The 222,385-nt window shown below is 40.3% G+C and overlaps 5 protein-coding genes and 1 long non-coding RNA gene across 9 annotated transcripts; 3 read left to right on the forward strand and 3 right to left on the reverse strand.

The window, feature by feature from the left end:
* The first annotated feature begins 4,775 nt into the window (after positions 1-4,775).
* LOC306828455 lies at positions 4,776-6,384 on the forward strand. Its single transcript, XR_013779746.1, has 3 exons — positions 4,776-5,723; positions 5,844-5,910; positions 5,958-6,384. It is a non-coding gene; the product is annotated as an uncharacterized lncRNA (long non-coding RNA).
* Positions 6,385-10,855: 4,471 nt separating this feature from the next.
* Positions 10,856-40,922, reverse strand: btbd8 (BTB domain containing 8). Of its 3 annotated transcripts, none has more exons than XM_079350094.1 (19): positions 40,711-40,922; positions 39,431-39,545; positions 37,206-37,385; positions 34,536-34,660; positions 34,066-34,177; positions 30,199-30,288; positions 29,395-29,475; positions 28,388-28,484; positions 27,740-27,828; positions 26,340-26,442; positions 24,530-24,712; positions 24,238-24,402; positions 21,301-21,430; positions 20,364-20,425; positions 19,089-19,632; positions 18,422-18,509; positions 16,210-16,337; positions 14,234-16,117; positions 10,856-11,735 (listed from the first exon to the last, which is right to left on the reverse strand). In XM_079350094.1, the coding sequence occupies exons 2-19, from the start codon at positions 39,532-39,534 to the stop codon at positions 11,236-11,238; spliced, it is 4,665 nt and encodes a 1,554-aa protein (XP_079206220.1). In that variant the 5' UTR covers positions 39,535-39,545; positions 40,711-40,922; the 3' UTR covers positions 10,856-11,235. The 3 variants fall into 3 exon arrangements, with proteins under 3 accessions (XP_079206220.1, XP_079206219.1, XP_079206221.1); XM_079350093.1 differs by having other exon boundaries at positions 40,443-40,922; XM_079350095.1 differs by lacking the exon at positions 40,711-40,922 and adding an exon at positions 40,292-40,434.
* Positions 40,923-42,650: 1,728 nt separating this feature from the next.
* On the reverse strand, positions 42,651-54,917 carry ephx4 (epoxide hydrolase 4). Its single transcript, XM_079350033.1, has 7 exons — positions 54,444-54,917; positions 52,875-52,960; positions 51,293-51,450; positions 47,739-47,867; positions 47,255-47,358; positions 45,422-45,570; positions 42,651-43,586 (listed from the first exon to the last, which is right to left on the reverse strand). The coding sequence occupies exons 1-7, from the start codon at positions 54,684-54,686 to the stop codon at positions 43,346-43,348; spliced, it is 1,110 nt and encodes a 369-aa protein (XP_079206159.1). The 5' UTR covers positions 54,687-54,917; the 3' UTR covers positions 42,651-43,345.
* Positions 54,918-58,885: 3,968 nt separating this feature from the next.
* On the reverse strand, positions 58,886-72,721 carry brdt (bromodomain, testis-specific). The gene is made up of 20 exons (XM_079349909.1): positions 72,511-72,721; positions 72,291-72,431; positions 69,642-69,898; positions 69,313-69,450; positions 68,952-69,090; positions 68,259-68,380; positions 67,249-67,608; positions 67,047-67,175; positions 65,265-65,459; positions 64,984-65,165; positions 64,618-64,895; positions 64,342-64,455; positions 64,139-64,255; positions 63,068-63,301; positions 62,548-62,618; positions 61,071-61,131; positions 60,863-60,987; positions 60,383-60,576; positions 59,548-59,767; positions 58,886-59,463 (listed from the first exon to the last, which is right to left on the reverse strand). The coding sequence occupies exons 3-20, from the start codon at positions 69,831-69,833 to the stop codon at positions 59,398-59,400; spliced, it is 2,937 nt and encodes a 978-aa protein (XP_079206035.1). The 5' UTR covers positions 69,834-69,898; positions 72,291-72,431; positions 72,511-72,721; the 3' UTR covers positions 58,886-59,397.
* Positions 72,722-81,599: 8,878 nt separating this feature from the next.
* On the forward strand, positions 81,600-157,876 carry tgfbr3 (transforming growth factor, beta receptor III). The gene is made up of 17 exons (XM_079349688.1): positions 81,600-81,844; positions 86,137-86,304; positions 105,230-105,417; positions 120,360-120,497; positions 129,089-129,272; positions 131,133-131,295; positions 131,642-131,789; positions 134,500-134,689; positions 134,959-135,251; positions 136,626-136,781; positions 138,298-138,447; positions 138,864-139,049; positions 141,073-141,366; positions 141,959-142,085; positions 146,212-146,268; positions 147,431-147,538; positions 152,385-157,876. Exons 2-17 carry the CDS (start codon positions 86,244-86,246, stop codon positions 152,507-152,509), a joined length of 2,568 nt encoding a protein of 855 aa, XP_079205814.1. The 5' UTR covers positions 81,600-81,844; positions 86,137-86,243; the 3' UTR covers positions 152,510-157,876.
* Positions 157,877-184,175: 26,299 nt separating this feature from the next.
* Positions 184,176-214,332, forward strand: znf644b (zinc finger protein 644b). Of its 2 annotated transcripts, XM_079351373.1 has the most exons (7): positions 184,176-184,501; positions 189,469-189,522; positions 203,846-206,488; positions 207,422-207,937; positions 210,758-210,871; positions 211,036-211,132; positions 212,822-214,332. In XM_079351373.1, the coding sequence occupies exons 3-7, from the start codon at positions 203,860-203,862 to the stop codon at positions 213,012-213,014; spliced, it is 3,549 nt and encodes a 1,182-aa protein (XP_079207499.1). In that variant the 5' UTR covers positions 184,176-184,501; positions 189,469-189,522; positions 203,846-203,859; the 3' UTR covers positions 213,015-214,332. The 2 variants fall into 2 exon arrangements, with proteins under 2 accessions (XP_079207499.1, XP_079207500.1); XM_079351374.1 differs by lacking the exon at positions 189,469-189,522.
* Positions 214,333-222,385: the final 8,053 nt, after the last annotated feature.

A 222,385-nucleotide genomic window follows, 5' to 3' on the forward strand; every position in this document is an offset into this window, starting at 1 on the left:
GTTGCCGCTCCTAGGTTGCGTATTCGGCTAGTTGAGCACGTGACCCGCTGAGACCCGCCCACCTCATTGCAACCCGGTGATGGCATTCATTAATGTTTTTATCTATCGTAGTCATTAGTAGGATTTGTTAATTGGGTGAAGCTGGCGGATATAATGTGAATGAGCCAAGTGTGATTCTTGCAGAAACATGTCCGTTGTGTCCCTGGGCAAGACACTTAACCAACCACTTGCCCAGTATGAATGCGTGTGAATGGTGGCATAAATGACTGAGATCGTCTTCCTGACAACAGTGTGTCAATGTGTAGCTGCGACTTGAAGTATAGTCATAACAGCTGATTGTTAGAAGAGCACATAGTCAAAACACTGACAAAAACAAAACAAGAACTATAAACCATTTGTTTTCAAGCATTTTACGAGGTACGTTTATTTTATTGAGCATAGAGGAATCATTGTCATTATCCAAGTAAAAGTGAAATCACGAGAGGATTTCTAATTTGATTAATAATGAGCCTATGTGAAAGAGATGCTACAGGATTCTAATCTGTATTTGACATTATTTCATGTTAAATGTAAGTAAATGAACACAATCCAAGAGAAGCTGAAGAAAAAGTGAAGAATACAGCCTCCAATAAGTTGTGTTGGACGGGACTGTCATAGTAGTATGAGTTTAAGTGTAGCTAAGACTTAATCAACTTGCAATTGGCTTTCTTACATCCGCTCTGTTTATCATGTGGTTGGATTTTGAAAATACGAACACAGCAGTGTCATCAGTTGATGTGAATGTGTAAGTCTTTCCGTTTCCAGGATGATATTGTTGGAGAAAAGTCATGAGGCCTGTTGGAAGCAGATAGAAAGAGGGGAGTTTCTGGGCTGTTTAGAATAGAATGCCTTATTGTCATTATACAAATTGTACAACGAGATAACTTGGCTTCATCTTAAAGTGCACACAGCTAAAAACAAAAAACAACAACAGCAACAAGAAGGGTATGGGTCAAAAAAAAGAAAGGAAAAAAAAGTGACCCTAGTTAACGGAAGGTGGGATATGTGTGGTAGGACTCATTTACAGTTTGCAGCATACTAAATTTAAATGTATAAACAGACATCAGATTTCTTACTGCACAGTACGAGATAGCAGGTCTATAGCAGGGTGTAAAATATAGTGCATTGTAGACGTGAACATATAAAATGTAGAAATATAAATATCACGGTATGAAATGTAATTTTTTTCAGTATATAAAATGTAGAAATCTAAATATCACAGTATGAAATGTATTTTTTTGTAGTAAATAAAATATAGAAATATAAATGTCACAGTATGAGATGTGATTTTAGCAGTATATAAAATGTAGAAATATAAATATCACAGTATGAAATGTGATTTTAGCAGTATATAAAATGTAGAAATATAAATATCACAGTATGAAATGTAATTTTGCAGTATATAAATATTGGCACAGTATGATATGTGATTTAGCAGTATATACAGTGGATATAAAAAGTCTACACACCCCTGTTAAAATGCCAGGTTTTTGTGATGTAAAAATATGAGACCAAGATAAATAATTTCAGAACTTTTTCCACCTTTAATGTGACCTATAATGTGTACAACACAATTGAAAAACAAACTGAAATCTTTTACGGCGAGGTTACAAAAATAAAAAACTAAAATAATGTGGTTGCATAAGTGTGCACACCCTCTTATAACTGGATGTGGCCGTGCACAGAATAAACCAATCGCATCCAAACTCATGTTAAATAGGAGTCAGTACACACCTGCCATCATTTAAAGTGCCTCTGATTAACCCCAAATAAAGTTCAGCTGTTCTAGTAGGCTGTTCCTGACATTTTCTCAATCGCACCTTACTGCAAAAGCCATGGTCCGCAGAGAGCTTCCAAAGCAGCAGAGGGATCTCATTGTTAAAAGGTACCAGTCAGGAGAAGGGTACAAAAGAATTTCCAAGGCATTAGATGTACCATGGAACACAGTGAAGACAGTCATCATCAAGTGGAGAAAATATGGCACAACAGTGACATTACCAAGAACTGGACGTCCCTCCAAAATTGATGAAAAGACAAGAAGAAAACTGGTCAGGGAGGCTGCCAAGAGGCCTACAGCAACATTAAAGGAGTTGCAGGAATTTCTGGCAAGTACTGGCTGTTTGGTACATGTGACAACAATCTCCCGAATTCTTCATACATCTGGGCTATGGGGTAGGGTGGCAAGACGGAAGCCTTTTCTTACAAAGAAAAACATCCGAGCCCGGCTAAACTTTGCAAAAACACATTTGAAGTCTCCCAAAAGCATGTGGAAAAATGTGTTGTGGTCTGATGAAACCAAAGTTCAACTTTTTGGCCATAATTCCAGGAGGTATGTTTGGCGCAAAAATAACACTGCACAAGAACAAAAGAACACCATACCCCCAGTGAAGCATGGTGGTGGCAGCATCATGCTTTGGGGCTGTTTTTCTTCAGCTGGACCTGGGGCCTTAGTCAAGGTGGAGGGAATTATGAATAGTTCCAAATACCAGTCAATATTGGCACAAAACCTTCAGGCTTCTGCGAGAAAGATGAAGAGGAACTTCATCTTTCAGCATGACAACGACCCAAAGCATACGTCCAAATCAACAAAAGAATGGCTTCACCAGAAGAAGATAAAATTTTTGGAATGGCCAAGCCAGAGCCCAGACCTTAATCCAATTGAAAATCTGTGGGGTGATCTAAAGAGGGCTGTGCACAGGAGATTCCCTCGCAATCTGAAAGATTTGGAGCATTTTTGCAAAGAAGAGTGGGCAAATATTGCCAAGTCAAGATGTGCCATGCTGATAGACTCCTACCCAAAAAGATTGAGTGCTGTAATAAAATCAAAAGGTGCTTCAACAAAGTATTAGTTAAGGGTGTGCACACTTATGCAACCACATTATTTTTGTTTTTTATTTTTATATCCTCCCCGTAAAATATTTCAGTTTGTTTTTCAATTGTGTTGTACATATTATAGGTCACATTTAAAGGTGGAAAAAGTTCTGAAATGATTTATCTTGGTCTCATATTTTTACATCACAAAAACCTGGCATTTTAACAGGGGTGTGTAGACTTTTTATATCCACTGTATAATATAAATATTTACTCAGTATGAAAGTGATTTAAGCAGGATATAAAATGTAAAAAATATAGATATTGCACAGTATGGATGTGGTTTTAGCAGGATATGATATAAAAATAAATATTAGCATGGTATGGAATGTAATTTTTAGCAGGATATAAAAAGAAATATTGCACCGAATGAGATGTAAACCGTAGCAGAGATGTAATAAATATAGCACAGTATGAAGTAAACTATAAAAAAAGTACAATAAGTATTGCACAGTGTGGGGTAAATTCTTAAATAAATAAACATTCCAGTCTGAAATGTAGAGTATTGCACATGCCAGCAGTGTGTGAGAGTGTATGGTAGAGGTAGGATGGTCAACGCATGTCCAGGTTCAGTGGGGATATGGCTCTGGGGAAGAAGGTGTCCTTCAGTCTCTTTGTCCGAGCTCGGACTCACCCGTAGCATCTGCCAGAGGGCAGCATGTCGAACAGATGAAAGCTGGGGTGAGAACTGTCCTTAACAATGTTCTTCGCTCTGTTCAGGCATCGAGAGAGGAGGAGGGAGGGGAGAGTGCAGCCAATGATCCTCTGCGCTGTGTTGATTACTCTCTGAAGTCCCTTCCTGCCTGCTTCAGTGCAGCTGGCGTACCACACTGTGATGCAGTACAGCAGCAGGCTCTCTACGGAGGAGCGGTAGAAGTTCAGCAGCAGCTTCACATCCAGGTTGTTCTTCCTGAGCACTCTCAGGAAGTGCAGGTTTTGTTGGGCCTTCTTGGTGATCTCCACGATGTTCGGGGTCCAGGAGAGGTCAGCCGAGATGAGGGTGCCCAGGAACTTGAAGGTCTGGACCCTCTCTCCACAGACACCGTCTGCGCGGTGCTTCCTGAAGTGGAGGATGATTTCCTTCGTCGTTTGTGTGGCTGGAAGCTGTTGTGATGAGTGAGTTGATCCTCTGTACAGAGTTGTAGTGTGAAATGCTTGACCTGTGTGCAAGTGTTGCTGTAGTTGAACTTTATTCAGGTCACAGTGAGGCTCAAGCTGTTAAGAGAAAGCAAGTGGAAGATAAGATAAAGCTGAATGATCTTCAACGGTGTGGTTAGAGCTGCTCAAGAGTCAGGGTAAATAAAGAGAAATGAAGATGGATGTTAATATTAGGATGAAAAGTTCTCTCTCCTCAAGGTGCAGTTATCACACGTACACTCCTGGTGCGTAAAAAAGTAAAGGAGACCATCAGGTGAGATGGAAGGGCCATAGCATGAAAGATGTATGAAACCTTCAGCATTTTTTTTTTTATATAATTAACCTCATAAATCACAATGGGATACATAATGTTTAGACATAACCCTGATTACTACACTTTCTTCTGCTATCTCCTATCTGGTCTAGCCACCCAATCAAGGCCCTGGATTTCCACACGCCAGTTAAGGCCAAGATCATCAATAGCTGTGTCACATTCCAGAGGTTGCAGCCTTCGTGGGCTGCATTTTAAGACCGATTACATCACACCGGCGCGACAAGTGCTGTCGCAATTCAGCGGCTCCTTCGAATGCAGCCGAGAAATGCAGCCTTCCTTTCCCCGATTTTGGAGGATTCAGCGGTTGGATCCTTTGCAGCCTTCCCTTCCCAAGATGCATTGCGCGCAAGGGACGTACAACATTAATGTAAACAATGGCATCTCCAAGCCTGACCTGCACAGCTGATCTGAATTTCACTATTAAATGCAAGTATTTGATTTTATTTCATTTAAATAGTTAACGATATCCATGTTTAAAGAGGAAGGCGACTGAAAAGCCTAATGTTTGTTGATTCCTGCTCACTGATGATGCGGGAGCTGTAACGTTAATGCTGTAAAGTTAGCAATAAGTTAGGCTAAAGTTACAACTCGACCTGATGTTTGTTGAGTTAACGTTAGTTTATTTCTTACTTTACTTTGTTTTTAGTGGAGTTAACAGACTTTGCTACGCACACAAATGATCAAGTTAAAAGCATTTCGACGGGTTGTGAACTTAGACGGTTTGATATGACTCCAGCAGCCAATCAGAGTAAAGCATAATTTAACGTCACATTTCTTAAACATGTTTTGATTTTAGGGAGCAAACTGCTTAGATCGTCCAGCTGCAGGGGAAACATGATCATCTGTTCACAGGAGTGAAGAACACAGCCAGCTTAGCTTGGAGGTAACATTAAGGAAAACAACTGGCCATATTATCACCATTTAACCATCTTGTACTTAAGGCTATAATTAGTTCTCATCCCATGTAAAGCCCACAATAATATGGATAATATAATGGATGCAAACTGACTTCTGTTTTTTAAATCCAAAATAAGGCATCCAAATAAATTATTTTTGAGGCATGTGTGTTATTTTTCACCCTGGTGTAAACCTGCTTTCCCTTTTCTAGTGTTTTCTCTGTAATAGGAACTATTCTGGAGTCAACGGGCTGGAAGTCTGTCCAGGGCCAAAAAAAAGGGACAACCTTAAAAAGAAATACATGTCATCTGTGCATTCACTTGAATGTATATAAGTTATATTCACACGAATGAATAAACTGACTTTTGCTAACATTTCTGTTGCTGTTGTTGTCAACTGTCATGATTAATTTCATCTGCAAGTGTCCAGGATCAGGAGATTGCGAGTTTGGCCCTGGTTTGTCCTCATGGAGGAGGTGTTGGAAAAGAGGCAGTCCACCTCAACCCCTGTCCTCATCGCCTCCATCCTTGAGGACAGACCAGGGCCCAGCGAGGCGGGGGACCAGGAGGAGGAGAGGTCAGGGAGAGAAAGAGAGGAGAGCCAGGCAGGAGAAAAGAGAGGGACTTCGATAGGCTGCTGATGGACCCCCATCAAAGAGGACTTGAGGTTTCAGTAAGAGGCAGCAGAGACGAGGGCGCAGGAGAGCAAGGAGCTGATGGAGAAGAAGTTCTCCCTGCTGCAATGTTTACTAGAAAAACTATATAAATAAAAAATTCAAATAGAAATGATTTATTTTGTTACATATTTGTTATGTTTGCTATGTTTAATATTATTTTAATCTATGTTTTAATTTTATCTGGACTATGAATGCATGAAAATGATTGAACAAGAAAAGAATTGAATTGATAACTTGTAATTCATTGATTAACTCATTTGGAGAAAAGCAGCATGATTCACTACAGGTGCAAACTAAATCACAAGAAAATAATCTGAGCTTCCTCGCTGTCAAACACTGCTTTAATCCTCCAAGAAAATATTTAGATTGCACATTATTTACTGTACTGCCAGCTACCTAACTTAGAGAGCAGACAATAAGCAGACTTGTTTCAATATTTAAAGTTATAAATAAAATGTGACAAAGCTGCAGTCCCAGTGATGAATAAGTATCAAGGACTCGCTGCTTGTACTTTGCCTCAGGAAAACAAGGTAAGAATATCAGATATACAAGAGCAGGTTGGAAGCATCTGAGTTTTCACTTCTTCCAGTCCTCATAGCTTCCATACTGTATACATAATAGCCTGGCACAATAGGGAAATGGACTTTCTGATGGAATTAAGAAAAATGATAACCTAATGGTAACAGTATGAAGAGAATTATTACAACCTTGCTTCACAGTATACTGTCTATTGTGGAGATTATCAACATGAACTAGTATAGCTATAATAAAAACAACCAGCAGAAATGAAGTTAAACTAAACTTTGATTTATTTAACACAAAAAGGTAAAGTCTATTTCTATTATTTAAAATGTATCGCTAATATTCTATATTTATTATATTGGGGTATTTGCATTTAATTTTATTGAAAGAAAGAAGAAAAAAACCCAGGCTGTCCCTGTGCTGGACCATAGCTGGACAGCCGGACTCTCAGCCTTATTCTCACGCTGCTGGGACTTCTCCACCATGAAACAAACGAACGTATTGATCTGTCAGAAACGGACGCTGTCAGGGTTGCTAGGAGACAGAACAGTTAGTGACGTAAGTAGGAAGACAAGACTGTCTCATTTCGGAGACCGCGCGGTTCAGCCTTCGCGGTCCACGGAGGACGTGCCTTCGTGGACCGCGAAGGCCACGCCCTCCCGAGGCTGCAGCCTCTGGAATGGGACACAGGTAGTGTGATCATCTGGGTGCTGTCGTCTGCTGCCGGGGTTTACAATAAGGAATCTTCCAGCCCTGAGTTTTTACAATTCAAACAATGACATTGCGGAACATCATTTATATGAAAACACAAACCTTCACTGCTCGTCCATTGAGGCCTCCAGCAGGTCAGTGTTCACCTGGTGCAGCTGACCGCTGAGCCACAGGAAACCTCATCATCCTAATATTAACATAACATCGATCTTAACTTCTCTTTCATTTACCCTGACTCTTGAGCAGCTGTAAACACAACACTGAGGATCATTCAGCTTGAGCTTATTTTACAGTTGTATTCTTGAAATATAGTAAAATACAGGTTTTAATCATGTAGCATCTCTTTCACATTGGGTCCTTATTTATCTGGTGGGGATTTTTGTTTGTTTTTTGCTGTTAAATATTTAGCCAAATAATAAATTCACATAATAATAAAAAATAAATAATGTTTGACTTCTAACTGGATAATGTCCATGATTGATCTCTGCTCAATAAAATGACAAGATCCTTCAGGTTGAAAAAGAAATCAGTGTTTGGACTATGTGGTGTGATCTACCAATCAAGTGTCATGTATGACTTGACCTTCAAAGCCCTAGTCATTCACTCACTCAATTTGTGTGAAGGACTGTCAGTCCTTTTTTGATGCGCATTCAACCCTAGTGTTTGGCATGCAGGGGGTTAAGTGTCTTGCCTAGGGACACAACGGGGCTCGAACTCCCAACCTTGTGGTCGAAAGTCGAACGCGCTACCAACTTTGCCATATCCGCCCCCTGCAACAGACTGGCATCGGGCAGCATATTTAAAGTGTCCACCATTTAAAGTGTGAAGCGGATTATTGGTGGAGTTTATATCCAAGTAGCCTCATAACATTTTCAGATCACAAAAAAAACACGGTTAAAATGTGAACAAACGCAAATATAAGCTCAGCTTTCAACGAAAAATAACTGTTTTTACGTTTCTATGGAAACAGCGCTACATAAAGCTAGCTGGCTAGCAGTTCCATTCTCGCTAGCGTTAGCCTACAGCTAACAGTAAAACACAAGTAGCTCACTAAAAAGTGAAAACACTTAAGTTTAAAATTGAATGCAGGTCGTCTAGACAGTGTACCTTCTTTATCTCCCATGTGTGGCAACACAGTATCTGAATGTAGTTTATAGTTTCCACAACACGGAATACAAGATATTGAGACTGGCAGGAGACCTCCAGCAATCAAATCACAGCGCAGAAAAACGTCAGAGTCCAAGGGTCATCATTAGTGGCCGTGATGATGATTGGAGGACATTGGAGGACAGCTCAGTCCAAGACACATTAAAAGCACAGAGTTCAGCTTGAATATCTCAGGCTGGTTTTAATTTCTGTCATAATGTCTTTGACACAAAGAACAATAGTTGTGCAGAAATCCTAACAGCTCAAACAGCCTAATCCTCTTTACAGCCTGTAGTCGTGTTTTTCAGCGCTCTTGCAAATATTAGGCTAATAAACAACTTATTAAGCTAACGTTTAGCTATCTTGTCAAATCCACTGATTAGATCGATGAAGCATAACGGTCGTGACGTCATTACCAATCGACCGCGGTGTTATTGGCTAGCGCATAACGTTAGCTTTTTACTTCTCTCGGCTGCATTAACTCTTCAAACTTCATATAAATGATGTTCATCTGTAAAGATTATCCCGCTGAACAAAACAGCGACGCGTCAGAAACATGCGTTTGACACAGAGCTTATTTTCTGCAATGATCCAAAGTCCAACTCAAAAATCCCATAGGAGAATTTCCGAAGGAACCACCGGCGCCATTTTTTCGGGTTGGCCTACAAAAGCTAGCTGGCCTAGTAGGCTAGTTGGCCTACAAAAACTCACGTTTCTGACCGTCAATGCGTGACAATTCATTCAAAAGCTGAATGGAAGGAAATACAGGCCTTGTTTAAAAACTACCTCCATCTAACTGAACAACCAATTTTTTATACATTTATACACAAACAGAATTGCAAATAAAGCAAGACTGACAAGAGAAGATGCAAACACTTAATAACTAAATACATACAAATATAGCTTCTGTAATTTTAGAAATCATTTTAGATATAAACATCGGCAGCATGTTACAGCTGGGTGGAGTAGAGAAGGAACAGCAATTGTTTCTAATAGCTTTAATGAAATAAAACAATTCACAGAGATATTGATTAAAGTACAATCCATCAGCTGAGGTTTTTTCAGTATCCACCCACACCACATGTTCTCCTGCCGACTCCCTAAAGTAAACACACAAAAGAAAAAACGTTAAAATTCAAATAATGAAATGTAAATAATAGTTAATGCACACATACACCTGTAATTAATTATTTAGCCTTACACTTACTGTATTGTATTTTTCTACAGGACCAGCTGAAACATGGAGACAACAGATTAAAGATGTAAATCTGACGTCAGCTGAGTCAACTTTGTAATGTTCAAAGGTTCACCCATGGCAGCCTCTAAACCAAGTTAGACAGCTAATAAATACAACAACCTCCACAGAGACAGTCAGACATCGATCAATGAGGTTGTATAAAAACGTTGTTGGTTTCGTATTAGTCTATAAATTAATTTTGATAGTTGTCTCAGCCTTGATTACTTGCACAAATAGGCTGGACACAACCATGTTTCACAATGAAGTTGTTTCGAAAATAAAAGCGGCAATTTCAACATGTACAAACATCATGTGTCACACCTACGTATAATACGGTTTGTAATAAACCAAACCATTTGTAAATTAGTCTATATTTCATGGAGTTAAGAGTACATTTGTTAAAGCTTATTACTCACCTCCCATCTGCTCCCATAGAGCGCAGCGCGTCAGCTGTCTGACCCAAGATGGCCGCCATGTCGCTACACCGGAGAATCCCGCCTGCGTCATCTCGTCTTTATATACATCTATGGTTAAGGGGCGGGAGACGTGCATGCGGAAGAAGTGAGCGGTGTGACCGTTGATCTCTATCTATATTATAGATATAACTATGGTGGTAGGCTATCACCCAGAAAGTTATAAGAGTATGACATTTTCTGTACATGTGTTTTTGTTCATCTGTTTGTAGCATCAAATAAGCAGGTTGTTTGCCACACAGTTACTGTTTCAGTGTTCCAGGTGTATTTACCTACTAGGCTAGTTTACTACATATAGCGTTGGCCAAGATTAAATGTCAGTTTATTTACCTTTGGTTGGTAGAAATGTCATTGCAGGTTAAACACAGGTGTGCGTAGACTATCACCTGCCAAATGCAGAGATATCCTTTCGGGATTATTATATTACTATTCAAAGAGTTCAAAGGATAATTATCCTCCTGTCATATCACTACTGACTCAGGGTTTATGCTTGTACCAAAACCAAAGGTTTGAAGTCTGAGGTTTTCTGAAGGACTACGATTGTTAGAGGTACATTTTCTGTCTTAAATAAAACATGAAGGGCTTTTAGTAATAGAAAACATTTTAGTTGTGTTAATGTTTGTTATTTTACGGAATGGCTTAGTCTAGTTTATATAGGTTTCTAACAAAAATGATACTGATATGACTCATAAAATGTCTATTGACGTAAATAGACAAAAGCAGAATAGGTAGAAATTATGAAACGAAAAAAAAAAAAACATGACACAAACCCTGGACCTTGGTCAGTGTGCCATAAAGCAACATGGAACATCTTCATTTTTCCCAGAAACACATCTTTATTTTCAATGACAGTAAATGCAAGCCAGTAGGCTGATATCTTTCTTTAAGAAACTTCAGTCAACCAAAACACCTGCCATGTTTTTTCCTCACTCTATTCTTTTCTAGAGATTTGAAGCAACATCAATTCAACAGTCAAACATACAAAAATATCAGCATGCAGAACTGTCCCTTAGTGTTGAGAAACGGTCCAAAGGGCATGATGAGAATGCAACATAGGTCGTTGAAAAGCTCAGCGTTTGACAGTGTGCAAATAAAGAGATTCATTATAATAAATTAAGACAAACTTGATGTATTAGACTTTCAGTGCTCATTGAGAAGGCTTGAACTGACCAGCAGGTTCTCCTCTTTGCAGTCAGTGATGTGTTTCCAGTTCCACGATGGTCCACTCCCCCTGTGGAGATGCTGCATCTTCTGGGGAGAAGCTTGTCACTGTGATGCTCGTTGAGGAGTCATCCATGGGCGAGATGAGCTCCGCCCAGCGTTTGAAGGTCTCCTTCTCTGGGGACAGGAAGGCCTGCGAGTCCAGGCAGTCTCGTGACAGGGACAGTGTCTGTTTGATAAGGTACTGGGCCAGGTTGAGCTCCTCGGGCACAGGGTTTATGACACCCAGATTGGACTCGTGATCTGAAAGGAGTTGCCTGAGCAGGCTCCAGTCCCCCTCTGCAAACTTGCTGCTTTTGTCAAGGTCCCCTCTCAGCTTTTCTTCCTCTGCCTTCAGTTTAACATTCCTGTCCTTGTCCGAGCAGTGCTCAAAGGCTTCTCCTACATCCATCTCGTAAATGGGAGAGAGGGCTTTGGAAGGTCGGCGGTCATGTTTGCAGCTTTGATCCAATCTGTCACAACCATTGTCCCCTAAAAGCAATTGACAATACTGCAAAATGACAAACTGAAACACTCCTTCAAATATCTGTTCATTCAAAGACTAGTCTGTCCTACTACAATAAAACATTGATTACTGAAGTGTACCCTTAATGCGACTGTGTCCCCAAAGATATTCAATATTAAAGATTCCTCGGTGAGGACAGCCAATGGGGTGGGCAGAAAAATTGTTGGTCACAATATAATTGGTTAAAACTCACCAGTTACTTAAAATATGGACATCAAGGTTACACAGTTGCTTCAAAGGCAGTGAACAGAGGATTGCTTTTCTGAGTGCATCTCTTTATCCACCTCTTTGAACAAAGTAAGCCATGCATTGCCAGCACCAGTGAATTCTTGCATTCATCAGTAAGTAACAGTGATATGTTTTGAGATTTACGTGCAGGCATTTGGACAGCCAGACTTTTCTAACAGACTTTAATACCGTCACAAAGAAATTAAACTAAAAACGCAAGCAACAGTGCTTCTCTTGGTAGCACAAAAAAATATGGCACACCACTGAGTTTTTTTTTGACATTCTTTGTGTTTTCTGTCTTTGACAATTCCCCAAAAAGCAAAAGATGAAGGAAAAGATCACCGTTTGATATCGAGAACAAAATATTTAAAATGTTTGCATCTGGTAAGACCCTCACTACTGGTGCAGCAAGATCTCTTTTCCTGAATGTGATGAGTGAAAAAAGAGAGACATGGCAGAAACCCTGACAGCTGCTCTAGAGACACGTCACATACTTCACAGAGGAGGCTACTGACACTACATAAACCTACTGAACAAAAGCTTATACACAACAAAACGGTTTCCTTAAAAACTGGACAGCTTCTGTCTAGACACATCTACTGGGTAAGACAAACAGATGGATTAAAAAAAAAATACATAAACAAGGATGAATGGTATGAGGGAATGACACATTCTGAAAGTAACATGCATGTGTGCAGTGCAAAAAAAAATAAAAAATACATTCTCAAATTTAAAGAAAGAAAAACAGCAAGGAGATGCACGGGAAAAGTTCCCAAGTATAACACACCTTTGTGAGGAGCAGTGGCAGTTTTAGTGTCTTAGGTTTGATACATATTATTATTTGACTGTAAAGTCAGCCAATTACTCTATAGAAATAAAAAGAATCATTAATTGCTTGTTATTTACCTGAACAAACTTTTCAAAGGTGCTACATATAGTGTTTTATCATCAAGAGACCTTTTGAGACGTCAGTAAACTATATAAACAGAAAGAGCAGCACCGAGAGGCTGAGACGGATCTTTAGAAGCTACGCTGCAATCTCAAAGGTCTACATTTGGTTCAGGCTTCATAGCAAACAGAAATCATAAGTTGGTGTTAATTAAATTGAAATACATATTCTCTGCTATTAAAAACATTTACAGGAGCAACACAGATTTGCTTAACAGTCAGTGGACTCCCCTCAAACAGCATCCAAAGAAAGTACTGGAACACACAAAACTTTTGCACCACTTTAAATATGCCTTGAAGTGATTTGTGTGCCTCAGTACTTTCTTTAGATCCTGTCTGAGAGAAGTCCACTGAATTATTTTGAACGCCTAAGGTCCTTCTCTGAGAGCCCCGACCTCGACAGATTTGCATAATGTGCCGTCTCGACATGAATAAAGGAAAAAACCTAATACTTAGAGTGACCGCTTTCTGACGATTCCTATTGGGGTTGAAATGTTCTTAATAACCTGAGAGTGCGTCAGAACTGTCTTTCCAAAGCTGTAAGCTTTATTTGATACACATGAAAGAGCAGATTTTTCCTGCCCATTCATTGATATCACAGTAGTAATTACAAAAACAATTTAAAGTGATGTTAAAATGTATATATAGCACCTTTAACGATGTCAAATTATGTATGGCTTAGAAAGGCCAACAACTGATCCACTGCATAAAAGAAATGACAAAAATAATCCAAAAAATCTTTTTTTTTATGTACATAAAAGTGCATTGGTATAACTATATCACAAGCCTTTTTGCAAGGCAGGTATTTTTTTTGGACAAGTACAAGTTTATGATCAGTCTTTGTAAAGATTACACTGCTTTCCCTTCGTCGTAAAACTGAGACACCGAGGCCTAAATTCCCGTGACTACAGGTAGTTCAGTTGTTTAAAACGTACAGTTTGGTTCGAATGAGACCGATCTCCATCTTTAAAAGGATATTGACGTTGCAAATTCAAATCTACAACAGCTACACAATTGACGGGTTGTCATGAGAAAAAACTTTGCGCTATGAAAGGAGGATGATTCCATTTGAATTTGTACTTATAACTAGTTGCTGAACTAGTTTGTTCAATGATATCCTTTTTTCTGAAAGAGGGATAGGTATACTTAGGTGTTGGTTAAGCTTTAAGAACTCGAGCAGAGGAAAATGGATCTTGCAGGGATACACTACACCTACACTTATGGAGTTTAAGGATAAGCGATGGGTTTGGATTTGGGGTCTATGAAGGGTCCTTAGATCATACTTTACCTGCTGGAGATTGTGCAGCATGTACAGGAGAGTCCCCTGTCAGCTGCGGCTCACTTAAGTCTAGATGTAAATCAGCCTTCTTGTTCTCTGAGGTGTGATTTTTGAGCGGGCCTCCATTGTATTGTTCAGTGTGCCGCAGATCCAGGTGGCATGGGCGCTCCTGGGGAGGGAGGTCTCTGCTGTCAGCGTCCAGGATAGGAGCGCTTGACTTCACTGTGTCCACCTGGATGTGTATAGTCTCTTCTTTTCCAGGCTCCTGGATCTCTGTGAGGAATATGGAGGACTTTTCTTCCTGTTGCTCATCGTGTTGATTGTGCTTCATACCTTGATTCTCAAGGTGGTTCTGTCGGTCACTTGTTGGGGCACATGTGGACTGAGGAGTTATGGAGTCAGACTCGAAAACATCACAAGGGGTCAGAGCGTCCTCAGGCTGTTGAGGTGGGGTTTGGACGCCGCCCTCTTCTGAGCCCAGTTCTTCACACTCGTCGACAGACAGCAGCACTGACCGTCGGAAGTTCGAGGTGGACTGGTAATCGGGTTGATCGTTATCCTGCTCCCCACCCTCGTCATCGAAAGCTAGGTTGATGATCCCCTGAAAATGCGGTGAGGGTTCAGTTGGCGGCAGCGGCGCCTGACCTGAAATCACCTCAACTTCAGACCTTTCATCTTCTGTCGCTTCCTCATCCTCATCTTCCTCTTCCTCCTCTGAGGAGAAGAGCTGGGGGTCGGGGACGCTCTTAACAGTCACAGTGGTTTCGACCTCTGAGTGCTCCTCCTCCACATGAACCTCATCCCTGTGCAACCAGGAACGAGGACGCTGTCTCGCTCCCTCCTCCTCGCTGGTGGTCTCTGCTTCCCGCCCACGCAGCCGCACCTCCACCCTCAATCCTGCTCCGCCTTCGTATGTCTTCAGCTCCTCCGGGGTGCTTGTGTCGCTGCTGCTGCGGCCCAGGAAGTCATGGCAGCGCATTGTGCCGCACTTTGAAACCCCTCGGTCGTTGGAGCAGTCGTCGTCCTGCGAGCCTCCTGCGTCGTAGTCCTCCGAGCGGGGCTTGATGTCGTCAGAGGAGGTGGTGTGGGTGCTGCCCGTCTCAGACTCCGGGGTGACCTGATGGTGGATTACGCTCCAAGAGTCCTCTAATTGGGTATCAGTGCTTCCCACGCTGCAGGGGGTGTCTATGGGGCGATCAATGTCTCTCTGGGAATTTGGAGAGCTGACCTCATGAACTTGCCCTCCACTGATGTGAGCTTTGTTGCCATTACTTGTAGACCGTTTGACCGTGCTTGCTTTCACAGATATGATATTACTAGCCGCTGCTGCAGCACTCGACTTAAGATCTGCACAACTACCAGTGTTATCTTCTTGTTTGTCAGTTTTCTGTAGATTCTGCTCAGAGCTGAGTGAATCCCCTGCGGGCTGGCTCGTTGGCTGCTCAGAGGGCCTTACCTCTGTACTATCTTTATGCGCTGCAGCATCATCGGTGTTTTCAGCTGGAGCCAGCTCAGATTTACACTCTAAACCTTTGACACTCACCGTCTCTTTCCCTTTACTTCCTGTTTTCTTGGAGGCGGCGGCAGTAGCAGCTGAGGATTTGGCAGTTGCTCCAGATTTCGGAGCTTTCTCCGCGGATACCTCTGTACTACTTTTTGGCTTTGGTCCAGACTTTGTGGCTACAACAGACGATTGCTTGGAGGGGGCCGGAGAGAGTTTTGTTGGCTTAGCGCTGGATTTAGCTGAGGCTCCAGTCGCTGAAGTATGTTTTGTGATCTTCTTTTTGGAAGCTTCACCAGCTGCTTTGTCTGGTGCGGAGGATTTCAACCCGTCCTTGCCGTCCTCTTTTCTGGGGGAAGCTGGCTTTTTCAAGGAGGACCCATGCTTGTGGACTTGACAGAAGACAGAACACAAGAGAAGCTTAAAACCTGGCATGAGTCTAATCAGAGATATTTGAATCCATCATAAACGTTGAATGTCTCACGTTGGTGGTCTGGCGTGCCTCTCCCCTTGGTGTCTGCTCTTGCTGCTCCGGTCACTGCAGCTGACGTTTTATCACTTGCACCAGTCTTCACTCTGCCGCCTTCTCTCACACTCGTCTTATTGGTCGGACTGCGGACAGACGAAGAACCATAAAACTAAGTCACCACAAAAGCTTTTACAACAGTATCTGAGTTAATAAATAATTGTGGCTCACATCATCAATAAAAAACATTAGTGAGAGGAGGCAGCAGGAAAAAGCAATCCTGCATTAATATTTAACACCAGCAGGGGGCAGTTACTGCCTTTTCCCACTCAGTCAAGGTCAAGCCTCTGAGGCATGAGGTAGTTATCAATGTGAAGAGCTTCAAGTTGTTTCTTGTGTCCTTGTAAAGGATGTTCTTCCCGAGTTTCAGAAACACATTATTTAAGTTTGACAGTGTGGCCAAGGTCGGTTTATTTTTTTAAAACAGTGACATTTTATACTTTTATGAAATCTTTGATTAATTGCCATATTTAAAGATATTACATATCTGGTTATAAAATACATCACATACATGTCCTGGTTCAGTGTAATCACTTCCAAGCTTACAGCAGGCTAGAGCGCTCATTTACAGAAAACCCTAAAAAGATATTGCTTTTTGAAAGGAGGGGAAATACACATTCAACCAGCGCATACCTTAGCTCTGTATGCTATCATCTATTTATTGACTAACATACAAGGCTGCTATACTGAGAGATTAAATATTAACATGCTTCCAGGACTGATGGAGCTCGGGTGATGCTGATGTAGAAACAGGTATTTTTAACATCTTAGAGGGATGGAGATGACGCCTGTCAGTGAACACTACACAGCTGCTCTTATCCTCTTGACAGCCACACGAGGTGTCAAAAGAAAGCGAGGTGACACTGAGCTGCAGCACTCATTAGATCTGCACTGTGTGTCTGAGTGTCTTTGTTTCTGTCCTGCATTCTTTCACCTAATGGGTGTTAAGCTCATACAGTAACTTTATTCATGCTGTGAGGATGCAGAGGGCTGACTGTTGTGGAGATGACATGTTTCCGGTCTCAGATGTTGTAGGTTGTGGTGGGAGAGGGTGGAGGGTTTATTATCCTGTTGAAATTATTTTAATGCTTTTTTTCTGATTGTGAGTTCTTTAATTGTTTACTGATGAGATGGAAATGATTAAAAACCCAAACACTTTTTGCGGCTCCTTTTTTTGACTTGTTTCGGTAGAGTAACTCCCTAAACATTATTCGAGTTGGGGTTTTTTTGGACATACTTTTTGGAAAATTAAAGTTGGCACTCTGTTATTGATGCTTCTAGCACTCAGAGGCCCAGAGTAAACTCAAGCACGAACAGAGCCTGTGGACATGCATTAGAGGAGAGATGTCAGAGTGGGGCTGCTACACAGAGAAGCCAGAGCTGTTGGGGGTGTGGTGCCTTGCTCAAGGGCACCTCAGAGTCTGCAAGTAAGTAAGATAACATTTCATATTATGGTCCGCACCAGGGAATTGAACCAGCGACCCTCTGGTTCCAAAACCTAAGACCCTACTGACTGAGCTACAGCTGCCTCTTTCAAGGTCTTTCTGGGGTCTCGTCCTTTAGAATCTGCAGGGAGTCGACTTTGGCTTGGTGATGTTAAAAACACACTTCTCTTGTCACATAGTCCTGAGTAAGCACATCAGAACCGTTGGCAGGACTAACGCTGTTGTCCAGATGTGAACAAGCAATGCCAAACTATCTGCTGATATCAAGGAGGGACGATAACAGCAATAACGTTAATGCACATCACATCCTCTCAATCTAATACACACTGTGGATTGATTCAACTGAACCCTGCACAACTCTCAGAAAGATATAATAAATAAAAATAAAACACAGAAAAGTGAGGTAACACGTCAAGGTTGATACGTTTGTCTTTCACTGGGATAATGAAATCCCCTTTCCACAGAACTGAGGAGTGGAGGCAAGGCCAGATTGAAGACGAACATGTTAACAATTAAAGAATGACACGATGGGTCCAAACACAGTAAACCGTCCGAGGAGACGGTGACAGACACTTTGAATATGTGGGAACAAAGCTGTTCTGTCCGAGTTCACCCTGAGGTAAACTCTGTTTCACATATCCGCCGTATACAAAAAAACAGCAGCTTGATTTGACTCGACAATGAAACACCCTGATATACGGCGTGATGCTTGGAGTAGAGCTCACCTGCTGGTCTTTGATGGATCTGTTTTCTGGGGAGGTTTTGTCAGAGGGGATTTGTTCACGGCCTTGGCCAGCAGTTTGGACTTTGCACCTGAAACACAATCAACCATACGTGCACAACAGTTTAAACAGATTTGTCGTGGCAGACATCAACCAGAATCACACAAGTGGTAAATCATGAAACAATCTTCAGGGTATAGCTGGGATACAGAACAGGGTGCTCGTCTGTGAGTTCACGTCCCTGATATTCAGCGAGTCTCTTTCAGGGTGGGGTACAAAGACTCATGCCAGGACTTGAACCAGCAGGACAGACAGCTGAGGCGCACATTAGCCGTGGATTGTAACATCAGTGGGGATTAGGTCTCCTCACTACAAAAGCTCAAAGTGATCAGTCACCCCCCCCCCCCACCTTGTGTGACAGCTGGATGGGGCTTTGACCTCTGCTGGTGTCAGTGTACAGACTCACAGCAGTCTGCCAAGGACGGCCCTCATGTGCTTTGTATCCTCATAAATCAACATTCAAATATGACGCTTCAAACATACTAATTATCCTGCAGGGCATTACGTCTGAAGCAGCAGACACTTCAGCTGGGCCACAGTGACGTCCTGTACTGTAAGTGGTGTCAGTTACCAAGATTGAATGCAGAGAAGTCAATAAAAGAGGGAAAACCTGGAATGGAGTGGGTATCATTGCGAGGGCTGCTGGCACCGTTTTCTGGCGAGGCGCTGCCTGATGAGGGTGAAGCGCTGGGCTGAGCTTGGCTGGAGCCAGCAGTGCTGTCAGACTTCCCCGCTGAGCTCCTCTGTGCCTTCGTTGTCGCGTTAGGGCTCGAAGATGTGCAGCTCGGGGGAGAGGTTTTAGGCCGTGCACCTGGGTTTGGCTTCTTGTCCTGCTCTTTAGCCCCATGCGAGCCTCTGAGGCCATTGGCACTTGCTACATCCCGCCTGGCCCCCGCAGCTCCTGTGCCGTTGACAACAGGCGTTCCAGCCGACGCCGTCTTCGCCTTTACTGCTACACTCCGGTCTCCTGGTTTCTTTACAGTTTTTGCTTTGGATGCGTGACCCTCTGCTGATTTGTTTGCTGTTCCAAGTCCATCAGACTTCATGGCTGATGCGGCTCCGCGAGAGGAAAAAGTTGTGTTGTCAGTCACCCTCGGGGTCCTGTGCACAGGAGGGCTCTCAGGTGCAGATGAAGGGCATTTCACAGCCCTTGACTGCAGGGGGAAAAAAAGAAAGAAAACACACCAGTCATGTACCCATGAGACTGGATTAATCAGAAAATAGCCTGAGTCCAGTTATATGTAACTGAAAGCTTTTATTGCAGATTAAGTCAAGCCACTGGGACACACACTAGAAAAGATGATGTCTGACATCACCTGCACGTCGACTGTCTATTTCTCTCGTTTCTTTTTTCAAAACCCTAATGCTGCATATCTTGTTTTACATCTTGACTTATCTGAAGTTTGCTTTGACTCTTCATGAATTAACTTTTTGCCACATGCAAGAGTAATCTTCTACATTTTGCCCCTTTCCAAGAATATTTCTCAGCACCTGCACATACAGCCTGAAGACACGAGTGTAGTTTAACTGCATCAGACCGCTTGCTGTAAGACTTGTAAAGAGGGAGCTCCACTGTTCTAAACCACTCATTCCTACCAGCCCAATAATCCCTCTCTGGATCACCTGAGCCTGGCTTATCTTTGCACTACATCTGTTTATAGAGGGCCTGCTGCTCATTTCATACTGCATCTTTTCACTGTGCGGGTCAAAACACTCTAATCACTGTCAGGGATTAAATAAATGTATACAGATTTCTCTGAGCAAAATAAAGAAACTCATTTACATTATAAAGCTCGAGTCAAAGTCAGAGTTTGGATCAACAAATAACAGGGAGACAAAACTGAAATGAAAGAATGTAAGGTCAACGATCAGTGGCTGATTTTACCTGTGAACTTGTGAATACAGGCTTTTTACCGAGTCTTCGGCTGTCCCCTTTATCAATAGCATCTATTTCCACATGACAAAAAGAAAGAAACTATTAATCAGCACATCTCGCAGATTATTCATGGCAGATGAAAAGAGGCGACACAGTTTTCTGTCCAGACACTGCACAACCCTTCTTCATGTGAGGCAGGCATCCTTTTCATTCACAAATTCTCCCCCTCCACACCCTGTGTTTACCCTCGGACCACTGGAAAACAAACAGCGCATCAATGCATTGATCAGACAGCGACGTCTGGAGAGGACAAACAAGGCAGAACCAGTTTTCACATGAAAGCGACTTAAGAACGTTTTTAATCAAAAGTCAATAAAATGTAGTCTATCAGATATACACATCTGGAATTTCTGCACAAGATCTGGAATCGGATTACACTTGCAAGACATGTACCAGTAATAGGCACGCACTGATTCCAGCCAAGTAAATTATTCATGCAGGGAAATTTCAACATTTGGCTCAGCAGTGAAGGAACTGCATCTTATTTGTATTTGTGGCAGCTTCTAATCGTGCAGATTCACAAAGCTGGAATTCTGCCTCACACTCCCACCCAGTGACACATGCATGGCGGGATTTGGTGCATTTACCATGTTCAAGGTCCACTCAAGACATTCGAAAAGAAAACTCGTATGAAGCAACAATTTAAGACATCAGCACTGGCAAGGATGTAAATGGGTTAGTAGTGTCCAGACAGCTGTGACGACAGAAGCCATTTAATGTTTAATCAGCCAACAGCAGACGCTACGAGGGCTTTGGTTCATCTCTGGTGATGCAGAGCCCCTGCTTCAGTGCAAAGCTGGGTGAAGGTGTGGGGGGGGGGACATCCACACACGCCGCAGCATGAATATCCCATGTCAGAGTACAAGCAACAAGATCCTTCCCTTACCTGCAAGTATCCTCTCTCTGTGTTTGGGAGAAAGGGTCTCCCATCCCTGCGTGTGGCGGACGGCGTAAAAGGTCTGAAGCAGGAAGGTCCAGAGTCGACCACGCAGCGTGCAAATCTCTCGCCTGAACGGCTGGCAGACACACAGGAGAGAGACAGGCAGAGGAGAAGAATGGAAAGGGGTGCGCTACAGCACAAGCGAATCAGCAGCTGCTTGAAAAACCTTTCGCCATGGCAACAAATACCCCTCACTCCTCCCTCCCTTCTTCCTTCCCTTGCTCTGTCCCTCCCTCCCTCCCTCCCCCCTCCGTCTCTGTTGCAGAATCCACTTGAGCTCCCCTCAGTGAGCCGGTGATGTCAGTGGCCGATGCCCATACTCCTGCCTCCACGCCTGATTATAAAAACAAGGGCTGGACAGAAAGGGCGGAGCTTCCTCCACCTCCTCTGCTGCACTCGCCACACACACCCCTGAGCAGCTGAAACACAGCCAGATTAGTGAAGGCTGCTGGCACACGTCACAGTCTCCCTCAGCTAATCCATTGTGCCATACTGTACGGTATTTACAGGGGTTATGTGCTTTAGCTCGTGCAGCCAGGTCACTTTCCCCTGGAAGTCATCTCACAAGCTTAACCTTCCTACCCACACAATTGATCATGTTAGTCTGTAATCTCCTAACAGTTTATTGGACGACTGACTGATTGGATTCACAATGATCTTTGACGATATCCAACAAAGTCTCAGGTTATATGAGGCTTTAATTGCACAATTTCCAGCTTATACTTAACCACCATATGGCAGAATTCAAACAACAGGTCTGCGCGTGAACTCACAACCACGAGAGCCGCCAAACGCCGATGTTTAAAAACATGTGATGAGAAGAACGGACGTTGTACTGACACTGAAATGAAATGACAAACTGCAGACATCGACGACACCAACTTCAAATTGGGAAGGGACCCCCATGCTCTGTCTTTTTAAAAGTGTGGCATGCATGTGCTCCTTGATCACAGGTGGGTAATATCATGCCGAGGTGTGCTGCACTGCACCAGCAAAGGCGGGGGAGAAAAAGGCAGCAGGCCGGTTAAAAATGCACGATTTAAAAACTTGTTTTTAAATCAGATCTGCAAATGATGTTTGACAAAAGGACTGCATTCAAAACATTTGACTCGTTGTACTTTGTTGTGTTATCCCGGATAAACTGACAAGACGCTGTCAAATGAAGACAGAAGCAGGGAGGTTATTTTACTGTAATACTTCCATTTGTGTATCTGCATTATTTAAAGACAATACTTAAAGGGCTCATCCAAATCAAATCATAAGGTGTCTTCTTAAAGGGCAGGTTACATCGGACATCGAAGCACATCTTCAAAAAGCTTTGATGGATTAAAGTGATTATTTTTCATGGAACAGTTGAACTGAAATAAACTCAACATAGCAGACTGATCTATGAAACAAGTATGCAACAACTTCAATAATAAGGACATTTGTTTGAATGAGTTGACACTTAATGCATGTCAGATTGCAAGCCCACGATGTCACCAAGCTCACCACGTTAAAGTTACCCAGTAGTGCTTATAGAAACTTTTGTCCATCTTTTCATACCAAAGCCGAGCAGAGTCAGATCAATGTCACATCCCGGAGAAGAGCGACTCATGCCGATCCATTCACACCAACCCTGAACACATATTTACCCCGAGGTCCCTGCTTTGGTCTGTAAGACACGTAAAGTGATGGTGTGTTCCTCCAGAGCTGAAAACTACCCTGTGTTCACAATGAAGAGAAGCACACGTGACAAAAACCAGGACAGCACACAGCGGGCTTTAAGAAGAGATTTCTAAAGTAAGCCTGGTTCAATAAGAAAGACACACCTGAGGTTTGTTTTCCTGTTCCTACAGACAGCGTAATTACAAATTCTAATTATATACGGACGCGGCATGTGAGTTGTAAAACTGCAGAGTTTGGGTGAATGGAGAGATGATTTGAGTTAATGAACGTAACAACTCTTTTCTGTAATGGCAGTACAGAGCTCACAACGCTCACACAAACAAAACCCAACATGAGAAACTGGAACTGTCTTCATTGAATAACAGAAGAGCAGAGGAAATAGTCTCACCCACGCTCCACCACATGTAACAGTCTTCGGCCCCGTGTCCACCTGCATTTTTTTCTAGGCAGAAAAGTGCTGGTTCTAGGCTGGGGAGCGCTCGCATGTTCGCTGCGAAGAAAAGTGCTGTATGTCCCTCTTGTCGCTATGACAACAGCCGCTAAAATAACCAAAACTGCTCTGTAGCTTTTTACTGCATGTTTAATATTTAGGGTTTTTACTCCAGCAGACACAACGTAAAGAGGATGTGGATTGAGACACGATCTGCAAGGAGACAAAAGTAACATTATGAAAAAAGTGCTGGTGTGGTGACGATTATCAAATCAAATTGCTGGACAAAAAAAAAAAAAAAAGCTAGAGCACTGGGAAAATAAGACTCTGGGCGCTGTGCTTCTTCGCTGAGTGGCCAAGTGCTGCTGCAAACGCTCTCTCTTCATTGAAGACGGCAGTCAGAAAACGCTGGGTGGACACGAGGCCTCACTCTGCATAGTGAGTTTGACGGTTCGAAGTTTACTTTGGGAACAACAAGCGCGGAGATGCAACTCGTTCATCTCTAATAGAGGTTAGATGGTCCAAACTGCATCCATTAAGGTAGACAAGGAGAAGAAGTTAAAACATCTAGAAAAGATGGCAGTGATTTATTAGATGATGAAATTGTTTCCTTCACTGCACAGAAAAAAATAAAAATAAATTCTAAGCCCGTCAGCATTTAGGATTACCATTCAGACAGGCCTTAATGATCAGGACGAAACAGGGAACTTCACCACAGCTATAATGGATGAGCTCAAACTGATGTAGAAAAAAAAAAAAAAAAAAAGACTAAGAGATTGTTTCACCTCTTCCTGACTTTGCCCTCCAAGCTCCACGAGAGAGTCCTCGTCCTCTCCACACAGAAGGAACACGGCAGTGTAAAGATCACAGCAGTTCTCCACAGTCGCCCCTTCTCTGATGGCTGAACACAGCTTCTTCAGTAACGTGGGCTCTCTCGTAAACTCTTCCCTCTGTGATGACACGTAACGTGTCAGAGAGAGAGAGAGAGAGAGAGAACCATAGAAACAGAAGCTGAATACTTCTCGAGGTCATTGAAGTGAAAGAGCGTGCATGATCACGCCTGCACCGCTGCCTTACCCTGCGGAGGTCCATGAAGGCCTGTGTGTGAATTACTCTGTGAAGATTCTGGACGATGACACCGAGGCTCTCCTCCTGAAGCTCTGAAGCCAGACTCCGGACCTGTTGTGCCCACTTGACTTCTGGGAGACTGCCGAGCAACTGCTCGGAGCCACAGAGCATGGTCACTGCGTTCTGCACAGTCTGAATGGAAACATCTATCAGCTAATGAAACTCTCTCTAAGTGACAACACAAAATAAAGTCGAATGAAATTAAACCCTTAAGAAAATCAGCAAAAGAACTTTGTGCATTCAGTAATTGTACTGTGCGTAGCAGAGCAGAGCAATGAGCAGCTGTTCTCTCAGCACAGAAGAACTTCAAGATCACACAGGAATAAAGAGAAACATGTGAAGATGATGCGTTGCTTTGTCTTTCTGCGCTGGATTTATTGTCTATTTGGTGCCTGTTTCAATGTAATGTTGTTAAAGTGACAAAGAGTACGATCATGAGTCCGTATATTGAGTTTTATTTTGAAACTGACCTGACGCTCTGAGTGTTTCCTTGTCTGACTTCCTGTCTAGCTCTATCTATCTATTTTGTCCAGCTTGACATGTGCTTGCAGCGTGCTCCAGCGAAGGATCACAGCGTTTGTGTCGGCTAACCAAAGTGCGCCACGCTGACGGACCACAAAGATGTGGAACTTATCAGCAAAGGCTGAGAACCTGCATTTAAGAATCAGTTTAACCTGTGACCGTCATTGTCTTTGTAAACACTCGACCCAAAAAGTGTTGGTAATCCCCTGACCTGCTGGATATTAGTCATAACTTTTAATATGAATGTGCAGTGACTTTAAACTTTGACCTTTGACAAAGGGTTTCAGGTGTTTCCAACCAAGGCTTTTATCATGGCAAAAAGTAGCCTGCATATAAACCCAAATATAGGATGACTCATCAAATCTCTGCACTGCAGAAAGTCGAACATGCAGGGAAACTTTTACAGATAGTCGACACAAACTTAGATGATGAAAAGTCCAATAGTCAAGTTTTCCTGTTTATAATATTGCAAATCCCCAAAGACTTGGCGTAAATGATGCAATGATCACTGTTTTGATTTATAAGTCTCTCTTCTTCTCTCTCTCCCCCCCCCCGAAAAAAAAAGCATCTTTCTTTCTAACCTATCATGGCTGCAACTGGCAATGACTGTTGGCGAGCTGCACAGAGAAACTGAACACCAGTTAAGTAAACAACAGTGCTGTGCTCATGGAGAATGTGACATTAATCAAAGCAAAGTGCACAACTGCAGGTAAGGACACACACGAGTGTCCAGAAGAAAGAGAAACATAGTTGGAGATTATGTCTACAAATAGAAACATTTACAAATCCAGACCGCAGTCTGTCAGTTTGTGAGTCCTCCTCTGTTGTTTGCTGCTCTTTTATTCCTGGCCAGGACTTACCGATCAGCCGAGGGAGTCCCCGGATTGTGTAACTGTTCTTGGCCAGAATCGGGTTCTCGGTACTTGCCAAGAGTGAACAATAGTACACTTGTTTTGTTATACCCACAGAATCCAGTCCGCCTCCTCAGCAGTGATGAAAGACAGACTCGAGATGTAATTATCAATAAGAGAGCTGGATCACTCCCAATCTGTCTACAGGCACATCGTATTACTAAATTAGTGCCTCTTTAATAACTGACAATTGAGTAAAGGTCGTCTTTAATTAGATCATGATTGGTTTTCCTTCCTGTGGAAAAACACTGCAGAATGGGTTGACGGGTATTTGTGCAACTACATGAATAAAGGAGAGCTAATGACGGTGTGGGAGGGAGACTCACCATTGTTTCAGTCACAGCTCTTAGACAGGCTCTCTGGAGTTCAGGGGACAAGAGGGAAAAATTCCTCTCACACCACGTCTTCACAAAGTGATCAGCGACCCACCTGAAAGTACAAATCAAACAAGTCACAGAGGGAAACTGGCTTGTGCCTTTTTTTTTTTTTTTAACTGAACAGTTCAGTTCATACTGTGGGCTGTATGAGCACTTCTCTGAAATCACTCAGACAAAGTCACAGAGAACTTCCTGTGTTTCTGCTCTGTGATCAGACTGACCATCCGAGCAGCGATCGACCTTCCCATCGAGTATGGATGAGAATGTCGGCAATGCACTGCTGCACAGTGATGCAACACCGTTCTCCGTCATACTCTCATGACTCATCGATATCACCAGACCACCCCCCCCACACACACACACACCCCTTTAAATCAAAAGCAGCTCACTCTCCACACATCCTTTCCACCTGACCTACATTCACACTTCTTTTCCGCTCACTGCAGTTCGCTTGCAGCAGTCGCAAGACAACTCTAACTACTCCAATTTAAATATTCAGAGTTTGTGTGCATTCGAACGGAAAAAGAAATGATAGTAATAGCTATGTAGCAATAAAAAACACAAAGAGACACCACATCTGATAGATTTTCATTTCTTTATACAGACATTTTACTACTGTCCTTGAAATTAGGCTTACGGACACACTCGCACTCGGCAGTCCGTACTGTGCCAAAGCACGATTCATCCCCAAAGTCCACTTCCTTTGACTAGTGCTCCGATCCATGCTCAAGTACAGTACACCTTCCTTGGTCCTAGCATGCTTGGACGAGGTGTGTTTCGGCATGGTACAGTTCACAAGTACAAGCACATAACATGGACGGCCGTCATTATCTCAGCGTTTTGTGGCTGTGTGACTAAAATGACTCAAAGTCAGTACGTAACTCTCATGTTCTCTGCTGTGTGGACGCAGACTTAACCGTGCGTCCCTTTTATTATCTTTACTTTGGAGTCCGCCTGTCTCTTACTGCTCGGGCCTGTTAGTCCTGGAGCAGCGTGAGTGCAGGTCAGACCGTGAAGAGGAACTTCCCGATATTGTGTCGGACCTTCTGTAAGGTATTTATCTGTTATTTGACTCACAAAGAGTGAATCACAAGCTAATTACTTCATATGAACTTAATCTAACCCTGGGGTCTATAATAATAAAGAAGTATGAACCCACTGGATGGTAACCTAGCAACAAGATGCAGATGTAAATTGCAGAGACGACAGCCTAGTACGTGTTGCACTTTTCCCCTTCAAATTATGAATGCTATCTTAAAAGGTCAAGTTTTACATCTAAAATGTCGGAGCATGAATCAATTAAAAGCTTCTTTTTTTTCCCTCAATAAGTGTCGAGTGCTGAAACTCACCTCTTACACAAGATGTGAAGGTTTTGAAGGCCTAAGGCGTGAGTGAGGGACAGGCACTCGAGAACCGTTCTCTGGACACCGTCGTTCGGCTGCAAACAAGAAGAAGAAAAACCTTCTATTCACACTCGTGTTTCTAAGTGATGCTTGGAGGGCTCTGGGATACAAAATGCTTACACTCTGTAAAATGGGACTGGAAAGATTTTCAGAAAAGACAAACAACATTTTTATTGACTCTGAGCATGCAGGCCCTCAACAAAATCATCAAGTGTAAGCCAAAGGAATAGACATGGATTTGTTCTTGGTCTTTTCAGCTGTTATTTTTCATTTGTTGCTAAATCTCTGATCTTTAGGAACACAAGGGACAAACACACTGTAGTGATCGAATTCACTGTCTCTACAAATAACACAAAAATGACAGCTTTAACTGTCAAGAAAATACTGAAGTGGATCAAGAGAATGACTCAAAGGTTAAGTATTTATCAAGCCTCTCCATTTAAAGGTGAGGACCAGTAAGAATGCAAGCTGGTCCTACGTTTCATAAGTGTATTTTCAGATAGCTATTTGAATCAAATAAGAATGGCAGGGTGGACAGATGATCAAATGAGCCCAGGTTTTATACTTATAGAAAGGATTTAAGCCTTGCTCTACCTTGGGGAAGAAGCGGCAGTAGTCTCTGGTCAGAACCATCTCCACCACGTCTTTCAGCCCCTCCAAACCCAACATGTCTGCTGCCAACACCACCTGACTGTGGGACAGAGTAAACCTTTACTGTTCAGTGAGTAAGGTTAGGTCGTCTTAAACTAAACATTACGATAAGCTGTCTTGACTTTCACTGCTCAATCAGGAAGTGTATGCTTTGTTGTTTAATCTAATCTGTCAACAGCATCTTTTGTTTTTGTTTCCAAAGTCATCTTAGATTTTTGTGGTGGGAGTCTGTAGGGACTTGGGTTGGGAACTGAAGTCTCAGTGCGGACCACATGTTGAATTATTCTGGTAGTTGGAACGGTGCCTGTTCACTTCTTGAGCACTGCTGAGGTTCCTTTGCGCAAGGCACCACAAAAATCTTCTGTACATTTAAAATATTGCAACAGCAAAGTGTTGTTGTCTCATTGAGGGATTTTACTCCTGGTCAAAGAAGCAGATACAAGACATGTAAACAGCACGACCTCTGAAGCCTCTGTGACGTGTGCACAGCGATGAGGCGTTACAGAGGTGTAACAGTCCCATCTTGATCTGGAAATGAATTTTCAGTGAGCTGAGAAAAGCATTGTTGATCAATGGATAACAGATAAAGGTGACGAAAGATGTTGGAAAGAAGTTATTTGGAATTTGCTTTTGTGGCACCAAATCGTAAAAAAAGAAACTCTTTGAAACTCTTTCAAGCATTAAGTAGGACTAAAGTTTTCAAGGGGGGGGGGCATACTCTTGTGGTTATGTCTCATGCCCCATGTGCAGAGGCTTTAGTCTTTGTTGCAGCAGCAGTGGGTTCAAATCCGACTTCAGCCCTTCGCTGCACGTCATCCCCCGCTCTCTCCTCTCATAATTTCCCGTCTTTGATTCAGCTGTCCGAGTTAATGATGGCAAGAGAGGCCCATAAAATAACTTTAAAAAACGTTTTAAAGCCATCTATATCGCTCATTCTGTTCATACAATACCTGGCACTTGCTCCATGTGGAAGATCCACAATGGCCCCGTACATGAACTGAAGCAGGATCTCCATCTCGTCCGGCCCTAAGCTGAAACGGTTAACAACATCATTGTTTTACAAAATATTTAATACTGAATTGTTCCAGTCTATATTCTTACCACTAGTCGAGGCACAGACTGTAAATGCATTTGTTGCATTGCATAGATCTGCTGTAATGAACGCAAACACAACTATGAATGCTGCGGACTAAATCTATATATCATGCAGCACTGGACGCGTGCCACTGCAGCCCTGAGGGCCGCTTCACAGGATTTCCCCCTGCACGTCAATGCAGCCGCTTCCCATTCTGACAGCAGTGTCTTCCCCCGTTACCCTCAGATCAGCACCGCTGAGGAGAGTAACACGCTGTCTCTCCCTGGAGGGAAAAGCGGGCTTCATTTGCTTCTACGGCTGAAAAAGAGACGTAGTGGGGAGGTGTGGACTCTTCAACGGGAGACATTTCTGTGCCTCGCTGAGAGATGACAAAAAAACCTGCCTGGTGGAAATCTCTGTGAGTCTTTTGAGAGTCCTAGCAGTGTGTGCTAGGCTGTGTGTGTGTTTGTGTGTGAAAATAACAAATGGCATTGTGTGAAAGCCCTTTTACTTTACAGAGTCACCTCTGTTGAGAGGCATGAATAATGAATGCAGCGTATGCAGGAATCCAGCTGTATTGTTCGGAGATGAAATGTGCAGTTGTCAGGCCAGGATGAGGAGGTCTATCACACGGTCCACGTGACTTGCTCCTAGATGATGCTGATGCACCAAGTCTTACCCTTGCAGAGTGATGCACTGTCTGGAGCTCTCCATCCAACTCCCACTCAGCATGGCTCTGAAGTACTGAGACCGTGCACACAGGATCGCCCTAGAAACCCAGTAAAGCAGACAGTTGCATGTCAGATTCACCCAGCACTTTAATAATTCACATGTCATCTAGTGTGCCTCTTTATTTCAGTGGCTCTAAAGCAAGGAGACTAAAATTACAGTGTGTGTTCTGTATTCTCGGGAGATTGCATTTTTATTCTCCCTGGCCTTTTTAAGATATTTACTGATATGGAAATGAAGTGCCACTGAGGTGTTGGTAGTATTTAATCAGCTCCCTTTAAGGATTAGGCTGAAAAATCTCTTAAAAAGACCAAAAACCAACAATGACTCCAAGCACTGTGTGAATCTGAAGCCTTATACATCTAATAGCTCGATGTCACAGAGCTCCATCAATGCCCCAGGACTGAAGGAACACACAGCAATAAACAACACTAATGCACATGAAGCCATGAATAAGACAGTGTTTATTTATTCAATCCAACACAGGCTGTCCTGCAGCCAGAATGATGGATTAATAATCTGAAGCTAAAAATAACCTCCTGCAAATTAATTTCCTGTTAGAGGAACATTTTAGAAAACAGATGGGCACTAAAACATTTAAGTGTCCAGCTGTTTAAGGAAAAAACTTAAGAGTAATATATTAGTGACCTAAATGTTTTAAAGCATTAATTCAGCAGAATGAACCAGCAGGCCCGAGGCTCAGAGCCACAGATGGGGGAGGGAAATCTGAAGGTATTGTGGGACGCCGCTGTTGATTTTGTTTTGTTTCTCTTTGGGATTTTGTAGCCAGAAGTAAGATAGAAAAAGGCCTGCTTGATCTAAAAATGCATATCAAAGTCTTTCTGTAGATGGTTGCTAAAACTCTGTAGCAGCAACTTCATAATGACAAGTCCCAGCCTCGACCTTTTGATTTGATCAATCCTGAATTCTTCCAACAAAACCGTTTTACAGAACAGTTGCTTATATGTCATGGCAGTGCATGATTAATAATGTTAGAATGTGTCGGTAAGAACATGCACAGTGGTGCAGTGGTCAGTGCTGCTGCCTCACAGAGAGGAGGTTTTTGGTTTGAGTCCCTGGTTGGACATCAGCCTCTCTGTTTGGAGTTTGCATGTTCTCACCGTTCTTTCCTCATACTCTGGCTTCCTCCCACAGTCTAAAGACATGCGTGTTAGGTGTAAACCCTGGGTGTTATTGTTAGTGTGTCTCCACATGTCAGCCCTGTGATTGGTGGGGAACCATCCAGGTTGTTTCCTGCCTCACGCCAATGACAGCTGGGATTTTACCTGCTTTTCTGACACAGACCTTTTTTTGAATATAGCTTAAAGTGATTTAAAACACTGGCTTTTTCACACTGTATTGAACTAACAATATCAAATGATTTGGGGGCACAGTGGCAGTGCGCGCATCCCCACGTACTGAATCTATAGTCCTCGCATGGACGGCCCGGGTTCGTATCCAGCCTGTGGCTCCCCTCCCACGTCTTCCCCCACTCTCCCTCTCTGGTTTCTGACCCTATCCACGTTCCTCCTCTATAATAAAGGCTTTAAAAAAAAATCGTGTTGATCTCGACATTCACGTCGCTGGGTAACTTTTTTGGGATGTTAGATTTAAAAAAAGTGTCCAAATTCACACTGCAAAACAAAATCCACTTCAGATTATTTCAGTGTCCTGTTAGGGAACGACCTCCTCACTCTTAGTAGCGCTCACACATGCTGCTGTGTGGATGTTTGACCTTTCTGCAGAGCTTTCTCTGCTTGTGTTAATATGAACAATGGGAGCTCTCCTTTTAATCCAAATGAAATGAAAACATTCTTCTTTTTTTTTAAGCATGGTCTCAAACTCTTCATCTTTATCTTGCTGAGCCCTGATGCTATTTTTACAGGATGCATTTATTTTATGTGAGACTGAGTATTACGGAAGAAGTGGATTGTTTTTCCAAAAGAACTGATTCATAGTAGGATTTAATGATATTCTTTCTTTCTGCGATATACGCTCACCTGACACTTTATCAGGTACGCCTTTCTTCCTGCCGTGCCGGATCAGCTCTCTCTCTGTGCTCCAGGGTCTTAGAGTTTACAATTTAGGTTCTGCTTACAGCTTTTCAGAAGAAGAGTCACAGACTATTAACTTGGCTTTTCAAAATGAGCGTTGCAGCAGATTTCATACTCGCAGCAAACTTTATCAGTGCCTGTGTAGATGGACATAAACTGTGTTTATTTCCCCAAATAATGATAAAAACAATATACATACATGTCCATTTGGGTACACATAGGCCTACTTCAATGATGTCAGAACATCAGGCCTACTTGGCCTTAGCTACAAAATATTTCCCTGGATTATTTTCAGAAAAATTATGAAACCCTCGTGTAGTCCTCTAACAGCGACTGGCACGCACGCACGCAGGGGCTTTTAGGGCTGGGCGTCATGGACCAAAACTCATGTCTTGATATTTTTTGGCTGAATGGCGACACTCAAAATATATCAATATGTCTCATATTAACAGGCAGTTGCACAAGTTCAACATGAACATGAAAATAATGTACTTATTTTAATAAATCTTCTGCATCACAAAAGAGAGAGAGAGAGAGAGAGAGAGAGAGAGAGAGAGAGAGAGAGAGAGAGAGAGAGAGAGAGAGAGAGAGAGAGAGAGAGAGAGAGAGAGAGAGAGAGAGAGAGAGAAGAGAGAGAGGAGAGATAGATGAGAAATAGGTGAACTGGCAGCTCTACAGGAGACGAGTGTGAAGTTATGTTAATGCAACATAAACTATATCCATATTAGTAATATTGTCTTACCCTTTAGCTTGTTTGAAAATATATCGATATATCTTAAAAACTCGATATATTACTCAGCCCTACGTATTTTATCATAAGCTTGACAAAAACAAACTTGTGGCTCGCGATACGATTTACGATACTGGGTTCACGATACAATTCTTTCACAATTTATTTTACAAAATGAGACTGATGGAAAAATATGACTAAAAAAATCCCTTTAATTGTTTCATTAAAACACCTTCATCTCTTTGACTCTTAAACTCTAGTTAACAGCTTTGTGACTGCTGATGAAATGACAGCTCACTGTCTGTAGCTGCCCGTGACTCACTCAGTGTGCTTAAGGTGCCACAAGTAAAAGATTAGCATCCGCTCTGTTGATGGTCTGTATACACTATAAGTCCTGAGCATTAATGAGCAGAGACCTCGTAGCAGGATACTCTCATTTTCCATCCATCTTTAGTAAATCAGCATTTGCCTCATGACATGCCATGCTGGGACACACAGACTGCGTGCACCCCGGTCGGTCCTGTGACCACTGATGGTGATTTCAGAGAGACGTTGAAAGTAAATCTGTGGCAGTCTGTGTCAGATCAAACAGCAGAAAGGGAGCAGCATGGCGTGCGAGAGGCCACTATTGTTATCGCACCTCCTGCAATATGATTGTTGCGCATATCGCAATTGTGACGTGAAAACGATACGTGTACCATTCAGCTTTGATTCAAAATAAAGCAAATGTAGAGACGAGATGAGCTAACACTGAGCCGTTACACTGCTCCTGCTCTTTGACCAGCACTCGCTGACTGCCTGCTCCCCTGAGCATGAGCTGGGAAAAACCTGTCTCCATGGTTACTGCAACGAGCTGCTACTACTACCTATGCATGACTGAATGACCACTCACGAGTCCTCTGAAACCTCTGTTCGTGTTTGAATTTACTGAAATGCTCCCGCTCTGCATTTCCCCCCTATGGTGACTGCAGACTGTGCTTTTTGACTCCAGATGTGAATCAGGGGGTTGAGTGCTTTCTATAAATAGCTCTACCTGTGGCAGGAGAAGACCTGCTCTGCTACTTGGATGGTGATGTCACACTGTTCTCCTCTCTGGTATAGATCCAGCAAGTCCGCTCCGAGGCCTGAGGCTGGCTCGAGACCATCTGAAGGATCCGGAGTTGAGACGTATAATTGAGGCAGAAAGGAGGGAAATTGATAACAGATAACGTAGGTATTTGTGTTTGTGCAAAAAAAGCTGAGGGAACTCACTGAACCACTTGACAGAATACAGGACATTAAGGTTAACAGTGTTAAATCCCAGCTTTATCCATAGCATGACCATGTAGTAATAAGCCTTCCACTACAACAACAACAACAACAACATCAGGGATCCAATTGTGATTAGCTCCAAAGTGGATTAAGGCTAAGATAACATGATGTGATGAAAGGGGAGGAGGGGACAGCTGAGCAGCCAAATAACCCAGAACAACCCTCCACAGAGAAACATGCTGATTTGTTTACCTGAGTCAGTGGAGCTGTGAAGGTCTGCTGCGTCAGGAGCAGACAGAATGATTTCTGGCACTGAGCCCTCCACGTCTGGGAGGATTTGAGCAGAACGCGTGCTCTGCTCTGCTGTGTATACTCGCCTGGAGAGAGAGAGAGAAGGCATATAAGGTTAATTAAAAGTCGGCCTTTCACACACCTCTTTACATTAGCGTCTAATTTAATGCTCCGTGACACCGGCGTCAAAGCGGGCAGAGCCTGAACTTCGCAAACTTTACTGCACTGACCCAGTGAAAAGTTTCAGGAAGTGTCTACAGTATGTACAAGCTGCATGTTCAAGGGGGCTTTGCAAATCTAGAATTCACCCACCCCCTACTCTCTGTGCTCCCTCAAAGGCCACGCCCCCCCTTACTGTACATGCCCTAGAGCCATAAACATGTCCCAAGTGTCGACATTGGTCAAAGTTTTTATGAGTTTAGAACTGCTACACATGACAGATGTTTCTTTTTCAGAACACCTGAGTTATTAATTACTGTCAGGACCTAAAGACAATTTCTACCAAAATCTTATAAAGTGGATCTGGAGGAAATGACCTACCCTACCTTTAACCTTGGATTAAACGTGATTTATTAATCCTCATTAGGTGAGTAAGAGACATAAATTCTAGAAGCTCTTACACAAAATCTGGCTGACAAGACAGTTCTATTTTGAATTTTTGTATAAAAAATGTAAGACTTCAGAGAGATTTGATTGTTCCAGGATTAGACCCTAAAGTCCTTAGTGGATTGTAGATCCTCTTCTAAAAGTTCCCAGAAATGTTTGGTCCACCCATAAATCCTTTTTTAAAAGGATGCATGTGAGTGTGTTAACGACTCAATCCTGGGTGTTTTTTTCTTTTCATTTAAAGCTTTGCAGAAACTTGTAGGCTCTATGTTAGTGTAATCACACAAGGACAGCTCTTTCATCTCGTCCTAATTATAAACTGCTAATGAGACTCAAATCAGTGGATCAAAGACATTTGCACTGCAAGAGCTCACACTGCACAGCCTCCAGTGTTCCCTCCTGGTCGCTTTGGGTGGGTGTTCTATTGGAAGGGTATCCTAATATGACTTCAATTTTTGATCTGGCACTATATAGAAAATTAAATCAGATATAATTAACTTGTGGTTCGTGTGTGCGCCCCATGTATGGAGGCTGTAGTCCTCCAAGCGGGCGATCTGGATTCCAATCTGACCTGTGAGTGCAATGCTCCCTGAAACACACAGACGCCAGTAAATCCATGCCGATTACAAATGGAGCATGTGGCGCCCTCTGTCAGTGAGCAGTGGAAGTGTAAGACTGGAAGCAGCAGATAAATGATGTGACTTGACGTCTGTCCTAGAAAGCACTCTTCATTTGAAACTAGTGAGTGGTATGAAAAGAAGCTTTGAAAGGAGGGTTGTGAGTATTTTTAAGCGGGACAGATTTAACAGATTTTGGATTTTATAAGACTTAAACATTTAAATGGTTTTGTCCCTTCAGCCAGCAGCCTGAGGAGGGATTGTAACGACTGTAGCTAAACTAATCTGACTACTTTACACATCAAGTGAAGGGCTTGTTGATGCAACTCACACAGCATCAGTGTTTCATCTTTAAACATTACAGAAAGGATTTCTCCTGATCCGACCTCTTTATGAGGTAAGATTGCTTTCTTAAGCTGAAAGAGGCATTACATCACTTTCTTAAACCCCCCCTGTCTCAACTGACAAAAGATAGACATATTTAGCTCGCAGAGCTCAGCAGAGGCTGCTCAACAGCTCCTTTTACAAGGCTTTATGAAATGGAATATAAAATGATGGCTTTGGTGTTTTACAGAATTAGCTGAGACACGTCACGACACAGTTACACAATCACAACAGCCAATCAAGACAGGAAACAATCGTTTGTCAGCCAAGTCCAGACGCTTTCTGAAAGCCATGTGGCTTACAGCTGTTTTACTTTGTGCTCAGAAAAGCCAAATCAAGCACACTGTGTGGATGTTCTCTGATGGGGAGTTTATCCATTATCTTCTCTTTATCTGGGCTGGGTCACCGTGGCAACAGGCTAAGCAAGTTGCCCCAGATGTCCAACTGTCCCCAGCAACGTTCTCCAGCTCCTCCTGAGGGATCCCAAGGCGTTCCCTGGCCAGACGGGATATATAATCCCTCCTTCCAGCTGGACGTGCCCGTGAGATGAGCAGGAGGCATCTTAATCAGACACCCAGACTACCTCAGCTGGATCCTTTCTATGCGACGGTGCAGCGGCTAAACTCCAAGCTCCCGTCAGATGTCCGAGTTCCTCACCTGAACTCTAAGTCTGAGGCCAGCCATTCGGCCGCTTGTATCCGAGATCTCATTCAGTACTCACAGCTCGTGAGCACAGGTGAGAGTTGGAGCGTAGATTGACAGGTAAATGGAGAGCTCCTCTCTTCACCACGACGGTTTAATGCAGCGCTAGAATACAAGTGACGCTGTGCCAGGTTTGAGCCCTGAAAAGTGAAGTTACATCCCCCCCAAAGTGGTCACTTTCAAAAACTTTTTTGACCAATGAGTCATTATGACCGAAAGGTAGATAAAACAAGACTGAGGTTTAAAAAAAAAAAAAAAAGTGACACCTTCATTAGTATACCAGCGATTGAATATAAGCGCTGTAATGGAACCCAATGCTCACCGGAGGAAATCTTTCAGCCCCGACAGCTCGTGGTCAGGCAGATGAATGATGGCGGGATCTTTGTGCGTGTGTCCTCGAAGAAGGTGCGGCACTCTGGCCAACAGTACAGCTCTGTGTGCTCGAAGGGAGCCCGAGGCACCAAACAGAGAAACATCGGCCTCCAGCTCTTCCTGCAGCAACCTGGGAAGAGATATTAAAACACCTGACGATTCCCCTTTCATAAATGATATGAGAGAGAAAAAAAATAGAATAAAATGATTTTTTTTTTCAGCCGAGATGGCCCAATGTTCACATTAAAGGTAGATTTCATAGCCTACATAGAAAATAGAGAGCAAACAAAGGCCCTGTAGAGAAACATCCATGAACCATGAGATTCAAAGACGAGTCTGACGTCCTAGTTTTTCCACTTCAAAGTAACACAAGCACAGTCCTGAGGCAGTCCATGTCTTCTTCACCATCATTACTTATCTCTGTCGGGTCTGAACTGAGTGACCCAGAAATCAGTCAGCTTGAGGCTAATTGGGCAGTATAGTTCAAATCCCAGTACGGTGTCCATTACTGTACAACTCTGATGAGAAGTGGCTGGATTGATGATCCACTCGTGCGAGGAGGAGACTCACATCTCTGTCCACTCAAACCCAATGAAACTGCTCAAATCCATGTGAGCCCCCAGTCATCACGGGGGAAACTTTACTGTAACTTTGCTCTGTGCCAGGTTTTACATTCTAGATCCCTTGATCCCATTAAGCGAGGAAATACTACGGCCTTTGCTTTTCTAATACCATTATCAAAGAATGTGAAATTCCATAAATCCTTGGGTTTATTTTGTGATTAAGAGCCCACATTTTCTCAAATCCTTTTTATCATCAGTAATTCAATGTACAGTATATGCTTCACAAAAAAATCCATTAACTTGTGTTGAATTGTTGCGATTGCATGCCATTTCTTTTCTACAGTGGGAAGACTGGCGAAAGGTTGTGGATGGTTAACAACATTTGCTTGCAAGTTTATACCTGTGCAGAATGTGAAGGTCATATACGATGTGAGATGCTTTACCAAGGTGTCCCGAGATCGTTTACAAACTCAAGTCTATCTTCTCTGTCTTTTGCCTGCTCCACTTTTCAGAATGTGTGCTCAAACAGGGCATTTGGAGATTTTCCCCTCATGACATTACAAAGGGCAGTAACTCCTCCCCCAGGTGGGTGACACGCCCACAGCTAGGTGTTTTGTTTCCACAGACAGCGCTAACGACCTCTTTTTCATAGCGCTCCTCGACAGCGCTCATTGTTGCTAAATTCTGAGTCAACCACTGCTTCCCTCAAACATGTCCGTTAGGTGTGTTTTAATAACTCTGTGCTTAATATTTACTTTAGCTCAGGAAATATCACCAGGACAACATGAAAACAATGCAAAGGAGTCCTGGCATCAGCAGCAGCTCTACAGATGGAAATTGTACCCTCGCAGAGACGAGTGAGACGAGCATTTCCTCCGTTATTGTTCTGGACAAAGCTGATGCTGTATGTCAAGCCCCATCTCGATTTTGATTGGTCAGTGAGGGAGAAATGACATTAATTTGCACAGTGCTGTTCTAAAAGTTTTGAAATTAAACAAAGCAGAAAAACCTGAACTACACTGTTTTAAAAGAAATGAAAATGAGTGCTTCCAGCGTTTCCTGACCTTTAGTCCGCCTATCCAACATAAGCACAGAGTATGAAGTGGCAGGGCAACATCCTCTTACAGAGACACAGCTGACTGTTGTGAGAAGGGCTGAAATTGAGGGGTTTATAGGCATGATCAAATACAGGACAGGAGTGGATTTATAACATGTTTTGGAGCTCTGAGACTTATAATAATAATAATGGATAATACGTGACCTTTTAATGCCATAAGTTTGGTCATAACTTGTTCTCACACTGACGGGACAAAGATCCACCAAGGGCTGACACAGTGTGGTTATAAACAACTTTTTAAACCTTTGCCTCTTTTTATGGATGCTGCTGTTCTTATTGCCCCACAGCCACAAGATGTCTATACAATAACCATTCCCTTCACAAGCCATAAAATTAAGCTGTAAAAAAGATCACCTGACCCTCAGGAGATCACTAAATCCATGATTGTTTCCAGCAGCCCTGTATTGTTTTAGCTACAGTGTTCTTACACTGCAGTTAGAGCGATAACTCTTCAGTAACTCTGCAGTTCATTGCACAGAAGCATTTCTTACTCACCCGTTGAGGTCTGCAGACAAAGCTGAAGATAAACATCTCTTCAACTGCTCCTTGTTTCTTCGCTCTTTGACCTGGAACTCTCTCGCAGCCTCGGTGGGGATCATTGTTATGTTCTCTAAAACACAGACAAAGCAGAAACATGTGCTGCCATTTTTACTTTATACTTTACACCTTTAGGACTATACTTTACATATACTTTATTAATACTTGAGGGAAAAAAAACGTTGTCCCTTGTTATTGTAGAGCCCCATACATGCACATACACAACCTGTGGACATGCTTAATGGAGAGTCAGAGTGGGGGGGGGGGCACCTCTGAGCCCGGCTCAATGGCACCTTGGCAGTGCTCGAGAAGTGACCAGACCAACTCCTATATTCTGAACCGACAACCCTTCAGTTCCCAAATCCCTAAAAACTGAGCTACTAACAGTCTAAACATTTTGAGGACGAAGTGTGAGACAGGTCAACTGACAAAATTGCAATTAACACAAAATGCTCCAGCAAGTTATCAAACTGCTCAACCAATCAGAGTGTAGATACTGTTTAACACAGCTTTAACACTATATGGTAGTATGTGAATAAAACGTGTGCTTTAATATTTTACAGTTATCGCATAATATCCACACTGGTGTGTCTTTGTTTGTTTAAACTATTGTCTATATATGAAATAAAGAACAGAAACGTCACGTGACTTCACACATTCATTTAACACAGACTCTTTTAAACCCATTGAGACAATAAAGAGCGCATTGACCACCCGGTACAAACTCAATCATTAGTTACATGACGAAGCATATATATATCTTTACACTGTTGTGACAATGTTAGCTTCAAAAGCCTATTGAATACTTGACCTGCTTACCTTACGAAGAGTCAGCATCCAGGCTTACAGACCACTGACAGCATCACTCAGTAGAACCACTTTCTCTCTCTTATTTCAAATAAGTTTCAATTTTACAAGCAGTTCTTCTTCAAACTGAGCCAGACTCACCCACACTTTCACATACACATACCTGTGTTACATCTGTAATTCCTGTTTCCCTGCTGGTCACTGCAGACTACTGAACAACACTGTCCTCATTTTTCCTCTCGCCGCTAGCATGCTAGTGCTAGCTAACCATTGGACATTACCTATCCATTCAAACCTCAGATAGCTGAATGTCGGTGGACAAATATCGACCTGTTGATATGAAACCCAACCGATGATTTTCTGCATGTAAAGTTGTCGGTAACGAACATAAATGAATCAGATTAGTGTCTCGAAGGGGCTGACCCACTGACCGATGTTGTTGACATCACTGCTGCACGCTGTGGCCACTCACCAAGGCACGGTTCGCAAAATAGACAAGGTGTGGACGTGATGTCAAACCCCGGAAGCGGAAGAACTGCGTCAGTTGCGCAGTGCAAGAAGACCTGAAGGCGCCGTGTCCTCAAATAAGACTTTGAGGAGCTCCGCTTCGAAACTCATAAATAAACATGGCAAACTAACACTTTTCACTGCGGGATAAAGAAAATGTTGTGTGAAACAGGCGCCCTCTGGTGGTCTCAAAGATCAACTTAAATAAATAAAAATACTCTTGTTTATTCCTTGATCTGATCAAGTAGCCTACATTTTAATTTCCATGTAAATATATTAATGATCTTCTTCATAAAAGTCTTTTACCATGTAAAATGGCATACTAGTATGTTACAGTTATATAGATTTGTATATTGAGAAAGATTCGTCATCACCTTTACAGTAACCGTAATAATTAAGACAAAGCAAAATGTTTTTTTTGACACTTTTCGAATTCACACTGACCTAAATGATATGTACAAATTTCTCCTGGGTTCGTTTGCCTTGAGATCACCTCAGTTGCAAAGTGGTTGCAAATAGGAGCGTTTCCTCGACATGCATTGATGTCATAGTCTTCTCCTGCAATGTTTGTCCTATACTATGAAGTCAGGGCAAACTGTAAACGTTTGAAATAGCACCGTGGAGCCACAGACACAAAATATTTCAAATAAGGTTGAATAGTGAGCTCTAAGAATAGGCAATCTGGAACAACAGAAATAGCCTTCATATTTCTAATACGGTGTCCTCCTGGTTTTGATGAGGGCTTTCAAGGTGATCAGCTGCAATTTTTACCATCTCTCCTTGCATGACCTGTACACCTCCAGGACCCTGAGGTGTGCAGGTAAGATCATGGCCATGACCCCTCTCACCCTGCAGATGGACTGTTTCAGACTCTCCCCTCTGGTAAGAGGCTGGACTTCTCTCGCCTCAAGAAAATTTTTTTCCTCTCAGCTGTCAAGCTCACACTGTCCCTGCCCTCCCCTCCCCACATAACACTTTGTATATATTGTGTGTTTTTATTTTTATTTTTTATTTTTAATTATTCTTTATATATGACATTTGCTTCTGTTGTTTGCACCAATACATCAAGAGAAATTCCTCATATATGTAAATGTACCTGGTAATAAAAAAAAGATTCTGATTCTGATAAATGTCTTATTGCTAAATAAAAATAAAAACAATGGTATAAATATTTAGACAGTAATAAGGAGAATGAGGATGCTAAAAAAAATAAAGATGATGAACTGACTATTGTCATTCCTATCTGGGATACTTTGTTGAATCATAAAAAGGTGCTTAAGATAAGAACATGAGCATGGACCTTCACCGAAGCCTCGCTCATATATTCAAGTTCAAATCCGCTCTTACATGTGATAAGTTTTTCTTTGCCTAATGCTACATCCTTTGAGTAAAAAATAATAAATCCTCTAAAACGCTCCTATTGGTCTGAAACAAACATGGTAACGTAGTGCCTAAATGTTCTGTTCTTTAAATAGCTCAGCAGTGCATGTGTGTGAGGTTGTGTGCGGTTTATGTAAGACCGATAAATATACACCTCAGAGTAATTCCACATGAGAATCTCTGTTGAAATACTGTATGACCATCGAGGTAATAATAGGAAACAAAAAAAATATATATTTCCTGATGTTTGTAGACTCAAAATAACCATTATGGACTCCTGTGTCACTACGCTCAGTGGTATATTTAACAGTACAATCATCACTACTTCTGTTGTTTTTTAATCTCCTGTGTGTAAAAACTCAGAGCGGCTGTTCACAGGCAAACACATGGTTGCATGTAGCACAGTTTCAAACACACCAGCGTTATTATTATCCCAAAAACAGGCCAGTGTTTTTTGTTTTTTTTAAAGAGCGGTGTAGTCCAGTAGTTTCACACATAGTTTTATTTATAAAATCAAATGGTGTAGATCTGGCTCAGTGGATTTCAAAATGCAGTGTTTAGGAATAGATACAAAATAGTACAACCATAGTCAACCATCACTGACATTTCTATACATACAGGTTAAGATAACAACATTCTCTATATTTCAGCAGGTATCTCTGAGGTGAAAGATACAAAAAGAAACCTTCTGTAGACAACACTACCTGATAAAGGGATCTGGAGCGTTCTGCTCCCAAAGGACTGTGCCCAAAGAAGAGAGGAGCGACCCGATAAGACATACACGTACAGCAGACAACACCCTATCCCAGTCTCTCCTGACATCTTTACACCGCCACAACTTGAAAGTTAAAAGGCACCACACAATACAAGTCACAAGGAGATTTTGCCACACATTTGTAATGCTGTAACTGACAAACTTTAAGGCGGATGCCATGTGCAAAAAATATTTTGAATGTGTGCCACATATATATACGGCCCAGTGTCCTCTCCACTGAAGTGTGCTTTGATTCTCTCCCGTACAGCTGACCTCTTTATAAAATATCTGAAATGTGAAAGATTAAAAGAATGATTGCATTATCACTATGTTGCTTGGTATCACAGGCATTTTCCAGGCTTCCAGGTGTGGCAAGTGAGAGGGGAGAGAAGGGGGGAGGGGCTGGAGGAGGCCTCTCTGTGGATTTAGTTCCTGTAGCTTTTGCGTCCCTCTCCCTCCTTGAGGAAGGTCCATATGAGGGTGTTTACAATATCAGGCTGGTCTTGCTGCAGCCAGTGACTGGCTCCAGAGATGATGTTGAGACGGAAATGATTGCGGATGTAGAGGCGGCAAGCCTCTGCCATTTCCTGCTCCAAGAAGGCGTCTCGCTCCCCCCACAGCAGCAGCACTGGAGACCTGACGTGGTTTGGGCTCAGGGGAAGAGAGCTTAGGAGAGAAAGGAAAATAAAACAGAGTCAGTCTCTAGTATGAGAAATTTCTAGAAGACAACATACTTCAAAAAGTGTTAACACTTATTACAAAGTTGATCTTTTTGTTATCATGAACAGTCATGGAGGATGTACTGCCCCCCGGGGAAAAATAACGTTTTTTGAATTGAATTGAATTGAATTGAATTGAATTGAATGCTGCGTATGAAATCAAATGAGCTCCTTCATATTCAGAGTGCTGGTTTTAGATACATGTAGCCATGTCTGTTTTCCTATTCTATTTGTAAGGTGTGAGTTGTATTCATGTTTTTTTATACTCAACGTCAGCATTGGCCTCTAAGTCATTGTGACGAGAATTCAAAAAACAAGTTAGGACTGATGTGTTGAGTCAACAGAGTCAGCAGATGCTGCTTAGAGCTGCCTGTCACCATGGATGTTATGATCCGTCCTTGTTTCTAGTACTTTTAAGATTCCAAGCAATGAGATGTTTTTTTTAACTGGTAACTTACTATAGTAATTTATAAAATCAGTACTTCTCACTTGTGTCCATATTGTCATTGCATCTTAAGCTTGTTTTAGCTTTTTGAGAGACTTGGAGGCGTAAAATAAGGAAAGGCATCCTGGCTATAATTTTTGAAAGTTCAGTGGTGGAAGCCGGCAGATATCACAAGATGTCAGAGGAACTTTTTTCATAAGTCGGGATGTGCATCAAAAAAGGTAGATGGAAACGATTCTTGATCTCAGATAATTTTGAGACTTCTTCTAATTCGATAGACCAACCTGCATCATCATTATTACAGAAATCTAATGCAGCACCGCAAAACTCGTGTTTTACATTACACATCTCAGTTTGCTTTACATCTCTGTAGAAATGTGCAGGAAAATGCTCCAGCCCTTCTGGCCAGGATGAGCAAGAGGGACGGATGGATGTTTCTGTGTATTTATGTCCCTGGTGCCTATGTAAAGCATGCTCTCGTGGAGAAGCTAATTGAGCATGGGTCAGTGATATTTGTTTGACGGAAGCATATAAAAGCTATTCTCAGATACCTCACTGCTTGAGAAGGGAGCAGATGGCGTGCTCAGCCATGCATTCACAGTTAACATGTTAAAAATGCATGCACTGATACTTTCTTTGATCTGATATGTGATGATCACTCTTGGCCAGCGAGTCGCGTCTGACGTGGGAGAATGACCCCGAGAATGAATATTAATCTTTCCTCTTCCTTTGGCCTGAGTAAAGGGTCAGGCGTAAAGCGTCACTGCAGAGCTCTGACAGAAGATGGCGCTACTAAATTTGCATTCGACAGCATCACATCCAGTATTTCATAAAATGAAAATAAATAAATTCAAAAACCGTTTTGAAAAGTACATACTCACTGCTCTTCAAGTGATTCTTTCATCAAAGCTAATGATGATGACAGAACACACTGAATAAAAAAAACCCATCTCAGAGTAGGCTACCACAGTGAAATGGTCTCCTATGGCAACAGCATGCCTGTTTAAGGAGCTTCAGTAAAATGCATGTCTTATGATAAACTTATTAAAGGAGAGATACTCCAGGGTTATTGTTTATTTTAAAGTGAATACTAAGTTAGTAAAATACAACTACAGTCATTTTGACTAACCAGAATATTATAATCATATAACATCTTGAGGGATTTAACTGTTCGTACCTGAAGATTTTCCTGAAAATAGTCAACACGTTGACTTTTATGTAACTATTTCAGAATGCTGCATTCACCCTTTACTTAAGTAAAAGAACAGTTCTTTGCTTCTTCATATTTCTCCAATCAAAAATCAGTCCTTTTTGCTGTTGAGTGAACTATCCCCCACCTGAAGACATTTCTGTAATAGTTGAGGGCTCCAGTCAGAGCTCCTGGCTGTGAGAGAGCATACAGATAGGCCTCTAAGTCCTCTGCAGTGAGCCATCGACCCTTCCTTCCAATCCCTGTGTTTCGGCTGGTGAACAAGGCCTTCAGAGCCTGCAGCAGAGACAGCAAAAAAAAAAAAAACACTGTGGTGAGTTTATGTTACTGGTGCAATTTGATCTAGAACACATTCATAAAATAAGACATCAGTGTCACTGAAATATGAGTCAGAAAATGTTCCTCCGTGTTTAAATCATCTCTGATGACCTTCGGTCACAGCACTGACTCCCTGACTTACTGCTGGCTTGACAACATTACATGCTGTGCTTTAACTTTTTAAAACGCCAACACAGGGGAGTGGAACATTATGAAATCTTGCATTTTATTGGCAAATATGAGAATATGTGAACACTTCAACACAAGATGACATTTAAAAATGCCTGGCAACGCTTTAAAAAAAACCCTTTTAAATTGCTTTGAGACAAGGAAAGAGACAGTTCAACATTTTGAAGAATGACTATGAGCAGACATAGTCTTAGCTTCACATACAAAAAAGAGAACATTTTGTGTGGAGGTTGCTTTGAGCAAATATAAAAGCCATTACATGTTTTTTTCCACCATTTGGCCTTGTTACTGTCAATATGCTAAGCTGCTGCTGGCTGTCACTTCCTTTTACTGGCAAATGTTGGCGAGATAACTTTTTTCATATTAATGGAGAAGGAATAAAACGGCATCTTTTTTTAAACACAGAGAAAAGGCACTGCCGTGTTTTTAAAATGATTATATAAGTGCTCTTCAGACGCTTCATAAATACTCTGCTTTTCCATCTTGTGAAATACCCTTTACATATTACATTTATGACCTCAGTCAAAAATGTCAAATGCAAGTATTCTCCAAAAGACAAGGAGACACACTCAAAGGTCTGTGCAGAATTAAACTGCCCTCTATCACACTCAACTGAATGAATGCAAAACAGCCAATGTGTTGCTAACAACATAGGTCTTCATAGGTCTTCATCATGTGAAGCTAAACGATCAGTTCAATCTTCATTTGGTATGAACGTGATAAATCTATCGTCCTTCAAACATGGAAGTCCATCCCTTCTGGTGTTTTTTTCTTTTCCTTTCTACCTTGATTCCCTCCCATTCTCTTCCATCTTTTTTTCCTCCTGCCATAGATGATGCATCACTTCCTCATTTTTGACCAATGGGCTTATAGATTGAAAGGTAACCATCCTCCCACTCCACTCATTACTGTAACATAACACAGGGGTAGGTGGGAGTGTAAGCTCCTGTCGACATTGACCTTGGGGAAAACCTTTGTTAGACACAACATGCAGTGTGTTTTAAATGCTCATTTCTATTAAAAGAAAATGCTTCATGATTTTACCCAAACATTACAGGTTGCCTTGGAGCATTTTTAATGGAGATTTGCATTTTACATTGAGATTCGGATTGACAATTTTTATGATATAACTCAATTAAAGAGCTCATTTTAACCATAATCAACAACAAAGAAAAAAAGAATTTTCATTCAGCATTTGTTTCCCTCTTAGTGTATAGAGAATAAGAACATAATTTAGTTTACTACATCTAACCTTTATCTAACCTTTCGAAAAGCAGGTTGCCTTAAGTGGCAATGATGCAAACACTAAAAATAGCCTGTAAAGGTAAGAACATGCAACATATCCCAATGCACATGCATATAAACAGCGAGCATGCACACACAACACACACAAAGACTCAAACACACACAACCTTGACCTTGAAACCGCTTAAGCCCACACACAACAGACCACCTTGAAATCATTGATGGAGAGCATGAGCTCTGGCAAGCGGGGCAGCTGGAAGAAAAAGAAATGACTGGATTTCAGCAGCTGGCTGGGGTGACGCAGAGCGTAATCTGAAAGAGAGGAGAGAGAGACAGAGAAGTTCAATATTAATCTTAACGGCAACTCTGCACACGCTGTGAGGTCGTGGATGTGGTAACTGTCAATGACTTTGCCTCTCTGTTTGCAGCAGCTAAGCCAGCTGTTCCAGCTCCACATTAGCATCATGTAATTAGCTTCTTATCTTCTTTCCCTCAAGGCAGAAGAGGAAGTGGCAGATGGATGCATACATTGAATTGAAGTAACAATACTTCCTAATTAATGATCATTATTATGGTAATAATCTAAGAGCCAAACCAGAAGCTCTCTAATTAGCATAAACAAAGATGGTTTCCTTTATGACAAACAAACTGTGATCTGAGAGTGCCTCTGTTTGCACACAGAGCTATCTTACCTGCGAACACAGACGGGTGGGCACAGTTAAGAACAATGAGCTTCGTCACCATCTCAGGGTAGTGAATGGCAAACAGCCACGCAACGGTTCCTCCCCAGTCATGGCCAACAAGGCAACATCTGTTGTATCCTTAGAAGAAAAGCAAAACCACATGAGACTGTGTATTATTGTTGTAGTAGAAGAAGAAGAAGACAGCTGTCTGTTTATGTTAACAGCACATCCATACAGATGTTGTTTATTAAAGCATGTCAGTACCCTAAAAAAATCAATACTGTTCTCAAATCTTTAATGCTGGCTTACTCCCTCAGAGGACATTTACACCCATTAAAAGGATGTATTTCATGACATACAGCCAAATGCAGATCAAGGTCAGAGCATCTGCCTGAAGAATTCTGAACACGTTTCTGCCAATACCTATAATCTAATCCCATTTCCTGTGGAAGCACCATTAACAGCCACTGGTAAGAATTATACAAACAAGCCCCACACCAAGCATAGATATTGCACATGCTTCGTAAAGGCACAGATATTTAGCTAAGGCTAAGGGGGAAACTTTTGGAAAATGAAAATGGGCTCTGACTGCCAGATCAAACACTGCAGTCAATGTCTGAACATTGATAGTATAATCTTACTTCTTATTTGTCTTATATGGTGAAAACTTCCATTGAAATGTTTAAACACTGCTTGAATCCATCCATATATAGCATGTGTTGTCTTTTAACTGGATTGTAAAAAAAAAAAAAAAAAGTCTAAAAGAAACCCTCAGCTTGTTGAGAATGATGCTGCAAGATCAAGACTTCAAATATTTAACTTAACATGTTTTAATAAAGTTGAGCCAGATCACTGATGTCCTGGATAGTGTTTCTTGTATTTTCCTGACACAGTATGCCGTATAAAAGTACAGGTTAAGGTACTTTCCACAGCCTCTCATTATTGGAGCGGAAAACTCTCTTTATTTTTAAAAGTCACGTCAAGTCAACGCGAACATGTGTCACTAGACTTGATTGACATGTTTTGGTGAGCTCTGAGACTTATTCAAAGTGGTTGAAAAGGAGGATCATATATGACCTTGAAAAGGATACTAACACACATCTTTAAAGTATGCTTTTAAATGTGATATGTGATATCATGAGATCATGGGATGTGATAAAGGAGTGATGTTGCCGCATGAGTTTTTATTATATTTTTTACATCTTTAATTCTCAGTTTTTTTTTTCTTATAACAGGTTTTGATTGCTTTTTTCCCCTCATGACCATTATTTGTAAATTGTACCACATTTTTTATCTGATTTGTTTTTCATTCTTGCTGAGTGAAACACTGTGGGCTGCTGAATAAATAGAGCTTCATTTATTTGAATTGATTTGATAATTCTTACTGAAATAAGAGACCGGTATGTGCAATGTCTGGTTTAAAACTATGAGAAGACCACAAGGTCTCCAACAGATGGGTAGTACTGTTTCTAAACCAGAGCCCAGTAGTTAAAGTATGATAAACGCTGGCCTCCCACTTCCACTAAAATAACTATGATGCATTATTGAGTGCTAAGCTCCTGAAATCCTGTTAAGAAATTAACAGTGACAGCTAGAACAATGGAAAAAGCTACAAAGCATTAGCTATACTCATGAGCACCATCGAGACAATGTGAATTTTTAACGTTGAATGGGTTCAAAAACTGCTCATGAACACTTACCATTAGCTTTCAAACCATTATTTTACCATTAAGTGGACCATTATGGGTCTTTGTTTTATACTCTGATCAATTTTTTTTTTTTTTACAAACAGTATAATCAAACCAGACCGTCTTTAAATTAATCAAACAATAGTATGAAATGTTCTTCTCAAAGCAGTGACACTAAAGAGATTCCCCGTTGAGAGTTTAAAGCATCTTCAGCTCATAGCTGTGGTTATTAAACTAATTAATGAAGTTTATGTCTGAATTAGAGCTTTGTTGTTTTAAACTAGCCCAACTGTTCTCCTCAACGTTCTTTTCGAGATGTTAGAAACATCCAGCACCAACCAGCAGACGGGCAAAGTGAAGCAGCTCGCTGGCAAACATAGAGAAGCATTTAGCAATTTAAAGTCACAAGAATAAATAGTGAAGAACTCAATCATTTGGTTGAATGTTACAATCATTAATGCCTCTGTAGCTATAGCTTTAATAAGGTAACTGTTGTAGTAACGGTTAAAGTGTGACATAATGATGCGTACCAGCCAAGCAACAGGTCAGTGTACTGCCTTCAAAATCTACTTTACTTTCTTATTGATATCCTAACTTTGTGCACACTTAAATATTCTTTCTGGTGTAATAATTTCAAGTTCATCATCTTTCTCATCTTTGCTGTGCCGGAGTTTTATTTGAAAATAATGACAAGCACATCTTGTATAAATGCCTATCCCAAATGAAGACAGGGTCATTTTATAGATGGAAGTATATAAAGCCCGGGCTTTTTATCAAGGTTTTTCATAATGATTGTAAGCAATGAGTAATGGGCAGCATCAATATTATCACTAGGTGTCAGTAGGGATGTAAAAATTAATAGTGAGGAAGTAAAAAATCGATTCAAAGGTGTCAAGGTTCGAATCGGTAATCATAGTAACACTGTGAGCGTCAGCAGCTGTAGAGCAGAGGTGGTGGGTTGTAATGAGTGGGCATTATCATCATGGTAGTCGAAGTATTTTTGTTTCCCAAGACAGAAAATGAAAGCGTTGAGAACAGACGAGACAAAAAATGATATTGCAACAAGACAGAGAGCTTCACAAATAGCACAACGAACATGATGCAGCACTTAATCAACACTACAATGAGAAGCTCCAATCCTCTCCCAATTCTTAATAATAATATTGTTTCTTGCTGCATTATAGTGTGCTCCTTTTTGTGATCGCTGGCAACAGTTTTTATTTTAATCATGTTGGTAAGAATGATGGGTTAACTCAAATTATAATGGACCGCAATCATCTATTAGAAAATTATGCAAGTAAGTAGGCTAAGGACAGTGTGTACTGTATGTGTAACAAAGTCAGGACATGACCATCTAAATTATTTCAGCAATCTTGTAATTAGTGCTGAAACCGTAGCTGTAACACACTTAAATATGAGGTGACAAGTGTGAAGGAGAGGACAAAGATAGAGCTACCAGACTCTAACGACTGTATATGAACTCATTAGACAATCTTCAGTGACATTTCAATGCTCAGACTGATTATCGTATAAAGTCTGTGAGTTTAAAGGAGAGTGATTTGTTGGCCAGTAAAAGTTGAAAAAATATATCATTCTGGCCAAGTGATCATTAGTGGATGCTGGTGTGAGCAGACTGCCTCAGGCTAGCTTCCTGTTACTGTTAGCATGCAGTCAGCTGGCTGGGGGCTCTATAGCTGCACAATGTCCCATGTTCTGTAAGAATGACTCACAGGAAGTTTGTCATGCCATGCTGCAGGCCTGAGGCCTGTCCACAGCTTAAGACTGATAAACAAGTTTATTTTAGACTCAACACACTTCGGAGGATTTGTTCTTAATTACAGACAGAAACAGTTTTCCAAACTCAAACAGAATTACCTAAGTACTCCACGATGTCCTTGACGTCGGTGACCAGGTGATCGAAGCGATAACTTTCAGGGGAGAGTGGCAAGTCTGACTCGCCATATCCCCGCATGTCGATGGCCACCACACGGAATTCACTCTTAAACTCTCGCAGCTGGTATCTCCAGGAGAACCTGAGGCACACAAACAGATACAAATATAACAAAGATTTCCTTTTTACATGACTTTACTTTCACACTTGAAGAGGCAGTCTTCAAATAGTTTGTTCCATAACAGCTATAGCCAAAACTCCTTGAGAGTGGGTTTAATACTGCCAAAGAAATCAAGGAAACTCAAACAGAATCCAAATGTTGTAAAAATCAATGCTGCAAAAGTCTAGATACTCTGACTTTTAGTATCCTCGGGTCCAGCCCCCTGAACACTGGTTCCCTTATCCCCCATAATGCAATCTGGCAGTGTCCTCTGTCATTCTCATGCGCAGCCCCTCAAGTTCCAACCCCTTGTATGCAACAAAGACTTTCGGCTAAACACTTTCAGCCTGCAATCTCAGACTGAAGACAAACTGGGGCATCTTTTAAGGATTTATGTAATCTCTTGTTAGAGCCACAAATTATGCAAGTGTTTGACAGGCTGAGTAGAATTCCCTCGTAAAATTATGTCCAGCACTGGTGGGGGGTTTTAAATTGCTTTATAAACTCCAACCATAGGAATTAAATTACTAACTTTTGTTTAAAACTTTAACTTGACTTTCTTGAATAGGTGAAGGTCACTTCAGTATAACAGAAGCTGTTTTAGATTCTGATAGTGTGAGCCAGGCTGACTTCCTAATTGAAGATCTTTTCTTCTGTAGCGGCTCCTCATCAGGACTGAAATCCCCCTCCGCCTCCTCATGCTCAGCTGTACAGGGGGGAAAGAAAGATGCAGAGCCCTGACTGCGATTTCTGATGAGTCAGTATAAGATCCCTGCACTCAACTGCGATCTCAGAATATAGATGAGGTTTAAAGCATAGTAAGCCCCTTGGACCCCTCCACCCTCCCTCTGATGCACAGATACACTTCTCATTTCAAAGAGGGAATTAAACACATTAACTAAGTGTGAAGATTTCTTTCCACCCATGTCACTCTCATCGCAGTTTGTCATTCCTGTGAAGAATATACAGCAAGTGAAGTAGAAAGAGCTCGCCCTTACTGTTAATTAATCTGTCTGCAGCTTAGATGGTATATTAGAGATATGGACAGCTTTACAGCTCTTGACAACCTCTGGCCCCAATCCAGAAGCAATACATATCATATTAGAGGGAGGAGATCTTGAATGCTTGGGACCGTTTCCCCAGATAGCCATTCATATCCCCTTGTCTCTGGGTTTACATTTCTCTATTTTTACAGCACAGGAAGTGGACTTCAAGGATTAAATCCAAAAACCTGAAACCTCACAACCAAGGAATTCTCTTTTTAAGAGAAGTGACCGACGTAACCAATAGCAGACAGCTGAACAAGCAGAGTTTTACAGTTGGCTTGTCGGCTTGTTCTGAGTGAAGTGGAGCTCACTAATGCGGTTACCGCAACTGCCCCCCACCCTGATTTCCCTGTGACCTACCAGAACTCAGGGAAGCCGTGTAAGAACAGCATGAGTGGCTTTCCTCTCTCTCCAGCAGCAACATAGTGAAACCTGAGGCCAGACTCCTGGGAGGAAGAAGAGACAATGGCATTTAAAAAAAAAAAATACTTCAGCTGACAGTCTCATCCACTGGCATTTTGAGGACAGAATAGAACAAGTCAGCACTTTTGAATTAATGACTTAATGTAGCAGATATCAGGAAAACAATTACTCACTCCTGACTCAAAAGATGATGAGCATAATTATCCGGCAAGTCACTGTCTTGTGAGTCTGTTGCTGCTTCATTAAGCTTTCGAAGGAAATCTGCCATTTTGAACGAACTTTCAAAAAAAGAGTCTCTGGCTATTATCACATCTGAATCAGACATGAAATTAAACAGAACCGATTTACTACAGCCTAATACTGACAAAATGAAACCATTGTTGTTGTTTCCTGCATGGAAACATGGTGTAGGTTTGTTTAACTCATGCACAACTCGAAGGATCTTGTACATTACATGCATATTTCATTTACTAAAACTACTTTGTGTCACCAAACTACAGAGGGGAATATTGTTCTTATAACTGCATAGGGTTTACCCTATGGAAATTGTAATTAGTTGCTAAATGAAAATTGAGATTTCGATACGAAAAAAATCTTCAAACAATGCTCAATAATATGTCTGTGTAGGTTCTCAGTCATCGAGGGTCAATTTGAAGCTTGACCCAAAGGCAACTGGACTGGTTGAAGATCTTAAAAACGTCTCACCTCTCCTCTGAAAGACTTCTTCAGTTTTAAACTATTTGGTGGACGGAGCTAGAAATGTAATTTAACAAGGTCTTCATCCAGTGGCCTTTGGGCCACGCTTGAAATGCACAATAATTGTTTAAAGTGTCATAGGATTTTAGAATTAGCCTTATCTACTGGACAAGCTGCAGATGGAAATGAATGCTAACAGCTCTACAGTTTAAATTAATGACCAATTAAGTCTTTAACAATGTCAGGGGTCTCCCTGCAGAGTGTGAACACTTTCAGTACTTTATGTACAGTAGATGTTGTTGGTTATACTCCACACGTTTTTGTCCATCTTATTTTAAATGCAGAACTCCTTAAATATTTTTATGATGAAGAATTTATACTTTTAATTTCCAAATGAATAGCCAATCCCTGCGCAGACAATATAGGCTCCTGCAGTTTTTTTATGTGACAGGCATGCCTTGGTATTTAATTACATAATGTTGAGCACAGATTGTTTCGTTGGAGGCTGGCAGCTTGTAGAGGCGGAGGAGCTGTTCTTTCAGAACCACCTGAGCGCAGCGCCAGCAAACCGCGACGCCACCGAAAAACCTCTCAAAAATAAACAGAATGCCTCACGATATGACCAAACATCAGGCCTGTTTGTCTTTTCACGACGCGACACGGCAAAACAAGGTGTTGTAGCTTTTCACGTCTGAGCATCGTAGCTTGCGAGACACACACGCACACACACACACACACATACACACGCACAATGGACTTTCCCCCACAGTGAGCAGACACCTCTCATGTCCAAGTGCACCAGCGTCTTACCTTGATCCTAACATAACAGTGGGTTCCCAAGGACGTGTCATTCAGACAAGCCGGGGGAGTTTCACGAGTCACCCATTGGAAGGTTGTTGTCGGCCTCAGGACGATGTTCCACCAAAGTTTCAGCAGGGCTACGACGGTGCAGAGACCACAATAACCGTATATAAGCGACCAATATCCCAAAACTCTGATTTTTAGCGCAAGTCTGATTAGAAATATCAGCAAGTTGTGGAGCACTCTCGCCATTTTTACATTGCCGCAGGAAAATCGATCCAGATCAAGTTACCTATTGACTTCTCTGTGTTAAGCTGTCGCTTGTGTTCAGATGCTGCTCTGACAATGCCGTTGTGGCGTTCGCAGCGCATACGCACGACTGTCTGAAGGGAGGATCCCGAGAAACGTTTGAATGGGACGGAGGCTGGAGCATCACGTCAGATTTCACGCTTGCGTGTGACAGCACTGGTTGTTTAGCAGGAGTCGGTGTTGTTGACTATACAAGGCAAGTCCGAAATCCAGCAATAAGCACGTCTATGCAGTCAGTGATGTGCAGTGATTTCAGCACAGCTAAGAGGCGCTGTTAAACAGAGAGAGATCCCTGTATCACTGCAAAGCTCCAGGGCTGCACGCCGCATGAAACCACACTGTTTCTATAAGACATCATGTTCTTCTTCATGGTCAATCAATAAAATACTTATTTTCATCTTAATTATTTGACAACCAGCTGTAGGATAATAGACGGTTGCTACGCATCTTAATCATACGTGACTGGTGTTTTTCAGACAGCGCATTAATACTGGACGCATTTCAATGTAATGCGGTCACAGGTGTGCTTTTTTCAGCCCTTTAAACCAAGCTATTGTTTTGTTAGAAAGCACAAGTGGAGACAAGATAACACATAAGCTTATAAACCAGTTAACCAATTCAAGATTAGCCTAATCCATCACGTGGCAGGAAATGCAGTATAACAGATTAGGCTACATATCTTTGACTGCAGTCCACAAGTTCTCCCACTGCACTGTGTCATGTCTTTGTTTTGTGGAGTCTATTTTATTTTACTTAAAAGGCATTTCTTTTCACATGTTGTATTAACTGTGTGAGAGGGTCTACACGAACTGAATTGCCATAACTAATTTACTGTTAGTGTTACCTAAAAATGAAGAACTTGACATTTAATAAAACCTCTTCAGCGTTGAGCCCATATTATGACACAATGAAATAAAAAGAACTGAATTCATAAATAAGTAACAGTGTTACTTCAATTATTAATGAGGGCTGACCTGCCTTAAAAACGGTCTTGTGCTGGAAACAAAGATTTGCTATGACGTGACAGAATGAAGAAGACGCCATGTTGAATTTTATTTGGCTAACTTCATCCAAACGGCTGCAGAAAAAAACCTTACAAATTAAGTTTGTTATTAATTTAAGATGCTGAATGTTTAGAGAACATAAATATCTAACGCTCCCTTTTTAGTGACTTCAAATGTAATTTGTAGCTTTATTTGTGGTCAAATCTTTAACAGAACTATTGATCTCCTGTAAACCATGAATTGGGTTTTCATTGGAGAAAAACATTTGTACAGATATCATGTGATTCAACTAGGTGTAGTTCTAACTATTGGTAACTGTTTTTTTTTTTATTTTACAGCAACATTTTCCATGACCTCTGTGAAGATCCTAAGAGGCCCTCTAAAACAATAACCCATGAAAAAAACCTCCAGGCTGCTGTGGATCTCCCCCTCCTCAGGAGGCATCAGTCCAGAAGCCCATACCTGAAATGGATCAGGGATTCTGCCATCTCTGTTTAACAAAACCTGCCTACTTCAACAATCTCATTATTTCTGTCACCACCCAGGGGCTCATGACCATGAGGAGCTGGACCGTGGATTACTCTTAAATCAAAAGCTTTGGCGTGCAGCTTAATGTTCTCTTTACCACAGTGGTATGATAAAAGCCTACCATTTCTGCTGACACCAAACTAATCCACCTGTAATTGTATTCTAATCGCACGGTATCGGGTTTGTACAGACTCGTCTACCAGTTCCAATTCTACCTGATCTCAACTAGTCGTATATCATGATAGAACATCTAAAACTGTTTCTATGATAGTGAGTTAGCAAAAACTGTTAAATGAAGTGTTTTTCTTTTCAAAGTGAGACTCTTGTTTGTAGTAACCTAAATGGGTGTGGTAGCACACGTTATTGTTGCTTAGCGTATTGCAGCTGTTGCAGCCTGCTGATTGTCGTGTGTTAACTGTCGGCTTTCAACAACACGAGTTTTACAAATACGTTTGCTGCTTTGCAAGGCATTCCCTTCTCCAGTGCTTTTACTGATAACGCCATCAGCAACTCGTCCACATAGACACTACTATCACAAATGTTGATTTACAATAATCTGAAGTAGCGAAACCGCTAATGTGCAAGGTCACGGCTTGATGAGGCCAATGGAACCACAACATAGCTTCGAATGGCTGTGCCTAGACAAACTTTACATGAAAACATGTATTTAGTATGTATCTGAGGTCTATCGATTTTAGATTCAAACAAGAGATAACCCTTGACAAGCCTGACGATCACAGAAACCATGTTTGACTCTCTCTTCAGACTTTGGAAGCAGCTTTTACTCAGATTATAAAAGCACCTGATGGCTCATAGAACAGTCCTTTTACTCCATGCTCATTCTATATCCCCCCGGACTCCCTGTGGGGAAATGGTTGTAATCCTTCTCCAAATCCACAAAAGACATGTAGACTGGCTTGACAATCACTCATAACCCATCCACTAAGCCTGTCAGGACAAAGGTCAGTTGCATCATTTTTACAGCAATGTTGAATCCTTCTATTGTTCCCTTTAAAAAAAAAAAAAAAACAGTTGCCACCACCCTGGTCTCTTATTCTGCAGGGACACTTGACTTCTCTACAACATTCAACAGACATGACAACAAAACCATGTTTAGAACCAACCACCTCAATTAACCACAGCTGGACCCTTAAACATAGCGTCCACCTCTGGTATTGAAAAAAGAAGCCAATGTGGAAGTGCAAAAAAAAAAAATGCAGTTCCTGGAGCCTTGCAATGCATATTTTGACAGCAGGGATAAAGATATTTAAAGCCTGGTATAAAAACAGACTTGGTCAGTTCATTTCTTAATTGACACACGCTTTATGGAGCTATGGGTGCATTTGCATAGTTAGAAACGTGGCTGATTTGATTTACAGGTGGGTGTGTTGTAGCTGTTCTCAGCAGGCTAAGGCATGCCGTTGTGTGTCCGTCACTTAGTTGATCAAAAGTTAGGCAAAGACATCATTTCCAATGAGGAGGCTGCCATCATTTGGCTTCAAAACTCCTCTTCAGAAACCAATGGTTTACATCACTAAGACTTCATACATTTTATTATAGTCTATGCCTTAACACTCTCTATAACCTGGTGGACAAATACATCTCACAATCCTTCTCCGGAGCACATCAGCATACACTGTCCCCCAAACATCAAAAGTCACCCATATTGCTGAGTTGCCTCTTTACTACGTCAGAGAACACAGCCAGGGCGTTTAGTTAGGTTCTCGGGTTCTTTTAAGTCAGCATCATCCACGGAAGGGAGTACCAAATGAGTTAAGGAGTTATGAAAAGGGTCTCCTTTATACCCAACAATATCCTCAGTATCAGCAGATCTCCCCTGCAGAGCACAGCCGGAGCTAAGCTTGATTTCTCATACTGAGTCGCCTGATGGTTTGCCAAAACTTTTTTTGGGCCAACAGAAATGCTGCCACCCAGGTTTTCGCTGACAACACCCCTTCTGGCCTTCTGTTATCCATCTGCTGCTTTACAAGACCTCTGGGCTAACCGTGCATACAGGGCCAACAGCATTCTCAGGTTGGCACCTCGATATTTGCATGACCTTTTGACCACAGCGTTGTGCTCTGCTCAATAACTGGAAGAAAGTTCAAGTGTAGCACTACAAATACACTACTTCATTTTGCTTTCCAAATGTGGGTCTACCTCCTCCCTTTTCTGTAACTGCAAATGCTCCTGTCCTGCTCTGGTTATCAGATTTTTTACTTCATGTAAAAAGAAAGAAAAAATAATGGTCTTTAAAAATGAACAAGTTAGCACAATGGATGATGGGCTCTGTATAATGAATTAATCAACATAAGTGATCAAACCTGCTGCTGCACAAAGATCAAAAGATTCTTTGAAGGGGCTTCTGGGTAATTTGTATCAGAAGGGTTGCTACTATCTGCACTAACTGCCATTAAAACCTGGAGTAAAAAGAGAAGTTATGCAAATCACTTAGTGAAAATATATTTATTTATGTCAAGTAAAAAAAATGAGAAAAGAAAATTCTTTATCATATACAAACTGTAACATTCAGAAAACAACTTTGGGACAAACAGAACTGTTTAAACAGCAAAGTGCAGTGTGTGTAAACATGAACATCTTTCCATGAAGTCAAGCATAGAAGGAGTTGAGTTCATACGAGTCCTTGTTAGAAACTTTGGCACGCTCCTTTTTGTACTTTTCCTCAGTGCAAGAACGCTTCTCTTAAAGAAAGGCATGCATTAGCCATATACGCGAGTTATCTGTGTTCTTTGTTTTATTATGAGTAATGATGAACTGAAACATGGTGGCAAGTGTTAATCAAAGCGAATGACTTAACACAAGAACAAAACAACACTGCACGTTAACATTTAAGCACCAAATGTTCCAAACATATTTCAGTGCTACACCCTGATCGTCTCAATTTAAAGACTGGATCAGTTCACATTCACAAATACAAATATGGGGCTGACCCATTAATTATTCATTCCAGGTATTTCTCCTTAATGAACTTTTTTTTTTTTTTAATTCTCATAAACCGACAAGGTTGCCGTAAAGTTGTCTGAAGTGCCCAAGAAAGCAGCAACAAGTCGAGATTCATCACTGATGAGAGGAAGTGTTGAACAGACAAGAGGTTGTTTTTTTTAATCCAGGTTCAACTCAAAATTAGCCATGATTTCCCGCTGCATCGTCATGTCAATACAAGACATCTAAAAAGGGAAAGAAAAAGTTGGTCATCTAACCAAGTCGACAAAAAAACATCAATGATTGATAACATGGATGAAAATACTCACAGCCTCTCGTCTGCGACGTTCTTGTTCTCTCCTGCGGGCCATCTCTCTTTCCCGGTCGACCTGGGACTGTGTGGTTACAGGCTGCGTTTCTATTGGAGACTTTTGCTGCTCTGCATCTTTAGGAGAGTCCAGAGACACCACTGTGCAAATGTGCTCAGGTGAATCAGGATCCTCCTTTATAGGCTGTGTGATCATCTCGGCTTTACATGAGCCAGAAAGGCTGCAGGGAGAACGTCAGTGTTAGTTGTTTTTAAAGTCTTTGCAGATAAATTCTCCTCAAAATTGGGTTCATTTGAACTGGGATTCAGACAATCTCACTTTTTATGACCAGAATCCTAGTTTGTATGGAAATTTGAGCCATTCATTTGTTTGTGGACCATCATTTCGAAGCCTTCAGTTTGGCCTATTTCCACATAGTAATCTTTTATGTCAGAATGAACATACTTTTACTGCATGGTGGGCAATGCAATATTACCTCTCCAACATGGTTAAGACTTGTAAACCACAGGTAGACAATCCCTAAATTATGCAGTCTAACATCCTCAATTTTACATTTTGAGCCATCATATACATAATGAACATCTTGACTTATTTTAAATGAAGGACCAGGACCAAAAACTCATTCAGAAAAAGTTAGTTTATGAACATGAAAAAAGCTGGCTCATGTTCTCTTCTGGTTTCTTACTATCGGATTTTTGGTGGAACCAGTAGAGCAGCTTCTTGCTGGCCATCAGAAAGAAAGTATTTTCAACAAACCTCTGCATCAGCTTCACTTTTAAAGAGCAAGAAGCTGCATCCACTTCCTATATACTTGTATAATACATTTTCTAAATACCTGCTCGTTCCAGGAGCTTCCCGCTCCTTGTGTCCGTCCTCTTGTTTCTTCTTTAGTGCTTTTTCACGTTCCTCCTTTTCTATGACAGCCTTTCGGAACTGCTGGAAGCTTTCTTTAGAAGACTTGATTGTAGTTGGTGTGACCGATTGCCTTACCAGTCTCGCCCATGACACTGCATTTTTCAGAACTATGTCCTATACAAAACAGATTACCATCATTGGTGCCATTCTCCCCTAACGTGCTTTGCATAGACTACAGATAAAAACTTAAGAAGCTGCATATTTTCATTTTGGACTTTTAAAATAGAACCATTCGTCAAAGATAATGGTTTCATGCCATCTGGTGGACACACAAATTACTACATGATTTCAGTGATTGTGGATAAGTACTTTGTTCAGTTACATTTAAGAATTCCATCAAAATGGATCATTTGATCTTTTGTTGACATAAAAATGATTTTGCATGTTATATTCGACTGACCTTTTCCATATCACCAACCTTTTTGGTTATTTGGGGTTTTTCCTCTTCAGTACAACTTTTGGCTGTGTTGGTGTAATTCAGACCAGTCACCTGATCGTCAGGAAAATCTTCAGGGTAACTGAAATCTGGCATAAAATATATTGAAATGTTGCGGTAAAGTTGTTACCCATTTAAATAAGAAGGGTGTTTCAAAGTTTGGCAGACTTACTGGATCTCGCCTCATCTTTGGAAGGGAGTGGACTATCTGTCAGAGGGGATAGCACCGGGCCCTGCTGATGGATGAGATTAAAGAGTCTAAACAGATAGGTCCACAATGTTACAAAGCAATGCAGGTAGCATGAAACTGAGCTATCATCTGAGGGACAGGTTCGTAAAGGTCAGGTCGTTTCATCTCAAAGAGCTTGAATATTTTTACTCATGATTTGCAAAATTCTATCGGACTAACAAACCTTGTATAACCTTTGAGCTTCATTTCGATTCAGACCACCTCAAATAAAATGTGTTTTTGTTAATACTCAATGTAGCTTAACTAATGCACCAGATCTGAAAAATTCTGCTGAGGCACTGAACTATTAGTCAATGCAGATTTCAGTTTTTTCCTTGAGTACAACACGACAGTCCCGAGTCCCCTACAGATGTTACTTGGTCTTAGACAAAACATGTGCTCAGCATCTACAGTGATGTGTATAACTGATGTTACAATAGAAGTGAGGTAGAAAGTAAACTTTCTACCTCACTTACTTAAAGTAAATAATTACACACTTACCTTTGTGATTTTAAAGCAAAATTAAGTAGGACTGTGGCTAAGCGCGTTTTGGCACCCACCGGCGTTGCACGGCGTGCAACTGCACTGGCCTAAGAGGCACATGGCGTTATTACGCGTACCCGTCTTGAAGGTAGTATTCATGTTTACAAGCAGAGGGGGCAAATGCGTCGTGAGAAGCTAAACACCCATGCTGACTGGTAAGGTTCAGTAAGAGTCTAACTTTACACAAATATGACTCTGCAAACATCTTCAGGCTCAGTTTTTACAAACTGTGTGAACGTGGAGAATGTATCCATTTAGCCGTTGCCATAACTTCTATGGGTTGTGGCAAAATGGCTACACTGCAGAGGGTAGTGCACTGTAGGTGATAGAAGTATTGCTTGATTTGAGAGAAGACAAGGTCAGGATACAGTCTAACCTTAAGTGCCAACCTGTCATAAATAATATCTGCAGGGATGTACACTCGGCTTCTTGCTCTGTCACTCTTCCTAGCTTCATCCATCACCATCCTCTTTGTTAGCCTCAGCCATTAAATCAAACAGTAGAGAGACAGGCTAACTGCTTCTTTTTATAACTGAAGGCTGCTGTGTTAACAAGTACTGTGAAGCTGTACACACTTCACAAGATGACCTTGGCCTGCTGCCATAACTACACACTGCAGGTGATTGGGTTGCACTGTGGACATGTTGAAAGACAACAATCCTTGTTGAATATTATGGTGCTATCAAATTGACTTTTTAAATCTTAAATTGGAAAAGTTACATTGTTGCTTTAATACCAAGTTGTGGGTTTTTCACACTACAGTTAAGAGCATACAATGTTTAACGAGGCATTACAAGTAATAATCCAAAGTGTGTGAAAAGATTTAAAAATGTGTCCAAACTGGCTGCCTGTCAGGCACCTGTGTCATCAAAAGTACCTCAAACCTGGCAGTCGCCCAGTCGAGCACAACTCCTGGAGATGCCATGGGGGACAGAAGGGCAGACAAATCTGGCAACCCAAAATAACGCAGTTAGTTCAGAACGTCATACCCATGTGAGAGACAATGGAGGTCCTATACATCAATACACGACCTGCAAAGAGAGCTTGTGTGAAGCAACTTCAGATAAGAAAAAGCAGCAAGAGATGGAGAGCCTGAGATGAAAAGTCATTGGAGAAGGAAGGTTCATAATATATTTTACTGCTAGATTTATGATGTGCAGCAATCGGCAGTGAGAATGCTGATTAAGCTGATCTGTGAGAACGGGGTGGCAGTATTAATGCTATATGGCACAAGGACAGAAAAGAGAAGGAAAGGTTGATAGAGTAGAGAGAGAATCTCTAAAATAAAAGTATGTGTTCAGGCCAAATTGTTGCACAGGTTTTCACAAGAATTTCAGAATTTCATAGCCTCTAAAACCTATTTCAGCTGAGACAAAGAGGATAGTTGTGAGCACTACCTGGAGGTGATAAAGCCAGCTCATCACAGGCCTGCTGTGCATTGAGAGGTGTCTGATGGCCTTCTGTCATTTCTGCTCCAGATGACAGCACAGCAGGAGGGTGGTGACAAGTCTCAACGGCTGAGTTTGTCATATCTTTTGTCTCTGATATCTGCGTACTACAGTCAGGTTGAGTCTCCTTCAACTTTGTCTTCTGGAAAGTGTTCTTTCTTTTCTGCTTCTTTGGATTTGGCACTAAGAGACAAGCACATTAATAATTAAAAAAAGAAGAGCCAGTCCTGAGACTTTTTCTTCCCTTCAAATCCCCCCCCCCCCAGTTCATGTCAAATGCTAACCATTTGAATGTGTTTCAATACGATACAGCGACAATGTGCAACAACCTCTGCCAAACATCCAGTTTCATTATAAATCACACCTGTTTCAATAAAATATTCATAACTTTACTGTTTCACTTGTAAACCTCTCTAAGAATGATGGTTTACACCTCAACTCCTTCCATCTATACAAAAAGTTAGATTTAGGCCCTGTGACCTTTGGCATTTTATTTTTATGGCAACCAAAAACAATGGAGGAGAAGTTGACCATGGCCATTTCAGTTTCATATTTATTTAATTTTAGTAAGCCTGAAATATGACTGGAATTAGGCTTCTTCAAGTAGCAACTCCTGGGCAAGGCAGTGATATTCTCCATATTGTTGTCACATCCTCTTCGCTCTGTCTGATCGGAGCTGTTATAGCGGGGTGGTCATTATGAAGCTCATCATCCAGACAAATTAGGAGGGCGAGAATATTCTGATTGATGCTAATAGTAAAAGGGAAATAACTCTCTAAATCTCAAATATAATAAAGCATGCAGTAAAAAGTAACAGAGCCGTGTCAATCATACAGCGGTCATTGTCAACTAACTGTTGCCATGGAGACAGAGCGGACATGTAGCGCTTTTCTTCTCAGTGCACAAACGCTTCATGCACATATAGCACTTTTCTGCTTAGAAAGAACCTTAGATGGACACAGCAGCAGGATTGGTGGAAAGAGTAATCAGAAGTAGGTGAGAGAAAAGGGAGACGCTCACCTGATTCAGAGTCACTGCTATCAGAGGTACTAAAATCACTGCTGCTGGAGGACGAGCTGCTGCTTTCACTGAGGTGTGAACGGTGGTTGAGGTCAGGAGGTGTGATAACTTTAGCTGCTGAAAAAAGTATACTGTAGGTCAAAGCAAATGTCTCAAAGGTGTACGCAGGAGGGTGATGATGCTGTTGTTAGTCTAGTTCTTACCTACTGGCTTATTTCTCTTGATAAAGATCTGCTCTTTGCTGACAACCTGAGACTTTTCAGCCTCCTTTAATTTCCCAGCTTTCATTTCTAATGTGGGTTTTACCTGCTTTTGTTCTGCAGGAAAAAAAAGAAATTAAAGTCAATAGTCTTCTCAAAGAATAGTTTTAAAAACCTGTAATTGTATTCATCTTTAAACCTGAATTTCCCCCAGGGGATGAATAAAGTATGTCCAGTGTACTTCTCTATAATAAAAACATTTACCGGTACTGTACTTACTGCTAACGTTCTTGTTGCATTTCCTCAGGCAGGCTCCGACAAACTTCTGCAGGGCTCGAAGTGTGGAAGGTTTGAGGAGTTCAATGTCAACCTCAATATCCTCAAGAGTGCACTCTCGCAGACACGACTCCCTGGCATGAATGATTTTCACCAACTTGCCCAGCTTTTCACCAGGCAGCTTGTCGATGTCTTGTTTTAACTGCTTCTTCTCCTGGTAGGTCACGAGCTTTGATGAGAGCTCATTCTCACATTTCGAGTGTAATCCATGGGCATTGTGCCTGTTGTCAAGCATACATGCATCAAATAACCCAATATTAGCCATATGATGAATAAACCATGTTATAACAACAGAAGGGATATACTTACATAATTGAGCTCTTGATGTTGGCCATTTTTTCAACCATAGACTTGTATTTCCTGGATTTGTGCTTTAGTCTTGCGATATACTTTCCTTTGGATCTTTTTTCCTTTTTCAACTTGTCTTTTTTCTTTGGTTTCAGCTGGGGCTCTTGGCTGAGCCTCTTTAGCTGGTCACTCACATCTTTCAACTGAGGAGCCAGCCATTAATGACACAGTTAGGTAAAATGCACTGAAGTGATTCACTTCTCAAAAGCCATGTGCACTTTTACTGGCATGTATATACCAACCCGGTCCTCTAGAGTGGCCAGCTGCATGGCCACCTCTTCAGACGACCTCTCCGTCTCTGAGGCGCTTTCATTTTCAGAACTTGCTGACGTCGACAGATTTCCAACTCGGTCTGCGTTTACCATTTCAACCTGATGAGGTAAAGGACAACCCTCTAGTTCTTGGGGAACTTTTAGATATCGGGCCTCAAAAACTTCCTGTTGACATAAACAAAGACCGTTCATGTTACAAGTGTGCCTGTTCCAATATTGCTAACAACACTTGAAACAATGAGGAATGAACAGGGATGTAACAATTCACTAATCTCATGATATCATATGATTCATGGTACTGGGTTCAGAAAATGATTCTCTCACGATTTATTTTCCAAAATAAGACTGTATTGATATTATGCCTGAAACGGATTCCTTTAAGGGCTGCTAACCCACGTGTGGTTTAGCCGTTTAATGGGAAGGTGACTGGAGCTTCACTAAGACAAATTCCTTGTATATGTACATGTACTTGGCAATTGCTTTTTGTGTAGTTAACCGTCATTGAGCAGTATTTGCACAGTTTTTGTCTCGTCTGTCGTCTTCTCGACTCTTTCATTTTCTGTCTTGGGGGAGCCAAAATGCTTCCGCACCTCCGATTTAAAACACCAGGGGTGCATCCTCAAATTTCAAAATCTTTGTCTGCAGCTGCCAACCACCTCTGCTCTACCGCCTTGAATTGCGATTCATTTTTCAGAGTACCAATTAATCTTAAGATCCCTCACAAAGTATAAACAATATAGAGCTACATACAACTTCTTGTATGAGGCGTCACTAGTCAATAAATCCTTTAAACAGAGCTCCTTAGTGTGCTGATCTTATTTGCTTCTTTCTCCCTAAATGAGGGTAATGAGAGTTTTCAAGACTTAAGATTTGAGTTTTTGCAGCGTGGGTATTACAAATGGACGTCATAAGATTCATGACATCTGCCTTTCCTGCTCCACCTTCACAAGGAATAAGAAAAGTACGAATTTTACTCATCCTCCTCATAAGATAGATCCTTTATTCATCCCCTAGGGGAAATTCAGGAGTGTCCCATAGCTCATGAATCCCCATGTTAGGGGGAGAAACAAAAAAAAGACAGCAACGTTCCACCCACAACTCCAGTCACGAGCTGCTACCATTGGCTTGTGTGTTAAAATGCGCAACCTCTCAATCCTGCAGCGCAGTGAAATTAGCCATCCACCTGCCATCAAGACAACATTGTCCAATATATTCTCTCCTTTCTCTTGCAAGCGTCTCTCCATCTCAATCCTCAGTGAGTCCTTACACTTGCCTAAAACTGAGCTTGAGGGTTAATTAGCTTGTCAATCTGCCAAGTGTCATGTTGCCCCCGAGTACACCATAAAAAAACAACAACACTTTCCACTACAGACCCATCAGTGGATTACACATCAAAAGACCTGAGCCTCCTCAAGAAAGAGTCGGGTGTCAAGATTCCATAGACACGAGTAGAGACGAGTATTGACAAGTCGATCTTGTAGGTAAAAACCCTTCTGCAAATGTCTGTGTTTGGCGTATGGTGTGTGTGTGGTATATCATTTGTGTGGGAACTTTTACAAAACAGATTACATTCATAGAAGGTTTGCAGTTTTAGGACAGTGGACAACTTCTGCTTTCATATCACGACAAAAGGTCCCCGGGTAATGCTAGTCCAACATGGTGCTGCTTGAAAACAAATTCATGTGTTTGGAGGGAAACAAAGTAAAGTATTGCTGTTCAAGTTTGATAGAAAACTTTTTGAAAGATGTATACCTGCAGTTTTCTTGCCATGTAGACCACCTCATGTGCAGGTGGATTATATTTATAACAGTTGGAGAACATCAGCCGAACGTCAGCAGCAAATTCCTTTGCATTTGCATACCCTCGCTGATCCATCTTTTTCTGAAGAAAGGATACTGTTAGGAAAATGTACACAACTTATGGTCTTAATGTAACCAGTAAATCAGTGTCTTACCTTGATGGTGCTAAGATCCATAGGCTGTTTAATAATTTCATGGTAGTCGTGCAAGCCCAAAGCAACTGCATCGACCGGGGCATAAAAGGGCCATGCGTGCATCGAGTGTCTCTTCGAGAGCAGCTCCTTCAGAATCTCATTGCAGCACCTGAGCTGCTCGGACAGTCTGACCTTCTTCACCTCAGAGGAAGGCAAGTCTTTCTTCGGAGGTTTGATGGGCCTTCCACTGCCCCGCCTGGAGAGTAATGTACAAGGTGCTGCAGGATCCTCAGCAGGGAACACCTCACTGTTGAAGACCACGGACGTGGTGGCGGCTGTGGTGCTCTGGACCTCTGCTTTCCTCTTAAAACCTTTTTTGATCTAAATGTAATGGAAAAGGTTGCAAAACAATGTCACTACATAACAATTCAGACAAAGCAGGATTCAGGTTTCTATATACAGAATAAGCTTCTGTCCACCTTTTCATGATACACTAAAAAGAAGTCTGATCTGTTTCACCTTTATATTAAAACTAAAAATAAATGCACAGTAGTCTTTTATTATTTAGATATCGCTTATCTTCATTGTGATTTATTTTCAAACGTATGACAATCAATGCATCAATTTAAAGGTTATACATATATGCCACTGAATGATACACAGCAGTTCATCCAAGATGCAATATCTGCATGTTTTCATGTTAAACAAAAAAGCTGTTTGACAGGTTCTATTAATATTTCAGTTTGTCGTTTGCTGGCAAACAGGAAGACTAATTGAGCAGTTATTTCACATATTCCAATCCAATCAAAATCTTGTTCCTTGCACACTCACGACCCACAAGCTGACTTCAGCAGTTACATCCACCGTAAATAAAGATCAACACTCATCTTTTCTTAAGTTCCCTGCCTATTAAAGAAATACACCAATAAGCAAAACCAAACAAGTTTTGTGGGAACCTTTAAGACAGGGAACTTCCAGAATAAAATAATTTAAATGCAAAAAGAGTGAGAGCAGACCAACAACGTACTTACTGTTGTATCAATGTGTGCAGAGAGCTTAATGGGTTGGAGGAACTGAGGCACATCAGGAGGAATGACTGTAACCGTCTGCTGGAGAACAACTTCTGACACGATGGAGCTCGGCCTTATATCACCTGCATGACAGTAGATGCATGCACAAGAGTCAGGTACCCATTTCAAATTTGTCAAAAATAGTGCCTAGAATATTTGTTGATGTTTGGAACATTCAGTGGTCTTATTCAAATATATCTGCAACAATCATGTATCATTACAAAACTGTCCAATTTGCAAAATATCTACCGAATCATATCCTAAAATGACCTTACTATAGGAGACATCAAGTCAACAATGCAGCAGCCAGTAGCAGCAGTCCTTAGTTTCCAAAAAGGTGCAGAATGGTTTGTTTTGTTCTGACCAGTGAAGGTAGGCGGCCCCCAGATACTGTTGTATTGCCCCTCACCCCTCAGTTTGTCAGGATAAACCAACAGGTGATGCAATGATGGAAGCGGGCAAGAGAACTGGTTCAGCGAATTGACATGAGTGAGCATCCACTCTAGAAAGGGGGGGGGCTGGGTTTTGAATTTGGACTGCAGCACCCGTTTTAAACACTAAGAGTCAGAGTTGCCTATTGCTCCTTTAAAGTATAAACTAACAACTTTATTTTCAAGTCTAAAACAAGCAGATGAAAAAGTGCATCTTTAGGACCTGCACTTGTCGTTTTTCCTTTGCCTGGTTCCTTTGAGGTTATTGTTGTGACTTCACATTCTTCTTTTGGCATCTTGGAAACTTTCTGCAAAAAAAGCTTCTCCAGGGACTGTGCCATAAAAACAATGTCATCTGTGGGCTGTGAAGAGAAGCAGGATGTTATCACCAGTGATATAAGAAAGCTCAATGTTGACAAGCGTAAATCGTACAGATTAAAAACAAACAAAAAAAACAAAAAATGTTTAGCACTCTGAAAAGGGAAACATGTAGCTATTAAACTGGTTTACTTGTTAACACTAGTCTTTCGTCAGTGACATAAACATGGTAGTTTGAAGATTACAGAGCAAAAGTATTCTCCTACCTTGTTGTAAACATAGCAGTTGGTGAACATGGTGTTAAAGTCTTTTATACAGTGAAGTCCTTGCCAGTAATATCTGTTTTGAAGACGTTTCTTAATAGTGCTGAGGTCCATAGGAGTTTTAATAATTGTATAATAATCCTGAAAGCGAAAAAGACATTTTCATGAACACACTAAGGCCCATTCTATCCAGATATCAGTCCAGGTGAACACAATTTAAAGTCTTAACACTTTACACTAAAGACTTCAAGCTAGAAACTGAACTCACCATAAATGTATCAGTACAAATACATCTTTGAATCGGGCTGAGAAATTACATTTTTATGACTTACTGGAAGACATAGTGCCACTGCATCAACTGGCTGGCGAAAGGGCCATGAAAATTGATGCCTCCATAAAGCTTTGATGACCACCTTCTCCAGATACTGCAGCTGATTGGTTATGCGTCCTGGCATCTTGGAATTTATGACCTCAGGTGGAGAGGGATTTCCACTCAGAGTGGGACAGATTTTAGAATCAGACATTATGTTGTCCAAACGCCATGAATGGAGAAGGCAGCAGTCTTTGCTTCAACTTGTCACACGTTTTCCTAAATAAGAATCAAGGAGTAGGTTCAGTGCTTCTGTATCAAAAATAAAAAAATAAAAAAAATAGATGCTATCTTATCCTAACTGCAAAGGAAGTATTGTTAATTTATTCATGTCTCACTATTAGAAACAAACATTTTTGTTTGGTTATTGAATGTCTTAAAAATGCTATTCCCAACTTCTGACATAAAAGATTAAAAATTACTCTATTATTTTAAGCTTATAAAAGATCTAAGCGTACACGCATCCATCCATTTTCTTTACTCCATTTCCTGTGAAGTTGTTTTTTCAAGATCTCTCATCATTTAGGGATAACAGCTGGTTTTCTCAGGAGGATTAAGTGTCATCTTGTTACCTTGAGATGCAAAAGCTTGTTTTCACGTGGTAACAGTATGGTCACAGTGACAGACCAGACCACCACATGCTATGCTGCCATTGACCACTCCAATGAGATAAGGCACGCTTATATTTACTTTGTTTAGTGCTTTTGCAACTCTAGGGATATGAGATAGATCAATCGAAACATCAGGAAAACAATTAGAAACTATATAAATGGGTAAACTGAGAAAATTAAATGTATGGATTCATGTCTTTTTACAAAGAGATGTATGACATTCTACAAGAAGTTAGGCTTCAGTGTGTTTTATTTAAAATAAAGCTAGAAGTTAAGGTAATGATTATCCTAAAGTAAGTCATGCGTTTTGTTTACTGTACACACTAGTTCAATTGAAAACAGTCACAGAACCAAATGCTTAGGAGATTTTCCTGCATTGAAAGGACAACACTGCCCCCTACAGTATCAATTAGACATGCAAGGTCATTATTTTTGCTTTTAACTTGCCTTTTCATTAAATAGAGACGTTACAATTAAGAAAATTTAAAAAATAAATGTTCTTCAAAAGACAATATCTGAAAAGGTGTGATTAGGATTATTGTGCATTAAGTGGAGTGATGTAAAAATAAACTCATGAAGAGTTTATTTGTTAAATAATTTAGTTTTAGTTTAGTAATTTAGTTTGATGAAACAGAAAATGGTTTGTTCCCCCAATCTTCTAATAAAAAAATAAAATGAACTTAGAACAAATATCTCTCTCAACCGCCATCTAAATCTTTTCTTTTTACACTCCACCCCAAAGAAATCTACTTTCTCATGCGTCACAGTCTTATTTTATTTTTAGAAAAGACAAGTAAAAACAGTTCTCATACATATTATGCACTTCACATGTTTATGTGCTAGGAGCAGCTAGATGCAAAGGAACATCAGGGATCACATTTGTCCTGCTCAGTGTTGGAAGGTCAACATATTAGTTATTTAGCATGACTAAATGTTCAAGTAAAAAAAATAAAAACTTTCAGTCTCGTTGTAGCCAAAAGTAAACACTAAACTAAACGCACAGCAGTTCAAAAATAAAAAGTTAAACAATTTTGTTGTGTCATGACACCACGAACAGCTGACAAAAACCAGCACGAGCCGAATCATATTAAAAATATTATTAAAATACTGAGTACAACAAAGGAGACATGTCAGAGATGAACAGAGGCATAAAATATATATCCCTGCACGTTTATCTCAATGTTTATCTAAACTCTAAGGCCGTGTCCGAAATCACTCCCTTGTCACTATACAGTGCACTTCGTAATGAGTAGTGAATGGGAGTGATTTCGGACTCAGCTAAAATCTTTTTTGTGAGAAATTCAGAATGCCTAAGGGTTGACAGATGGCAACATGGGCCTGGCTGCATGCTGCACTGATGACAGGACACCCCCCCCCCCCCCCCCCCCCCCCCCCCCCCCCCCCCGGGGGGCACACAGACACACACATTACTGGAAGGGAACATGTGTCAGGAATGAGAGGACGATGAAGCGCATTGTTTAGGTTGAGCTAGCGGAGATTAAGCGGTCACATTTAAAAAAAATTTCAAAAAAATCCGTCTGACAAGGTTAAAAGGACGCCGTCTCATCCTGCTACGCATCACGTTTGTATTCAGTAATTTTCAAAAACGCTGAGACGTTGCTAGGCGACTCTGGCCACTTTAGCATTGTTTTTAGCATTAGCTAACGAATAGTTGGCGCTGCAACTGTACAGTCTCGTAATTTTATAATCTCGCTTGGAAATAACCGAAATAAATGCAATTCAGCTGAAAAGTCACACTTTGACTCGACGCATGCACGCAGTACATCGTTGAAGCTAAGAGCTGGCTAGCTTTGGCTACAGATAGCTGTTACACTGGGCATCAAAGTTATGAGCTTATTGGTAACTTCTGTCGTCTTTCAAGAGCACATTGTTCATTTGCGGGATTACACGACCAACCTTAATCTAAATCTACAGTTAAATAAATAAATAAAAACCTTGTGTGAGTCTTTGTAAGCAGAAAACTGCCGTGCTAGCGTTACCTTGTGAGATTTCACCGGCTCTCTCGTTCAACTCCTCAGTGGCAGGCGTCGCTACGGCAACCGCCTCTGATTTATACCTCTCTGCACGAGCCCCTGGAAATGATTGGTCAAACCTCTACCTGCACGTGTCAGTAAGCATTGCTGCAGAGGGGAAAAAAGGGGTTTAAAACTACTTAGTTCATGCACAAAATAACAATGTCTCCTGCCAAGCTGAAGCTACCTGGGGATTTAAAGCACGAGAAAGTGAACATTTGTAGTGGCGTTGTTCCCTGCAATTTGCAGTTCGGAGTCACAGTAGCATCCTGGTTCACGATGCTTTGTGCAAAGTGTTCGACCACACAGTTACTGTCACTCGCATAGAGGCAGCGAGACTCTCTGACTCTGTCTCTGTGAAGAGGTTGTGTGAGTCTTGATTGGATTGACAGGAACAACGGAGAAGTGGGGATGTGGGCGGAGCGGTGACTTCACGTGTTGACCGAGAAGCGGAAAATTAGCTTTTTAGAAACACATTAAGGAAACAATTTCGTCAATACAAGGGAAACAAGATTATGAGACAGACTTTCACTTCACACATGCGGTAGAATACACACATTTTAGAAAGAAAAACTATACGGGTTTGTTTGGGATTTATCTGCGTTGATATAATTATGTCTTTAGACTTTACGAGGTACCGCGAACTAGCCATATATGTACTTCATGTGAACTAGAAGTTATTCAGTCTGGCCTTAGATAAAGTAATTTCTTTAAACTCATCCTAAAAATGTACCCAGCTGAAGAGCAGATTTTTGGAAAAAAAGAAAGAAAGAAAAAAGTGTGACAGGTGTTAACTATTTTTTTGTACTGAATATCCTGAAACTGTTGTGCATTCATTATATTTATTTATTTGACATGGACATACAGTAACATTGGTGCTGTAACATTTAATTATGCGCAAGTCCAAGATGCACTGCTCTTAATGTTTTAGATCAAACAGAAATAAAGACAAATCAAAAAGAAGTAAGTGAAAGCAGTTGTTAATACTGTGCAGTTATGAACGCAACAGAGGAAAAAATACAATACACACAGAGAAGGCAGCTCACTGCCGCTGCGCCACCAGTGCCCCCACATCGTATTTTTAACACTGAATTTTTTGCCTCGAAATCAGACATTGATTTTTAAAAGCCATTGAATTTCTAGCACTTTTTTTGCCTATTTTTTTTTCAATGTAAAAAAAATGAAACGTAAAATAAATTTGACGTATTAAAAATGTCAGTGTGAAAAAAATTTACGTATTGCGATGAATGCTATTTCTGATTTGAATGATCTTAAAAACACAACTCAAATGCTCCAGCACCATTTCAGTCTCCGTTGATGGATGAAGGATATTAGTGAAAAATAAAACTGTAAAAATCTCTGGCTTTATGCACTGATAACTGTGTACGAGGTTTATGTTTTTCAGGATTCAACCTCAACTTCAGTTCTCCATCAGTCATGAGAAGGAGCCGGGGTGGAACATCGTCAATACAGGCAAACAGAGTGATGATTCAAAGCTGCAGCATCTGGAAGATCAGAGCTTTGTGAAGAGGACAGCACCCCGGCTTCAGGCTGTGCTACCTTGTGTCAAAATGTCTTATATGTGGATGTAAATATCTGTTGTAGCTCAGCTTTCCGTATTTATGTGCCAATTCAAGTTGAGTTTACTAAAGTAGTTTGTGTTGACCATTGTTTGCATAATAAAACAGACATCTTTTTCTTATTCTCTTGTCATGATTTTCATTTAGAAACTGTTACTGTTCTCAACTGGTTGTAACCATTAGTCACACGAACATAATCGGTAAACAAAGAGGGGTTATGGCTCTGAGTTATGAGTTTTAAGAGTTATGGCTCTTATTTTTACAGTCTATGGCTCTGAGCGATCTGAGCCGGCGTTTTTGGCGTCACATGACCAATGGAGGGTAACTTGATTGGCTGGACGTTAGATGATTTGCTCCTCTTTGGATACCCGGATGTTTACTGTGAATTTTTTGACACAGAATTTTTTAATACGTCGATTTTTTTATACTGGATTTTTTTTTAAATACGTCGAATTTTTTTTGCATTTATTTTTTTATTATTGAAAAAAATCAGTGCTAGAAATTCAATGCCTTTTAAAATTCAAAGTCTGATTTTGAGGCAAAACAGTTTCAGTGTTAAAAATTCGAATTCAAAATCCAATGGCACAGATTTACCTCCATAGACCTTTCCCAAAAGCATGTTCATTTTTTACAGTATTTTTACGTGTATTCATTTGAGTACATGATTTTAAGATATATTGTTATGTAGATCATCTTTGCTGAACCACAGCACTGTCTTTGAAGAAACTAAAGCCCAATTCAGCTGACAAGTAATAAGAATCAGTAATTTCAGCTGATTTGAAATAAAATACATTCTTGAATCAAAAAGATATCAAGCATCTTAGCAGAATGTTGAGTATACAGTGGAGTGAGTTCTGTAGTTTTCATACACCTGTACATACAGTCATTACTGAACGTAATCAGATAAACTAGCTTGGTAAAGAACAGCACTGAAGAGCACAAAGGCCCTCTATCAATAAAACCTGCAAGAAGAGTATATGCAGTGTTTCAAAAGGATACAAGACTGCTGGTCTTATCATTTCCTGAGTATGTTGCTCTTCACAGACTGACAGATCTGGGGAAAAATTCCATTTTTTTACAATGCACCATGGAGAGCAAAAAGAGCTACAATACTGACACTGACATCCCTAACAACATTTGAGAGCATCATAAAAAAGGTGGTGACAGACAGAGGCCTGTGGCTGTATGTCATGAAAGACAACATGTCCTTTCTAGGCTACTTATAATACTGTTTTAAAATGTTTGCGATTTTTCCATTTTTCCCATGTATTACATTGCCTTTTAAGGAGTTTGTGATTGGCTTTGGTTGCTTCCTCGGCCAGATCTCTCTTGTGGAAGAGATTTTTAATGTCAAAGGGACTTCCGGTTAAAATAAATAAATACATAAAAGCAAATAAAATATATGAGCACAGAAAAATACATGATCAACACATTAAGTTACTCAGTGTGTCTGTCTCTATAATACTTGGACTTTGTTTGCTGTTTATAAAGTTTAGTAAAACAAAACAAAACAACAACCTCTATGAAGGAAAAATTATCTGAAAAAAGAATTATCTGATAACCAATCAGGAGACTGCAAAAGTGGTGTCCTGGTTTTTAGAACAAAGGTTTGGAGAGACAGACTGAAAAAGAAATTTCAGTCAGTGACAGTGAAGAAAAATCATCCAAAGTATTTGAACATTTTGAAAGACAGACAAAGCGAGGCTAAAACTATTACAAAGCTTTGCTTAATGATGTGAAGGAGAGCACATTTTACACCAAACATGAAGTCAGACTGCCTGCTTTCGAGGACTTTAGTCTCTGAATGGGGCGTGCAAACTAACCGATAGGCTACAGAGCCTCTGAGTTTTTCTTGTTTTTGTTTTTTTATGACTGCACACATCCCTATCAAAAGAGCACCCTAAACTTACACTTTGTTGTATCCGAGTACTGCTCTGCATTAAAACTCTGCATTTTATATATCTGTTTAATTCATTCGACCTTTAGTTGTACTCAAGAGATTATTGAGGAAAAACACTCATATTCCATGGCATTGAGTCATTACAGAATCAATAATACTGCATTAAAATAACAAGAAGACAGATGAATACAAGTTCATTGAAATCAACAGACTGGGGGATTTCTCAGAGGCTGAGACAATTAGATGGAATAAGTGAATAAGAAGAAAAAGCCTAAAAAGTCCTAAAATAATGAGCAGCAATAAATAAAGTAACACTTATCGAAACAAATAGTAACACTTATTAAAACAAATAGAGATTGGGAAGTTTGACATTGTGTTTCTAAAATGTCCAAAAACAAAAAGTTGATTGACCTCAAGGAGACTTTTGTTCCAAGAGTCCAGTGCAAAATAAGAAAATTAGATTTGCCAGTTGTTACTCGACTATAGTAACATTCAACAGAAACTGGGCGTCATTAGCTTAGCCTGTGGAATTGGGTCCATTAGTGCATGCCTATCAGATCCTGTTTGTGCATGTGTGTTTCCCAATGTGTATGAAACATGTTTAATAACAGAGTGTCAAATTACATTTCATCTTGCAGAATTATTAAAGTTTCTCACAGGATTAAATTCCTCATCCTAAATTATTCACACTTTTGACCACAAGATGGAGCCATCTGCAAAAACATTTGTTGTGTAAATTATCCACCAAAAGATAGTATAAATGGTCGGAATGATGGCTTTAAAGAGATAGACTAAAATATTTTTCAGTTTTAAAAACAAAAGAAAGTACGCCTTATAACACAAAGTTATTTCACTCTCAGACCAAACACAGGAAGGCTGTGTAGGCCGAGACTGTTATGAAGTGTTTAGTCTAATACATCCAAGAAGAGACTGTACATTAACTGCATGCTTAAGGAAAAAGCTGGAATCAATTTTATTGCAGCCTGCATTGTAAACTGTGTATGATCCTTTTATACAATCTGTCAGAGGAAGCCCCCATAACTCACGTAACTGATGGGGTGTTTTTCTTTCTCAGAGTCCAAACAATTCTTCAATTTCAGGTCATCCACAGTTTCAACCCCCAAAATTATGTTATCTTTATTGACACTCTATTCTGTGGTTTATTGTATATTTGAGGCAGTCACGTTTGTGTGGGAGATTTAGAAAGTGAAATGAATGGGTTGTAAATCAGATTGTCACATGTCCTGTATGTCTTTTGAATCAGAACCATAAACACTCACACATTGTTCGTCCCATGACAATGACAGGAAGCTTTTTCAAAAGGGAGGAGGTCATTTAGGAAAAGGATCTGCCCCCTGATGTTTCAAATGTGAGGAGTAACAACGGCTATTTGTTTTCGAATGGATAAATAAAAACTCCTCCACCCAAATAACGGAAAAAAGAAGCATCATTAACACATAGAAAACTCTTGCTGCTAATCTGTGGTATATTTGATCAAAGTAGTAGCACTTTTTTTTTTTTTACAAGTGCTATATTATTTAAAAAAACATGTTTTGCCTATATTGTAAAGATAGCAGAAATCAGGGACAAAGAGAGAGTCACAGATCGGACTTGAACCCAGACTGTCCATTTGGAATACTACAGCCTCTGAACATGGGATGCACACACGAACCAAAATGCTTTTAAAATGTGATCAATGTACAGTATATATATATATATGTGTGTGTGTGTGTGTGTGTGTGTGTGTATGTATGTATGTATGTACACATGTACATATATATATACTGTATATCTCAATCCTCTGCCATTTGTTGCTACTTCAGAAAAGGATCCTTTCATCACTGCTTTTGCAACTTTTTTCTGAATTGATTTGTATATTTTTCATTTTCATAACTTATAAGAAACTACATCACATACTGCATTGGTTGTGTGGGATAATATCTTACTGATTGAGAGAGAAATTCATGATTTACAATACTCCCAACCTACAATACACATGAGGGCACTTTAAAATCCCTGTTTGGCCCACTTTGGTTAGTACTCGGTGTACAAATAGGGCGGGAGGTGGGAGGTGCTGACAGAGATGGCCTTATTGTTCAAAGAGTATTTTTCAAATCTGTCTAAATTTAAGGAAATCTGAAAAAGACTAAGGCAGTTTGACACAAAATATGTGTGTTATTATTTTTTTCTCAACTTTAGCTTATTCCTGACGTGCCCCATATGTTGCTGCTAAAAGACGGGGAGTCTCTTCAAAGATGCTTGGAGTGGTCCACCAGCATGTGGTTTTGTTTTGAAATGAATTAAAGGGAAATCTCTACATTTGAATAGAATTCAGATGTGTTTCTGCTTTGATTTAGGACATAAAAAAGAAAATAAAAGTGGTGTACAACATTGAATTTCATCTCATCTTTCCTGCTTCTGAGGTATTTTCAATCAAAGTGAGACCATGTGAGAAAACTGTCCTGTTCAAAGTCACAGAGCCAGCTGGACCAAAGTTTTTACTCTAGATTTGCATTTTTTGTGTGTGGCTGTTGAGTGTTTGAGTAAGTATGAAACAGCAGATTCCCCCTTTCTCTGGCTACGCCCACAGTTGTCCAACAACGTTCACTGCCCAGATTAAATATTTGGTGTTGTTGGATCAGGGACAAAGCAAAGGGAATTCTCTTACAACACTGTAACATTACTTAAATAAAGAGAAATTTGCATGCAAAGTAGGTTATTCCTACTAATCAAGGAAACAATCCTGCTGCTTGTATTAGTGACAGTTTGTCTCTAGGTCTTAATGGAGAAATTAAAGCAGAGTCCTGGTTTGTTAAATACTATCTAGCTGCAAATATTGGTTTTAAAACCACAACAGATTTATTTCGGGAAAATACTGTTTATACTCAAATATATATACAATGTAAAGTCACTCAGTACAACAATTATTTGCGATGCCAATGAAAAAGTCTCCATCCATATTCATGTGTTTTTTTCCCTGTTTCTTCCTTCTTTGTTGTATTATCATTGTCTCTGTCTTCTAGATCATGCTGTGGCAGCCCCGCCCTGATTGAACTCACCTGTGTCTCATTGTCCCCTGATTGTCTATGCGTTCGAGCCCTGCGTGTCCTCGCTCATGTTCCCTGCTCCTTTGGATTTGTTTACTTGTCTTTTCTTTGGACTATCTTGTCAAACTAAAGTGAATAAACCTGCCTTTTGGTACTCTTCCCTGCGGAGATTTGATTTTGAATCCTTTTGAGTGTCTTTGTGTCACAATCATTCAATCAATCGATCCATTTAGTTGTCAATCGCACTCACTTTAACGGAAAATGTCACTATTTTAGTGTGTCAGTTTATGCCTCAACAACAGTATATGTAGCATCAGGATAAAAGGTCTGCCTTCAACACTGTTTCAGTTTTTCTGGGGCATGCATAGGCCTCCTACTGATCACACCAGCAAACAATGAATGAGTTAATGGTACCATCCAGCCCTGCACTGTATAGCCAACAAATGTGCACACATCTTGCTCATCAATTGTTTAAAAAATGCAGAAGTTTTTTTTGTCTGTAATTAAATCCAACCAAGTACTGAGATCATTTGTTATTTACTGAAGTAATACTTGGTGGCACTCATACCATCATATCTGACAGAGCATTGTTGAACTTGACAGCTCATGCAATCAAGTAGGTCAATACAAACCCAAGGAGTGGAGTTACATTAATGGAAAGTGAAGATGCTTCAGATTGCACGTCTCTTTGATGCACCTTTATAGGCTTTCTAGTCCCCTTCGTCTCAGCTGTACTCACAACCCTAACACAGTGTAAATAAACAAAGTGGAGCACTTTAACTGAGACATGCATATGTATGAGATGTAAAATAATTTGATCCCTTTGAGCGTTTCCTTGTCAACTCTCAAAAGCACCACATCAGTGGTTTTTTGTGTGTTTTCCACAACAAAAGTTTCCTTCCCTCTTGTCACAGGTGTCATCTCATTAGTGGTAAATCACTGCACTGACATTTATGTTGTACACTGTCACACAACAGCTCCTTTTTAGTGGATGCCGGATATCACAGCAAAGCAACTCAGTGTTTGTTCTGGAGGGTACGAGAGCTTTCACACACAAATCAGTCTGCTTACAGTTTAGTGCTTGTGATCGCGGCTGTGGGGTGCTCAGATGAAAGTGTGAGACAAAAATGCCTTGTTCAAGGTTTAAAAATATTTTACATCCTAATATTAGAAGCCACCAAAAATGTAATTAAGGGAGAGGTGCCTTGTTCCATGGATGTTTATTGGGTCCCATACCTAATCACATTTGTCCTTTGCAAACATCTTCTCACAATCAAAAGCAGAAAGGTACAAAGGGAAGGGTACATCGTTTATAAATCATAAAGGAGGTTGAATTCATTTTTATTGAGGTTCAAATAAATGTATTGTTCATCAACTTGAACAAAAGTGTCTTCGAAATTAATATAAAGTCGTCGAAGCATGCAGGTTCTTTGAATCTCTGCAGTTCTTTAATGTACTTTGTTCAGCGTCAGGCTAAGGCTGGGATTAACTGACAACACAATGATAAATGGTGTTGCACTCCAGCAGTACTATATGCCACCATCTCAATCTCAATCTTTATTTGTACAGCATCAATTCATAACAGGTGTTATCTCAAGACACTTTACAAAAAGCAGGTAAAGGACCTCTTTGTCTGTTAACTTAAACAAAAGAGCAGGTAACAAGACCATGCTCATCGTTATGTTTACAAAAAGCAGGTAAAGGACCTTACTTATGGCTATATTACTAGAGCCCAGCTTAATCCGTCATAGCGTGGCAAGAAAAAACTTCCCTTTAAATACCCAGAAGTATTTATGATTATTTAAATTATGTGCGCTGGACTGACAGTCATGCAATGAAAGACTAAGGTGCAGTAATTCATTGATCCTCACTAAAAAAAAATGCATATGCCTGTTTACAAACCAGCAATCCATTAAATGATCCTAAATGATTTTTTGAGTACAAAGGTGAAAATACACTTTGGGGCACCTTTTCTGGCCTCAGGGCATCATCTCCTGGGGAAACTATTGCTTTAATCTAATTAAGGTGAAGAAAATGCTCTTGCATTTGCTACACAAATAGCATAAAGCAACATGAACATCAAGGTCAGTTAAAAAGACAGATATTTATCACACTTATTAACAGATACAGCCCTTTCTTTGTCTATGGAGACAGATATTTAAATCATCTACACTCAAGTGTCAGCTGACTTATTCAGATAACCTAGAGACATGTAACCTCAGTGTAATATAAAATTATTATGGGTGATTAAAAGTCAATTTGACTAAAATCAACTGTGTAAGAAAGTGGGTATCATTGTCCATTTACAGATGAAGAGCCTTTTACCTTGACCCCGAGACCTCATGATTGAAATTGCATTAAGCAACATGATAAATGACAAAAGTCTTGCTTTGGCAAACATTCACATTATCTGGCATCAGGAACCCCGAAACTGTAGATCCATAGCTTGAAGGGCCCTTAGGTATAGATCTGTGTAATAAAAGTACATGACCTACAAAACTTTACAATAACATTTTAGAGTTTCCTGCACAAAATGGGAGGTGATGGCTAAAACATTTCATCACAAGGTCATGCAACCTCTCAGTTTTTTATACACAGGTAAGATCAAGTGGTTGAAGGACCTTCCGACACTCTCGCGGGGCCTCCTGAGGAGAGCGTGCACCCTGCTTTGGGAAGCTCTGCAGCAAGCCCTGCTCGCTCGCGCACACAGCTCAGCCTCCTCCCTCTAAGCCCCGCCCCCAGATGAAGCCCCAACTAAAAGGGAGACAGATAGTAGTAAACTGTTTAAAAGTTGAGCAAGAGGGGCTGTTTGTCCACTTTTTGTTTACTAATATAACACGTCAACGTCGTCCACTGCTGTTTTTTTTCGTCGACACAGCGGAATGCTGTGAACGTCCAGCCAGGAGAGGAGCGAGCTTTTATAAATCCACATCCACCGGAGCGACTTTTTACTTCAGCCGACTACACTTGGGCATTTTCTGGAGACTCTGCATGGTACGTCCGCTCGTTCTCAAGCTTATGTTGTTTGTACTTACATGCTGGCTTGTTTCGAGAAGAGCATAGTTAATTAAAATGTCGTGATTGAACATGGTGTGTGTGTGTGTGAAAATGATCAAAAACAATCTCTCCAGTCTCCAGTTTCCCTGACCTGCCTGCCCTGCTTGCCCGTAAATCCAGCTGAGCACATCTGTCTCTGGAAGCCGCTGACAGTCAGCCTTCCTTCCTCCTCTCCTGCTTGAAGTTATTAGCTTATCGGTCCTCGTGTCGACATATTGTCAACTTCAATACTGTTGAGAAAGTGTGTATGCAGCTCGAAATAAGACATTTACGTCCTCCAGGAGAAAGCAGCATGCCACACTATCAGTATGCTCTCTCAGTTTGGGGCAGTCCAGGCGCTCACTCGGGATGATTGACAGAGCGCAGTATTGTCATATAGGCCAACTGGAATGCCTTTATTTGCACGAGAGATTGACATCCAATAAGAGTTGATTTGCTGTGTTTAACCACTGATGTCCTCAAGTTTTATTGTCTTGTACTTCAATATGCTTTGCAATTCTCTGCAGAGTTTATATGATGTGCTGAACCATGGGATTAACATTGGCATCACATTATTGATGCAAATGTAATTAACTTGTAAGATCTAAAAAAAGAAGAAGCTGTTCTTGGATATGAAAAAAGAAGCATTTCAGTGTTAGGCTAAGAGGCATATATGTTTTGAGTTGCAGCATCACAGCATAACTTATTCTATTGATTATTTATTTATTCATTCATTGGGTGTCAGTGAAACAATGAATTGATTTGTCATTGCTGTAAACAGGCTGATATTTTATTTTTAAAGCCAATACTGTCACCTGATTTAAAGAGCACACATTATTAGTGACTGAATACTGTAGTGACTGACGTACACTAACATTTGAGCTGTAGTAATGAACGTTTTCTCAGTAAATTTGCACACATTCTGCATCATATATTGCTGGTCCTCAGAAAAGTAGTTTTATGGAACTCCAACATCCCATTGAGAGTTCTAAACTTATCATGTACCGTCACCTGGCTTATGTGTGGACCATCACCTATTTCCCGGGATACTCTGCTTTATTTTCTGCAAACTGTGCACAGAGTTCTGCACATTATTGAGTGAGGATGCTCATCTGGACAAACCAAGTGATGCATTACTTACTGTGATAATGTGAATCATGGTTTTCTGTTCTCTGCACTGTATGTTCTGCACATGAAGTTTGTTGGCCAATATCAGCTTCACAATAGTGGCCACCTGAAACCGTGTTTTATATTTGTGATATAGTGGTTGTGCACATTGATACAACACACAGCAGCTTATAAATTCTTATATGTTAGAAGCTGTGGAAAGCAGAAGTGTTTAAACAGATATCAGGTTCTATGGTCAGTGAAGGATGTTTGCTGTGTTTGGACTAAAGAAGGCAGAGATGATGTTGTACGCTGTGATGGAAGAAGTAGGTGGTTTGGTGGTTTTTTTTTTTTTTTTAACGCTCAGCCTGAACACAGTCACACTGAAAGAGGAGAAGACTGAGCTCATTAAAGAGAATTCAGAAGTTCATACGACCACATGGACATCGAATGACTTATAAAGCTAACCGTTGTCAGATAAGAAACATGTAAAAACAAGATGCTGCATGGAAAACCGCCTCCTGTGTGTGTTGCTGCTCTCTTAAATTCTTTGGGATTACAGGAACATATGAACGTACAGGCGGAACAACGCTCAAAGTTAGAGTATATATTCATGCGTGATGACACAGATACGAGCCAGGCCTTAAACATTGACGAGACCACAAGCATGAAGCTTGGTTTTGGTTATGTGCAGGACGTTCTGTCTGGGGTCTGCATGTCCTGATGTACTTTCCAGATCTTCTTTGGGTGAAATAGTTGCTTGGCTTAGACGGTCAGGGTTGAAGAGAAGTCACATGAGGTGATTTGAGTTGTTGCTGCAACAAAACCAGCACCGTGTCTCAGAGCTTTCGGAGGAAAACCTGAAAACCTGAACACTAAATAAAATAAGCTTTGCTGCCTCAATATAACAAGACAAGATGTAGAAATCTGTTCTTTTCTTCTTAAACTGCTGTATGTATGCATATATATATTAAAAAAATGAATATATATATATATATATATATTCATTTTTTTTTATTCAAACAGAGCATACTGCTTCCTTTCACTTTTGAACTTCCCTTTGAGTTGGTCTTTGCCTCATGTAAGCTATTGCAATTTGCCACATAGTTAACCTTCGCTTGGTTGTGAGGAGATGAAGGTCAAGAAGGGACATAAATCAAAGAGAGGCTGGAAGTGTAATATTTGTCATGATCCTCCAAAAAGACTCCCCAGCCCCAGCACTCAAAGGCCCCTTTGTCCTGTAAAGAAGCTTGCACTGCAGAGCAATGCACCTCATTTGTGCATCACGCTCTGCTGTTCACCACGATCAAGATAGGTGTGTGCATCTGTTTCTCTCCACATGGTTCTGAACTAGTCACGGATGTACCCTTCGAAACCACAAACTGGTGCAAGTGTGGTCACAGCAACCTCACCACATGGGTAGCACTCACAGTAGTGTTGTTCCATAGACAAAGATATCTACTGTATGTGGGAATAAATAAACTTTGTCTCGTCTTATAATAAACTAATGTGTTTCAGTGCAGGACACACAGAAGATACAGAAACAGAAGACAGAGTTGAAAACATTCTGTCTTAAAATTATTCTTCAGCATGAGCTGCTAACAATTTGATCTCTCAACTTTGAACTCTGATTCAGGCTTTGAAAACGTCTAGGCTTAGCTTTTCAAAATGGGGAAGATATTGCATCACTTTGGAGATAATAGACTGTAAATATACAATGTGTTCCCAAGCTGCATATCCAGTGTTGTTCAAATCCATTGCTTCTGTCTTCACCGCTATCGGTTCCAATGGCAATGATTTATGATGTCTTGATTTATTGGTCGAACCAGGAAATTAAAATAGATCTATTGGTACCAGCTGGAATCTTTACTTTAAAAAAAGTTGACTCATTGATATTAGTCAAACAGTAAGTTTAATATTCAGTGCAACAAGTCCACATTTAAAACATCTACTAAAAGTTGGCTCGGACAATGCTCAGCGGCTTGATTCAAATATATTGTGTTGCCTATGTGCCGAGTGCTATTCAAATTCCTCAGTACAGAGATGACAGATTTCATTTGACATACTGTTTAATGCTTTTAAACAGAAGAAAGAAGCTAAAGGTTGATTTCTCATCTGCAAACATTCAGGTATAAAAACTGTTTCTTAATGTAATGTTTAAATGTAAAAAGGAAAAGAAGTGACTGCAAAATTTTCCATTTCCATTTATCGACACATCTGTGGAAAGGACATCTGGGTATCAATCCTCCAAGGTGGGATTTTCCCATGGCAGCCACTGACTTCTGAAGGGCGTAGTTGCTAGGAGACACACTTACAGTTTCCATAGAGCACGATTGACTGACACCCATCATGTTCTATAAATGTCAAAGACATTTTCCTCCTTTTGACTAATAGATGGTGTTGGATAAGTACTGAAACAGATGAAACAGCATTTCAGATGAGCCATCAATCAGCCCAGTGATTGACTGGTGACCAATCTAGATCCCGCCCCTCACCAAATGACGTCTGGGATCGACTTCAGTAGTCCCACCTTGACCCAAAAAAAGGGACAACTGGTATAGATACTAGCTGCTGTTCAGTTTTGATCACCCCACATTGTTATCAGTCCAACTGTTCATGTGGAACTTGTTTCCTTTATGGAGATCTACATGTTGGAAAAGATTAAACACTATTACATAAACTTTTTGTCCTATGATGGTGGTCAGGATTTGAGGTTAGATTAATAAAGTTAAAGTCTCAGGCGAGGTCATGCTGATTTCTACGGTGGAACTAAGCTGCTTACTCAAGCCCCCACTGGAGCATTCACTGTTTCCTGACGCTCTCAATTAAAGTCTGTTAATAACCTGTGGCATGTTCCAAAGTGTTTCACACCCAGTGAGGCAGTCTGCTGTCCTGCGCTCCTCACACACTCTGTCTGGCCACGAGCAACTGGAAGGTGTGTGCAGCATGGTCCTTTGAAGCATGCATGACCCCTAATTAACCCTCCTGGATTAATCCCCTTCTCTCCATACTGTTGCCTCTCTTGTCTCATCACATCACTCCCACAGGCTTTATTAAGCAGAGACCAGTTCCCTGCTGTTTGTCCATGCTCCCTACAACCTGCCTCATTTAGTTGACTTTCTCCACTTTTGTTCTCTTTGCAGCTGACTTCCTGAAGCCTACGTCACACAGAGGGAAACCTTAGGAAGACGCAGGAGAAAGGCCTGTTCCTCGTTCTCTTTCACTCTGGAAGCTGCCGGATAAATACAGAATGGCAAGAAGATCCCACATCATGTTGTTACTTCTTGCAATCTGCTGCCTTACATCTGCAGGTAAGCGTTTCCTCATTGCTTAGCCCCACTTTGAACCAAAGAACGATCAGAAATGTAAGATTTTTGTTTGTTTACATTCTCTGTCAAACCCAATACAACTCTGGTATCAAGGATACATAATATTGAATACACACTGAGCCCTGAGTGCTATGTTGTTAGAACACCACAACTTTACCCCATGCTCTGGGATTTTCCACCGTTGCTCCCAGCATGCCTTTCCAGACAGTGCTTGTCAGGTTTGAGACTGAGGGGGATTTACATTGAAGAAAGTGCAAGTTGTAAAGACAAGTTCAATCTCAGCAACAAACACTCTGCAGGCCTCCATGTATCTGTCAGATTGATTGGAATGAGACTCAGATATTGCCAAATCCTTCGTTATTTTACGACTGCCAAACAGACAAACCCAAAGTGAGAGCGAGAGAATAAGTGAACTGCTATCAAGGTGAATACTGAAAAATGTAGTTTGTCATATTAATGGGAGGCCCCCTCCAATGAAAATGACAGTTTTAAACCTCATCAACATGTCTATGTGGTGATTCTCACCAAGGCATGAGTGAGAGGTAACAGCACGTCTGCTTTGAAACTAGTGTACCGATGGCACAGATTCAGATATTTTTATACATCATTTATGTAAAGAACAATATGGGATGATGGTGCAGCAATGCCAGGAGTAAATGCTCATCATTATTATGCAACATAAGTTCTATTTGTAATTTAACTGTAAGAGCTGCCAATCAACACCAAGGTCTGTTGAACATTTTTGGCACATAATCAGCTATTTTAAACCCAACTCAGACAGAAGACTTTAGTTTCCAATAGCCTCAAAGTTTCTTTAAGGAAGAATGTGCAACATTTTACACGTAAATACAGCAGGAATCAAATATATCCTCTATAAATTTCTCTCTGAGTCATGACTGTCTACAACTAGTGAGAAGCACGAGTCCTGCCAGCTTTACTGTTTTCAGAGCCGTGTTAACATCTTGTTTACATGGACAGGACGTCCTTGTGTATAAAGCTGTTTCAGTCAAGGAGTCGAGAAAAGAAGAATAACAAAGTCTACTCACTGCTTATTTGGAGGTCACGTAAGTGTCTTTAGATCACGGTCATTTTATGTGCACTGTGAAACTATGAGTTAACCAGAGTGTGCTAACATTAGCCTGCGAACACAACAATGCAGGCCACAGGCAGCTCGAGCAAAGGACAACTTTGTCTGCCGCTTGAGGAAAGTCGAGGCTTTAGAATAGCAGAGATGTCAAACAGCGGTTTGATGGTTTCATGCGGTGCTCAAGGGCGACATCTACTGGATCAAAAAGTCACACATTCTTCCTTTAACATGTGGAGAGCTTTAAATAAAATAATCTTTTAAGAAATCATGATGTAGGTTATATAAGTCACTTGTTGGTTATCGTACATTTATTTTTGTAGATGTACACACTGAGTGAATAAACTCTTCTTGATTATGATTAAGAGGCGCATCTACATTTTAATGAACTTAATGAAGGCAAAGGTGCAGAGTTACATTTTATTTGGAGTTTTAAAGAAAACCCTCTCACTTCATTTTCAGTATGTTTCAAGCAGTTAAAAAAGTCTATCATTTTAGTCCGGCTACAACTGGATTTAAAAAATATATTTTAACATGTTTGTTTAACTGAAATTGCGATAAGTCAAATTTCTCAAAGTTGGATGATAATTCATCTTTATAATGTTTTCAGGGTTCGATAGTATATTGCACAGTTCCCCTGCTGGGCTTGGACTGAAAAATATAACAGTACAAATACAAAGACCAAAACTGGAAGAAAACAAGACAGAAATATCAACATGGCGAGTGCAAAGAGCTAGAACCACGCTCTAAAAAAGCCCTTTATAGGGACTGGTGTAGCAAATGAGCGTTTGATAAAAAAGATATGATACTTGCACTAGATTGCTGTTTTTGGTTTGTCGATATATATTGTATATCCCCAGCAAATGAACAAGAAATACATCAAATACATTTCTGGATGGAGGAGGAGACATGCTATATGTTGTGTCAGCTGTCGGGGTTAACACATTGAAGTACATGGATGGAAGGAAAGCGCTGAAGGGGAAGTGTCGATTGTTTGGTACTGTGTGTGACTCAGGAGGTAAACCAGAAAAAGCTCCTATAGTAACCAGCTGACAGGGAGATATTTTCACCTTCAGTAGCGGAGTCTGTCTTCTTATGTCAGTAAATTGAATTGATTCCCCTGCAGCTTGTACACAAGGATATCAGTCCAATTTATTGACTTAATCGAGCTTGAATGTAAGTAACTAGCTTGACTGTGCAGGTAAACTTGCTGTGATGATCTCATTTACTGACATTACCCAACCCTTTGACCCAGATCTTTCTTATGATGAATACTGGAGCTGTTACTCTGAGAAATGTGCATGTCACTGATGATCCTATACTCCCTGAAGTTGTTTTGAATATGAGCAACAGTTTCTCAATAATCTATATCTGCCACACCCTACCACTTATATCTTCTTCAGATAGCTGTCCTTCCTACTGTACATTCTTGAATTGCCCTGCAGGGACAAATAAAGTTTTTTTTAATAAAATTGAACTACATTTTTTGTCAAATAGTGTCTGGCTGCAGCAGGAGATAATGACATAGGGAACTATATGAAACAGCCTTTCTGATGAATCATAAAAAGAGGTTCCACTATTTTTTTTTATCATAGAATAAATACATTCATATTTATTGGCCTTAAAGAGGATAGAATTTTAGTTTGTTTGGGAGTCATCATTGCTGTAATGACCGCATCAGGCTGCAATAGTTAGTGTTGTTTTTTGTTGCTTAGTAACTTAACCAAAATATTCAATTTATTGACCAAACGCTTGATGAAAAATTTGAAAAGCTTTCCACAATTTGAACCAAACCATTCAGTGGGCATTCCTCTCTTGAATTTTTCAGATAGTGAGATGTCCTGTTTACCGACACTGGTTTCACAATGTTTTCCTTTGGACATGAAGGCAGACCAGTTTCAATCTGCAACATCCCTGTTTTGTTTTTCTGTGGTAACACAGGAATAATTACCCAGCAGGAGGCATCCTACATAGCTAGCTGTCTAAAAAAAATGTGGTTTGCGTTTTGCATGCTTTCTATCTCTCTCTTGCCAACATAGGTTATTATCTGAAATGTTGTCTGGACGTTTGAACCGCACTGCACAGAGCTGACTTTTACTGAAACAATAGCAGTGTAGTCAGAATGTGCTGTGGGTAAGGCAAACATAATTTCTCCCACAATGCCAGGATCTGCAACACAATGAAGGCACGTATGAAGTTTTCCTCTAAATTCTTCCACATACGGCACGACACATTGTTGTACTGTGTCACAAGGGACAGATATTTACAGTAAGACGACCAAATGCCCTTTCCTCCAAAGAGCAATTGGCAGAGAGTATACCAAGTGATTTATGACCGAACCTTCAGATCCTCCTTTTTTTCCAACTGCTGTTTCTGTAATAGGTAAATTACAGTCCAGAAATCAACTTCTTCCTCCAACATCAAGATAATAGGACATACTTGCACTTCTGCTTCTGGACTGATTCATTGTTTTAGTCCTTTCTTTTGTCTCTGGGATAATCTTATTGATATTTTCCCCCCTTAATAGTTCACAACTCCAGCTTTTCTCACCTATCTCCATCTTTCACTCCCTTTTACTATCATCTCGCAGCATCTGTGTAAACAGTCACATCTGCCCTCTAAACTAAGAGATCTTACGTAATGTTTAGATTAGTCTGCAATGAGTCTTCTCTCAGCGTAATGCAATCCAGGATCTGGGCCTCCCATAACTCTTTTAAAGTCAGACTGAGAGCACCTTGGCGTCCATATTTCAAACCTCTGCTCTGCTACCTCGCTCTAGTTTCTTTTTTTTTTTGCTTTTTATAACTTTTCTCCCCCCATATCCTTACTACCATTATGTGGTTGACTATCATTGCCTTGCCAAAGTGTTATTTTGTAAAGGATATGGCAGGACATTGGGCTGGGTTTGGGTTTCTTTATAAAATAGAGTATTGCAGGACTCATGCCAGATATTAATTTGAGGCACTTGCCAGAAACAGCTCCGACAGGATGCTGGTTATATCGGAGGCACAAGGCCGGCCTGGTGGCTCGCTGAAATCACTCAGACATTATTGATTGCAGGAGTACTTTCTCCTCCTAATATAACCTTTCTTGATTTGACCTTTAGGGCAACATTAAAAGTGATTAACCTTTATGTAAATCTGTCATGAACTATTTTTGACGACATAGTTATATGATGGAATTTTTAATTGTGAAATGTGCGTTGAATTGTGCTTCTCTTATAAGTCCCATATTATGCCTTTTTTGGGGTTCATATATCTAATTTATGTGTGTTACTGAAGTATGTTCACAATCGCTAATGTTCGAAAAAAGTGTCTGTTTTCATGTACTGCCGCTTCATGCAGGCTCTCTCATCTGCCTGTATTTCTAACGCTCATTATCCCACACAAAGAGGAAAACAAATCAAAAAAGGGTCCCTACGTGTTCCATGACAGGAAGGTATGAACATACCACCAGCTTATTTTACAGCAACGTAAACAACTTTCCTCTGTCTGCATTTTTGTACACTCTTGGCAGACAACAGTCACTGTGATGCCAACAGTGGTTTTAATGCCCCCCCACACACCCACACTCACAGTTGAGCTAAAGGTTTGTCTCTCTACATCCACAGTGCTTCCTTAAGGCCAGCAATGGGGGGAGTGCCAAAATGTATTGTGCAATCACTGTAATCTGAGAGGTGGGTTAGCCAGGGGGAGGAGAGAGGCAGGCGCAGGCGTGGGTCGTCTGTTCCAAATCGACACACTCCACACACGTACAGCGTGCCAAACCGACAGAGTCCCTTCCAGCACGCTAAACCAGATGTTGCCCTGTGATTCATGCAAGGAGCCGGAGCAGCGCGGCGCAGAGGCAGAGTGCTGCTAGGCAGAGTGGTTGGGATGTTTACATAGCAACGGGAGTCCCTTGTGTGTGTAATTACAGGTCTGCTCTCCCCCATGGTGAGGCCTTCATCTGAACAGCGCTGTCACTCTGGACGTGTCTGTTTATATGTTTTGCTCACGGAATAAAGGTTACCTTAGTATTACCCTATATAACTATCAGGAGTGTATAAATTGGGTACTATTTGTTTGGATTTACTCTCTTTTCCTCCTACTCTGTCATTCACATACTCATCTGTCTCTTCAGATAAACTCTGATCTACGTCCAGGTCCATCTTGTGTCCCGGTAAAGAGGATGCTTACGCAAATCTGTAGGAGGAAACTAGATCCCTTCTCCTCCCCCCTACCCCTCTCTCTCCATAGTTCCAGTAAGCGTGTAAATAATTTCAGTCAAAGCCAGTAATAAAAGACAGCTGGTGTTATCGTGCGTTTTCCATTGTGTTTCCGAATCCCATTAAAAAACAGTCACTGAAGTATAGAGGGAGAGTAAAAGTAAGAGAGAGAGTGACTTTATTGGCACATGAGAAAGTACGTTTCAGAAAGTGTGATTTTTTCGATCCAAAATACCTTCAGAAGAGGAAGGAAACATGTCTTATAAAATGTCTTATATTGGTGTCTTGTCATTGACTGAGTTGATGTTTATTCCCTCCCTGAAACCAGCGTGACTTTATCAAGACTGTTGTTCTCCACCAAAAGTCCTATTATGGGATTGTAGCTGGAGGCTTCCAGGTGGTGTCTTTCGTCAGAGCAGCCCCTCCTGGGGCCTCACCTTCCTCTCTCTGTTTGAACCAGATGAGTCCTGCTGAAAGACCATGTCCTAAATTTGGAAGAATCCTTTGGAAAACTGGAGTACTTGCCCCCAAGCTATTGACACAGAGACAATTATTTGGCCCTAATTTAAGATTTTTGAGCAAACTTGGTTAACTCGTTATCCACTCGTCAAAATGTGATTTGATATTTACGGGCTATTTCTCAGTCGTAATGCACCTTGGATTAGAGGCACAACACCTTTCAATTTGAAGCTGTGGGTTTCAATCTATCATCACCTCTAGCTAACTGTTTTAATGTGTTGTTGACATCTGGTATAAAGAATGCAAAAGTGTGTCTTTGGCAAGGTTAGAAGCAAAGGGTGAATTTAATAATAACAGGATTTCTATTGAGGGGTATTTTAGTTTCAAAACATTTGATAAGACATAACAATGATTTTTTTTTTTTTTTCCCAGAAGGAAAATTCCGGTAATGGTAAATGGATTTAGGTTTGTCTTCTAGTCTTCTGACTACTCAAAGTACTTTGACACAGATTACATTCACCCATTTACACACTGATGGCAGAAGCTGCTATGTAAATTGCCCATCATATTTGGTGGAACAAAATAACCATAAGCTGCATTTAGCCTTCAGAAATGCTTTAACAGGAAATAATGGACAGTCTCTTAAAATGTCTGCCTCCTAAAAACTTTGCACACCGTTACCTTCATCATCATTTAGAGGCTCATTTTTATGTCGCAGGTTCGGACCAATCTCATGAAACACAATTCTATTCATAGCTTGCTAGATTGATGTGTGTTTCAACAAAGCTTTTTATTCATCACTCTTTGGGTTTGTTAACTGTCCAGTAAAGAGGCGCCCTCTCTGTAGCCTTTGTGTGCCATTACATGGGCAGCATGCCATTTGACAAGTCATTCTTCTTTTTTCGCCCTCCCGTTCCTAAAGATGAAGAACCCTGGAGGAATGTAGTCCCTCCCAGCTGGTGTGAAAACGCTGTATGCCTTGCCCTTTCTCACCTCTGTGGCTCCTTCACACTGGGCTCACACACTGGCACAAAGGCCCGGCATTGTTGCACTCTTTGCTTTCTGTTGATGGCGCCCTGCTGCCTCCCACAGACCCTTTTATCACATCTGAGTGATGATGTTTTTGTGAAATATCACAGGATCAAAGCTGCCTTGACAGACTGATTGATGTCAAATATATATATATAAAAAAACTGAACTTTTTTGCTTGGTATCTTGATTCAGCAAAAATCTTTTCCTCAAGCTCCAGAGTAAAGCCATCTGCTTTGTGTGTTTGACTTTAGTGAGATTGGAACAAACAGAGCTAAATATGGCTCCTCTTGATGCCAAACAAAGTCATTGCAATCAAGATCTCCCAGTTGGGCTATGACACAGATCAAATGTGCTGTAATAAACTACACATGTGCTGTAAATGCATCATGATGAATAGTTTTGTAGGTTCTGCAACACATTTCAAACCGTATTACATTCAGTGGGATCTTATAATTTCCTGGTTTAACAAAGACCTCAGCCTGTCTGACATACTGTCTTTCCATCACAGCTGTTGGTTGATATGAAATATGACATCAAGGATTTCTGAAAATTCTGATGATCCAACTCAAACTCAAACTGAGCGAGGTTCATACCAAGTAGGACAAGACAGTTGACCTCAGGGAACTCTTCCCTGTATCCCCTACTGCTTTTGAATATTTGTGAATGTAGATGAAGGATGGTTTGCTCCAGAACTCCCACAATGCAGCTGTCAGAGAGCATCGCTTTTCCAGGCATCTATGATTGATGAGTGAGATGCCCTCGGAGCAGCAGGACATGCGTTTCTCTCCACAGCTCTGTTTAACCAGAGAAGGCTCTTCTGCTCCGGTACTTTTAGTACGGCTTTAACTACATTTACAGGGTGAGATGATAGAAGATGGAGGCCACGAACGGATTCTGAACAAAGTCGTACCTCATTGCTCACATTGTACCAACTGACCAATGTTTCACTTCATCATATTTTTAATAGGGAGGGCTTAAGCTTATTCTTTTACAATCAGGCACTGACAGTAATGGGGAAAAAAGCCTGTCAGATGTTTTACTGTTAGTAAAAGGTGCTATAGTAATGGAGGCCTAAATGTTGAAGTTAGGTGTAATGCCACTGAGACGCCCTGAGATTAAAAGACACGATTTATACAAGATTGAACCGTAAAGTAATTTTTATTTTCTACCAGTTTGAGGTGAATCAAACGATCTGTCTTAGATGAGTTAGTTCAAGCATGACTCATTTACATCTCTGAAAAACTATACCACATTTTTAAAACTTTAGAATTGGATTCCTTCCTGACAAAAACGTACAATCGTCTTGGGATTTAGGGCTGCATGGTGGTCTTTTGCTAAGCACTGTTGACTCAGAGTGAGAGGTTCCTGGTTTGATTCCCTATCGGACAGGAGCCTCTCTGAGTAGAGTTTGCCTGTTCTCCTTGTACGTGTGGGGTCTCTCTGGGTACTCCGGCTCGTTAGTTTAATTGGGGACTCTAAATTGTCCGTGGGTGCGAATGTGAGTGTGGCTGCATGGCGACCAGTCCCGCAACCCTAAACGGGAAAAGCAGTAAAGATAATGGATGGACTTCAAAGCTTTTCTCATTCATGTGATGTAACAACAGTTTAGCTGCAATGCCTCATTCTGAAAACATACCAAGAAAATACACGAACAGAGTAACATCAAAATAGCAACTGAAAATGACAACATAATTTGAATATGGATAATCAACTTTCATCATAAAATGCAGCTTATGTGTAAACATTTGAACATTTGACATTTGAAATAGAAAGCCTTTATTGTCACATCCAAAAAGAAAAAACAACTTGCATTTAAGTTGGAGACGAGGGACAATGAAATCAAATACATTTTGTAAATAAAATGCTTTGCAACTAAAATAATAGCTACAAACAAAACAGCCTTCTACTGATTTTAAGATTATTATTATCTTAATTACAAGCATTTAAGTATTTCTTTCAATGTCCATATTTTATTTTCTTTAAATTAAGTCTGTATATTTTAATGAGCAACAGAGGACAAGAGTTTAGAATGATAAATATCATTAAAGCACGGTGTGCAGCGCGTCCATTTTTCTCTCTGTAAAGGAACCAATGAGTTTCATCGTCGCCTTTTCATAATTCAGATCTGACTGCTGTCCCAAAAAGAACCATAAATAAATATACTCCTGTTATAATGAACTGGTTCCATTGGTTTTATTCCAAAATATTCTGGTTTCGTTCAATGAGGACAAAGTAGGTCTTAAACATTTACTTCTTTGTAGAAACACGTACAGACACTTCCTTGTTTCACGAGTGTGCTGACAACTTTTTTGTCCTTTGATATTATAGTTCCAGACAGCACATGTCAGCACCCATCAGCAAAGACATGCTGTATGGTGGTAGCACAGCCAGTAAAGTCTTCAGTCATATGCACACATGCTTCGTTTCTCCCAGCTGTCTCACTTTACACAGTGGCTCCCGTGTTCCTCGGGGAATAAGCCTTGTCATCCATCTCTTCAAAGCCTTCTGATTTATGTCTGCATTTAGAGGTAGAGAGAAATGTAACCCACGTCCATCTCCTCTGCTCCACTGTGGCTTCATGTGCTCTCTGTAATTGGTAAAGTATTTTTATTCTGCTAATGGTGATGGTTTCCCAACAGGTGTTCACTTCTTCTGTCAGGGTTAAAGAATGACGACCAGGCTCAGTGTCATTGAACAGAAAATGATTTTACCTGCCTTCAGTTTCACATATTAGAAGAGCTGCTCTGTTTTGAAACATTTCAGATCACTCCTTAACAAACGCACTGCTTCTAGGGATTCATCGATGTCGACCCTGTTGACAGACATCGGCCCATCGGCAATTCATGTGGCATGAAAAGATGTCATCAGCTGATGTTCATCTGGTGTGTCATATCAACTTAATGCTAGCATCAAGTAGAGCTAACTGCTGATTCAGAGAAGAGGTTTTTTTTGTATTGGGAAAATGAGTGTTACTTGTTGCAGATCCTCTGATCTGTTTTCTTGGTCAGACATTCGAGAAAATGTTGGCATTGTACTGTAATAGACTTACACCAAATGACGTGATGAACAAAACATCAGGATCTGAGTGCGACTGTGGATCAGTGGTAGAGTCGATTATCTCTCAACTTCAAGGTTGGGGGTTTGATCCCTGGCTCCTGCAGCCACATGTCCAACATGTCCTTAAGACACTTAACCCTAAGTTGCTCCTGCTGCTTTGTCAGCGTTAGTAAATGTGTATGAATGGGATTAGTTACTTCTGATGGTCACTTTACATAGCAACCACTGCCACCAATGTAATAACGGTGTAAAAGAACTTTGAGTAGTCAGAAGACTAGTGATGCTCTATACAAGCTCATGTCCGTTCACGATATATATCAACTATCAGTATTAGTAGAGTTGTCCAAACAAACCCAGAGTGTTATAGCTCCTGTTTTAACTCACTTTATTATCCTAAAGCAGTCTAATGTCAAAAGCTCTTGAGTCAGTCAAGATGTTTGTTTTCATGTCCCTATAGCCATCGTTGGCCCTGGATTTAGCCTCTCACTTTAAATACAATGCAGGGTTACTGGATATTTGCCCCCTACGCTGTTTATGAAGGGGGCATCTGCTTCATGCGTGCTGGGATATCCACTGTCATTCTGCGAATAGAATTCAAGTTTCAAGGTACTTTATTGTCAAATATGCTCCATGTTAAACATACAGCACAGATGACAATTCACTGCACAACAGCTTTTCTCCCTGATGGCAATTCATTCATACTGAGAAAATGGTGACTGGTTAGTGAATGAACCTTGTAGGATATTGGTTTGTTTGAAAAGGAACCAAACTTCAAGAAACCACACCTATCCTGTGAGGCGGACGGCCTGATTCGAGCCTGATTTGTTGATTTTAGTGGGCACGCACGTCAGCCTATCTTCTTGTGTATACTTTCGGTGCCTTTTCTAGAACAAAGCTTTTACAGTGTTATGTTGGGCTAACTCAAACTTGATTACACATACAACTCATGAAAGGAAGAATATATTACAGAAAACAAGTATATCATGTGTGAATGTCTCTTTGAGTTCTGATTGTCTCCAAAGAGTGAGAGGTGTGAGTCCCACCAGCTCTATCGTTGTTGGGCTGTGTTTACAGCTTGTTTACATGGACGGAGCTGCCTTGTGTATTAAGCTGTTTTAGTCAAGGACTAGAGAAAAGAAGAATATTATAGCTTACGCGCTGTTTATTTAGACGTCACATAGTTGTTTAGAGATGACGGCCATTCCATGCAAATTTATATTCTATGTGAAGCTAGCTACGAGCTAACTTAAGTGTGCTAATATTAGCCACATCTAATGGATCAAAAAGTAGCAAGTTCTTCCTCTAAATATAGAAAACAATGTTTTCTACTTCAAAGCTACTCATGGCAGTGCAATGAAAACAGATTTTTTCTCAAGCCCCACCAAGAGGTTAACATTAGTGGTTTTACTTCAGGATAGAGTTCGATAAAGACTGCTCGAGATATCCACGTCAGTTTAAGGATAATTTGTAATGGTTGTCCTTTAATTTTCAAATGTATTCAATACTTTGGTCTGTCGCGGTGCTAATATTTCTGCATCAGCGTTTGTGTGCTGCATAATGTTAGTGTGCTAACACACGCTAAAATCCTTTCACATCTTTTCAAAGTATAATTTTAAAGAAAAGTACATTGAAATGCAACTTATTATTTAAAAGATTTACCAGTGTCTCTTTTCCCTCTGTTGTTTAATCCTTCATACCTAAACTAAAAGATGCTTGGTACAATCTTTTCCTTTGTGCACAGTGCTTTAAGTGATGCAGAAGTTTTAACCTCCACAGGGACATTATTTATGGTCTGACCACCTGTTAACCTACTTAAGAACGACAAAACTCTTTGCCTGCATTTCCATACATGCCTCTGCTCCACATCTCTAGATAATCTATAATCCATTTAGACTCCTGTCTTTTAGCTGTTTTCTCAATTATATGCCAGCTGACATGATTATGGTGGACCAGTCAACCAATAACGTTGTTTGGGTGATATTCAGTTTCAGTCAGGTTTGTGGGATTTCTGACTTCAGATTTCACACTTTGATGGGGGACTTTACGACTTCCCTAATGGAGTGCAGGCTCACCCCTGCGCTCCTCCCTTCATCCCGATCCAGCTTCCTCCTCTTATGCCTCCAATTTTACAGTCCAGAGATAAATCCTTTTCATAGGCACGTCAGAGAAGTGAACTTACTCTACCCTTATGAAAGGCTTTACTCACTTCCTGTAGTAGTGGCTGAAGGTTCAGGGGTGAGTGGGCTGCGCTAATGTCAACAGTGTACAACTCGTGATTCTGCAGTCCAAAGCCCCTTAGGAAAACAAGAGCGGGCAGAATATTACGCTCCCTAAACTGGGTTGTGTTGTCCATGGGAATCATGGCCTGGAGGAAAAAAACAGCAGAGACCAGAGGATTCATGTAATCCTGCAGTCCATATGGGAACTAAGATATCTTAGGTAGGAAGGAGATACACTATATTGAAACCAAGAGGCCCCTTTTTGTTATTTTTATTTTTATTTGTTTTAATTAGATTGGCCTTACTATATCTTTACATTATTGGAAAGTGAATTCAAATGCCTTAAGTTTGATTATTGTCTTCCCTTGCTTCATGTTGTTTCCATGAAGGGAATCCTGACGAGCATGTGTTGACATGTGTTCGGTAATCTTCTCCCTTCGACTTTCTTCTGCATCTGAGAAACACAATTAGCTCGCCTGCTGAAGGATTCTGGGAACTAGATATGTGAGGATGTGTGTGCACACAGGGAGGGTTGTGTTTGTTTATCCTCGGAAATGGCTTTGTGGGAATATCAGATTTGTCCCCAACTGGCACACAGACTGACATCACTTCCTGTACCCAAGCTCTGGCTCAATGCCGCAGTGTGGACGGCAACAAAGTGCATTCTTTGGAAACAGAGGCGTTTATCTCATGTGAGATAGGAGAGGGCTGTATTGATAAATGCACTTTGTGCCCAGGTTGAACTCCCATGCCTCCCACCATCTCTTTGAACGAATACTTACATCTATTAATATTCTTTTGTGATCGCAGATTCCTGGTGATGACATCAGCTTACATGAGAGTGAATTATTCTCTTTATCATCTTGGTGCTCAAGTCTATTGAGTCAAAGTAAAAACAAAGAACGCTTGCAAGCATTACAAGCTCATTACAGCATTTCATTCTGCTCTGGCTTCAGGCGCGCTCTCTTTTTAAAATGTTCTGCTCAGACTCCATCAAAGTCTTTTCAATCCGGTTTCATTACACTGCACTTGTAAATGTTTTTAAGTATGAGGTTGGTTTTATTTCTTGAACATAACCTCTTTATAGGGATCATTTTGCAAGAACTGAAAATGCTTTGTCCATTTACATGGATGATGATCATTTTCCCCTTCAAAAACAACTTTTCTTTTCTTTTCTTAGACACGCTTGTGGTTTTGTGAAAGGTGTGAAAATGGAACCAGGACTTACAGTGACTGTCCCTAAATACCTCCTTTAACCCGAAAGTCGTCAGAACTACAACATATCTGAAGGAGATTAGAACAACAGTTTACAAATGAAGCCTGCGAGAAAAGGGAAAAGTGTCAAGGCACTTAACTTCTTTCATTCTGGTTTCACTACTATAGCTGTAAAAGCCAACCCTCAATATGTATGTATGTCGTAAGAAAATCTTAAAATATTATAATGAATATATTTTTTCTAAATGGCCTTGTCATTCTAAACCGGTGTTATTTTTAGAATCACTCTGTTTATATTCAAAGCCAACCCCCTGAAAACACAGCACAATAAAGAAACAAACACTGAGCAGGGGGTGTTTAGAAGAAACAGAGGTAGATTACGCTGCATGTCACTCACACGAGTCCTCTGGGCTTGTGTGCTTTATGTCTTGTGTAGAATGAGTCATACTGCGGGGAAAGTGGTCATGAATTGTTAAGGGATGGGCTAACATTCAAACATGTAACCCTAAGGACACAGAGTTAGAACTACTTCATAGATGTCTGCTATTTTAAGCTTATTGTGACATTGTAGGAAAATGTAAAGTTATAGGGCCTTTAGTTGGAAACAAATCTTCCTTCTTTACCAAGATACTGAGTGTCTTATCAAGCTACAGCTGTTTAGAAGTGCAGCTCAAACAATGTTCCTTCCTGTGACTGTCAGCGGGCACAGTCACAGGTTGAAAGCAGTGATGACAGTTTATGATCTTTAGAAGTCTGTCATTATTTTCCTTCAAGTAAACTCCCTCTGACTTTTTGCTCCCACAGCTGAAACCACAAAGTTCCTTTTTCTCTGACACGTGGCTTCTGTGACATTACAGACACAATTATTTGTTTTAAACTCTGTCATTTTAAATGCCTAAATCTACTTAAACTTGTAGAAAAATTGTGTATGTTTAAGACACCTTTTAGTTTAAATGTGGCTGTGTAAAGATACCTCTGAGATTATTTGATACATTCATCAACGGAAAACAGGCAAATCTGATCATTCATTTGTTTGCTCAGAAACAACCCACCGAGTACTTTTATAACTCTTTTACACCTTAACATGCAGGGCATTTTGTGTGTGTGTGTGTGTGTGTGCGCGCGCGCGTGTGTGTGTATGTGAACCTAAGAGCACTCAGCTAGAGGGTCACAGGGTGGTACCCAGTACGAAGCGAAAACAGCACATTTGAATCCACGCAATGTGTGTCAAGTCTCTACAAGGTGTTAACTAAGAGCCCTATGATTTTAACTTTAGAACTTTGGAATCCAGTCCTCATGCTGGAGATAGTCGCTTTGTTCAGTTTGTACAACACGCAAACAAGCTTTTCGCCCCAGAAGCTCGCACTGACTTCAGTAAGTAGTTTGTTGTTTACAGCTTGTACCTACTATGCCACTTACCGCAAACTAGCACAAGAAACATACCAAGTCAGCCCTTAAAAAACAAGGCGCATACTGTAAGTCATGATTCAGCAACATTACTTTTGTATAGTCCATATTATTTTATTTTTAGGAATAAGCTACTGACTTTATGGTCACCGTACAAAACCATTTAAATGGAAGTGCAGTTATGTAAATCTTGACTGTGACTTGTCCTCACAGCTGGACACGGGGGTTCGGGGGGGACTGGGGTAATGACTTAATGTTGGTGTTGAGTCTATCAGGCTGGATCAGATTCTCACTGTCCTGTCCGTGTTCACTTTTGCTTCTCTAGTCTATAGTCTGCTGCTGATTTAAGAAAAAAACAAAGCTGTATAAAAAAGAAGGCTCCATTTTGACTACAGAAAGGATTTATAAGCCTAATTGACAGGATTCAAATATGAAACAGAAATCTCAAGTCTGATTATCTGGCTGCATGGTCTGTCTGTCTTGGTAGACAGTTAAAGGTTCATTTACAATACAATACAATACAATGAAGGTAAATGATCATCCATCCTCATGAAGGTATACAGCATCTCAGGTATCATTGTTCTGATTTAGCCAGGTCTAAGAGAAATGAGGCATCTAACCACATTTTCAAAACCAAATTAAGCCGAAACGTGCAACACGATTAGCCTGCAGCCTGTAATGGAAATAGACCCATTTCATGTATGCGTTTATGTTTCAGGGTAGTTCTTTGAAGCTCACAAAGCTTCATCAATTTTGTTCTGTGGTTCTTAAAATAATTTGGTGAGCTGTGAGGTACAAAGTAGTTCATATAGTGGCTCATCATATCTCTCTGAAGTCATTTTCAATTCAAGATTCCACTGTTACAGCGGGAGTGTAAGAGTAACCATCCAGGCTTTACTGTATTTGTTAGAGTGAAGAGGTATTTAGTCTGCATAGTGTCTGGTTGGCCCAGGCTGCGCTTGTTTTTCAGGTAGATTGAACAACAGTTTCTCTCATTCGTCTGCTGTGGGTGTTTGGCCTGGCCAGCTAAAAGACACGACTAGAAGCTGGACAGGACCTGCGATGTGCTCATATGACTGAGAAAGCAGAAAGATGGCTTGAGAGGAGGGAGTGATAGATGCGGGGGAGAAAGGCAGCCAGACAGGTGATAGAAGACACAAAGCTGTGGCAGGGGGAAGCATTTCAAGTGTTTTCCTCCCTCAAACGGTGTTAGCATACTGTATGTGATGTGAAAAACTCTGTTTTATCTGATAGAACAAACGTAACGAGAGATGAACACTTTTGTCTGCTAGTGTATAACATATCTTGTAATGTATCATATGAAATGTACTCGATGTCCTTTCAGCCAATAAAGTTAGTGAATGGTTACATTAATGTCATTAAAGGTCACATTTACAAAATACACTTCACCATGTTTGTCTAAAACTAATATGTGTCCCTAGACTGTCTACACACCCCCAATTATTAAAAAAAGTCCATCCCCTCCGTCTTCTACCTGCTCCACTTTTCAGAAAATGTCTGCTCCAACAGAGAGATTTTCCCTTCATGACATCACAAAGGGCAGTAACCCCTCCCACAGGTAATTATTCTGCCCTCTGAGTCTGCCTTGTCGCTGTAAACAACAGGGGCATTATCGAACACAGTTCACTTGTCGTAAAAGCTACAGACACAGAAACAGCCGATGTAAGATTTCTACATGACCTGGTGAAGGTGGAAATGTTGGCTAAGTGGTGGCGATAGATCAATGTTCTTCATTCAATACATTAAGCTTCATCCCATGGAGGTTTGTTGGACTTTTTAAAAAATTTTTTTAGATCATTTCAAAAATGAGTTGTAACGATATCTTAAGGTTTAAGAGTTATTAATGTTGCCCAGTGGTGCAGAAATAAGGAAACAGAGGTAACACAGTGATTATCATCTGGGGACAATGAATATGTTGGAGAATGTTTAAAAGCCTTGGCTGTATTTACTTAGATTTATAGGTCTGGAGTAAAGCATTGCAGACAAGGGATGACAGATATAACCCTTTCTTAAGCTCTGCAAAAACAATACCATGAACCCTGTCCTACTTCTCTATCCTTGTGGTACACTTTTCTCCCACATGCCTCCTTTTTCTGTAGTATTTCCAACCAATCTAAAAAAAAAATAAAAAATCAGATCATCCCCCGACGTGTAATCTTTTGGCAGTCTCCCAGAAAGACCTACGTTTTCTTTGTTTGTCTGGCAGTTGTTTGTTATTCTCCACATGTGAGGGGAAAAAGTGAGTTGGAGTGCCCTCAGACGTGTTTGTGGGAGGGAAGCTTGATGACACGGGGAGAGAGGGAATAGGCTTCAGTCCTTTGGGAGGAAAAGGGAGGGAGGAGCGGTGGGCGGGAGTTGAAATACTGATGCACCACAGGTTTTTGCCATTAAGACTGGTCCTCTTATTTATCACTGTAGTAAGATTTTAAATATGTGTTCCCCATTAGAGATTCAAAAAAGAATCCCTCTGGACCTGGAGCTTATTCACAAGCATCAAGAGACAGCAATAAAGTCCAGGTTGAGACATCTGTCAAGGGTTCAGGATTTGTCTCAGGAGACGAATATGGTAACAATAAAGCCTCTGTGTTTTTCTCACAACAAGTAGAAGAGGGAGGAGCTATGCCACATATGATCTCCGGCTTTATGCTGATATAATTTAGGTTTATTGGACGGCCACAAAGAGAAAACAATAGCTATGTGTTCTGAGTTAAAACAAACAAAAAAAAAATCCCCCCAAGCTGTACCCCACTGCTGCTGAGGCTCCGTGCTTTTGGAGTCAGTTGGGGAGAATTTAACATTGTTATCTAACTGTCTTTCACTCACACTTTAATGATTTCCAAATGCTCCATCTGATTGCCATTGGCAGCCATTGCGTGTTTAGCATGATGTGTTTGAAATGTGAGCAAGCCTTGGCTGGCATAAAAGCTGCAGGGTAAAACACGAGGTCTGACCTCCAGAAGAAGACAAAAAAAATAAATAAAAAAAAATAAGCCACAGACTTTCTCAAGGGATAAACCCTCTAATGGAAAAGAGATGTTTGCTACCTCTCAAACCTCAACTCTGTGCCACCCTGAGTCCATGTTAGAGTGGTGTATCCCTGTGTATGCTTAAGTTACACCCTGAATGTTCTAACGTGGGTCACAAAGATGTTAACTGTAAAAGGAGTTTACAATACGGGTCAGGAAAATCTCAGGATGTGGTGGAGCCACCTAGAAGCTTGTGGCTTGTTTTATATCAGGCAACATTTGGACGTTGAGTGCAATCTTCCAAATTCATTTCAGCTCCTTACTTTTCCCTTATTTGCACAAAAATTGAAGCAGACACTGGCAATAAAATTCTGTCTGTTCTCAGGTTTTTTAAATTTTTTTAATTGAAACATTTTGCAATGAAAACAGACAGTATTTTGTTCTGTTTCCATTGGTACCACCTGAGGGTTTGACTAACACCTCTGAAAAATCGTATGCAATGGAATGGTTGTTCAGTACTTCAGTGAAGGACCATTGATTTGACTTGGAAAACAGGAGATGTTTTCACTTAAATGAAAGCTAATGTTATGCCTGCAAGATTCATGGTCAGTAATAATGATTTTGGTTAACATGTAGGAGATACAATGTGACAGGATCCCTTTGTGGTTGAATGAATGGCTGTTTGCACTGTGTCCAGCTGCTGCAATTTAGTGAACCTTACCAAACTGTGCTAAACCAAAGCTGACCTGGGGGGAAGAAGTGGTCTACACTTCTCCAGCGGGAGTGCAGCGCTGTGTGTGTGTGTGCATGTCTGACAGTGTTTATGTGGACTTCCCGCTGTGCAGTGCTTCCTCAACACTGAAACACAATATGAATTATGGCTGTGACCCCCGTATTACTCCGTTGCTGAATCAAAGTGAATGTGCAAAGATGTGATGACGGCTGAGCTTACTTACCGAAAAAAGCAGTCTAGAAAGGGCAAGTGTGTTTACGAAGAGACTATCTATCCAGTCATGTAATTATCTCCACATCATTTGTGTGACGTGTGTATTTAACTAACCGTGGCACGTGTACATGCAGGAGGGCCTGAGATATTGTCTTGCCGCCAATGAGCCACTTGCTCTTTGCAGAGACGTTTTTCTGTAGCTGCAATAAGAAGCTCAGATTTTTCTCCACAGGATTTGATTTGTTAAATCAGAAGCTGCCATCAGTCTGATTCAACTGCTTCTTTCTCCTACAGGGCCTTTATTTCGCAGTCCATGTGAGCTGCTGCCGGTGGGCATGGGCCACCCGGTGCAGGCCATGTTGAAGAGCTTCACCGCCCTGTCAGGCTGTGCCAGCAGGGGCACCACCAGCCTTCCCCAGGAGGTCCACATCATCAACCTGAGAGGACATGCTCCAGAGGGACCAGACAACACCCCGGCAGAAGTGAGTCATCCTGAGACTGAGAGCTAAACTAGGAATTATAATGTCTACCACAATAATAAACCCTTCAATAAAACAGTAGAAATTAGACTTTAGAAATCTAAACACAAAGAGAGATGATGTGCCCTCATCGTCTTGATATTTTTATTGTTAAAAAAACATTTCAAAAGCTCCTGCACTGGATATTTTACTTCCCTTATTGGTTCTAGTTAAGCAGATACCCTGATAAAGCCTTTACTTCATTTTTTCCTTTGTTTAGAGGAAGGTTCCAGATCAAAGCACTGACAAGCTCACATCACAGATCTATGTGTGAGCTCAATCACTAAAATGCTGCAAGCCAGTTGGTTAAAGCTCTGCAAAGTCCTCTCTATTTTCTTTATTGTATTGGACCGTTTACTCTCCTTACGCTCTATCCAGGCTTTCTTTGTCTTTTTTTATGAGAAATCTGGCTAAGATGTAGAATAATGTAAAATTAAACACGTGTTCACTCGTAGATATCATCCAACTGCTTTTTTATTTAATGAAGATTTCTTTAGTTATCTCATTTAAACTCTGTCAGCACACGTCCCTTGGATACCCCTCCCTGTCTTAAGGTGTTATGCAGCATGTCTCATGGCAGGTCTTTTCAAAGTTAACCATAGTTTCTGAATGAATCATTGGCCCTCGGCTTAAAAACAAAAAAACGCTGTGTCTGGATTTTTAACCTGTCCGCGATTCCCATCCCCCTCACTCACTTCAGTGAGAGAAGCAGCTTGTATAGACTCGCCATGGCAATGATATACAGAGACACAGTGTGTGAGCGTGCTGCATCAGCTGGTAAATACAGAAATGACTGTGAGTTTTCAGCAACTGGGCGACTTCTGAAGCTTGACTACATGAAGAAAAATGCTAGATTTCTGTAATCACCAGATTGAGAAGGATTTGTCATGTAGGGTAATCATCTCATTTGACTCCATAAATTGTTTAACTTACAAGTTACGAGTTTCTTCATGTTTGAAATTTGTCTGGTTGGAGACATATCACAAGATGTACAATAGAAGAGGCAAATCAGGTCCAACATTAACAATAACGAAGTGCAAGAATAAGAGATATAACATTGTGTTGTGGGAGTTACATTAAAATAACAGAACTACTGCTTTTAATGTCATCTTTTGTACATAAGGTGCAATTTATTTGATCTAAACACTTTTACTTTGGAGTGTAACTTCAGAGTTCAATCCTCATATAAGTGTTCACATTATTCAGTGTTGCTAAGGCAGCATCGTGACGTGACATCTCGCACCTTTCAAAGAACACTGGAGTCATTTTCAGTTTGGAGATATTTTACAGATGAGATCTCGTCAACACAACTGTCTATCAGTCTGTAATCAGGTTGACAGATCGTGGAGCAGACAGTGTGTATGGAGTGTCTCCTGCTTGGTCTGCAGAGCTAGCGTGAGCTGCAGCTGGTTCTCTGCTATCTGCAGCATCGCGCTCGCTGACAGCTCGTGTAGGAGTGTGTTGTGGTTTAGCTCGGTGCTTCTTTCTTCTGAGAGAAGTTTTTCTCCCTACACATACAGTGGACTCAGCACGTTGTGTTTGTGGTTTAATTTAACGGCTGAATGATCACCTCTCTGTGTTTGATTCTTTCTCCCAGGATGGTACTTTACTGATGTTAGGCTGACCTCTCCTCTTTTTTTTTTTAGCGGTTTCACGTAAAGTAATGAGTAATGCAGGCTTTTAAATGTCAGTACCTGTAACAAGATTTTCGAATCTGGGAAGTAAGTCATTTGTTAGTTTCCACAAATAGTAGCAGTGCTACAGTTACTTATTAAGGCATTAGTCTAACACTAGTAGTTAGATGAATACTTTTAAAAAATGCTGTTTACTGACAGGGTCGAGTTGTACAACTGATTATAAATACTTATTTGGTCTAAACTCTATTTGAGTTTAATGCAGAGGTCAGAGTTCACAGTTGAAATGAATCTTTTTAAAATGTAACCAGTGTTTTAGAGTCCTTTAATGATGTAAACGTTTGCTGTGAAATGACCATTCACTGAATAACTGTGACAAATAGGTCAGTAAAACCTTTACTTTGAAGGTCTGTGAACTCCATCTCGTCACATCAGTTTATCCAGCTGTTGGTAACCCATCACCTCCATGGTCAAGTGAGGACTTGTGAGGAGGAGGCCGGAGTCCAGCTGTCTGCTCCTCTGCCTACAGCCTTGGCTGCAGAAGGTCGCTGTGGCTCTGGTTGAGATTAAGTGGCCCTGCTGGACGCTCACTCTGTGAGTGGAGATTTCTGTTTATGATAAGATAAGATCCTTTGAAGGACACTCGGACTCTCTGCCTACTCCCTCACAGTCCTTGATTGCACCTGGGTCGTGGGCATGGATTGGCCTGTTGGGAAGCTAGCAGCCTCGGAGCAGACTGTGTTGGAGGGCACAGAGTGCGTCACAGCCTGGTTTTATTGATAATTATCTTCCCATAATCTCTCATGACACTGAGCGGGGATTATCCTGTGGAAAATGGAATTAAAACTTTAAACTGGGCATCTTCAAATGATTAACATTGTTGCTCTTATTTGGGCAAGAATGCTCTGGAGGCTGTTAAAAGGAACACGTTGAACTTCATGCTTTATACTTTTTAAGGGCAATGAGAACAAACTGTCTCACTTTATAGTGACCAATTTATTTGAACATTCAACCTTTCAGTCTAAACAACCTTCATCAGGTATTTTCATCAGTCACGCTTAAGCCCGTTCCCCATGTACACAGCAAACTGAAATCAAATTCTCATCCAAATGTCTTAAAACCATAAAACCTAAACATCTCCATAACAAAGGAACATTTTATGAGGTTATTTAACAAGCAGTAACACCTTAAGGCGCAAACTGTGGTTCTAAAAAAAGTTTGTTGCTTGTTAAAATACGTACAGTGAATCCCGGCTTCATAGAAAAATTGACCACAACATTTCTCAAACTCTTGCGGACGTCTGTTCCTCCTCTGTCATTCTGTACGAGGAGTTTTTATTACTTTTCTTTTTATAGGATCTTTGCACTTTCATCTTTGCCAGTGTGTGTTTAGAAATATCCTGCTAAAATTACATACGATACAATGATCCATTTTAGACACGTATTGTGTCAACTTTCCCCCAAAAGAATTCCAAGCTGGGTTGCTAATCCAAAAGTGGTTTGTTGACCAAAGAGAGTGAAAATAGGCGAAGGAGGTTTTTTTTGCTGATTAGTAGTTAAAGGTTACGAAGGCTGAGCAGACAAAAAGGAGCTTATTGCTAACAGATTTAAGAGCTTTATAAACAACAAAAAATCCAAAATAAAAGAAGCTTGTACAACATTCAGCAGAGAGTCAAAAACTTGAGAGGAGATGCTGTTCAAACACCATAATGTCATTAACATTAATTCATTAATATAAACCTGAATGTTAAAATGAAAAATTGCAACACTTCTTGAAGTCGGGAAATCCTTTTTTTTATTTATCTATTTTTTTATGCAAAAGCTAAATCTCTAAAGCTTTTATAGTCTTCAAGTTTTTTGACGCCAATCATTCACCCTTCACACACACACACACACACACACACACACACACACACACACACACACACACACACACAACCCTTTAACCCCTCACACCTCTCACGACTCATGTGAACATCTCACACTTTGCTCCTGAAAGGGTGTCTAAGCTGACACTTGTATTTTGAGACTCAACGTACATTTTTATTTCATTCAAACTCAACATGTAACAAAACAGGATATTCTTCTATCAATCCTTAAGTTTTTAGTGATTGGATCCCTTTCATTTGTCAAATGTGGAAGATTGAAGATTGTTTCCACTCTCAGTAATGGCTGGTTTTCTCTGTTTGCTTTGGCATGCGTATATCTGTTGCTTATTTTGAGAGTCAGCAGAGAGGTGGCTGGTTAGTCGGTGATTGTGTTGATTTTGTCCTTCTCACCTCTGCTGATGGGTGAGGATGTGGTGTCTGGGCCACAGAACAGACAGCATTTGGATTGTTTGAATGATGGCTTGCAGGACAAGAGGCTGTTGCACTGCCTGCTTTGTTTCAGAAGCTGCTGAACAACATGTTGTGCCCCAGTGACTGCTAACTGAGTGTCTGCAAAGCCCAGCCTTTACCAGGTATGAGAATACATATGCTGTTGCACATGCTCTGCATGAACTGGTGCACAGAAAGGGGATCACATGGTCAATTTCAGACAGTTTTACACACACACAGGCAGACACACATCCTGCAGCTGCGATGTGTGAGGCCTGGTTCACATCTCTTTCACATCCATGTGTGAAAGTCAGGGATTGCAGTTTGTCTGTATTTTCAGTAAAGACGTGAGAGCAATGAATCGTTTCCTGCCTGCCCTGGTGAACTCATTCTGTATGGGTATTAACTAAGGGGTATGAACTGTTAGCCACAGAAAGAAATGCACAGCTGGCCTTGACTCAGAATACGCACTTTGGCCCATGGCCAATTTCCACGCCAAAGCTGAGTTATTAAGTGCAACAGAACACCTTAGCAGTGACTGTGCACCGTGCGTCGTCTGGAACACCCTCACATTTACAGGTCATGCAGTCGGCATGGAATAACACATCAGAGGGAGAAAATATGCTAATAAGCCATTCCAGTAGCCTAAAGCTCGAATTAGCCACCATAATATTTTTGATAGTATTCCATTGATGTACAAGCCATGTGTTCAACACTGCTGAGGTGATAATGTAATAGACTGAAGCGCGCTTCATGATGAGTTAGTCAAATTTCCTCTGATCCTGAAGCCTCCATAACAAGTGTTAAATATTTTTTGCCTCCGGTTTACACATACACGTTATTTTTCTTTGGTTACAAAACAATCAAGAGATTAAATTAAAGAACAGCAAGTTGAGGTCAAAGCTCTTATTGTGAACAAATAAATGAAACATGAAATTTGCAATACAAGTACAAGACAATAGGGGCTGTTAAATGATAATAAATAGTCATGTTTAATCATCCTTTCATTAATTAATCGTGATTCATTACAAAAAGAGCATGATTATGCATTTTCAAATAAAGTTTGTCATGCTTTTATGTTGTATCTATAAACTGCCTTAAGCTAATGGTACTCTACTTCCTGTTTGGATACAGATTTGTTTGTATTTCGAAAGAGAAAACAGAATTCGAGAGGATGGAACTTTACAACATTTACAACAGAACTGGTTAAGGATCGAAAAATAAATGAAAATAGCCAAAGGGAACTGTAAAGAAGTCAAATGTTTGGCTTAGTTTGAACAGTAATTACTTCCTGAGACTGAGGAGGACGTAGAAAGAACGTTTCTTTTCATATTACATATACATTTTAAAGAAACAAAGTTGTGTCATAGGCCATGATAAACTTTGAAGCAAAGACATCCTAAAAGGATCAGTTCAGACTTTTTGTCCATGCTCTCTGAAAGGCGAGATAAGTCAGCCAGTCGGTCGGCCAGTTGGTTTTATGGTAAATTCAAAAACATCTCTAAAAATTCTGGGCGGATTGCCATGAGTCTGTTCACACATTCATGGTGCTCATGCTGCTTTTATATTTCAGCAAGTAGGAGCACTTGTGTGTCTTCTGAAATAAGACCCCCCCCCAGACAACGCCCACCTAGCATTAGCTTACAATATTATTTCTGCATAGCTCTTCTGTGATTTGAAAGTGAAATATTTTGATGATATTCTGGATTCTTACTTTACGTTCTTCTAGACAGTGGGCTCTTTGTGTCATGGGGTCCCAACTCTCCTTTTCTTTCCCATAAAATGACCAGCCTTCAAACTGGCTCGTGCGCACAATACTTTTTGTTCACTTTTGAAGTGTTATTCACATTGACAATGACATTAGCTTTAGTGGTCCTGATCAAAGTAACAGAAGCCCCCTTTCTCACTTGTATATGTGGCGCTCTAAAGGAGAGACAGTGTCCTGGAATAGGAAGACTAAAGTGGCTGTTCTTGGCTGCTTTTCATAAAGTCCGTGCTTCCAGGTAGGATGTGTGTCAAATAACAGCACAATAAAGTTCACATTAGACTCAAAGTCCACTGGATTGAATAAAAAGGATCTAATCTTAGTGCAAGAAAAACAAACGAGAGTTACAGTCAGAGTGAGCTGTCTTGCAGACCCGGCTTGCTGAAATTTCATCCATGTTTAGCCCTCCTGGGATAATGAGGCAAACTATATTTTTGTCAGCTGACTATTGACCTGAAGGTGTTGGTGTTTTGCCACTTAAGCTCTACCAAAACAATGACCTCATTTTGGAGTGATCCCTTCTGTTCCCCCCGCTCTGGTTTAACGTGTAGGTATCAAGTTTGAACATTTTTCCACATGTTTCTTCTGTCAGACGCCTTTTGCACCTTTTCTTTTTTTTTTACACTCCACCACCACATGGATGTAAAGCTTGGCACTATGGTATACACCTTGTTCGTGAGTGGTGGCTAAAATCTGAAACAAAACAAGAGGCCTGTCTGGGGGTACAGTCGGGGCGATAGGGTGGAAAATAAACAAATGGGGCTGGTGGTATCTCCAATCGGCCATCTTTCTGTAATCAGCTCACCAAAAGCAAACATCAAACACAGCCACTTGCTCTGAATCAGGGTGAGGCAGAGCAGATGATTGTTTTATCAGCTGGAATTCGCAGATATCTTGTGTGAGTGACTCAAGCTGACGGAGCTCTGCAGGCACCGAGAACATAGTGTCAGATATGAGCTGAGCTGAAAAACTGCACACACTAAGACAGTAAGGGCTTTATTTGAGCATGCTCTTGGTCTTTCGTATAGACTGGTACCATGATCACGTATGCAGGGCTGTACCTGACTCAGTTGAATTGAATTTTGCTCTTTCATACAAAGCTTTCATTATTGTCCCACATTGTAATTCTTATGTCGGCCTTCATAATTTTAGATGCCCATTTATCAGTTTTGTACAAGCAATTGCTGTCATCATGACATTAAACTGTTTTAGAAGCTTCTTTCTTAGTATACAGTGGGACTCAATTATTTTTGATTATATAATTTAGCTGGATGAAGATTTAATTAGTGAGCTGAAGTTAACCACAGCTCAGTTGACAGCCCTTAAAGCTCTGTCAAAGAGCATTGGGGAGACACTTTATTTATGTGAAACTGTTTGCTTGCAATGGTAACATGTGCAGTATACTGTATAAAACATGGACACAGGCTCACTGACAACATCCATCGATTTCTAAAGAGGCATCTTGAAGACAAATGTTGGCACTGTCCGTATTGTAAATGCTGTCTCAAATTACAAATAAAGTTTTCGAATCTAAAGTCTTAAGCCTCCTGACAAACAGCTACGTGCCCACCGGTCAATCAGCTCTCCCCTAATTAAGCAAATGTATGCTAACTCCCAGCAATCAAAATGAATATATTATAAACAAATTCTCCCCTCGCACAGTTCTATCCAATAAAGAAATTAACCATCAAAACTAATATTATTTTTTTGTACGAGGCTGTAAACACGTTTATTTTAATCCTTTAAAACTTGCAATTGATCATGATTTTACCAACAATTACAAACAATAAAGCAAACACCAAGCTGAAACTGGGTATAGTAATGTTTATTTCACATCGCGTCAGAGCCGGATCTTTCCTCCTATGGCCTCAATGCCTTGTTATTTCTTTTCAGCACGTCCTGCCATTCTGCCGTATCACTTTGATTATTATCCACACATCCCGTCTCACTTTGACGTCTTTTCAGACTGTTCAGGCTTCTTGCAGTTTGGCGTTGAGTGCAGACTGATTACCATCACAGTTCAGGGGGGAAAGGCTCCAGGTAATATCCCCATCACACTCGCAAATATGTGGGTGGCACTGATAAGCGCAGTCAACAGGTCTTTGGAACCGCCTCCTCTCCCCTCCATCACTCCTTTGCCCTAGACCCCCTTCCTTCCCCCTGTACACCCTCAGTGATCCAGAAAAAACCAAGATCCAGACAGACAAGACACATGCACACACATCAGATAACTCTGTATGATTGGTCCCAGACAGTTTTTCTGCTCTTGGAGCCATGACTTTAAAGTCCTTTGCTTGCCCTCTTTGTTTTCAACTTCTGCAATCTTCAAGGGTCCAATGTTTGCTCTAATCTTGGACACCAGCCTATATTACTTCTGCCTGACTTAAGAGATTTAAGAGACCAAAATAAATGGAAAAACTCACCTTTAGTGCTCTGGCTGCCAATACAGTGAATTACATGTTGTTGCTATAAAAATATACCCTCTCTATGGGGTTTGTGCAGAATAACTCTTACAGATAGATCTCTGCAGATGTGATCAGATGGCTGCATTCTTAAATGTATTACTTTGTGAAAGGATATGTATAATGATTGCACCTTTTCAACAAGGGCCATACAATTAATCACTATAACATTGAACAATTATACATATTGCAAAAGTCTCAATCTATTGCTAGTTGCAAGATTTTTTATTTTTTAAGAGGAAATGCTTTCTCGCTCTTTTGAAGGTCTGAGTAAAATACAAATATTTCACAACATTCTGATGCAGCTCAAGCTTGTTATCAGCTTCACTCAGATGAATCCGTTAACCCTGTAAGCCCCAGGTTGTAATATTACAACTTGCAACTATCACTTTAGGCTATCCTAAAAAACATTTTTTTTTTTTTTTTTTTTTTTTTAAGTCCACACATATATATAGTTAATAGGTGCTGTTATTCAGCCTCACAGTGTTATTTAGTAGTAAATGTGTTCATAGGTCCCACCATTGGGCCACAAACTCACACAACATCCAAATATTCGATTGAGTAACATCTCTGTGTTTTAATGGCTCAGATTCAAGTAAGTAAAATTCCCTAAAACATTTTTTTTTTCATGATAATTACAATGTCTAGAACATTTACATACGTGGTCATTGTGACACACAGTCGTAGAATTAAAAATTGTGCTGCTTATGTCTTTGTTGAAATAATACAATGCTGGGTCAAGGTGGTAGTCAAAATAGCATGTGCACCTTACACATTGCATGGAGACATCACACTTCTTATATGTTCATATATGAAATAGAATACTTATAGAAATGTCATTTTATTGATTATTTGCTATAAATAAGTTCTAATTATGTGTTTTCTGTTAAGATTTAGAATTAAGAGCAGCTTTAAATTAATAAGTACATCGTTTATGATAGCAGTGTGTGATATTTTAATCTACCTCTCACTTATCGTTTTAAAAAATGCATATTACTCTTCTCTGGTTACGGAAGAAACAGTTTTTCCCTGGAATGTTTTTGGGACACTGGGGTGTTTCCTTTTAGTATGATAATTAATTAGATTTTATCGTTAGCCAGGCAGTATTATGTGACTGAAGTGATGCTCGTTGCATGTGGGGATGCATACATTCCTTTCAGTTTGATAATAAGCTAAGCCAGATAGTATTGTGTGACTTAAGTGTACAATGTAAATAAGATTCAGACGCTTGTTGCATCGGGACACCTGGACGGGTGTTGTGCATGCATTCCTTTTAGGGTGACAAGCTAAGTTAGACAGAGTGAACACTTGTTCCACCAACCTCTCTATTCCTGAAAGTAATTCTATTCTCTATTACAATAGAGAATGGATATTTATTATTTATACATATCTATGTATCTACTTATTACCGTTACCATTTCAGAATGTCACCAGCAAACAGAGGTCAAAGGGTTAGTGTGCAAGATGTGATTGCTGCCATCCAAAGAAGAGAAAGCTATTTTGAGATGGAAACGAATGACAGTGACACTGATATGAGTGAAGAAGAGGCAGGTGAAGATGCCTGTAGACAAGTTGATTAAAAAACCACCAACTCAATGGCCGACCATTCAGTGATTATGTGGACATCGAGCCCATATCAAACAAACAGACCAAGCCCTGTGACAGGTGTCGCTGGCTTTATCAATGCTGATACTGATTATCCAGTATCCAGATATCACAGGTAATGTTATTTCCCTTCACACACCACTGGAGAGCTTTTAGAAGTTTGTTTTAGAAGACATGATACAGGCTCTGGCTACTAATGAGTACAGATTTCGAAAGAATGGAACATCCAAAAACACCAACACAAAGGAAAATGAGAAACTCATTGGTATGTATATTGGTATAACACACATTGCAGTAAATGACGCCTGTGCTTTCCAGAGGACAGGAACTGTCTGTGGGACTACCATTGCACATGAACAAGTCGAAGTCAGGAAATGTAAACACTTACATCATTATGTCATTAAGATGAATGTCCTTTTGATTTATGTTTTTTAATAATTGACTATTCAGAAAAAAAATGACTTTTATGGATTATTAATCCTGCTACTGTATATACTGATATGAAAGTAAGCAATCCATGCTGCAATTGAACCCTTGGTTGTTCAATATGTTTATTCAGACACTGAGTAGAAAGCGCTTCCGCTACTACCTAGGCCCAACGTTGCAATATTACAATATTTCCCTAAAAACGTACTAAAATTTAAAAATGTAAAAACTCCTTCAAACAACATCTAAAGGGTTAAAACTATTTTGGCTAATTTTTTTCTCTATTTGGGTTTCAAAGGGTTAATTTACCCAATTAGAGGGTGAAACAAAAAGAAAACTGCAGTTATCTTTGAATAAGAGGAACGTGTTGCAGAAGCATTGAGGGGAAAATGCAGACAGCAGATTGATCTAAACACTGTGATATACAATCTTTTTTTTATTTTTACTCTATTGCACAGACCATGTATTTCCCATATTGTGACGACATCTTGATAAATATTTATTTATTTATTTATCTAAATAATAGTTTTCTGTATCATATGTAATTTAACACAACTTTCATATAAACCCATGGCAGCGACCATGCACAGTATATACACATTATCAACCGGTTAATACTCGTTTTCACCCATTCTGATTGTGATTTAAAGTCCCTCATTGTTATTTCGACATCGTTCAGTCAGTTATTCAGTCGTTGATTATTATTTCCTGGGAGGGAGAGTGTGTTCCTAGATTGGTCTGATTTTGTTCCTGATTAAAGGATGTTTTGGGTTTTCTCTGAATCAACAGGGATCACCAGGCACCTAATTCGCTCTGTCAATAAGGGAAACTGCGAGCCCTGATACTAAGCTCCGACTGCAGGGTGTCAGTGTTATGAAAGTATCGCGTAACAATGTTGATGCTCTTTGTTTATGGAGCACACTTGAGCCTTGATTTAGTTTGCCTCGAAAGGTCATGAAATTGCAACCACATGCTCAAGACAGGGCAAACAAATCAGCGTCATAATTACAGTGTCAGAGTCATCAGTAGGTTCTAAATCTAACCGTGGAGCTTTGTTATGAAATAAAGGGTTGTGTATGATTCATCATTTGGCGCTCTGTTTGTTGGCATTGAAGCTGATTTAAAACTGTAAGTTGAAACTGTTTTGGTATTTTTTTCTTTAACATTTCCATTGTTTACCCATGCTGCCACCACTAATGGTATGCTCCCTGATGGGCTTGGCTTATCCTGCTACAGCTGTCGTCCCCTGTGTGGAGTGTAGTTTCAGTAACGTGATAGCTCTCCATCTTCTGCTGCTGGCAAATGCGTCCTGTTACTGTAATGGACCCTGGGCTCACAAATCCCTGTGCCAGTCTCCAGATAATCAATCAGGTGTGGCCTCCTGATCCCTCCTGACCTCTGCTCTTTCCAGTGAAGGTAAAAACACCAGGGACGATTTAGGGCCACCATAGGCACCTTGCAGCCTTCTGTTTCTGCACTTCTTCTTTCCACACCCTGGCTGGTCGGTTGCTATGTGGACTAAACCTTGTTACCGTAACTCTGTGGGCAGGGATGCACACCAGCTGCTGTTAAATCTTCATCATCGCTCAAATTGTGCAACCCAGCTCTGCGGTTACTACTGATACAGCTCGGTTTACTGTTTACTTGCCTGACCTTGGATAACAGCCGATAATTACTAAAGTTTTCCCTTCTTCAAAATCAGCTCCCTTTGGCACTTCCTCTCCTCGGCGCTCTGTTTATGTTTTTGGTTTTCAGGTGACTCACGTCTTCTGGAAATGTCTCTGTCTGGGTTTAATTTCCTCGTTTTTTACAACTCTCTCTTTCACTCACTCACTCACTCACTCACTCACTCTCATTCCTTCTCTGTCGCACTCTTCCATCTCTCAAAGCCAGGGCCTCAAAGCCAGGGCCTCAAAGCCAGGCCAGGTATGATCATATCTTGGTTTTTGTTATTCTCAGAGGAGCGATGCGCATGCTTTTTCCACAGTCTGGACTAAGTGGAACAAATATGCACATGAAAATCAGAGAGACAGATCAGTGAGTCCCTCATCTATTTGTTTGGATTGTTTTCCAGTTTGCAGCATAAATAACTGTGCAGTCATTCTTTCATTTTCTTCCCTCAGAGACTTTCTAATGAATCTTGCAGCACATTCATAGGCCAGCCTAGCATTCTCCTCCAGCCTGAGCATCTGTGTAGGACTGATAATGAGGCTTTGAAGCTCATGTTCTCCCTGTCTTTGCCGTCATTGTACCTTGTTAAATGGCGTCGTACCAGCATCGCAGTGATGACGCTTTGATCGCAGAAGATAAACATAACTCTGTACTGAGTGTGAGGCATTTCTTTTAAGCGAGTGGGTGTGAGGGAGAGGGGTATAGATTCCATGCTCATGTTCATTACAGTAACAGATGGAGTTCATGTCTGTATCATGAACTAACTTTATGTGAGTTTTCCAAATATGTGAAAGGTAGACATTGAAATGTTGGTATCTCCACTGCTAATGTTATTTTAAAGTGTGTGATTAAGATAGAGTCATAAAGTCTTTATTTTAATTTAGCATATAGATATTGATCTCATGCAGAAACAGCATGCCTGGCTCCTGTTGAGGAGATGTAGACGGAAACAAGTTATATGAATTCAAGTTTTTAGTTGTTTTTTTCTGATTTGACACATGTGGACGGCCCACATGTGTCAATGGAATGGAATGGAGTCAAAACAAAACTGTCACATGACAGATAATTTGAGATCAGCAAACATTGTATTGTGTCAAAAGAATCATTTTAATTTAATATGTTTAATATCAAATCCTGATAAAAGGTGTGACACACCCCCTGTCTCAGCTGATTGGTGGGTTACTTAGACACATTTTCTATGAGTTTGATGTTCTGTAAGATAAAACGTATCCCCCCATAGGTGCTGATGGGAGAACAAAACATTAATCTTTGGGATTGCTACATTAATATATTGTAAATAACCAGAGATAGAACAGATCTAATGTTACCACAGTTTGACTTCTGTTAACTGCTTCACTGCACAATGTGAGAAAAACATATAATGTGTTCAAAATGCGAACACACAATAGTAAGAAATGTGAAAAATAAACAGAAGTTTAAGAGTACATGTAATTCTTTTTCTCTCTATCTGCTGTTAGTCATGTTTTACACAGTACTTGTGTTTGAAACAAATCCAACATAAATGAAAAATCTAGCACCATTTGATCTAAGTACAGCTGCTAGCAAGCATCTGCCTTCATCAGAAGAGTGTATGCATGCTTATTCTACCTAGACCTCCACCCAAAAGGTTAAACAAACCTTGTTTAGTGAGATTGTTTGGCTTTTTTCTATGAAATACATTGTGTTCTTTATCTGGACAAATTCAGACTTTTCTGGTGCATTTAATGCTAATCCTCATATCATGATAACATGATAACTGAATTTGCAAATAATTGTGCAGCCCTAGTTCAAACCCCAAAACAGACTATTACATAAATGGATAACGTTGTTCATAAAGTACTGTTTGTTGTGGAGTCTTGATTATGACAGGAACAAAGAGCACATGAACTCATTGTACAACATAAAGTGGTATTTAATAACAATGCAGGTCCTCGTCTTGATTAAGTACACATCAAAACCACAACCAAACCAATTACTGCAGCAATTGTTCTCTGCAGTTTCTAACTCATTCAAACACTCCTAATATGAAACTGTCAACTCACATTTACAATCTCTATCATCATAATCACAAATCGTTTGTTCCATTTTTAGCTTCGATGGAGGCACAAAGACTGTTTGTTGAGAAAAGGCAAAGGGCCAATATTGTTGCAAGCTGTGACTGATTAAGTTACTGCTGGGGTCCTTTTATCACATAATGTGAATCCTTGTGAGCTGAATTAATGATTTACAGACTTTTAGTGCTGACACATGGGATGGGGCTAATATGATTAGTCTGGGAACACAAGGAGAGGAAGTTTAAAGAAGAGTGTCCGGAATATCACGTCTTCATCAAATTTGGAAGGAACATTTGGAAATGCAGTTGGTAGACTGTTCTTAATGTAAAATGATTGTAGCAAGCCTAAACATGACACGCCTGACGTGTGAGTTCATTGCATACTCAGGGTCAGGCCATTAAAAACCGGACCAGATTTGGTCCAATTGGTCCAAACAGATCTACCAGTGGAAACAGGAACTCGAAAACAACAACTCAGGTCTCAAAACATCAAGTTTGTTTTCCCCAGATCACTACTAGACTGTGAAAATCTATTATAATGGCAGTCTGAGAACCAAAGGCATGGATGCATGCTGTAGAGATGGTAACAGAGACCCTCCAATTACTATTTGTTCACTCAGAGTTAACAAAGACTCCACTGTGTGAAAGTTCAGATCCCACTGAGGCTAAATATCAGAGTGAAGCTTGTGTCTTTGAGGGAGAACGAGGCTGTGAAATGATCAGGAAAGTGAGCACACAAACAACCACAACGCCTGATAAAGAAGAACACTCTCCAACATTACAGCTCTGCGATTACACAAGATAGTAACTTTACCGGAATCTGTATTTCAGTGAACATTACAAAATAAAAGCTTTGACATTTACACTGTTTGGCTGTATTTTCCTGGTTTCTGCCCTTATCGTTTGCTCTGTATGTTTTCTTTTGAACACGGTTTCACTTTGTGACTATTTTCCCTTTTTTTTGTCCCACCAGGTTGAGCTGCATCTGAAGCCCATCCAGTCTGTGCTGCGCCACCAGAAGCCACTGGCCTTCGTGCTCAACTCCCCCCAGTCGCTGATCTGGAAGATCAAGACGGAGAACCTGGCCCCAGGCATTAAGCATACCTTTCATGTGAGTCCAGCGTCACAGAACGCTTCAAAATCCTACTTCCTAAAACTGTGTATTCATTTCCTCTCTGGCTAAGCTATTCCTATTTCAGTAGCTGTCTTATCTGAGTAAAATATATTAAATGATATAAGTTTGCAGAGGAGCCCTTTGCTCTCTGCACAAGAGGTTTCTCATGCAGGAGGCTTTACTTCCTCTTTACAAATACACATGTGTTGTTTTTCCCAGAGCCTTGTTAGATTCAGAATTGTCCTCTGTATGATAGGAAGAAGGAGAGTTGATGCTAACTCAAACCAGTCTTTCCCCCGCATATCAAACTGTAAGATAAATTCAGCTATAAAGATGTAATGTGCCCTGTCAGCTTTATTCCCAAACTATAACCACAGGGCCATATTCCTGCTTCCTCCCTTCCTCCCTCCCTCCCTCCCTCCCTTCCTCATTTAAAAAAAGTCTTGTTGATAGCTTGGCAGCTGTTCAAATCAGACAGGGCGTATCCACAAAAATCCCAAGAAGGGGGGGAATGTTTGGGAGCAAACAGTAAACCACTTAAGCTCTCTGGAGGAAGGAGTTGAACTCTCACCTTCTCATTTATGCTCGAATACTAAATAATGCTGCTAGTTTGTTTGAAACACAGATGAATCTGAGATGCTACTGCAGATTTGAAACATTATAAAGGCACTCAACTAAGAGGTCGTTTTTTAAGAAGCCAGTAAAGCCAGAAGTGGTAGTTATTGGAAAATGTATATATTTAATCAGCCTTCTGTTCCAAAGATGATCTTGAGTTAAGCGTTTTTTACACCAGTTGGTGTATCCTGTAATGATAAAGTTCACCAAAAAGTCCTATATTTCCATCATCCCAATACTTTTTTTTTTGCCAAACATAGTTGTATAGTTAAAATGACATGCATGACAGCATGCAATAAGAGGCATTTTCTGTATTTTAAAAGGCTTAACAGTTCATGTGGAAGCTTGTTAAATGTAATGTGAGAAAGTGATGTTACTCATGCTCTGTGACATGCTTAACTTTACTCTAAGAGCAGCACAAGCAGAGAGAAGTCGTAAACTCCAAGGTCAGCTCACGGTGGACTCAAGTTTGCGTCAGAAGCTTGTTTTCCTTCTTCTTTTAAAAATTGTGCTGTCTCCCTTTTAGGCTGTAAAACTAAATCCAACTCACATGGCGGGGGTTTGCATTAAGACCAGGGAACATGTCGGGGAAGAATAGACAAGGATTTGGTGAGGGGTATGTCAGTGTAGTTGGAGCCAGGTCCCCTGGAGAGCCAGCCATATTTAGTGAAGGTACCATGGGGCCTCGCTGGGAAACTTAATAAAAAAAGAAAAAGTAAAAATGGACTTTTACAGTGCCCTTGTTTAAAGCCCATGTCTCACATGAGAGAATCAGAGTCCAGAGGCCTCAGCCGTGGCTTACTATACGATATTGCAATGGAATTTATTTCTACGCCTTTAAATGCTGAGAAAGCTTTCCTGTTTTTTTGGCTTCCCAGAAGTAATCATTTTCAATTGTATGTTAACACCACAGCATTCTGCAAGAATGCAGTACCAGGTACAGAAAATGTTTCCAGATGTGGTCAAGTGTTTTTGTTGCTTACTTTTCATGAAAAAATATCCCACCCGTGAAAGCCAATGTGACACGGAGAAGAACAAAGATTGATTGCAAAAGCCCGGCATTGTGCATATCTGTACGTATACACACTCACACATATGATACAGGCAGCCTCATATTCCTCTTATATATATATAGTCTGTTAACAACCCCTTTGGCATTTATGAGATGTTAACAAGCCTTTTTTTAGATCATCTGAAAGTTTTAAAATATTAACTGATATTTGACTTTCATCAATAATACTTTAAAGTTGTTTATCACCTACAGGGAAACCGTGAACTGAAATGAATGAAGAATTAAGGCAAAGACATTGTGATGGCTTTAAAGAAAGATGTTTGAGAATCTTGAAAAAGTCAGTTGCTCTAATAAATCTTGACAAAGATTTTTAACATGTCAGGTGAACAGGAAGCCAGCACATTATGTTCTTATGAGTTTTTTAGATGTGAGAGCAGGAGCACAGCCTTCATTTGAACACATCTCAATACTCCCATTCAGTCTGTTTTCCTGCAACAGATTTGTGGACGAAACGGATGCATTTCATACAGATTGATGTTTGTCTGACATGCTTGTGTTTTCCTTAGTGGTGATAATGTGTAGTCAGTGAGACTGGTGTTCCAGTGTAGACCAGCAGGTCAGCATCACATTAAATGTCTCCCCTTGTCAGCGGGGACAGACAGAACACAGCTGACAGCCATGTGGCGCTGTTTCTGTGTGTCTAATGATGATGATCATCAGTGATGTTAGGAGAGACAGGAGTTTCATGTCTTCTTTATCTCAAACTAAAAAGGGGCCGCGCTGAAAATGTCTTTTTTTTAATGACAAGATAGAGCTCTGTTTTAGAGGAATGTGTATTCATCAGATTAATTTGCAGTAGATACTCATGGTTGAGCTAAAAACCCTTCACATCAGACAGAATGTCTCTGTTAGCACTTCACTATGAGGCTTTTTTGGCACATAATCACAGCTGTCAAATGGGAGGAGGAGATAAAGGGAATCTTAACAGTAATGGAGGATTCCCCTGCAGCCAGACAAGGCTAAAGCAAATGGCTTTAACTGACTGCAGGCCCCCTCCTGAATGAGGTGTGAAGTATTTTGTGTTTGAGTGACAGCACTGAGCCCTCTCGGAGTGCAAACTGTTGGCATCTTGTCCGTCAGCCTAACTGCACAACGTCGTAACCCAGAAGAGTTCCAGAGACTGCTGCTCTACCCGAATCCTCTCCAGAATGAAACCTCCTTAACATGCCGCTCAGCTTAAATACCACAGTGTACAGGATGAACAATCCCCCGGCTTCTGTTCACTGTTAACATGAACTCATCACCTCAATATAAGTTGCAACTGACGATTTCCTCCCAAGCTGCCATTTAGAACCTTGATTTAACGCACAAGTAGAGAAAAACGGAGCCAGTGATCCCCATATGACAGGTATCTAATAACTAACCTAATATTTTCTTTGTTTCTTTCGTCTTTTTTTTTTTACTTTTCAGGATATCAAGCTGTTTTTTTTCTGAAAGAAGAAACATTCAAAAGTGGTCCTAAATATGCAGACGATAACTTTGACAATGAAGCTGTCTAACAGACCAAGGCTGTAATGAAAATGAGTTCCAGGCAAAAAGTCAGCATCCTCACTAAACACAGATCAACATAGAAACCATATGTATAGTGTGTTTATTTTCTGTTCAGCAGTGTTAAGTTTATTAGTTCTAGTAACACATTGTCATATCATAGTCTTTAAAAAATATTAATGCTAAGTCTCTTAAGTCTGCAGGAGCTCTCGACAACAACTACAATAACAAAGGTTTTGGACTGGCCAACCTTTGCCCCCTGTTGGTGCCTGTGATGCATGCACAATTGGCATTGTTACATTTCCTTAGCTTTAACTAAATCAATACAATCATCCAATTTCCTTTTTTTATAAGTTCGTAAACAGAAAATGCTTTTCGGAAACAGATGGCTTTGAAAATGCGTTCAAGTTTTTCCTGGAGTTTCTGCAGAGTAAACTTACTTCAATCTAATAAGAGCAGAATCAAGTGAATAATGTGATTCTTGGCCTTCAAAGTAATGCTCATTTAGTACTTTTAGTAATGCACTTACTAAGTTGGACATGCAAACAGATTCAATGAGCAATGAAATTCTTTATAATCTTTGCTGTGCACTGTTGCTTCACTATGATGTTATGTTTCCTTTGTTAATTGTTTTGCACCAAAACACAAAGTCAAATTCCTTGTACAGTATTTGTAAACATACTTGGTAATATCGACAGTTTTGGTGAGACAATGGTTTAGGATAGGAGTTTAGCGAATGATTAACTGTTTTAAAAACTGGCCACCAGAGTACTTCTCTCTGATGAAAAAATGTCATTTTAGATAATGACCCTGTCATTTCCAGCACCTTCTGTCAGGTCTCTCTGTGACGGAGGAGTTGCTGTGGTGAGAGCTTTGACTAAAAGAGTCAAGAGGAACTGGTTTTGGACTTAGCACTTACGAACTGAAACCCACGGCCAGACCCCTCACATTGACTTTCCATTGGAGAGGAGGTTTCCTTGGGCTAATTGGACTTTGAATCAAGCCTGCCAGTTCCTGGTTCCAGTGCTCCGGACTCCTTGGATCCAGATTGTCTGCCTGGAAAAGCTTCACAGACGTTAAGCACACTGTTGCCACAGACTTTTAAAACGCCAGAATCTAGTCTTGTGTTATAAAACATGTTCTTAACGGTACTTCTTGTCAATCAGCAGCAGTCAGGACTCATCACGGGTTTAAAATGACATGAAAAATGAACTCTGAAATCGAGCCAAATTTTATTTTACCAGGGGACACTTGGATTCAGAGTGAGACACATGTGCAGTGTGCCGTGTTGACTTTGTGGTCTTATGTATATATTTCTTTTCGGGGTTCGGGAAAGAGGGCTGAGTTGCATCTCTGCTTGAAAGGCTTGACTTGGAACAAATGTTTTATGACTCTTGATGGAACAACTCTGTTGGCTTGTCTTGCCTATTGTTTGTTTGCCAAGCTTTGCCTTTCACTTCTGTATTTCTTTCATTAGTTGAAGGCTCTTCGTACGAGTTTTGCTCTCACACAAGCTCTCTCCTCAGAGTAATCGCTGATGGAAACCATGGGTAGCCACGATCGTTTTATTTATTTGGAGGCAAGCACAGGAACGCTCCAGAGTGGCGCTGAGACATATGGTATTGTTTTCTCCACAACAGGGCCTGCCAGTTCACAAGAACACATGCATGTTTGCAGAGAGCAGCGTGATTGGCTCCACATAGCTCATCGGGGGAGATAGGATCAAATTAGCCACGAAAGCATTTACTTATCACATTAATATCACCAGGGACTTAGTGCATGCTCAGACTTTCACTCAACCCTACACTTCCCATCACCAATCTCTGTTTGCAACACCTCTTAATTTCCAAACAGCCTTCTGCGATTCCCAGGCTGAGGGTGTTGCTCAGTGGAGGATTACAGCTCTATGATAATTGATGTCAAACATTTGGTATGCTTTCGCCTTTAAATTGCACATATGGCTGTAATATGTTCATGCTTATAGGCAGAAAGAGCAGCAAATATACTGCTGGATGTTTTGAGTAGGTTTCTCTGTGCTGGCAGATGTGCTTGAAGAGAACAAGTATTTTGTTCCAATTTAAGAGGCGGTGCTTTGGACTTTTTTGCTGAAGGGATCAAATGCTGACCTGACACAGTTTAATATCAGTAAAAACAGCAGTTACAATTTAAGTCACAGAAACGCCTGCACATATTATAACAAACACAAGCACATGAGTTTCTAGCATTACAGAACATGAAAACATGGGCTGCAGTCCCAACGGTATGTCGCTAACCTTTCCTCTGCATTCTTTTTGTCCGCCCTCTGCCAAGTCCAAGGAATTCCTTAAAGTCAAGGTAACATCCAGTTTTTTTTTAACTTCACAACACATTACATGGCCATCACTGCTTGAAATCCGACTTTTAGACTGTTTTTGGCAGTAATAGCAGTAGCATGCTTAGAAAGAGATGAGCTTTATTTTCTTATAGTGAGGTTTATGTTTGACTTGGCTGTGGACTGTTGCTTACAGCTCAGAAGTACTCTGGAGTGGATAGAAAAGAAAGTTTTGCTACAAGAACAGATTGGTCACAAAGTCAACATAAAGATCCGCTGGCACTTAATGTTTGAATAATTGAAGACGGATTGGCTGGCATTGTCAAGGTTTGAGATTTAAATAGATCTAAATCAAAAAGATGAAACAGGTAAAGAAAGGCTTGCTTCGTCAGAGTCCAGGAGTCAAACAATAAAAATTAAAAGTAGCACATGTTGAAAAGGCAAGAAACGTTTCCACGCAACACAAATGGGTGTGACCAGCAAATCTTTGCAGTTTTAGTGACCACAGGCGTTGGCAAAAACCAGGCGCAGCTGGTCACAACCTATAACAGAGGCTGAATACATTATTATAATAAGAAGAATGGAATAAACCAGTGCAGGCGGCATATGTTTTCGGAAATACCAATAATATTAGCTCCATCCGTAGTATCGGTAAGTGTCTGGTTATTATTTCCAGTCTTGTATGGCAATTATTTAACAGGGCACTTCTCACCTCGAATGGCGATAATCAGTGTTTGAATGCCACTGGAGATGATAACTGCAGAAAATCCTGCTTTTAATGCAGTGTTTGATTAAACTTTATCACCGCAATACAAAGTAACATAAGATGAAAAAAAACATGTGATAAGAATGTTCCCCAGTCACATGAAGTGGTTCATTTGGATGCAAGCGGGAATCTAAAGTTGATTGATAAATTGTACAAGCATACATGAAAGTATTGGGATTGTGCTTGTTTGCCTCGGCCTCAACTCAGAAGTATTCCTCTTCTGCATTTGTAAAACAGGTGCTCGGTGAAGCAGGACGGGCTGTACCTTTCCTGCTACCTTGTGCAAACACATTTGTTTGGTTCCAGGAAATTACCAAACAGGCTCAGACTCAAAAAAATAGTCTTCGCTAGAGGAAAATTGCATAAAAACTGCATTTTCCCCTCGTGCTGGCTGTGAGCCTGCTGGAAAATAGAGCCCCAGTCTTTTTGGTCTGTCAACTGGGCATGCAGCAGGGGAGACGGAGAGCGAGGGCTAGAGAGAGAGAGAGAGAGAGAGAGAGAGAGAGAGAGAGAGAGAGAGAGAGAGTTTGTTAAAGTGGAGCTGCACTTCCCTGTTTCACATTCTTGAGGTTTTCAGTGCTCTGCAAAGCCTGGAGCTAATTTGACTTTCAGGCTTCCCCCTCTAATTCCTTGCGACTAATTACAGCTGTATTCCCGCAATTAAACTGATAAACTCTGCTGAGCTTGGCAAAGTCAGCGAAGCAATCCAAGCCCCTCCCTACTGACTCAGGGCACCACCTCTTCGCCATCTCTCCTTCTCTTTTGCTGTAGTAAACACACTAAAAATAAAAGCTGAATTCTTCGACAGAGTTTGTCTCCTAGGCCGCAGTATTTACTGCTTCTGGTGACAATGCCAGGAACATCATGAGGAGCATCCAGAGGTCAGACAGATGTTGCGCATGAGGAGATTTGAATAGTTCTGTCTGCAAAAATCAGAACACCCTTAAGGGAAATCAGTTTACTATCACTGAATCATGATTGTGATTTGGGGACACATTCACTAAGTCATCGCAAAGAATTGTGCTTTTTTATTCCTCGCGGGTTCAAATGTATTTAAGGTTTTAATTGGGCCTGCCAGCACTGTGTCAGCTCATGCATACGGGTAGGATACCCAGGGAGAAAGAAAAACAAGCATGGACATAAAAAGAGGTAGGCTGTCTAGACCGTGTGCTTGGACTCTTCTGGTTGTGTGGCAGGCTTTTCAGCACATGTGAATGTTTATCTCCCTGAAATGAGGCATATGGGCTTGAGCTTCATTGAGTGCCAAAAGGGTTGTCCCTCCTCTGAAGGGCAAGGCCAGTTTCCCTGTCAAATGCAAATCAGCACTTTTAGTCCTCCATATTATTGAGCCTTCCGCCTGATTTAACCTTTTTGTCACAGTCACAGTAATATCAGCTCAGCTGGATTCAGTCGAGCAACCATGACATGAACTTTACTTATTCACTCACTTCTGGAGCATCCAAAAGAAAGCCCTCAACAACAAACCAAAAGAAAAGAGACGACACAACTTCAAATATCCAAATGGTCTGTCAGTAGAGCCAAAACTTGCCAAAGCTTTTCAATGTGCTCAGGCCAGTGCAGCATGTTTACTTGAAGGTGAACAAGACTGCAGTAAACTCTGGGTGCTGATAGGTTGAAGGACGCAGCATGCTGCCTGCGCTGCCTTGATGCTTCATTGGAAGCTGTGGAGGTTCGGTGGCCCACTGGTCTTTGACCGTGCATTTAGTGTATTTGTACTTGTGTATATTTTTTGTGTCTGTTATGGAAAGACAAACTATCAGTAAAGTATTGAAATGAAGAACCTTGATTGGAGTTTGCCTGCCTGTTTTGCCTTTTTTTTTGGTGTCATCATTGTCACACCTTGTGTCTATTTCAGGCAGATTTCCTCACTTGCGATGATGCCACACTTTATTTTCTCAGTCTGAACACTGGAAACCAGACACAATACTGTGAAGAAGAAAATGTGAAAAAAATAAGCTCTGTGTATTAGTTTAAAGGCTTAATAGAACGGTTTGGATTGAGAATAAAGAATGGTTTCAAAATGTTTAGAAAGCAGGTTTATTATAGGACCGCCTGCAGCTGCTTCATCTGATGATCTCACATACTCTATTTTGACGAGGGAAGAGCGATTTGAGTGGACTTTTTATGTGTATTTATTGTTAAAAACTTGAAAAGAAGATGCTGCATTTTTTCTTAAGCTCAGTCGGCTGAAGAAAACGTGCAGATATCCCTCCTGTGTCCTGGTACTGTGATCACATTTACCAGAACTGAGATACCCGATTATCGGAGCAGTTTCTTTTTTCCCTCTAACACGCCTCCATTTTCCTTTCCTCAAGGTATCCGAGGGCTCCGAGGTCCACTTTCAGCCGGGAAACTTCTCCCGTCTTTGCCAGATCCAGAAGGAGACCCTTCCCCATGGCAGTGAGCACCTCCTTAACTGGGCCCAGAAGAAGTACAGAGCAGTAACCTCCTTCTCTGAGCTCAGGATGACTCAAGACATCTACATCAAAGTTGGAGAAGGTGTGTGCAAGATTCCCCAGATTCCCAACATAGCTCTTGGCCCCAAGGCACGCCTCCCTGTTTCCCTTTAGTTCCCTAAACTTAACTTAGCTTTTGTGTTTCAGCTTTATGTGCACTACTATGAGAAAAGAATTTGCTTCTCTCAGCAGGCGCTCATCCTTTCAAACTTTCTAGTAGGCTACCCGTGGTAACTCTGGGTTGTGGCTGCTTACAGTCACATAAATAATCCGAGCCCCACTAAAAATAGTGATGCTGCAGAGCCATGCATTTGAGTGTTTTAGATTAATTGCAGGACATTTAAACCTTCATAGTCAGTAAGATATATATCTTTAAGATGCTCCTTGCACCATTTTTTTCTTACATGGGTAAAACTGTAAGTAGATAATAACTGGTCGTATACATTACAGATGTTATTGGTGCACCTGTAAAAGGCAACATACGAAGGAAGAGTTTTTTGCTCGTTAACAAAGCAATGACAGTGTATCAACATAAGCAAGACAGCTGTTGGATTATTAATTTGAGAAAAAAATAATCAGATTAAAATCCTTTATTGATCATAAATAACCATCTTTGTTTGCGAGATGAATAAATGATTATCTTATCTTTGTTTGACAACCGATAAATGGTTAGATAAATCTTACAGGTCATAGTGTGTGAAGTGTAAAACATGGACATACTATCATCTCAGTGATATCACCCTTTAGATGACAATGGAAAATAATCAGGGGTAAGTAGTGGAAAGAAATAGCCTTTTCTCATTTTTCCAATAGGTAAGGTAGTGAGGGGATGTGTGTATGAAAGGATGGATCACTGGGGGATTCTCAGGAGAGGCCATGATTGATCTTCACATGTGCTTGAGCCATGAACTTTCGATTCTTCAAACTCCTGGCCCCTCTGTCCAGCAAACTGACGGCACATCTCAGTTCACCATGTATCAGCTCTCGGACAGGACTTCTTTTTTTTAACCATCGTCTTTGACTCCTTGGAGATACAACAAAGCTCACATCTGGACAAATGATGACTCCGCTGCTGCTGATAAGTTTTGTTTCTGTTTTAGTTGCAGTGGAGAACAGAGTGGTTTCTTTAGCCTTTGGGATTTTTTTTTTTTTGTTCAACCCATTAGAGGGAGGGCTGTGGTTTGGCAAAAGCTCAAAGTACCATGATGTTTACTTCAAGCAAAGAGCTGTAGATTTCCAGTCCTTTACATCATCAATAGTTCTTCAGGATAATGGACAGTGTCTAACTTTGCCTCCTAACCAAGGACGTAGTAGTGCCATAGGGGGTCCAGAGAGAAAAGTGCCAACCTGTAGTTTACAATTTTTCCAAGGCTCTGTTTGCCAAATAAGGAAACAGCTGTCTTCTGTTTCCCCTGAGTGCTTTGAGGGGACCTGACATTTTAAGTTCTTAAGTTACTTTCTTGGCAGTTATGACATTTATGAACATTTGTAAAAGTTAAGGAAATAACCCTTGAGTTTGTTTATGAATTTCATCATCCTGTTAGTGCTGGAACATGTTGGTAAAAACCCAAAACAGAAATGTCCCTGTTGAAAAGACGGCAGTTTGTGCCAACCAGAGCATGCCATCCCTCGTGTGATTCAGATCTAGCTAGTGCTGAGACAATGGGAATACCAGCTGCAGGTAAACTGTTCTTCAGATGGAGCAGCAAGGTCAAAGCAAACATACACACTACTGAAGTCTCCCTGAGCAGGACACTGAGTGTCTCCCAGAAGCAGGGGGTGCTGTCCTGTAGCTGACCTTGTGCGCTGACCTCGCTGTGGTGGAGGGGTTACAAAAAGCTGTATTTCTTCTCTGGGGATCAAAACAGGCTGAAGAGTAACACAAACATCTCTCCACTTTCAGATCCTGTGTTTTCTGACACCTGCAAGATTGATACCAAGTTCCTGTCTCTGAACTACCTGGGCGGCTACATGGAGCCACAGACATCAAAGGGCTGCGTCCTGTCTGGACCCGACAAAGACCGAGAAGTTCACATTGTCGAGCTCCAAGCCCCAAACTCCAGCAGGTAGGCAGCGTAAGCCGAGACAATATGTTGTCATCTTTTATTTTTGAAGTCATGATGCGTTCACTAACCTCTGTGGGGTTTGTTTTGGATGGAAACTAACATGAAGGTAAACGGGTCCAGGGTAATTTCCTCACCCCCTCTGTGGAGTGATTATTCTGTACACCCTCAAGACCATGTGTCGCTGTATCTCACTCAATTGCTATCTGGTCTGTAGTGCATATGTCTGCTTTTTCTCTGGGAACATATCCAGCTCTTTAATTAGTTGGCCAGACACAGAAGGCACGATAACACTTTGTCGGCCATACCGTTAAGAAGTTGGTTTTTTCCCCCTCTTCTCCCTCTGCAGTGCTTTCCAGGTGGATGTCATTGTGGATTTACGGCCTCTTGAGGACGATGCCCCGCTTCATCGTGACGTGGTCTTGCTGCTCAAGTGTGCAAAGTCCGTCAACTGGGTCGTCAAGGCCCACAGTGTGATCGGCAAGCTGGATGTAGTGGTAAGATATCAGCGTGACAACAGATAAAAGCTTTTCAACTAGGATCATTTCCCAGCTTACACTCTGCACCATGGGGATTTTACACAGTCTTATCACACATTGCATCTCACAGACAGAAATGTCTTCACTCTTCGCGACTGACCAGAAAATGTGTCACTCTCAGCTGTGTGTGGAAATGATGCTTGATCCCCCTGTTGAAGGGAGAGTAAGGGGATAACAGGTTAGAGGAGGAACTGTGAACAGTCATCGCAGCAGCTCCGGGGTCTGTCATCACATTGAGAGAGAGCCGGGGACAGGATTGTCGGGGGCATCAAATAGTTCAGAAGCAAAGCTGCAGCCCAAGAACCCTTCACTGCTTCTCATCAGTCCTAATGTGAATTATGAGCAGCGCTCGCTTCAGGGCACTTTTTTTTAAAGCGGTGAGCTGTTCAGACTGTCTCGCCCCACACTCTAAAGATAAACACTGGCTAATTACTGCAATATATCAGAGCGCCCTTTCATTTAGAAATATGGTTTAAGACATATCATCACTGAGCATGGATACACAGTTTTGATTTTAAATCTTCGTTCGTATAACTCAAGTCTCCAAGGACCCTCAGGAACGTTAAGAATATGACACCTTGTATGTACACTTTGGAAGAAGAGCTTAGCTACAGATCATGTAGACAGGGGATTGGAAGTTTTCCAACTAATGTAATTGCTCCAGGGACTGAATTTAAGACCATTCTTGTAGAGCATTAAAATGGAAATGAACTCCAAATTAAAAAAAAAAAACATTTTAAATGTGCTGAGTCTGGGTTCTTTGGTATTGACTTTTATATTTTGCTGTTGCCTTGTGTTTCCCTCTCTGCTGTTAACCATATATTCATTTCAATAGAGGTCTGCAGGGGTTTCAGTGTTTCCTCTGAGTGTAATGCTGATACTCCTGCAGAGCTGCTGCAGCCATGACTCTGCACTTCAGCCTGGCCTGTTGTGTTTTCACAGCTGCCCGTCACTGCTGCACTGTACGTCAGTCAGGTCGTTTGAGTGTTATGCCAGGTCACCTAATGCCTGCTTTATGTACAGTACAGCAAAAAAAGGTGGTAGAGATGGTAATGGCTCCTCAGGAGGTGCTGAACAGATTTGTTTTCTTTTAGCCACTGAACACTTGTACAACAATACAGTTCAGTACAGGTCAGAGGTGTATTTTTTCCATAGATAATTTTAACATGGCTCTATAGATGCTCATTGGTCTGTTTTAATATCTCTGTCTCTCTATCTCTACAACTATTGGATGGATCGAAGTTTCATTGACAAAGTTCAGTGTTACCCTTTGGGTGAATTGTTAGACATTTGTGATCGCTTAACTTTCACCCTCCACAGGTCAAATGACTGTTTCTCCACTTCTCTGGATTCTAATCAAACCTTGTAGAAAAAAAAAACAATAATCCGGATCTGTGTTACAGATCTGAAGCATTTCATATGGAGCCTCAGTTTATACTGAGTCCTTTTTTTCTTATTTATGTAGGGTAGTGTTTTGTATCAGGCCAGTCCAAACTGCAGGTCTAACATACACAGAGCTCTGCAGAGTGGAGAAATTAATATCTGGTGCAGGATTGACTAAGCACATGTGGTGTCACCATGTCAAGCTTCATGAGTAAAAGTTTTCCAATACTTACAGATCAAAATAAAACCTCTGCTTCAGTATGGATGTTTAAGATTGGCTGAGGACATCCGTAATAACGACACTCGAATCAACCTAAGCCATACTTTGTGCTGTGTCTTCGGCTTAGAGCTAATTTTATCATGCTAACATAATTAGCTGTATATAGTGCTAATTACAGCTGCTGTTCGTCTTCGATTTTGAATCTTTCAGAATTAAAGGTTCATGTCTATGTCAGTGGTGTCAGTGGTTGACACATCTTGAGTATTTACTGTTGCAGGTTTCATCTTGTGCAGGCACATTTAACAAAGGCAGACTGACAGAGATACAAGCTAAAACCTTATCACCTTCTGTGCTAACGGCATTCTGCGTAATATTTATCATACTGATTTGAAAGTGTCTTTAAGGTTTGATACATGCACATTCATGATAAATGGGTTTTTAGGTGATCACATTTGTTTTGTCAAACTGATGTTTAGTCAAAAACAAGATTAAGTTTGTTCACACTATGTGCCACAGGTTATAGTTCATGTCACAGCACACGAGGATGGTTTGTCTGAACACACTTCCTAAAAGCTGACTTTTTGACTATAAATCCACAAGTTGTTCACAGGATGTGGTGCTTGCACAACCAGTGTTTGGGAAAGTGTCAAGTATGAATGTGATGTGATAGTCTCGTAAAAACCGAGTCCTCACTTTTGTCAGAAAGCAGGTTGTGCTCAAGTGTTGCTCAAGAGACTTGAATGTGTGGGAAACGGCTGTGAGAAAGTATTGTTACTCCCTCACACAGGGAGGGTACGCTGCAGGGCAGAACATGAATTTTGGGAGCAATCTGACATATTGGTTTCTCAGCCTTGGTATAGCTGTGGCACACCCATCTAGCTCACACCCATGCGCATAATTCACACACTTGATGCAGGACTGTACTTGAAGCTGAATATCTGTGGTAATAGTTGAACGGTAAATCATGTCTTGTGCTAAAGACCTTAAAGGAGCTTTACCTAATAGAAGTATGTTTTTAATTTGTAGTGGAATGATGAGACTTCTTTGTTTCTTTCTTTCCCACAGGCCTCCGATACAGTGAGTCTTGGTTCAAATACTGACAGACTGATGCAGGTCAAAAAATCTCCTAAGCAGCACTTACCATCAGGGTCACAAGCCTTGATCAAGTGGGCAGGGGACCATGGCTACGGTCCAGTCACATCTTACACCAGCACCTCTGTGGCTAACCACTTCACTATCCGGCTGAGAGAGCCAGGTAAACTGAAGACACACCCTCTAAATTCCCCACCGGGTTAAGATCACCTGACACACAAATAGAGGAAATATATTGCAGCTGAAATATTATCTGCATCACATTTATTTTGTCAGCTGTTGCTGATTTTCTATGACTAATATTGCACATTTCACAATCTGCAATTTAAAAAGAACCTAGCATGAAATTGTGAAATGGTTTTCTTGTAGCTCGCATAATTCGCCTGCCTGTGAAATCAGCCTCTTGAGGTTCTAACCATGTGTGACTTCCAGATGTGGTGGATCCTCTGGAGAGCATGTTTCCTCCAGAGCTCTCCATCCTGCGTAACTCTGGTCCTCATCCAGAAGGAGGAGAAGGAGTTGCTTCTCCACACTCTGGTCTGCCCTTTCTCTTCCCTCCACCTGTGTCTGACGGCCTGCCCTACCTGCAGCGGCCCCCCTCCCTGGACAAGCGGCCGTGGGAGCATGGAGAGCCGGAGGAGCACCAGGGTGTCCTGAGTGTTGGTCTCAATGTGCAGTGTGAGGACACAAAGATGGTGGTCAGCATCAACAGAGAAAGTTTGCAAGTGAGTGAAAAGTACATTTTATTAGCGATATGGAGCCTGACTATAGAAATAGAGGATTCAAACTGATAACTATTTTTCTGTGATAATGCTACAAGTATTAAAGGCATTATTAACAAACAAGAAGCAGACAACTATATTCTTAGCATGTTAATTTTTCATGATTTTATTCTCGACTATTTGAAGAGTTCTTTCCCCATGTCAAATGTTTGTAGCACTTATTAAAATCAAACTTATTATTACTAAAACAATTTAGGATGATGTGATAATGAGAAGCTCAAGGAGCTCACAGCATACTGTACTTAAAACTCCTTTGAGGAGTTTTTGGTTCTTAACAATTTTGGTGACAGCAGGGAACAAAGACGTTATGCTTCACTAATTTGAAATAGTTTTGTCGGAAGTTATTTAATTTTTTTTCCAAACAAAGAAATTCATCAGGCTTTAAAAATGGTGTTAACAAAATAGTTGATTTTTTTGTTTTGTTATTGCAGCTCATAGGAAGACATTAATGTTCATTTAAGTCAGTCTAATTCAATGAGATGATTCTTTTTGACAATTTTTTTGTTTCTAAACTTAGTGCAGTAACATCTCACATCTTCAAAATGCAGCCTGAACGAACAGATATGCGTTAAGTTTCTGTATTCATACATCGTTGCTTTTGAGTGAGAGCTTTGATTTGAACAACTGTGACAAGAACAACAGCTGACAGGAAAGAAAAACAAAAAAAGCATGGAGGACACCCAAAGAGAAGATCAGCCAGAGTCCCCACCAATTAGGGGTCTGAATAAATGTCTTCTTCAGCGCAATTACAAAATGCTGATATAGCAAAATGCTGTTTCTAGGTTGTTGATAGGCAAAATTTTTGGCAAGTGTGGACCTATTGGTCTTTAACTGTGTAGAGGAGAAGATTAATGTAATCAATACAAACATGTCTGTCACAGGTGTAGATATCAGTTTGACCTGCAGCCTTATAATAGATCAGTTTTAGATCTAATGTGGGACAATTAAAAGAAATACTGGTAAGAATAATGTCAAGTATCGTTCTTATTGTAATTCTCTATATTGAAATACTCACAGCCCTGTTAAACACAGGCTGACATTGAGGCGAGTCAACTGGTTCCCAGCATTTGGCATCTCAACACAAGGACAGCGCAGTCAGCCCACATCACAGAGTGGAAACTGGCACAGACTGTAATTAGGAGAAGCTGTGGCTGGAGCTAGACCACCTTGTGGGATTTGTTTATTCCTGGGAACTCAAAGTCAAACACAACCACTTCTTCTTTGAGACTTTTTTCTTTTTCAAACCGTGAATATGAGTTAATAAAGGAAAGTTTTTAGATCATTTTCCAATAATGCTATTTCTTTATGTTTCCTCAGGCAAGTGGGTTTACTCACGCCAACCTCACGCTCCAAGACCCTACATGCAAAGCAACAGTAAATGCCACTCACTACACGCTGGAAACTCCTCTGACTGGCTGTCAGACCGCTGTGTATCCAATGCAGGGCAGCCCGATGGCCCTCCACATCAACTCTGTGAGTACCACTCCCATTTGTTCATTTAGGGTGCACTCACACTACGCCCAGTTGCCCTGTACCGTGCTGAAGCCCTCCCCATTCCCCCAATTGCCTGCACTCACACTGCTCCAGCACTTACCAGACCTGAGCACCATTACCTCTTGAACATAATGCCTTAATACAGCACATGCATGGCTTTACGTCATCATGATAGTGCTCATTTTACAAAACAGACGGACAAAAAAAAGAATAACAAAAAAAGTAAAGGACCCGTGGCAGAGTCCACATCTGCACACTGGAGAACAACACAGGTAATATGATTGCAATTCTGCAGACTTTTTGGCATATTTTGAGTCACATTTGTCAGACACAGCCAGAACACTGTAATGTTTAACGGAGGCAAGGATTAGTTATACTGCATGAGCGACTGTACCGTGCCGAAGCACAGCTCTTCCATGCGTGCCAGGGCCAAGGAAGTGTACAGTACTTAAGCATGAAAAGGAGCACTCACACTAGTCAAACAAACTGGCCATTAGGAGTTGAACATGCTTGGGCAGGGCTCTATTGCTAGTGCTAGATTGCTTCCTAATCCGTACCATAAAGGAATGGTAAATACACAATTCTTTTTGTTCAGTAAAAAACATGTTTGCAAAGAAATAACATATTGGTTGATTGATTGTATTATGTTATTACTTGTATTATTTGCCATCATAAAGTTTTATATTTCCCCAAACTTAAAAAGAAGGATTTTCTTCTTTAACTGAAAATGACATTTGCATGTTGAAGTAACATTTCAGTGTCACCATGGGACTCACAGCTTTCACATGCTGACACCCTCAGTTATCTTCATCATTATGGTATGCATTCATCCAAAGTGTTTGTCTGAACAGGCAGAACTGAATCATTGCCTCCACAACCTTTTCAAATCATTTGTGGAGCAACACAGTTTGTTTCCAGTGCAGATTGAAAACCTGGGCACATGTCCAACCTTGTCCTTTGTGTAAACACTCGGGTGCAGAGATAACCTTTCACCTCTTGTCAGGAGAGATACATTTTCATTGTCAAGGTCCATGCACATCACATACAGTCTATTGTGGCTGTTGTTTCTGCTGTCGTGTGACATGTTGATGTAAGTCTGCAGTGGCACCAATAGCAGGTCAACTCACACTTGGTGGAGACTGAAGAAAAACACTGCTGGTGTCATGAAGATTGTCCTCCCACCTCATTAAATAAGACAAATCTCAAAGCAGTTTGTACTCATCTCAGACCTCTGACATTCCTCTGGTCTACTGAGAAATTAAAAGTATGTTTTTATGTTTTTGTTCAGCGTGAGTTCCTCGGCTGAAGCAACAGGACATTCCCACATTTTAAATCAAAATCAAAGTGTTTTGGCAGCCCTCTCAAAGATCCAAATCTCCATTAAATTGACTTCTTGAAAACCCTGAATTAGGAAACACTAGTCACAACTAGATCTGTAAAAAACGTCTTACATTGCCTGGGATTTGTTAACAACAGATTCTTCTGTGGGTTGCAGGTTCTTATAAGTCATGCTGAGAATAAGGATGGGAGCGGTGGGCCTCTTGATTATGACGACCTGGAATCTGGAGATGTGCTGTTCCCGAAGGACCCTGTGGAGTTAGAGAAGACAATGACGGAGCGCACAGAGCACCAGTCCGTCATTGTGGTAAGACAGCATAGTTCGGTCTGTGTGAGAACTGCAACTCACTGCAGGGTCAAAGTTTACAGTCAAGACCAATGAGCATCTAAATCACAATGTAAATCCTGACAAGTTGGAAAAAAACTCAATTTCCCAGAGCCCCTTGGTGCTAATAAAGCCTCTGGCGCTTACAATCTCTCTGACTTTCCATGATATCTTTTTTTATGAACTTGACCTGACTTTTTCCATTTGAAGTTTCTCCATCTTCATCTCTCTCCAGACTTATTTTCCTTTGTCTCATCCATTCCTCCAGTTCCACTCATTGTTCTTGTTTAAACAGTATCTTTATCTTCTGATCCATCTCAACATGGCCCAGCACTAGCACACCGTCATGGAGCAGTGGAGTGATATTTTTGTTGGCTTTGTCTTTATTCTCCTCCTAGTTCAACTGCACATACCGAAAGAACCAGGAGACTTCAGAAACTGTTCACAGGATTGTACCGGGACCAGCAAAGCAGCCGGTCAACAACATGTCCTTTAACATGGAGTTGTACAACACGCTGCCGTTCAACAGCCCTTCACGCCAGGCCTTCTACACTGTCGCACAAAATCAGCAAGTCTTTGTAGAGGTATGCGATGCATTTCGAACATAATGTCCCTTAATGACAGTAAGAGAAGTCTGGAGTGTTAGGCTGTGATGAAGTAGTCCATTATGCAACTTAAGTTTTGGCCCCAAAGAGGTTTAAAGAGGGATGTTGGTTACATTGTGTACCTGTTTTTTTGTTTACATATAAGGAATCTTAACTTCTTTGGGATTAGAAAAAAAAAGCATGAAAATGATGACATCAGTAAAGAAAATTGCATTTTTACAGACAATACAAACAATGTCACTCAAAAGGGGGGTCAATAAATACCTAAATCAAAAATAAACTAAAACTAAAAATTAATAGAAAGAATCTAAGTTCCAGTCAAAGTATCTAATCACCGGTCATCAACACTGGAGTACACAAATATATTTTAAGCCCTGATTAGATATTGAGAAAGCTCGTTCCATGGTTGGTGGGAAATGCAGAGCAGCTGCATTATCCTTGGTTTTGATCCTGGAAACTGTCAGTAAACTTGAGAGCTGTGGATGCTTCATACAAGCAAAAATAACATGATTTTAAGTAGTTTTATTGGCTGGTCCCAGAATTTAAATTTAGCCCTTTGACACATTGGAAACCAATACATTAGCTTAAGATACCACTTCAAAGCCCCATTCTTCTGAATTAATGAATGATCAGGTTTTATCTGCATCTTGTTTAACCAAAATCCTCTACTCTAGCATCTTCATAAAGGTGCAGTAAATCAACTTTAAAACTTTCTTTTGTTGTGCCAAATATGGTAAACAGACATCCACCACCACACTAATGTCACTTTAAATTCGTGGAAACCCCCCCCAATGAAAAAGAAAAAAGGGTTTATTTGCACTGCAGGTAGAATAAAGCACAAGCATGATTTTTCACGACATGCTACTTCATGTTGAATCCATGATTAAACAAGCTTTAAACAAACTAATCCCTAACAAAACTGTGCTCTGTTTACTCTCAGTCTGGGGCTTTAGCGCTTCCTGCTTTGAACTCATTGTTTGACATCAACTGTGTCAATTTGTATTTTGTCTCGTTGGGGCTGAAAAAAAAGGTGAACACTCACTCTCACCCCTCATCTTCTTTGCATCTCCTCTCTACGTGTCTCCGTATCCCGTCCATCTGGCTCGAAATGCTGTCTGTGTGTTTCGCAACAGCAATTATGGAGGTCATGTAAGAGATGGCAAAGACCCATACTTTGAGGTCCTTTGAAGAGTTGATTTATGATGATATCAGCGGGAGATGCTGCGCTGACAGAGCCAGCTGGTTACAAAGAGTTTTGTGTTTGTGTGTGTGTGGGTGTATGTAAGACTTTTCCAATGAGGAAACCGTCACTGACAATCAGTGAAAATAAAGAAGGAACGAGGAGGAATAATAACTCAAGGGTCTGTGTCATGGCTGGAAAAAGACTACTACCATCCTCCTAACTATGACTGAAATACTACTTAGACATATTTCTTGTCGTGGTAATAGCTAATGTGTTTGCAAATAGTTGTTACTCATCAGACAGAAAAACACGAGTATTCATTTTTGTGTCCACCTGAGGAATAAAACTCCAGTATTGATTTTCCACATAACTCCACAAAACACATTTTATCTTCTTCATGCTCCACTCTGTTGAGCTAGGACTGCTCAAAGTGCTTTTCCACTGCAGGTCACAACTACCCGTTCACAAACTGATGGCTGAGGCTGCTATGTAAAGTAACCATCAGAAGTAACTAATCCCGTTCATACACATTCACACACTGCCGACAAAAGCAGCGGAGGAATTTCAGGTTAAGTGTCTTTTCAAAGGACACATCAGACATGCGGACGCACGAGCTGGGGATTGAACCCTCAACTGTCCATAAAGAGAAAAGGCGACCGAGTCTGACCAGCTGATCCAAAGTCGCCAACAAAATAGTGGTTTAAGAGTAGCATAGCATTCCTTCCTTAATCTGACTTTGACAGATGTGATTACTGTGAGAGGTGTCCTCTTTTTTCAAAGGATAAATGTTTTTTTTTCTCTCTCTCTCATGTGCTTCAGGTCACATCAACTGCATCAGATCCAGACCTGGGGTTCACCATCATATCCTGCTTTGTTTCTCCCAACTCAAACCCCAGTGTGCCCTCGGACTACACTCTCATCAGGATGGTCTGCCCGACAGACGACTCCGTCAAATACTATTCTCGGAGGGATTTCCCTGTCGCTCACACGCAGACGGAGAAGAAAAGTTTCAGCTTCAACTTCAATTCAGACTTTAATATGAGTCTCCTTTTCCTGCACTGTGAGATGTCTCTGTGCTCCAAAAGGCCTCAGAATAACCAAAGACTACCAATGGTAAGCAGCAAGAAAAAAAAGAAGCTCTTTCTTGTCTTAAAAAGTAACTGTAAAATCCTTTGTGGTTGTTTTATCCTCTCCAAGGATATGAAGTGTGAGCAGTGTTGTTGTGGAAAGACTTTAATGCAGTGTAGTAGTGTAGTATCCTAACTCTGGCAGTCCTGAAGCATTCAGTATCAGGTCTGCACTGGAGGCAGGAAACATGAATTGATGCAAAAGTTGCCAAATATCCAGCTGCAGAACAAAATAAGTGTCCATCTTGGCCATCGCTTTCATTTTTCTTTGACTGTATTATCTGTCCAGCTCGTATAATCTCTTGCAAGAACTTTACTCCATTTTTTTTTCTCCACTTTTCTGATAAAAAAAGTTTTGTACGATTACTAGCCTGGGCTGACTTGTGACTGTGAAGCTGGTTCTCCTATGATGAATACAATCAGTGACAGGTTAAGAAGTGTTGCTAATACTAGACCTTTTGTTTCTGTTGAGAAATGTGGAGAGCTTTTAAAGAGTTGCTTTTTGAAATGTTTAATTGTCTTATTATTCTTTTCTATTCGAGATTGGTTCATTCTGTTCATAAATGATATCCCCACAGTGCTTACAACCTGGTGAGACCTGCGATTCTCTGGGTCTGGACAATATCATGGCCATGATGATGAACACAAAGACGTCCACCAAGCCGATAGTTGTCGTGGATGGAACAAGTCGACCAGACATTACAGGTTAGCAAAAATGAAAAAAGCACACACTCCTCACTCATGTAGAACTCCATTCACACGATGTGTCTTTAAAGCCGTATTTCCCAACCTCTATATTTGTGTTTTTTGTTATTGCTAGCTATTATGAATTAAGCTCTGATGTCCATTGTTTTGAGAATGAGCTGTGATAACTAAACTGTCGTGAAGCGAGAGGCCGGTGTGAGGGCAACAGAGCCAGAGAAAACTCGACCCGGCACTTGGAGATTAGACCAAAACCACAAAACACTGCACATCACTTCCCCACATCTGGTCACCATTAACTGCGGTGTGTATGTGTAGTAGGATTGCGTACGCAGGTGTGTGTGTGTGTGTATGCACGTCTGTACCTGTTTACATTAAAGACAGTACACAAAGCATGTGTTTTTGGTGTGTGTGTGTGTGTGTGTGTGTGTGTGTGTGTGTGTGTGTACATACTAGCATGTGGTTGACAGCAGTGAATGGGAGTGTACCAACGCTGAGGCCCAGTTCGGTTGCTCTGGGCCGGACCATGCTGAGAGGTGGAAAAGAAAGAGTCATACAGAACCAAGCTCCAGTTGTTTTCACTCAGGACCTTCACTGTGGCCTCCACTTTCCATTGGAGAGGGGCGGGGAGGAGTGAGGAGAGAAGGGAGGGGTGGTCCTCTCTCTGGCTTCAGGAGTCCAGCCAGGGCCTGAAGGCTGGATCAAAACTTCATATCGTCATTCATTCACTCATAGTAATGAGTCTGAGAGGCTTTGAGTGTGATCACAGGGAGGGGGCAGCCTGCAGATTTGAGGGGGGCCTGAGGTCACATTTGACTAATTATGGCTTGAACTGAAATGAAGTGATATCATGAGTGCCTGATCTCAGAGTAGTTTAAATCAGCATCCCCTCTGAGCAATGACATCAACAAGAGATCTGTGGTCAGTTTGAGCCAACTGCACTGACTCATGACTTTAGAATAAATCACGTCATTTTAAACTGCGTGAGATTGAATTAGACTGATATATCAGGGCAGCCCATATCAGCAAAATTGATTTTTTTCACTCAGCTTTTACACATCCATGTAAAGATAGTAAAAAAAAAATCATGTTGGGCTGAACTGCTGCCCTACAAGGAGTCACAAGCATACGTACGTGTCAGGATTGTTTGAGGTGGCGTCTGGCAGTCCACTTCAAGTACTGGTACTGGTTCTTGTTTGTTTGATATAAGAGGTGTACATAGCCAGCTTGGTGTCACCCACTCATTTTTTAAGCTCCAAGACTGACAGTTGTGGCCTCAACATCATGCTTTGATTGGTACAAACGGTGTTGATATTTGGACGAGAGGAGGTGTCTTTCCCTGTGGTCTGTTTTAAAGGTCACAGTCGATTTATTTTTATTTTGTTGAACCAGATTAACCCATTGAGATTAAGATCTCTTTCACAAGGCTGACCTGGCCAAGAGGGCAGCAGCAAATATCATAATAGATACAATGGCAGCGACTTGTCGATAACATACCCTGCTTTATCGTCTTGAACTAAACGAAATGAACGTCATGCAGGACTGGAGAATCAGCTGAGATCATAAACTCATTCTCTTAAACTCATAAATTACTCTCGTCAAAACTGGCCTCTCTTCATGGTTGACTTGCATTTAGTTTGACCTATTGTTTTCAAACATTAAATTTGCCCCCTTCTGGCCACGAGAAAAAACTGGAATTGTAGGTACTTTTGCATTTGTTTGTTTTTTAAGCCAAAGTGCTACATTCACTTCCTGTAAAACTGCTCAAGTCTACTTTTTGCTGGACCATGCTGATAAGTTTAATCAGCTAGAGTGCCAATAGATTGTAAAAATAACTGGGAAATGCAGACTCAATCTAATAGTGATGATCAAAAGAAGTTTTGAAATGTTGATCAGCATCACTCACTCAGAATTTCTAAACATTAGGTGGAGTTATCACTATTTAATTGACACATCAGGTTTCAGTATACTTGGCAGAGATACAGAGTCTGTATAGAGTCACTTTAAATCACAGAAGTTCCAGTGTTGATGTTAGCGAAACTAAGATGGGGATTGGTGAACAGAGACTCTGAAATGTGCCTTAATGAGGGAGTGAGCTTGCTATGCTTGTCAAGAGTCGGAAGCAACAGGAATTGCCCACACCAATACGCAAGTGCAGCAGGTTTGTTTATCATGGAACGGATTAAGTAAACACAGATATGGAATAAACAAAGTGGAAAATAATTTCAAAGGCCGTGTTTTATAACACAAAGGCATCTCTGATGCTAAGATGGCAAACAAAACAAGCAGCCTTTTCAGCGGCCACGGCTTTGCACTGGACGGCATCCCAAAGAGCTGAACTTGATCTACAAATCAAAGGGGGCCACTTGTGGCCAACTTGGTGCATGGAAAAACATAACAGCCTCAAAGGTCTGCCATCAAAAGTAGATTTACTGCTTCGCAACATCAGTACATTTTATGCCTTTTTTATGGAACTGGTAACGTTCAGGAAAAATTGAAAAGTATTTATTGGAGAGTTTGGCTGTGTAGATGTTATCATTAAACCAGTGCAGGTTGTGTTACTTTGGTTGAAGTCTGCAGAGAGTAAAAGGAGATACAGAACCTCCAACGAGACTTCTCACATTTTAATGAATAACTTATAGCCTGCTTTAAAATCAGAACAGTGAGGTTATTTGATCAAATAATTTACGATACTCAAACGGCAGTGTGTACAGTATACTTTGTAATATGCTGACCTTTCGCAATAAACGTCTTTCTAAGGAGCTGATATCTGTTATATATGTTTTAATCAGGAGGCAAACTCAGGTTTTGAAACTTGGAGCAAATGCGGTAATGCAAATGCAAAAATCCTGAAGTCAGTCCAGTGTCCACTTGAGGCTGGCTCTAAGAGCAGCAGAAGTCACATACACACTACATTCAAATAAATTAACGTATTTACTTCTATTTCTACTTGTGCATGACTTTGTATTCATATTGTTGCCCAAAAAAAAAGCATTTAGTATTATCAGAAATACAAAGCACTAAAAGCACATTTTACAGGTTTATTGTAGTAACAGGCTGCAAACAGTGAACTGCAGTCGCTTTTATAAGTACGAACAACTGCTGTCAAGAGTCTAAAAGAGGCCATCAGTGGTTTCTGCACGCTGTGAGGGGAGGTCAGAGTTGAACAAAAACAAGTTCTTATGAAGGGGTCCTCTCTCATTCCATGGCAAGCAAACTTACACAAACAAATGACGTTCATAGAGATATCTGAACCGTTCCAGCTCTGGCAACAGCTTAAAGCTGCAAACATAAGCCATGAGTTTAATTTCCATGGTGCTGTCTGTTTCTGTTACAAAAAAAGTGAACAAAAGTCAAGATCTGACAGATGTCCAGCAGAGTTTTGCTCTGCACAGACATTCAGAGCCATTCTTTGCAAGGACACCATTTTTTTTGCTGCTGTACTTTGATTGTTGTGACGCTCTTCAGCTGCTGTGCTCTTCCTCTGTCTCCGGTTTGACTGAAAGCATTACAGACCATTCTCTGCATTCTTAGCGTAACAAGTCACACGGGACAGATAACACTGGAGCAATAGGATGGAGGTGAAGGGTGGCAGGCAGCGAGGATGTCCTCTGGCCATCGTCCCCATCCAAATTAAATCCTCTCTGATGACCTGTCATCATCCGTTATGGGTGATGGTAACTGAAAGGTGTCTCATCCAAGAATAGCACCCATTGTGCCGGAGTCTTGGACGTGTACCAGGCTCGCCTCTTGAGTTTGCCCATACACAAGCGCCCTTGTATTGTTTGTGAAGACATCATTAAAGCTAAGTAACCTTTGAAAGCTTTCCAGATGGCTTGAAATAAATGGGTTAGCAGAGCTGCTCAGAGTCCGTCAGGTTCATCCTGTAGGACGCTGTCTGTGCAGGGAATAGCGGCTCTTTCCTGGTCCAGGTTTCTGTGTCACATTCCTTAGAGAGCTGCTTATCAACACACAGCAATATCAGTGATCTGCTGATCCTCTGGCATGTAGCTGACAGGCTGACTCAGTAGATGTATTGTTATTTTAATAATTAAAGTTTGTAATGCATACTATGGATCGTAATACATTCTGGTCAGCATACTAAAATAACACTTTTTTTGTTTTGCAGTTATTCCAACTCCAAAGGCACCTTCAAGTCCACAGGACTTACCTCCTACTAATGAAGGTGAGTAATGACAACACTCACTTTGTTACATGTCGTCTCGTGTGTCTTCATGTATGTCTTGAGTTGACTCAAAACAGAGTCTTGTCAGTTGAATTAAAATTTAGAAACAGTTAAAGCACATTGCATCAGGTCTTTGAATATATACCAGTAAAGTGTTAAATGATTACAATAAAAAGGATACTTGCGATAACAAGCTGTGATGTCACTTCTCCTGACTTGAGTTCAGTTTAAAGATTTATTTTTGGGCATTCCCCTTCATTTAGACAAATAGTGGATAGATTAGAAAATCAGATGAGAGAGAGTGAGAGATGATAAATGATGATAGAAAGGAGCCGCAGGTAGGACTTGAACCCGGGCCGTCCCCTTGGAGGACTATAGCCTCTGCTAGGCTATCTTCGGCCCCAGTTGAGTTCAGTTTAGTTTCACCATTTTAATTCAGCCTGGCCTTCTTCTTCCATACTTTCATCTTTATCAGCACAGAGTGAGATGTTCTGACACAACTTCCCAACTAACAAGGTGCATGAAGAGTGAAAAGCTTGAAGATTAACTTAATATACAAGTTAGATGGTTTCGGGTTATGTGGTCTTCATCAGGAGACTCTGATGATGACACTGATGAAGGCCACAAACTGAAACTGTCCGTGTTGCTGGAGCTGTTTGACCTCTTCAAACAATGAAACACTTTACCTCACAGTCATCCAAAATCAGCAAGGTCCAGCTGTCCTCAGATGAAGTGTCTCTCTAAAGGCAGTTCATTATATAAGTCATGAATTATATCACATGACTTTATTTGACCTCGCTCACTCTCTTTCCTGATTTAACCTCAATCTGTGTCACCCCCTCCTTTAATTAGTTTCAACCTCAACAATATGCAGGTTTCAGACTGTGACAGCTACTCTTCAAAGTGACTGTGTCCCCTCAACATTATGTTAAATATATGTGTATGTATTAAGATGATAATGACTTCATGGTGCCTCATCTGGATAGTAAACGGAAAACAATTCAATGTATTTATTCCTTTTATCATTACATGGTTTCACTTGTTCCTTTCATGGTGAACATTTAGTTTCTAACTAGACGAGCATTTTGTTAAAGGTCTAAATATTTACAGGTTGTCATGTGAACATACTGTATATGACGTATTTGTGCTGCTTTGTTTCCAGGCACTCTGTACGTCCTGGACACGCCGACCGTGGTGGGGATCGCCTTCGCAGCCTTTGTGATCGGAGCTCTGTTGACCGGAGCTCTGTGGTTTATCTACTCGCACACAGGTAGGTCCTTTACCTGCTGCTCTACGGCCCCAGCTCACCTTTCTCCTACATTAATGAAAAGATAAGACGCAGAGGAATGTCCGAGTGTTTCTGTGCCAAAAATGTGCCGCTGAGATTGCCAAACATCCTGCTGCTGACAGAGGTCGGTTCACAATAACATATTGACTCCTCTACTGTAAATATATCCTGTTGGTCAGCAGCAAGAGCTCTTCTCTTTCCTGCCTTTGAATGTTTTTTTGGGGCCGCAGGGTGGTCAGCGAATGTTCTCAGTACAATGGCTGGAGACAAGTTGGAAAATCCCCTTGTTGGGTTGAGCGGCACTCACAGGAAAAGACACACAATCTGACCATTAGATGCCAAGACCTTCCCCAGCATCCCCAGCCTGCCGACCCAGCCGACCCCTGAGAGGAAGTGAGCTCCCAGCAGCCCTCGGAGTTCACCGTTGCATAGAGCTGCCTTGTACTAGTTGACCTGACTGCTTGACTAGTGATCCACTATGCCATTGACCTGTCACCCCACAGCTGATGTGTTCTCCATGGATGTCTTTAATGAACAGCGTTAGGCGATTTGAGTCTTTCAGGAAATCCAACAATGTAAGTGTTTAAGTTAACAGTTTGGGAGAAGCCTACGGTTGGACTGTGATGAATGGTTGAGACAGTTAATCATTGTCTAGACTAGATTGTGGTGGATCTTTATGAATGAAGACATGAACACTTGTCAGTGATGAAAAGTCACATTTATAATCATATGCAGAACAAGTTCTCAAGTACCGGTAGTAGAAAAGATCAGCTGTCAGGTTTAAGTGGCCTTATCTTTATCATAATATTGGGATTGGCTGTGCCTTAGAAAACTACTTTATTTAAGCTGTGTGAGTTTCCTAAAGTGATGAAGGAAAACATGCATTGTCTTTGTCTTTAAAGAAATTGAGGGCAAAAGTGATGGAAAAAGCAGGTGTAGTGTAATTGTTGTTGAAAGGCTCTACAAAGATGTGATGAAGGGGCTCGGGCCTGTTGAAACAGAGCTTTGTTTTTAAGCTATCTTGGCTGAGATGACCTTACATGGTCATATTTTCAGTTCCACGTAAACCCCGAGAATGGAGATCCCCCAAAACAACAACCAAAGATATCCCATCAGAGTGTATTTTAAAACTGGTCTTCGGAGTGATAAAACATGAAAACACATCGGGTCACTCCCCTCAGGGTCTAAGGACAATGTTCCCGCTCACTTGAGGAAAAATACTTTTCTCTTTTTTTTCTGACTGACATGCCCACTCTGGCATTAAATGTAAGGTTCAATATCCATTGCAGTTTGATTCCCTATAAGGCAATTACAAGTATCAATGCTTCAAAAACATCCCACAATATAGCCTTTGATATTTTGCTATTATTTTGGCACACATTATAGGACCTCGTTTAGCCGTCACGTCTGCCAACAGATCTGCTCTCCAACTCAGCTCAACCGGTGAAATAACATACGAATGAAAATCAAAAACAGTTGTGACAAGAGGCTAAATCACTTACACACAGAGAAATTTCACACATGACCAAACACGTGTGTCAAGATTAGAAAGTAGTTGAAAGTAATGATCACCCACAACTCGAGTATAAGATAAGCTCTTTTGGCCGAGAAAGAAGTACACACCAGCTTGGTTTTTTGGCACTTCTGGTAGCAGGGCTCTTAGATTTGCAATGTGAGTCTTTCCATCCTCCACTTTGGTTAGAAACAAAATAAAACAAGAAATACTGGATGGGCTGCCGTAAAGATTTACTCAATATAACAGACTTTTGATATCAATGACTTTGATAGACAGCTGACCTTTTCTTCAGCGCCACCATGAGATTGATATTTTTTCATTTAGAGTAAATCTCCTCGATAAAAGTTGACCAAATATATACAGATAGTACAACATACTGTACTTATCATTAACCTATCTTTATTTGCATAGTACTAATTCATAACAAATGTTTTATCAATACAGTTTTGAAAGCGAGCAGGTTTAGTCCGTACTCCGCACACAGCACTGAGCAGCGTTAAGCAAAGTTAACAGGGAGGAGGGAAAACTGTTTTTAAGAGGCAGAAACAACAAATAAAGCAGATTGATGGATACAACAGTAATAATTGTAAAAGTACGTTCAGTGAAATATGAGAGTAGACTGATCATTCTAATAACAACATCAACAACAGTAAAGACAATAAAATGGGAAGGACTGATAACGTTAATTCACACAGCTCTAACATTAACAGTAAGATTTGAAATAATGATAATAAACGTAGTACAAATAGTTGTATTTGGAATCAGGATCCACAGCATCAAGCTGCCTGCAGCAACGATCCAGAGGAACGTATAAGACAAGAGAGCTCAGAGGAAGATACTGTACATACAACATAACGGCTACAACATCAGTTTATTGGATTGGATAGGACAGATACAGAAATGACATGCAGCAAAGGAGCCACAGATCCAATTCAAACCCGGGCTGCCCGCCCCAAGGCCTATTACAGTCTGCGCCTAAACCAACCACGAGGCCACCTGCAATCATACACATACTTATTAGCAAATGTTAGCACACTCAGAGTAAACTTAGATAGTGATTAAATCCTAGTTCTTTTGTAAGAAATGCTGAACTACAGCATGATGCAGAAACTTTAAATCACAGCTGCTTTGGTTACTGTTTTAAAGGTCTCACTGTCGTCACAGTCGTTTTACCACATGACTGATTTTCCTATCTCTTCTTGATTGTGCATTTTTATTTTAAATCAAAGGTTATTATTCTGTAATTAGCTTGACAGGTGAAATGACAGACAGACAGAAAATATCTTCACATTTGATCAATGGGATCAGACTTCTGTTATTGTATGTGTCTTTGATAAGGGACGACTTATCGACACCCCCCCCCCCCCCCACACACACACACACACACATGATGTCTTTTAAAGGATAATAGTCATACATTTAACTTTCAGAGATCTGTCTGTCTGTTTTGACAGTAAGTTAAAATATGATGTTGATGATGATGTCTTTGCAGAGAGATAAAGTGATTGTGCTTCTGCTTTTTATGATTCCTCGTTCAAATTGTTCCTGAGTCCGACATCTGGTGCAACAACTGCATACACTTTTCAAACACAGCATGTTTCTGTGACATAAAAGCCGCCTTTATCTCTGCGATCTAGAAAGATAATATTGGACTTGGATTCGCTTCATCTGTCTGAGGAAATATAAATTCCCAGGTCCCTTTGTTTCGTAGAGCTCTCGGTCCTGTGGGGGGAAAAACTGCTGGCAGCTCTGCTCTGGTAAACATTAACAGAACTCGGGGGCCCCAAAGAGGGAGCGGGATGCAGCAACGCCTGTGGACACATGTGCCTGTCATAAATGCAAACAGTCATACAGTACATACAAACTCAAGTTTGAATCCAAACCAAAACGCCAGTAGAACAATCTTTGTCTGAGGGGGAAGACTTCATTGGGTGCTTTCCATTTCTCTAGCTGGAAAATAGAACAGACTGCAGTCATGAGGATGCTAGAAAGTCAAATTAAAGACAGACTTGGCTTTATCTCAAAACCTGTTATTTGTCTCAGACATTTTCTGTACACAAATCAAAGAACTTTCATCAGCTTCTCTGTTTGTTAATGATTGGATCCAAAGATTCTGTGACATGAAATGTATCAGAACAACACACCAGTGAATGGTTTGAGCTTCAGTCAGAAGATTCTGCCTCGTGTTTGATCTGTTAAATGAGTCCAGATAACCAAAGTTATCAAGTTAAGTCTTGTTTCTAAGTTCAAATGTCTTCTTTTAGTTAGGATGTTATAGCGGTTGTTCCAGGCTTGCTGAGGTGTCATTTGAGTTTAAAAAAGCAGCGAATCTGTGGCATGGTCGCTTGAAGATGCATAAAAGTAAAGACAGATGTAGTCCAGAGCTCTCCCTGCATGAATGTGCACTCTTTCAGACCTGCCAAGTGAATATCTTGACTGTTTTGGGTAAGAATAAGAACACAATGCACAAACATTTAACTTTGACAGTTAAGTAATTTAAATCATTGATTTGATTTTCTTTAAGTTTCAAAGTTCTGGGGTGGATATAAGTGTAATGGTTATTGAGCCTGGTCTATGCACAGAGGCTTTAGTGGGCAGTCCGGGTTTGAATCCATCTCATCTTCCGCCCTCTCTACCACAGACTGATGGATACGCCTCAGTCCACTTCATCAAACTTCCTTCATTGCTGTGCCGAGTGAATGCTTTTGAGAATTTTTACTGCTGTCTTTTAAATGTGTAACATTACATATACATATCTAATATTTTCACTGCCTGCCACAGTCACAAACCAAACATTAAAGACAGGAGAACCAATAGCTGGCAAGATGGGGACAAGACCGGCTCAAATAAATATTGAAAGATGCAGAGTAGGAGAAAAGGTTTTCTTTTGATTTTCACAGTTTGGATGCAACTTGGAAGATTTGCCAAGAAACTTTAAACTTGGACCAATAGAATTTAAAGCATTTTAGACTGACATGTAATCATGATGCCACTGAAACTGTGCTGGTATTTGTTTGAAAAAAAGGTGCAAATTGAGTCATGCATGCCAGATAAGAGCTGATAAGTCATTACACAAGTTGTGGTTACATCTTGAAAATTACAAAAAAAAAAAAAAAAAGCCTCATTTGTTTTTAGGTGTGCACAAGCTGGATGTATCTCAGCAGTAGCTGATATGAGGAACAATGAAGGTTTCTGTGTGTTAAGTAGAGAGAAATTTGTACCTTTTAAATTGAACAATCTGTCAAGTTCCTTTCTGCGTCTGCCTTTGATTTATATCATTTTTTCTCTCTCCCTCCCCTGCTCTGTGTCTAGGAGAGGCAGCTGCTGCGGGAACACAGCAGGTCCAGAAGTCCCAGCCCGCCTCAGAGAACAGCAGCGCGGCACACAGTATCGGCAGCACACAAAGCACACCCTGCTCCAGCAGCAGCACTGCGTAACCCAGGACCAGACCCTACCACAGCACGGCAGGGGGTCTGCGATCACAGGGACCGGTGTGTCCATCTCCTTCCATTATGTGATATGAAGTTTTAAAAAGCATGATCTGAAAGTAGGAGAAAGCAGATGGTAACACTTTCGGGCCTTGTGTAAACTGTGTTAGTGCCACTTCAACTAAGTGCACAAAAATATTCTTTAAAGGGACTATTTGTTAAGAAAACTGCGAGACAAAAAATAATTTAATACCAGGCTTTTCTTTCCAATCCAGATGCTGTTTTGTTTGACCCCAACACAGCCTTTTGCTTTGACCATAAATGGTTTGATTGAGGCTGTTTATAACAAGCAGGTGTACTTTGACAGCGAGGAAAGCAGTCCGGCAGAAGTGATGTCAGTATTAGTAAGTGAGACGTTGATGGCTGGTCTAACACGTTACTTTATGACATGATAACCTTAAAGGGGCAAAGGAGCGGAGCAACCACTATAAACATGCGGACATAAGTGCAGTATAAACACAAGTCGTCATCTTCTCGCAGGGAGAAATGACGGGTTTTAAAAGAGAGCTTAGGTAGTGAATGTATACAGAGGAGTAAACGCCAAATAATGTGACAGATTAATGTGAAAAGACATGTTTATAAAAGATGCATTTATATGTAATCACTTTGCTGATAGTTCCATCATGATTACTGCATACACATGAGTGTCTGCTTTCTTTTTCAGTAGTTGTAGTTGTGCAGTTCAGTCGATTGGGAGTGAGACTCCAAATAACGCTACACAACTCCACAGGGACATTATGTGTTCCCTTTTTCTACTTTTTAATCGCAGAATATTTGAACATTTTCGGAAATGTGATCAGTGCTTGTGATGTCATGAAGGAGCATGCTCCATCTGAAGCTTGAAGTACAGCTACCAACACGCGTGACGCTCAGATGAACGTGTTCAGTTTTGTAAAATAAAAGTGGTGTATTTTTAAGGAAGCTGAAAGCTATGTCCAGCTCGATGTTTGGATCTGCATCCGGTATTGAAGTGAGGCTGTGACAGTCATCCTCTGGCTCCTGTTACACAAAGACATCAGAGTAACATGAATCATCTTATCTCACTCTTGAAAATGAATCCAATGAACACATTTCTAAAGATGTTCAACTTTTCTCTTCAGACAAGATAGAAATTTAAACCTGTATATTTTTGTAAGTATTGTAAATGTGCATAAATGATAAGAGGCGCCATATGTGCAAATTGAGTTTTTTTCTTATAAGGCAGGCTTTGTTAGCTGAAGGTGCGAGTTAAATACTTCAATATCTGAATTTTGACAGAGGTCATGTTAAAATGTTGAGTTTTAGATTCACTTTTGATATAATGTAAAGCAGTGGTTCTTAACTGTTCTCCCTCTGATGTCCAGACTGGACCGTTTTGTATTAATTCAACCTGACTGGTTGAAAAGTGTCCGAAATGTGGGTCTCAATTTACACACAGTAGTTGGTAGTGGCTCCCGAAGACAGTCACCACGGACATGGATTTTTTAAAAAATGGTTTAGACAAATTAACAGTATTTTGGTCCTACCATCTTTTCCTCTGCAACTTAAGAATTTGTTTATTATCAGATTATTGTTGATCCCTTTGATAGATCAACTTTTATACATAAAATAGAAAATACTCAGAGCATAGTACACACATACCCCTCCGAAGATTAAACTATACACAAATAGACCAAACAGAGAAACACAGTATGTTTGCATTTTCTTTTTATGAACGACTTCATTGAAGACTATTTTTTGTTGAATAAATTATTGATCATTATTACCATAAAACTTCAAATAAAAGCCAATCCCAGTTTAAGGCCGCATCCCCTTTACAAGCCTGCTGCTGCTGAAAGTGTGGACACATCAAGGCAGGCCTCGATCAAACACCTTCAGTGTTGATTAGTTTGCAGAAAAAAAGTAAAAGCAGAAAGACAGCCAAAAGTTGAACTTCAACATCTGACCAATCAAACATGTGCTTTGTATTATCATTTATTTACTGATATGCTAAATTTTGGACAAAGTAAAATCTAAATGTAGCCTTTTCAATCTTTACTGTGCATACATTTAGTTTGAATTATTGGCCCGCCTGCAGGGTGACTTTTTAGACTGAAGCACATAAAAGCTGGGGCTTTGAGTTGAAGTTTTACGGTAAATGTATCAGTATGTTTCACACATTTGGAGAGTATTTGTGACATTATTACATGTACAGTGTATTTGTTTTCTGTCGTGTATAAATCTGGGCACTGACTGAGTGTTTAATAAGCTGAAGCTCATGAGCAGTGGACGTGTATTGTTCAGCTTTCTTTCAACTTTAACTCCACGACTCCCCCACCGTCTCAGATGATATGAATGTTTGCTGTAGGTGCCTTCCTTCAACCTGTTTGTGCTTTTATCAGAGCGTTTGTGGCCCTTTTTATTCAAGGAGGGACTTTATGTTATCACATGTGTTTCATTATGTAAACATGTATAAAGCTTTCTACAGAGGGAACAGAGTATAAAAGATATATGTGTATAGAATTATATTTTGGAATATATTTACCAAGAGAATTTATTGTTGTGTGCGTGTGTGTGAAAGTACTGTGAATCTTTATGGGTGTGCTCATACATATTACATGTTAGTGAGGGATTTATAGACTTCATTCACACCAGCCATACCAACCATACTTTGCTTAAATAATCACATTAGCTGTACAGAACCTTTCCACAGCTTTTGTACAATCACACCGACCTGAGTCTGTTTCACTGAGCTAAATAAATGAGGCGCAGACGTTTATTTACACCTCATTGTAAAACGTCCAGTTATCAGTAAACTGCCATCTAGGTTTACTCTCATATTGTAGTTGCTAAAAGCATCCTTTATCATAAAACATGTATTGGCTTTATAACGAATGTCTATGTAGATGCTTTTTACAAACACAGCACCTGTGTTTTTCACACTTTCATTTTGACTTTTGTTTCCTGTCTTAGCTAAACAGACTGGTTGAAGTTCGGGTAGAATGAGAACCATGAAGTATCAGCAGAGTATTTTACAGGATGGAAAACATGTTACCTTTCAGTGAAGGTCACAATATTCACCAATAACCAGTAGCGTATTGACATGCTAATTAGCAGCAAACCCGCTACAGACCATTAACTAAGAGTTTGCCCTCAATAACTTCATCATTACAGCTTAGTAAGTAAGTTAGGAAGTTGTTGAACATGACTCATTATCTTCATTAGCTTTAGCTTAGTGTGGCTCTTTACAAGGTTAGAGTAGACCTGGCTACAGATTATGGTTACGTTGAAAAAGATGCTAATAAGTGTAAATAATGACTGATAAACAGCCAGTGTGCTACTAGTTAGCATGTTTATAAGCAGGTAGTAGTTAATGGGGAATATTAAGACCTTCATTTAAAGTGTTTCCAACATTTTCATACGTAGCACATTGATCAGGTATTGGACTTTTAAATCATATGTATCTTCATATGAAAAACATTATTTCTGATTATAATAATATAATAATTGCAATACATTTGCATCTTCATGTTTAACTGAGCATGAGTCAATGCTGACAACTGCAACTACAAGCACTTCCAGGTAGACAACAACTAACAGAAATTGTTCAGCTTTGTTGTCTTTTTTCAGCTTTTTTGCCTTCTGTTTTTTTCTTAACTTTGCTTTGTTTGCATCTTTGATCATCTGCTGGTCAAACTAACCGAACACAAACTTCTGCCCTGAAGCATCACCAGAATCCTTTATATCCTTATAACGCTTTCAAACTACAGACTCTGATTGTGACCTTTTTAAGTGATACAATTTATTGGACAGGACAGCTGAAGTGAGACAGAAATGCTCATTTATTTGTTTAGTTTGGTTTCCAGGGATATAAATTTAAAAAAAAATAATAATTAAAAAAAACCCTTTTCCAGTGCGTATTGGTACCTTGCAACCGCAAACACAACAAGACATAACAACTTTGCCATGACCATGTTGCTCCACACCACTGAATTGTATTGTTGTATACCTGGAAGTTATTGTTTGGTAATCATGTCATGTAACAATCACAAACTTGTTTAGTTACAACTGTTGTCACAACAATGGCAACGTCCCCTATAAGTGAAACCAAGGCAAAAAAACCACTGATGGCAGCAGTTAGACCACAACGAGAGGGGATTGTATCATAAGTGTCTGTATTCAGTTACAATGGAGGATGGACAAAATCCAACAATTTAATTTTGTTTCTGGAAACTAAACTTTTCACTTGAGAAATGATTTTTATTGAGCTGCATTGGAACCACTTGGTCTAAGACGTTAGAGCTTGTTTGTTTGATCGGGCATGCTGCCAGGAGCGTCAGTGCCAAAGCCCAGCTGAAACCTCTGTTCATAGTAAATATACAGCAGTGATATGTAGCACTCTGTTGCTGTTATCAAGCGGCATTATTGTGAACAACAACCCTGCATCCCTCTGTGTACTGAAGACGCTTATTGAGAGATCCATGTTTCACAGAGTACGAATAAACTGCAGCCTATAATCAGAGGTCATTGTGGGATTAAGGCTTTCTGACGTTCCCGTACTTTTGAGGTTTCTGTTATCGACTGTGGTGAATCCATCTCCCATGTGTAATTACCTCCTCCTCCCCCCTCGTGTCATGCTGTTAACTGGCTCAGCCTCAAGTTGTGTTCTGGATCTAATCTTCTCATTTGAGATAATTGGGGGATTTTCTTTCGCTCATACTAACATTACGATCCATGAGAGTTGCTCTTCAAACATTCCTCTCTGCTACTCGCCCCATTGCATGCTGGGACTATCTATTCCTGTTACAAAAATATGCAAAACTCAGTCAATTTAAGATACTATCAATATTGAATAATAATGCCATATCACAAAAAGGAGCATTGTGCACACTCACCATATGACTTATCTTAGAACAGCTGTAATATGAGCACAAATCCATATTTCTAGTTACTGATTGTATCTTTTTAACCATTTGACTACCTCATGTTGTTTGATGAATGTGTCATGTGTGTACCAAGAGTGTATTTGTGTGTATGAGTGTTTTCAGTGCCTTTGTCTGAGCTTCTTTTTTTTGTTTTTTTTTAATCAATGATACTGCGGGTGGACGATACGGGGCCCTTTGTGTTGCAGTTTCACTTCTTTTTTTATCAATCTCAAAGCAGACAATGAAGAGTTTGAGCTTCACCAAGATGCCATGATTGCCTTTTGTGGGGCGCATATTGTAAATGTGTAAAACTTGGAATATCCTTTCATTAATGTTTTCTTTGTTTTTGTGAAACTTTTATATATGCTGTAAATATGCATGATACATGTATACCCATTATGTCCAATTAAATTCCATCATATTTTACAACCAACACTTGTTTATTGGTGATTTCTGTGCCCCCCATTAGGGCGCAGGATGGGGAGCATATGTGTCAGGGGTCCCCCCTGTATGACTCCGCTTTACAACAATGATGATGTGTTAGGTTTGGCTCTGCTGCGGTGAAATCATGACTCGTCTCTGGTGAGCTCATACCTTGATATGGACCATGTGGACCTCTGGCTTTGGGTTGCTTTCTCTTTTTTTCTGAGATGAGTGCAATGCATGAGTCTATACCTCGTCACCCTCCCCCATTGCCTTTGCTCCATCTTTGCTTTTGATTAGAGCTCCTTGGAGACCAGCTGTAAGCAGTGTGTGTGCTGGAGAAGGAGGCCCAGGGTGAATGGTAAAGTACCTTCTGTTTATGCCAGCTCAGGTTTGGGTCAGTGGGTCCACATGTCTCCAATCTTTCAGACCCCTTAAAATTCAGTAAAAACCAAATTCATAAATAGTGCTCTCGCTCAAGGTAAAATTATACCTTATGTTCTTAACAGTCAACTTCCCAAATATATACATATACATATAAAAAATGTGTGTCAATTAATCTATTTATTTAATAGGGGTAACCCCAAATTGTTGAATATTCATCAATTAGTTTGAAAGAGCCCATTCACACACTGATGGCAGCGCCTGCTACGTAAAGTGACCATCAGAACCAGAACTAAGGAATCCCATTCATACACATTCACATGCTGCCGATGAAGAAGCCACTCAGGATGTTTTATTTAAGATATGAACCCTCTGTATTAAAAAAAAAAAGCTCATGTGTAATAAGGGCATTAAATGAGTAAGAAAACAGGATGGATAACATCTATCAAAGACTGAATATTTATTCCCAGTCTGGGAGACAAATAGTTTAATTTTGATGTTTTTTATGTGGTAAATGGCTAATGACAATATGGATATATGAGCACACAAAAAAGTCCAACATATTCAACATTCAGTCAATGAAAGGTAAAATCTGTCCAATCAGATCAGACTTATGGAAATCCTTATTTGGGAACCCTCCGACTTTCTGAGTATATTTTAACTGGGTGGTTCATACTTTCTTGGAATCATAGGAACAGTTAGTTAAGTCCAAGACTAATTAACCTGAGAGGAAAATAAAGTGAATCATATGGTATCGCTATCATTGTCTAATCTTGCCCGAGCACCAGTTTATAATAGGACATAACAGCTACAGAGCGCTCATTTTATAAGGCTCTAAGGCATTGAGAGCTATATAGGATATGCATGGCAAGTTCCTCTGTTATTCATTCTATACAAAAATGAAAGTGATCAATCTTTTAAGATATCAGGGCTTCTGTTTCATCTGACTCAGATAATGATATGACTTGATTTCATTTTAATGCTAACGGCTGCAGTACATTAAAAAGTTCTGGGTTATATAAAACATATAAGTCCATTTTTTACTCTGATTGTCTGACATTCATTCTTTTTTTCCCCTTCGATATCAAATGAAACCCATTTTCAAGCCAGATGTTGAAAAGGTTTAAGGTTTCTGTGATGTTACTATACTGGCAGACTGCCCTCACACAGGCATCGTCATGCTCTGACACTCTTTTCCAACAGATGACTAATTTATTAAATTCAAGATTCCTAAACAAAGTTTCATCCATCTCATCCAGCCAGCATGCAGACTGTATTTTCACTTCCAGATTTCCCCCTTTGGGTACCTGGCACACACATTTGTTGTGCAGCTAATGCGTTTAGTCACTGATTACATGTGCTCCAGACAATAGTCCGTGACAAACACAGGATTAAATTAAAAGAGGCTTTTTCCCCCCCTAACACAAACGCAGAGGAGGCCAGACTAATTTAGACCAGACCTTTGCTCCTCAACGTGATTTCTTGAATTAAATAAAGTGAGATGTTTTGGAACATTTGGACGGTTAACAACATCAGAGGGGGGAAGAGAGCAGATTAACAGGGTCTGTGTGTCTACCCTCACAGCACCTCTTCCTGTCCCATGGCACTATACAGTCATGAGGTTGGAACAGTGACAGGGAGTCCAGGGATGAAGAGGAGCCAGAGAGATAGATGTTGATGTTGGTTCACAGGTTCACATTCACACAAAATAAAGTTATAAAAATGTGACAATAAATGATTCTGTTTCAAATACTCCACATTTGTAGAGACAGTTGCTCTCGTGCAAGTTTTAAAACATTTATAAGGGAAAGAACAACTGTTATTTATTTATTTAAACATGTAAATATGAAAGAGTATAGTAATGACCAAACAACAACACCTTAAGTTAACAGAGACACATTTACACAAGCATAACAAGTGTCTGTGTGATGATTGTTTAAAACAAAGCAGGATACTGTGACCTTCAGAGTTTAAGTGTTAAAAGTGCTGCAATGGGAGTTAACGTGCCAGGGTATAAAAAGGCAAACGTGCTGGAGCGATAACTCACATACAGTAGCTGCCCAGACCTGAGCCTTGTGTTTCTCATGTTCCCCCCTCCCTTGTGTTTCTTTTTGTCTCTCTCTGTTTGTCTCTGGGTGTGGCCATCCTCAGTTCTTACCTGCGCCAACCCTGTGATTGCTTCAGCCAGCTCAGCCTGCAGTGCATATATCTTCAGCCATTCATCGACGGCTCGTCAAATGTGGGACTACTGTCCAGCTTCTGTCTGTCTGATCATCCTTAATCGAATCAAAACAGATGAGATATTGAAAGGAAACATAGAGTGGGTGTAAATAAAGAAGAGGGCTGTGAAAGTGTTTATTTCTTCTGTCATTACTTGCTCTCTCTCTCTCCCTCCAAATGTCTTACTGTCCACTGTCCTATCTGAATGATGGCAAAAGACCAACAATTTATCTCAAAGAGAAAAATAATTGATATTTTTGGTGTGTATTGAACTTCCTGGGCCTCTTCTGAGCAAGGAGTCTTTGCCTGCAAGTGATTTAGGAACACTGTGAGGCCCGTATTATTTCAGACATGTTCATGGACACTAGGCACCCCCTCACATATTATTTAAATATTTTTATTTTATCATCTTGTTCAGTTATACTGTTAGATATATCTGTATAAGGACACTGTGATATTTTAGTTGGTATATTTATGGATCAAATAAGTACAAAGCGCAGTACACAGGCACTTTTGGGGCAGCTCAGGGCAACACAGGGGTCTTTGATGCCATGTGTAGCTCAGTCGACCCAGATGTCCGAGCGTGTACAGCCACGCTGAATTGATGTGTTTGTGTCTCTGTGTTTCAGAGCGAATTAAAAGAACCTTAACAAATCCCATGCACACTTGGTCATTTGTGTGCAACGACATTCTTAGAGCAAGGAAGAGACAGAAACTTCTTAGTGGGAATGACGCGGTTGGCCCTGTTGCTAGACATGACACACTTTTTCAGGAACTGATTGGTTACTTTAAAACAAATGGAGATAAAAAGTCAAATGTAGAATCTAGTCACACATTTTGTAATTATAAACATTATGAAATAAGCATGTGTGATCATTTGTATAACATACTATACTACAAAAGCAAGATATTCGAAATCACACGCCCACATGTGCAGCAGCTTCTTCACCTGCTGATCGTTACATCAGCAGGTGAGGAGCCTTAATTAGTGGTTGGATTCACCTGTGGAGCTGACCGCACGCACGGCTCGCTTTGCACTGATAAAAGTCAGTGATGGATTGAAAAGTCTGCACAAATCATTTTTCTGTTCAGCCTAATTATGAGTCAATAATATTGTTCATGTAGTGTTTGAAGGACATAGCTCCGTTTTCTCCTCAGTTTATGAAACTCTTAATCCTGTTAGAAGTCCTCCACACTACTCCTAACAGTTTTACTCATTTGGAGCTCTTTGAAGGGCGAAGACACTTTGTGAATACCTTTCATCTTTACAAGGATCTAGTCTGAACTTTGAGGGAAAAAGTCTTTGAAAACATCCTGATTCTAAGAATTTTCTTAAAATTGTGTCACTCGGAGCAACTTACTACTTTGTAGGCTTCGTGAACACAGGCTCATTCCTTTTGGAGCCCACCTCAAGGAAATACAGTTTGGGGGGGGTGTACAAAGATTAGGGACACATAAGTGTTGCAGAAACATGGAGAATGTTATGTTACATAATATTGGACCTTTAACATTTTGTCTCTTTGTCAATGGGAGTGACTCTTTGGCAGTTGTTCTAGTCATTTGTCTCACAGTTTATATGCAAAACTCATCAAGAACTTTTGTGTTTTTTCATCTGCTCTTGGATTTGGCCATTTCATATAGATAAAGCTTTCCCAAGTTCTACATACCAAGCAAGTGTCTGTCTGATCCAGCTACAGTAGCATCTTATTCCTGTTAAGGGGATTTTTATTGGGCTAAAACTGAAGTTTCTGTCTGAGGCGTGCTAACTTTAGCCTCCCATCACAGCTGGTTCTTATACAACACCAAAATATAACTATACAACGTTTCATATTGTTGCCAAGACCCATAAAACACTCTCATTTTGCTGAATTGCAAACTGTGTTTTGATTGTGGCACATGGGTACTGCATGTGTGTGTGTTTTTTTAGATACTTGAGGCCCTCGTACTTTAGCTGGAAAGCACTAGAGTGATTCCAGTTGGAAGAAAAGAAAGAAAAAAAGATCTGTAGCCTAAAATTATTTTGCTCATAATGAAAAAGCTCAATCATAGCTCAGACCACAAACATCTCCCACTCTATTAATGTCTTTTTTTCAGTGTACCCATTTTTCTTCTTCGTCAAGCTGGATCTTTGCATGTGTTACAGTATGTCCGTGTGCACAAACTCATACACCGAACAATCTCCAGCCTACATGCTCTTGGTTTTTTCTCCCTTTTTCTTTCTTTCTTTTTTTTTTTTTTTTTACAGATTTGCTTTCCAAGCCACAAATCCCAAATGAAAACATAAACAAAAAGGGGAGGATAAGCATGCACTCACTCTTGAGTTTCCACTTCAGACTCTGACAGGCTGGTAAAACTGTCCTATCAGAGTTTTTCCCTCATTCACGTCCACTCACATGTGCACTTGTGCACTGCACATCATATATATACCTCGTCACATCTTCCCTCAGACAGCACAAAGCTTATTGTATCCAACCAACATACCTTTTTTTTTTACTTGGTTGTGAGTTTATGTTTCCGTTGGTGTGGTTGAGGTCATAACATTTTAGAAGGAGCATAACACACGTGGCTCATGCAGACACATCATTCATTTACACTTGTGGCCTCAACCCCAAAGTGTCTCAAACCACGGTGGGAGGTGGTTTTTAATAACACATAAATATTTCGGAATCCACAGCCTCTGTGAGTGTTGGTCGCTTTTGGCTTTTTATCTCAATCATCGCTCCCAGAGGTATATCTGAAAATGAGCAGAATTTTTTTGATTATTTTTTGGAACATTGACTGTGTACCAATTCAGAGTGATCGCTTCTTCCCTGAAAGTCGACTGCTGCTTATTTTTGAACTGAAGGAACTATCGTCGAGCTCATTTGGTCTCCTGCCAACACAAGCATATCATCTGTTGAGCAGATGACATTCATGCAGCAGACGGTGCCTGCTTGTGTGTTTGTGGGTTTAAATCCCACTAATGTTTCTTGATTTGTCAATCAACATGTTGAATTTACAGAAAATGACACTCTGTTGAAGGCGGCAGGATGGAAAATGTGTCTGTTTGCATTTACATGTACAGCTTCAGGAGCTTTTCAGGAGTTTTCTGAAAGTGTGAAAGCCCTGTATAATCTGCCAGGATGGACTGGGCCTTCTGTGTTGACTAGATTCAAGTTAACATATTTTCCCTTGTAAATTGTAGCTGACACAGCTTATAGTAAATGTGCCAATATTAAAACATCATGGGGAGTTTTCTATGACAAAAGATGTTCAACAAGAAACACCATTTTCCCATTGTTGGGCCTTAAAAGGTCACCTGTGAGTCTGTATTTGCTCAAGACAGGTCAGATATTGTTATTAAATTAGACCTTAGTAGATTTAAAAAGATACATTTGGTTGGTTGTCACACTAAAGTTGCTGTTTTGTACTCTTTGCAGAAAATCTCTTTCCATAAATGATGCCAAGGGTGTGACTGACAGTGTTACTGCAGTGCACTGTATATGACATATGCTCATGTGTCGATATGTATGCTAAGGGTTTCATCTGCCAAAGTGGGTCCAGCAGAAAAAGTTTGTTCAAAAAGTTTATCTAAAAGTGTGCATACCAGACGATTTCATGTACGCGTTTTTGCAGATAAGTTTACAACAAAGTATTTCATGGCTGATTTTAACGTCACAAATATGTAGTTCATTTTAAATACTTCTTTCTGTTCAGTCAAGCTTGTGTCTACTGCTCTGTTTGGAATGATTGGTTTGCTCCATATGTGTTTCTAAGTCTCGAGTCCAAATCCTTTGCCGTAAAGCCTAACTGTGGAGTATAACTGGGTTCTTAGTAAAACATTTTTTTTACTGTCATAGAGCCATGGTGCAACACAAGGTAGAAGTATCTTATATTTGGAAATTGATCAAAAAATCAACGTACAGTTCTTTAACCCAAAAGTTCTTCCTCAAAAACAGAAAAACCTTTTGTCTCTGAGGGACTTTTTTTCTGTTTAACCATTTAACCAAAGACAATTTGATTTCTGGTCAATTTTCCTTTCCCCCTGCCTGATGAAAACAGCTCTCTGCTGTTAGGGTTGCGAGCGTCACACAGCAACGAGGGCCTTCCAAACTTCATTAAGATTTGTTTTTCCATCCAGGATCCTGCACAGCAAGAACCGCTCTGCCAGGCCTCCAGAGTTCAAATCTGCTCTGCAACCAAGCCAAATAATCCAGGTCCAAGTACCCACTCCTAAATACATCCAGATGTCTGCCCTCAGCTAATAATCAGAGAAAATACAGACCTGCTCTGTGATTGGTCCGGTGGAAGCCCCAGCTGATCAGTGAAAGCTGTCATCCACATAACAGATGTGCAGACTGAAAGTAGAAGTTACTCCCAAAGCCTGAGGCTGCGCTGAAAGGTGAATGGAGCAGAGGTGTAGTTAAGGAAAAAGTGAAATATAGCAAGTCAAGACAAAGTGCTCTTCAAAAATCCTGTCGTTGACATAAAAACTGGGAGTAAAGGACCAACACTTATTGCAGAATACATTTATTCAAAATTTGACGTCTTTAGGACAGTGTCCCCTGACATGTAATTTTCAACATTGAACTTCTCTATGAAATAGTTGTCTAAAGTCGATCTAATAGTACAATAAAGTTAACAGTGAAAATTGCATCCTTCGCAAGTCCACAGATCACCTGGCTGCTTATAGCACTATGTAAGTTTGTCAGCGGGCTGCAGTTCTTGGGTGAGATTGCACACAGTTTTAGTACTGGTCGGTTAGTCCCTGTCTGCACGGTTTAATAAAATGGCTGAGGCTAAGACATGAAAAATAACAGTGACTGATGGAGCAAAGGAGAGAGAGAGAGAGAGAGAGAGAGAGAGAGAGCAAGTAGGCAAGTATGCATACCTGTAAGTATTATTAATAACAGATTGCGATGTTAAGTTAGATTGTATTGTTAGCAGCTTTAGCAGGTGCAGAAAGTAATCAAACTCACGTTAGGTCTCGAGCTTGCAAACGCAAAAAAAAGTTACAATAGAAGTTGTCTTCCAGTACCTTATTAGAAATCAATCAATTCAGTGCAGTTCTTGTCAGACATGGGTCATTGTTTCTAACATAACCACCCATCTGCTTGTTAACAAATGCACGTTGTCACGCGAGGAGCCATAACAGCACAATGTGTGTTTTACAACAGTGCAGTTGAACTCAGAGTCCTTTACTTGTCTACATTCTTACATGATGTTGCTTTAAATCATTTTGGTCGATAACAGGTAGGTCATACTGGCATTCACTCCATGTTGAAGATATTAAAATACTTAACTTTTTTAAAAGAATCAACATTATCACAAGATCAGTGATAGTTCATAGATCTGATGGGTTAAACTGTCCACAGTTTGAGGAGGACAGAGTTCAGATTACCAAACGAATCATTACATCACATTATTTATACAAGCTTTTAACATTTATTAAAAATAGAAAGAACCACTTATAAATGGAATAAAAGATCTTGGGATGTGCTGCTCCTGAAGTGGGGCGTGCTGATTCTGACTTTGGACCTTTAAATGCAGTCAGTGAATGCTTTGGGCCAAATTTCAGCCTCAAAGCCTAAATGATCAGTCTGGGAAGTTGACAACATTTTTCTTTGGGACACTGAAGGACAATTTTCATAAATTACTCACGTGCCTGGTAGAATAATATCAGAGTACAATGGGATCTGGTTATCCCTTAAATGGGCCCACTATGTTGGCTGAACTGAGTCGAATTCCACATACACGTTACCATAAAGACTCCCTGAGGAGTTTTCATCTCCTCTCTCGATTTTAATAACAGACTCTTCCACGAGGCCCAGTCATGGTTAGGTCAGACCTGGCTTTGGTTTGTGTCTTCATCTCCACTCCTCCGTCTATGATTGCAAGCCCTCCCTCCCTCTGTATTACCTAACACAATTAATTTCTGTAACTTATCTTCCAGGTTTGGCACTACGTTTCTTGGTGTTTTGAAGGGAGTCGTGCAGTTGGAAGAGCTCCTCATCATGAAAACCACTTGTTTATGTATTTTAACAGCCTGGCATGACTTGCTTTTTGGTTCCCCTGAAGATCAATAATGTTCTACAGACAGCAATTTTAGGATTACATAAACAGCTCTGATGATGAGGGCCCCATCCACAGCATCACAGCTCTGTTCGCTCTGTAGACGCAGCACCTTTCCCTCTCACATATCTGCTTCGTCTCCTCCGGAAGCTGTCTGCAGTCAAAAAAGCAGCATGCATGCAAATGTACTCAAAGAAACCCTCAGATTCTTATAAAAGTCCTGCTGGCCTGATTGCTCTGATGTAAACAGAGCTGTCCCCACTCTGCAGATCCAGCCATGCTCAGCTGCCCTGCAGAGTCTACACCCTATATGGTTAGCATAGTAAAAACACTTCAGGCTAGGACCCGAAACAGATTATTCACAGGGACCTCTGTTTATGGAAGTGTCACTGTCTTGAAGTTTCACATTTTTGTGAAGGTTTCTGTCCTCTGCAGCAAGCCAGCTGTACAAAACTCCACTTTCAGAGCACAGGAGAGTGAAATATGTAGTCAGAATGCTTTTGTGCATTCAGATTTAACATCTCAATGTCATAAATCCCTTACAATCAACATGTCACACACACACACACTGGAATAAAGTTGAGCCACGCGCTCTTAAGCACCCGTGAGACCTCCTCAGGCCAGCAGATGTTACTCACCATCAGGTTACATCAGCTGTTCAGTTTATTAAGCATCCATGTGTTTCATTTTTCATCATTTTCCAGTAATCAGAAGAATTTACTGGTGTGCAAACACCTCAGCGCTGGTATAAATCAGACTGCGATATGATGCAGAGCAGAGTGTAGTGAGAGCTGTTAGACACTCTGACAGTGTTTGGGTTGATGCGTAAACCAGCTGGACCCTCCTCCACTCTTTTATTATGGAGGAGTGTATCAGAGGCAGGGGAAGCTTGGTCCAAACAGCCACACAAAAATAATAACCAAGGACCATTGTCATGTTTACATATGTACTGTGTAGTCTACATAATATAAATTATATGACATTAAATATGTGCAGAATGTCGTTATTCTTTTTACATTTATTCTGCTGATTTACATTTTTGGAAAAAGGAATTCACACAATCCAGGTGAAATTGGTTAACCCTCGCAAAGACGAGTCAAACTAAAGTCTCCACCGCTTGATTAAATACGAACATTGTATGTCCCACCACATCTTGATTCTGATTGGTCTGTGAGGGAGAAAGGACATTGACGAGCGTGGTGCCTTTCCAAAAGTTGAACTGTTTTCAACTGAGAGCGCTTTGAGTGCAGTGACAAAAAACAGCTGAAGCTGACGGTGTTTTTAGGAGTGCTTTTGTATTTCAGTGTTTGGATAGGTCTATTAGTGTGTGTGCGTGTCGTTCTTAACCGCCTCCAGGGACAATGGGGGTCTCGGGTCCCACACACCCTTATTTTAGGAGTCATGAGCTGAAAAGTTTAGAAGAAGCCTGTATCACAAATACAGTTCACAACAAAGTCCTACAAAGCTGGTTGTTATTTAACAAAAATAATTCTTAGTTTTCCATGTGACCTTGCATTTGAGAGTCATCCTTGACTTTAAATCTATAGGATGTTGACAGAGTAGCCTCTCTACATGAAGGCCACCATATTTCTGCTGTCGCTGCTCTCTGAGGGCTGACTGACTGACTGACTGGCTTTCTCAAGGTCTTCTTTGCCTTGCTGCCTTTGTAGGACTGCACTCACCAAGGTTAACCCTTCAGACTCCGACAGCAACCTTTCCAGCTATTCGTTCTCATACACAGGCACCATGAGCTTTGGAAAGAAGGATTTGAACTTCCTGTTTTTTAAAGCACATTTAATTTTCAATGAAGCCCACGGGATCGGGACCAAGTTTATACACTGTGTGACAATCCACAGAATACTATAAGATTCTTAAAATGTCTATTTGGACAAAAGAAATGAACATGTTTGCAGCCTGGTACAAGAAACAAATTTGTCCTGATTGGTTTGCGGTTGCAGTTTGTCTTGAGGCTGAAGGCCTACCTCAGCTACAGGTCTTTGTCTGTTGATAGACTGTAGCTTTATAGCTTTGATAGTCGGCATAGAGCTCAGTCTACTGAAGTTAAATTCCTTGTGTGTCAAACATACCTGGCCACTAAAGCTGATTCTGATTCCAATATCGTAACTTTCAAATTATTTACAGTGTATGATTCCTATGCAGCAGTGTGAGCAATTTGGGGTTCAGTGTCTTGCCCAAGGACACTTGGATCTGGGGAACAAAGAGTCTGTATTTAGACATCTAATCCGGTCTTTGGCTGCACATTTGCACATGTAAAGCATTAGTACTGTTGAGAACGCAACTGGATCTTTTTAAGTTTAATTTGGATCATTGTTTTATGATTCCCTCCATTACCATTGTGTTAGAAAAGCTGTGCTTCCTGCTGTGATGTTTGAGACCTGATGTTGCTGTGAAACATTAAAAACTCTGATGTTACTCTGATGGATGATTTAACTTTGTTTTTAAAAATGGAATTCTTTTTTTAAAAGGGCCGGCAGCAGTCCCATCAGAAAATAGAAAGCAGAATGCTGTGTGTTAAAATCAAAGATGTGTGCTTTGGTTACCTGATGTGCACAATGGGTGAACAGCAAGGGTCTGTGTTAAGCCCACTACTTTTTAGTCTCTACATCAATGAACTTCCACAGTATTGTCATGGAGTAGAGGTATAACTATATGCCGATGACACTGTTTTATACACTCGTGCAACATCAACTCAGCTAGTAGCTGCAAAGCTAGCCAGCGCTCTGACAGGCCAACATTAAGCCATTAAGGTTTCACCACTACGAGATAACAGACAAACACAACCTTTTAACCTTTGAAAATTTCAGAATATTTTCAAGTCTATGCACAGTTTACACAATTTTAAAAGGCTTGGCCCCAACCTGTTTGTGCAAGTTTGTCCATTACTGTGCCGTTAGCTCTGTAAGGTCCACCAGAATAGCTTCCATACCAGACTAGCTATTCAGCCTTTGGGCATACAACCTATGCCCACACACACACACACACACACACACATACACACACACACACACACACACACACACACACACACATATATATACATATGTTGTTTTGTTACCTGCCAAATGTACTGCAGATATAAATTAGCCTAAGGCTAACTCTGTTGCAATGCATCAAATGGCTACATTTATGTTTTAATTGCACATGGTCCCTGACAAAGAAAGTTGAAATTGAATTGAATTGAACCAAACCAGCTACAGAAAGCTACACACAGTCTGTTTGTGTCTAACAATCTGATATAATTACTACTACTGAATTTAAATGTGCAACAATTCATGCAATTTTTTTTAAACAGTTTGTATATCATGATTGAAGTAGATATTTTATCTATGCTCTGTTTCATGCCTTTGTCACTCAAGTTTGTTTCTTACTCCCTAATCAGCTTCAACTTCAGCTCAGCTCTATTTGTCCCGAAAGGGTGACTGAGTTTGCAGCAAGGCTTTACATACCTGAAAGACATTTAAAAAGCTAATGAAGAAACACTGAATAAGGCAGCCTGAGAGAAACAACAGCGATCCTTGATTGATGCTCTTGGCAGCTTCCATTACAGAGAGAGTAAAGCGCTGAGTCAACAAGAATACAAACAGGTCACTGTTCAATATTCAGCGTAATAAAAGTCACGAGTGCACATTCAAACATAGCCAAACATGTATCCAACAAAACCACAATAATTATATTCGGCTTCATACATAAGTGAGTAACTGCTGCCAATGTTTCCAACAGAAACAGGCAGGCAGAAGCGTCACAGCTGAGGTCAGATACAAAGTCCAAAGACAACATCAGTATCATGATACCAACAACATAACCAATAGATTAGAGGGCCTGTATCAATTGCTCAGGTCACTACGTGTGTGCATACTCTCTCTGCCATCTTGCAAACTGTGCCCTTTCTTGTTGCTCAACCTTCTTGACTCTTTCTGTTCGTTATTTTGATATTTTTCTAAACCCTACCATTGTTTGATTCTGTGCTTTTCTAAAAACAATGTTACAAGCTGTACACAAAAAAATTGGTTTGCATGTGTCCCACAGTTACTGTACATTTTATCATAAAACCATACCGATTGGTTTTAATGATGTGTAAGCAATGCAACTTTCACAGCTGATAACAGCAAATAGTTTGTCTGAGTCTTTAAATCTGTTTTCTTTTTTTAATGCATTTATATAGCCATGATGACATCAATAGTTCTTTATAAGATGGTGAAATATGCTATATACAATATAAGCATACTTGATTATCAAACAACTTCAACAATTTTAATTGTTGAAATAAAAGGTTTGAAAAGTCAGCATTTAGCACACTAGATAGCCAGTTTGACCACATCATGACCTGCCCTAAAGATTGATGTATGTATGTTTGATGTGTACATGAGAATTCAAAGGAGGCCTCAGAGGTATTGCAGAGCTGTAAATAGAGGGACTACAGCTCTATGGGCTCTTTCGCGTCATCAGGGACAAGGACGGTCCACTTTGATTTGACATGTTCACTGGGATGAGTGAAGTCCTTGAAGAGCTCCATCAGTGCCCTGCAGGAGATGAAGTGTAACACTCATGCTCTTCATCTCTTGCTCTGCTGGTGATGCTTCAGTGGTCAGTGAGTCTCAGATGTAAAGTCTCTTTCATGGACAGCATTAAACATTCAACTACTGAATATTCCCCAGATCCTATATGAAGCTTGTTCAACGGTCCAGCAGTAAAGAAAAGTCGTATTTATTGTATGTGTGCAGAACATTTCATACACCTGGTCTAAAGTCATTGTGCTTTGTGCTAAGATCAGATGAGAAAAAAACATGAACGTAGAAGGTGAACCATACATAATGATATAGATAGATAGATAGATAGATAGATAGATAGATAGATAGATAGATAGATAGATAGATAGATAGATAGATAGATAGATAGATAGATAGATAGATAGATAGATAGATAGATAGATAGATAGATAGATAGATAGATAGATAGATAGATAGATAGATAGATACTTACTTAGGTATACTTAGGTCTCCATGCTATTCTTTTGCCTTCTAGCATTATTGTTATGATTCTTCATTGACCCAGTTTGTAATTTACCTCAGTCTGACCCCATTTGCCGGCTTGGACTCAACAACAACGAAAAGACTTTGTTCATACTTTATCAGGAATTGAGAAGAGTCCTCAGACTTTTTTTCTGTAAAAATTGGGCATTGTAATATGGGATTGACTGAAGTTTGGATTCCTCCAGTGCCATTCATTTTTTAGTCCAAGAAGTTGCAGTTTGTAACAAAACCAGACAAATATGTTTATGGTCCCAAAACAGCAGACTCCCTCTGGGCCGGAGGCAATATAGGCAGATTTTATTGTTTCAGTCCAGGTTGGTACACAGAATTTCAATATTAGCAAAGCAAAAAAAAAAAAAATCCAAAAGGGGCGTGCAGAAAGTCAGAAGTAAAAAAAGGAGTGATAATGACACTGGAAAACAACAAGTTATAACCCTACCACCATCATAACACGAACAAAAGAAGGACTATTTTGGATGCAGTTCTATTTGGACCAGCTCTTTGTGTAATTTGCATTCCTGCAAGAAACTGACCCAAAAAAGGAATCATAGATACTATCTCTACATGGGACGCCAGTTTCTGAAATAAACAGATTTTTTTGTTGATTTATGTTAGTGAGACTTTAACACAAATAAACTATATCCATGACTCTACATGGTTAAGCATTAAACTAAACTTAAACTAATTTCATACCCAGGCCTGCATTACAGACTGCAGCCTGATTACAGCATCTGATACCCTGTGGTGCCAGGGAAGTGTTGTGTAAAATTGCAGACCGCGTGCTTATGGCGGGCTCAAAGCGGATGGGGACTGTCACTGCTATAAAAGCTGTGGTTAATGACGCCTGAGTAGCTTGTGTGGTGGCCGGGCCGCACCAAATCTCCGTTCCCAGGGGTAAACGTAATCACGTGGGCAATCATTAGGGTCCAGGCTCTGTTGTGATCAAAACTGTGGTGTACACACAAAAAGCTCCCTCTTCTCTTATAAAGCATATTTAGACTATTAGATAAGCCACAACTGACAATTAGGCTGTTTGCTGGCTCCCCCACACACATTTTCCTGAGCCTGGTTCAAATCTTAAACACAATCTTTGCACAGAGCGAGTCTGGAGCCGACTTATCAAACCTTTTACGTTTTTTTGTGTGTGTTTTTTTTTTGTTTCTTGTTTTTTTTAAATAGCTGTTTAAAAGGTTATTCTGCATACATCCATGAAGGGAATTAAGCCTGTAACAAGCTGAACCGTACAATGGTTAAAAGTTTCTTTGTGAGTGTGTGATTTGCATGTGTAGTGCGTCTTATCTGAGCCAGATGTTTCCAGGTTGAGGCCATCATAGTTTATGGGATTTAAAGGGTGTTAAGTAAAGGAAATCATCAGCTGTCTTTGGTGTCACAGACAGACTACTGTCACATGAAGGCTTCTCTCACATTCAGCTTGGTAAACAGGAAACGGTGTTAAAGAAAAACTAATTATTAAAATGAGGTCCATGAGTTCCAAAAACAAACAAACAAAGGGGTATTATTCTGTTATTACACAACTGAATGGATGGTATGAATTTTATAAACAAAGGAATGTCCCAAAAAAATCACAGCAAAAGTGTTTCTGGGTTTATTGTAACAATGCCATTTTTTTAATTTTAAGATCTTTTAAAGCTTTGAAACTGTATCAGGCATTTTCCCCAGAATAATCCTTACCTGGAAGCTGCGGTCTACCTGCTGTCCGGCAGCCACCTGCTCCTCCCCACAAAGCAGCAAAACATCTGGGACCTGCAGGAGCTTGGCCGCCTGGTGTAAGACTAGTAAGCAGACCCCAAACTAAATGGGAGGAGAAGAAAAATATGGAGAAATAAAGATGTTGCATTGCAGATTGATTACAGATGTTGCATTGCAGATTAATACCACATATATATAATATAAATATTTATATATAGCGTATATGTACAAGAACAAAATAGTTTGGAATGCATAATTATGGTAATCATAAGGCATATTTGGCAGGGTATTTTTTCGTAGTGTCTGCAGTGAACTTCTTCTCAGACGGACGTTCCTTCCTTCGCTCCATGTGTTCTCCCTTTCCGTCCAGGTGCTCCTGTTGTGTTTTGACTGTGTCTCTCTCTTTGGTCAGCTGCTCCTGAGTGGCCTTGAGGAGCTGCTGGAGCTTCGTGGCCGCCTGGCCGAGGTCTTTGGAAAGCTTCTTCTCCTTCTCCAGGCGCTCCTTTAGCTGAGGGACATCCTCCGTCTCCGCTTATATATATATGTACATATATATATATATGTACATATATATATATATATATATATATATATATATATATATATATATATATATATATATATATATATATATATATATATATACATATATGGATCATGGATCCAGATGTGTGCTGGAAGTGAGTCCCAGGGGAACTCCTGTCTCCTCTTGACAGAAGGGAATAATTCATCCACACACTCGGCTGCTGCAGACTCTGTTTGTGTTGCTTTGGGGCCAACCGGTCACACTGTAGATGTCTGATTATTGAGATTCAGATACATCTTGACTCATATTCATTACCCCCTGTCATCTTATATCATAAAGGAATACCTGTTTCTGGATTTTCTACTGACTCTCATGAACAAAAGCGGAAGACACTTCAATCACCGTGATTTGCATTCATGCTTGCTGATTACTTCTCAGTCGCTGCGTTAAAGCTCATTCAAACTTCCTGCTGTCATCTTTACATTGCATGGTGCCTCACCCTCATCCTTAGCCAATCGTGCTTCAGCTCTCTTTTCAAATATGATTCCCATCTGACTGCAGTTCCTTCTGTAAAGGGAAGGGTTGGGCATCATTCAACATTTCACATGATCTATTGTTCCTTAAGAAAACTTCAGTTGGTGACCACTAATCGAAGGCTTGATAAAAGGTCAGAGAGGAGCATGGATCAGTTTCCAACACAAACAAACATCTGTCTTGTTTATTGATGTTTAAGATTCGATCATTCGACAGGGGCAACGAAGCCATCATTTGTTCCTGCTTGCTTAAAGAAACCTCCACAGGACTACAGATGGCACAGAGTGTATTTTCTGTTGCAGCCTGAGTTGTGTTCATTGGCACTGCGGGGAGGCCGTGGTAACACACTCTTGAGGCGGAAAAGGTTTGTGTTGGAGCACAACCAGCAGGGAGTGTTGCGCAATATTAGGCTGAGCTCACCCTGAGTAATATCTGGGATTGGAAGGGACAAAGGCAGCAGACAGACCCTCGTTGTGAAACTCCGAGAGGAATGAAAGAGAAGAAGTGCTGGGCTGTCCAAAAGGATGACTGGACCACATCCTCATACAATAAAAAAGCTGATGTGTGGAGTGTAACTTAGGCTTTATCATGCAGACTTTGTCGAGCTAAGCTAAAACAACGGGCCTCAAGAGTGTGTACACGTGTCAGAGTGTGAGAGAGACAAAGATGTCAGAAGAAGTCGACACTGTAAAGATGACATCATTGGTCGCCCTATCAGGACAAACTGTGAGACACACGACACATTACATTTCTCTCTGACGTTCATGTGCTGGGGTAAGTGTTACTCTATCAACTGTCATCACAACAATATTCAGGTGTGCACTCAATCTTGCACCGACCCAGTTCTTTGTAGTTTCACACATGCGTTCCAGATGCACTCTATAAGGCATAAATCTGAGCATGCATGCGTACATGAAGCAACAGACCTGCACACAATATGCAAAGAGATGTATAAGGTATATAACATCACACTGTCTCGAAATTATCTATGCTTCAAGTAATATACATCGTTAATAGTTAATGCAAAGACAAGCATTACTTTGTGAGACACTTTGCCCCAGGCTACTCAGGTCTACTTATCTCATTGTTCACGTTACCATTAAACTCAGAAGGCAGCAGAGCAAAGTCAGACGAATCTGCTCATTTACAGCATCCTCTAGTGGACAAACGATGCTACAGCAGGACTTATAAAAGAAGATGCCTGAGATTCTGCTGATAACAGATGACATTATGAGAAGAAATGAAAAAGCTATTTTTTTTAAAACATGTTTTTATTTGAAAAAGAAGGACATCTCAGGTCACATCAACAGAACACAAATGACTACAGCTGCTGTAAAACAAAGGAGAAACATAAAGTTTAGATTTGTTAAAATACATGACATCAGCCCTCTATCTTGGAGTTACATTTAACTGAAGGTAGTGGTGACCTGAACTCAAATTCTGTTAATATTATTAACTTTCATTTTTCACTAACAAGCATTTTAGCAAGTTTCCTGGAGCATGTGCAGCAACATAATTTTGACCAGATATTGTCATTTTCTCAGAGGCCCTGATGGAATTGACTGTGTCTTGGGAAGACCGAATTGAGGAGGCTTTTGAAAGGAAGCTTGCCAAATACCAGGGACTGCTGGAGGATAGCCGGAAATGGGGTTAAAAAAAAAAAAAGCACACCGTTATCCAGTCGAAGTAGGCTGCAGAGGCTTTGCAGGCCGCTCTCTCCAGAGTCTACACACTGCTGGGTATGAGAGGGTTGCTGAGGAGAACAGCCATCCCGAATGCAACAGAAGCAGCAGAGAAAGCCTCCAGGTGCCTGTAGATAAAAAGGGGGGCTTCATGGCCTAATGCTGCTGGGACACAAGTCGAGGACTTGGTCAACCCCAGCTGGGTCGCCTGGGCGAGGGTGTATGATGTTGCAAGACCTGAAACACCCAAAGAACCCAGGAAATATCACTGATGATGCGTCCCAGCCATCCGTGGGATGTGTCGGTCATCTGGTTTTCTTCGATGACCTCATTTAATTTGGATCAGTTTGCTTCAGTAAGAAAAAGTTGGAAAAATGAAGCCAACAGACAAAACAAAGGAAATACTGAAACATAAACGGCCGATCAAACACAAGAATGATGTTCTTTGAATGAGTGCACACGGTGTACTGAGGCCTCTCTGGCTGAAATGTTAAAGAACAAATAAGGTGCAGTGTTTAGTTTGAGATGCATCTGAACTTGATTGAACCCCTGCAGCTCAGGAAGACACTTCTGCAGTGAGAGGGATGAGAGTGTGGAGGAGTGCAGACTGTGACCCCCGAGCCAAAGTCTGCATTCCTCAGCAGCGCAGTACAGTCCGCAGCATTGTAGCACATTTATTACAACAGCTGATGTACAGGAAGCTGCTTGGCTCGTTGTGCTCACTCCTGGTGCCAGAGTGTGGAGGATAACTGACCGAAGCTGTAGAGAGAAAAAAAAAGAAACAACATCATTTGCGGCCACGCTACGGCTCAAAAGAAGTTCAACCCATACATAACAGTCAGAAAAATAATAGAAATAATCTGTGATATTGAAATTGACATGAAGCCGCCAGCTATATGCCAACAAATATATCCAACTGGGATGGGATTTCACAGAAGTAAATTATGACTATGAAGAAGTAGCAGTCTTTGTGAGATCAGAGTGCAAAGACACTCAGTACACAGTGGACCTAACTTTCCAGGCGGAGGAATCATTAAAACAGTCCCATTGCTTGATTCCCCCTGTGGCAATGCAGCCCTCATACCCAACTGTTTCTCAATTAGAGTGAAAACGTGGCTGTGCAAGAGTGAGTAACACAGCAGCATGAAAGCCCCAAAACTGTCAATCAATTATCCCATTAAATGAAAAACTTTATATAAGGCCCTAAAAAAGACCCAGTTTGTCTTGTGTGATAATTCTAACTAAAGCAGACTAGCGAGATCCTAAGGGCCACATTCTGAGATGGGCGCATCTGGCCCATTTGAGGCGATAACAAGGCGTACAGGGGTCCCACTGTAAACTCACTGTTACTCAAACTAGCATCTATTATGTGCAAACGCATTAACTTAACAACAGAGCCAGGGTCATCCACTATTCTCTTTATAGAGCAATCACAGGAGGCAAAAATTGCCTTATTGAAATAATGAGCATGCAACATACAACTTCTGACTCCGGCTCGCAAGATTTCTCGCGGCTTTGAAGAGAACAAACACAGCGGTGAAACTTTAAGCATTCTCTTTATTTCTCTTCCTCAGATGTGTTGTGAAGAGAAAACAAATCTCTCTGCAGACTCCAAAGCGCTCGCTGTCTCCAGCGTACTAAACTAATCAGCCTATGTTACTCGCCCTGAGGTCTCCCCATTTTTCATTAGCAGTGTTCAGCCCCCGCAGCGAGGACACATGAAAGAGAAGCAGAGCGCTTTAAAAGATGGCTTTTCGTCTGCACAATTTATGTCAATCTGACTTGTTTTATTTGTTTACAGAAGGATCAATTCCCAAACTGTGAGGGCTGACATTGTCAAACATGAATAATTTAATTATTATAACCTCAAACTTTCTGCCAAGCCAAAATTGTCTTGCAATAGTTTTCATGTGTTTTATTTGAAAAAAAAAAAAGAAATAGGTGGAAATGAAAGTGCTTGTTTATTAACTGGTGCTGACAAATGTGATTAAAAAAATGTTTTAAACTTAAGCTGCTAACAGATTTGGACAGAAAGCTTGCAAAGTCCTTGAAGGTCTGAAGTCTTTTAATCTGCAACAAAATCTGAAACCCTTTTTTTATTCACTTTGTATTTTGTCTCTATCTTTGTCTCTAAAACTATTTATTTACACTTTATGTGATGTTTGTGAATAATTTATATCATCAATGTTATCTCCAACCTCATCTTCATCATCACCAATGTCATCATTTTTATCATCATCATCCTCATCAACATCATCATCATCAACATTATACTCATCACTACAATGATCACCACATTCTTGTCATTTTCTTTTTATCAATCATCATCCCCTTTTTTTACCTTTATCTTCATCATCATCATCACCATCATCAGCAGCTTTGCTGATGACAGTTGAAACGATAACAGCACGTTGATGTACTGAATAACAGGAACATAAATCTCATAGTCAAAAAACTTTACTAATAAAGTTCAAAAACATGAAATGATGATGATACAGACAACAATACAAATCATTATATTACATTTATGATGAATATGAATATAATCTCAAATAACCTCATCACTACTTCCAATAACATTCACTTTAACCAACAGTAAACAGGATGAAGGTGAAACAAAGTATACATTTTCACAGTACATACACAGGTACATTTCACACAGTTTTTAGAATAAATGAACAGTAAAATGAATATGAAAAAAAAACATATTGTGACAAATAGTCTGAACTTGCCCCACATGTTAGCTGTCATCAGATTATTTTGTTTAAATGTAAATCTTTAAAAATGAAAGCCATCTCAGTTGAAATATCCTTGCTGTTGAATTTTTTTGAATTGTAAATGATGTAAATGTTCCCACTGATTAGTTTTCTTTGCCCTTTCAATCACTCTGCGGCCCCAGAGAGGAGATCCACCCGGCACCACACTGCTCTGTTAAATGCTGAGAACTCTTTAAGACCCTGCATTAGCGTTAGGATGTGAGTATCTGCACTCCACACGGCTCATCAATGAATTATAGTACTGCTGCTTTCCTAAAGAAACTGCAGATCTGATTAGCCGATAAAAAAATTACATCAACATCAAAGAAGTCCTCTTAAAAGAGCAAGTTTAGAAGAATTAATATTTGATAATGCTGAAGCTGCATAAGCACACAGCCAAAGAGGGCCTGCTAATCTCTTAAGAATATTAAAAGCACTAATATGCCATATTTACTGATATTAAGGATTAAAACAGCATATAATATGCGTTTAAAAATCGTTTTGCATATCAAAATACAATTTGTGAGCAGTGATTTAATGGTACTTAATAAGACTCATCTCAAAAAAGCAGACTAAGAACAGACACAGCAGGCCTTCCTCTGCCCCCCTGTGGTCATTTGATACAACTGCAGGGATACAGGGGGGGTCAGAACACAATTACGTTGGTATTATCTTTTCATATCGATCCATCCATTATCTATACTGCTTTTTCTCGTCAGGGTCGTGGAGGTGCTGGAAGCGATCCCAGCTGTCATTGGTCGAGAGATGGGGAACAACCTGGGCTGGTGTTGACCTGGTCTGACATGAAGACAGACAGACAACCAGCCACACTCACATTCACACCTACAGGCAATTTAGAATCACTAATTAACCTAACGAGCATGTCTTTGGACTGACGGAGGAAGAGGACCCGGAGAGAAGCCATGCATGCACGGGGAGAACATACAAACTCCACACAGAGAGGCTCTGTCCTATTGGGTTTCAAACCAGGATCCTCCTCACTGTGAGGCAACAGCACTAACCAACCAACATGCAGCCATCTTTCTACATCTAAATCATCTCTGTCTTTAAATAATATAAATTGATAAAAATATCTTACAGTAAACTTGATTTGGTATGTGTAATGTAAGGCATGCAAGTCTACAATGTCTGTAAAGGTGTAAGTGAGAATGAGGGACAGCTATTGAAGGAAAGATTTTTTCAGTGTTTTGAGTTTGAGGGGGTTTAAAAACATTGGTTTTCAGCTGAACCACATGCTGTTGGATTGATTCACAAAAGTTTCAAACCAAAATAATTTGAAGTAAATACTTTCACTTGTTTTTCTTGTAGAAAAAGAAGACATGACCCAGTTAACTTATACTATACTGTTGTTCCACTTCACCAGCGGAGGATTAGCTTTAGAAACGACTGAAGAACTGAATGAGCCTGCATGTACTTCATTTTGAAAGCCATATGTTTTGAACAAATAAATACTACATTTCAAAAGGAATTCACTTTTTTGGTAGCACTTTGCCATAATTCACTTTTTTAAAATAAAGACATTCTTAAACAATAAGGTGGCAGCGTTAAGCACCATACATGTTCATGATCCTTTATCCTGTGAATGAATTTATTCCTTTCAAGAAATTAGGTTAAAAAAAAAAAGTAAAAAAAAAGAAGTGATGCCTCTTTATAAAGATAAATATTCAATGTGTCTGTTTGATTATTTATGCCTTGAAGTTCTGTTGTGGAGTATACTGTAGGTGTCAGACAAAGTGATTGACAGCACACTTCAGCCTCAAATATGTACAGGATCTATATATCTATCAAGTCTTACTGAAAGTATGAATTCTTTTTCTTCTGGGAAAAAAAACATAATTAAATGTCACATGAGGTGTAAATTATGTATTACTAAATGTCTGGGGAGAGAAAGGATATCACAGGCGCTCACCTGATACAGACCTGGGACTATTGTAGGACACAAAGCTTCATCTATTATAGAAAAAAATGAATTACAAATGTTGAAGAGTGAACAGATGCTGACCTTGAGTTCACACTGAGGTCTGAAACAGCCTTCATTAGTGAACTGTTTCACCTGAGCAACTGGAGGGAGACAGGCTCTAAAGCGCTGCTTCGGAGTTAGTGAACTCAGTAATTCCTCTTACTGTCCCTGTGATTCAAACTGGTTCTCTGCCTCTCTTTGTTAACTAGCTGCTGTATAATGATGTAGTTCTCTGTGATGTTCCAACACCATGGCTGGAGGCAGGAGTTTAGTCAGCAGCGTGCAGGATCAAGAAAAAAAAAAGTGAGCCACTGAAAATGGAGAAAAATGGCTCGCAGTACCCCAAGGTAGGAAATAAATTGCAGACGATAACTAGTGAAGCGAAGCACAAACAGCATAATAAATTGTTCGAGATTTTTGCTCTCATTTTACAGAGCAAAATCAAACTTTGGAGCGCACGCTTGGCAGGCCATTAAAAGAATTACTTCATGCTCTGAGGACAGAGGGTTTGTGTCAATCCCCATCTCTCACACAAAAAGACAACGCATGCTCCTCGGGATCGCTTTGTGTTTTCTGCCATCAAGGTGGGTATACGGTGATAAGCTGAGATCAGTGAGGCAAGCACAAATACAGTAAGTGACTTGGAAATAGCTTTGAAAGAAACATATCTCCACTGAATAGGGAGCTAAACCTAGAGTTAATACACACTGGCATGGAGTAGATAAATATTTATGCACAAATATTTATGTCTTACAGTTTCTCAATATACCAATATTAATGATTAATGATCCGCATTCCACATATTTAATAATTTAGCATAAATAAATAAGTCATATTTTGCCCACTCTATAAATATTCAACAGATAAGGAGGAATTTGAGTTGTCTTCAGACTTCTGCGTGTTGATAATAGCAGGCACTGGAGCAATGTACATTCAAAGATTTGTTAGTTGTTTGCTTAATCCAATCAATATTTCATATGTGTATGAATATGAGAATTACCACTCCAATCACCCGCTGCAGACACCACACACGAGGGCTCTGTGTCTGTTTTCCTCAATGCACCCAACACACAACATGTGTTGAATAATAAAAACAGGGTCCATACAAGCAGTTTTAGGACTTTTTAATGGAGTTCAGCTAGACTTACAGCGGCAGTATATCCTGATGTTGATGCACACAGCTCTGAGTTTCCATCAAGTAATTTCTTTGATAACAATGTATGTAAACATGATAGCAACATTTTTGACTTGTTTGAATCATTTGCTGGGAGGTGTCATGATTTATTCCTGCTTAGTTTCATGTATTGTTCATTTTAGTGTTGAGAATTCATTTCCTGTTTTATTTTGTGTTTTCTCCTTCTTCTTTTAACGCTGTATTTTCTGTTCAAATTCCTGGTCTAAATTTTGGTAAGGTTTTTCGGGAACGGCTGTGGGTAAGTGGTAGAGTCATCATCTCTCGACCAGTAGGTCAGGTGTTTGATCCCCATCTCCTGCAGCAACATGTCCCGCTGCGTCGTGGGCAGTGTATGTATGTGTATGAATGGGATTGGTTACTTCCTAGGGTCACTTTACATAGCATCATTGTATGAATATGGATGTGAATGTGGTTTAAAAGTGCTTGAGTAGTCAGAAGATTAGAAAAGCACTTAGGTCCATCTACCATATCGTTTGTGTGTATTTCCCTTGTGTAGTGTTTCCTGTTTTATTTTGAAGTTCTTGGGTGTTTCTTGTCCTCCTTTGGTTTACTTTCCCTTGATTGCCTTCATTGATTTTAACCTGTCCTGTTAGCCTCACCTGTGTTTGATTACCCCCTGTATTTAGTCTCTGTGTGTCAGTTCATCGTCAGAATTTCCCCGTGTTCCTGTTTTGTACTTTCTTATGGCACTTGGTATTTATTTTTTGGATTGTTTGTTGGATTTTTTTTTCAAAGTCAGCCTTATATTTGTTTGTCTGTGCTTGGGTCTTCTCTTTGTTTTGAGGCACTGTGACAGGTTTAAGGTTTATCATCCAAGGTCATCCTTGATGGCATTTGGTTCCTTGATAATTTGTTGTTCATGTTAAATAGGGCCAAATAAAGAAATGTTTAAAACATTTCTGCTTAAACACCTGTTCTAAAACACATTTATAATGAAGTTATTTTACACTCTGGCTCATGAGATTTAAAATGCCCGTTGGTTTTCCTGTCGATTCATGGAAATGCTGCTTGGGCAAGAAAAACCACGAGACAGTATTAATAATGCATCCCCAGCATGCATTCTGCATCATTATTCTACAATTTAAATGAGGGTTAAAGCTCACTGCTTTACTTGTACAAGCGCAATAGAACATTAAATATACAACAGTGGGTGATATTTTTTACCAAAGAAACTTTCATTGCAGTCATTTTTTAAATTGAGTTCATGGTCATTTAAAACAAACATGACCCTTTCTGTCCTGTCATGTCTGTTGTTCTCAACAGTTACAGATGTTTTTCTTTCAGGGTATGCCACAACCATTTATTTGGCCTGTTGTTGTTTTTGCATACATTTACTTATTGAACGATTTTAGTATCAAACTATTAGACCTGATTTTGAGAGGAAAAAACTACACTAAACCCAGCACAGCTGCAGCAAACAGTACATTTCTATGGCAAAGACGACCTAATTTCTACAGAGCCAGATGTTTTGCGGGGCTTTACCAGTAAGGTATACCATGGATTGCTCAGAAATATCAGCTCCAGTTCTTTCGAATGGAGAGGAATTACTTGCTAAAGACATTTACAAGCTAACACAGAATTCATAGTTTCAAAACTACACGCTCATACAAGAAAACTTTTTTCTTTAAACTTCTGAAATATGAAAGACTGAAAATAGTCTTTAAAAGTTCTCAGTAGAGCAATCCTTATGTAAGGTAGAAAGTGGAACAACCAGTCTCACCTATTCCTTTATGACTGTGACATGCTAACCATACTAGAGACAAAATACACATTTACAAGACTTATGGCTTCTTTTACATTGTATTTAAAAAAGAAACAGTGCATATGTCACTCTAATCAACCAATCATCAAACTTCCATCAATCAAGTTTTTTGTGGGCTAGTGCACCTTTCATACAAATCAAATGTAATTTAAATGTAAATACAACATGAAAACATGGTACAAACAAAAAGGGAATCAGAAATAAAGACTTCAAACTATTACACCAATATAGCAATTACATACATAAGACTCAAAACAATGAAAGGTAAATAGTTAAAAAAAAATGCATACATGAAAAAACAACATAAATATTAAAAATATTTCTAAAAAAGGTACAGATGAAGAGTTAAAGATAAATGAAAGCACTAAAATAGTAGAAATAATAAACGATAAAGAGTTATAGATAGATGCATTGGAAATAAATATAAAACACTGCAACAATAAAATGATAAAACTCCAGACTGACTCGAGGTGTTTTGTAGTTTACGTTCAAAAGTATCTATAGACTATTGATCACCGACTGTAGTTTTGAGAGTAAACCAGGTGAGCTCGTCTTAGCACCTTAGGGAGCAGAACTGGGACTAGGTGAGTCGGTGTTCACATTTAGGGTGACGCTCATGCCTGAACATCCGCCTTGAACATCCATCCGCTCCAGACCAGAGTGCGACCTGCGTGTTTTTGAGCCAAAATGGCGACAGTGGAAGAAAGAGGGAGAAACAGGCAGCGATGTCAGGTGTAATGATAAACTTGAGGACATCCTGAGCCGCCTCGTCGTCGTCCTGAGGTAAGGTAAGTCACAGAGGGGTGTAGCCTGAACTTTAATGTGCGCATTGATACATCGCAGCCAGGTGTCGTTATCAGTCAGTGTCACTGTCGTAATCCAGTGGGGAAGTATTAAACCACTGCAGTGATCAATATGTGTTACATCTGTTAGATATTTTAGTCCGTCATTGCAACAAAACGTCTGTCCTCCGGACACAGCTGGCACTGTTTCCTTCCAGTGGCTCAGCCTGCAGATTGCTTTCTGTCGCATTGCCTGTCAGAAGAGAGGAACAGAGGCAGCTTCAATGTTTAACTTTGTACTGAAGGACAGTCAGCTTGTGGCAGCTTTGAAAGAGCTGCTTTGACTTCAAAACACAAGTGGAAGTTAACATTTCAATCTCAAGTTGATTTATGTTTTCTAAAGATTGTGATCTTCTGTGCATTACAACATAACTTGTGGGAACAAGATGTGTGGGAAATCAGGGGCTTCATATGTCTTCTTCTCTTACCTGAAACAAACTAATCACAGTTTTTAATCGTAATGTAGTCACCAGATTTCTTAATACAGCATGCAGAGTTTGAATTCCTGCACTTACAAACATTACCATCGAGGTCTCTTGAGTATTAATAGTAGTTTGTTTTTCAGAACAGATTCAAATTTCTCATTCATTCAGGAAAGTTGCACTTGTTTTGAACATGGAATAGATTTAGTACAATAATTGACACATTTGCACAACAACCTGACAAAAAAAAGATACGTTGATCATGTCAAACTTTTGACAACTTTGAAACTTTCTGTCATCATTTGAGCTGTCATTTAGTTCTTCGTTATCTAAATGTGTTGGTCATACAGTACATGTGTATTCCATTGATAAAGATAACAAGGGATGTTTGTGCTGTTTGCTTAATTGGCTAATGAGCTGCCAGCCTACAGTAATGAACTATAAACATGTCAATGGTGTCATTTTGTGGCAAATCTTCTTTACATGATTTTACATAAAAGACCAAAGGTGAGTTTTCTGTATACATCTAACTCATTTACATAAACAGGTTTACTGCATGTATACAGATGCACTGATCTTTATGTATACCACTGTATGGTACAGTAAGGATTTATCCAAATAAACTTAATGTTGACATGTGAATGTAAAAAGCTCATGATACAGAATGAAGGAGCATTCACAGTCGATTCAGAAACAATAATCAATATACAACAATAAACAATCGGTGTCAACATGAATACAAATGTGTCTTTTTTGGGGGGATTTTTCTTGGTGGTAGGAACCACCAGAGGCATCACGATACACTATGACAAAACTACAGTCATGATTCGATATCATTGCGGTTTTAAACATTTGCCGTTATGCTGAGAACTGTGACACAATCTATTGCTCCCAAGAACTGTTTATCAAATAAGAAAACATTCACTTAAGTCTTTATATGTCTACACAGAGGGAGTCAAGCTCACAGACTGACCAATCAAAGTTAAACCTTGGAAGAGGCTGCATGATTTGAACTGTTAATATTTCACTCTAGCCAAATTTAACTAAATATAAACATTACGGTACATTTGCAGTAATTTTTATGCAACTGTGCAACCCCTTCAGAAAACAAAAAAGGGTATTAGATATAAATATAATAAAAATATTGATACTTGTTGGCCATGACACAATATGCCAAATACTCTTGGGTTTGTGTTTTGAAACAAAAATGAAACATTTTGGGTGAACTTTGACCCTTTGCATTCATGCAATAGAGTTTTGGTATTCCACTGACTCACAGGTAGACAGCTGGATGGATAAATGTTGTGTTACCTACTCGTACTCTGCTGGTACATTTTCTGGCTCAGTTGAGCGTAGAAGAACTACAGTAACACAGGGACCAGGAGAGTTTATTTACACTGAGATGTTGTCAGCCACTAACAGGAATGGAGGTTTTATAAATATATACAGAATCAAAGTGTGGAGCTATAAGTGAGTCCATCACTCCCTGCAGGTGTCTAAGGACATCCTTTCATGGCTGAAGAAAAAAAAGTCAGGGAAAGCTTAACAGCCTAGTGAAGGTTTTACTGCATTAGAGTAAAGGAGTCAACCGGCTGGATAAATAAATCAGGTGGTCGAGGCAAGTTATCCACAAATTGATTATATGTCACTTGACAAGGTCAGATATTTTAACCAAGATGCCTGAAATCCCCGACTGCTCAGCATAGCAAACAGTTTGGTGTTCTCTGCTGGCCTGGCTGGCTGCTTACACAGCTTTAAATGAACACACCGGGGACTCCTTAAATGGGAGAACACTGGCCTGAATTAGCAACTCAGCTGAGCAGCAGCTGCAGAGATGAGATATTTTAGTAATCAGGTGGCTCCAGCAAGAACACAGAGTTCTGCGGAAATGTATCCAGAAGAAGGGGAATAAGGACAGCTTATTGTTTCTAGGGGTGGAAGCTTTTCAGTTTGCATTCTTCAAACAAAAAAATATGAATGATGTCATTACAGCTGCAACGACAGAGTGTGCTCTGCATTGTGGGATTACATTACATCTATGGTCATATATTTGTAACATATTAAGCCAGAGCATGGGCCCGGTTGACATTTCTCAGCGTGACTCACCGGACCCCCAGTGGTCATAACAAAAAATGCATGTACAGAGTGTAATGTTATGTTCTTTTTTTTTTTTTTTTAGGCTTTTGGGGCCTCAAATGTAAAGACAGGACAGTGGGCAGTGTCAGAAATCAGGGAGAGAGAGAGAGAGAGAGGGAGAGAGAGAGAGAGAGAGGGGAAAGAAGCCACAGGTCAGATTTGAACCAGGGCCACCCGCTAGGAGGATAACATCCTCTGTACATGGCGGACGCACTCATAACTTCACCTTTTATCTTTACATACTAACAACCCTGCACTCATTCACCCAGAGTCACTGTTACATACGCTCACCACCACTACCGTTCAAGATGACCTTTGGCAGAGTAAAATAATCTATTCAGCTTTTTCTTTTTTTTAAAATACAACACAAGGAGAAGAATCTTCCAGCACAGACTGAAGCAGCCATGTTGAGAGTTTCTGTTAATGTGGGTGCTGTAGCTGCATCCGCACCGGCCTTTATCTTTGTCAACAGGTTCTAGGCAGAACATGGGCCGCTTACCTGTGATATTTTGCTACCGATGGTGTTGAGATGAGGGGCAGGACAAAATATTGATGCTGCAACATATCTTTGTCCTGACTTGTGAACCAATGATCGAATAGCTGGTGCCAAACATCAATACTTACAATACAGCAATCCAAACACTTTTCCTGCATTAGATCGACTGCAGCGCGTCTTTATGACTCCTCAGCACCCGTCATGAGTGTACATCAGTGTAAAGGAAACCAAAGGCTGATAACTGAATAAAAGAAGAATTAAAAGAAAAAGAGAGCAGATGTGAAAGAATGAAGTGTGATGAGAGGTGACACTGGCACCAAATGGCAGTACATAAATACATTTGACTTGCACTTCTTTCTATAGGAGTATTTTTTTTATCTCGAGTAAATCAGATATTGTGATGTATCATTATATGATTGTCATCATTCAGATTCCCTTTTATTGTGATTTATTCATGATCTTGGACCATGTATCCCGCATCGTATCATATCGGAGGGTATTGTATTTCTTAATGAAAAGTCTTGAATCCAAACGTTCTGTATATAGTTTAGCTGATGAAATGTGTACTGTATGCGTTTGTGTGTTTGTGTTGATGAAACTGTGTGATCTGTTCATGGCCCAGTCTCCTCTGAAAAAGAGTTCCCTGACCTTAATGGGACTAACCTGGATAAATAAAGGTTAAAAAGAAGGCTCATATGGCACCCTGTGGTGCTGTATCGTATGGGGCTGTGCTAAAAAAAATCGACATGGTAATATATCCTCATGTACTCCTTGCAAATACATGTATCAATGCAAATGTTACAGAATCCTTGTGGCTGTAAAGCTGCGATGACATTTTTAAAGATAGTGTACCGATAGAGCAGTTCACAATAACAACATAGCCACAGCTCTGGGATTGAAGTATTTGAACGTATTACTAGGATCTCTATACTCTCAACAATAAAGACCAGCTGTTGTAGTGAGTTCTGTGTAGGACAAGCTATCAATGTTTATCTGCATCATTGCACCTGTATCGTGATTTCTTCCCATATTGTGATGTGATCTTATCGATGTGATGATCTTATCGTATTATATTGTATCATGTTGTCACGGGTCACGTTAAATGTATCTTGACGTATCGTGTTCATTGGTCAAAATCGATGTCTCACTTCACTGCATCTATATCGTGATACCCATCGTATCGTGGGGTTGTGGGAATTACCCAGCCCTAGTATTATGTCATATTGTGTAGTGTGGTATCTTATCTTGAAGTATTGTGTCGTATGGTATCTCATTGTGAGTTACCCTTGATTTCCACCTTTAGTATTGTTAATTATTGAGTCAAACAATTGCTACACCAAGAAACATACTGACCATTGTGGAGGGTGGAGAGGGCCCAGACACGTGTCTTTTAAGGACAGCTGTCCTGTTCTATTGTATCCCATGTATGGAGGCTGTAGACCTCCAAGCAGGCGGCCTGGGATCGAACCTGACCTGTGGCTGCTTTCCAGCACGCCATTCCCCCACTCTCTTCCCCTGACTTCTGATTCTATCTACTATCTTATCTCTACCATAAAATGTTGTATTAACTTAGATGTATCTAATGTATCTCATGTATTAAATATTCATTCAGATATATCCACTCCAGCCATTTGAGTAATTAACTTATCAGTTCAGAACTAATATTGCACAATTTTAATCCTTCTCAGATGTTTGTTGTTGTACTACTGTAAATGTCCCAATGTTAAAGTTAAAGCTCCAAGAACAGAGTCTGAATTCATAGAGTCACAGATCACCTGATAGAGTGTGCTGTAGTTTTCATGAAAACCAAACCGTTTTGAAAGACCATTTTCTCACCATTTGTCTCTGTTACAGATGTTTTCTTCTGGAGCCTTGTGGTGGAATCAGTGCTTCAATCTACACTGGTAGGTACACATCCACTGCTTCTTTTTCTTGTTTTTGTTTTATTAACTCTCTGTGATGATTCTTTACAATTCTGTCTAAATCACAACACGGTGACACGAGTTCATCATCCATCCCATTGGGTGAAGTATTTAAATTAAAATTGAAAAGCAGGAACATGTGTGTTATGTGCAGTCTAATTCTCCTATCATTATTATAATCACAATGGCAGAGCACAAACCCAAAATGTCACCATCTCTGAAAAGGTGTTATCATTCAGAGGCACAGTTGTATGCCCCCTTACCGCCTTAACACCTGAAACTGTAGCTCAGATGTGTGAAATGCTCTGAAACTATAGCTGGGTGTGATTACCAGTCAAATTAAATCTGAGATGTCAGTAACATGTGTCAGTGCTCCCACTCCTACGCTTGGCAGGATGCAGAGAGTGACAAGCTGGCTGTTGATTATTTTCCAGTGTGAAACTGAATCCCTGACACACAACTCGTGTTTACCACCCTCCTGTCTTTGTTTAATTTCTTAAAATGTAAGACATTATTTTGAGTTTTGGTGCTGAAACTCATCATGATATTATTACCAGGAGAGTGGATAGATTCAGGATTCAGGGGGAGAGAGAGAGTGGAGTATGAGTCGGATTTGAGCCTGGGCCGCCGTCTTGAAGGACTACAGCCCCCCCACACACTCTAACCACAAGGCTACTGGTGCCCCTATCCCATTCCTATTGCTTCTATATGTTGTATGTGGTTGGATCACATTTTAAACATCTTGTTTTTTTACACTTTATGCTTGTGACCAGCAGGATCGGAAACTTTTCATTGTCCAACACGTGCTTTCTGCTTACATTAAGTACTGTGCATCTTATTTCAGCTATCGTTCTTCAGTTGAAGCTTGTGTTTTTCTTTCTACTTAGTATCAGTTAACATTCACCATGGATGCCATTGTAGCAAACACAATGGCGATTTAAAGAAACACTTTTATCCAAATACTTCTTGAATTTGTAACGGCAGCTCAGCTTCGAGCAATCTGCACAAAAACAAATTGGATGACTTTCCAGTGATGAGGGTTCATTCTCGTGTTTCTAATTCTCTGACAAATCACACAGTTTGATTTGATAAAAACTGTAAAAAAAAACCAAACAAACAAAAAAACCCCCAAAGAAACAAAAAAAAAAAAGAATAGCAGCTTTAGAGGCCACATCATGTTGTTGAAAAACACCCAAAAATTTATTTTAATTATTTTAATGTGGACGTTTTATACTTACAAACCAACATTTTCATGTAAATTGAGCTGCACTGAGATATGACTGCCCTCTCGTTTAGGAGAGAGTTAGTTTTAAAGGACACTACTTACAAACAGACGGGCTGATGAGGTTCATTTTTGTTCAAATAAATGCTGGATGAAGTCCCGAAGCTGCAGTTTTCTCCAACCCCTGCTCAGCAGCTCCCGAGGTCTTTTGTCATCTTGTTTTCACTCAGATTATGGCCCTCTTTCTCCACTAAGGGGCAGAAGATGATCACTGATCCTCACAGGACTCGCTCAAAGGGATGATGCATTGAAAGCAACTGTAGTTAATGCAGCCTGTGAAATCACATTAAGCAGAAGACGGTAATAAAAGGAATGACTCAGAGAACATCTTGAACAAACTTTTAGATGCAGATTCATATATAACAAACCAGAAATAAAATAAGGCACTAAAGGAGAAATCCATAAAGTTATTAACAGATGAAGCAGCCATGAAGTCCGTATTTTTTAAAGAATAATGAAATGCAATGACATTATTAGTATCTGTCTGAATTGCTTTTATGTCCATAATGCAGCACCATTACATCTTAACTAGAATACTAACACATAATGTTTTTATACATGGCCGACCTGATCTGGATGAATCCACGTCAGCAGGAGTGTCAAATCGCTCTGGTCGAGTTTTCACCCCTCACAACATTTCTGAAGTCAAACAACCTCTGTCTTTGAGGGTTTGGATTAGCGAGCAGCTATTGTACATGAGCTGCGAGGCGGCTAACCCCTTCAGTGATACCTGCCTAGGGTTGAGCTCAGCACTTTCCTCATTAATTTCCCACTTATTCTCCGAGTTGGATGTGATATTTTAGAGATTTGAGCACGCGGGGCACAGGTTAGGGCACAATTATGCTGACGGAGAGCTTTTACAGCTATGCTCGATGAAATGTGGAGTATAGGATTATACATGTGGAAAGTTATATAGTGATTAACCTTCATTTCAGTCCCCTCGGTGATCTCTGGGAGGCAAATCCTCCTCCAATCAGCTGCTGTCAGGTTTATTTTTCCACCCTGATAAATGACCTTCAATACGATAGATCCAGGCATTTTTCTCTTTTTCTTTAAATTTTTGCTTTTCAAGCATTTGTTTGCCCTTTCAGTCAGTTCAAATGCTTCCTTAAACTACATCCCATTTTGATTTTCTTTCAGCTGTTTATCCATATCGATGGAGAGGGAACTTAAAGGGCCCCTGTGTCGTTTTACACCAGAGGTGGCGCTATGGAGCAAGTTGGGATGGATGGATTCCCCGTTCTGTTATTCTGTAAATGTAAAGATTGTTAGTTTGTAAGACACCTCCACAGGGCACATTGTAGGTTTCATCAGGGATTGTTTGACCTTTACTAGAACGTTTGGAGTCACTCTTCACTGGACATGGCTGGGTGGCTAAAGTAAAGTTACTACATGAAGATGGGAATCATGTTTAAGGGCTCATTTTTCACATCGAAGTTTTCAGGCTTCAGGTTGATGATTTAAGTAGATAGTTGGAGTTGATTTCCTGCACTGTTTCTTTTTTTCCGAGGTCAGATTTCAACCCAAGGCTACTGCAGTCAAGGCCTATAGTCTCTGTCCATAGGGTGCAGAAAATAACCGCGAGGCTATCAGCACCCAGAGCGGCACTATTTTAACAATCAAAGTGCTGATCTAAAACAACTGCAACAAAAAAATAAATACAAGCATAGTTCCAGATTTTTCGTAAGCTCTCCATTCATCAAATTTCTAAAGACGCAAATACACTCAGCACAGTTTGAGCTCTAGGTTGGATAGTTGTGGTTGATCTGTTGATTTCCATGTAAATCAATTTCTTTAGTAGATATTCATAATGATGCTCATGTGTAGCACCTCTAAGTCCTTTATAGGTTGTCTCGGTCGTGTTCTGTCTCTACTTTTGATAACATGCTTGTTACTGCTTTTTGAAAATAGATGAGAACATAGTTGTAGATGAAGTACTCAACATGCTCGGCCTGGTTTGGTGGTCCTACTGTATAATTAGACCGAGACCAAGCAGAATAAGGAGGTTATAATTAATGAGGGAGTTACTTGAAGGAAGCAGGGGGGCTATGCAGAGACAACTTGACGTTCACCATCAGTCATCAATGATTGCTGTGTCATGACATGCATGCTAATTAGAAAATAGTTTAAGATCATTAGGTTTACCTTAACATGAAGTGTAACTCATTTTACTCTTCAACAGTTATGCATTCGATCAAGCTCACGATCAGCTGGAGTGTAACGGTCAGAGAAGGTCTGTGCTCTTCCCGCCGAGTTAACCCTGACTCCTCCATTTTTTGAAGTGTATTTTTTCCAGTGTGTGTTTGAAATAGTTTGCATGTTTTTGTTTCATTTTACCAGCTCAGGTTGGTGGTGTGGCATCAGCCCCTTCGTGTCAGTGAAATAAGTGATCTGCTCGAACAAGCGACAGAAAAAAATCCTGCTAATCCGCTAATGATAGCGATGAAAAATAATGGAAGCTTAAATGTCACAGTAATAGGCGCCATTTCATTAATTAAAAGTATTGATGCCTTAATTTTCTACTCATTATGCGAAGGTATTTAACACCATTATGGTTTAAAGTTTGATAATGTAATGTCATGACATAATAATTATCAGTAATCCCCCATTTTTCTTCAAATGCAGATTGATTGAGGAAGCTATTTCTATCTTGCTCTTATCTTGCGTTAGTACATGGAAGCTGCAGAAAAGCCGGCTTTGACTACAATGGCAGCTTCCCTCCCTCACCCCTCTGAAGAAAGGACATATTTGAGCCCCTTTGATTTGGCCCGATTTGTTTTGATGTGAGGAGTGAGTGGTTTTTAAAATCTCCTTAACTCCCCAGGCCCGGCCCAGCCTCCCACAGGGCTAATGACCGTAGCCGGGCCCGTGTTGAATAATACAGACGCTTGCGAGGTGGAAAGTGGGGAGGAGGGCAAAAGGCTAGACACGGGCCTTCCTTCTACAGTACACCTCCATTGATAAGATTGTATTAATTGGTATGAATAGAGAGGGGGCTTTCTCCCTCTCCTTGTATACATTTACCATTATACTCATTAGCTTCCCGTTGCCTCCCAGCGAGTTTCTCCTTCACACCCCCGGGGGTCTCCTGGGAGGCAATTTGCATCTCTCCATGGTGTCTCTCTGGGGTTATTGAGGAAATATTAGCCCCTTTTCTTCTGTGGCCGACCCTTTGATTTATTTGGAGCTGGAGCTGATAGAGTGCCACTCACATGTTAATGACTGGCGTTGATACAGGCCCTTGGTGCAAGACGACTCATTGATCGGGGTTGAAAAGGTACAATTGACGAGCAGTCTTGAATAATCGTCTTACATGTGTCTGCGTGTGTGAACGTGTGTGTGGACCTTGGGAAATGACAAGGGAATCCCACCGCTGTCAAGGCTACTGTGCTGGAGCTGTCCACTTTTCCTGATAGAGTTAGATAAATAGGCTTCTGTTGGCCTCTGAATTCTGCGTGACTTTTTGACAGCAGCAGGTTTTTTTTTTTTTTGCTGTTTTCTCTTCAGAGAATGACTTTGTTCACTTCAGTTTACTTCTCCGACTCTAAAGTGCTGCTTATTTTAGCCACTTCTTGACCTCTTTACCCAATCAGAGGCTGTAAACAAAGCACTTGATCCAGTTTAAAGTTGTTTGTCCTGGTTCAATGACAGAACTCAAGGTGACTACTGAGGACTCACTTTGGTTGCCACACATACACACACACACACACACACACACACACACTCGTATTACATTTAAAAGAAAGATAATGACAGATTTCATCCTGTGATGCTTGACATGCCTCCAAATGTAAGCTCACTGAAGTCTGATCAGCAATGTGGAGCCTGTCCTCAATTTGGAGAGCAGTTTGACACTGACTCCCTTTCATCTGAATGGTCACATGTCTGCAGAAAAGCGGCAGCAACAAAGTTTGATATATATTTATATATACGTTTCATTTTTTTTCTCATCTCAACTGGAGAGAAAAAAGCATTCCTAATGATAGCAGCAACTTCTGCCTCGCCTTGGTATGTGTGTACTTTCACTTATATGGTAATAATAACATTTAATAAAAGTCAACATCCTAACTGCCGCTAAACAAAAATAACCACCGCCGCAATCGCTGCATCTCCTCTGCATACTTATAACAGATTAGAGGTTATGTATATCACTCGCACAGCTCATGCATATTGTTATGAGGGAGAAATGCAAGAAATGGAAATGTGCCATTTCAACGAGCCGGCACAGCTTGTCAAAAGCGGGCAAGTGGGTAGTGCTTGTGGTGATGGTGGGGTTTGTTTTTCCTCTCAGTGTTGGAAGATGAGGAGTCATGTATCTAAACAGAGCAGATATGATGTTTATGAGAGCCATCTGCTTGGGAGCCCTCCTGCGCCCGCTGCCCTCCTCAACGTGAGAGCAGCCTCATTAAAACGGTCACATGCCTGAGAAATTTCTAACCGCTGTTTTTCTCTCTCTCTCTCTCCTTCCCCTCTTTAAAAGGAGTAGAGTTTAAAACTAACAAAGCCTTGGGAAATCCCCATCAGACATCCCTCCCTTAATCCATTTAATTTTGAAAGGTATTGTTTAAAGCTTTAAAGTTTATATCGTTTAATCCCCCTCCAACACTACGGGCAGCAAATGAGGCCGTGTCAGCAGCTTGAACAGATATAATCTACTCCACACAACAGAAAATCCTCCTTCAAGACAAGGTTGCATGGGTTTCCTGTGAACTCGCTGTTTGATGTTTCTACCTGCTATTGAACATGACTTCTGTCTTAACCCAACTGTCACTCGCTCCCTGTCCCCTTTTATCACTCCCAATGTTCTCGCTTCACCTTTTTTCATTAGTAAATCCACCATCACAGCCATTTCTCCTTCCCCCTCTTTTTGAGAAGAGGGGGAAAGGAGAAGTTCGTCAGGGGCAGGGTGGAGGGGCACTTTAAAAAAAACCTTGCTTTTGTTGAAGTCTGCCTAATGGGAAAGATCAAATGGGGTCAGTAGTGTTTGAAAAAGTTTCTGTTTTGGTGCCTTTGTAATAGTAGAGTTATAGTATAGGATCGTTATGGTAGGATGGTATTGCATAATGCTATCACTTTAAAAATAATTACTACTTTTAACAAATGTTGAATATTTAAAAAATAAAGGCAACGAAACATACTACTTTAAATTTCTCAATTTTCTGCTCTGATAAAATTATTGAATCTGTGACTTAAATCTGTGATTGATTCAACAGAACATAATGCCTTCTCAATCTAATGTACAGATGTGTATGTGACACATAAACAATTGTTTTGTTCTGTAAAAAGCACGTTTGGCCGGTGAATTTTTTCATCTAGGCTATACCTGCCACCTTGGCTGGTGAGTCAAAAAGTTATTTTTGGACCCAGCATAACATTCAAACACATTGGAACCCCCCGCTGCACAAAACAAAACATTTGACCTAACTTTACCGGCGCAGTAATGAACCTTAAAATATACAGACTGTTGACAATCTAAAAGGACTGATTTCTTCATTTAATATTTTTGCCAGACAGAAATATTTAAACTTGATTTGGATAGAGTGCAACTCCCTCCCTATTTATTCACAATATTACCTTCTGACAAGACCTACCGTTCTGCGCCAGCGGCCCTGTCTCTCTCCACCAAAGAAGTTAGCTGCTGTCTGCAGAGAGACCGATCACCCTCATGTAAGTCTACATCTCCTGAATCGCTCCCAGGCCCGTTGCTTGTGACTCAACATTACAGTCTTCAGTCACTTTGGTTAATTGTGCTTACAAGGGTCAAGTTACATTGAGAGCGCCCTCTTCTGGATCTCACTACAAACTATGACCTGGTGCGCTGATAGACTGTATGATTTAAATTTAAAAGGATCATTACAGTTCTAATGTTAACCTTCCCCCCCACGTTTGAATGGATGTCGGAACTTTGAATTCAAAATGAGAGCCCTAATATTATTATACTGGATACTTCTGCATAATATATAGGATTGTATATGGTCTTCTTTCGTTTTGTATCTTAAGTGTGGACATACCTCATGCTTGTCTTTGGTCGTGGCATTAATTTGGCCAGTTTAGTCTTTGTCCCTTAGTCATAGAACTATATTAAGTGAGTTTTTTTAAGCAAGCAGAAGAGTTTTTTTTCATACAAGTATATTTTGATTTGGTGAGTCTATGGTTTATCAATTTGGGAAACACACTTCACTATCTTGACAAAAAAAATTCTGAAAATTGACACAAATTTGAAGCTATTGTCAGCAGTCAGTTGTTAGCCTCTACAGTCTACAGTCTACAGTAAAGTGATGTGAGTTACAGGTACAGGTTGTTTCCTTTGGACTGAGCTGTGCTTTAAATCTGAATATACTTCACTTTGCTACATCTGTAACTTAGTGCAATCTGTGATGAACTCTTGACAGATAAATGAAACGTGTTCCTTTGCTTCCTATACATGTTAACAAGACCAATCTGTAGAGGTGTGAACAAATATCCATTCAGCAATATGCGTTGTCTTGACTTGTGATCAAATGATTGAATTACTGGTGCCAAATATTCATATTTTAACCAAACAAAAATGCTGCTCTTAACAGATTTCCATGCCAATTTAATACTTCACGACTCCTATGACATGACTGAGGGTACTGTGAACAGATGTTAACTGGCCAAATAAGAATTTGATAACAGGCTAAAAGTAGAAGAAGGTTGAACTGTGGTGAAAAGAACCTAAAGGATGAAGCATTATAAGAGGTGAAACTTAAACCAAATACTAAAGAATGAATACATTGTGTCCTTTTTTTTTTAGTTTTAGAGACATCTTGTGTATTTTTGATTTATGAGAATTGAACGATGATTGAAGAATTATTATTTGATTGTTTTGGGATATTATCATTACCTTGGACTTTGACTTATTCCCCTACTTAACAACATCCATACAATACTTGCTCTAAAAGATGTCAATGTGTTTTGGTCCATATATTGATTCGACTCACCAATGCTCTTTGTAATTTAATTTCTCAGCTGTAATCTCTGCTGTCTAACATTTGGGTCTGGTCTTTTTTGTAGCTTATCCACTGAAAGAGTTTCTGACTTCTGTAAAGCTGAGATGTTTAACTCATGGTGTCTGGCGTACGTGAAACTGTGTTTCTAGAAACAGAAATATTATGTCACCAACAATATAAGATTTTTGTATTTTATATATTTTTTCTCATTTTAATGCATGCTCTATATCTACCTACACACAGCCACAATGCATTTTAGTGACTTTACTTTTTTCAATGAAAATATTTGGTTTTTGCCTTTTGCCCAAGCCATTTCTGCCTTTAAAATTTTAATTAAATATCTATATAACTGTTTTTTTAACCTTACATTAAGCAGACATGGGGAGTTTAGTTCTGATATGAATTATAGCAACAAAGCAACCAAGAGTCTTGTTAAAGGCACAGTATTTAGATTCCACCACCGGGGGGCTCTTAATCAAAACATTAACAAAAGATGACGTCAAGGATGAAGGGCTGAAAGCGAACACTGAGTTTACCGTAGACAAAATGCTGAAACAGATCTGAAATATTTGAGGTAATTAAAAAAAACATAGGTTTGGACCATTTGTAAATAATTTTGTTGTTTTATAGTAAACGTTATAATAAAATTCTACATATTGTATGTTTAAGTTATGTCTGAAGATACTGATAAGTGAATATGTTTATTTTCTTTGTTGCTTTGTTGAACGTGTGTTTCTGTTGTTTCAGTATACATTAGCATTGAATTAGTTCTTTCTCTAAAGAACAGACTTTTCTATGCAGCACACAACGACCTATGGTACTCGTATGTTTTCCTTTAGTGTATAATTCGAGCCATATTCCTCTCGTATATTTTCATTCAAGCAGTAAATTACATTGTTTAGTTATCAAAGGCTTTGTGTAATTATATTTGTGCAATTCAGGATGACAGGGGTGATAGTGTCTGCACAAGACGCTGGCATACATAATCACAGCCAAAATCCCATTAGGGAGAATAGAGACCATTATTATGGAAATGACCTTTGGGTGACAAGAATTCAGAGGGATAAAAGAGAGCGTAATCCAGACAAAGACATCATGTGAAGCCTCTCTCTTTAGTTTCTCTTGTGCAAATCTAAGAAATTATGTTGCGTTATTTGCTTTTTATTTTTTACTTTTTTATTTTTTTTACTTTTCACCTTTGACTGAGAACTCAAAGAGTTTGCGACAATGAGGAAAGTATTCTCTGCAACATTGCTAATTGAATCCCTGTTTTATTTCTTGTTTGATACTGTGTAGAACCACAGATAGATAGATGGATAGATGGATAGATAGATAGATAGATACTTTATTGATCCCAAGGGAAATTCAAGGCATCCAGTAGCAGTATACAGACAGGCAGGACACAAGACATTAGTTACAATACACACCCGCTGTCCCCTTCCCCTCTGTATACAATAATCCCCCAAGCAAGATTTAGGAGCCCCTATGTGACTAAGAGTAAACATAATTACAGGTTAAGTCTGTGCAGTTAGCATTAGCATTAGACTTAAACTTGTATAGCATAATAGCAAATAGAATTTAATCTTGTGGTTTTTTCTTCTAAAAACAACATTTACTCACCTTTGGGATTACAAGAGTGACAAGCTGGATCTGTTTATTTTTGAGCCACACTTTGATACGCTCACACTGATGGCAGCTTCATAAATTCTTATTGTGTCAAATAAATCAATAGATCCCATTAGCTGAGAAAGTTGTGGTAATGCGGTACTTGAGGGACCGTAGTTCTGCTTGTTTAGACATCTCTCCAGTAAAGGTGATGGGAGAGCGATGTAAGGTTGGCGGTTGATCCGTACAGACAGCTCCAGCAGTCAGAATGGTTTGGCTGACTGGTCCCAGTTGGTTTTTAGCACTGGCTCCATTGTGCTGCCAGACTGAGTCTTCAGTTGGAACAAGAAGAGGCAACTTACACAGACTCGACATGCTTACGCTCGTACAGCCCCAAACTCTTCTTCATACAAAGGATTGTCTTCCTTATTAGACTTAAAGTTTGGGTGTTTCAGAAGTTTTTAGTTTATAGTGGTCTAAAATGGAAATTAATTAGACTGAATTCCCTCCTGAATTGTGACAAGTCAGGTTCTAGTTTTAGGATGCAGCTTACAACATATGTTTTCTGTGCATTAATCTCCAAATATTTCTTACATTTTTCACCAGCAAAATGTTGTGAACAACCTCCATGTCAAAGCCAGGAACCACAGGGACTCAAAAATGCAGACTCAAACGACAGTTTCCAAAAAGGGTAGTTTAATACGGTCCAGGTCGGTACACAGAAGTCAATCCTCACAAGCAAACAAATCCGAAAAGGGGCAGACAGAGGGTCAAAAACACCATATAATCTAATCAGGGAAAATAATTGCTGGAACTAGGGTCACGAGAACACACTACGAACTGGCAACATGAGGAATGAAACACAGGGATATATGGACAGACAATCAGGGAATGACGAGACACAGGTGAGGGTAATTAGGGCGGAGTTGACACACAAGGCAGGAACATGAGGAGCAGGATCTGGAAGACAGAGACAAGGGTAAGTACAAAATAAAACAGGAACAGGCAAAGAATGAAATAGAAAATAAACAAACGTAACTTAAGTGACTACACGGATGTGTCACTCCAGAGGCAAAGGGGTGTGTTGTGAAATAGTTTGTTTGGTTCCACTGACAGATCTAAATCCTAGTGTGATCTATAAGAAGCCAACACGTGCATACTCTCTGCTTTATGTCCTGAAAGGTGACAAGTTCATTTCTCGTCGTCATACCAAAGTGACAGCATTGTTCTTATAAGGCTGGTTACCAATTGTTCATTTAAAAGCTGTAATTGGTTGATACTAATAACATCCTAATTATAATCTTTATATGTCAAACATCTAAACTTTATAATCCACACATTTATCTTTAGACAAAAGTAACTCTGGCTTTATTCTTGGCTTGTTCTGTTTAAAACTGTAAGGCTCTTTTGGAAAGAACGAGCTACTGGGTGTCCATTTTATACGCCAACACAGGATGCCTCATAAACTCTTTTCGCAGCTTTACAATTCAACTTTGAGGCTTAAAAGGTCCTTTTAATGTGATTAACTTAAAGAAGATTTACTCCATGTTGTTTTGATGCCAGTAGGTCATTTACTTCTGCAAGTATCACAATATAGAGGAAAGTTACGACTAACAGGGAAAAAAAAACAAAACAAAATCAAGGGCAAATGTTACACAGAGAAATGAAGTATTTTCCTGAAATGAGATTGTGCATGGTGTGAAATGACAGGGAGATAAAAGAGAACAGAGCCTGACATGAGCTGAGGTTGTGAGGCGCGCTCAGAGACTAAAGTGATGTGAGTACATGGCACGCTTCCCAGCCCACCAAACGTCAAAGCATGCTGCAGGAGATCATTTTAACTCCATAACTTCTCTCGTTTCTTCTGTTGGTACAAAATGAAAACTTAAACTTTAATGAAGTTTAAGAAACACAACTGTGCAATCCAGTGCTTTCCAATACAACAAACTGAATCATTTCTTTAAAAATTAAAAGTTGTCATTATTTTGAAGGAGTGTCACACGTGTGTTGATGGTACGACCATGACTCACTGGGTAAATTTCTCCTCCCAACATTTCTCATCCAGCAGCTTGGAAAGACACCAACACCACAAAATGTGACGCTATAGGTTCCCCTCTGGCATCAGTGCTGGATGCAATTCTGATAAACTGATAAAGTCATTTGTTAGAATGGAAAGAGCTGCTTGAGTCGGCTGTTTGCGACTTTAATCCAGAGGTTCAATCCCATGGTTTAGAAATGGACTTCTTTTTAAGATACATAACTCTACATACATTAGTGATGTAACAATGTAAGTTTATTTTCTCATACGGTCTTTTTATTGACAGGGCTTCTTAACACTGACGGGAAAGATGGGTGGGTGTCATCATGCACCAAGAGGCCACAGTATTGGAATCTGTGTGTCGATGACTGTGGCCTCGTTTGTGCAGATACAATCAGGAAGAAAAGTCCAGAAGAAGTCAGAGAATCGGTGGCTGGCTCCGCCCTCACTGTGCAAGTGTGTACAGTTGTATCCAAAACATGCCAGAAAATCATGGAGAAGCAGCTGATTGGTCGTAGTGGCTCAGTGAACACTGCATAGTTAAAAATGCACAATCAGGCCAATATTCATCCAGACTTTAAAATCAGTTGTACAACTCAAAAATGGAGCTTGACATTAAGAGCAAAGGGGTCCACAGCTTCTCATATGTTGGAGCGCAGAGCCACTGATGAAGCTGCTGTGTTTAGTCTTCCTTAAGCAGAAAGTGTCTACATAAACGTATAAACGTATAAACTAAACCAGGTAGAGCCGAGTTAGAAGAGCACTAAGTTTCCTTCCTATATATCCTAAGTGGATATTTATAACATGTTATATGTGACAGCTCTTACTATCACAGTTATTTACACGGCTGATGTACGAGTTTACATGATGGGTTTTCAGATGACTTAATAAAGACCAGATGTGAACTTTGTCTTGAGAAGTATCATTTGCAAATAGAGAAAAGTCTAATTAAAAAAACTCTTCAGCACAAAGCTGTGAGGTGTTTTCTATTGTAAACAGTAAACAAAGCTGATGCTCCCATTAAATCTCATTTACCAAACTGTAGAGCGAGGCTAAGGTCTCGGGGAAAACTGCAGACTGGGTTAGTGGAGGCTCATAGCAGATTGATCTGTTCATACAGCTTAACTGTATTAAAGCTTATAATCCCTGTAAATATCTGCAGGTAAGGCAAAGTCAGCCTTTTAACATTGACTAAATGAAGCAAATAGAAGCAAATGACTTTTTAAAAATGATATTTCTGTCGAGCTTCTCTTCTATATATATATATATATATATATATATATATATACATATATACATATATATATATATATACATATATACATATATATACACACACACACATAGTATGGTGTGCTGGCTGCTAATGAGCCCTACACATTTTGAACAAAGATATTTTGATGGTTTTTTTCCACCCTGCCGTGTGGAGGTAACAATGAAGTTTGCTGTAAATGCGGAGCTTCTGTTCGCCTTTCGAACCTCTAACACCACAACAGATGGGGAGAATATGGAGCTCGGAAGGTTTTACCTCTGAGGTGGTAACAGTGAAGCCACTCATTAACACTGAATTTACCACTTCATTAGCAACACAGCTTCCTGTCGAAAACGACCAGCCCGGGATGTCGAATCCTCTGAGCATATATTTGAAAGTCTTTGGAGGAGAACAATGTCATCTGAGAGAGATGAAGCATACCGTTTTTATTTTAAGCTGCTTGTAATCAGGTTTAATCATTCAAAAGACCTCCGTTTGATAAGTTTAGAAAAATAAAATAAACTAAGATAATTTTGCTCTCGCCCAAAATCCAAGTATTCATTGGAGAATTATTGCATCCAGTGTTTGCATTGAGGCATATGTTTTCATTTTGTGGGTCGGTCTGTGTTTGCGTTAAAGACAGATTGAGTGCCTTTCAATTTGTCAGGATGCAAGTAACAACAGTGTCATGCTGGGATCTGTGTTTGCACCATCACAGAGTGATAAGACGCAATATAATCTCATTGGAGGTGTACTGTGTTCCCATGGAAATTGGTCAATTTTAGCAGACGAGTGAGAACTTAAGGTGGAGAAGCAGGAAGGTTTTATCCCAGAGGTACGCTCACATAATTAAGCATCTTCACCAGGCTACACGGGACTAACAGCAGGGTCTGTTGTGAATAGAGGTGAGGAAAGAGGGTGTTGAAAATCATAATGCAGCACAGAATAATACCTCTCATTTTGTGATGAAAAGCCCAAAACTAACTGCACCAAATAATCAGTTCTAATTTTATTACTCTGTTATCTTTTACTTTTTCATTAAAGTCTGCATTTTTTTATTCTCCCACTCATTATTTCGATGGTGGATTAAAGGAAATGTAATGCTTCAGAAATATAGAGTACAACATTTAAAATTTTTTGATATCTTTTTTTATATTCTAGAAAGGAGTGCTACTATGTCGGATCTGAAGCCAGATGAACAAAAGGACAAAGACGTGGAATCCGTGTCTGTCAGCCCAGGTCGTGCTCAGGAGCCATTACAGAGTCACACATTCTCCCTGAAGAACAATGCTGCAGGTCTGTCCTCAGATGAACACGAAAAGCCTTTAAATGGAACCCAGCCGAATCCATTTGTATACAGCAGTGTCCCTGCTGTTCCCCGTGCAGGCAATTCATTGCCTTCAGGAGCACTTGTTAATGGACCTGGTTCACACCCCACCTCAGAGGTACACTGTGTCCTGAACAAAGGCACTGTTTTATCCAACAATGTCCTGGATGCCGCGTGGCAAGCGGAGAAGGACACAAGCCCCGAGGTGTTACCACCACCTAGTGAGCTTCAATCAGACGCTTGGAAGAACACAGCAGGGCCCGTCGTAAAAACACCAGCCACACAGCCAGGTGTCAACACGCCACTGTCTCACTCGGAGGAGAATGAGTCTAAACTGGCCTATTCTACACTGGCAGGTGACGGTGCGGAGCAAATGCACATTAGCCAACCTTTGACAAAACAGACAATGAAAACAAGATCTCGACGGGACACAGAACGGTCAGAGAGCTCCTCGCATGATTATGATGATGCTGAAGTAATCAGATGGGATTCAGCCAGGGAGCGATTCTTGCACAATGACAGAAGGCTTGAGACTGAAGTGATGCACCACAGAGCCAGGAAGCACAATACACACGTACAAAGCATGTCGGGCTCCACTGAAAAGGTTAACACCAGCTTTAATCACACATGCACACAAGGTTTCTGTGTCTGCGGTGGTAATGATGTGGAAAATGTTGACATTGCAAACAAAGATGATTCTTCGGCTACACAGTCTGACATTAAGTTTTCCATTGTTCCCCTGAAAGTTCCTTCTAGAAACACAGCTTCAGACTCTGAGCACCGTATTTATAGCTCAGCACAGGAAGGCAGTAATGAGGAAAATGACCCTGACGATGAAGACAGTTTTAGTCCCAAAGTAGAACAGCTCAAGACAGAACAAGTTGAACGAGAGCCACTTTTCTTTTCATGCACAAAGTGCAATGTTAATTATAAGGAAAAAGGACATTTCCATAGACATATGATGTATCATTTAGGCAAGAATAATCAGGTGAACAGTGAGAATGTTTCAGAGCCCTTTATATGCAGGGAGTGTGGGCGTTTGTTCTGTGATAGCAACTCCCTCATGAGCCACATCATTATTCACCAAGACAGGCTGGAAGAACTTATGGAAGAAATCAAAGGTCTCAAAACCACAGAAGTGGAAGACAGGGGCAGCACGGTGCAGTGCCCGGAGTGTGTATCAGCCTGTAACTGCCCTAAAATCTCTGTCCAGCACGCCAACAAACATACGAATCTGAGGCATTATTACTTCTGTGAGGAGTGTAACTACGTCACACTGACACAGCAAGCACTGGAAGCACACTTGCATGTTGCACACTCTGAGAGACCTCACCCTCAATACAGGAAAAGGAATCACGCTAAAGATGCAGAGGAAGTGGACAAGCCTCAGAGTCTCTTCACCAGCAGAGAAAAAGCTAAATACGGCTATGCGGACAAGCCAATATTTTCTGGTTTTGAACCAATCAGAACCAAATACTGTTTGCCCTACTGTTCCAGTAAAAAAAGGGACGTTTATATTCAAACGTGCAATGAAAATACAGTTACTCCTGCTCATTTTCGGCACCAAGTGGGTTGCACCAAAAACACTGACTCACCATCTTTGTGGAAGGTGGACCGGCATGGAAAATTATTCCTACAACCCGCGGGAAAATTAGATTCGACACCTGATTTTACCTGCACGAAGGAAGATGCTGAAAACGATAACTGCAAGGCTTTTGGCAGCAAAAAGCAGGAAAACTATCCTGCAAATGCGGATGTTTTACTCTCAGCAAGAAATCCTAAATTAGACCAGATGTTCTGTCAGGATAGAACGAATGACCAGGCAAGTGGGACTTTGCAAGTGAAAGCAGATCAAAACTCTCCATTAACTAGGAAAATGTCAACACCCTTGCATAAATCTATTGACAATAAGAACGGTTATAAATTGCAGAGGCTTAGCCAGAGGCACAAGAAAAATTCAGCAGATCTGAAGATGCATAAAGGCTGTGAGGGCAGCAATAACTTGAGTGATGACACCAGCGGTGCTACAGGGAGCGTCTTGGAAAGCAACGAGAATGAAAGGAACCCGTATGCTCGTAGGTACTTCAAAAAGAGGCAGCAGTTTTCAGCCCAAGACCAAAGCCCCCATGTATTCAAAGATGAGGATGGGGGAGATGAAGACTGCAGCGACATAGAGCAGCTCATCATCAAGGAGGAGTATATAGATATCACAGAGTGCGATGGTCCCTCAGGGTCTCCTTTTACGTCTACAAGTCAGAGCTGTGATGTTTTCCCCACACCAGGGGTAGAACAGAAGCAGTGTCCGTACTGCCCCGCCATATTTGATTCGGGAGTTGGTCTGTCAAATCACGTGAGAGGACACCTGCACAGAGTGGGCTTGAGCTATAATGCTCGACACATTGTTCCTCCAGAGCAAGTGACGATGCAGGATCGTCGGCAACGAATCCGCAGGAGGATCCCGAGAACAATCAAGAAAGGTATAAGCATCTGATCAACTAATACATACCATAGACTATTACTCACCAACAACTCCACTCAAAAGTTTTTGATAAAGGAAATGAATAGGCAACCTATTGTGTTTCAAAATGACCTTACAGGGGCGTGTCCAGATCTTTTTTAACTGGGTGGCCCACTTGGGGCACTGACTTACTAAGGGGTGGCATGAAGTTTGTGGAGCCACACATACACAAATAAATCTCATTTCCTTACCTTTTTCATCCCCACTATTGGTATGTACTTGTTAGTAAAACAATTGTTTATTTTCAGGCAAAAAAACACAGATGTGCAAAGTCACAAATTAAAGTACTCAAAAGATTGCATGCAAACTCTTGTACGCTGTCTAACTTGCCAAAATTGATTCATTGGTAATAAAGTCCATTTTAAATTAGACAGAGTGCATGACTTGTTGCTTGAATTTTTTACATGATAGAGCAAAGTATGTAAAGAAATTACCAACAATAAAAGTGACTCCATTTACCAGCAGACTGTTAAAAACATCCAGAATAATTGATTGTGATGTAAGTCCCGCCTCTGATTAGGCAAATAGCCAATCAGAGAGACTTTGGGCATACCATCAGATTTCAAGGGGGGCCCATGTCACCCCATGCCATCCCTCTGGAAACAACCCTGAGGATATAATAACACAAGAAACTTTATCAACCAAATTTAAAATCAGGATGATCACCTACTGTAATGGAAAGGTAACCTTGTGATTCACAAGATTAACCAGCTAATCTCGATATGGCTCTGTAAGTGGGGCCATTTGATTTTCTAGAAACAAGTATGGATAATAGCCACCTTGTATTTGGAAGGTCATAATGTACAATGCTACCAAAAACATATGCTATCAAATAAATATTTGTTTGTTTTTTTCCTTCTGCACATTTTTGACACTTTATCTGATATTACAGCTGTTATGCCAGAATCAGAAGGAGAGCACAAATGTCCCCTGTGCTGGGCTCAGTTTGATACCAAGACTGGCCTCACTAACCATGTAAGAGGACACTTGAAAAGAATCGGTGTTATCAGCACCAGCAAATCTCCGCTGTCTATCCTACATGAACTGCTAAAGGACACCAAGGAACATCGAAACATCCTACAAGTCCTCAACAAGGTCCAGGAACCATCATGCTCCTTGGTCCCTCAGAAGTTCACCAGGAGCAAAGGTCTGGTCTTCATGCAGAGGGGCGTCCCAGTCAAAATCCGGTATGGAGTGAAGAGTCCACAGCCCTTAATGTATGACTTTCTACCAAAACAGAAGAAAGACTTTGTTGAGGAGAAGAAGCTCCATGTAGAAGCACAGAGTGGCACCAAGGCCTGCCAAAGCACTTTGGTTAAACTTCTTGAAGTCAATGAAACCAGGAAGCTCGGTGATCTGAGTGAAGATTACAAGATGGTGACCCGAGTGGAGCCAAAGCTGACTCAAGGTCAGTCTTTATTTCTCGTTCTACATGATTTTGATTAAATGTTTTAACATTTAAAGTTTCCATGAGGCAACTAGCTATTTCATTCATTGTAACACTTTCCTTAAAGCAGAAAGATATAGACAAACCTGTGGTGGACACTGATTGTTGTTTACGGTAACTAAAAGCACTCAATGTGAGAACATTTAACAATAACTGTTCTAAAGGGTTTAAACAAATCTAAAATACCTTTAAAGGAAGAATGTACGACTTTTTGATCCAGTAGATTTGCCCTAGAGCACCAGCATGAAATGAAAACCACTCAAGCTGCTTTGTTGTTCTAGCAAGCTAATGGTAGCACCATTTAGTTGATAGCTTCACATTGTATGTAAACTTACACGGTATGACCATGATCTGAAAACGCTCATGTGACATTCATGTAAAGCAGTGTTGCATATTCGGCCTTTAAGGATACCCACAACATGTAACTAGTTGATAAGGTACTAGTATCTGCAAGCATTTGATAATAAATGAAAACATCAATTCAGATTTTAATAGAAATGTAAGATAGCACTGTTCACATTAAGATCCTATGAATTTATGGTCATTTTCCAGTCTGTGAATGCTGATTTTGACATGGAAGGGAGACAAAGTAGATAATGAATCTGAAGAACCTCAAAAATGATCAGCATTTATAGAAAGCGTCGAAAGAGTCTTTTCAAACACTGGCATCAGAACAACACTTGAGACCTGTGTACTGCAGGTAAAAGATAGGTCAACAACGTGACTATTGTTCCATATCGATGATCAGATTTGGTGAGAAAAACCCCCACTACTGTAGTATGAATGTGGCCGCGGTACCTTTGAAGTTTATCTGAAAAAATTATGAGGTTCTCTTGATGTTGAGTTGGAAGCTCATTGTCTATGTTTACACAGTTTCGTTTAATGTCGGTCCAAAGCAAAAAGGAGGTCCTGAAAAAGATGCTGAGGAAGTTTAATATTGCTCTTTGTTGAGTTTTATGATGAACTGAAGTGTATGGTTCTTGTTTACCCTGAAAAGTGTTGCCGAAAAAAATTATTGTCGAAGCCCATTGATCTCAGCACAGGAGTGAAACTCTGCGTTATAAACAGTGACATGTAAGCAGGCTTTTGCACGTTTAATTCACCTAAAATGGGTCTTCAGTGATTGCTCATTGTTGCTTCACTGACAATGCTCAACTTCAGAGAGTAAGGATCATTATTAAGTTGAGGAGGTAAACGTGAGGTGCAGATTTTACGGTCCATACTGGCCCTCAGACTGCAGGCTGAGAAAACATAATTCAGCATTTTGAACTGGAACTGTTCTTTACTCCTCAGCAGGATTTGGGAAACGTGTGCATATCAACCTAATCGAGTACTCAGACTGAACGTGGCAGCTGACAGTGATCCAGATACTATCTTTAGCTCACATTAACTACTTCATGTGAGCTAATTAGCCACTCACTTAGGCTTGCCCTCTTGAGCTTCACTTCTCAAACAGCAGCATCATTGACCCATCCATTTTGGAGGCTTTCACTCTGTTGGTGATGGAAGGGGAAGGGCTTTCTGCTAGTTCTGACGAGGACTTTGCTGCTTTTAGCGATTGAAGCGCCCCAAACTTGTCATATTATTTTTCATGTGTCTGTTTTTCTGCAGTTGTCAGGAAATGTAAATATGCAGATGGTATATTAATAAACACCGACTGCAGCTCCACAGAGTCAGCCACTTTCATGAGCATTTTTTGTCCTCCATCTCTCCCTGTACCAGTCACGTTATATTTGACATTTTTACATTCTATTTTATATATTTTGTAATTTGCTTATGTTTTATTTATTTTCAGCCTTGTTTTATTTCTTTTGTTAATTGTTTTTCGCCGATGAAAACTATGACCCACTCGACTATGCTTTGACGTGCTCACTCTGATAAGCTTCCTCTACCAACCATAAAAGGCAACAACTGTCAACAATTATCAATTAGAGATAGAGGGCTGGTCATTTCTTTGCCAATATAATTACAAATTGCAGCATACTACCCAATGATAAATGTGCATCAGAGGGGATTTAGAAGTTCATGTTTGCAATGGAGACTGAAATGTTCTCCTTAAGATGACTTTCTGCTGTTTGTGTCTTTTGTACAATAAGAATAAAAACAATAAAAAATGTTCATCATTTATTAAACATTGTAACTTTACCACGCGCCAGACTTCAGTGTGTTAGTAAGAATGAGTCTTTATTGTGGAAAACTACTTTTAAAACATTTGATTTAATGCTCTATCCTTTTTAAGTAATTTTGAAAGAATAAAATTCATTGCGTACAATCTTTTCTTCCATCCCACCTCTAAAGTAAATATTTGTTATCAGGCCCAGGTGCACAGCAGTGTCCTTGTCAGCTTTCTGTAATAGGACTAAGAGATCTGTGATTTTGATGTGTACTTTAGCTTTGTGATTCTCGGGAGGTGGTGTATGTGAAAACAGCCCCCCTGAAGTAACACAATTGTGTTAAACTTCACCGGTAACACTTTTCAAACAAGAGAGTGCAAATCAGATGCTACATATGAAACCAGGTGGAAGACGACAGCGGAGCGCTCGCTGGGCGGTTTGACAGTTTTGCTTGATAATGAAATTATTGCGTGAACTCTTAACACCATCCTTCAGGCTTTGTTCTTAAACTGCGAGAGAGAATCAAACTTCAGATGAGCATAAAACCTTGATTACTTTTAATATTTCTAAAAGATTAATCAAGTGGAAACTACAATAATAAGTTCATCCTAAATGCTGCGATCATTTTCCTTGATTTTCTTTGACTTTGATTTTTCCTTCCTCTCAGATGATCGGGATTCAAAAACCATCTTAACGGAGTGTAACAGCATCTTCCCCAGGCCTCCAGGTCAGCTCGGATCCAATGCACACAGGAAGAGGATTAGCATTTTTGAAGGGCAAGGTAAGTTTCTGACAAAACACTGATACTCAAATGTCAACACAATGGTTTTCTGTGCTCGGTCTGTGATAGAGAATAATAGTTTTGCTTCAAGATGATTCATTTATGATTCTCTTTAGTGATAACTTGTTCCCTCAGACTGAGAAGTGCATTGTTTTATCTTCTAGGCTATGATTATAAACAGAAGAAGCCGAGACCAAGGCCTGGACTCAAGAAGATGATTTGTTCCTCTTTGAATGCTGAGATATACACACTCACCTGCAGGTATACACTCAGTGGATGCCCACTTGTGTTAAGATAAGATAAGATAAGATAAGATATAACTTTATTGATCCCCAATGGGGAAATTCAAGCGTTGCAGCAGCAGAAAAAAAAGAAGTAAATAGTAAATAGTAATAGAATAAAATAGTAACATAAATACAATTCCAAAAACAGTAGAACAGGATATATACATATAGGCTGAACTCAACAGGACAATGAAGAAACTTACCATGGTTTTCTGAGTTTAGGATGAGGTAAATGCATGTCTAACTCAGATACACTCATTTGTAAATCCTGAATGAGAGAAAATAAGAAGCATATACCAGCACACCAGTCAAAAGAAAATCATGAACAGAAACCACCAAGCATCTTAAAGCTCCTGACAGGAGATTTCAGCTTATGATGAAAATGACTTCAATAAAAACTGATGCCTCTTTACAGTATGACCTGCTAAAGCAAACCAGAACATCAGGATAACAATGAGCTTTTTCTATAGAGTTACTTTTAATCTCTCAAACTGCTGCCGGGTGGTAGGTTGTCAGTTGAAGTAATTAAAAGCACGGTCCAGAAACAGACCCTTCATTTAAAATTTCCACAGCATGGCTTTTACTGTTAAAAAAGGAGGGTGACTTTCTTCATCAGAAAACTAGTCCCATCTGACATGTACAGGGAATAGAACAAAATCAGTGAAGAGTTAAGTGGTACCTCTTACATGCTCCTCTCAGGAGCTTTAAGGCACTTGCAAAGCAAACACAGAACAATTTGATACTATGCCCAGTATGCTGTTGTTCCACAGGTAGGCTGTGCAATGCCATTTAACTACATTGGCACACCATTTTTCCAAAAGATGTGGTTTAGTGTTCTCAATTCCTTTGGGAAACCAGTACTTGGCTGGATCAGCTCTGTGGTAGGTAAATGCAGACAGAGTTTAAATTGAATGTAGCGCCCAATCATTAGCAGTAGTGAACCAATATGACTTTAAGCAGTTCTGAATTTGAATAAAGTGCTTTTTGATGGTGGTGTGTACCACTAACTAACTTAGCTAACTTAAGCTTGCGAGCTCATGAGCCTCATCTATTTAAGATAAAGTTAAGTTAAAAGCAACATTGACTGGGATCACAAAGAGAGTGAGCTGGATCTGTTTCAGTGTCCAGCCTACAGCCGAAGCCCATTTAAAACGGATGCCTGGTGTCTTTGTGAAAAAACATGGACAACATAGGCAGAAGTTTGGTGCTGAGCTGAACTGAAAAAGACAAGGCTTCATTTTAAACACCCAATCAAATTTGACTGTCTGCCTCAGGTGCTATTAAATAGGGATGCACCAATGCATCGGTTGAACATCACTATCAGCTGATATCAGCTCTTTTGACAGACATAAGCCCATCTGCAATTAAGGTGACACCGATGACAGAAGCCGATAGATCTGTTGTTTTGCATAACGCTAACGGTAGTACACCTCAGAAATCAGGTTTTCACTTCCATCAGACCCATATCTCTCTTAGTTAATGCAAATATTGTAACTTGCATAGAGAGCTGTAAACATAACCGGAATCTCGTCACTGAGTAACTGGCTGTAGAACGAATCCCGTCAGGATAAAACAAAGAATGCATAAGGACATGCTTATAAAGATAGAGTTTTGCATTACTTCTTGAGTCAGTTAAATGGAGTCTTCCTCCTCTTTCTTCCTGCAGATTCTGTGACCTCGTCTTCCAGGGTCCTCTGTCTATCCAGGAGGACTGGATCAGGCACTTACAGAGGCACCTTCTACACACTAGGGTACCCTACTCAGGAACGGGCATGGTAGAAGTTCTGGATCTTCATCACAAAATACAAATCAGTACAACTGGTGAACACCAAGATCTCTCCAGGAGCCTGAATGTTTAAGTTTAAACGAGTCCTTCGAGAGTTTGTAGAACTTTAGGATACTAGAAATATATTAAAGTCAGTCCAGACTACTTCTTAGTATATATTGATTAAACTCTTTATATTTGAATAAGGTTTGTTTTAAGATACTTTCATGACATGCTTTGGGTTAATGACTTAATATAACAACCGATAGTTTGTTTTCTTTATTTGCACCAATTAGACAGAACAATACAGAACTGCGCTTGTTTGAAAATGCTGCTTTGTTTATGATAAATAAAAGTGCCTTGTTATCAAGACAGGGCATTTTAATATCATATACAAAAATATTTGTATTATAAAAAAAAAACAAAAAAAAAAAATCTGAATATATCTCTCTTAAAGTCTTGTAACTCATTACATCATACATTTTGCTCATTATAAAAAGACAACATCTGTACCTTTTCCTGCCTTTAAAAGAAACTGTATGTGAAAACAACAAAAGTGAAAAGGAGCATCGCCACTCTTTGAGCCGACATAAAACGATATTGTGCTCTTGTTAAGCAGCGAACACAAGGCTGTCTTTGGTTTGTCGTTGCTTTGAAGGATTTCACCCCTCTGTTGTTTCAGAGGATCAATGGGTTTTATTGGCATGACATTTGACATGTGTTACCAAAGCAACATAATATTTCTTTTAATCAAAATGCCATTCAGGATGTGCATCATGTTGGGACAGCTTGTTCTTTTATTGTTCTGCTGCTTAAACTCCGCCATCAGTTTAATTTCTGAAAGCAGGCTCTCATTACAGCAGCAGTTACAACATCTCTTTTTTTAATGAAAAACAAAATCTTTAGCTTAAACAAAAAACTTCTTTTAATGCCCAACAAAATTGAAAGATTTTCTTATTTTAATGTGTCAGCTCTTTACAAATTATTATTTTTATTAAGTCATCTTTTTCTGATCATCATATGTAGCTTTTATGCTTTTATGCAACTTTTTGATCCAGTAGGTGTCGCCCCGGAGCACCAGCATGAAACCAAAACAAACTGCTATTAAGCTGCACCGCGGCCATAATAAAAGCCTCCTCCAGCAACACCCCTCCAGCATTGTTGTGTTAGCAGGCCAATGTGTTTACAATACATGTATGCTGAAACACTGAATAGCCAGGATCTAGTATCGCTAACGTAACATTACAACAAAAGCTGAGAGTATGTCATGCTTCTTTTCTCTGTGGTCTTTCACTATGATGGCTTTTATACACAAGGGGAGGAGTCTGCTGACCTGTTCTTGTAAACAATGTAAACACAGCTCTGACAACCAAACAACCAGCGGGACTCACATTTCTTGTGAATTTGTAATAGTCATCAACCAGAGACATTTACAGAGAATATACTTGATTTTTTTGCTGCATTTATGTGTGAAATGTTGCACATCCTTCCTCTAAAGACAAAGTCAGAGAGATTACCAGTCGACTGGTCCTGAACATTTGGATTTCATGCTTATCCTGCATGCTAGCAGTGGCACTTTTAGACGAGCAAACGGACCATGCCATGAGCAAAGTGAATGTAACTTTTCTTTTAGGTTTCAATAGAGGGAGATAGCACTGTCTGTAGCCCAGGAAATGTTCTTCATAAGCCTTTTAAAGGAATGGCTACAGTTCATCTCGATTTATGAATGGACTAACATTAATACAAACTGTAGTATTTGTTTTCATCAGTTTGAATGTCTGTCTTACTTTCACTTTTAGAGAAAATTCAGCTTTAATGACTCTAGGTCATTTGAGGTATTTTATCTATATTTTCTCAAAATATTCAACTTATACTCTTGATATTTTACAACTGTATAGCATAGAGGTCCTTAACTCAAAGTATTTATCTTTACAACTTAATTAATTATTCAGTATTTCTATCATGTAAATCTTACTTTCCTACTCAGGCGTAGACTTCAGTGGGCTTGATTCAGAGTTGAAGTTGCACCATTGTTGCTTTTTTTTTTTGTGGTTCTGTTTGCTTTAATGTTTGGATTTGTCGATAGTTTTTTTTTTATTGAAATCAGGAACTTTGTTTATGAAAAAGCATGATTCTAAAGTTCCAATAAATGTACTTCCACTCTTAGGGAATTGTATTTAATCAGGCAAATATACTGAAGCTTTTATTCTACAGCTATTTCAACAAAAGTAGTGATTAAAAAAACCATAATTTCACCTAACATAGTTAAATCCTCTCAATAAGGACTGGTATTATTCCCTCAGTAACCTTACAGTAAAGATCATTGATCTTTACTGGTTTAGCTGTATGAACGATCAGTTTTACTTGAGTTGTTGAACAAGATGTCTGAGATTTAAATAAAACACATTGCATTGTGATGCAAATCAGTTTTGATTATAATTTAAGATGCGTATGAGGGGGGGAATTACCATCAGCCACACTGATGATAAAATGAAAAATCTAAAATAACATCACAAACATTTATTCTTCTTACTTCAAAAAAATAAGGCTTACATCTTTTGTCATCGTTTTTCGAGGGTTATAAGGTTAGGGTTAGGGTTTTAAGTCCTGAAAAAGTGGTAAAGTAACATTCACAGTAAAACAGTTTTTGATTGAAGCAGTAATGGCCTTGATATACTTTCTTAACTTTTAGTTTGTTCAGATTTTGTTCAGATTTTAAGAATATGAGATGTTTCAGGATACTTAAAGAAGTGACATCACAGTAAGCAAACACATTTGTGTTGTATGATGACGCTCTGGAGACCCGTAGGATCACACAGTGCTACTCCTTTATCCATAAGGCAATTCTTGGTCTGCTTCCACACTACAGTATGAGTATTATCATACAGAGAAGTACCAGAGAGTATTGATTCTTTAGTGCTCAGGACCTTTTTATGCTCTCTGTCCAAAACACTCGGACAGAAATTGGAAAAAGGGCTTTTGGGTGTTCTGGATCCTCAGCCTGGAATCTGTTGCAGATTGACGTGAAACTTGAGGAGCTGGTGTCCTTAAATGTTTTTAAATCTAAAATGAAAGACTTGGAAGCAGAGTTTACAGGATGTCAATGTTTATAGCTTGACTGCTTGAACTACTGACTCCCAGATTTGACTCGTAGCTGGTTGTCTTTTAAAATGTAGTCTTTTGTAAATCGCACTTTGTGTCTTCTTGCGTCTCTATCTGTAACTGTGTGTTTCTGCTGCTGACTGTCTTGGCCTGGTCTCTGTTGGAAAAGAGGTTATTAATCTTAACGGGACTGACCTGGTTAAATAATAATTCAATTGGACGTGATTGACGATTTCTACTTAAGAGCGCTGAACGTATTTCTAGACAGCTGACCAGAAATGAGGAAATACAACTGAAGCAATGAAACTTTTAACACGTGCTCTGAATCAAATCTACTTTACTGTATGATCCCTGTTCATCTATTTGATGAATAGCTATGCTAAATCTGCTGTCAAATGATTACTCATATTTTCCTGTACATATGTTATCATTATGATAGTGCTGATCTTCAGTCAGTCATTAATGTATCAATACTGTCTCGACCTACAAGGACTAACGATGACTAACAGCTGCACAGGAAGTGACGTTTTTTGGATTTCTGGTCATCAGAAACAGTGTTTGTGTTCATTTATGATGATTGGTGCCTTCAGAAAGTTGTACTTCAACACCATCATCAGCACGAGGGAAGAGTGGCGGGAGCTACTCTGTAGTTAAAAACACAACAAAAGATGAGTGTCTGATTGAGAGGTGAAGTGTGTCTCTCATTCATTTTGTGATGTATTTTTTTTTTTAGTTTCGATAAATACAACAGCACGAATAATCTAGGTGTTTATGTTTCATGTCATGTTTTATATTATCAACACCTACTTTCATTACAAAACCAACTTTTTTTCAGTTCACCCTCTCAGTCATTTGATGAGCTACCATACCCCGTCCACAACACTTAGGCCAATTTAATCTGTTGCGGTTATTCGGGGTGAAAGATAGAGCTTTCCGTGTGATTTGCACCCTTATTCCCAACAGAAAGTAACTTCAGGGCTATGTGCTATTTTAATCTCTGTTTTAGCGTTACAGGCTGACTATTTGAAGTATTTCATGCTGGATAGCCACTTCTGGGTTTTCTACTTACCAGTGGCAAAGGGGGCTAACCCTGCAGTTTATCCTGGGCAGTATTTAAAGCAGCGATCAAAGCTGTACAAACCAATTGTCATCATGCTTCTCCGGAGGGAATTTTGAAGTACATTAATGCTCCTTCTTTGGGAAATAATTGTGCCACTCTGTGACTTCATTAGGTCTCCTGGCTCTTTCAAAAGATGTTCTCTCTGGAGGTTGAAAGCCACATCGCTGGCAGACAGCATCCCAAGGGGCTGAATGAATAAAAAAGGAGAGATTATAATGAGATTGAGTTAGCCATGACCAGAATTGGGCTTTTCATTATTCTGCTGGCTCAAGAGAGAGAGTGAGAGAGGGACAAGGCTGACATAAAGAAATGTGTTGTTTCAGGACCCTCACTCGCCATCTGCCACGGGGGTCCAATGGTAGGCAGCCATTGCATGCTTATCATTGCCACGGGTATCAAAGAGGCCTCCTCTCTGGAGATTGCTCCATTAAAACTGCAAACCCCTGTATGCACAGCGCAGAGCAAAGCTGCATTTTAGATAGAGGTAACACTTGCTATTGATTAAGCAAATTAGAAATGGTGAATAGATACAAAAAAATTACTTTGGTTTTTTTTGTGTTTTATTTTTTGCCAAGAATGGTTCATTTTGTATTTCCAGGTTATTCCGGAAATGGTTCACACTTTGTTGTTCTCATCTAAGTTCCTTTATCTTCAAAAAGTCAATACTTTTATTTGCTAATCTTGACTTTTTTTTTCTTTTCTGCCACTCGTGTGTTTTCCCCCATTTGGCATCTGTGGCAGCAGTGATCCAGAGATCAGGACCATTGATCATGACCCTGTCCTTTGGCCAGTTATTCAGACTGCCTGTGTGAAAAAAAAGAAGAAAAATCAATAGGTTTCCATTATCTTGTTGGGCAGTGTCACTGGCCTGTCAATGATCCTGTTACAGCGACGGTACAAGGGTGACACAGGCCCACACTCAATCGCTGCTGACAAGAGGAAAACATGCTGACAGGCACCAGGAACAAGTTGGAACACAGATTTGCACTTCAAGCAACCGTCCGAGGAGGCATGGTGCAAGGCCACCACGCGGTGAGGGGCGAGCTCGGTTGGAGGGGTTGAGAGGTTGGAGGAAGTTATGGGGGAGAGGGGGCAGGGGGTGTTCCAGCCAGCCTCCTTCTACTGTCTGACTGTCTAGCTCTCCACCACAAACGCTTTTATCCTCTTATAAATTATTCACCTCTGGATACACCAAAGGAAACTGGCTTGCACTGATTGTGGCTGAAGGGAAATTCATAAAAACCTCAGGCCCAGTCTGCATCCACTACTCGGACACTACTGCAAACGTATGCAAACACTTCCTACAATATGTGAGTGAATATGCTCTACAAAATACATAAAACACTCAGACATCAGTTACCCATTCTTTTTATAAAAGCATGCAAACACATGTCTTCCTAAGTCTTAATGTGACATTGAATAATAAATGTCTTGTCTTTAGCTCACATATCAGGAGCCTGACATATTTCACCTTTTAACCTACAAAGAAAACAGGAGTCTCCCCTCATCAGTCCATCCAGATGGCCAGTCAGAAATTAAGGAAGCCATCAACTGTCTCTTGAAAGAACATGAATCAATATATTTTGACAAGGATCAAATGTGCTTCAGATGAACCTTTTGGCCCTTCCCAAAACACTCTTTCTCCTCTTGTCAAACCTCTTTACTTCTGTTTGTCTACATGCTACAACGATCACATAGCCCCATGACTCATGATTTTTTTAGATCACTTTTAGCAACAGGATTTAATACTAGAGAGCATGTTGAAGTCATGTCTGAAGTCATCTCATTTAACCTTTTATATTTTGACAAAACAAAAACAGATTTATTTTGTCAACTCTGCAGCTTACGCATAATGAGCTCTTACTGTAACAGCTAGGCATGAGGACGTTTGTGACGTCACGGTTCCTGTTGAAAAACACTATCTTTTTTTCTTTCAATTACACACGTGTATATATGCGTCTTCATATGTCGTCAATTCAGTCCATAATGACTGGGGAGTTCAGGTTAATATGTTGACAAGGTTTAACAACAGCGGGTCATGTTGCACAACACGCATGGCTGCCTCCGTTCACTGCAGCAGCTGACAGGTCCTAATCACGCGCTGCCCTAAAGGCACTGGGGCATGGAGGGCTTTTAATCACTGAATTATAGACCAGCGCGAAGCTTCAAATTGAGATGTAATTAAAGTCAAAGTTGCAATAATTGTTTCGGCTAATTGGGCAGACAAGTGCGTTATGGCAAAACGTTACATTATCTGCTGTAATTACCTGAGTCAGAGGGTTTATTTGTCTGGAGGAAGAAGGAATATTATGTTTGTAAAATGGCACAAGTATTTTTGAATGTGCATGGAATATTCTGCTTATATTAACACATGTTTTAGGTGAATAGGCTAAGTGGTGCATTTTTATTTGTGGGTTTTAGGCGAAATGCGCCAAAAGGTGCAATAATTTCAAGATATACACATTTATCTATAATTATTGCCAATTTGTCCAGTTTACTTAAATCCTTTAGAAATACAAACGCGAAGAATAATTCCATGTAATAACCAATTGCCAGTGGTATGGGATGACTGGCACATTTTATATTGTGCATTTTTTTAAATGCAAAATTTACCACAGAGGGCAAACATTTCAAGTTTCAGGAGAGCATAATGTCCATAAAATTTCTCGTAACGGTACCAATTAATTCATCTCAATCACATCCTGTACCAACATAAAAGGGTGAGAATCCTCCCCAGCATCAATGTGTCATTTACAGTCAAGAAATTAATAATGCAGCCAACAATATGCCCAGTCTTGACGTCCTCGGTAGCGATGCCGCACCTTCGGCAACATCATTATTTCCTTTTAATTACTCGCCAACAAAATGCCTTCAGAAACAGATCTGCAGTCTGCAGTAGGTGTGACGGGAGAACCGGTCAGGGAGCAGCTGCCCTGCATCCCGCCGGGCTCAGACTGACCTCCTTTTTTTTACATCACTAAACTGGAGGCTTGACAGGCCGTGTAAGAGCGCACAGAGGGATTTGATTTGGATGAGGGGAGAAATGTAGAATATGAGCCAGAAATGACGAGTCAGGCAGGATTTCGGGTACAGCCAAAGAATAAACTGACGAGAAAAAAAATCCAGATCTTAACGTGTCTGTTTTTGTGCCCAAATGTCTTAAGTGATCCATCATATTTAACTCAGACTACTGAAACCGCTTTCCTTTTTATAATGCTCCTCCATCTAGAGACACATAGTCATATATTGTCCATCTTTGCACCACACCTCCCCTCCTATTTCACACAAAGAAAGAAAATCATGTTCTTTAAATCCCTCAATCATTCACACGAAAAGTGAATATTTACGATAGTGATTGTATCTAGTAATCACTTAGAGGAGGTGTGAAACGGCACAATGGGATTACAAACTGTTTGGTAACCACCGGGCCCATAAGCTTTATGTGCCGGTGCAACGGTGCGCTTCCAACTTTAGACGGTAGGGGACGCTGCTCATTTCGTTCTGAGAGACCCGAGAAAGAAACCCATCAACACAAAGTGGTTACACTGAAATAGATACAGACAATAATAATGAAATAAATGGGACAAAAATAGCATAATCGCTGGAAATTAAAGGAGAAGCATTTCAAATTAAAATCCTGGATCATTTCATAATGTTGCATTTGTGTGTGTTCTTATACATTTAATACAGTCTGAGCCATACATACGCACAGTTTATTGTGGATGTTTAAGCCGGTACAAAATTCCTGCACTGATTTTTCACTCATTAACCTACTGCAGCCAGGTGGGATATTTTCCTTCTTTTGCAAAGTGAAAAGCCGTGAGCTCAAAGCAGGGATGCTGACTTCCAGTCCTTCCTTAAAGGCCATGTTTTTGCAGGTGATTCCTCTCTATTTGTATCAATCTGCAGAGGCTCCTGAAACCTCACATCCACGCCTTGCTCACAGGACGCAGGCTCAAGTCTGCATGAGCTGCACAGATTATCTCAACATCACATCAAACATATCCCAGAACAAAAAAAATAAAATCTTTGCCTTTGTCGCATTTGAGGCAGAAATTTAATTACAACCGCGGGTGTATGCAGGCACAGAAAAAAATACCAGGCGACAAAATGAATATACAGAGCAAATGACAAAACATGAGGGGGAATAACTGACAGATGAAAAGACGGAGGATGTGCAGCTAACAGGCAAAACGCGCCGGTACAAAGCCGCGCGCACCTTTGAGAGCAAGAGTTTGTTTTATTGCACTTCTCCCGGGTTGCATCTCCAGTCGATTTGCTGAGAGAGAAATGGGGATAAGTGAACATGCCCTGTTTAAGAAACAAACATGCAGATTAGATGGGATCCTGACAACACACAGCTCAGACTTCATGTCCCACAGCTCATATCTCAACAATGAAAAAAAAACAAAAAACACAGGTTTGGAAAAATCCACTCTGCGCCGTTGACAACACTTAACGTCATCCTGTAGAAAGTAAACGCAAATAATGAGGTGGCATGTGGAAATAAACAGAGGAAGTTAAGACAAACTGATATCAACTCTGGCCTGCTTAAGACCCAATGGGTGGCACTAGAAATCTTTATTTAGATGTTTCAAGGGGTATAGACGCACATTAAAAACACAATTCATAGTGTGATAAACATGACGGATTTGGTGCACAGTTGTCATTATTATATTTTATTTCTAAAATAGAAATTAAACCCGAGAAAAGTATGTCTTGATGCGCAGTGACGCACTGTGGATTTGGGTGTCGCCAGCAGGAAGCCTTTTCTAAAAAAGAAGAACCTCACAAGGCATGTGTAACATTTACTTCAAGTGCAGGGAGTTGTCACCTGTTATGTGCTACCAGGCTGCATGTCAGCAGCAGCCTCACAGCCTCCACTCAGTCACCTTTCAGGAGGCTGATCCACTGCAGGCCTACATACAGCAGCCATACAAACCCACACTCACCTTATTATCTATAAACACCACCTCATACTGCAGATGGACGGGTCCTCAGGCCGACCACAAAGCTCCACGGAGGTGTTACATTTCTAAAAATGTGCAAATATAAACCAATAGTATTCCGAAAATGTAACTACACTTATAACATCAATTGCATACATTCTCTAAGTGTTAAACACTCCATGAGTTTATTTAAGAGGACCAGAAGTGGATAAACACCGAGAACAAAAAACTGTATTTAAGTGCAACATTTTAAAATGCGACCGAACCTTCGGCCGCCACAACAACCAAGATCCT

The sequence above is a fragment of the Symphodus melops genome (assembly GCF_947650265.1).
Source record: "Symphodus melops genome assembly, chromosome: 8".
Lineage (NCBI taxonomy): Eukaryota > Metazoa > Chordata > Actinopteri > Labriformes > Labridae > Symphodus > Symphodus melops.

Excerpts from the sequence above, each read along its gene's own strand:
- btbd8 (XM_079350094.1), bottom strand. The coding sequence starts at position 39,534 with ATGATCCCCACCGAGGCTGCGAGAGAGTTCCAGGTCAAAGAGCGAAGA. Across the intron at positions 24,713-26,339 it reads GAGCTGTGACTGAAACAATG|ACTGTGCAGAACGCAGTGAC; the intron begins GTGAGTCTCCCT and ends GTTTCCATTCAG. Across the intron at positions 20,426-21,300 it reads CAGAGAGAGGATACTTGCAG|ATGCTATTGATAAAGGGGAC; the intron begins GTAAGGGAAGGA and ends ATGTGGAAATAG.
- ephx4 (XM_079350033.1), bottom strand. The coding sequence starts at position 54,686 with ATGGCGAGAGTGCTCCACAACTTGCTGATATTTCTAATCAGACTTGCG. Across the intron at positions 52,961-54,443 it reads ACTGTTATGTTAGGATCAAG|GAGTCTGGCCTCAGGTTTCA; the intron begins GTAAGACGCTGG and ends TCTTCCTCCCAG. Across the intron at positions 43,587-45,421 it reads TATTACAGAAATGTCTTCAG|CTCTCTTCCCCTGAGCCCAA; the intron begins GTGGGGGATAGT and ends TTCTCTCCTAAG.
- brdt (XM_079349909.1), bottom strand. The coding sequence starts at position 69,833 with ATGTCTGATTCTAAAATCTGTCCCACTCTGAGTGGAAATCCCTCTCCA. Across the intron at positions 64,456-64,617 it reads ATGCAACAAGAACGTTAGCA|AACAAAAGCAGGTAAAACCC; the intron begins GTAAGTACAGTA and ends TTTTTCCTGCAG. Across the intron at positions 61,132-62,547 it reads GGGCGACTGCCAGGTTTGAG|GGCCCGGTGCTATCCCCTCT; the intron begins GTACTTTTGATG and ends ATCCATCAGCAG.
- tgfbr3 (XM_079349688.1), top strand. The coding sequence starts at position 86,244 with ATGGCAAGAAGATCCCACATCATGTTGTTACTTCTTGCAATCTGCTGC. Across the intron at positions 136,782-138,297 it reads TGGCCCTCCACATCAACTCT|GTTCTTATAAGTCATGCTGA; the intron begins GTGAGTACCACT and ends TGTGGGTTGCAG. Across the intron at positions 142,086-146,211 it reads AAGTCGACCAGACATTACAG|TTATTCCAACTCCAAAGGCA; the intron begins GTTAGCAAAAAT and ends TTTGTTTTGCAG.
- znf644b (XM_079351373.1), top strand. The coding sequence starts at position 203,860 with ATGTCGGATCTGAAGCCAGATGAACAAAAGGACAAAGACGTGGAATCC. Across the intron at positions 206,489-207,421 it reads CCCGAGAACAATCAAGAAAG|CTGTTATGCCAGAATCAGAA; the intron begins GTATAAGCATCT and ends CTGATATTACAG. Across the intron at positions 207,938-210,757 it reads GGAGCCAAAGCTGACTCAAG|ATGATCGGGATTCAAAAACC; the intron begins GTCAGTCTTTAT and ends CCTTCCTCTCAG.